The 210000-nt window shown below is 41.7% G+C and overlaps 7 protein-coding genes, 1 long non-coding RNA gene and 1 other non-coding gene across 10 annotated transcripts in view; 3 read left to right on the plus strand and 6 right to left on the minus strand.

The window, feature by feature from the left end:
* The window catches only part of PTAC3 (plastid transcriptionally active 3), an 11682-nt gene extending 1925 nt beyond the window's left edge, over window positions 1–9757 (plus strand). The window contains exons 4-13 of the mRNA XM_078586777.1: window positions 1331–1394; window positions 3336–3408; window positions 4771–4848; window positions 4987–5144; window positions 6157–6325; window positions 6427–6889; window positions 7457–7843; window positions 8167–8370; window positions 9122–9255; window positions 9497–9757. Coding sequence (XP_078442903.1) covers window positions 1331–1394; window positions 3336–3408; window positions 4771–4848; window positions 4987–5144; window positions 6157–6325; window positions 6427–6889; window positions 7457–7843; window positions 8167–8370; window positions 9122–9255; window positions 9497–9683 — 1917 coding nt within the window. The 3' untranslated portion in view covers window positions 9684–9757. The remainder of the gene's footprint in view (window positions 1–1330; window positions 1395–3335; window positions 3409–4770; window positions 4849–4986; window positions 5145–6156; window positions 6326–6426; window positions 6890–7456; window positions 7844–8166; window positions 8371–9121; window positions 9256–9496) is intronic.
* On the minus strand, window positions 9708–13382 carry LOC144712479 (chaperonin CPN60-2, mitochondrial). Of its 2 annotated transcripts, none has more exons than XM_078586778.1 (18): window positions 13216–13382; window positions 13038–13062; window positions 12773–12904; window positions 12457–12616; window positions 12193–12368; window positions 12020–12115; window positions 11819–11923; window positions 11654–11740; window positions 11486–11575; window positions 11331–11411; window positions 11186–11254; window positions 10982–11059; window positions 10779–10874; window positions 10532–10631; window positions 10359–10462; window positions 10175–10280; window positions 10011–10089; window positions 9708–9908 (listed from the first exon to the last, which is right to left on the minus strand). In XM_078586778.1, exons 1-18 carry the CDS (start codon window positions 13251–13253, stop codon window positions 9803–9805), a joined length of 1728 nt encoding a protein of 575 aa, XP_078442904.1. In that variant the 5' UTR covers window positions 13254–13382; the 3' UTR covers window positions 9708–9802. The 2 variants fall into 2 exon arrangements, with proteins under 2 accessions (XP_078442904.1, XP_078442905.1); XM_078586779.1 differs by having other exon boundaries at window positions 12773–12911; window positions 13216–13338.
* Window positions 13383–26164: 12782 nt separating this feature from the next.
* Window positions 26165–28506, minus strand: LOC144712164 (monothiol glutaredoxin-S10-like). The gene is made up of 5 exons (XM_078586360.1): window positions 28135–28506; window positions 27953–28026; window positions 27208–27282; window positions 26474–26500; window positions 26165–26386 (listed from the first exon to the last, which is right to left on the minus strand). Exons 1-5 carry the CDS (start codon window positions 28431–28433, stop codon window positions 26304–26306), a joined length of 558 nt encoding a protein of 185 aa, XP_078442486.1. The 5' UTR covers window positions 28434–28506; the 3' UTR covers window positions 26165–26303.
* Window positions 28507–33804: 5298 nt separating this feature from the next.
* Window positions 33805–142438, plus strand: PIR121 (transcription activator). Its single transcript, XM_078585773.1, has 30 exons — window positions 33805–33946; window positions 34883–34955; window positions 36505–36569; window positions 37292–37369; window positions 38310–38429; window positions 41240–41310; window positions 52482–52574; window positions 52854–52923; window positions 53065–53129; window positions 54384–54579; window positions 54710–54861; window positions 55435–55528; window positions 59035–59247; window positions 61445–61656; window positions 76846–76993; window positions 82035–82203; window positions 87402–87478; window positions 103594–103764; window positions 114625–114701; window positions 114906–115008; window positions 123439–123558; window positions 123619–123762; window positions 125496–125645; window positions 126627–126770; window positions 130705–130792; window positions 132808–132935; window positions 140882–141092; window positions 141247–141419; window positions 141704–141928; window positions 142132–142438. Exons 1-30 carry the CDS (start codon window positions 33893–33895, stop codon window positions 142324–142326), a joined length of 3879 nt encoding a protein of 1292 aa, XP_078441899.1. The 5' UTR covers window positions 33805–33892; the 3' UTR covers window positions 142327–142438.
* LOC144712559 (U6 spliceosomal RNA) lies at window positions 71449–71551 on the minus strand. Its single transcript, XR_013583826.1, has one exon. It is a non-coding gene; the product is annotated as a U6 spliceosomal RNA (small nuclear RNA).
* Window positions 142439–182728: 40290 nt separating the features above from the next.
* On the plus strand, window positions 182729–184396 carry LOC144712456 (uncharacterized). The gene is made up of 3 exons (XR_013583797.1): window positions 182729–182849; window positions 183836–183961; window positions 184048–184396. It is a non-coding gene; the product is annotated as an uncharacterized LOC144712456 (long non-coding RNA).
* Window positions 184397–184532: 136 nt separating this feature from the next.
* LOC144712455 (uncharacterized) lies at window positions 184533–186055 on the minus strand. Its single transcript, XM_078586744.1, has 2 exons — window positions 185409–186055; window positions 184533–185259 (listed from the first exon to the last, which is right to left on the minus strand). Exons 1-2 carry the CDS (start codon window positions 185742–185744, stop codon window positions 185080–185082), a joined length of 516 nt encoding a protein of 171 aa, XP_078442870.1. The 5' UTR covers window positions 185745–186055; the 3' UTR covers window positions 184533–185079.
* A 16668-nt stretch (window positions 186056–202723) lies between these two features.
* IIL1 (isopropyl malate isomerase large subunit 1) lies at window positions 202724–208759 on the minus strand. The gene is made up of 15 exons (XM_078586770.1): window positions 208602–208759; window positions 208374–208505; window positions 208110–208280; window positions 206616–206768; window positions 206479–206547; window positions 206282–206398; window positions 206094–206168; window positions 205865–205942; window positions 205688–205783; window positions 205511–205560; window positions 204688–204742; window positions 204456–204587; window positions 204021–204068; window positions 203757–203915; window positions 202724–202997 (listed from the first exon to the last, which is right to left on the minus strand). Exons 1-15 carry the CDS (start codon window positions 208650–208652, stop codon window positions 202857–202859), a joined length of 1527 nt encoding a protein of 508 aa, XP_078442896.1. The 5' UTR covers window positions 208653–208759; the 3' UTR covers window positions 202724–202856.
* Window positions 208760–209879: 1120 nt separating this feature from the next.
* Window positions 209880–210000, minus strand: part of SAD1 (Small nuclear ribonucleoprotein family protein) — a 1365-nt gene continuing 1244 nt past the window's right edge. Inside the window, exon 4 of the mRNA XM_078586772.1 lies at window positions 209880–210000. This exon is cut by the window's right edge and continues 108 nt beyond it. The gene's annotated coding sequence lies outside the window, so the exon portion shown is untranslated.

A 210000-nucleotide genomic window follows, 5' to 3' on the forward strand; every position in this document is an offset into this window, starting at 1 on the left:
TTGACCGAGTCAGATGAAATATATTTTTTTCAATTATTCGCTCTTGAGAAAGGACTTATTGAAGACCTTTAATGAAAAAGGGTTCGATTGATCTTTTCAATAAGTAATTGATCGTCCTTGTTTTTAATTGAAGACTATCAACCTGTATGCATCTGCAGATTCACGACCCGTATAGCAAAGTGAACGCCAAAAGTGAGAAAATAAAGAATCACCGTATAAAACATATAGATATCTATTTTGCAGATACACACAATGTGAAGAAATTCAGACTGTTAGTCAAAGGTCATTAGTTATTTACCAACTTGGGATATTTTTACTTTAAAATCTTCCCTTTTTCATGGAAAAAAATGAGGTACATGAAATAATGCTGCCAAAGACGGCAGTACTACTCATGAAACAGCGACACAGGGATGTGACGAATCATTCAGATGAGTGTGAATAATACTTTTCCCCTTGAATGGATGGCCAGGATAGAGTAAAATCTAAACTTGGGTTCTTAATATCTCTTTCTTTTATTCTTCATCGGCCAGTGACTTGCACAGATCTTCCCCCTTTTCGCTGCCAGGAGAGATAAACTGTGATGTAGCTCAGAGAGTATAGCAAAATGAAGGAGTTAAGAATAGAAGCCCATGTCCACTGCGGAGGGGGATTGTTTTTTTTTTTTAATGAAAGAGGGAAGATTACCCGAAATCAGTGGTTAACCCGATTGCAGGGGGGGATTGTTGATGATGAACCCCTAAGTTTTTCTTGCTTCGAGGAAAGAGAGAGTAGCGTTGCAAAATAAATTATATTCTTATTCCTTCATGACGTGTGGCGCAAATGCCACTTACATCAGAATGGGCTTTTTAGGCCAATTCCCTCTAAGGACAATTATGACTCAACGCTTAAGGACATATGTATAGTATTTACACGAATCATGTGTTTGATTACGAAATCAGTTTGAAGTCAGATCACTAGATAGAGTGAGAATTTATGGCTAGTAGGAGGTAGTAGTGAGGCAAGGCAGGAATACACAAAGTTGGAAAATGAGAAATGTGGTCCTCTTGATATGGGAAAGGTATCGGTGTTTGAGTATTTCTTCTGCCGAGAGATCATATTTTCAAATAGAGTTGCCAATTAGTTTTTCCAGGCACTACAGATCCCGAAACTTGTGAATTTAGCCTATTTCCATTGTTCGATTTCATATCCTTCTTAAAGTATACTGAAGCATGTGATATAAATTAGCTTAACCTCTAGTCTGTTTGATCCACTTCTGAATTCTATCACGCTATGTAGATTTTTACGTATCTTCCAATACACCAATCTGAGGTATTTTTCGCTTTTATTTCAGGCTACATGTGGTATACCAGAGATTGCTTTCACCACATTCGAAAATATGGAATATGGAGGAGAAGGTTCCTTTTTTTCAGTTTTACCTCTTTTCTCTACAATCAAGTGATGATTTTTTAATAATTCGTAATGATATAAAGCCAATGCGCCCTATTTCCGTCCTTCAGGTGAACTAAGCCTAAAGGATATTTGATTTGTGTCAGCAAGAGAACACTGTCATAATCGTCATTTGCTTTCATGTTTCTATTTCTTTAGTATTTCCTTCCTTTATTTTGTTTCTGTCTTTCTTGTTTTCCGTTTATGTAAACAGCTCATTTATCCTAGGCCCACTATGTAACCCCATAAAACTATGGGGCCAGTTAGCAATCGATTGAACCTCTTTCTACCAACCCTAATAATGGAGACTGGCCGCAAGACTTGATGAGGCGCTGGGAGAACTCGAAACAATTTGGTTGTAATATGACGCTCAAACTCCGTCTGGGATATTTTAATCATTTAGGCTTATTGTTGTACTCTTTAAATATCTATAGCTCTCCTCTAAGGAGGGCAGTCAAGGACTTTATGGGTTCTGGGCAGGGAGATCCTACCACAGGGGACACAGTCGGTGACTCAGGCCTGTTGTCATTTGCTTTCTGTCTCGCCCTCTTATTCCTTCTCTCTCATGCTCTCACTCTTCTCTAGGAAATGATACCTGGGTCCTTATCATTATATCTGGAGTCGTATGCTTTTTGATAGGTGCATACACCTTTTGACTATCAGAGGTTCCTATTCTTTGCCCACCCCCCTGGAGAATTTTCCTTAAATATCAAATTTATAGAGGATTGATGATTTTTTGTGTTTTAGAAGAAGTTTGTGTGTGATGGACAAGAATAAGGAATATATCAAATAAATAACATTACGATGATGAACACATTTGACATGATTTCCCGTAATCTACCTTTATTTTATTTTTTCCGCTTACTCAATACTTTGTTTTTCTTGCTTGATTGAAAAGGCTTTGTTGACCCGTGCGCATGAGTTTTCATGGTGGGTAATGAGGAAAAAATGAAGAAATGGTGTGATTCCTTTTATGCATAATTATAGGATCGCTGATTGAGGATCTATAAGAAACACATAATATAGGTGAATGAGGGAGAGATGAAGAGAAACTGGAGCTCGAATCGGCAACTCCAGAACGCGACTTGCAGCTGGAATAGGGCCCTGAGAGCCCTAGGGAGGACCTCCGGAAAACTCTCTTCCTGTTCCCGTGCATTCCCCCCTTGTCTCTGTATCAACTCCTGATGAGTAACATAGTCTTATCAGACCAGCCCATTGATAGGCCCACTAAGATTCCTATATCATAAATTCTTGAATTGCTTTCCCCTGTTTGTGGAAGGATATTTATTTAAGTAAATTAAAGAACGAGTAGGCTGAAGAATCCAGTGAATCATATGTTCATCCGGATTTGAGATAACTCCTGCAGAGGCTCCTGTGGTTCATGAGAAACTGATACGAACCAGCCGGTTCGTACAGGGGAGAAGACAGTGGAGGGAGAGTGAAGGCGCCGGGGTGGACGTCGGTGTGCCCGGATGGACTAGGGCAGGGCGGGATCGGCGGAGTGGACGTCGCCGAAGGAGAGGAGAGACTTCTTGAAGCCAATGAGTTAATAATTCATGTCCTGCCCTCCCACAAGGAGGGCTACATACTTAAAGGAAACGTAAGGTGAATGTCTAAAGACGAAAATGCCCCTAGTGGGCTTACTGGATCGTATCAGAAACTACTTTACAGAAATTATTCGTGGGGATTTCCCCCTTTTATCCCTAGATTTCCATGGGCTAGGTGGAGAATACACTTTTGAATTGGCTTCCTATTCTTTTCGGTTTGTTTTACCTCATGAAGCAGTAAAAATTGTTGCCTCTATTTTTTGATACTGAACGCTTCTTCAACGGTAGTTTCTTTTGAAGGAACGCTGTCCTTAGAACTAGTAAGTTAGCTCAATTGACATCTTCTGTTAATTTTTTTGGCAGATTTTATGAAACCTGATACAGAATCATACAATTGGGTCATCCAGGCATACACTAGGGCGGAATCTTATGACAGGTAAAATTATGGCTGAATGCTGGAACCAGAGATATCTAATTTGTTCCCTTTTCCTGATATTGATCTTTTTCCTGATATAAAGCTTTTATATATCTTAGAACAGTGTGTGCCCTACTCGGTGGGAATCTTAAGATTACCATAGTTCCTATGCTTTGAACGAAATTGTCCTTTCCTTGTAATCTAGTCATTTGGACTTGTTCATTTACCTAGAAGCGATTTATAAACATATAAGAATCATTTGAAGGAAATGAATGCAAACTGAATAACTTAGATCTAGGGTCCAAGTGTGTTGGGCTCAAATTTCTTTGGCTGATTTTTTAATTCAGCCGCTTGAGTTATAGCTAAACTGTCGACTCTTGTCGAACCTCTTGATGACTTCGAGCACTCTTGAAGTCTTAGCTGCAAAGGTTGGGAAGGTTTATCTGCTTCACATAATGTGGTGTAAGGAGTGCGATAGTATATCATCTTAGCCAGACCATGCTGATGTTTTTGAAAACAGAAAAATGGTAATTAGATTATTCAGGGATCTTGCGTCAGTGCCTATTAACTGGCCATGACAGGGATCTAGAGATAATGACGACAATCACAAGAATGATGTTCAGTGCATTCTTTATTGAAAATTACTGGAGAAACAATTTTTTGCAAAATTTTGGGCCAGTGTTCCTGCCTAATCAAGACAGCTCTAAAAGGAATCTGTCACTGTTACGTTTGCATCTCTATCGTCCAAGAAATCTGTCAGTGTCTGGTTCAGCCAGCTTGTGGAATGGTAGAACCCAAATGTATGTGGTATTCCACCCAAATGATTAGAGTAATTCCGGTTAGATTGACAAGCCCAAGTCATAGGAAGTGGTGAAGATGAGAGTGGGCTAGAAAGAGCGGAAGAGAAGGAAAGGGTGAGAGGTTGACTCGGCAGAGTAGACGACGCCGAGTGTTGTAGAGAGAGTCGCTCCTCATGTGGAGGAGTGAATGTCTGTGAGAGGAAATGATGAACTCAAGTGTGAGGGAAAGGGAGGTGTTCAAGCACTCACCAAGACCAAAAGCTGCCCTCCCTTCTGCATTGGAGGGCTTAAGATCTACAGAGTCTTGGCCAGTGTGGGCCGGGCTGACTGCTCCTTGTTTGGGCGGGGGACAACGTTCATATATGCGCCTCTGGATCGAATCAGAAAGATTAGAGTTCATGCTCCCAGTAAATAAGAATCAAATGTGGAAACATAAGAGTAGGATCTTTTTTTAAAAAAAATTATAGGAGTAGGATCTTAGAAGTGTCGCAAGTTTCCTTTCTGTATGCTCATTTACCAGGTTTTCGTGATCCCAAGTGTTAGTGGCTTTAATATTTTTCCCATGTTTGGGTGTGATTCCCAGAGTGCAGGATGTAGCTGAATTGCTTGGCATGATGGTTGAGGCTCATAAGCGGATACAGCCCAATGTGAAGACCTATGCGTAAGAAAATTCAATTGCATAAAAACTTTTTTCTTCCTTGATGTTCTTAGAAAGTTATTTGGTGGATGATGAAGAAGTTTTAGTTTGAATTTTGCTTGAAGTGGGGTCTCTTCTTTTTTTGACATCGTTTCCATTCAGGCTATTGGTTGAATGCTTTACAAAATACTGTGTTGTACGAGAAGCTATCAGACATTTCCGTGCTCTTAAAAACTTTGGAGGTTGGGCAAAGGTTTTGCATAATGAGGGGGAACATGGGGACCCGCTGTCGCTTTATCTTCGAGCTTTATGTCGCGAGGGTAATGCTAACACATTGCTTTCTTGTTCCCTTCGTGCGTTTATTTTTGTATTAACTAAGTACGGAGCACTCGGTTGAACTTTCACAGTATGAAAACCTTACATTACGTATACTCAACTTAGATTATAACTTATAGATATAAATAAAACAGTAGCAAAAGATGGTGGTTTATCAATGAAACCTCGTATTACAGTGTTCTGTTGGGAGTTTTCAACTTGTCGTCGCACCGTTTTTAAATCCATTTTTGCATGATGTCTATGATGGGATCCTTGATCTGCAATTCCTCCTGAAGTCTTTGGGCAGTTCTTTGAAGCCTAACCTTCTCCAGTGGGTCAGAACATCAGTGCATCCATTTTTCTGGGTCATGGCATTCATCTGCAATCAAGATAGTGGTATGTCAAATTCTTGAATGTTGATCCACCAAAATTGTAGTGCGCTAGGCATATGGTCGACCAAACCTGCACAGTCTTCTGATAATCATGTTCTCGTGCCGGCCCAAATATTTGTAGTCTCCATCTGCATCTTAGTCTCCACTGTGAGACTCCAGAGGAGAGAGAATAAGAGGAGATGCGGTTGAAAGAAGGAATGAAATTTACTTTGGTGGAAAATCCCTATCTTTATACAATTTAGAGGGCGGATCCTACTTAGAACTAGTATCCGACCCATTATGGCAAACCTATTATTGCACACTTCCAAAAAATAAATAGAAATACACTTCAATAAATGAAAGCAGGCCTCTAGAAAAACAATATGACGTCCTGACAGATCCTGAAAACGAAAATAGGTGGAGTATGATATTCTTCAAGATGGAATTATTCTGTACACCTGTGTAGTTTAGGTACTGGTATTTCGGATGCGTTGCTTTCCGCACTTGCTGTCTTTTTTGGTTCATCAGCCTTTTTGGCTTTATTTATAAACTCATGATATTTTGGTGGCTTTCCTATTATCGGTCATGCATGCTTTTTTCGTTTTGTGAGCATAGTTTGTTCATGATTTGGCTATGTTCTAATCAGGACGGCCTGTTGAGCTCCTTGAAGCATTGGAAGCAATGGAGAAGGAAAATCAACCGATTCCACCTCGTGCAATGATATTAAACAGGAAATACCGCTCATTGGTGAGCTCCTGGATTGAACCTTTACACGAGGAAGCAGATCTTGGTTTTGAAATTGATTATATTGCAAGGTTTGTATATTAAAATCCTGATTAGTTTCTTTCAAAAAAAAAATCCTGATTAGTTGCACAGCTTCGGATTTGCTTATATTTTCCTCTTGCTTCATCATCAGGTACGTTGCCGAAGGTGGGCTCACAGGTGAACGCATGAGATGGGTTCCTCGAAGGGGGAAAACTCCGTTGGACCCAGATGCACAGGGATACGCATATTCGAACCCCATAGAGACCTCGTTCAAACAACGTCGTCTCGAGGACTGGAAAAATCACCACAAGAAGCTTCTCAGAATACTAAAGAATGAAGGACCTTCAGTTTTGGGAGACGTGTCTCCAGCTGATATTATCAGGGTTGAAGAGAGATTGAAGAAGATAATCAAAGGGCCTGAGCAGAATACCCTGAAACCAAAAGCGGCGAGTAAGATGATCGTCTCTGAGTTGAAGGAAGAACTAGAAGCCCAGGGCCTCCCCATTGATGGCACAAGACAAGTTCTCTATCAGAGAGTGCAGAAGGCCCGCAGGATTAACAGGTCACGGGGTCGGCCTCTGTGGGTACCTCCAGTTGAAGAGGAAGAGGAAGATGTAAGCCTTCTGATGCCTTAACAAGCGCAGTTTGCTATCATCTCTGTCTTCTCTATTTCTTTTTCTAGTTCTAGGTTTGGAGGACTATGATAAATTCATCTTTGTCATCATCATCTGCCACCAACATAATTATCATCGATGGGGGATAGGATGTGGGTGACGATATCATCATTTCCATCATCATCCGAGCTCTGTATGAATGACAATGACGACGACAAAATCATTGTAGTCATCGTCATCTGAAAAAGACAAGATTGCGATGGACACATTGAGAGGGGAAAAACGTAGTATTAAAAATAAATGTTTTCTCATTGTTGTCGTCCTTGTCATTTGTCTCCGGGATGATATTGAGGATGTGAGTAGTCATCGTTATCCACGCCTACAGACAGATGACAGGGACGATGACTACTTAACCATCGTCCATTTGTCATCTTCTTCAGGATCTTTATTTATCCTTTTTAAAGATTAATGGAGTTTTATGTGCCATGAAGAGGAAGCTTAACTTGCACCCTTACGTTTAAATTCTCTTTGTCTCTTTTTAATTTTGTCTAGTAAAAAATTGTGTAGGTTGATGAAGAACTCGATGAGTTAATTTCACGAATTACGTGGGAGGATGGGAACACAGAATTCTGGAAACGCCGGTTTCTTGGGGAAGGGCTTGCTGAAGTGCAGAAAAAGCTTCCTGAGGCGGAAACCTCAGAGGTTATAGATATATTAGATGATGTTGATGTGGCGGAGGATGTTCCTAAAGAAGCAGAAGATGAGGAGGCTGAGGAGGAAGAGGAGGTTGAGCAGACTGAAAATCAGGCTGAGGTTGAGGTGGCAGTCAAGGACAAGGATGCTGAAAGATCCAAGCCTCTTCAGATGATTGGGGTCCAGTTGCTGAAAGATTCTGAGCAGGCATCTTCCACGGCAGGCAAATCGCAGGGAAAATTAGCCAGAGCTTCATTCGAGGTCCCAAAATATATTGGCTTTAATTTTTACGTTTTTTTCTTCTTTATTTTAAAAATCTGCTTGAAGTGCCAATGATAACTTTATCTTCCTTATTTTAAAAAATCTGTACTTCTGATCAAACTACTTGAATCTTGTTCCTGGGATTTCCATCACCACAAAATACCCATCGTGTGGCGTCGGATATGTACACCATATCCAAGTCTCATTTCAGATGTATTCTTCTTCGGGAAAATAAACTTGTCATGATTTCATTATGTTCCATAATTTTGCTTCATCCTCTGACACGTCTAAAGTAAAATTTCAATTCTATTTGCGATACCCAGGACGATGATGATGACGATTGGTTCCCGGAGGATGTTCACGAGGCCTTCAAGGAAATGAGGGAGAGGAGAGTATTTGACGTGTCGGATATGTACACCATAGCTGATGCATGGGGCTGGACGTGGGAAAATGACTTGAAAAAGCGGGCCCCTCAGAAATGGACGCAAGAATGGGAAGTGGAGTTGGCGGTGAAGATTCTGACCAAGGTATGTTACCGTGTTGTTTATTTTCATTCTTTCAGTAATTTTTTATTGCATGGATTTTTTTCAGCCTTTTTCATTTTTTTCTAGTTGAATAAACAGGCCCTAAACGCATGGTAGCCGTATGATATGGCGCCTAGGATATATCTTAATTTTTTTTCTAGAAATTTTATCAACTCCCTGTTTATTTAATGACGTAAAGCATCCATTTTAATGCATAATTTCCTGTCTTTGGACTCATTCAACCTTGTGTATTTCTTGTTTTAATAAACAGACGTGAAAACATATGGTAACCGTATGATATGAAGCCTAAGAAATTTCCTATATTGCATCTTTTTTTCTTTTTTCTTCAGGAATTGGTTACGTCCGCGTTTACGAGTGATGAAAACTTTTATGTCCGTGGGCTCTTATATTGCATCTAATTTTTGTTGTTTAGAAACTGATCCTTGAATAAACAGCAACCCTATGGTATTTAATCTGCCATCGGTTTTTGTTAATGAAAGGTCCAAACTCTGTATATCAATCATGTCAAAGCTGCGATTCTGAATGCTCGTATTGTGTTTATATCCTTAAAAAATCATAATCATGTTTTCTTTCATTTGGCCTAGTGTCGAGTTCGACAGAATTTTCTGAAAATATATGTTTTTGTTCATTTTCTTACTCTCCTCATGCTAGAGTTTATTTTAGTGATTAAACAAACGACAAAAAATGCTCGAAACAGGGGCATCGATCTTAAAGCTTCTTTTGTCGATCTCAGGTGGTGGATCTCGGAGGGAAACCGACGATGGGGGACTGTGCAATGATCCTGCGCGCCGCCATTAGAGCTCCTGCTCCCTCGACCTTCTTGGGCATCTTGCAGAAGTCCCACAGCCTTGGCTACGTCTTTGGAAGGTACGTACCCCATCTTGAATGACTAACTAACCCTTTAATCCTTTTTTATAAGTGTTTCGTCGTATAATGTCCATAAAGTTTCTGATCATACCCAATCATCACGTTGCTGAAGGGAAATCTTCACTAGGTCGTTGTGCATTACAATTTTTTCACGAGTGTCTCCTCAAACCCACCACTATAAATTGAAAAAAAACATTATTATTGTGTAGTTTACGTTTTGTGCAAACATTTTTCATTGCAGTCCTTTGTACGACGAGGTGATCAACTTGTGCCTGGAGCTGGGAGAGCAAGACGCCGCCATCGCCATTGTAGCAGACATGGAAACAGCAGGAATCAAGGTCCCAGACGAAACACTAGACCAGGTTCTGGCGGCCAGGCTAGCTTCTGATTCCCCCTCCATAGCCGGTGATCTTTCCTCCCTCCCGTGAAACCCTTTTTTTGTCTCAGTCAAATATCAAAAACTCAAGACCAACTTAAAAATCCACGCCAAAATTTTGACCCTTGTCAAAGAAAAGAAGAAAATCCAGGAAGACTTTGACGTAGTTCATCAGTAGTCCATTCCTCCCATGCCGGCGCCCATCCCTGGGCCGTCCTTCTCCTCCTTGGGCAGCTCCACTACCACAGCCTCCGTCGTCGTCATCAACGAAGAAACACTGCAAGCAAGGTGACAAAGAATAACTCACCTTAAAATTATACTAAATTTTACATAAATTGGAAGAAAAGGGTCAGTTTTTTTCTTAATCCCCCACACTCACCTTGCAGCATCCACTAGCGCAGTTCTAATGACCTTCAGCGGGTCAATGATCCCTGCCTTGACCATGTCCACGTATTCGCCTGAACGTGGACAGATAAATCATGGTTTAAGGGAAATCAAAATGTGGGTGGGGGTAGTTTGCCATGTAATTTCTAAGTTAATTACCCTTGGCGGCATCATATCCGAGTTCTGGATTGCTCTGCTCCAGTAGCTTGCCGACAACGACGGCGCCCTCGACTCCAGCGTTGGAGGCGATAGTGTAAACCGGCATCTACGTTGTGACCCAAATTAGAAACATTTTAATGGTTTTTTAATGAAGATTGATTAAGTTTCGGTTTGACAGACCAACCTTGAGGGCGTTTTGGATGATCTGGATTCCGATCTTTTGGTCAAAGTTGGCAGTTTTCAACTTGTCCAACTCTTGCGATGCGTACAGGAGAGCAACACCGCCACCTGAGAGAGGGTTTTGGGGTTTAAGGTTTTAGGGTTTAGAAGAAATGTTGGCTTAAGAGGTTTTTTTACCTGGCACAATTCCCTCTTCCACGGCTGCCTTTGTCGCATTCAACGCGTCCGTCACTCGGTCCTTCTTTTCACCCACCTCAGCTTCGCTGGCTCCTCCAATCTGATGCCATAAACATTGTCAATTTCGTCAATGGGTGCTATTAACTGAAGAAAAAAAGGCTTAATTTTCATATCATTACAAGGATTTCTAATATTGGAAGAAAAGCGGGAGTTTTCACTTTGAATAAACGGGGAACTTGATTCGCACCTTGAGAACTGCGACACCACCAGAAAGCTTCGCCAACCTTTCTTGAAGCTTCTCTTTGTCGTAGTCTGATGAGCTGAGCTCAATGGAAGTCCTCAACTGCCATCACATTGATTTTTTTGTAATCATTGATTGTACAAATTCGTCATTAGTTAAGAACTAACTAATTACGAAGTAAAAATGAGAAGGCACTCTGAAGCACAGACCAGCTCGCATCTCTCCTCGATGGCTTTCTTGTCACCCGCGCCGTCAAGAATAACAGTGTCATCCTTAGAGACTGTCACCTGCAAGAAGAAAAAAAACAACAATAAAGATATAGAGACTCGAATTATGGACATCACCAAGGTTCAAAACAAGGACGTAAGAAAAAAAAAATTGCAAGTAATAACTACGAAGAATAAAAATCTCGCCTTTCTGCAAGTCCCAAGCATTCCCATTTCGACCTTCTCAAGATTCATCCCGAGCTCTTCTGTAATGACCTGAAATAGAGGGGACCGAAGCTTAGCCAAACGAAAAGTCTAGAACTACACAAGCAAGAACAGATTAGAAACCCACTTCGCCACCGGTTAAGATTGCGAGGTCCTGAAGATTGGACTTCCTATTTTCTCCAAATCCTGGAGCTTTGATAGCGCAGACCTACGGCAACAAATATTTGTTAAACAAATTAACTAAAATAATAATCAACGGGTCCCAGAATTTTGTTTTTCAACCTTAATGCCCGCACGAAGCTTGTTAAGTATTAAAGTAGCCAGAGCCTCACTCTCGACATCCTCCGCCACAATCAACAATGGTCTTTGTTTCTGGAGAAAACGTATAATAAAAGAGTTAGGCAGGCAAACGGGAGCAGACTACAAGAAACTAGTATAAGGTTAATGTACCTTTAGGGATAACTCTAAGACCTTCACGACTGCATTAATGCTAGAAATCTTCTTTTCGTGAATCAAAATTAGTGGGTCCTCGAGTTCCTGCGGAAAAATAAGAAATTTTTTCTCTCAGAAATTTCAATTATGCTGCAAATACTACTCCGGAACATGAGCACTCACACATTTCTGGTTCTTTGGGTCCGTAATGAAGTATGGAGATATAAAACCTCTGTCTAACTTCATTCCCTCCACAACTTCCAATTCATTATCAAGGGTTTTTCCATCCTGCGTGAAAAACGATTTAAACATCATGACATTATCAGAAAAAAAAGAAATGTTGCGGACACGAAAATTCCACAGAGAAGGAAATTAAAAACATACCGCAACAGTAATAACTCCTTCCTTGCCGACTTTTTCCATGGCTTTCGCAATAAGCTCGCCAATTTCTCTCTCTCCATTAGCTGATATCGTGCCAACCTATAGAGCTCCGAGGGTTTAGGATAACAAATAGGATGAAACAATGGGGAGTGATGAATAAGACCAAGCGTAAAAACCTGCGCAATCTCCTCGGATGTACTAATCATTCGAGCTCTGCTCTTCAAGTTCGTGATAACAGAATCAACAGCCATTGAGATTCCGCGCCTCAAATCCATTGCATTCATTCCAGCAGCCACCGACTTGCATCCTTCGGCAAATATAGCTCGGGTGAGGACGGTGGCACAAGTAGTACCTACAACCCAAAGGAAAAAAAATGGTTATAGCCAGAATAAAACGATAATTCTGAAGATCAAACTATATTATTGTCGCGACAAACATACCATCGCCAGCAACATCATTTGTTGCATTGGCGACCTGCTTGACAAGGCTCGCACCCATGTTCTTCACCCGATCCTTAAACTCGATGCTCTTTGCAACAGTCACGCCATCCTTCGTCACCTTCGGTGATCCAAAACTCTGCTCTATCACGACGTTCCGCCCCTATAATCAGAGAAAGCAACGAATGAGCAAAAACGAAGGATAACTCTCGTTAATCACATAAATTGCGTATCGCAGGGGATGGGATTATGATTAATTACTAATAAGAATGCAAAATGATGAATGTGGTAGAACGATTAAAACGTTTTCGGATAGAACCTTTGGGCCCATTGTCACTTTCACTGCGTCCGCGAGCTCCTCCACTCCCTTTAACATCAAAGCACGAGCCTCCAATCCAAACTTGATGTCCTTCGCAGCATAGTTTCTGCTCCAAATCAACCTGCTCCCAGTCTACACGCTAAGAAACAAATTAAGGAGCGGAAAAAGTTAGAACCAAGACCAACGAAAATGATACGATCTGCCTATTTACAACTCAAAACCAAAACCCAAATGCTAAAAAATAGAGAAGCGCCGACAGGTTCACCTGCTGACCACGGCTTCCAGCGGCCCTACGAGAAAAAAAAAGGAGAAGATGAAATGTCAGTCAAGTACCGAAGAAAACATAAGACAATTGCCAAGAAAAACAGATTTTGAAACAAGCGTGCATAGCCTTGCGTCGAACATCCAACGATTTCGGCAAATGATCTACATTCACAGCTCACCTGGCGCTGGAAGCGAGGCTGCCAAATGCACGGTACATTGTCGATGAAGAAGATTGTTAGGGCAAGCCCACAGACCGGCGAGCGAGAGCCCTCCTTGCCCGAGAAGACGAAGCACGCAAGAATGAATCTAGAGTGAAAACGCTGAGAAGAACGAGGTTTGTAGTTCCTGTCAGAACTCTCTAGAAGCGTCTTCTCGGTTTAGGGTTTTGCCTGGACACTTAATCTGATCTAACCACGTGGCGTGCGCACAGCTTTCCGCTGATTTTGTAAAATTGTTTGTTATTATGGTTAATAGCACGGTACATCCCAAACCATGTCCAAAGTCTGCGAGTTAACCTTAGCTTTTTTTTTTGCACAATATATCCCAAACTCACTAAGTCGTCTGCAATATATCCCGGTAATGACGTGGAGTCCATTGTGGCTGCCAGGTGGATCTCCGGCCAGATTGTTACCTGGCGGAACCCACTTGGCCGTCACGCTGGATTCCACATCATCACCGTGATATGTCTACCTGCCAAGAGAGCGAGAGAGAGAGAGAGAGAGAGAGTTCTAGAGAGGAGAGAGAGAGGTTCTAGAGAGAGAGGCATTGTTCTCTAGAACACCTCTCTTTCTCTCTCTAGAACACCTCTCTAGAACCTCTCTCCCTCTCTCTAGAACACCTCTCTAGAACCTCTCTCCCTCTCTCTCTCTAGCACGCCTCTCTCTCTCTTTAAGTTAAACCCTTGGCAGGTAGACATATCACGGTGATGACATGGAATCCAGCGTGGCGGCAAGGTTGGTTCCGCCAGGTAAAAATCTGGCCGGAGATCCACCTGGCAGCCACAATGGACTCCACGTCATCACCAGGATATATCGCAGACGACTTAGTGAGTTTGGGATATATCGTGCCAAAAAAAAAGCTAAGGTTAACTCGCAGACTTTGGACATGGTTTGGTATGTACCGTGCTATTAACCCTTGTTATTATATGGCATTCACTCTAAAACCTTCATTCAATTCAACTCTGTGCTTCCTTTAAGATTCATGTGTAATCTGAAAAAGGAATGATTGAGAGGCTTGTATAGTCTAATCTTGAAAATACATGCATAAATAAGCATGAAAATCAAGTGAAAACACTGAGCGATATTATTTTTATTCTATCGAAGTAAAGCTGAAGAGAAGTGTATGTTATATACATGATAATATTAAGTTAGATGACATCGCGTTTAGTTTGAGCTAGGCTGCTCTTCTATATTACCATCTTGCATGATTTTAGTGAAAAAAATTAACTTTTTGAGTTTTTTTTTCCTTTTTGGCCTACATCTTGACTTTGAGGCTTTTGTGATCAACTCCATTAAAAAAATATATGCTAGAGAGTGGTTTTTATTCATGCACATAATAAGGATACTCAATGGAATGACCAAATATCGCACTCCAACAACCTAAATTCATTTTTCGTGGTTAACATGTAACATTCAAAACCTCAAGATGTAACCTCACAGCTATGATGTTTTCTTAAAAACCAAAACATAGTCCCAATATCGATTCTTAAAAAAATAAGACACTTCTTAGGTGAGTAAAATATAATGACATAACACATAGAAATGCTGTACCAACGTCGCAACTTTGGGGGTTCAAATCATCTTTTGTTAAAGTATTAGCCCCCCCCCCCCAAACTATGTAGAAGCATGCACTTACATCCCTTATTCACATTTATATTTAAATTATAAAGAAAATTTTAAATTATGTGTTATAGTTCATAACGCAGTGGTTTCTACATCATTTATATTTGAAGTAGCATGGAAGAAAACGAATGGAACGCTATGGCTCTTCATTTAGTTTTGAGATAGTCTCTAGTCCATGCATTTGAGAAGGTTTCTATCATCTCTAGGGTAATTTCATCTAAATACCTTTTCTATCACAAAAAATTCTTATCCATGTCATTGCGTGACTACTTGCTTCTTAATTCTTGAAGTCTCTCACTCTGTCTCATTAGTTTATTCTTAAATACCATTTTTCTTAGTTTCAATTTATAACCGACAAACCTCTCAAGCCTCTCAGTGATTTCTTGATTTTTTTTATTTCAATGAAATTGTATGTCTCACTGTTCATTGCAATTTAATTGTCTCGCATTTTCAGATTATTTATCAAAGCTCCCTAGTTTACTTTCCCTTGGGATGGCATGTTTCTATGAGGTTCATTAATAAATAAAAACTCTCAATTTAAATAAGTTTAACTGCATGGATTAAATTTAAAGATAAATTATTCAAATGCGATAATAACATGGATGCATGTTGCTTTATGTTTTACGCTGGACAACATTAAGAAACATGAATTAACATGAACCTGAAATGTTCAATAGAATATTTGTCATTTGAGTCATGGAAAATTAAGGATTCCGTCCTACTTGGGTATTTCCCACCAACTAAGTGTGGGGTTGTTTTATAAGAAAAATAGGCTGATTGTTGGAAGCTAAGAGGGGGGGGGGGTGAATTAGCTTATCTACTTATTGTTTGCCTAATTAGCTTTTAAGATTCCTTGATTTGACTCTCACCTTCTTTCTCTCAAACACTTAGATTTACTTGGTTCCTCGATCCGCTTAGTGATCGAGTCAATCCAAGGCCCCCCTTTGAGTCCAAATTAGGACTCAAGATAACCTTACTAAGGATCCTCCCTTGTAAGGTACCCGAACCCAACTTACAGAGTTGCTTCTGCAGAGGAGTCTTCCGATGGCACGTCACGTTCTTTGGTGCACGAGCTTCAACCCTAAACCGCCTTCGGATAGATCTTCACGAACTCTTCCTCGTACGTCCTCTTCCCTCGTCACCGTCGCGTCCTTGGTGCCACTAACGTCACCTCCCTGCCTTCTCGATCTTCGTCACCTGCTCAGATTAGTGAAACAGAAGCTATGCCACTCCCCGTGATTGATCAAAGGTCAATCACCGCTCTCAATGATGTATGACGGATAATCAACACTAAAATTCAAGATATGATATCAAGATCAATCTGTCAGCCTTTTGCTTTCCAAAATGTCTACTCAGATCACAAATTCAATCCCACTAAAAACTTCTTTCAAGGATTCAAGATCAATCCTTCACACTCTTTCAAGAAATCACACAAATTCACCAGTAATAACAAGAATGTGAAGGAAACTATCACTATATTCACTAAATGGATGAGTGATGAAAATGAAAAACTTCCCTTATCAATGGAGAAGCACAACCACACTGATTGCAGGGGAGAAACTTCACAAGAAGTAGCACTTTCTTCTTCAAGAGTAGCTCAAGAGAGATGGTTTTCAAAAAAGGGATACCTCAACCCTTGCTCTGAAGGGGTATTTATAGGGCCAGAGGGGTAGGTTGTAATTTTCTGAGAATTTAAAAAAAATTCGAGCTCAAACGGAGCTGTATTTAATTTTTTATGAATTTTTAAAGATTTTTGGAAGGTTTCATTAATGGCGTTAATTACCCATTAATGAAATTAATGAGGGAATGTCAAAAGTTGGAAAAATTCGAATTTTGGCATTTAATAAAAACCTTTTCGGAAGGTCAACCGTCGGACCCGCCCTTTGACCCTTTAAATTCCTTCTTTAATTAAGTTTAACTTAATTAATTATTTATATTAAAAAATTCTTTCTATAAATAAAACCCACGTGTAAAATAGATAAAATTAATTTTTTTATTTCGCCGACTTTGAGATCCCGGATTCGAATCTTTCGCGCGCTGGAATTTTTCATTTGAAAAATTGCAGCGCGCCACGTGTCAAATACAGTATTTTTTATATTGTATTCAAAGAGAAACGTGGCGCAGTAGTGAGATGCCACGTTGCATAAGGGGAGGTCGCAGGTTCGAAGTTAGAGAGTGCCAAAAAAATAATCTTTTTCTCTCTTTAGCGGACCCGACCCGATTTAACGGATCCGGTTTTGGGTCCGCCTTTAGGACTTAATGGGCTCCGCCCATTAAGACCTTATTGGGCCCCTTTAAAGGGACTAAAATACCAAAATTTAAAATTCAATTTTGCACCATTTAAAAGGCTTTTAATTTTTAAAAAATTCAGAAAATATTTTTAAAGTAGTTTTCAATATTTAAAAACATTTCTAAGGCTTCTGAAAATAATTTCAACATACCTTAAATATGAAATGACCTTCTAAAATATTTTAAAGTATTAAAATAATATTTTAATACTTTTAAAAGTATTTTCAGAAAGTTTAAAAAATATTTTTCATTCTCCCAAGTACTTTAAGATTATTTTAGTTTATTTTATAGTTTTAAACCAGTTTAAAAACATAATCTTAAAACATTTTTAAGCTCTAATTATAAATTAGTTTATTAATTATAAATTCATGATATTAATGTAATTTAGTGTACATTAAAACACAAAAACCTCAACAATCTCCCCTTTTTTTATGTAGTACAAAATTACTAATAACATGAATTTTAAAAAATAATCTTCTTAAATAAGAAAATCTCCCCTTAAATAAGAATACTTATGTCTCCCCCTATCATGATATTTTCTCCCCCTTTTTGTAATCATCAAACAAGGGTAATCATCAAACATCGTAAATGTGTGCTACCCATGCACTAATGAGCAAAGACATGTATGAATGAGACCTCACCGCGGTAGATGCATTTAGATTACAATCAAATGCATCACCTAAGCATCTAGGAAGTGCATATAAGGAGGATCTTACATGCCTTCATAAATCCTAAAATTAAAACCATACCTTTTAAGGGAACCACACCAAGCAACTTGCCTTTTCTCTTAAGATTGCAGACTTCCTGAAATCTTTCGGAATACAACAAGTTCTTGCAAATAATAGGTTAGTTTTTAAAATTAAGAATGTCTAAGTAGAAACAATTTTACTCCCCCTAACTCTATGAGCTGGTGACACCGTTTGTTGGAGACAACCACACGTGGAACCTGTACGGTGTGGGATAAAATAAACCGGCGGAAAAACATATCGGGACAGTTTTATGCGTCATGATAGTGTCATAAACACAGAAACCGAGAAGATGATTTTGAGAGACTGAATAAAAATTTTAAATTAAAACAGAGGAAGAAATGAAAACCAAGGGTGTTAACATAAGATTTTTCAAAGTGAAAGAAAGAACATGAGTAAATCGATCCGTCACACTAATCATGACCTGTCCCTTTTGAGTGCATATCTTAGCAATATAATGGACACCATCGGGTGCCAGATGATTGCTTAGATATTTTTGGACAAAACAAAACCGAAAGAAAGCCTGAAAAACAAAACAAAAGCGAACGATATCAACAAAAATCATATGGTCTTCATGATAATTGACTTCCTTTCATCATCCCTAGTTCTCTTACTAGTGTACTAAATCTTTCCCCTACTAAAGGTTTAGTAAAAATGTCTGCGATCTGATTTGAAATTTCTACGAACTTCAAGTCAACATCATTCTTACTAATATGATCTCTAATAAAATGATGCCGTACCTCTATGTGCTTCGTGCGTGAGTGCACGATAGGGTTTTTCGCCAAGTTTATGGCGCTAGTATTATCACATAATATCGGAATCCTTTCAAGAAAGATTCCATAGCCCTCAAGTTGGTGTTTCATCCACAAAACTTGATCCACACATGCACCCCCTGCAATGTATTCGGCCTCTGCCGTAGAGAGAGCGATCGAGTTTTGTTTCTTGGAATTCCAAGAAACCAAACATCCACCAAAGAACAAGCACCAAAGAACAATAAATATGATCATGTATTCATTGACTGAATTATAAGCATCACACGTGCACTGTTATGAATATATTTTATTAATGAATATGGAATTAGATATAGAATGTGCAGTTATCTTGACAACCACATATATTTTCATCCATTGTGATACTTATAATTGAAGTCCATATAAATACATGCAATGATTAAGTGAATTATAATGAGATCATAATATGGTTATCATTTTCTTTAAACACGGGAAAAAGAATTCTTATTTGGAGGATATTCGAGAAGAAAATCAAAATATTCAGATATCATAACACTTCTAGCCCCACTCGTATGATGAGTATGTGATGCAGGACCACGTCCGGGATGAGGTCCGGCCGTCACCGAGAGTCGTACTCGATGTCGGAGGTGAGGTGATACAGGACGGATGCCGGGATTTGTCGGGCACGGGGATCCTACGAAGTCGAGCTAGGATGAAGGCGGCCGGGTAGGGGTGTAGTACGTGCAGTTGCCGACGAACAACTGGAGGCTGATGACCGGGGTCGACGGGGTCGCCCGGAGGCGGGAGGGGACCTTCCGACCCTCGTCCGGATGGACGAGGTTGCTAGGTTGCCGAACGGGAATTCCCCGCCGGAGGTTGCCCGCACGTGACGGGCGAACCGACTCGTACAAGAACCGGGAAAGACTCTCAATAAGTCGTATGTTTTCACTCGTCCTGTCTCGCTCACCTACGTCTAACCCGAGCGCGGTGGAGGCAAAAGAAGGTGCACTGCAAGAAATAAGAGACGAATCAAGGGGCGACAGCGTACCTTGTGATCATCCGGCGGGACGGTCGATGCTGTGACGGGGCCGAGGGGGGCTGAAGGCGCCTTGGCGCGAGGACGGCTAGGGAATGGCGGGTCGACCGTGAGCACAGGGACAGGGGACGGCGACAGGAGCAGTTCGCGTGGGCAGGAATGGCGTCGGCGGGGACGCAAGCGTGGCCGTCGGAACCGGGGGTATCCTCACGGCCGAGGGGATCTGGACAGAAGGCAAAAGACACGGTCACCGTATCAAGCACCTGAGGTACCAATGGCTTGCAACCTAGCCAGCCCCGTTCACGCAATCAGGTTCCACGGGAGTGGACGTCGGTCAACGCGGGCGGCTCGAAAAGGAGGTGGCAGCCCAGCGCGTGGAACGGAGACTGCTGGGAGGTACGACCACGGCGGGAGCCACCGGCGGGTACCGCAAGTGGGGAAGACCGGCGGGTGCCGGGCATGCGACGCAGGGCGCGTGAGCGCGCGCGCGCAGACTGCCGGAGCTCCGGGCAACTGTCGCCTTAGGCTCCTCTCTTCTTCTGCTGCCTCTGGTTTTTCCTCTTCCTGAGCTTCCTTCTCTCCTTCACCGAACGTAACCCTAAATGCCTGCTGAGAACGAATGTGCAGAGTTTCCAACCCAACGAGGGGAATTCCTTTCTAAAAAAAAAACAACGTCTCAAACTTTAGGACAACCCTACTTCCCTTATATAGGGGGGGAGGTAGGTTGGCCCATTAAGCTCAAAACACAGGATAAAATAAGAGATTCTAAAGCAATTAAACCTAGGACTTCTAGGAGACGAAAAAGACTAGGTGAAAACCGAGGAGCAATAGCAGGGGGAGGGGAGATCCTTATAGGATGAACCTCCCTCCTTACACGCGACCTTACGGTTAAGCAAAACGATGAACGACGATGACTCAAAGAAAAACGGCGAATAAAGCAAATACGTAAAGATAATGATACGACGTCCCTTACCTGAAATACTTGAATCCGGGTGTGCATATCGACGGCTAGGCTTGCCGGGCGGGCTGAACGCAGATGGCCGGCGTTGTCGAGGGCGGCGATGACGTCTCCGAAGATGTATCCGGTGCTGGAGCAGGTGCTGTCGGGGATGACGGTGAGGACTCCGACAGCGTGTCCGGGGCTGCACCATCAGTGTGGCTGATCTCGTAGCCCTCAACGTGGATACATTAAGGATAGATAGAGTGTGCTCTTAGGGGAAAATAGTTATGTGAATGAATATATACAAAACGTTAAATGGTATCATACCTAATATCAATCTGGTTGATTCATGTCATAGTAGTGCATGATGTCCTTAGATATGAGGCACCTAAGATGCTTTGTAAATGGATAGATGTGTTATGTCAATGAACTACGAATCTCTAATCATAAAATTCCAAACCATTCTAGATCGAATGCAGTAATAAATCAGTGAAGGTAATTTTGTGGTAAACTCAAGGATCATTTGCTCTCGACATCAAAGGATGTTGACTCAGGGAAGATTATGCAATTTAATCCATGGCTGGGTTAGTGGAAAAATCAAAGAAGTTGTTTTCGGATGATTTCTTCATGCATCAGTACTAACTCGAATGAACGTTTAGGGTTTGGAGATTAACCATACCCTAAGTCAATTAGGAGCCTCATTTGGAGGGACTAAACATACACAGTAATTGATGACGACAAAGGTTCTGTGAGGGTTGTCATACTCCGTGTATCGTATAGGGCACGGGGCGTAGCTTGGCAACCCATTGGCGGTCAACTTAACCATATGGATTGAGTTAAATTGATCATTGAATCATGAAGTAGTATGCTATGTAGCTAATTAATGAGGTCAAACCAATAAAGTTTATTGGGTCATTGAGGTTATTAGCTAAACTAGTACATGGGCCTAGAGGGTCGCACACATGAAGTTTTTGGACATCGGAGAATATGCTCAAAATTTTGGGACTTTTATTACACAAAGGAAATTTAATTTTATGAGAATTCATTTGGTCTTTACGGACATGGGGGAATCTCATTTGATACCATGCGAGTTAGTTTGTACGGCCATGTCTTTGTTCTCTTCCTTGAGTAATACGTCTTTCTTATCTAAAAGACATGATATATAAAAAAGTAACTACATTATTCTCACACTCAGGACCAATCATAATCCATATATAAATGTTTTCAAATTATATCATGTCTTTTAGATAATGGATGAGGATAAATCATATTTCCCAAAACATGATTTGTGGAAAAGAGGGGATCTAGTACTCTAAAGATTGCATAGATAAGTTTATGCAAGGGTGATGTTTATGTTTTATTTTTCTATACTATCAGTTTTCTCATTTGTTTTGCTTCGGTATCCATCTCACAATCGAGTTCGGATTGTGTAAATCAAATTCCCAGAATGTATGACAATTAATGAGGATAAAATGATTCCAAAAAACATTTGACAAACTCCATTGTATCTACTTGAATACAACATATATATTGTCACATGATGTGTTGCCAACTCAACCTATCCGTTCAGTGAAATAATTCCAGTATTGACTAATATATTAGTTGTATATAGTTAATTATTTAGGTTAGCCAATAAAAAAGGACTGGGCTTTTTTGACCAATCAAACCTTATAACCCAATATTGTGAATCTCAAGACAACCCTGTCATAACTATGCATCTTGTTTTCTTGATTTTAGCGTGAAATTGCACCTCATTCAATGATTAAATTATCTATTATTTTAAATTTTCTAACGTGAGTTTAATATTTTATACATATTGAATATATGATAGACATATACCATTAAGTCATGTGTGAATCTACTTGGTCTAATAAATATTTGATTTAATTTTTCACTAATTTAATTGTAGTCTTCGGCCCTTATCATTAGACCACTATCTATACATGTGATTATCATAACGTAAAGTTGAACCTTTGTTTTTTTCGTTACCAAAGTCACCAAAGGGGTGAACGAGCGTTTTATCTAGTCCTTAAAAATCCTCATACATAACCTTCTAACGTCGACCTGACAGTGGTTATGGTGATAAGAATAAAGGGATTGATCTAATGATTGATCAAAAGAAGCTCGCATGATTGACGGTGTTAAAACCGCCTTTGTGTCATAAGGTCGAAGATAGTGTTTTGTTAGAAAATATATGCGGTCGGCAAGCCAATCACACATTCCATATCTCATTCCATGTTCAATAATAGACCATACTCATTATAATGCACACATGATGCTTATAACGAAGTCTAAGAATACATGATCAGACTTGGTGAATTATGATGAGATCGTAATACGGAGATCACTAAACTTTAAGCATGTGTTCTAAATATTCCTATTTGAAGGATACTTGAGAAGGACATGGAAGTGTCTTGATAGAATATCACTATCTAGCCTCACTCATGTGATGAGTATGGTCGTTCATGTAACCATTAGTGTGGAGACACTGAGCATAAATAGTGGGGGCCCTTTAGTTGAAAAAGTTCACTAAATTGATTTGTATGAATCCCTGAATGGTTGGTTATACCAAGCTGTCAATCAGGTGTATCAAGAAGTTCACGAAGATGATTGAGTGGTCAAGATGGGATCGTCCACTCTCGGTATGAGGCGAAAGCTAAAGGAAGACGACGTGATAAAGTCCTCGACCCATATAGTAAAATATTGGAGAAGAATTATATAATTATTTTCAAACACATGAGTACTAACTCAGATGACTGTTGACCATAACATAAGTCATTCAAGGAATTTCAAGTGCCTAATGGACTATACATATATGTTAACTGAGGACAGATAAGTTTCATGAGCAAATCTATACATACTTCCCTGTATCTTCTAGATCACGAAGTGTAGCTTATCATCGCACGAGTTTGAGACTATATGCATTGATTGGTTTAAATCAATCCGACATTAATTAATCTTTTATGATGATATAGTTAATTAATATCAAATGCCAATAAAGGTTATTGGATCATTGGAGTCGTTAATTTGATCAATATATGGGCTTGGAGGGTCACACGCAAATTGTCTTTTGGACGTCGAAAGATATACTTAAGCTTTGAAGGTTTTATGAAAAATATCCACTTAGTATAAATAGGGGAAGACCGTGAACAAAATTCACTCAGGCTAGAATTGTTCAAGGGCCTTCTCCTTCTTCTCTTTTCCCCCACATCGCCTCTCCACTCCTGATCTGATTGAGATGGTGTAACGACGACGATGGAGGATAAACGGAGTTTGCAAGAGTGGAGGAGGAGATTTGATGTGTCGGGGATGGTGTGGATAGATCTAGAGGCTGCACACTTGAGCAGCTCGACTCGTCTCGCTCCGGGATCCAAGAAATCACGTCTGTGCACAGGTTCTTCATTTAATGATTTTTATTGACGCAGTTACGATTTCTTTATGAGTCTTCCGCTGCATGGAATCCTCATCTTTGTCCATATCAAGGTCAGTAAAAACCCAATAGCTTTTGCCTTTTTTCCAACGTTTACTCAAACATCTTTATCCAATGTTTCCATGTTTTATCATCAAATAATGCAAAACGTGTGTTCATTCTATAAATATTGTAAAAATATTGATGATAAGCGCATTGCAACATGCATCAATATTTGATTTTTGCCTTAACGTTGGTAAATGCCCCTTTTCATCGTTATAGCCTTATAAACTGACCTGAACTGGAGATTTAAGTAAACTATGGAAAACAAGCCATACCTCTGATCCATGTAGATAATCCCCAAAGTTAGTTGTATGGAAGTTTGTCAAGATGAGCCAAAAGCTATTAGGTATATCAAAAATTAAATATTCTGGAGATTTCTTTTGGAGTTTTCTTCCATTACAGGGTTACTGAAGAATTTAACATATTTATTTTTAAAATACATGATAATTTTTAAATATTTATGTATTTATAATTTATCATAAATTAGTTATGCAGACCATCAGCTCCAAGTGACTGTAGAAGAAAGGCAATAGTTTCTAATAACTTCAGATCACCTTAATTTAGCCTTCTAGTAGGAAATAGCTATCGGAGATCGTCTATTGTGTTTTTCGTCAGGTTTTCTCTGATTTTTTACGCTGAACATAAAATTAAATGTTTCCCCCCTTGCCTTACACTATCTTTTATTGGTTAAGTGGAGATGTACACCAATAAACATCCTTCTTGAATTTTTTAAGAGTTTCTTTAATATTTTCTTTACTACGAAGCAACCACCCTTAACAAAGATGGAAACATTATATCTACTTCTAAGAATAAAAACTAGACTCATGAGGCAAGCGCTCCAAAAAATTAGATACTCTTATTGTTAGATTCAGATGTAACCATACTTGATGATTGTGGGTGAGAGAAGAATGTACAAGCAGATATCGTTGTCTATACCATATGTTCCAGAGTGGTAATTATTTAAGAGACTAATAAAGCAACATGTTTATACGTAATATGAAATATTTTCCATTTCTATTTACTAACTTTGGGGTAAAACTTAATATCATGTATATAATATGCAAACCTAATGAAAGAATTGTAAAATCATAATCCTCAGAGGTTGGAGATAAAATTAGAGAAATTATTAATATGACATTTTTACGGGTTCTCCATTTTTTTTTGAAATTTTTTTACGAGTTCAACATAGTCAAAGATGCTTTGAATTTTATATTTCAGGCAACTAGGGAATAAATGAAATAATGGACCTTTGACTCTTTCAATGAAGACAGCAATTGCACAGGAAGCAGGGCAAGGCAATTAGGATAGTGAGGTCAGCCAGGACCACAATGTCCCACCAGGCACGTTTTTGGGTTTGGCAAACTAGTCAAGGCCTACAGAAGCAGACCCAGGCAGTGTAAGTGTTGCCTTAGCGGTGTGCCAAATAGGGACCATGAGCCCATCCCAACCTTCCGGGTTGCCCAAGGGCAGTTTCTTACAATTGCTTACATGTTATAAGTTACTAAAAACAATAGCTATTTGTTTTTGAAGGCAACTTGTGTAAATTGGAGGACGTTGATCATTCATGATTATGAGATCATTCATAATTCAGTGGATCAATCAATAGAGTGCAACTGGACTGAAATTTATGAATCGATGAGATCGATCTGTTTATTAACGATCGATAAATAAATAAAAAATAACTACACTATTCTCACTCTCAGGACCAATCATAATCCATACATAAATGTTTTCGAATTATATATTATTTTGGCCCATTCTACTTCACAATGTAAAATTCTTTATTCTTTTTTGGCCAGAAATTTGGGTCAGACCCTTTTTCAGAAATCGTAGTAGGATTCATCGGGCTTGCCACATGGCAGCACTCGATTGGAATGAAACAGGCTTTCTGACTGACAGATTGCTCTGACTGATGGGATCAACAGTCAATAGTAGAACGACCCTCTTGATCTGATCGGGTCGATCAGATTGCGATCAGGCTGTCTAATTTATGAGAAATTTTATCAAAATCGACCTAATCCAGTAGTTTAAATTGGAAGTAAATCCAGGATACTTAGACTAGGCCGAGCAGACTTGAATGAACGCCCATAAAGACATGACTTAGGAATAAGAAGTGAGTGAACATCAAATAAGAATTATGTGGAAGTACCCCCTTTGTCTCCTTGGAAAGTTGGAAATACCTCTGTCTATGAGGGTCGGTGCGGCATTTTTCTCAAGGCTGCTGCAAGCTTTGTCCTCCGACCGCCTCAGATAGAAGAGTTGTGAGCTCTCCTTTATGGTAGAGCTTCACCGTGTCTGCAGAAATTAAAAAAGGAATACTTATACGCTTTTTCTTTACGATAGAGAAACAACATATCTCAAGATCAAGGGGCTAATGGGCACCTGTGCACCCCCCAATATGCTTGCCCCCTGCCCACAAATTACACACCCATTAAACAATCATCACAAAGTAAAAAAATGTCCAGAAACTAAATGAAAATGCAGCTCGCGTATCTGCTAGGGTATTGGGCTTACCAATACTTAGAATAATCCCCGTTTCTACGTAGGTCTTATAAACGATAAAAAAGTCATCAAAACTCCAAAAAAGTTTTTTTTACAATCATTTTATCAGCTGAAAATTTAATCACTTGTTTAAAATACCCATCAGACAAAGATGACATGAAATTCCCATCAGGTAGTATTAGTCATTGAAAACTTGGCTTCGCAGGGTGATCAGTTTTCATCAAAAACCTATCGCAGGACACACAAGAGAAGAGTCCATAAGTTAGAGGTACATGCGGATAATCACGCACTGTGGAGTCTTTCATATAAAGAAGTCAGCAAAGGATCAGTCAGGGAGCGCCTGAGAGGCCCGAGCAGTAGGATAACCCGAGAGTTCATTTTTGGTTCTTTCGATTCTATCCTCCTGTATGAAAAACTTTTTTGGAAATCTGTTGATTTGAAGTCTTTCTTTCTCATTTGGCATCATTTTCCAAGAAAAACATTCCGATATACCTTTTTTTTTTGGAACAATAAAAGGGATATTCCGAAGTACCTTGATACAATTCCGACGTATCACAGGAAAACAAGGGGAGAAGTAATTGTCAGAAGAGCGAGAGAATTAAGGCAATGCATACCAATGAAGACATTTGGCACGGTGAATTGCCCCGTTAGCCTTTCCAAAAGCTTCTGTAGCTGTGGCCCTTGAGGACCTGGAGATCAGAAAAGGATTTAAACTAAATCATGATCTCCATTCAAGCATTCATCAAGAAACATATCGCACTATCTCGTTTTATAATTTTGGAAAGGAAGCGCACAAAAAAATAATTTGTTTTTCTAACGAAGAAATTATTAGTTTTGATAAAAAAAACCACGATTCCTCTTCAAAAATAAAAGCACGAAGAAGTACGTCATGATCACAGCCCAAGAACTTCGCCACGTTCTTTCATACAATAGTCTCATGAACACAATAGCAAAAGACGTGGAAGCACACTCCAGATGAAAAATCGGCACGTATTTACTTTTCAAAAGGATAGGTTCATAATCTCATCAAGGAACTTTCCCAACATGCACTAACTCGATTTCGAATACCCAAACTTGGATCTCTCTAGAAGAAAAAATAATTTATGTTTACTGACACCATTCGTGATAAGAATAAAATTATTTTTTAATACAGTTTTTTTCTTTTCATTGGAGAATTTTAGAGATAAAGTTGAAAGATAATCAAGCAGTTGCATTCAAATGCACCAATTGTCCACAAGTTATCGAGAAAGCAAATAACATTCGGGAAGTTTGGAACCAAAACTTTAATTGCATATCGTTTGGACAGGAAAAGGCAAAAAAAAGCAGGAAAGAAAAAATAGAAACAAGGAAGACTTTTACCAAGTTCATCCAGCTCGATTACGAGGGGTTCTACGCCAAGTCTCTTGAACAAGGCCTTCACCTCCATCGAATATCTAAGCGAGAGAAGGAAAAGAAAAGTTCGAATCGTGTGACATAATGAAATTTTGAGCACGGATCACAATTTCCAAAACTGACAAAGTTTGACAAGACAGTAGACTCACGAGCACCATGTCTTCGAGTAAACAACGACGGGATTCTCCGAGATCGTCTTCTTGACATTCTCTTCCATCCGGGATCCAAACGAAGGCGACGGGGAGGAAGAAGATCTCACGAGAATCGATCTCTGCTCGCGATCTCCGAAAGTACTGAATCCTACGCCCGATTGGTACCCAGAAGAACGGAGAAGAACGGGATTTGAGAGATGGGGGAATCTGACAGCGCCATTACAGCATCTCGCGGTGCTCAAGATGGGGCGGAAGGCAGCGCTCGCCCCTGCCACGCCGCTGAGACCCTCCGCCATTGTCGCTCTGCTTCTCTTGCAGCAGCAGACTGAACTTTCTAGATTGAAGACGGACGAGGTTCACGACCACTTATCGTGTTCCGTTCCTACGCGGCCTTTCGGCCAGTCCGATACGACGATAAATATTAATAATTATTCCGCATCGTATTTTCTAGAAAAATGCTTTGAAATTATTACAAAATGGACAGAAAAGCCAGAACGCTACTTTGTGTCAACAAAACACACGATGTATGAATCTTCATGTTGTTTGTCCAGTACGAGTTCCATTTCTCGTGCCAGTAAGAGAATTTTCATGAGTGTTGAAAAATGAAACTTGTACTAAAAAAATAGTATAGAATGGTTTTGTAGGAAGTAAATTTGTGAATATATCAGCAAGCTAGTATCTTAAATCCACTGATATGGTTTTCACAAGACCTTCGAGAACCTTAGTCATATGATGTGGCAGTGGATTTCGATATGTTTGGTGCACTCAAGAATTGAAAGGTTGGAGGCAAAATATTATGAAAATCATATCAGTGGATTTAAGACACTAGTTTGCTGATATATTCACAAAGCCACTTCAAACAATGTTGCAGTCCATTTCAATATGTTTGGTGTGCTCAAGAAAGAACAGGATGGATGTAATTTGTCACTCAGATTGACAGTGACACAACATTACACCTTCCTATATTGTGAATGTTTGTCATATTCTATGGTCATCTAGCAATTAATGTATCTAAAATATCTCTGTGATGGAATCAGCTGGAGCTCTATGTTTTTCTGAAGCACAAGGTTGACAGCAATGATGTACTCAGCATTTACCATCAAGCTTTGGGTTAGTCTTCGTGGAACCCTTTCTGACAGATTTTTCCATTATTTAGGTAAATAGGAAGCCATGTATAGACTTTTTATAATTTGGTTATGATTGAAAGCTCAAATTAGTGTAACTTTTTTATTTTCAGTTCTTATTCTCCATAATGTAGAATATATATCCTTAGTTCTCATTAAGAACTTAAGAAGAACATCACACGTCCTTTTAGAGTTATTTTACTAAATCACTTTGGAGTTCACACATAAATTTTGGCGCGTAGGCCATATTTGGCATAGCACATATCATAACGCACATGAAAAACTTGATCATCAAATTACACGGGATTCTTTAAATCTTACAGATTTTTTCAATATCATAATGCACGTGAAAAACTTAATTACCAGATTACAAGGGACTCCTCTAATATTTTCAGGAGAATTCCATGAATGATCTAGCACCATTGGTGATTATAGCACCATAGGTGTGATAGAGATAGAAGCAGATATGCACTAATGATTGGTGAAATCGGATGTTCTATATTTGATGGTGAAAACCTTGGGTATAGGCAATGATCACCTAGGAAAAGGGACAGAGACATAAGTGAAAAAGAAACAAAGATCACACTAACCTCGTATTCACGTTCCCAAGGGATAAAAAAGTGGTTTTCTTCATGTGTCTTGATTTGAATGTCACTTCGCTCTTCGAGTGCAAGAACGAATCGAAACAAGATTTTTAAACAGCAAATCACTCTGCTAACCATAAATAGGAAAAAAATCAAGACTGCCCTTTTTAAAAGGATAAGGTATCTATTCATAAGTTCAAGATGGTGGATGGATAAATGAGGTAATTATGGAACTACCCTCAAATTTCAGACCAAAACACATTATGGATCATTAGATATCATTGCTTGAATATTGAGCCATCTGATTATCTCTCTCTTTATATTTTGTGTGGCAGACTGCTAGCATGGCACACAATTCTAGGAGTGGAAATGTCAAAAAAATATTTAAATAATTTTAAATTATAGTTTATAAAACTATTTTATTTTTAAAATTAACGTCAGAAAATTCCATAAATACCAAAAAATAAGTAAGTAATCAAAATACTGTTCAAGAAATAAAATAAATTATAAAAATATTTAAATAAAAATGAATAAATATAATTAAATATTTTGTGACCTGTAAGTTTATTTTATTAATGAAATTAATTACAAAAACGTATGTTATAATGAAATCGATAAAAACTAGGAGTTCATTCCAAGAGTGGAAGGTATCATTTCAAGTATTTATATCATGCATTTGTGATCATTTAAATGAAAATGAGCACATATGATGCATAAATTTAGTAATAAAAATAACATGATGTTTATGATTATTTGTGTCCTATCTATAAACAATTTCAAGACTATTTTACTCCAATCTTCTAACATAAGATATATGTCCCACGAACACAACCCTCGTGGAAAAAAAAACTTTTGTTCCTTGTGGTGGCAGAACTAAGACAAAAACTTCTGTTTGTGATATTCATAAAATATACACTTGAGAATAGCATCAAATGAGTCATACCTTTTATCAATTGTAGACTGTAGGGTTCTATCGGCTTTGATTGAATGCCTGAAGTAATTTTTCATGCAACAGAAGGTTGAAACCAATTTAGATTAGATATCAAATTATGAAAGACCAATGATCAAGGTATTACAATGTCATCATAATTCACTGAGTTATTACATTAATTAGTGGGCTTAATTATTAAAATCACACATAAACACGATATTGAAGTGTGATTAGATTGATAATCACATAACATCTATCAGGGACTCCACATAATTTTAATATATTTAATGTTTAGTTTCTTTTGGCTTCATAAATCCGACGGAGGGGAAGTCAAAGTTGCGATGTAATATGTTCATTATATATGCAACTGCAGTAGGAGTAACGTCGTCTCCACAGGGAATGGCCTTTACGGATGTATTCAATAATCGACTTGCTAGTTAATAAGTAATAGTAATAATACTAAAGATAATAAGTGTAAGAAGAGATAAATAATTAATAAGTAGAGGTAATATTAGTTTAATAACATAAGTATAGAAGGGAAATCATATATTATATGTATATATATCATAGATACTAAGAATAATAAAGAATTAAGATACTAGATATTATATTTAAGGATGATATGCATATAGTTAGTGGAAACATAAATAGTATTTACTAAGAGAGTAGTTTAATAAGAGGAAAGAAGAAGTAGAATATAGAGAATTACTAATATAAATATTAAGAAGATAGACAGGGAGAGAATTAACTAATTACCTAAATATAATATAACTAAGTAAATAAACAGGTTAGTACAGGGATGAAGATAATATATTTATATGAAATTTTATAAATGTTTACTTAGTTATTATATAGATGTTTAATTACCTAAATATGTGTATTTTATATTTTATTTATATTTTTTATAAAATTTTCATTTTAATGAAATTAATGGTGGTTTAGTCGAACACCCGAGAGTTGTTCGACAAAGGGGGTTGAAATATATTTGTATATAGTATTTAATCTTCATATGCCTTTTTATATATTTTATATAGATTTTTAATAGTAGAAAATTGAAGATAAGTGTAATGTTTGTCGAACAACCGTGAGGTGTTTGACAGAATGCCTGATAGAAGTCGGGTAAGATGGATGTATATATATTTTTATAAGGTTGAGAGGGGTAAAACTTATACAAATTGAGATATGTTCATCGAACACGTGAGGTGTTTCATGAGGTGTTTCACGTGAGGTATTTATCTCTCTCCCTCTTTATTCATCTCTATTTAGCTTCCACTTCTCTATTACATACGAGCCTTTGGCTCTCATCTCAGAAAACTGGGGCAACCTATTCATCCCATAGCCATTCCAGCTTTTACAATATATCGCTTTCTCAAGCTCTCTCATTCTATTTTTCCCCATCCCATATTTATTTCCTATTCTCTACTTCACATGCATTGTATCTCTCTCTAGCAGGAGCAACCCAAACTATCCCTTTCTCCATCTCCTTCCACTGTCCCTTTCACGAGTCGTGCTTTCCATCTCTCCAATTTGTTGAACTTAATGTATATTTGGAAATACTAATCATATATTTCAGTTGCATAGTTTCGTAAAATTACATATATTTATGATTGGAACGATTCTAAACTAATATATAGAGAATACCCAACAGATCAAAATTAAAGTAATAACCCGAAACACAAAAGAATTATCAGACGCCCGTAGGTTAGATGCTTTAATGGGGGTCCTCAAAAGAAAGTCAACGCAAGGAGAAAATATAAGGGCAAATATTCCCATATATCCCAGGTTTTTTAAATCGTCCGCGATCTATCCCATGTTTTTTTTTTCACGCGATCTATCCCTCGGTTTTAAAAGTTCTGCAATCTATCCCCCCTTTTTTAAAAGTTCCGCAATCTATCCCAGGGTTTTTCGACGCTGACGTGGCGTCCGACTCGGGCGGCGAAGTGGGCAGCTGGGCTGACCGTAATAGACGTGGCTTCCAGACGTGGCATCCAAATCGGACGCCACGTCCGCGTCGAAAAATCGTAATAAGTCATCATCTTCGCGGAGAGAGAGGGGGAGGGAGAGAGACCGCAGAGAGAGAGAGAGATCGATCACGGAAGAGAGAGAAAGAGGGGAAGAGAGGTCGCGAAAGAGAGAGAGAGAGTGATCGCGGAGAGAGAGAGACTGCAGAGAGAGAGAGAGAGAGAGAGAGAGAGAGAGAGAGAGAGAGAGAGCGAGAGCGAGAGCGAGCGGGAGAGAGAGAGAGAGAGAGAGAGAGAGAGAGAGAGAGAGAGAGAGAGAGAGAGAGAGAGAGAGAGAGAGAGAGAGAGAGAGAGGGAGAGAGGGAGAGAGAGAGAGAGAGAGAGAGAGAGAGAGAGAGAGAGAGAGAGAGAGAGAGAGAGAGAGAGAGAGAGAGAGAGAGAGAGAGAGAGCGAGAGAGAGAGGTTTTTTCCTGACGATGACGTGGCGTCCGACTTGGATGCCACGTCTATTACGGTCAGCCCACTTCAGCGTCCGCGTCGGACGCCACGTCATCGTCGGGAAAACGCGGGATAGCTCGCTGTTTTTTTAGAAAATCGGGGATAGATCGCGGACGATTTAAAAAACTCGGGATAGATGGCGGAATAAAATAATTTGGGGATAGATCGCGGAACTTTTAAAAAACCCGGGATAGATCCGGACGATTTAAAAAACCCGGGATATATGGGAATATGTGCCCAAAGTATAATGATCATTCAAAATAATTGCATTGGAAAAAGTAAGCTAAAGTTTTCGTCCGTTCTAAATCATCCGCCTGTGGACGGGGCCGAAACAACTTCCCGTCCTTCGCCGGACGATTTTTTCGTCCTAGAACGAAAAAACGTCCCCGCCGCGTCACTCTAATGTATTTGCGATAGTACCATATAAAGAAATGGCCAGGAAATCCAAAAAGCAATTTCATTCCACTGAGCTTCAACATGTCGAGAGTATGGACAGGGGTAGAATAAGAAACTTCTGGATCCCAAACGGCAAACGCTAAACGGCTTGACTTAATCTCGGAAACGTATACTAGGGTCAACCCCGTTTCTATATAAAGTCTTGGTTAGTAGACCTTGTTAGTTGCGAGCGAAGTTCTCCTGGGGTTGAAGTTGGTGGCCATGGCTGTCCCGATGGAGGAGGCGATCGCTGCACTGTCTACTTTCTCGCTAGAGGTACGTATGGTTGAGAAGATCCAATGTCGTAGTGGAAGGATTTGTTCGTCCCTAGCTTCTTTCCTGAGGAAGAGCTTGCCAGCTCCGTCGTTTTTATGATTTTGTCTCAGACGAACTTTTGTTGCATCGTTTCTTCGATTTATTAGAGTAGCGACATATCTTACAGGGATGCTGTGTCGTAATTTCTTCAACTATTCATAGAATTGGCGCTTATCTATTGGGAAACGATGAGATCAAAAATTGAGCGCCCTTCCTCGCTGCTACGACCTTGCCGATCACATTATTGTTCTCTCCGCCATTATTTTCATCAGAATCGCACCCTGCCTGAATTCGCTATGTGATATGCACGATAAAATAGATTCCAACCTTTTCTCGAGAAGTACTGGGTACTAATAACTGGGGTACCTGTTTCAAAAACAAATGGGGTACCATATTATTTTGTGGTGGATAGGCGCCATAAGATGAATTTTTTTTGTTGTGTTAAGCTGTTCCGCTAGCGCATTGCGGTGCAGAGTTTTGTTTGTCTGCGATAATTATACCTTCGGCGAGGGGTTCTACCTGAGACTTGTTCGCCTATGGAGTCCAATCTGATTCCCAGGCCAGGAAATATGGGCGGAACGGAGTGTTCTTTTGACTTTATGGCCTGTTCATTCGGAGGAAAAGTTGAAAGTAATTATATTGAAAGTATTGTGAAATGAGACTTTGAATTGGGAAAGAATTTTCCGGGTAAAATTTCGTTTTAAGGAGTATCTTTGAGAATCCATGATTACGTATTTTTGGATCGGGTGTATCTCGAACGACAGCATTTTTTGATGGTATTCATCGTCATTTAAAATTTAAATTAGTTTAGCTATTTTCTCTATGTTACATAGTTTTAGGATTTAATGTCTCTCACAAATAACATTGACAACATCTCTGTTGGCGTATACGTTTCAGGATGATCAGTCTGATCTCCAAGGTCTTACTGTTTTGCTGTCGGCGGAAAGATTTGCGACAAGTAGTCCCATTGGTGAGGTTTTTGCTTTTGAAGTCTTTGTTGCTTTATTACAGTCGTAGATTTCTCTTATCTCTTTTCACTTCGGCATTAGCATTTTATTTTTTCACTCTTAGTGCCCCCGCACCATTTCAAAGGTTTCTTCAAATAAACAAAATAATATTTCAAAGGTTAGTGAGCTTTCAAAGGTTAGTGGCTCGTATATACTTTGAGTAATCAATAGAGTTCCTAGAAGGGGAGGAAGGTCCCGTGAATGATGTTATGCCATTTTGATTTCCTATAAACGTCATAAGCATGATCCCGGATCAATTATGGTTCCATGCAGCATGCCATTATGCCTCCTCACATAATCATCTAAGCGTTAACCTGTCAATGACACAGATTGCCACATTTTAGACATCAATTGTGTTAACTTCTATCAACTAATTAAAGGAAGCTAGGTAATTCACATTTGGGCCATTAGGAGAGCCATTGATGCATTATTCTGATTCTTAAGGGCAGGTATTATTGTGCAAATCCTGAATTGGACGAAGTTGGCTCATTCAAATGCTCTGTTCTTTAGAAGTCGATATGAGTAGGTTTAGTTCCACATCTGTTGGAGCGCATACAAACTATGTATTTGGTTTTGAAGTCTTTCTCCTTTGTCGTTATCTGTTCCAAGATCATCTTTCAAGAAAATTGATTTACTATCTGATAAGAATCCGCCAATGTTGATGATATAAATCCAAGAATTCTCAAGAAAATGAACAACATTCTTGGAGAACACACGATCCCCGTGGATCAATTGTACGAGGGAAGCATAAGAACAGATGGGAGGGACAGATGAGAGGGAAAGGAAAAAGGAACTGGCAGCCCGGAACAAGGCCGGATCGGCTCTTGCTCCTCTAGTCAGGAGGATCTCCCGCCAGCCTTCTTGCCCGGGTGATATAAACTTCACACACACCTTTTCATCTCAGCAGGGCCTTTATTTATACTGTTCTTGATTCCCGCCATCTTATTATGACCTTCACACGTGTCTTTACTGGTCGGCACGTGAGATCTCTCTTCTCTTATGCCTTGTATGATATGTCTTTGTAAAGTCCTTATCACTATCCTTCTCTGTCTCTTGCCTCTTATAATGACTCGTTATCAACTTTTTAAATTACAAATCGTTTCACCTCGTGCCTGGAAAAATCTGTTGATACAGATTTTTGTGTCCAAACTTCAAATGAAATGTGCGGTGTGCTGCATTAGTGCAAAACATGATACACATTTTTATTTTTAACAGGTGAAAGTAGATTTGTTTGGAATGATTCTCTGGAAAGCTATGCCAATAATTCATCTCGTATATCTATTTTAATCACCGGTTTTGATCTTGAACAGTAAAGAACTCTTACGAGGGGGAACATGGGTTGATAACACACTTAATTTTCGTTCTCATAAAATTTGTCCCATATATTAAGGTCTATATAGTTAACTTTAAAAGAGGAGAATAAGGCATTCCCCTCCGAAGTGTAAACTTTCTCAAGGAAGTTATCATTGGTCCTTTAAGTTTCTTTTCTCATTCGGAGTTACTTTTTTGCAGAATATGGTGATGTATCTGCTTATCGTCTTTCGCTCAGTGAAGACACAAAGTCAATCAATCAATTGGTGTGGAGTTTTATTTTATTTACAGTTGATTCCACTTTATGTATAGATCTTTTTTTGTTATATTTTTAAAGGCCGATCTTGCTGGTGCGATTGCGTGCTCATGTGTGCTTATTACAGATTTCAAGGGCTGTACTGACATCCATATCCCTTTGACCGGAGTCCAACCTAAATATCTCCCACACCAATGACCTTTTTGTTTCTTAATAAAACAATGACCTTTTTGTACTTACATGAGGGTTCACAAAAGACGTAGGTTTGGCATGTTCTTACCTCTTCTTCATGGGTGCATGAGCATTTAACAGGATTATCTTGAGATCAAATTGACAAATGCCAATGACAGAGTGTAAAAGAATAAACAAGAGAGAGAATATGGTGGAAAAAATCATGGATAAAAATAGAACTTTCAAGGGAGATACGGTCTAAAACTTGTTTTTATCAACCAAGGACTACAATTACATTTTCTTTGCATTTGCTCACTTATTTTTCCAACGATTTTATGTCCAAATCACAAATTACCAGAACGATTTTAGAGCTAGACTATACATGCTATTGATGAATACCGTGTTTTATTGAGTGGCCTCCCTTGTTTTATTTAACATTTGCAGGGGATAATATATTTATTGATTTACCCTCATAACATTTCCTTGTGTTTATAACATGTAGTCTCTTGCTTTTTACTGGTGTAAAAAGGTTTAGTAAACTTTTTTCTTGAGGTCATGTAGAATACGCTAATTCAAGAAGGAAAAGAGATGGCATCTGCGCTGTACACATACCGCAGCTGTGTCAAGGCCCTACCTCAGGTTAGGTTTGCCTCCATCTTCTGTGCAGGCAGTCAATTGAAATAAATAATTCTACTTTTCTTCCTATTCAGAAGTTTTACTCGTCCTTATATCTATAGTTTTTAACCTGTTGAAGTATATGTGACATATGCAAACCTTCTCTTCTGCAAAGAGTTAGAATATGTGACACATGCTAGCGCATGTTTCCTGTTGTCTTCTGGGTTCCATTGTGATTTTCTATTGACCAATGGGCCTGAGCATCCAAAGTGTTGGGATCTATTTTAGGTGCTCAAAATATTATGTACATTAACCTGAGTTGACGTATTACTATTATATTTGTTAGATATAAGATGTATCTTTCTACGGGCTAATTAGTGTGGGGCCCACTACCCGATTTAAATCGGGCGTATAACGGCTAGTAAAACTAGCCGTTAGAGACGGTTAAACTAGCCGTTAGTTTGCTTGTATAAATACCTACTTTGTCTAATAAAAAATTACCTTCTCTCCTTTTCAATTCTGCTTCTTCCTCTGTCTACCTAACCATCTCTCTCTCTCTCTCTCGCCCTAGCCACAAGGTAGATAGGCCAAATCGACAATATTCATGCCATTTAACTTATTATAATTTTCTCCCTTGATATTTTGTTCATGGTGATTGGTCCCTTTATTTAATAGTTTGTGTACAAAGCCTTAAGTAGTATTTTTTGATCTTTGTGCCATGCGCTCACTATTTTCTCCTGCTGCCTGGATTGTGCAAACTGGGATTTAAGGCTTCACAAATTCAAACTTAGTCCACTTTTTCCTCGTACTCCATGTGAATATTGTTTTCTCGTTGAATGAACATGAACTATTTTATCATTGATTTAGCACCTGTCTTAAAGAGATTCGTGAAAAAATGTTCTTATGCCAAAAAAACCTGTTGAGAAAAGGATTTCCATTGTCATCATTTCTTGATCATTTTCAGCTCCCCGAATCTATGAAGCACAAGCAGACAGAGCTATATATGGAAACATATCAAGTCCTCGATCTGGAAATGGGTCGTTTACGTGAAATTCAACAGTGGCAAGCTTCTGCCGTTTCTAAGGTTTGAATAATTCTGTATTGCCATTTTGTTCATTGATTTGACTGATTATTTGTCTTCCTTTCATTGTACTCCAGTGTCAATGTTGTTTTATTAATTTGTAGAGGTATTCATGTAATTATTCAGTGAGAAATACCTCGTTATGATTGAGAATCAGTATGGTATTACAACCAAGAAACTTAGATCTGACAAAACAAAATATTTGTCATCAGAAGGCTAACTGCCTTATATTTTCCTGTCTTATTTACTGTTTTATTTATCTGTAAATGTGGGCCCCATATTTAAGGGGCCCTCTTACTTATTAATTCGCTAGTGCACTCTGATATGGGCTCGGCCCATTTATTTGTAAATCACTGGTTTTAAACTAGAGAAACCCTAAGAGTTAAAAAAGGAAGCTTTTTTTGTGTTTTCTTCCTGAGCTGACTGGCGGCTAGCTCAAAATGCCGACCAACCATGGAAACTACTAACTGTTGAGAATATGCTGAGAACCAGTCCAAGTCCAAGAAGAATCGGCCCAAGTCCAAGAAGAATCTTATCGAAGCCCATCAGAGGGAGAATCGTTACTTGTGGGGCCCACTGTCTAAAGCTAATGGCTAGTAAAAACTAGCCGTTAACTAGCCGTTACAGCAAGTAGCCGTTAGGTGACTACTATACAAACGGATTGTAATATGTATCTTTTATACTTTTCTTTTAAGTGAAAAATTATCTTCTACTCTTTTCTTCCTCTTCTACCTTCTGCACTACTTCAATCTTTATTTTTCTAGACACTAACAATATTATTTCAACAATATATTGGCAAATATTTTCTGTGATAAAGCTATTCTTCATGAATAATGTGTGAATATGATATGTTCTTCACAAGAATGTATCATCGGCTTTCAAATAGAAGAACCCAACAGAACGCACGTGCGGATGTTTGCACGTGCGAATCAGTTTAAAAAGAGGAGCAACACGAGCTGGGAGAGGATAAGCATTTTCTAGGAAGTCTTACCGGTGATCGGGAAGAAGCAGCGGAGCATTGGGGGCTGGAGCAGCAGAGGATCCATCCGCGGCTGGAGGGGAACTCGTCCATCTCTCTCTCTCTCTCCAGATTTGTCAGAACATTCTAGAGACAGATTTCTTGATTTGTTGGCAATTGAGCTCAATCGTGTATTCCTGGTTAATTCCTTTTGCAATACAAGCTGGATGTATCAGAATACTCCCAAAAAATGGGATTGCGGCGAAAGAGATTGGCATGTTGTTGCTACCACGACTATCATGGTCAAGTTCTCAGATAACTCTGGGTGATGCACTCTTGGCGGCTGTGTATTTAATCGATCGATTACCTTCCAATAAGTTATAATATAAGAGTTCTATGGAGCAGAAGTCGATACACTTTTCATTAGTGAATGTGAGTTTTCCTATTCTGTTGGGGGTCTTTGGATGTACAGCCTTCGTACACATTCACAATCTTCTGCGCAAGCTCACTCTAAGATCAATCAAGTGTATCTTTCACGGGTAAACTCTTACCCACAAGGGTTTCTTGGGAAATCTAAGCATGAAGAAGTTCTTTCTTCAGTTGATGTGACTTTTAATGAAGAACATATGTATTACGCTTCACTAAGTGAAGCTACTGAAGAGAAGTACCATGGACCAGTCAGACCGGACTGAACCGGGACATATGTATTCCCTTGAGGTTTCCTGTATCAAAGCCGACTCAACCAGAGAGAAGAAACAGAGTAGAAAGGAAAAACTCACACCCAAAATACTTCAACCCATGTTCAAAGTTTCCTCTACTTCCAACTCACCCTGTCCGAACAAGCAAGGAGCTGCCGGAATGGCAGACCTCCCCTACGAGGTGCAGGAATCCGAGGATGGTTCTGAAAGACAATGGGAGAGAGAGAGAGTGTGAGATTGCCTGAGAGAGAGAGCGAGTGTCCTCTTCTCCCACAGACCGCCTTCCTCTTTCCTCTTGATCCCCCTGTCCTAATCAAGGCTTCCGCGTCCCGTTTGGGCCTCGCCCTCCGGTGGGCTGGTAACCGACCCATCAGCAGCTCCCAGCGCGGGCTGGGGCTCCTCCCACCCGGCTCCTTTGGCCTGACGCCGATATGTTTGTATTGGGGCCGTATCAGTTTCCTGTATCAGAGGCAGAAGCACGGCCCCTAGTCATCGATGAAGAGAGACCAGCATAAGTGGATCTACAGGATGAAAGCCTAGAATGGCCGACTGCCCCAATGAAAGGAAAGAGGACATGTACCAAAGAGGGTAGGTGCCCTATAACATGTACCAATGAGGGTAGGTACCAAATAGGTACCAAACCAGCTGAATATCCAATGATACCGACAAATGGCCAACGAAATCGGTAGATTGTATCACGAACAATGTAGAAGAGGAATGAGAGAAAGATGGAATCGAAGATGAGAATGCGGAACACATAATGGAGATTTCGAGTAGAGCTCTCCCCTTCTGGAATCACAGGCCCGATTCTGCTTTCCCAGCCTCGGGTTGAGACTTGCAACCGAAACTTGAAAAAAGACCAAAAGTGCTCGTCCCTTTCAGTTCTGCTTATTTATATCCTTCTCACACGTGCTGTATTAGTCAGCAAGTGGTCTTCTTATTGATGACTTTTTCTTTTCTTTCTTTGGTACTTCTTGGGGAAGAAGCATTGTGTATCATATAAGTAGAGACAAAGTTCGCAGAAAAATGAAAGAACAACAAAAGATTCATTTCTTGTCAGAGAAATTGGACTGAGTTCGATGACAGGCTCTGGTTCACCATTATTATCTTTAAGTTGCTGTGAAGCTTCTGCTGAGACATTCTTCGATGTTATTCAGCTTGCGATGGACATGCAGAGATTTTCAAGGCCTGAACGCTTGATAAATGGACCAACAGTCACACATTTATGGTACATTTTCAGTCCTTTTTCATTGCATATATGTGGATATTATTGTGGTGTCTAAATGGTGGAAATTCCGATAAGAATCTCTCATTGAACATGTTGTTTGATAGTTTTTCCATTTCTCTTTGAACATGGTTTTTCGAAGTTGATTGCAATGTGCATTATGTTTAAACATAAGCCATTTGGACATCCTCCTTGTGTTCTTGTATGATTTTTTTCTGTCTTTTTTGAAAAAAATATTTTTCTACATTAATTATCCCAATGTGTCGAGATAAAAATGAAATTTGTTAACTATCCTACTAAAGAGTAGGGTTGGAGATTTAGGACCAAGGACCGGTCAGACCGGACTGAACCGGGACACGAACAATATAGGAACAAGACTTGAATCCACAAGCCTTGCTCTACTTGAAGCAGCTATATTGTGAATCTGCAGAACTAGCTGGAACTATCTTCGCCAACCCTTTAGTCCACAAGGGGTTGTGTTTGTCCACAAGCACTGAAGCACTCACTACCAAAGATATCCCTCAGAGAGGAGAAACATGAGTTCCAACAAAACAATACACTTCAATAATAATCCTTCAAGGTACATAGGGGCCTTAAACAGGCCACAACAAGTGGGGGTTCGTCCATAATGACAGTACCCATGAAAGGACAACTCAAAACATTGAGAAAAATAATTGTCTGACAAGCTAAAATAAAGAATAAGCAGCCTGACAGGCCTGAGCAGAGATATTCTGCAGATTCTGGGGCCTGTAAAAGCTGTCAAGAGATATCCTTTAGATCAAGAAGATACTGATTAGACAAAACAGAATATCTGCAGCTCTAACAAGCTAGAGCAGAGATATTCTATATATTATAGCAGAAGAAGAATCTGTCAGAGGATTTTGTCAGAGAAGAATCTGTGAGAGAAAAATATGTCAGATGATACTGTCACAGAAAAATCTGTCAGATGATCCTGTCAGAGGAAATCTGTCAGGGGATTTTGTGGGGCTCTAGGTACTTTTCTACAGCTCCGTTTAGCTTCTAATTTGTTAAGTTGATATTAAAGTTTCTAAGTTCTTTAATAGGGCTTGACAGTCCCGGTCCAGCCTGCTTTTTAGCAAAGACCAAAACCTTACCTAAATTTTGATTAGCTGAGCTTGTATAAACTACTCAGTCCCTTTGGCTCTTCATGGAAGCTCTCCAGGTCCTTGTATAAAAAATCCGTGCAAGGACCTTGAAAAAAGTTCATGAAGAGACCTGTTGCTGATCACGCAAGGGGTGTGACAAAAAGGTGTGATTAGCTGAGCTTGGATCTTCTCCTGAATAAGATGATAGCGAATTTCTCATGTGGAGTTCCATATATCCTCTAGATGGGTGAAGAATAGATGACTGTACCAGGCCGAATGTAAGGACTGAACATATCAACCATTAAGGCACCAAGAGTTGTGGGGGAAACCTGAATCAATTGGGGTTCTAACCCGTTCAAAATTTGGACATTTTCGACAAGATCTTCAGGAATCAGCTGAAGCATGGGGGATCCTATGGATTTTCTGGAGCTAGGCTGGTGGAGCTGATCTCTGCATCTCTTTTCCTGGTTCTCCCATTCATACTCTTATTCTTGATCTCGACTCAAGGAAAGCTATCATTACTAATTTTGGAAAGTTCTTCAATATTCTTGAAGTACTTTGATGGATTATATCAATATTAATGTGTTTGTTGAATTCATCGGTCAACAAAATTTAATAGATTGGAGGTCTGGTTGGTTATCTCAATTTAATAGATTCATTGGCAGAGAGTATGAGAGCTCTAGATCTGTGATGAGAACCTTAGATTTCTTATCCGGAGATAGGGATTGAGGAGAACTGGAGGTAAGATTGTGGCCAAGAACTCAGAGGGCGGAGGAGAGGGCAATAAAGATTATCGACCAAGGGAGATAGGCGGTGGGAATAACATTGCCGGAGAACGAGACGTAGAGCCAACAGCTTTCATATACTTTTTGGCTGCTCTCCTATTTCTAGAAAATACATGCAGAATAGAAATTAAGGAAAATTCACTAGCGGGTAAAATGGGGAGAATTCCCTAGATGCAATGGGGATCCTATCAATCTGTAAACGTGTCTTACCTAAAGGAGTTCTATAGAAGCATGTACGACTCCATGGAACTCTAATTTAGCTATAGGCACAGTCTATTTGTTTCTTCTTACTATTCATTAAAATTGTCTGTTTTACAAATCTGGGTAAGCCTGAGAGCCACCAGGTGTGTTAGAAGAGGATCCACTGAGCCGTTGATAATAAATTTCATAGAAACGTACAATAAAAAAGCTCATTGTGTTCAACACATGGATTTGTCTACCAAAGAAACTCTTAGAAAGAAAACTGATAAGAACCTCGAGCCAGGTTTTTATCGGAAGGAGGGTAGAGGGCGAGGCGAGGTAGACATCCCCGGGGTAGGAGAGTAGAAACAAGAATGATAGGAGGGGTCGAACAGTGGAGGCAGGGATCGACCAGGGAGGAGCGGTCTGATGACGCGGTGAAGGATTTACGATCGCGGGAAAGGGGATTGTCAGCCTCTAGAAGGGAACCGAACGGCAGAGGTAGGGTTCAGACTGAATGAGAGCTGGTTGAAGATCCAGTGAGATGATCACCTGGAAAGGGAATCGCTGGACGGTCTGGGGGACGTGACCATGACAGGGAGGATCGAGATAGTGATCCAAGGGGCCAATTTTACCTTAATTCTTGACTGCCCTCCTCAAGGGAGGGCTACACATATTTATAAGAAAAGGAAGCTATCTACCCTAAACATGAGATGAGTAAAGTGCCCCTAGCGGGATAAAAGGCCTAAGATACCCTTGGGGGTACAGGATCATATCAATAACCTAAACTAGGCCAGGGATGCGAAAGATGGAGTGACATGAGAATAATATCACATGGCAAATACTGCACCTTCTCTTGAGATCAAAGACTGTTGTTTGTAAGTCTTTATTAACATATAAACCCATTCTGTATAATACATGCATTTATCCACTGATATGATCCCTGCCGCTTAACGTATCGAGAAGGGAGATGTAGGGACTTTGGCGGGATTGACAATGCCGAGGTAGACGAGGGGGACGGGAAGCAGCAGGGTGGGCGTCACCAGAGGGACCCAACGTAGTCAATGTCATTTGGTTAGTTACCGAAAAGGAATACTGAATTGTAACTTCATATCCTGCCCTCCAACGAGTAGGCTACAGTTTAGATGGGAATGCAAATGAAAGGAAGCAAAGATGAGAATGCCCTTAGTGGGCTTACTAATGGGAATACATTGTGACATCTACCAAAGAAGCTCTTAGAAAGATTAGTGAATCTAGGCCAGGGATGCAAAAATAGAGCAACATGAGAAAAATAGCACATGGAAAAATATCACATAGAGTGACATGAGATGAATTTTTGCATCAAATATGTTATTGATGATGTTAATCTCCTTATAGGTAGGCCTAGGGTTTGCCATTTTGGACCGGGTACTGGTCAGACCAGAGAGGACCAGGACTGGTCTGGTCCGCCATTTCAAGATGGACTGTACGGTCAGTCTGGATCCGGTCAGAGGGTCAAACTGATTTGGGACCAAAATTTGGTCACTCCCCCCTCTTCCCTGTTCGTGCTTTCCAGTCTCTCTTCCCCTCCTTTTTCGTCTTATTTTCTTCTTCGTCTTCCATGCCAATTTTTTTTACTTTTCTTCTTTGACTTTGCCGGTCCAATCATGTTCCCCCCTTCTCTCTCTCTCTCAGTCCATTCATGGACAAGTCCGGACAGGAACCGGACCAAACTTTAGTTAAGGTTTTGGGTTCTAGCTGTAAACGGGGATCGGATAGGGATGGGAAAAAAACTTGTTTGTTTGTGAACGTATGAACGAACATGATCGAACACGAAAAAAAAAAGGGAAAAATGCCATCTGGATGGGTTTGCGAACCGTTCACAAACAGTCATCTGAAGGTGAGGATTTTTGGTTGGCTGTTGGCATGGAAAAGGTTAGTGACAAGAGTCTTCCACAAAAGGCAATACCCAGATACATCAGCACACTGCCTGCTATGCTCAAACGGGGAAGAAGACTGCAAACACCTATTCTTTGAGTGTTCTTTTGCTCAGGAGCTTTCAACAGTGAAGGTAACCTCTGAAGATGCGTTCTGGGAATCAGTCCAGAAATGCAGGGGCAGAGGAAATGAAGAAGACAACTGGGCACTGGCAGTGCTATGGGCAATTTGGGCACTACCGGTGTTGTTCCAGGGAAGAATGGTTTCCACGGACAGAGCTATACATGAAGTGAAGGAGCTCATGACCGCATGGTTTAAGCGGGTGGTGAGTGAAGTGGGAAGGGGCTGATTTTGGTTGGATTCTCTGAGAAAGGACTGTTAAGTCCTGGTGGAAAGGCCACCAGTTCATCGGGTGAGCGTCTCTTTTTTTGTTAAAAAAAAACCCTTCGTCCATAGCGCATCACAAGTTCCTTTGGCCACTGCTTTTAACTCTGCCACAGAACTAGATCTTGCAATGTCATCTTGTTCCGTCTACTTGTCAACATATTCCCCCCAACGTTGCCTCCATATTCTGCATCCTTAAATATTTCTACTGAACTCCCCCATCCATTCTCGAATAGAATTCCATGTCCCATAGTTCTTTTCTAATACACTAGTACTGTATACGCCAATGCAAGGAGATATGTCCCTGTACAGGCGCATCTATAGAGTTGTACCAAAATTCAAATTTCTCAATAGACATCCACTTGGCTCAAATCGTTCTTCTTCTGAGAGATTAGAGAGGTGAGCCATGAAAAGAGGTTCTCTGTGTAAATATGAGAATGGAAATTGAGAATCCTCACGACTACACCAGTAGATTGATCAAGAGAATGTAGGAAAGAAAGAACAATATATTCACATAAAACCCATTAAAACGTTACAACGAATGCAATCGATCCTTTATAGTCTTGTACACAAGAGGAGATGACCGTTGTAGTCCAACGGTCATCTCTTAATGGGCCCGTGCGAGATGGGCCGGACTAACACCCCCCCTCAAGTTGGGGATAGATGTTGAACATGCCCAACTTGGACACCAAAGCTTGAAATTGTGGGCCAGGTAGGCCCTTCGTGAAGACGTCGGCTACTTGCTCCAAAGTTGGGATGTAATGGGGAACAATAAACCCATCATCAATGCTTTGCTTAATGTAATGACGTGCCACTCGTGCATGCTTGGTCCGTTCATGCTGGACGGGGTTCTTGGCCATGGCAATAGCGGATTTACTGTCTGAATAAAGAGTGAGCCCCGTACCAGGAAAGAGATGTAAGTCTTGTAAAATATCTTTGAGCCACATGCCCTCACAAACACCCTTCTTTAAGGCACGAAGTTCAGCTTCAGCACTGGAGAGAGATACTTTTTTCTGCTTTTTACTTCGCCAGGTAACGAGGTTGCCTCCGATAAAACTGCAATAGCCCGTGGTGGACCGACTATCCTCAAACGACCCTGCATAATCAGAATCGGTGTAGAGAACCACAGTAGGTTCTCCGCCCGTCCGGAACAGGAGACCTTGGCCAATAGATCCTTTAAGATTGGCAAGAGTGTGATCGGCTGCTCGTTGATGTGACTCCCGAGGGTCACTCATAAACTGACTCAAGGAGTTAACGGCAAAGGCAATATCAGGGCGAGTATGGTTGAGATATAACAGTCGCCCAATAAGTCTCTGAAACGACGCCTTGTTCACTGGGGCATCTTGACCATGCTGCTCAGCCTTTAGCTTGACATTGATGTCGACCGGACGGCAGTCCAATTTACCGGTTTCCCGTAATGGATCAAGGATATACTTGTGCTGGGACAGGACGATTCCAGTCTTAGAGTATGCCACCTCAATGCCCAAGAAATAGGTAAGAAGACCAAGTGCTTTAATATCAAAGGAGCTAGTGAGGTGTGCTTCAAGGTTCCGAATTTCGTCCACATCATTCCCCGTGATTATAATATCATCAACATAAACAATAAGAATGGCGATTTTCCCGTGAGGACTATGCTTGATGAATAACGTGTGGTCTCCTTCACTCTGAAAAAACCCGGCAGCTAGCATGGTTTGGGAGAATTTTCCAAACCAGGCGCGAGGGGACTGCTTGAGGCCATATAAAGATTTCTTAAGGTGGCATACATCGCCTGAATTGCGACCCAGAGAATAGCCTGGGGGTGGTGACATGTACACTTCCTCTTCCAAGTCCCCATGTAAAAATGCATTTTTGACATCATATTGAAACAATTTCCAATCAAATAGTGCTGCCAAAGCGATTAACACACGAATTGTATTCAACTTTGCCACCGGAGCAAAAGTCTCAGTATAATCAATACCATATGGCTGAGTATATCCTCGTGCAACCAGGCGAGCCTTATATCGTGCAATGGAGCCATCGGAATGATATTTAATAGAGAAAACCCATCGACTGCCAACCACCTTTTTTCCAGCTGGTAGAGGACCCATTTCCCACGTATGATTTCTTTCGAGTGCTTCCATTTCCGCATCCATAGCTTGCTTCCATTCAGCCGACAGCATGGCTTCGTTGACTGTTTTTGGGACTGTCACGGTCAATAAGGCTTGAATTATTTTATTATACTCCGGAGAAATTTGATTATATGACACATAGTTTCCAACAGGATATCGTTTTGTTTGTGTGCATGCTCGGACACCCTTGCTGATGGCAGTAGACCAGCCATTGTTGCTAGGAGTGTCGGCACACACCGCTGCATCATTACTTGTATTGAGCTCTGAGATATCAGGCTGGTCTTCCTCCGAAAGTGAGCAGAGAAGCGGATCTGCAACGGCCGGTGGACCCATGTTGGGTGGTGCGGAGATTGCCAGATGCTCATTGTCACTCATCAGCACCTCCAAGTCGAGGTTCCCATCGGACCGGCTTTCTGCGTCATGAAACATCCTTCCCTCGTCAAAGGCGACGTCTGCTGTAGTGTAGATGCGTCTGGAGCTGGGATGATAACATCTGTAACCCTTTTGAGTCGATGAATACTCCAGGAATAGACACTTGAGAGCCCTGGGGTCTAACTTTCCTGCATGGTGAGCATGTACATATACAACACAACCAAATATCTTGGCTGGCAAGTTAGTCTTTAAACATAAATGTGGAAATTCCGAAGACATAAGATCAATAGGGGAAGAGAAATTTAAAGTTTTGGACGTGGTGCGATTTATGAAATGGGTGGCCGTGGCAACAGCTTCACTCCAGTACTGTTTGGGGCAGTTTCCTTGGAACAGAAGAGCTCTAGTTGTAGACATAATATGACCAAGTTTCCTCTCAGCAAGTCCATTCTGCTGAGGAGTGTTTACACAAGAGGACTGATGTACAATTCCCTGATCTCCAAGATATGTTGTGACCTCTCCAGAAAAATATTCTTTAGCATTATCAGTTCTGAGGACCTTGATCTTTCTATTGAACTGTGTATTAATCATTTCGCAAAAGAGTGTAATGACTGATGGAACTTCAGCTTTTGATTTCAGCAGATATACCCAGGTATATCTAGTGAAATCATCAACAAATAAGATGAACCATACATCACTATGGACACATTCAAATGCAGCGGAAGATCGATGGTTGGAAAGGGGAAAACTCGTTCTTTTGTGTTTGGCAAATTGACATGACTCACAAATCAGATTGTCCACAAAGATTCCGTTAAACAAGTTGGGGTATACATGTTTCAAAAGATAGAATGAGGGGTGCCCTAGTCTTCGATGAAGAAGGATGACCTGCTCTTCACTTTGGGTGTTGCATGCCATTTTTCGATGATTACCCTCCTCCAATCCGTCTTGTAGGAGAAGCCCTCCTTCCCGTCTAACAGATGAAATCTTCTTCCCGGTGTCCTTTATGCACAAAAAACAGCAATCGGCATCGAGAATGAATCTCAAATCAGTATCAACAACCAACTGCGTTAGAGAGAGTAAATTTGCTTTAATTGCTTTTAATTCGGGTATGTGTAAAACATCCTTTAATTGCATTCCCTTAACAAGAACAGTCCCTCTTCCTTCTACTTTTAAAACCCCACCATTAGCGGTAAAAACTTTATGACCACTAGAAACCAGTTCATATGATTTAAACAGGGATTTTTGGGGTGACATGTGGTTTGTCGCCCCTGAATCCAAAATCCAAGATGATGTTATGGAACTAGTATGATTGTGAGTAGTAAATGCAAGGTGTTTACCTGATCTGGCCAATGATGTGGAGCTAATCTTCTGCAAAATTTTATTCACTTCGGATTGAATGATTTTCTGAATCTCGCCCCCGTCATTACTCTTCTTGGTGGAGGGATTGCTCCCTTCACTCGCAACATACGCCTTCTTCTGATCTCTAGGTAGCCAAAGGCCTTTCCGGATCTGCTCCTCCTTCCAAGCCAATTTTCGGCAGTCCTTTTTTACGTGGCCCTCCTTCCTGCAATAGCTGCAAACTGGGGGGTCGGGGGGATTACCTTCTTTAGAATTTGCTTTAGGAGCCTGCATAGTAGGTGCTGTAGAAATTGGAGTACTCCGTGGTTCACCCCTTTTTGCTAGGTGAGCTACAGAGGGCTGAGGAGTAGACTCTTCTTCCTTGCATATCAATTTTCTTCGTCGCTCTGCCCCTTGTAGTTCGGAGATAGCTTCTGCCAGCGTTGGAAATCGTTCCCGATGTAGTAGTTGACTCCGTAAATTTTCATATTCTGGATTTAATCCCATCAGAAACGTAAGTGTTCTGAATTTGACTTCTCGCAGATAGGAGGGGGAATTTTTATCTCCCGTGGGCCATAAGAGATCCAGCTCCCTCCAAATAGCTTTGAGCTTTGCCGAATATGAAGATATAGACATGCTGCCTTGCTTCAGTGTCCTCTCTTGTTCCCGGAGATCAAAGACCCGAAAGTCACTATGAGTTTCTGCACAAGATTTATTAATCTCTTCCCACAAATCGCGAACACAGTCCATAAGTAGATAATCATCTCTTTGTTCTTCTTCCATATTTCGTATCATCCAGTTGACAATTAGCGCTTCTTCTGACTCCCAGATATATAATTTGGGATCATCCTCTGAAGGTGCATCTTCTGTCAGATGTTTACCCAAATATGCAGCTTTAAGACTTCGTTGAGCAAGAGTAACCCATTTTTGACCGTTAACTCCATTGTATTTCATATCCAGATCAGGTAAGATCACCCTGTTCTGGATTGTAATATCAGTCTCTTTGGGGGTCGAAATTTCAGACTCCTTTTCCAACATCATTGATCGGGATTTACCACCCATAAAGCTTACTTAACTGATAAAGAACACGAGTAGAGAATTACCGACCTGAGCTGTGCGCCGAGTCGATGCTTGCCGAATGAATACGGCACAATAATATAGTAGATTTTGTTGTCCTTTTGAAGTATCAACGTCCGTCGAATGAGTACGGCCACCTGTTGTTGATTCTCCTCTTGAAGGCAAGACTGTTGCCGAATGGATACGGCCCCAATGAATAATCCCGTTTTGGGATAGCACAAGAGTTTTTCCCAAGGAATGATTACGGAAGAAATGCTCAATAGAAGAAATGCCCAATAGGAAAAGAATCAGACTTCGCCAACCTTTTTTCCTGCCGAAAATAGCAGATCGGACTTCGCCGACTTTTTCCGCCAAGAAGATCTGGCTTCGCCGATCTTTTCCGCCGAGAGGAATAGAACGAGCTTTGCCGGCCTTCTCCGCCGAGAAGAGAAGAACTGACTTCGTTTTTCCTCTGAGAAGATCCGGCTTCGCCGATCTTTCCCGCCGAGAGAATCAGGCTTCGCCGATCTTTCCCGCCGAGCAGAACAAAATGAGCTTCGCCGGTCTTCTCCGCCGAGGAGAAGAGAACTGACTTCGCTGAGGATCAGCGACGCACTTCACCGAGTATTTTTCCTTTCCGCCGAATCCAAAAATAGCTCTGATACCATGAGAATCCTCACGACTACACCAGTAGATTGATCGAGAGAATGTAGGAAATAAAGAACAATATATTCACATAAAACCCATTAAAACGTTACAACGAATGCAATCGATCCTTTATAGTCTTGTACACAAGAGGAGATGACCGTTGTAGTCCAACGGTCATCTCTTAATGGGCCCGTGCGAGATGGGCCGGACTAACAGAAATGGAAGGGGAATGACAAAGGATTGTTGATGACTGGCTGCTGCTCTTCAGTGGGAACAATGTCAAGCCAGTAGAGCAAAAGGAGGAGAAAGTTATGGCCGAGCAAGGAAGAGAAAGGTGATGCTAGGGGAACTTACATCTTCAATCCTACTGAAGCCGGCTTGAGAAGGGGTTTAAATTGCTTTATTTGTGGGGGGGAGCATGTGGGTTGGACCCAATTGTACGCCGGATGCCGGATCATATCATGATGTGCTTCTCCCTTGGCTTGTGCATGAATTGGCTTTGATGACTATGAACACAGGTGTCTCCAGCAGACTTATGGAAACCCTAGACGAGAAGGGAGCTTCTGTTTGAACAAAAGAAAACCACACTTTTTCCGCTACTTGAGCCTGGTTTAAATACCAGGTTATAAGATACACATAGTGGGCTGATAGTAAGGCCATTAGTCTAAAAAATGGAAATGACTGACAAATATAGAAAAAATGAGTAAAAGAAAACGAGAAAAGAGAGTAATAGAAAACGGGAGTAGTCTGGCTGACAGGCTTAATACAAAAAATAGAAAAAAACATTATCTGTTAACTCATGTGAGTGGGCTGGGCCCGCTTAGTCTTTTGATCGAGGTGAATAGGATGTAGGTGACAATGTAGATTTATATGGACTGGAGAAGTCATGCAATCCAACATGGATCTGGATTCTCCACTACCATATCAACTTCTCCCTTCAAACTATAAGTCATCTGGGCCACCCCTCTGAGGACTCTGCCACTCTAAAGTAAGTCATGTTCAAAACTCCAATTGAACCCAGGATGCTGGATCAATGTGGGACAAGTAATCATCGTGAGTATATTTGATAAGTGTATATCATTAGGGAACTGGTATAACACTAACGAAAAGATTGCCATTAGAAGAATGTTAGAGAAAACAAGTTATGTATCATGAGAAATATGATTTCTAGACAGGAGATTTCTTTCTAATCGGATTGTCTTTTTTATTACTAGTTTTTTCTTCTCATTGAAAAGGCTAGATACTAAGAGATTTAATCAAATCTTATAATGGTTTCTTCTCAGGTCGATATTGAAATTTCTTGACGTCCTGTTCCAACTTGATCACCTCAAGAATGCAAAGGCGAGCATACCGAACGACTTTTCTTGGTACAAAAGGTGCTAACTTTCTGTCCTTTATACCAACTGGGTCTGCCGTATTTCAAAATGGTTGATGGGTTTCAAAAATATAAAATGCATTACTGAGATGTTTTAAAAAAATGCATTACTGAGATGATTATCAGCAGGATGCACCATTTACTTCAAATCATGTACATTCAAGGACACTCTGTGAAATATTTTTTCCCAAATTTTATAAATCCCTGCTAGTTACCTAAAAATCTCCCGTCTTCTTTGTATACACATGGACGGTGGTATGCTCATTACAGTTCTTTTCAGAACTTTTACCCAGGTTAGTGTCCAGTGGCAGGATTTAGATTCATTACGTGAAGAGTTGGATAATTTGCAGGTATGTGAACTTGATGCCTTTTGAGCTGCCCATGAACAATTTTAGTGCTACCTTTTCTCATTAAATTTCATTTTTTAACACAATCTTGTGATGTCTGCTCCGTTAGCTAATCTGTACTAATGTAAGATGTTATCTTTACAGATCTTTCTAAGTACCAGATGGGTCATCTTACTCAATCTACACGCAGAAATGTTCAGATCAAATGCGTATCCTGTAAATCATCATGTTTTTATTTTTTTTGAAGTAGATGGGTCATCTTATGCAATCTCCATGCAGAGATGTAATTATTAAATTAGATTTTTATTTGCGTTTCTGGAAGTAATCTTTTCAGATTCAGATCTTCAAGAGAATGTAGAAGTGAACTCCCGGTTGAGGAAAGGTAGAGGAGAGTGATATCGAAGATATGAAGGTCAATTCGGGGAGTTCCAGGACTAGGAGGTCTCGGAAGAGGAGGTCAAGGAGAGGGAAGTCCAGGATTGTTTGATTGATGAGAAGGGGGTCCATGCACTGTGCCCGTGGATGGCTGCACACTAACATGACCTGCAGGAGTTCTATTCTTTGTCATCATCACTGTCTTACTCATTATCCTCCTATTGCTACGCCTACCCTTTGTACTTTTCTTCATTTTTTGGTCCTGATTTTGTTCCTGATCTTGAGGATGCTGTCCACTTCTTTAAGCTTATCCTGCTCATCATCTCCACTTACTCAAGGACAGGGGGTTCCATGTGGTGACTGAGATTGGAATGTTGTCCACCTCCTTACTCTGGACCTCTGCATCCCTGACCTCCTTACCCTCATCCTCCTCCACGACATCCTTGTCCTAGACCTCCCCTCCTCAATCTTCTCTTACTTGATCTTGATCTCCTGGAACTCCATGTCCTTGAACTACTCCTCCCCAACTTCCATGTACTTGGATCTTTCCCTAAATGTTCAGTCCAGATTCATTTGTGGCAAGTCATCACATTGGGCGCACATAATCAACTGGTCGCCTCTTGACTTTTTTCCTCGGTGTAATCAGATGACCTACATTGGGTTGGTCTTTTCTTCCTCTCTTGATATTCAATTATATGGTCCGTACCAGAAAAGTTAGGAATGGGTGTGGTTCCAGAGAAGCTTTCACTGGAGGTCTTGAATGGGAATTCTGGACTTAATAAATAACCATCCATCTGTTTGGTTTAGATATTTATGGCGGATGGGGAATCGGATGTCATAAAAACTGTTAGTACCAAAGACAAAACTTTGTTCTTAATTTATTTTCATTTTTTCTTTGATGCTGCTTGCATATAGTCTTCTAACGAAAAATGAAGCACATGTTTGCTTGAGTTTCCTGTTTGCAGATGGATCAAGGATCTTTGATCTCCATTAGATATCATTTTTTCAACTCTGCAGAGTAATTTTCGAGAAAATAATATGTTTCTGTTCCCTTATTAGTCAAGACCTTATCCTTAACTTTCTATTAGCGTCGAAGATATTCTTCAACTTCTTGTGGGGTTTTGTGTTGACTCGTTGGAGATGGACTATGCACTACTATTTCCTGAAAGACATGTTCTACTTCGTGTGTTGCCTGTTCTTACTGTTTTGTCGACGTCATCGGAGAAAGATGGAGAATCTCTGTACAAGAGAGTCAAGGTCAATCGTCTTATAAACATCTTTAAGGTATTTAAGCTCCATAAATGAAGTTTGCAAATGGTTTATCCCCTCTTGAAAATTATCAAAATATTATCCTTCCCCTTAAGTCAGTTCTCAGAGATGAAATCTCATTTGTCTTATTTTGTTATTTCTGCAGAACAATCCTGTTATTCCGGCATTTGCAGACCTACACCTTTCTCCTGTGGCAATACTGAAGGAACTTTCCATGTACTTCCAGAATTTTTCTAGCCAAACACGCTTACTTGCACTTCCTGCCCCACATGAACTTTCCCTTCGGGATATACAAGAATATCCTTGTGGATAATGTTGTTTCTTTTTGATTCGATTTAGTTATATTTTGCTTATTCTGAGTTGAGAATGATCTTGCTTTTCTTGCTTAGACTTTTCTTTGTCAGTAATCAATGCAGGTATTGACTGGTGTTTCTTTTCATAAATGCCTTTTTAAATAGATACTTTTATAAGGGAAAGTGAGTAATGTTAGTCCGTGTTGACTACATTCCGTCTTGAAAATTTTCATATATTCATACATGTGATTTTGTTGTATTCTTGACAAAAGTTTACCTTCTTATGGAAACCACCAGAATCTGTCTGTTTTTTCTTGTTATGAAGTGTCTATTTTTCTTTGACTAGTTCAGTATAACTATGGTAAATGATATTGTTAAAAAACAAAATAACTATGGTAAATGGTAACATGAAGTAGGTTTTGGGTGATCAGCGTCAATGTTAATATAACCTCTCTGCAGCTATATTTTTCATGTTTTCTGCCTCATTCACAGCTCAATTCCATTGATGCAAAAATTAGGGATCTACCTTGTTTTCAACAGTTTTCGAAGTTTGTCAGGTTAGCCTTAACTTAATCACGTTTCAGAGGCATTATCTTATCGTGAACCATGTTGAGGCTATTCGTGCTGAACATGATGACTTTTCTTTTCGTTTTTCTGCTGCTCTAAATCAGGTATTTCTACCCTCTCCTTCTGCTGTGTAGATTTTAGGCTGAATAAAGCTCCTTCATACCTAAGTACTTAATCGTGACTGAAATATTTTTTTTGAAGAAAAAATAAGGAAGACCACCCGGAGCGGTGGTCAACCTGATGCTATTAAGAAATGAAGTTGTGTACAAACCATATACAAACTGACCAAAATGGTCTGCCATTTTCCTCTCTCCAAACCAAAAAAATATTAGTGCCTTAACGTCCTGAAGGACATTCTCCATGGAAGCCTTCTTTCCCTTGAATACCACTTCACTACGGTGCAGCCATATCGCCCATAGCACCGCGAGGAGTCTCCGCCAATCCAGCTTGCTCCTGTATCTTCCGTCACCAGTTGAGGCCCAAAATGCCTGATCGGAGGACACATCCGCGCCGCCAACTGTTGCAATGCCTATATTCCCTGGGCGAAGGGACATGTGAAGAATAAGTGGGAGCAGTCTTCATCGTCTCCGGCGCACAAAGGCCACTCTGTGGAAGCCGTCGGGACCCATCTCTTGCGTACGACTCTTGTAACTTATCGTTGCTGCGCCTCACCTTGAGAGGGATTTTTGTTTCATCAATAAGGAGCATGTGGTGCTGATTGCTGAATCCTCCAGCGCCTCCCCTCTGATCTTCATATTGTCCCTTGCCACATCCATCCATCCCCTGACTCCCTCGTCTGGCTAAGATGGAAAAAGACTAGTTGCATCATCATAAACTCTGAAAATCGTGGCTCCTATAATAACCCTGTCATGATTGGGTTCCAAGCTCTGTCCCAACACTCACCAGTGGTAGTGTGAGGGCTCCGCGCTAGCGCAAAAAGTCTTGGGAATTCTAGTTTCAAGATGCCTTTATTGGACATGTTATTCGGTCCAAAATCGAAAATCAGCACCATCTCCTAATTTGGCGTCAAAAAACCCATGGATACACGGTATGGCTTGATGTAGTCCCGGCCAAAATGGAAACTCCCCTCTAGTTTTTGCCCAACGCCGCTCCCAATCAATTTCTGAGCCATATCTGTCCCTCAGGACATTCAAGACCAGGTCCTCTTCTGCTGATGCAAGTCTTACCATCCATTTGGTCAATAATGCCAAATTCATAGATTCTAGTCGGAGGACCCCAAACCCCCCCTATTTCACGGGTCTCCATACTGTGTTCCACAAGACCGGAGGCACCCCCTTGCGCTCTTCATGTTCATTGTCTCCCCAAAAGAACCTTCTAAACAATTTATCCAAGTGTTTTTCCACACCTGTTGGCATCTTAAAGACAGAAAGATAGAAAACTGGGATTGCTGAGAGCACCGATCTCAGCAGCACCAGGCGACCCCCTTTTGATAGCACTCTGTTCTGCCAGACTTCCAATTTCCTCTCCACCTTCTCGATTACTGGTTGCCATTCTGCATTTAACATATGTCTCCGTGTCAACGGAAGACCCAAATAGCTCATCGGGATCAACCCTCTAGGTGTGCCAAGAACGCTAGCACAGTGGGCCACAAATGCCGCCTTGGCTTGATTCAATTGTAGGCCTGAGAAGTCTGACAATAGATCTAATAATGTAGATAAAGTACGTGCCTCCTCTGCTGATTCTTCTATGAAGAACGTTGTGTCGTCTGCATACGGAAGGGAATGCCCGTCGGATAACTCTCTGTCTGGAATCCTCTTAGGAGGCCGTGCTCGCAGGCTCTGAGGGTGCAAGTAGCCAAAGTATCCACTACTAGAACAAAAAGTAGAGGTGCTAACAGGCAACCCTGTCTGACTCCCCTTTGTGGACGGATCCAACTTCCTTCTGTATTTCCATTCACCAGGACTGAGAATGAGTAGGATGTAACACATTGTCGCACCCAGGCCACCCATTCATTGGGGAAACCTCGTTTTTGCATAACCGACCAAAGAAATCTCCAATCAAGAGAATCATAGGCTTGAGCAAAATCGACTTTCCATCAGAAGCCCTTTGTCCCATCTCTCTTCCATGTTGATACAATCTCTCCTGCTACCACTGCTCCGTCCACTAATTGCCTTCCTGGAATGAATGCAGATTGAAATGGTCCAACTAAGTCTCCAATTACCTTTCTTAATCGGTTGGCCAGCACTTTGGCGATGATGAGATAGATTGAGTTCGATAATGCAATGGTTGCTCCCAGTTGCTTGGGCAACAGAAACAAACCAAAATTTCCTCGTTGGAATTTGTCTAACGTGTCCATAACCTCGGACCTGACCAGCTCCCAAAACTCACCAAAGAAGAATACAGGAAATCCATCTGGGCCAAGTGCACCCTCGCCATTTAGCCCTTTGATCGCTTCCCGCACTTCTTCTTCAATGAATGGTTTCATAATCTCAATCTTTTGCTCCTGTGTCACCTGGGATGCATTTCTTCCGCTCCACCTCCACCGGTTTTCAGGCCCCCGTTTAGTTACCACTCAGAAGTGTTCTGCTAATGCTCCTCCCACGGCTCGTGTTCCAGCGTATTCATGGTCCCCCACCTGCACCCTCAGTATTTGGTTCGACCGACGTCTTCCATTTGCCATCAAATGAAAGAAGCGAGTGTTGGCGTTCCCCTCCTTCAGCCAAAGCTGCCATTAATGCTGCCTCCAATCAAGCTCTATCTTTTTGTCTTCCTCTTCCACCACCTCTCTACAGGCCTTTCTTTCATTGACTTCAGCTTCCACTAAGCACCGTGTGTCCTCTACGTCATCTAGCTGTCGGACTCTTAATAGTGCTTCATCCCTTCTGTGGTGTCTCCCTTCTTGAATTTTCTTCTTGAGCCCCATAATATATTGTCTTTGTCCTGTCAGTTTGGTTGCCCACCTCACCGTGGCCGCGCTGCGATCGGGTTGTGATATCCACCACAATACCACTTCTTCCTTGAAGCCCTTCTCTCTAAGCCACGATCTATCCAATCTGAAATATGTAGATCTATTTTGGCTGACATTATCTTGCCAAATACTTGGGACGTGATCTGACAGCGGTCTAGGAAGTGCTCGCACATCAGCCAATGGGTATTCATATAGCATTTCCACTGAGCACAAAAATCTGTCCTAGCGGGAGAGGGTGGAAGGTCCCCTCGTGCTTCACAATGTGTACGTACAATTTGTCTGCCCCATTTCTTGCAATCTAGCTCCCGAAATGAATGACCAGAAATTCGCCGATCCTGGGTCCTGGCCTCCAGAACCTTTTGGTCTATCCCCCACCGTCACGGGCGATCCGTCACCGTCACCGTTACCGTCACGGGCCCTCTGATTTGTCACCGTCACCGTCACGTCATTCGTCACGTGACCATCACGGTGACGCGTGACGTGACGGATGATGATTGCCAATCCCTACGGGTGACTGCCTTTTATTTGTTTCAATTTTTTTTTCTGTGGCACTATTTACAAGTAAAATGCTTTCTTTGATTAGAGCACGCTGCAAATTTGTCATTCTGTTTATTAAGAGTTAAAAATAACTGGAGTATATGATTTGCAAAGGCAAGCTGACATCTACTCGTGCTTCTTCAGATTTTATTAGTAAGATCAGTGAATAATCCTGATGCTGAATGGTCAAGAGAGGTCAGGGGGAATATGTATGACATCATTGTTGAAGGGTTTCAAACTCTCAGCAGATGGACAGGACGTGTCTGGGACCAATGCGCATGGAAGTTTTCAAGACCTTGTAAGGATGTTCCTTTAGAAACAGAAGAAAATGGGTCACCATTCTTAGACTATGAAAAGGTAATTTTAGTTTTTCATTTCCTCCAGCCGAAATTTTTAATGTTTCAATGTCTGTATAGAGTATTTTTTATTCCTAGTTCTAAATTTTAGGAGAAAGGGCTTTCAGGGTCACCCTCTTGCCGGGGGAAGAGGTTGAGCTTCTATTATGTTCTCTCTCCTCCTGTAAGCTCAGTAGGAGGCCTCACGGGGTCACCCAAGGCCCTCTAGTTTTAGTGTATTAAGAATTTTTGGAACATAAGGCAATGTTTCTACCTTTGAATAGCCCATATCTTAGCTATCAATTCTCTTTCATATGCAGATTTGAACCTAGATTGAGGTGATAGAATTTGCTAAAATATGCAATTGGATAAGCTTGCTGAAGGAAAACTGTGCCTACTGCATGCCTTGATGTGTAATACAAATAATTTTTCTTTGGAGACTGAGTTGTGCACACTGCAACTCAGTCTCCAATGAATATGGTAGTGAGAAAGCCGGAAGTTGAAGCACGGGTGCTGATGATGAGCTGGTTTCAACTTTTAAATGCTGTTTCTGCTTCTTCAGACCAACTTAAAGAATTTTTATTCAGGAGGCATTTAGTGGTTGAGCTATTGTGGCATACTTAGGTACAAATTGTCTGTTGCAACCTGTTTATCCCGAAAAACACCTCAGTTGTTTGATGTTGGTCGACGATTTCCACTGTGATATGGCTTCAGTTTTTGAAGGATCAGTGGATACTCCTGCTGCTAAAATTCGGTCCAAATGTTCTATAAATTGATGCCCAAATTCGAATTTTCAAGCTTGATCTGGAGACTCTTCTTGGCTAATATTTCAAACACGTGGAAGATATTTTTCATGTGGCTGTATATCTTTACTATATATCAAAATATTATGAAAGAACACAAGGACAAAGCATCATAGACAGTGTTTAAAAGGCATCAGGAATATTTTCAGGCTCGATCTGGAGACTTTTCTTGGCTAATATTTCAAACACGTGCGAGATATTTGTCATGCGGCTGTATATATTGACTATATATTCAAAATATTATGAAAGAACACAAGGACAAAGGATCATAGACAGTGCTTAAAACCTGAGTGACTTGAACGTAGCTGGGGCATTAGATAACGCACAGAGCATGACATATGGGTTACAACTGATGTAAATAATGCAACGAACACAGGAGCTAGACAGCTGTGTTCAAGTTTAAATAATACAAAAGGATTATTTTTTACTTTTCAAAAAAAAACAAAAGAATTATTTTTTTTATTTGAGTATCTTAGGAAGGTGGCCCAATAACAAAGAGCACATACTATTTTGTGTTTGTGAGTGGAGGTCAGATGTAGACCATGTATGTGGGACACTGATCCTACTAATGCGGAGTCTGCAATCATCATTGCTCTCAGCGATTTCCCTCTTCCCTAGGCAGATTTGCCAATGCATAAGTGTTTTAGGTTTCAGATTCTAGTTTTTCCTATTTTCTTATTTTCTGGCCATTATTCTACGATTTAACATACTCTTTGATAGGGTTGCGTAGACATTTTAAATAAATTAAGTCTAGTGCAGATAAAAATAGAATAAGACCATAATAAAACATGGGATGCATATCATTATCGGTAGGTTGGGCCTTGCATAGTTGATGTCCATTTAAAGCCTTATCTCATAATGGATGACAGTAAACTCGTTAGAATGACAAAGAAAAGATCAAGGAATAAATGGCTGTTGACTATAAATTAGCCAATCTTGAGACATTTTATAGTCTCTGTTAAATTACTGATAAAAAATCTGTAGCATTTAGTTTGAATAAACTTAAATTCGTTGAATGGAAAGTGAGACATTTACCAGAGACTATCTTTTCAAACCTATATTTTAATTCAAGATGAAGGAAACCTTCCTGCAGGAAATCAACAAAAGTGTCTCTGAAAGTAGCAGATTCTGCGGACATATCACCCTAAAAATACTGTTGTATTGCTCATTCTGAACCGAATTTGATGTCAGAACTATAACACACGAAATCTTTCTGTTTAGTTATGCCAATTTTTTGGTCACTTTAGAAGAAATGAATAATTATATGAACTTTGGAGTACTCGAATAGATGACACATTACAAGGCGTTCTTATTGAATAATTTCTATAAGTTGAATAATGCTTTGCCTCATATCAGATGAATGATTTCATGTTGCGATTTCTGAGCTTTAAGTAATGCCCATTAACTGGCATTCAGGTGGTCCGTCTTAATTATTCTGAGGATGAAAAGAAGGCTCTGCTGACTGTTATTGCCTGCATTAAAAATGTTGGATCATTGCTTCAACGAAGTGACACAATTGTTTCCGATGCGCTGTGGGAAACTATTCATGCAGAGGTCCAAGAATTTGTGCAAGATAAACTGGACACTATGCTTCGAACAACGTTTCGTAAAAAGAAAGATCTTTCAAGGTGACTGTAGAAACTCATAATCCTGATTGATTTATTTTCCGTCTTTTTTAATAATTGTCAATATCTTCTTTTTTAAGTAGGTTTGTTTATGCCTTTTAAGATTCCTTATTCCCCTACCAAAAAGGATAAGCCTCTCCACACCCGGCCATCCTCTGTCCTGTTCATCTGCTGTAAGTGTAATATCGACTATTGTATGCTCAGCAGTTCTTCCACTCAGTGGTCTAACAGAGCACACTCCAAATTAGATTCCATGATTTGTCCCAATATTCTCAAACCGATCCTTGTGGGTTCATATCAAATAGAAAGGCATGAAAATGCGGCGTACCTGGGGTCAACTAGTCATCCAGCCAATAACAGAATAAAAATCCATCCCCTAGTCTGGCTTCAAAGAACCTCTGAATGTGTTTAAATGTCTGTCTCATGTCCTTCCAGAAAGTGAATGCCCTTCTGATTGGGAACACTGTTCCCAATTCATCTTTGCACCATAGCCGTCGCTTGATACCTTTGTAATTATGTCATCCTCTGGCCCCATTATTCTGCGTGCCCACTTTGTCAAAAGCACTATATTCATGGCTTGTAGGTATAGGTTCCCCAACAATCTTTTCTCCACCAGTTGGCAAACCACTTCATATGAGACCAGAGCCAATCACCTACCATTCTCAGAATGGGATCTTTCTTAAATAATCACCACATTGAGGCTTCCAAATGCCTTGTGATCCTCTTGGGCAGCGAATAAACTATTATAATAACAGGTAGAACATAACTTGTGGATAATGTCCGAATGAGCATCTGTCATCAAAGCCCGAAGCATTGCACCTCTTCCCCCTATCATACTCCAAACCCATGAAAGCTGATTTTGGCTCTGTTGATCTAGACGCCTGAGAAATCTGCAAAGAGGTGTAATAATGTTGAAAAGTTTTGAGCTTCCTCCATTGAGCGGTTCCATGAAGAATGCGGTTTTGTCTGCATATTCCAGTAATGGAATGGTCATTGGATAGCTTGCTGTCTGATTACCCCTCAACAAGCCATGTGCACATACATTGATTGTACAGGTGGCCAGGGCATCCAATACTAGAACGAATACAAATAGTGCAAAGGGACACCTTGCCTGAACCCCGTTTGTGGATGATCCATTCTCCGGCTGGTCTTCCATGCACTAAAACTGAAAAAGAGTGGAAGATTACAAATCTCTTAATCCATTGCTCCTAGTTCTGCCTCTCGTTGGGAATCCTCACTTTCTTATTGTGGCATTCAAGAAGATTTTTTTTTTGAACAATAATAAGGGATGAACACCCGACGAATTGGTGAACCTCCCATCAGGACCTTACAGGCCCTTCACCCCCCTTTCAATCATCTTCAAAATCTCTCTTCATCTCTCATCGCTCACGAGGACCATGCTGCCTTAAGTCCTTCAGCTTCATGTATATCTCCATTTGTAGAAGTCCTTCGCTGAACAACACCTCATTTCTATGCAACCAGATGGCCCACAATACCGCTAGTTCTCAGCCACCTTCCTTGTTTCATCTTCCCTCACAATTTTGTGTAGAGTCCCAAAAAGTCAATTCAGATGTCATCTTCTTTCTTGATGGCCCAAACCGTGCGAGTAAAGGAGCATCCAAAGAAAGATTGTTGCAATCTTCTTCACCATTCAAGCATAGCACGCATTGCGACGATGTCTTTTGCGAAATACTCTTGTCCATGCAAGCAGCCACCCAAAAAACCTCACCTTTAATGGGACTTTTTGGCGCCGTATGAACCTGCATGCGCTGACTAATGCCATGTCTTCATCTTGCACCTCCCGGATCATCTCATAAGCATTCTAGACCGAGAAGGGGCCATCTGTCCACGCCCACCTGTCTCGTTCCATCTTCTGGTTGTAACTAGAGTAGGGATTACTACATATCTATGAACTCAGACACGTGCCGGTTTGATAAGGTCCCATGTATGATCGGGTTCCACGCACCCTCCAATAGTCACGCACGTGGGCATTTTGATCCTGGGCAAGTGTATATAGTGGGGGGAATATCTCACTAAAGTTGCCCCATGGTGACCATGCATCTTTCCAGTATTGGAATGTCGACCCGTCGCCTAACTTGGCCGAAAAAAACCTTACACCCTTGGAAAAACGTGTCTCAGCCCTTGCGAGAACGGCAATGCTCCATGATACAGATCTCTCTTTCTGTCCCAATTCAGTCCCCCTACCATAGATGTCACGCAATAAATTGATGATCAAATTCTCTCGTGGATTCATAATTCTCTCCTCCGAGTTGGTTAGTAGTGCCAAGTTCATACTCTGCATGTGTGTAGGATCCCCAGACCTCCCATCTTTATGAGACGACATACCTTATCCCATGTCGCCATCGCAAGGCCCCCTCTTTGTTCTGGTCTAGATCCTCTCCATAGAAAGTGCCTCATCATGCCTTCTATTCTCTTCACGACTCCAGTGGGCATCTTGAATACTGAGAGATAGAAAATCGTAATGGATGATAACACTGACCTCAACAGCACCAATCATCCCTCTCCCGATAACACTTTTGCTCGCCAATCCCTCTATTCTTTCCACCTTCTCAATGACCAGTTGCCAATCAGCTTTTGTCATCCTCCCTTCGTCAGTGGTAGGCCCAGATATCTCATTGGAAGTTGCCCAATTTGTGTTCTCAGAATCTCCGCACACTGTGCCTCCTCTTTTGGCAATAGCCTGTCGCACATAAACGCTGATTTGCTCCTGTTTATTTGAGGTCCCGAGAAATCTGCAAAAAGATCAATTATTATGGATAAATTTCTCGCTTCCCTCACTGAGCCTTCGATGAAGAAGGTGGTGTCATCAGCGTATTGCAGCAGGGGAATTCTATTTGATTGCTCGGAGAATTGATAGCCCCACAGTAGGCCCTTTGTGCATGTTTGCTCAGTACAAACTGTGAGCGCATCCACTGCCAAGACAAAAAATAGCGGTGCCAATGGACAGCCTTGTCTTATGCCTCGTTGGGGCTGTATTCGGCCGCCTTCTGGTCACCTGTTTACCAACACTGTGCAGGAGTGCGATGTGATGCATCTCTTCACCCATACTATCCATTCCTTGGGAAAGCCCCTTTCCATGAAGGCCCATTGGAAATTCCAGTCTAAAGAGTCGTACGCCTTGGCAAAATCGACCTTCTATATGCACCGTCATGTTCCCTCCCTCTTCCATGCGGCTAGTATTTCCCCGACTGTTACTGCACTATCCACTAGTAGCTTGCCAGGAATAAAGGCTGACTGAACGAGTTCAACCAGTTCACAAATCCTGGCTCTTAGCCTATACACACCTTGGCTATAATCAAATAGATTGAATTCAACAACGAGGTAGGTTTAAAAGCTAAAAATTTTTCCGCCCGTTGACCTTTTGACAGGAGGAATATTTGTGATTTATTGATCTTCTCCATGTTTCCTTGTCCTTCACTAAAGTCATCAAATGTGGCCATCACATCTGAACCGACCAGATTCCAGCCTTGGCTGTAAAAGAACACCGGGATGCCATCTGGACCTGGAGCTCCCTCCCCATTCAACCCCTTAATTGCTGGCTTGACCTCCTCTTCTGAAAGCGGTCAGATCAGTTCCACTTTATGTTCAAGGCTCACCCTCCTTGCCCCCTTGCCGCACCACTTCCATCTACTCTGTTTTCCCTTTCTGGAGAAGGATCTGAGATGGTCTGCAATGGTTTGTCCCACGGCTTGTGTGCAGTGTGTTCCCTCTCTCCCACCTTTATTTTCAATATTTGATTTGTAAGTCTCTTGCCGTTTGCCACCTGATGGAAGAATCTTGTGTTAGCATCCCCTGCTCGTAGCCATAATTTTCTTGATCGCTGTCTCCAGTCCATCTCCAATTTCTTGTCTTCCTTTCCAACCACACCTGCCATCTTCTACGTTCTTGAACCTTGACTCCCTCTAGAATTCTGATGTGTTCCAAATCATCCAGCTGCTTTATTTTGGCAAGGGCATCATTCCTCCTCCTTCCTAGTATCCCAAACTTATTTCTGATACCCCATAAAATGTTGCCGCAGCCCTTTCAATTTCTGTGCAATGGTATCTATGTCTGACCCTGCTCTTGGTCGTGTAGTCCATGCTTGTGCTCTCTTCTTTGAACTTTCATTCATTTTTTTTGAATGCTAAAAGGCGGTCACCCGAAAAGATCGGTAACCACCCAGCGAATACATGACTCAAGCCCTAAGGCTCATTTACATGGGTATTTATCCTCATCCCCCTCTGATCCCGGCTCTGGGGAACCATGCCGCCATAAGTCCTTCCAGCTCATGGATTAGCCCGTTCGCGGAGGCTGTTCCACCTCGAAATACCACTTCGTTCCTGTGGCGCCAAATTCCCCAAAGCACTGTCAACGCTCTGCCCCCCTCTTCATTTTGTCTATTTCCAAGTCCCGCATGGAGTCCCAGAAGGCCTCTTCTGATGTCGTGGTCACCACCGCCTGAGTTCGTGTGGCCCACAACGTTCGGGCAAAAGGACATCCTAAAAATAGATGGTTACAGTCTTCGTCTCCTCCTGTGCACAGTACACATTCCGTCGGTGCGTCAGGGTACATTTTCCTCCGGAAAACTCAGGTCGCCAGTCTATTATGGAGTAGGAGCCACCCGAAGATCTTCACTTTCAAAGGGATCTTTAAACGCCATATCTTCCGGCATGCCCGGACAGTCTCTAAATTTTTTGTGTTTCCCTGGCGAATCTTCTTGTAGGCTTTCCTCACTTTGAAAGGGGCATTGGTCCAGTCCCACCCATTTTTTTTGTCGTAACTAGGGCAAAGCTGGTTCAAAGCTTGTTGCATCCCCAAGAGGTCTGCCGCTCTTCTGTCTAATAGGGCGCCCAAGAACCTCGGGTTCCATGTGCCGTCCCAACACTCCCCCACTGTGATCTCGGGGTGTTGCGCAAGCGCAAATAGCCGCAGAAGCACTATTTGCAGGGGGCCACGTGACGACCAGTGGTCTGTCCAGAAGTGAGCCGTCGCCTAGTCAGGTTGAGTAGAAATCTCAAATTCTGCGGAATATTTGTCTGAGACCTTGCCAAAAAGGTGACGCCCCCTTAACCGGAGCCGTTTTCTCAGCCCAGTTTAAGCCCTCGTCGTAGTTATCTCTTAAGATTTGGATGACTTGGTCCTCGCTAGGTTGCGTGATCCTTGTTACCCATTTCGCTAATAGGGCCGTATTCATACTTTGGATGTACTGCACACCCAAGCCACCTAGCTTGAGCAGTTTGAAAATGGTATCCCATGCGACCAGTGCTAGTCCTCGGCTCTGGTCATTACCGGGTCCCTTCCAGAAAAAGCGTCTCATCAAGCCCTCCAGTCTCTGGCTGATCCCGGCTGGCAGCTTGTATACAGAAAGATGAAAGATAGGAATAGCTGACAGTGCTGATCTCAGGAGCACCAGCCGGCCGCCTTTGGATAGCACTTTAGCTTGCCATCCTTCCAGCCGCCGCTCAACTTTCTCTATCACCGGCTGCCAGTCCGCCTTAGTCATCTACCCTCGGGTCAGTGGCAGTCCCAAATTTCTCATAGGAAGACTGCCAATCGGTGTACCCAATGCGTCGGCACATTGTGTTACCTCCTCTTGGGGAAGATTCAAACTCACAGATGCTGATTTGGTTGGATTTATACGTATGCCTGAGAAGTCTGCAAACATGAGAAGCTTGGACAGATCTTTTGCCTCTTCCATCGAACCTTCGATAAAGAAGATGGTATCCTCCGCGTATTGCAGTGACGGAATTCCCTCGGGGTGGCTCTGCGTTTGGAAGCCCCTCAAGAGACTGTGTGAACGGGCGAGTTTAGTGCATGTGGCTAGTACGAACAGAAGGGGTGCCAGCAGGCATCCTTGCCTCACTCCCCTTTGCGGTTGTATATATCCATCTTCCGGCCTCCCATTCACTAACACTGAGAAGGAAGAACTTTCCTTCATGGAACCACGATTTATCCATCTTGAAATATGTGGAGCGCGTGAAAGCTTCATTGGTCGCCCACACGATGGGAGTATGATACGATATCGGCCTTGGCAGTGATCTCACATCTGCATTAGGAAACTTCTCCGCCATCTCGACTTAGCATAGAAACCTGTCTAGCCTAGGCTTCATCTCCTCCCCGTGTACATACAGTCCACTGGCCCCATTTCTTGCAGGTCTGTTTCGGCTATGAATGATTAAAAATCTGCTGTGTCTGGGTCTAGCCCTCCCCTGTCATTTGGCCTGTCCCCAGCCTCTAGAGTTGTATTGAAATCTCCCCCGAACAATGTTGGCGATCCTTGGAATTCGGAAACCACCTCAGCCAGCTCCCCCCATAAAGCATTCCTCCTAGCTGCATTTGTCAGGCTGTACACGGATATTATTACCATCTCAAAATCATCATGTCGACTTTTTAGTTTGGCTGCTGCCATTGCTTGGCCCTACCAGGTTTTGAATTTATCAAACACTGTATCGTTCCAAGCTATTACACACCACCAGAGCGTCCAATTGTGTTGAGTGCCAAGAGTCCCTCAAGAAAACCTCGGCCCACTGTGTTCCACACTCTACCTTCACATTTTCCAACATTGTTTCTTGTAGGCTCCCCATTCTTTCAGATGGTTTCTTATTACCCCTCGTCTCCTTTCATCCAGAAGCACTCGAACATTCCAAAAAGTACACTTCATAAAAAACCCTTGGGTCCCCCTAACCCTTCCTGGGTCCATTGCAATCCCTCCTTCACCGCAATCTCTTCTACTTGGTGGCTGAATAGGGGATTATCTTCTCCTTCGTTTCGCTCTTCCCTTCTATCTGCCATTTCCGTTGTGAGTATATCCACATCTGGTGCTCTCAAACTTGAACTCGACATTTGATCCTTGTTCTTTGTGTTCCTCTTCACCTTTCCCCCAGCTATTAGCTTCGATCTGTTGGACTTTGCGATCTTCATCAGCTTCGCCATTCCTCGATCATGCTTCATTATGGTCTTCTTCCTCCTGTAGACCATGCTGGTTCTGACACTTTCCCCTTTGTCTTCTTGTGACGAGTGCCTCTCTGCGGTTCTCTGGCTCGTCTCTACTTCTGGCAACCTTGCTTTCTCCTTCTCCTCCTTTCTCTATTTGTTGAGTTGCCTCCCCTTCTGTCGTCGCCTCCTCTTGATTGATACTCTCCACATTTAACATCTGGTGGGCTCCTTCATCTGTTTCCTGCCTGTCTTCTGCAGCCCTAGATTCCCTTCGTGTCTCACTCTCATCCTGGTGACCAGTCTCTTCCCCTTGTGCTCTCTGCCTGCTTTTCTGTTCTCATTTTTCTTGGATCACACCTCCCACTGGTGTTTTGGGTTCTCTCTCCCGTAGTGTATCCTTCTCATTTTGAGCTTCATCCTCTTCCCTTCTTGTATCTTCACTTGATAGTGGTGGCGGCATCGGTGTATACATCCTGATCTCAGACCCCTCTGGGCCCCACAAACTCACCTTGTGTGGAACCAATGCCCCCTTGAATCGCTCTACTTCTATTATCACACAGTCTGGGTCACCGGATACAAGTCCAGTTTAGAGGATACTCTGGAGCGTGCCAAAAGATTTGACCATGGCTTCTAGTGCCGGCTTGATTCTGTATCCCGTCGGGATGTCCCGGACCTCCAGTATGGTTATAGTACGTGCCTCTTTTGGGGCTCCATCCTTTGGAATAGCGCGTCGCCATTGTAATTCTGCCTGTTCTTCTACTTGTTGCTTCCAGCCATTGACCATTTCGTATGCCGCCAGTTGAGCCCACGGATAAAAAATTGTCCATCTTCCAGGGCCCATATCTCTGCCCTTTCCAAGCTCGGACACTTCTCCCAGAGGCCCTGTCTCACCTTCTCAATATTCAGGGCTCCTTGTAGAACATCCCCTATTAGACAGATTCTGAAGGCACTATCTTGATCCACTAGATCCCGCTTGTTAACCGAACCATCCTCTTGTGTGTTGCTTCCCTTGGTTTCCCCTGTCCACCATAGAAACTGTCAGGGCTGAGGTCTCTCCTTTTCTGGAATCACAATACGCTTGTCGATGCCCTGCCTTCTTGCATTTTCTGCATGTTACTGGGGCCTGGCATTCCCAAACATGGTGCCCTTGTTTTAAACATTTGTAACGAATATCTGACCTCCAGATTCCATTGGGCAGCTTTCCCCCGATCCTCCTTCGATGCGGTTCAACTTGCACCCAGCCCCCTTCCTCTTCTGATGGTCCAACATTTTGTCGAGTCTTGTTCACACGTTCTGGATCCTCCCTTCTTCTCTCTGTAAGCTGCCTGTAGATGGCTTCGTCCAGTCCCTTATGCTGCCCTTCACCGTTGTCTTCGCCCTGGTCCTTCATTCTCCCTTTATGCTCTAGGTGACCATCCCTGGCTCCCTGGGATCTGCTTCCCTCACCATAGTTATGTGCCAGTAATCTTCCACCGTTCAAGAAGTACCAGTACAGAGAGTTGTATGCATTTGAAAAATCTAATGTCTACCAGAAGACCTTCCTCTTTCTCTGCCAAGCCGCTAGGATTTCACCTACAAGTACTGTGTTTGTTGACCAGTTTCTGGCTTGAGATGAAAGCTGACTGAAAGGGTCTGACAAGATCTCTAATCACCATCTATAGTCTAATGGTCAGAACTTTTGCCACGATGAGATACATATAATTAGACAAAGAAATGAGCCAAAAATCTCCAGCTTTAAAGATTCCTTGGCATTTCAATTGAAGGATGGGATCTGTTTATGTACTCTAGTTTTGCTGCCAAAATTAATCCAACGCCCATAACATTGGCTTCAACCATCTCCCAAAACTCACGGAAGAAATACTTCTGGAATCTGTTGGGACCTGGAGCTCTTTCTCCATTCAGCCCCTTGATGGCCTTTTTCACTGCTTCCACTGTGAAAAGTCTCACCACCAACCTTCTGCTCCCGCTTCACCATAATGGCTCCTCCACCACTCCATTTCCATCGGCCTTAGGACTCTGATAGACATTATCATAAAAAGTATCAAAGGGACCCAGATCGGGTCAACGGCCTGTTGACCAGTCTAACTGAATACTGGAAGGGGTGGGCGTCCCCAGGCCTCCTATAAATAAGGGCTTTGCCATCCAGGTACTATCGATCTAGTATTTTCTTGGCAAAGAGGTCTCGGCAGTTAGGCCGCGGACTCAGGAGCTGCAGGAGGGGAGCTCGCCTGCTGCAGGAGGGAGGAGTCTTCCAGGAGAGGAGACTGCCCTATCGATCGAGGGGGAGCTGCTGCCGCAGGAGGGAGTAGCCGTCACGATCTGAGCCAGAGCTTGTTGAATTCTCATCTACATTGCTATTTCTGGAAACTCTTCAATTGCAATACTATCCTATTTTGCCATTGTTACAAGAGTGTGTAACAGACTCTCTGGGGGGAAAACTGTAATAGTGTTCCGCAACCATTCCACCTACTGCCCTCGGTCCCATAATGCTACATTCTTTCCAAGAATGTACTGTTGACGAGCCCAGAGAGACACTATTCAGGTAAGCCAAATTGCACATAGGGAACTGGCATGGTGTTAGGAAGATATAAATATAGGAATCATTGGACAAGGTGAGCATTCGATTCTTTTCAGGAAAAGGGGTTACCTGATCGGGCAGCTTTGGCTGAAAGCTGGCAGCAGGAGTAACCTGCGACCAGAGGGGAAGGGAGGAATGCAATGTCATCCTATCGTGGAAATTTCCAATCTCTGTCTATCGATCATCGTGTCTCCTTATCTGCTTCTCAAAATCCATTTCAATCTGAAGGAACCTATACGTCTGAATATTCAATTCTTTCTGATTTTCTTGAATTTCCAATTTGGAAACTGGGCCATTTATTGATTTGTGTGTGTCATCCTTGCTCAGGGGCCGTATTTATCTTCTCTGTATCATTCCAATTTTATCAGACGTCCCCAAAAGGATATCAATTCAGAAACTGCAGTTTAAGGAGGCATTACTTCGGAAACTTCAATCCAATCCCGGGAACATCAATTGGTATCAGAACACTGATGGTCCTCCATGGACGCTGCCGACAAGCAATCAAGGCAAGTATGAGTAAGACTTGTGACACTGCGACAGATTGAAATTTCTCGTGGCAATCCCGGCATTTTTGGCTGAGCAACAAATCTAAGCCTATGCAACTGTACAAGTCTGCATTGAATAATTTCATGACTCCAAAGTGAGAGGTCATGAATTTCATTGTGATTTCTCTGTACTTTTGAGTGTCTCAATCAACGAGTATTTTGGCAGGGAATGTGAAAGGCGATAAAATATGTGTGAATCATTGTCAAATCTGTCAGAAGCACAAGACGTCAACCCTATTCCTGGCAGGGTTGTTACAGCCCTTACCTGTACCCAGTCAAGTATGGGAAGATATCACTATGGATACTTATTGAAGATCTACTAATATCAGTCAGGTTTGACACTGTTGGGAAATAGGTGGTGTGGCCTATTAGGTCCACTAGACCTTAGCCCACTAAGGGTTCCCTCTCTTAATCCCACATTGATAAATCTCTAATACTCTCTCTCTCTCAGTCCTATATAAGGGCATGTATCCCTTCTTTTTCTTAGTAATAAAGTTCTATCCATTTTATCTTCTTCTTCAACAGATACCATTTTTGTAGAAATCGATCAGTTCTGATAGCCGATCCAAAATCATTAACATGGGACAAGAATGTTACCTGGGATATTTTACAACAGAGAACACAACTAGATTATATTGATGGCCACAAGGGGTAAGATATAATTATTATACTTCCTACCATTCAGGAATCAAAGTGTCTCCCTTCAAAGCTTTTTATGGGCACAGTATCTGAGACTACTTTGCTATGTGTCTCCTCCCTTGCCGTTTGATGCAATTGACAACCTTTTGACAGACCGTGATATCATCTGCAATCACTTGAGTTGCTCTTTGATAAAGCACAATCACGCATGAAAACACAGGCAGACAACACCGTCAAGATGAGCAATTCTCGGAAGACAACATGGTCTTTCTTAAAATTAGATCCAATCATATGAAGTCAGTATCAAGACCTCCCTTTGAGGAAGTTAGCCGAATGTATTTTAGGCCCCATAAAATGATTAAGAAAATCAGTCCAGTGGCATACAATGTAGACCTGCAAAATCATACCAATATTCGTCCCATTTCCATGCTTCATCGCTTATGAAGGCATGGAGAAACTTTTCTAATATTCAACCTCTCCCCCCAATTCATACTAGTGATTGGGAAAGGCAGGGCCATCCAGAAGCTGTCATCAATACATGCTCAACCTCAGAGGGATCGGAACTACTAAGCGATGGGAAAATTTTTCTGAAGCGGAAGATACTTGGGAACCAGTGGATCCTTCCCTGACTTCAAACTTGAGGGCCAGTTTGAGTCCAAGGGGGGAGTAATGATACATTCTTTTCAAGAACGTATCACTAATATGGCCTGAAGAGACATATGTAAGTCAAGTAAGCCGAGCCGCAAGTGGGGAACCCTCACAACAACGAGAAGAGGAAATTTGCAGAGTTGAAGATGGGTCTGAAAAAAGCTGCGCACTGTTCTACCACAGTTTTGGGTTTGTGGTGCCACCCTCCTTTGGTTCCGTGTCTGGCTGGTCTGGGTCAAGGGAATGGCAAGTCCCAGACAGGACAGATGGCGATTGGGGACAGACCAAACTGTGATGCAAAGTTTGTCACGTCGCCTGTCCTGTTACACGTCTCTTGGTTTTTAGGGAATCGATCACAGTTGTATCACACGTCACATGTCACGGGCCCTCATATCCAGTTTTCATTCTGTCTTCGGATGACTTCCCCTGACATGGGACGTAAGGTCATAAGAGCAAATTAATTTTTTACTCTTTCTTTTTCACTCTTCTCCTCTATCTCTTACTCTTTTATTATTTAAAATCCGTCATCATCGTCACCCATAATGGCCGTCCTGGTGTGTCACCTATCCTAGATCCTCTGTCACTGTCTTGTATTCTGTCACCAAATATTTTGTCGCATCATCTGTTACCATCACAACCTGCTAAAACATCATCCGTTCTGGGCTAACATGACGAAAATAACCAAATGCCCTTCTGGGCTAACCAAGTGACTGAAAAATGCCCTTCTGCGTTAACATGAAGAGACTACCCCGAGATAGATTGAAGATCCTATCACATCCCCTAAGAAGAGTGCCACCTGGCTTGGCCTCCCCTATTGCTGCTGGGTTCCCCTTTGATTGTTCGGGGGTCCTGATGTTGCCAGCTTCTGCTCCTGATCCCTGCTTTCCTTTACCAGTCTTTGTCGTTGTGCACTTGAATACTGGCAGTGCCCTGCACCTCTACATCTCTGAGAAATCGTTGGCTGTCTGCACTCCTAGACGTGATTCCCTCGAGATAAACATTTTGACGCATTGACTCTCACCTCATTAATTATCCATTCCTCTTCCCCATGTACATTCCATGCAGTTCTGGCTCGGTGAGATTCTGCCAATTTCAACACTATTAGCCTCATGCCAATGAGTTACTCCAGACCTTTGGCCCTGTCCGTCGTTCCCTTGGTGATGGTGACATAGAGGCACTCCATGCCCCTTTCCAATGCCGTCTGCAAAGTGTTAGTTTTCATTCTCATTGTGAATGGATGCACCTGGCTACCACTCATGTCTGTGTCTCTCTCGTTTGTGTAGATATCCATCTGATCTCCATTGAGGTGGAATTTGTTTCTGCCATACTGATATGCCTCATAGCTTTTGTGGTATCAAGTGGGCTAAGTTTCCCACCTCCTTGGCATCTCTCTGCTGTCGCCTCTTGATCTGCCTTCCCAACCCCAAGTGGAGCCTGGGGAGTGTTCTCAGCTGACCGCTAGAGTCAATAGACTGAGGCGACCACCCAAGCTCATCATATGAGGGGCTCGTCTCCCTCCAATTTCTCTTCTATTATATGTTTCTTTGATTAAATCTTCCCCACTGCCTCTGCAATAGAGGGCCTTTTTTGTGTTGCCATGACTGTAACCTCTGTCTTTTTGTACCTCGAAGTATAGTTGCCATTGCCCTGCCGACAACCTTCCAGGCCACCTTGACTTACTTCTTCCTTTGCATTGTTTTACTGTGTGTCAGTTCTTGTTCTCCATCACTTTCTTGTTAGGCCTGTGTCTGCCATCACCATCCCACCTCTGCCACCTTGTCTGACCTCCTCCATGACAATCCAGAGGAGTGCCCATCGTCAGCCTAACTCTTTGATTGCAGCATGTCGATTTGTTTGTGTCAATCTTCCTTAGTTTCTTTCGTTAGCCTGCTGCTGACTATCATCTGATTTCAGGCTGCTGTCTACCATCTCCTTCATTTACCATCCACCATCTCGCCTCTGCTGACATGCATCTCTTCTGGAGCTCTGGCCATTGCCGTCAATCGCTAGTGTATCCCATGCGTTGTCCCTATCTGGTGTCTACTTGCAGAATAGTCAACCTCCAGTTCTGACCTTCGTCATCAACTTCTGTCGTATCCGTTGTCGCATTAGATCACCATCATCGTCAACTTTCTCTGTCTTTTGCTGCTTTACGATTACCTCCTTCGTGTAACTCCTCTGTTGATTGTCACTGTGTTTTCTCTGCTCCTCTGTCAATCTAAGTCCTTGTGAACGTTTCTGACTTCCACTGCTGACCTCCACCATTGGCTGCCACTGTGGCACTACTACCGACTGCTCAGCTTGTCGAACTTGTCTTTCCCCATTGCTTCTTTCCTCCCCCCCCCTACAGTGTCAGTAAACCAACTCCATTATGGGGTACCTCGACTACACCTCAGTCATTGTAAACCCCCTTCCTTGGATCTCATTAGTTCTCATTGACTCTTCCCTTCTGACATTGCAACCTACTCTGTTGCTGTCGTCGTGACAACCACTGACCTCTTTCGCCGTTCGCTACCACCTCCGCTGTGGTGAGCGGCCGTTTATGCTCTCTGCCAACATCATAGCAGCTTCCACACTGTTAAGGTACTGAAATATCTGAAAAAGAATGTAGCTTGACTTGAGAGATTTCGACACTGAGATCTATCTCCAATATCGTATTCAACCACAATCCAATAAGAGAATAGTAATGACCAAAACCAGGTGTCGGAGTAGTTTTCTATCAACAAGGTCCTGACGGAATATAGAAAGATCTTCCATCTCCGTCCACGGGGGATGGAAGAGAAGTGCAAGGTTACTTCCCTGGTCAGCTCGCTGGACCTTTCAAGGAGAATTGGGGGGGGGGGGGAAGAATCTCCGTCCACTGTCCGGACGACTCCAACAACTTCTTGACGGCCCTGAGTCCTTGAAACCTTCTATTTATATCTTCCATCTCCTCACACCTTTCCTGCGCGTTTATTCAGATCTTGCACGTGTTGCATCAATTTGCACATGCGGAGAGAGTCTTGCGTCTCCTCTTGCTCTGGTAACTCTTCGATTGAGACTTATCACACACATCTTGGCTGTTTGCAATCTCCATCTGTGATGAGGAAAGGTCCATTCTCCTTCTGTTTGCAGCCTCCATTTAAGAGCTCCCTCCACTCATGACTACATGACTGCTGCGGCCACCACTGTAAGATCCAACTGTGGTCCCAGTCTGTCCTTTGTACCCTCCTGGGCTCTATCATTTCTACCCTCCACTGCCTCAACCTGTCGTTCCCAAAGTTACGATGGCTCTGTGATCTGAAGCGAATGCTTCCAAACCATTGGATTGTTTGGGATTCTCTATCTATGATAACCCGGAGCAATCCGTCACCTCTCAAGACTGCTGTAAGTAGCCGCTTCTGCCGTTCACTTCATTCATTCAGCCAGATCATACTGGCTGATTGGACTGTTAATAATGAATCCTAAGATGCTCTTATAACATCGAGCTGATAAGGGTACATCCACCATATGAAATATAATGGGAATATAAGATAACAGCAGGGAGCGCTTTGGGCTTACACTTCTGTTTATGTCGAATGACCTTTGTCGATTTGGCTGTAAGCATAAGGAATAATAATGGAGGAAGGGAGAGTTTTAAATCTCTCAAATTGCAGACAGCTTACAAATTTCTTGGGCACGTTCTCACTTAGAACAGCAGAGTAGTCTTTTGCAGTAAGCAAATATTGGCTCCTAAGAGACCAGTTTTCCCGATTCGCAAACTTTATTTCTTTTCCCACTTATCTACATCCATGATGATTTATTTGTTTTTGAGAAGCAGTTTCTTTATTTACCTTGCAACTCAAGGCGTATACTATCTTTAAATAGGATTCTGTCAGACATGCGGACATTGTCTGCGGATTGGATGACAAATACCATAAAGGCAGACCCAGAAACAATTTCACAACTCAATGAACCAGACGAAGGCAAGGGAGACGCCATTCATCCCAGATCTGTTGCACCATCTACTGCCCAGGTATAATTTCCTGCATATTTTTTGTTTAAGGTTTTGCTCTTTTACATAATTTTAAGATTCTGCTGATTTATGAACTCACCATCCATATATTGTGGGATAGTAATAGTAGGGGCCTGATTTGGGAAAGGACAATGGCGTTGTTCAGGGGGCCGTCACCATTTTGGTTGGGACTCGGACAAATCTTTCCGTGAATATGTGAGTTCTTCTCTGCCAAGTTAGGAGGTTGGATGCATGGTTGCTATGAGGCACTTTGAGAGAGGCATTTCCTCACTTATAGACGCTCGCACAGTGCCTTAGGGCCACGGTGGGTGATGTAGAACCCTATCATAAACGGAGCTCTATCGGATCAAGGGGGGCAGAATTCTAGGACATGCTGCAATCCTGATAACAGAATAGCCTCCGGCAGGGGGAACAAGACTGCTATTGACCAATCCTGAATCCATATGAGTGGGAATACACTCTTCAAATTTCTGATGGGGTTAAAAGCTGAATATTAGGCATTGAGGGGTCAAATCCTTAATTGGGAGAGAATACGTGATCTCGAACAGGCACATAATATCGTACTGAAGGAGGAGAGCCATTGTCTACAACTAGTCCCAGGAGCATCTGAGGAGGAGAATGGAGCTGGATTGATGGTAAAGTCAAAGGAAGAGAAGAATATGGCTGGGCAAGGTTCGCGTGGCACCGTCCGAACCAACATTCAAGGGAATTATGATTCGACTCACAAAGGATAGAGAGGAAAAGGCTATTGCAACAATATAATGTGCAATTATTGTAAGAGAAGAGGTCATACCAAGAATAACTGTTGGGACTTGCATGGATGGCCTCCGAGGACTCAGGCTCACTCTTTGTCAGCTCAGGAGGGCCATCAAGATGAAAGGAAGACCTATGAACCCAGTGGTGCCAGTGTTGAGTTCAAGCGGGACAAGGAGGAAGTAAATACTCTCAACGAAGAACTAGAGAAGTTAGAAACTTTAGTTAGTTGTACGTCCATGGCCAAATCCAGCTGCCGGCCTGGTAAGCAATTATATACTGATGACCACGTCTACTTGGTCTGGATTTTGCACTCTGGAGCTACTGACCATTTTTTTTTTTTTTGAACAATAAAGAAGATCACCCAGCTTGGCGAACCTCCGTACACGTGGACAGGAGGGATCTAGGCCCAAAAACAATGGGCCATCGTGCCCCCCATACCCTCCACCTCAGCCAGGACCAAACCATCAGAACACAAGTCTCTCCACATCATTTATAGCCCTGTCCACCGACATTGCCTTCCCCTTGAATAAGACCACGTTGCAGTGGGACCATATTGCCCAAAGCACCGGGAATCTCAGCCCTCGCTCCGTCTCAAACCCATGTTGACGCCGTGGCAGTGTGGCCCATAAGACTGAAGTCGACGTAATCTCTGCTAGGCCCTGGCTAGCCCATATCACACGGGCAAGCCAACATTGGATAAAAAGATGCTTGCACTCCTCTTCCTCCTTCATACACAGAAGGCACAATGATGATTCTGCCGGGAAAAACCTTCGACGTCTCACGCGGGTCATTGTCCGCTTTTTGGCGAGCATCCAGGCAAACACCATAACCTTGAGAGGTATCTGTTGCCTCCAAATTGAGCGACATGCCCCTAAGATGATCGGGTCCTCATTGTGGTGTGTTCTCAACCTCTGGTACACTCCTCAACTGGAGAATGGGCCCAATGCCCATATCCACCCATCTGTCATCCCCTCCATTGGCCGCCAGTTGCCTAGTGTTTGCTGAAGGCTTAAGAAATTCTCCACCCGCTGATTAGATAATAAGATGGCCGCAAAAGATGGACACCACACACCATCCCAACACTTCCACCAATGCTTGCCGATGACGGGCTAGGGCATACAGGCAAGGGAAAAGGTCTCGAAGGCGTCCATGCGATGTCCAATCATCCATCCAAAACCTAAAGCCGGCGCCATTCCCCAATTGGGCCCGGAAGAATTCCCTTACCAAGGGAAACAACTTCCTCAACCATCTCCAAAAGGCCGACTCCCCCCTCACCTTATCCATCGAATTCTCTCAGTCCAAATTGGAGCTGTATCTGTCCCTCAAGACATCCTTAATCAAGTCATCCTCTGGTCCCACGATCCGTCTAACCCATTTCGTCAGTAGAGCCACATTTAGTGTATCTAGGTGAGGTACTCCAAGTCCACCCTGTTTAGTTCGCGTGCAAATGTCTTCCCATGAAACCAACGCCATGCCACGCCCCTTCCCTGCATTGTACCCCTTCCAAAAGAATCTCCGCATGTGCCCGCTTAGGCATTTCTCAACACCCACCGGAAGTTTAAACATGGATAAATAAACGATTGGTATTGCAGATGATTTCTTATCGCATGGGCAATGATCCCACTGGCGTACCAAGCACACTAGAACACTGGGTCTCCTCCGGCAATAGACCAAAGCCCACAAATTCTGACTTTCCTCTATTCATGTGCAGTCCCGAGCAATCTGCGAACACCCGCAGGAGTGTCGCCAAAGTCTTGGCCTCCTCCACGGATCCCTCGACGAAGAACAGTGTATCATCGACAGATTTTAACAAAGGGATTCCCATGGGATAGCTCGGCGTCTGGAACCCTCTAATACATCCCCTCCCACATACTAAGGATGTACTGATGGCTAATACATCAGCTGCCAGAACAAAAAGCATCTGAAGGGGCTAGAAAGGTTTTCACTGCTGGGGATGAAGTCCTCCTGCCTGTGACTGGCATTAGTGATGTTAATATAGAAACCTTGGGAGTCCTTCAAAATGTTTTACATGTGCTTAATCTCAAGGCTCAGTTAGTGTCTCCTTAGCATCTAATGCAAGGCATCAAATGCTCACTAACTATTGATTGTGCTGGTTGTTTTGCATTTGACAAGGTAAGGAACTTGTAGATTTCACTCTTTAAGGCGAGGAATGGCCTGATTTGCGTGACGGATGAAGCAAAGGCGGGAATGATGGTGGATGCTCAAGAGTCAGTGGAAAGCCATGACAAACAAATTTAAGAATTTAAAAATTTACATTTTCGTTTGGGATACCCATCTTTTGGGTTGATGAAACAAATGTTTCTTTTCTTCGCCAGGAACCTTGATATTTCAGAGTTAACTTGTAAATCACGTCAATGTGCAAATCATAAGAGAGCTTCTTATAGTGGGAGCGGGGAGAAGAGAGAAGTAGAATTCCGTTTTCACTTGTACATGGAGATGTGTGGGGACCAGCACCTATGACTTTACTTTCTAGTGCAAGGTGGTTTCTTATTCTGGTAGATGATTGCACAGTTTGACAGGGTACATTTGCTTAAACACAAATCAGAAGTGACAAGGTGAAGAACCAATTCAATGTGTTTATGAAATGGTTCTGGTCTGACAATGCTAAGGAATTTTAATGAAAAGTTGACTTTGTATTTCTGGTGAATGGAATCGTGCAAGAGTCTTCGTGGGTCAATACTCCACAGCAGAATGGAGTTGCAGAAAGGAAGATAGGACATGTTGTTAATACAGCCAGGATTCTTCTACATCATCAAAATGTGCCCAAGAATTTATGGGGAGAAGCAGTGCTCACCAAAGTTCACTCAATCAATTGAATGCTGTCAAAGATATTAAATTATGAAAGCACTGTGGACATCATCTCAAATTTATCCGTTTGAACTTAATAGCTGGGGGAATGGTGAAGAGCAGCACAAAGAAGATGGTCCAAATGCCGACTCCTAGCTTGCGAGCACCCGACATGGAGATGCTTGAAACGTAGATGGCGACCAAGACAGTGGAGATAAATGAAGGTGGGGAAGATCCCCTACTTAGCCACCAAGTTGAGGAAGTTGTTATGAGGGTGAGATTGCAGTGGACCTAGGATGGGCCAGACAGAACAAATACTAAATCATGAAGTGTGTTTCATGGAATGTTCGCGGCCTTCAAGATGAGCAGAGAAAAGGGGTGATAAGAAATCATCTGAAAGAATGGGGAGCCACAATAGTATGCCTGTAAGAAACTACACTGGAATCTTGTGAAGCTAGAGTGTGGAACATAGTGGGCCAAGGATTTCTCGAGGGATTCTTGGCGGTCAATGCAGTTGGACAAACTGGTGGTGTGGTGGAAGCTTGGAACGACAGGGCAACGATGAAGACAAAAATATGATCCAGGCGTGTCGAGCCATCTGGCATCTTAAGGTTCGGCTTAAGGCCATGATTTTTGGGTGACTCTTGCTCCAAAAGAGAGTGATGACCCGTGTCTTTCTCAAGAGTATGTATCCAGATGCACCGATGTTATGTGTGTTGTGCACGAGGGATGACGAAGATTGTAATCATTTATTTTTTGGATGCCCTTTCGCACGCACAGTTTGGGCCACCCAAGCACAGTTGGCGGTGAGCACGTCATCAGAGGAGGCCTTTTGGGATTCTATGCAGAGGACCGGTACCAGATATAGAGAAGTGGGGGGCCGAGTGCTGACAGTGCTCTGGGGAATCTGGCTACACAGAAATGAGGTGATCTTCCGAGGGGGGAAGGCCTCTACAGACGAGCTTGCCCATGAGGGAGAAGGTCTCCTAGCATCATGGTTTTCCTCGACGGGGATGAAGAGGGAAGAGGAAAATGTATACATGTAATAGAGTCCTAGGCCTCGAACCATGTACTTGTCAGGTGGTTACCGATTTGTTCGGGTGATCGCCTCATATGTTTTCAAAAAAAAAAGAGGGGTTGCCAAATCTTCCAATAAGCTCTTTATCTTTAACACTAAGAGTTTCAAACACAAGACTACATGCGTTGTTTATGGTTTATAGCAATATATTTTACTAGGGTTTCTTGCATCAACTTTTGTCAGTTTCAGGTTTTCCTTATTTCTCCAGCTATGCTAGAAACAGTTATTTAAAAATTTTCTGTAAAAACTTGTCTGAGTCCTAAATGTCGAGGCTTCTATAGATGCCAAATAATGATCTCTATTTCAGTTGTTTCTTATCTTGGAATCAATGTTGAAGTTTTCTATATTTTTTTTATTTGTATGATACCATGCTATCTATTCACATCTTCTATTCTACAGGTTCACTGCCTACAGTTTCTAATATGTGAGCTGTTATCTGGTGTCAACTCTCGGAAACTGGGTTTACAACCTGGAAATAATGGTTCTGGAATTAATTCTGACGATCTTAAGGAATTAGAGACTTTCTTTCACAAGCTCAGTTTTTTCTTACATATTCTGGACTTCACAGGTTACTTTTGGAAAGCTTCCTGGATTTATCATTTTACTAAACATAGTTTATATTTAAGAAGTGTGTGCAATTAAATAAGTTTTTAAGTTATTATGGGGCTGCTGATCAGGATGGCTGAAGTTTACTAGTGTCAGAATGCATCATCTCCTTAGAATCCATTGAAGTAGATCAAAGATTCGTTTGTTGGGTAAGCACAAGCCATCTGAGGGTTTGCAGCAAGAAATAAACTCTTTTCTCCTGCAGAGAGATGTAAATGCCAGACCGGTATTCTGGGCTTCTTTTACGGTTCTATTGCAGGAACCGAGATCTGAGTTGCACCAAGAATATACCAAAATAGAAAAGTTCACCACAATTTGTCTCCCTTTATAAGATTCTTGTAAAAAAGAGAATACTGAAATCAGTAAGGAGAGAGTGAGCCAGAAAGGTCCTCTCCCAAAGTGTGCTGTGATTAAGCCGGATTAGCACTTGCCTGTTTCATGAGTTGGAGGATCTCATTCTGCTGCCACAGCAACTGCACGATCTTGAAGGAAATGCTGATGTGCTGATTATCCTTCCAATGCCCTTTATTTATAGAAGATGGCTCCTGCCAGTCTTTATTCTAAAGTCACACGTGTCATTCAGTTAACACATGTGCTGGCAATGCATATTATGATAAGTCCTTTATGGGGCCTTATCATTGCATTCCTGCCCATAGACCAATGGGTTTCCCAATTGGAAAACTGGGAAGTTGTCTTGAATAATATCAAGGTCTTTCCATGTCGGCTCACTACTTGGATGATTTTTTTCACTTGACGAAACCTGAAGTCTATTCTTGTTGAATCTGTAAAAGAATATAATTTGGAAACATCAGTCATTTGAAATCATCTGGAAGATTAGTAGGAATGTCTAAATCATTAGAAAGATTAGTAGCCCGTCTGAGGTTAAAAATTTAGAAAACTGTGTGGATTTAGGCATTAGCAGGTAAATAAAGTTTATAGGCCCCTGGACCTATTTTCTATAAAATTTGTACAAAATATTTTGGGGCAAGTTTCTCTGATGGTCTTTTGGCTAAGGACTTCATATGATATGGTTGAATCTTCAAATACACTTTATCCCCCTGTTAAAATGCTCATCACTCCTACGTTTAACAGCCAAAGTTTTCAGAGTATCCGTGATTTGGCCAGATGAAATTTCAGTGTTCATACTATATGATCGGTCTCGTGTAGAGGGTATCTAATGAGTCTAGAGATGTAGGTAGAGTTCCATAACGTAGAAGAGTGAGTGTATCCCAAAACAGTGTCATTTTTATTGCTGAATGAAAGGAACTATTATAACTGTATTCGGCTCAAGGTAACTGCTTAGTCCACAGCTTGGGGTATTTAGAAGAGAAACACCTTAAGTTATAATCCAGACTCTTGCATTTAATTTTGGTGGCCTGACAGTTTTGGGATGATATGAAGAACCAAGTCACAGTGAAGTCCCTTGTAATTTGTGAAATTCCTTCCCGAACGAACTGATGAATACGCTTCCTCTATATCATATAATTGATCTTGGAATACAATGTAAAAGTACGGTTTCTTTGATGAATTATCCTGTGCTTAAAAAAGGTGTTTTGAAGTAATGAAATGAATATACTTGGACATTTATCAATTACTACCAGAATTGAATTATAACCACTTGATGTTTGGTAGGCTTTCAATTAAATTCAACGCTTCATCATCTTTATTTTTGTGAACTGTTTGCTGTAAAAGGAGCCCTGCAGGATTTGGGCTAGAAGCCTTGTGTGTCTGACAAATGTGGCATGCTGCAACATGTGATTGGATTGTGTGTTTCATACCCTGCCAGGAAAAATGTTGCAATGTTTTTTTAAAGGTCTATAAAATCACCCGTGGACTCTGATCTTGGCATTATGCAATTCAGTCAGAGTGAGGTGCACTAGTGCAGAAGTGCTGGGGATAACTAACTTCTTCTTGTGATTAAAGATATTTTGATGGAAAGTAGAATGGGGTTTTTACCGACATTAGTGCTGATGTTGTGTTTTATTCCAGACAGAAGTAGATCTGCTGCAATCTCCCCTTCCAACTTTGGTTTGTCCAACCTATAAGATATGGACAAACCATTAAGTGAGATCACATTCATTAAGTGAGATCACATTCATTGCAAGAGAAAGGGCATAAGCTACAGTGTTGGTTTGTCTTATGCTTAATTTTGAAATCATAATCCGTTAGCTTGGACATCCACTTATGGTGTTTCTCTGGTATATCTGTACAAATAAAGAAATACATGAGGAGCAAATAGTGTTTCCACTTATGAGCTGCGCATACCACGGCCATTAGTTCTCTCTCATACCTTGGTTTGGATTGTGCTCTAGGGGTTAGTACCTTGCTAAAATTAGCAATGGGGTGAGAGTCTCGGATGAAAACAGCTCCGATCCCATAGCCCAATGGGTTGGGTTTCACAATGAATGCTTCTGAAAAATCTGGTAGGCCAAGTATGAATGTGGAGGCCGTTTCAGCCTTCATGGATTGTAAAATATTTCCTTAAAAAAAAGGAAATTGGTATGGGTTGCTCTGATTTTGAAGTGTAGTTTTTTTTTTTTTTTGAACTATAACAAGGGATGAACACCTGATGAATCGGTGAACTTCCCATTTGGACCATAGAGGCCCTATATCATCCTTTCAGTCATCTTGAAATATCTTCCTTCACCTCCCGTCGCTTGGGAGGACCATGCTGCCATAATTCCTTCTACTTCATGTATTACTCCATCTGTAGAAGCCCTTCTTCCTCGGAAGAACACCTCATTTCTATGTAACCAGATGGCCCACAACACAGCTAGAGCTCGGCCACTGTCCTTGTTTCCTCTTCCCGCGCAATTCTGTGCCGAGTCCCAAAAAGCCAATTCAGATGTCACCTTCATCCTTGAAAGTGGCTGGCTGGCCCAAACCGTGTGAGCAAAGGAGCATTCAAAGAAAAGATGGTTGCAATCTTCCTCCCCATTCATACATAGCACACATTGTGACAAAGTATCTGGATATAACCTTTTTCGAAAGACTCTTGTCATTAATCTTTTCCTTGCTAGCAGCCATCCAAAAAATCTCGCCTTCAATGAGACTCTTTGGCGCCATATGAACCTGCATGCGCTGACCAATGCCCTGTCTTCCTCTTGCCCCTGTCGGATAATCGTATAAGCCTTTCCGAACCGAGAAGGGGCCATTTGTCCACTCCCACGTGTCTTTTTTTCCATCCTCTGGTCGTAATTGTAGCAGGGATTGCTGCATATCTATGAGCTTGGACACACGCTGGTCAGATAAGGCCCCATATATGATCGGGTTCCATGCGCCCTACCAGAAATTACGCACGTGGGCATCTTGAAGTGTAGTATTGAACAAATCTTCTATGGTAGTGCGTTAGTCCTAAGACTCTTATGAGCAAGATACCCAATGCTTTAAAAATTTGATTGTCTTTGTAGAAACACCATTTCTAGGGATTAATCCAGAGTTGGTTATCCTTAAATTTGTCCAATACCAATCTCATTTGGGAGTCATTTTCAGCAGGATTTGTGTTATGTTCTAGCATATCATCAAAAAAGTCTAGCACAAAACACCTCAAATGAGGTTGATATTAATTTCATTGACCCTTGGAAGGTTGCTGGTGCAGTGGAAAGACCAAAAGAAATTACCAAAATCATAATGTCCTTGGTGAGTCTGGAACACAGTTTGAATGGCATCTTTATAGATCTTAATTTGATAATACCGCAATATTGGGGTATTATCATTTGATAATACCCCAATATCTTTATAGATCCATTTTGGTTAAGATAGTTACCCCATATAATTTCAGTAATTTGTCTACAATGGGTATGATCTGGTTTAATGACATATAATCCTCTACCCCCACCTTTCTTTTTGACCAATAGAGCCAGCCTGGAGAAAGGGTTTGAAGCTGGCCATTCTTGTGGAAATGTGAATAATGACAAGTTCTCAAGTGGTCTGGTTTTTTAGAACCTTGAGATAACTGTATGCGATGGTCCACATCTCTCTTAGGCAGTAAGGTCATGTGCTGTTGAAACATGCTTGTTGATGACAATGAAGGAATGATAGAGAGAATTCTATTATGTCAGGCTCTGGTACCATGTGATCAGAGTGGCGATCTTCCCATAATGAAATAGGAAAGAGTTTCATACACAAAAAACTTCAGAAGATAAAGATAAGGGAGAAGAATAAAAGTTGGATGAGGCCTGAATACACTAAAATATGCTAAGATAGCTCTACAGAACCCTTCTCTTTATCCATGTAAACCCTTAATATTTTTCCTATTAATGAATCCCCATTGTATCAATTTTTGGGAAATTTTGGAGTGAGAGTCTTTTACTAGCCTGTGACATTGAGAAAGTGGATTTGCTTATTGGTAACAAACTTTTGGCTGAGATCAAGTGATTAAGTACTAAAAAACAGTGAACTGGATAGGATCGATTGCTAATGGAAAGGTACGGCAAAAGAGCCATAAAACATTAAAAATCTCACCATGGGAAGAAAATGGGAACTGAAGTTACTCTCAAATTTTCATCAGTCTACATCTTGATTTGGAAAATCTAGTAGAGCTGTAGGGTGTCTAAGCCCCTAACTACATGGAACACAATTATCCAATATTAAAATGTATCAGTTGAAAAGTATTTTCTACTTCAGGGTAGATGATTAAAAAACAATCTTGAGATTTATCCATTTTATTGACTTCATAATAAATTGGCAAAGGTAGAGAGAAAGTGATTGATGCACTCACTTAAAAAAATAATCTTTGATGTTTGTACTTTTAGTCTTCTTGATTTTTTACGTCCAATTATGTTTAAGGACAAAGAAACATTTAACCAAAAATACAAGGTAAAATGATTATCATACTAATTATGGAAGCATTGAAGATGGGAAGGCAGAAAACTAAACACAGGATCAAGAACACTGAGAGAGAGGAGGGAGAAGGAAGAGATAAAAATAATAGAAGAATGCAGCCGCTGGCAGTGTGTGGAATTTATATCACCCTGTTACATTTGAAGGAAGTAATCAGTGAGGGGGAAAAGTGAAAGATAGTATTAGAATAGCAAAATATGTTTAAGAACAAGAAATATAAAGATGTAATGTTTTATCATTTTATGATTTTTTTTGTCTTATATATTAAATGTGTGAGAGTGCAGTATGAGTTTTATTTAGTTGATAATGTTTATGCAGAAACTATAGGGTCATTAACTGATCTCGGATTTCTTTGGTTTCGAGAATTCTACTTGGAAAACTCTCGTGTAATCCAGGTACTGTCTTTTTCCATGATTGTGGAATCTTGTCCATATTATATTTTCTTCTATAGGTGCATTTTGAACCTGACTTCTGTGCCATTTTTATATTAATTGGTAACTTAGGCTTGTACCTTGCTAATAGGAATGAGTCTCAAAAAAAAGTGGTTGTCAGAATCTAGGAGGATTTTGTCTTTTTTGATGGTTGGGACATGGGTTATTTCTTTAGCTATTTTTCTGTTTTTTTGAAAATGTTATCATGTACTTACTGTTAGAAATAATTGTGCTACTTATTTCCTTTATGTCCTTTTATTTTTTTTTGTTTCATGTGCCTGAGCTCATTTAAATGTAGGGGGCACACTCAGACTTATAGCCTCCCACTTGCTTACTTAAGGTATCTCATGTTCTCCCAATTATTTCATTGCGAAACCTCTTGGCCGTATCCTGCAACTGGTATTGAGACTGTTAAGATGCGGAATAAGATGTGGATTCTCCCTCTGGACCCTACAATGATTTGGTGGCTGCTGGAAGAATGTACTATCAAAAGTGTGTGACACATAAAACTACTGGGCCTTGTCTTTGGATATACCTATAGAGGACATAGTAGGTCTTGCCATATGTCATGATCTGCAGAAATCAAAGCTTGCCCAGCTACCAGACACCATGCCACAAGATTAGGAACGAAATCCTATAGCAACAGGACATTGGCTAGTACCGGCATACACTGGTTGTGCCACTAATGTATTAAAAATATGTGGCACCATATTTTAAGGAATGGAAAAATAAGGTTTACTAAAACTCCCTGATATGGGCCCATTTACTTATGGGCCAATATGTGTCACGTGATAAAGATAAAACTATGTATGACGGGGAGGGGAGACAAGTTTGTCACGCCACCCTTAAGCTGGGTGTTGATGTTGGACTTGTCCACACTAAGCTTGTCAGTCAACTAACAGAAAGTTGATGCAGGAGGCCCTATTGTGAACATATTTGTGGCTTGGTCGACTGTTAGAGTCTTGATGAGATAACCGATTCCTGAAATTGTAGGGTTATAAATACCCCCTTGTAAGGTCATTAGAGGGACTTTTGATGATCACCCTATGGTTTCTTGGCATGAGTAGCTGTATCCGGCTTTCGTGAGGGCAAGAACTCCCAATTCGGAGGTTTTTGAGAGTTTGTTCACCTATTGATCTCTCTTCTTCTCTCTTACCCCTTCTATCTCTCCTATTCTCCTCTCTATCCCTTACCCATTTCTTGATTTTGTTATATCTCCATGGGGATCATAACCCTGATTGTAAAGAATTGGTAGAATATAGATAATCTGAGAAAATGGATCCTTATGATGAAATCAAGAAATGTATTATCCCAAAATAGTTTGAGTAAAGACAAGAACGTAACAAGTCTCACGTATTCCCAGAACTAGGAGAGGAGATTGAGAGAAGAACCGAATAGAAATGGAGAGCGGCTGAATCGGTCGTCTTCTCCTCCGGAACAAGATCACAACCTCGAGTTCAGCCCCAAATTCGCGACTGACTTCTTGCCCCCCTTCTTTATTCAAAGTACCTTCTTTATATAATGCATTAGAAGTCGATTTGGTCAACTACGACCACTACGTGTCCACCTTTGATTGGTGCTGCTTGCCTTGAGCGTTTTCTCTGATACTTCTGTTGAGGCCCTATTGTGAACATATCTGTGGCTTGGTCGACATATCCAACAAATAGGAATATAATTACCCCAGTCTCCATGTTAGCCAGCCATATTATTTGTATCTTATTATCATCCGTTTTATTTTTCTATCTGTAAGTGGGCCCCACGTGTTATAAGTGGACCCACATGCACAAGTCACTTATGCTCTCACGTGAGAGTATAAGTGACCTAAGGACAATGGGCCCAGCCCATTTAAACTATACTAAGCTGGTATTTAAACCAGCCCTATGACAAAAATCGTAACTAGGGTTTTCTGTTCTTTCCTTGGAAACTGTAGCTGGAGGTGAAGGAGACAGGAGGAGATTCAGAGGGAGCTAAAGGATGATTTCTGACACTCCACTTTCTCATTGGTGGACGATGAGCCGCCACATGCTTGGTTTGATGATGTTGCATTGGGTTTTGGGCAAGGGCTACAGCAGTTTTATTATCATAAAATAATTGAACTCGTCTACTAAGAGGACTTGGAACTCTTGTTATATGTCTCCAATCCAAATATCTTTGGAGATGCTGTATGGTAGATTGTGAACTAAGCCTATGCATAAGATCTTGCGACAACTGGTTGTTTTCACTCTTTCCACATATCTGGCTGCCAATATCAAATGCAATAGTGAGAGAGAGGCCTTCTATTGAAGACTTAGCCTACATTATCCGCATCAGTATAAATCTTCACACTCTTGCCATCACCTTTCCCTGGCCTGGAGTTCACTTCATGTGTAACTTGGAGATGAATTTTCTGTGGCTCTTTTTTGAAATGACTCAGCAGCTGAGATTAAATATATGTGGCTTGGTATGATTCAAGAAGGTCATCTTTTGGATCAGTCTTTCATATAGATCATGATTCACCTGATTACTATCCTCCCCTCTATCGTATTTTTCATTTGGTCAATAAGAGTGTTCATAGGTTTGCAGTCAAACTCCGCACCTCCTGCAGTAAGTCCTCGCCTTACTTATGTTGAGACATCAAAATACCTTTTTGGAGTCAGCCATTTCCAAACAAGGGAAACATCTCAGTTTCACATTTCTTTGATATCAAATCTGGGACAAAGAATGCTTATAGGGTGTCCATCTGGGCTATTCGAGCATTATTTTTTCTAAATAATCCACACCATAGGACATTGAAAATCCCTTGGCCACTAATCAGGCCTTACATCTCCCAGAGTGCAGTCAGCCCTCTATTTGGTTGTATATACCATTTGCACACAGAACTTTCTTGGCATGTAATTGAGATTCAAAATGTCATTCTTCTCCAATGCGGAGTGTCATTCTTCTCAAATACAGTTATCTCTTCATCCATAGCTTGGGGCCCTTAATGAATAAATGATGCTTCCACTGATCTTGGAATTTTCGCTGACCCAATTCTGGAGAGAAATGTCTAATGAGGCTTGCTAAGCTACTCGGAGGAAATCAGGTTGGAGATGTTGGATTGTGGTTTCTTTGTACATCAGCTGGTTTATGTAGAGCAATAAGAGAATAAGTTATTTGACCAGTTTAGTTTCTTGCTAATCATCTCCAAGATCTGGTGCTTCTCTATCTTCACATTGTACTGTAACCTGCAATGAGTCCCATAGCATCACTTCTGGATGAGGTTTGCCTCGAGTAGCTAGTGGAGGTCTGTAAGTGGGAACCATGAGACCACCCCTCCTAACTTCCTGTTCTGACCGAGAGTAGGTTTATCAAGACAGAATACTCCTTATAAATGTCAGTTGAACTATCCCCTAAATACTTTGAAGGGCCACCATGCTAGAATGCCGTAGGTTCATCAAATGTCATGCTATCAGTTATAAAAAAACCACCTGGCTGTGGGGTGATAAGAACTGTATCCCTTCATAGTAGAGTAACCCAAAAAGATACATTTTTGAAACCTGGGGTCCATTTCGTTCACTGCTGAAAATTGATGGTGGATAAAGGAAATACATCAAAATTTCCTGCAGAGGAGATCTGTTATCAACTACACCTGGAGAAAGCTATGTGACAGCTTCTCTTGTCGACTCAAGCGATTTAATTTCCTTGATGGATAGAGATTAATGAGATGGGATTGCTTGTAGGATTCTCATTTGAAGTAGCACAGGTCAAGTAGTGGCCATTATATGGCCGATTCTACTTTCACCCATCCCATTCTATTCAATGTTACTGCAATATGAGTCTCCTGAAAGTAACAAACTATCCCGACGAATCCCTTTCTCCTGAAAGTAACCTAACTTCAGAGTTGAATTATTCACTGGCATTATTAGTCTTGTGCCTTTTTACACTGGCATCAAAGTATACCTGGATAATGTCACAGAGCACCTGAGCAGTAATTGTGATGTAGCCCTGAAGCCCATTTCTTGAGGCCATTAGCAACTGGTAGCTCAAGATGGAGACCCTTCTAGAAGCTAACAATATCTACAGAAAAGTACATGGAGACCCACAAAATCCTTTGACAGAATCTTCTTCTGCCAGAATATGCACAATATCTCTGCTACATCTTTCTAAGGTGCAGATCTGTTTTGTCTTATCAGAATTTCCTTGAGCCACACAATATATTTTTATAGATTCTACAGGCCTCAGAATCTACATTATATCTCTGCAGAATATAAGGGCCCTTGTATCCCCGAAGGAACATTAGTAAAGTACTTTTTTATTCAGCATTCTTTTTCGCCGCTCTGAGTGTTCTCTTTGTCACAGAGTGCTCAAAGCTTGTGGACTCAAGCACAAACCCCGCGTGGACTAAAGTGTTGGAGAAACTAGTTTTGTGGACTGAGGACTTGGTTGCTTCATGTAAAACAAGGCTTGTGGATTCAAGTAGTGTTCCTATGTTGTTCATGGGCTAAGGCTGTGTCGAATTCCCACCTTAGACTTAAATGTTTACCCACATAAGTCGAGTGTATTCATGCGTAACATGAAAAATCAAATTGCTTGATATCCAGTGTAAGCCCCTGATATTTAGTCCAGGGATGTTGATCACATATGATTAATACTCATTGTTATACTTAATGTGATCCTCTCTCTCATGCTCCAGAATCTATCGCTAGTGGAATCTTGTTGCGAAATTAATTCGATCTCCAATCCCCTAATGCCTTTGGGGTAGTCATGCCTTTTCCTTTACACATGTTTCCCTTGAAATAAGACGTCCTCCCTTTAAGAGAGTAGCCAGAGAACTATCTTGTTATTGTAAGCACTCGTTTCTCTATCTCTTGTCCTTCGGAACCTCGTCTCTTGCCCTGCGATACCTATCCCTCATGATCATTCTTCTCTTCACAGCAGGCTCCCCGCCGCGGACGAGAGAGAGCTCTCCTACCGGTGGACCTCCTAGATGCTCCCGCCATGATCCCCCATCTGTGACTCGTAAAAGACATCAACAATGAATAGGGCCTAACTAGTGATCATTGGAGGAGTCATCGAATGGGAGAAGCACTCTATCGCCCCGCCGTAAAATCCACCAAATTCAGGAGACTAAATTTTCAGCGACTGGCGGGAGACGAGGACCAACACAGACACATAAGGAATCTACTACAGAACCAAATTCCTTCCTTGCCCAATGGCCAAGCCAAGATCACGGAGTCCTCAGGGAACTCCCTCCCTGGCGCATCCCATCGCAGCAGGCAGACAGATGAGGGATCTCCCAAGTCAAAGCTGGTCGGAGTAGAGAAAGAGAAGTCACAGAATTGAATTACTATGCAAGACCAACTAACTGAGAGCTTGAGAGGCAGTATGTGCTTCTAGGCTATGTCGGAGGCAGGAACTCCAGTACTAGGCTATATGAGAAGTTTCCTTATGGTCCTTCCCAGGTCGACCCGAGGGGAATAGCACTAAGGACCGACCGAGCGACTCGTGAAGACAAAAACAGACAGAGTGAGAATTTGCTGCTTCATGAGTGCTCCATACATCCAAGATTGCAGAGATCCATTGACATGTAGTAACTGCAAGGGCCGTTCTTCGTCCCCGCGCAGCGCAGAAGATTCTTCTCGCCCCCTTCAAAAGGAAATCTCGCGTTCATCCTCACCGTGAAGATCCAATCTCGATCTCATCTCAAGCTTCCTCGAGAAATTTCTTGCCCGTACTCTGCCGGAGACGTTGATCTAGAGCTTGCGGAAGATGATGACATTCACGAGCCGAGCAAGAATAGTATCGTCGATAAACAAGGCAGGAAGGATCGTCGGCGCGCGGTGCAAATTGCTTGGGAGAAACTGGTCCGGTGGTCTGGCTCTTGGCGTTCTAGGGCTAAGTCGGACGTGCTGGAACGACCAAGAAGGTTGTAGTTCTTGGAGGAGGTTCTTTCGGAACAGCAATGGCAGCTCACGTCGCTAGAAACAAGGCTGAGATGGACGTAAGCATGCTTCTCCGGGATCCTGATGTCTGCAGATATATCAATGAAACACATTTCAACTGCAAGTATTTTCTTGAGTATAAGCTGCCCGAAAATGAGGTTGTGATGACTGACCCACAAATTGCGATGTCGGGTGCTGATTTTTGCTTACACGCGGTACCAGTGCAGTATAGCTCATTTTTCCTTGAAGGAATTTCTAAGCATGTGGACCCAAACCTACCGTTCATATCGATTAGTAAGGGCCTGGAACTCAATGCTTTGACGATGATGTCAAAAATTATTCCACAAGCGTTGGGAAACCCTCGTCAGCCATTTATTGTGTTATCTGGACCGTCATTTGCTCTGCAGATCAAGAAAAAGTTATTCACAGGTTTGAACATTGCCAATGTACAGATTCATCACCATTACCAGGATGAGGGTGTGCATATTGTGGTTGCTACTCCCGGAAGGCTCAAGGATCTGTTGTCCAAGAAGAAGATGACTCTCGATTGTTGCAGAAATATCTTTGCTATCAAATGGAGATGGCTTCTGCAGAACCCTCGACGCCACCTTCTCCTAGCTCTTCGAATGTCTTCAGCATGTGTATTGTGTCTCTGGAGTACTACATGGCTGCACCAATCCCCGGTTTGGACTTTGGCGAAAGTCCATGTTTCAAAGATATCAGGGTAATTATGGATCATAGAGACAACATGTGCGTGGATGCTGTGTTGTCAGAGCAAAAACGTTTTATGGATATCATTCTCACGAAGAATTATTTGTCAAGATATATATATATATATATATATACCACCCTACAGATGTTGGTAGAGCAGCTGCTCTTCTGCTGTCAGGGTCTATGCTGAACAAAAGTATCCAGCCTTACGAAACTCACATTCCATTTCTTCTCCAATTTATGGCTTCCATGATCATGAGAAATATTGGAATGCTGCCTTCCGCCAGCATCGGACATTCGATCCCAAACTTGGAGAACAGCTTGCTCGATTTTTCATCCATCAGGTAACAATCGCAGAACAAACTCTTGGGAATATTGAAGAATATATGTGGGCGGAAAAGCGTCGTGATTGATCCATAGCTTAGTGGGACACTTTCCCTCCTGATCCAAATGTCTATGCTCAAGGTGGTCAATGGAATTCGGAGAAACCATCAGTCGAGCATGAGGATGTCAATAAGTCTGCAGGAGATGGAGAACATTGCTTGATCTGCATCCGATCATCCAGAGACTCGTGGTCCAGGTGCGGTTGTTCCTTTCATTTGTATAATAGCTTGTTATATGTTGATCCTGCTAGATGATCGTCTGCTACTTGAAGATGGTTCAAAGATCGCTGTATCATGCACCTGTTCATGCTCGAAGAGTTTAGGGAACCAGATCAACTGAATGTGAACGTGATAATGACATTGTTGCAACACCCCTCCCACTTCCACATCTGGGCTCCCTCTGCTGGCGTTTCCTCCACTTCTTACGCTGTGTTGACTCCACATCAGTGGCTTCGGACGCTCTGATCGTTCTTCTCTTGCAAGAAGGTCCTGGCTGCTCGGCTACAAACAAGGAAAGACGTAATAATCTCTGCATATGGCAAACCCAGAGATCTCTGGGCGTACACAAATATACAGGACCAAGAGTTGCAACTCAGCTGATTTCCTTGAGAAGCGGAAGAAGTAGAAGGATGCAAAGATCAACACAGACAGATACAAATCCTGGGGCCCCAGCAATAACAGTGTCCATGTCGAAAGGGGAACAGCCTCAGGGAACAATCAAATGCTTATCAAGTTCCTGGATGGAAGGACACGATGCATCCAAATCCCCCCAGCCTCTATTTCTGGCGAGACCCTAAAGCAACATCTCTACAACATAACCCGAATTCCCCCACACCTTTTCCGACTGGTCTCTGAATCCAGAGAAATCTATGATGAGACCATCATCTGCTCGTCTAATTATGTTCTCTACCCGTCCTGCAGTCTTCTACTCCGCCTTCATGGTGGTTCTGGCAGCACGAGAATGCGACAACGCCAACAAGGTGAAGACGGCATGCACGCAAAGATCCCACAAGGAGGTTACTTCAAAGGATGCTTCATAGCAGGGTCCAGGACAAGGAGGGGGGAGCCGGGACGACACTCACTGGGTGAGAGCGATTGGCGACAACATTATTGGCCACATGATCAGGAAAGCTACACAAGGACAGAGGGGCTGCAGAGGTCAGGGTATCAGGTGGGAAGGCCCAGTGGCCTGGTGGGGTGCGAAGACCACCATGAGGCAAACTCCACAATGGTGGGTATAGCCACATGTAGAGAGAGGGGTCAGTGGTACGAGAGGACAGGGAGGATTCTCCCGATGGCATGGAGGGAGGATAGCGGAGCAACACGCTATGTAGGCTCTTTGCACCGCACCCTTGGCAACCTGCAGAACAAGTCGAGCAGACCTACAGGAGACAATCCACATGGGGGAATGGGAGAAACAACATGATGGGTCGCAGTTTCCCTCACCAAGCCAGGACGATGCTTAGATAACGCTCTGCATCACGGGGGGAAGAGAGTTGTAACAGAATGGGATGGTCAGAACCTCTCCTAGTTCTAGCAGAATACGCAATGTTGAGTAAGTGCAAGAGGTGCAAGAAGTGGATGGGTGGGTGAGAGTCGGTCCACGACTACAACGAGCTATTCGTCGGCCAGAGCTATATAAAGCTATATAGAGTGGGAGGGGCTGAAGAGCACTGTTATCGATGCTTGAAGAGCGGCCATCAGGCAAGGGAATGTCGGGGCAAGCTGGTCTGCCTTAGATGCCGTATGACAGGCCATCGTCAAATGGAATGCCCAAGAGACGGTAGAGATGTGGTCAGACAAACATACCTCAACTGGAAAACTCACGGCTCCAAGGGCCCTCAACCTCAACCAAAAGTTGACAACATTTGGCAAAATGGAGCACAGGCAGACCACCAGAGAACCCTGATGGGCTGCCTAGTCAGAGGGGTCCGAAGAGGCTCCCCTACAACAGACAAGGTTCAGACGGGTCTCCATAGCAAAGTTACAGCCATCGCCAAGGTAGAGGTATGGACCCTCGAAAGCGGTAATTTCTTTCTTCGGGGAGCATCAATGGCAGCTTACACATTGCTGATTGGCTGGGAGCAAGTAATCAGCGGGGGTGCACTAGTGAGATGGCGTCGGGGTCTCCCAAGAGATGGTTCAACAAGGGGATCTAGTGTCTCACACATTATAGAAGCTCAAGACGTCCCAATGGGATACCAGATCAGAACGGCGCTGGAGGCTTTGGTCAGACCTTTAGGCACTCTCAAACGTGTCCTCTCTTATGGCTTGGAGTCGGGGGGCCCAAACATAGTGGTGCTGGAGTGTCGAGCACATCCAAGCAACCACGCCTCCACCCATCCTGAACTTTGGGGCCCAGAAGGAATCTATGAGGTTCGTCTCACCACAATATTGCCACCGCCACTGCCACTGCAACCGGCAAATTGACAGTGGGCCACGAGAGACAAATGCAAAGAAGTAGCAACTCCCTCCGAGGGGATGTCAGTTTCCAGAATGAAGATGGTCGTCCTAGAGCCGAGGAGACAGCAACCAAAAGTCAATTCAGGGATAGAGGATGACCCCAAAGGGATCTCACACAATAAAGAGGACACAATGCAGGTACGACAGGAAAACCAGATGCCACAGACATCCGCCACAAATGAGACACACGTGGCAGACATTGGGAAGGGGGGAGAACCCAAGAGTCAAGAGATTGTGCAGGAGCTAGGAAGTACACCAGTTAGAAGGGCAATAGTTAGTGAAGGAAACAACAAAACTCTAAGTCGGCGGCTGTGGCTACGCAAATAGGGTCACCAAGGTAGTGAAAGGCTTGTATACAAACATAAGAAGTTGGGCATCCATCATGAGCGGAGAATAGTTGCATGGCGAAGGACGGAAAAAGTGGCCGCCTGCTGCTAGCAGTCAAATACAAGGCCCGAGGTAGCAATTGAGAGGATCAAGGGTTGAAAGGGGCAGCCTAACCCCAGGGTAAATGCAAAGAGATCCTCTGCCATCTCTGTAGTGCCGTAGCAGAGTCAGCTGACGAATCAATAAGCGCAGTGAACTCTCCCAACCACGCCGCAATAGAACCGGCAATGGAACAAAAGACCACAGAGGCCCCTCCCAACTGGGCTGCAAAAGAGTTGGTGGGCAATCAAACAATCACGGAAGATCCTCCCTATTGTGACTTCACAGAGCCTGTTGGAGAACAAACAGTGATGGAGGACCTTGTGAGAAACGACAGGGCTAAAGAGATCACACTGAAGGTTGGACTAAAGCTGGCATAGGGCAGTTAAGGGGGTGAAGATCGTTCTCCATGAAGTGTATCGCATGGAACGTTCGTGGACTCCATGATGAAAATAGGCGCGGAGTAGTGGGAAGGTATCTGAGAGAATGGGGGGCCACCATGGCATGCCTACAGGAAACCATGCTTGAAAAGTGTGAGTCAAGAGAGTGGAATACACTGGGGAGGGGCTTTTATGAAGGTTTTATGGTGGTCAATGCCATAGGGGGGCCAGGGGGTGTTGTGGTGGCATGGAACGAGCAAATATTTTCAGAAACAAACACGTGGACGGGTCAGTTTGCTGCGGCAGTCAAATTAAAATGCATGGATGACAATTTTGAAATGGTTGTAGCTTTGGTCTACAGTCCAACCTGTGCCTCTTGGAGAAACAACCTATGGAGAGAGTTGGCCGATCTAGTGGCACCTTCCACGGGTGCCCTTTACTGATAGGAGGTGACTTTAATGTGACATTGGAAGCGCAGGACCGACCGAATGGAGCAGGAGGGAGAGACGTCGATTCAGAGGCTTTTTGGGCTTTCATTTCGGAGTCATTTACTCCACGAAATGGGACCTACCGACTGCACATATACATGGAAAAGCACAATGGGCCATAACGGGATGTCGAGATTAGACCAATTTTTATGCTCAGTGGAGGTTGCAGAAAGTTTCCCACTAGCAGATGTAAGATCTCTCCCAAGGCCACTATCAGATCACACTCCCAATGTATAGCTGAAAACGAAGCAAACAGAAGGCCTACCTATTTCAAGCTTGACAAGTCGTGGCTACAAAATGCTGGCTTCAAAGATGAGATAGCGAGAAAGTGGTCAGCAAAGACCCAACTCAGATGTGAAATGGAAACACTATCAGCAAGTATTCATAGGCTGAGGCACCACCTTGTAGAGGTCCATAAGCGCATCCACGAGAACAGAAGGCAATCCAGAAAAGAAGCCTTGCATAAGATCAAAGTTTTGGATGACCTGGAGGATACTTGATTTCTGGAAGAAGATGAAGCCCATGAGCGAAGAAAATGGAGGGGCGTGGTCGCCGAAGAAGACAAGAAGTGAGAGATAGACCGGATACAACGGTCTAGACAACTGTGTCTAAAGGCAGGGGATGCGAACACAAGATTCTTCCATCTAGCTGCTAATGGGAGAAGAAGGATAAGCAACATTCAAAAGTTGAAGGTGGGAGGCCAAGAACATGTCGGACCAGAACTGGTGGGTTATGTCGTTGCCAAACACTTCCGCTCGTTCTACAAAAAAGGATGGCGTAACCTGTTGGTGTGGTGTGGTAAGGGTGCGTGAATCTTGAACCCGGCTCACAAGGTAGATTTGATTTGTCCTTTCTCAAAGGAGGAGGTCTAGAGGGCAATTAAAGGACTCAATGGCAAAGGGGTGCCAAGCCCAGATGGTTTGCCAGTATTCTTTTACAAAGATTTTTGGGATTTGGTAAGACTGAATGTGATGGCCACGCTTGAAAAATTTCGCCAAGGGACAGGCAGTATGGAGAGAAACAACTAGGCATACCTTTTTCTCCTTCCAAAGATACAAGGCGCAGATAAAATCGAGGATTTCAGACCAATCTCGCTATCCAACTCCATCTACCTAATTATTGCAAAGGTCTTGGCGAACAGGCTGAGAGTAGTGATCGGAGAGCTTATCGGGCCCTCCCAATCAGCATTCATACCGGGCCGCTTACTAGTGGATAGCGCAGTCACGGCAGGAGAGATAGTAGCTTCATGGAAAAGGCACGGGACCAAGAGGTTCATGTGGAAAGTTGACTTCGCCAAAGCATACGACACACTAGATTGGCGTTTACTTTGGGCATCAATGAAGAGAAGGGGCTTCCCGAAGGAATGGATCACATGGGTAAAGAGATGCATAACTTCACACTCATTCTCAATGTTGGTGAATGGGGGGCGAGAAGGAGGGCGTATACAACCGCAAAGGGGTGTAAGGCTAGGTTGCCTGCTTGCCCTCTTACTTTTCGTCCTAGCGGCATACGCACTTGCCACTAGTACCAACCTAGCAAGCTCCCACGGACTCTTAAAGGGATATCAGACAGCAAGCCACCCTGACGGTATTCAGCTATTGCAATACGCAGATGACACCATTTTTTTTATAGAAGGCTCAGTGGAGGAGGCAAGAAACTTGTCCACCTTACTAGATCTATTTGCAGACTTTTCTGGCCTACAGATCAATCGGGCTAAATCAGTTTTTGTGGGTAGCGGCTTCTCTCAGGAGGAGGCGTCACAATGCGCATTGGCACTTGGTATACCACTTGGAAGCCTACCTATGAGATACTTGGGCCTGCCACTGAGCACAGGAAGGATGACTAAGGTAGATTGGCAGCCAGTGGTGGAGAAGGTCGAGAGATGACATGAAGGCTGGCAAGCCAAGGTGCTGTCTAGAGAAGGTCGACTAGTGCTAGTGAGGTCGGTCCTGTCATCAATTCCTATCTTCCACCTCTCGGTGTTCAAGATGCCAGTAGGAACCGGTCAGAGGCTTGAAGGCTTGATGCGTCATTTTCTGTGGAAAGGCGCTGGGCTTCGAGGGTCGAGGGCTGCCGTTGGTGGCATGGGATAACGTCTGCAGACCTACCAAATAAGGAGGCCTGGGTGTTCTTCACCTAAAATGCATGAACACAGCACTACTAACAAAGTGGGTGACACGGCTTATGCACCCTCGGGAAGACCTAGCCATCCAAATTTTGGGCGATATCTATGGTCGAGGATTAAATTGGGATGAGAAAGCAAGCCTAGGCAGAGGAATGTCGCCTTTCTGGCAGGGCCTTAGACAGATTTTTCGCCAAATTAAAGACTTTTTCACTGCCTGACTTGGCGATGGCTCCCTATTTCGCTTCGAAGAGACCCATGGTCTTTGGACGTCCCGTTGAATGAGGCATTTCTTCGGCTCTATGCGCTGGCCAGATGCCCCGATGCCATAGTGGCAGAATGTTGGAACAACATATGGAATCCAATGGTAGAAGGTGCTCTCTCAGATCAAAGGGTGGCAGACTTCTTAGGCAGGCAACAAGCTTTGTCTCAGTGCTGGCTAAAACATGGTGAACAAGACAGATGGACTTGGACAGACTCCCTTTTCTGTTCGAAAGGCCTACATGAAACTATGCCAGGGAACGGCGGATCAATCATTGATGCAGGCATGTCGGGCCATGTGGTGCCTCAAGATTCCATTAAAGGTTAAGATCTTTGGTTGGCTCTTACTACGCAAGAGGCTGGTGACACACGTCTTCCGTTGCAGGATGTATCGTAGTACCTCTACGACGTACACTCGATGCACAAATGGTGACGAAGATTGCAACCATTTATTCTTAGAGTGCCCAGTCGCCCGTTCGATCTGGGCTACCCAAGTGCACTTGGCGCCAAATGTGTCTTCAGAGGAGGCTTTTTGGGAGTTCATAAGGCAAGGGGGCCCTAGGAGGAGGGAAGAGGAAGGTCGAGCGTAGACAGTGCTCTGGGCGATATGACTACACTGAAATGAGGCAGTATTTAGGGGGGGCAAGGTGTCCAAGGACGGGCTAGCCCACGAGGTTGAGGGCCCCATGGCATCCTGGTTCGCTATAGGGGTAATCAGTTAAGATTGTAACTCCAAGTGGTTACCACTTTGTCGGGTGACCACCTTAAATCACTTTTCAAAAAAAAAAAGACAAGGATGCCCTCTAGTCCCGCTACTCTCTGTCTTGGCCATGGATGCCCTTGCCATAAGCACAATGGAGGCTTGCTCGAACGGCATCTGAATGGTTTTTGGTCCCCTAGTTTCCTTGCAGCAATTCCTCTTCTGCAATATGCAGACGATACCAGTTTTTTAATAGAGGGTGCTGAGGAGGAGTCTAAAAACCTATCCATCTTACTTGAGCTTTTCGTGGACTGTTCGAGACTACACATTACCCGCGCCAAATCAGCCTTTGTCGGGATGGGATTATTGCTACAGAAGGAAGCTCTCTGTTCTAGAGCCTTGGGGACACCTAGTGGTACACTTCCCATGTAATAGTTGGGTCTCCCATTGACAGGGGGTCGTATCAAATCTATAGACTGGCATCCAATAGTGGAGAAGATAGAGCGGAAATTGGAGGGAGGGCAAAGTAGAGTGTAATCGAAGGGGGGACAGTTGGTGCTGCTACGCCACGTGCTGTCAGCAATACCTATTTTCTACCTCTCAATATTGAAACAACATGTGGGAACCAAGAATATTTTTATAGAAAAACTCAGGATTGAAGGAAGGGAGGGGGATATCCATCGTATCGTGGGATATATTGTGCAGACTAGTTTGCTTGGGGGGACTTGGGATACTGAAATTGCAAGATCTCAACCTAGCATTACTGGCCAACTCGGTGTACAGACCTATGGGACATGATACATCGATGGCTACTCTAGTTTTGAAAGACATGTTTGGCTTGAGCTTGAACTGGGAAGTTTGTGGACACCCAGTCGAAGCAGCCTCGACATTCTGGCAAGGGTTGAGGTATGTGTTTCCTCATGTCCTTGATTTCTTCAAAGCAAAGCTAGGAGATGGCACAACATTCTGGTTTTGGCTAGACACATGGTTCCCCAAAGGCACACTAAAGGCAGAATTCCCTCGCGTGTATGCCCTTGCAAGGACCCCCCATGCCACAGTGAGTGAGTGTTGGGATGGCACACGGACCCCATGCCTAGGCGACACTCTGACTAGAGAATGGAAGATCATACAAGGTTTCAGCAAACCCTAACCCACCTACACCAGCTAGGAGGGACACAGGATGGGTGGAAGTGGATAGACACATCTTTCTCTGTTCGAGATGCTTATGTGAAGCTCAGCCGCGGAAAAACAGGATCCCCAACGTGTGTCGCATCATATGCCGACAAAAGTTCCCCCTTGAGGTGGATATTTTTTGTTGGCTGCTCCTGTGACAAAGAATAGTGACGGAGCTTCGACATTGTGTGCTATGTGCATAAACAGTGATGAGGATTGCACTCACCTCTTTTTTGATTGTTCCTTTGCCCGAACGGTATGGACCTGTGAGCCACGCAAGGGGGTGTATATCTCATCAGAGGTGGCATTTTGGGATTCAATACAAAGTGGAGCACCTAGGGAGCGAGAGGGACAGGGTTGACTGTTCGCAGTACTATGGGCATTATGGCTGCACAGGAATGAAGTCATCTTCAAGGAACGGGAGCATCAACAGATGCGGCGATACAAACAGTTGCGGGTTTTACCGTTGCATGGTGTAAAAGCCCAGGGCCAAGGCCAAGGCCCAGGCCGGCCTTTTAGGCCCTATATGTACTTATCGATAATATAGTTTTATCTCACTGGGAGGGTCACCGACTTTCTGTGATCTCCCCTATCCTTTTTCAAAAAAAAATCTTTGGACGGCTCATCCCTGATGAACCCCTACGCCCTCCCTTCGACCTTTCCCTCAACCATTCCTGTTCTCCTCTATATTCTGGGAACACTCATTTATTGCTGAAATACATTGAAGAAGATACATCTCGAGTGGGATGAAAGCAGAAGTCTTCAACCAGAATTTACTCTGGACATTTTTTATGTATGTGGGACTTCAAATAAGAATTGTTATTTGTATGTGTCCTTTACAGTAATAAAATGATATTATATGTCGGAATGCGTCAAATATGATTTCCTTTTCCCATTAGATGAAAATATAGCCATCCTTGCTCTTTGAATTAATTTCATGCCATTGACATTTTCATTTATGCTATAAGAGACTAAAATAATTCTGCTTTGTCATACATCATTTAAGTTTTATTTATCTATCGATTTCAATATTAACCAGAAAACTATTTAATTCACATTTTACAATATCTAGTTTCCTGTGGAATGCTCGCTTCCCTGCATGCTCGTGGATCATGGTGTCACATCTCAAGACCCATCACTTCTTGAGAATATTTTATTGCCACTTGACATATATAATGATGCTGCTCAACAAGCATTGACAACTTTTAAGCAACGGTTTCTCTATGATGAGATTGAAGCAGAGGTATGCATTTTATTCCGTCTATACCTACGCCTTGGACATTTGCCCATAAATGTGTGTTATGTTAAATAGTGCATATCTATTCAATGTTTGATTTAAATTAAATTTTGAAATCAACTTTTATTTCTAGGGCACAGTTCATAAATTTGAATTGACATTTTTCACCTCAACCTGTTGAAGGGTCATCTTTTGAAATGATGTCATTGTTGAATATAGGCTAAATTCAAGTAATATATACAGATAATCTGTTACAAAAAGGAAATTAGATAAAGTTGAAGTGAAGTTCTTCACACATATCTCATTACTGCTAGTTTTTATTGGTGTTTCGAATAAACCCAAGGAACTGATGCAGAAATCAGTCCCATATGACTCCCATCGAGCTCCACACTCCTTGCCAGCTGGTAGATATTTCTTGGCATGAAGAGTCATCTTTAATGATAAGTTACTGGTTTAAATACCAGTTTACCAGGTATTGGGCTGGGCCTAAAGAAGTTGGTAGAACTTATGTACCACTTTGGGAATGAATTAAATGCAGAGAAAAGAAAAAGAACATGAGAGGCCACTTATAACATAGTGTCATTTACAGTTGAGAGGAAGGAGAAAGATAGCTGTATGTGATCAGCAGTGCAGCCTGACTTACAGTGTTTAATGAACCTTGATATACTTTAGTAAATATAGCAACATCTTTCTATCTGTATAATTTACAGTTCTCACCAGCACTAATGCTCAATTGTTGCAGATCCGAGTGGCTTCTTCTTGGGTGGCCTCCTGGTAGGAACCTAATTTTTATTGGGTAGAGAGAGGGAGAGAGGGGGAGAGAACGGTGGTCAGATTGTCACTGAGATGAGAGGAAAACAAAGGCAGCAGGAAGATCATTGCCTAGAGAGGAGAAATGACAGAGAGAAACCTCAGTTGGGATTCTTTACTTCACATCTACTGGTAGGGGTACATCTATTTAAGGGAAAATGTGCCAAGCAGGCGAAAAGATAGAAATGCCGATAGTGGGCCAAATGACTATTTGACCATGACAAGCAAATATTCAGAGGCAGAAATCCTTCCATCTACAAGTCGTAGCAAGGATCATCCTCAGTTTGACCATCTTCGATCAAGTGCTCCATCTACTTCTTTTTGAGTGTAATTTGGGCATATTTCTGCCAGTGGAGAAAGTTTTCTATGTTGAGCTAACGGTGCAGGGGAATGCAAGGCAGACTGTATTACCATTAGCTTTAGTGCTCGCTGGAGCCAGGGAGAGACAACTTAGAATTCTTGAGGAGACATGGAAGGTAGGACCAAGTCACTCACAAAATGTAGAGAAATTTGTCAAAGGCTGGTAAAGACTTTAAGTCGATAAAGCAGGCCACAGTGATTGGCTACCATCTGAAGGTCATCAGACATCCACACGAAGGTTTTGTAGCATAGTCTGCTGGAAAAGAGTCTCCAAGCAGTGGTGCATCTCCTTGTGGGAGGGGGGAGTGCAGATCCATATCTTGCTGACGGCAGTCGTGGCACAGATGGTGATCTCTTCCTGCTGGATAATGACAATGTGTTGTACACCATCCTGATATGTCCTACATATGGATTGGCAACAAAATACTGATAATGTATCAGGAATATCTCTGCCCTCTGCTCCTTTGCCGATCACCCTCAAAACTCCGTCCCTTCTTACTTCATCATTATGTTCTGCTAGCCCACGCTCTTCAGGAGGGATCAAGGTCAAATCCACCCACACCCTCCAAAAGACGCTGGCCTCGCTGCCCGCTCAGAAAATCAAAACAAAAAACTTGGCCCTCCAGCTGTTGGGCCCCTATCTTTTACATTGTCAGCCAGGGCTTCTATTTGAAACTTGGCACGGCCCAAGATTGCCCAGTTCGAAATTTTTTCACTATGCCTCCCTTAGGAGGCTATTTCCCCTAAGTTGTCATTATGCTCGTGACTGTGGTTGCGTGTCTTCATGTTTGTCTTCCTTCTCCAGTAATCAATGGAGTGTATGACTGCATCACCTCTGCTGGGAGATCGACCACCATATGCCATAGAACCCGAATTCTATGAATTGCGGGTGTTTTATGCAGATGCTCATCGTCAAATTCTTCATGGGCCTTAATCATGAGTATAAGAGTCTTGAGAAATCGCCTGTGTCGCTTCTTTTACTCTCTTAGGAAGCTGACACTACAGGGGTCTACCCACCCTACAAATGAGGGTGGAAACTGAAGCTCAGGCAGAAATATTTGGAGGAAGAAGACTCGTGGTGAGAGACACTCCCCTTGGTAGCACAATCGTTGACCAAACTAGGGTTGGCAGGCCATTTTGAGTGTTTTATGGGTACGTTATCTGCTTCCCCCTTCTCCTATCCTCAGCCTCCCTCTGTTTTTTTATTGGTATCTACAGTACCATTATGTAGCCAACTCTTACATTGGGGGAAAGACCTCACGTTCACTGAGGCATTTTCCCTTGTTCATTCTACGCAAAATGGTATTGATGAAGGATAGTGACAATGCCCTTGCTACAATGCATTAGGGGCCCATCCCCAACCTTCATCCACTTGTGCCATTCCTTCTACTCTGATAAGCGTCTACTAAGGACTTATCAATCGAAGAAGAGGAAAGCCCAAGTTCAAGATGCCACACGTGCAGATTAAACCACACGTGTGAGAGTTTGAAATAAGGCGGGAAAAAGCAACTCGGCAAAAGAAAGCATCGATGATACAAATAAGGAGGAAGGGGAAGAAGTTGGGCATCGAGATTAAAATACAAGAAGTTGCTGCCCTGGAGATTCTCCCGGAGTTTGGTCGTCATCCGATCCGGTCGGCGTCGCTACTTCTACTCGACGGATTGGTCTCCCCCTGATCCGGTCTTATCCTTCACACTTCTGCTGTTTCTTCACAAGTCCTTCAAGCCTTCTCCAAGTTCTTGTTTGTGTTCTTGTTCCCGTGGAACTCGAGTTAATTTCGGTATTCTTGTTGGTTATTGGAAACTCAACGTTCAATGTGCAACTATTATCGAGAAATAGCTGCGTTATATTGTTAGATCTACAGTATCCTAACAATTTTGGCATCTGAGCCTTTTGATTCTTGGAAATAATGGCAGATTTAGAAGAGAAGTTGGAGACGCTAGCCAGTAAGGTTGAAACTAACCAGACTCGAGTTACAAACGTACTTGATCATATTATGCAGGAAATGACTATTATGAATGCTCAGCTTATGAACAAGGCGCCAGTGATTGGGAATTCCAATACATATGCCGAAGCTTCCGCACCACCTCCGGGAAGGAGGATAGACTTCGATTGCAGATACAAGAGAGGAGATCTGCCAGTATTTGGAGGATATCAACCTGAGGCTTGGTTGAAATGTGTTGAAAGGTTTTTTCGTCTTCATCCTATGGCTGAACATCACAAGCTTCATCTTATAGCACTGCACTTAGATGATTCTGCCTTGACCTGGTTTATTCATACAGAAGATAATTTTGGCATGTTGACATGGTTAGATTTCAAAAATCATTTTGAAGGAAGATATGCTTTATCTGTGCATGTATTACATAAACAGCTCTTTGAGATTGGACAAACAAAGTCAGTGGGGGAATATCGGACTGAATTTGAAGTGATTATCATACAATTACCCATTGTGGCTCCCGAGATCAAGGAAAACGCGTATCTCAGGGGATTACGACCAGAAATCTGCACAGAAGTACTCCGATATAGACCTTACGGTCTGAAGGAAATCATGGACTTGTCTCTGAGAGCTGAGATGGATCTAGGAGTCCTATATAGAGCCCCGCAAACTACTCCTCTGTATGCGGAAATTCAGCAAGAATCCATAGCACTTACTAAATCAGTATCGGCAGCTCCGACAAGAATCAATATTGGGTCGGTGAACAAATTCAAGCAAGGAAACACTAATTCTTTTCAATCATCTGCTAATGCTCCAGTCAATCACAAAAATACCCAATACGATACGTTCAGTCGAAGAAGAAACTTGAGAATTACAGACTCTGAATATCAACTGAGGAAAGACAAGGGTCTCTGTTATTACTGCAATGACAATTTTAGTCCTGGTCATCGTTGCAGGAAAAATCTGAATTTAATTTTGGTCAGAGAAGGTGATGAATCGTCAGAGCTTTGTGATCCCATAGAAGAAGATGATTTGTTGCAAACTGATGACGAACCCATCACCCAAGGAGCCTTGTTTTTGGCAAGAGTTAACTTGAGACAGGCACAAACACACACTGCCACTGGAGCTTTGAAAATGTGGGGTTCAATCAAAGGAGCTAATGTAGTAGTGCTGATTGGTGGAGGGGCTACTCATAACTTCATCAACCCAGCTATTCTGAACACTATGGAGATTCCTATATTAGATGGACCCAATTTGATGTGTTGTTGGGGGATGGGTATTTGAGGTCTTCTAGAGAGATATGCCTCAATGTGCATCTCTATCTACAAGGAATGGGTATTATTCAAGATTTTTTTCCATTATCCCTGGGAAGATTTGATGTGGTGCTAGGTGTTAAATGGCTCCAAACTCTGGAATGGTTTTATTCAAACTACAATTTACTCACTCTTAAAGTGCTATGGAAGAATCGAACAATCGGATCCCGAATTCAGACCTTACGGTGACACAGCTAATCTGCCTCCGCAAGCCATACTCAAGAGCCATATTCCGAAGGCTTCATGATCTGTGCAACCTGGACAGGGCTCCGGTACCTACTTTTCAACTCTCCTCTATGAATTTGAATTACGATTCTTTATATCCTTCAGTTTTTGAATCAAATATGGCTCTACCTCCAAAACGAGAAATTGATCATCGGATACATTTGTTACCGGGATCCAGACCTGTTCACTTGTGACCATATCGATATTCCTTTTTGCATAAGAAAGAAATTGAGACCCTGATTCAGGAAATGCTGGAAGCCCAGATCATCAGACCATCTACCAGTCCATTTTCCAGCCCCGCATTATTGATTAAGAAAAAGGACGGGGGATGGCGGATCTGCATTGACTACAGAGCACTCAACAAAATTACGGTACCAAACAGGTTTCCGATTCCCATTGCTGAAGAATTATTAGAGGAATTCAATGGGACTACTATCTTCACAAAGTTAGACCTAAAGTCGGGGTATAATCAGATACGGATGTGTGAAGAAGATATTCATAAAACGGCTTTTAAAACTCACCAAGGTCATTACGAATTTTTAATCATGCCTTTTGGTCTATCAACTGATCCTGCCACATTTCAGAGGCTGATGAATTCTATATTCCGACCGTATCTGAGAAAATTTGTTCTTGTCTTTTTTGATGACATCCTGGTATACAGCAAATCCCTTGAGGAACATGACTCTCATCTCAAGCTAGTGCTGGAATTACTACAAGATCATCAGCTGTGTGTCAATATAAAAAAGTGTGAATTTCACAAGGACAAGATATAATTTTTGGGTCATTGGGTTTCTGCAGAAGGGGTATCTACCGATGCTGGGAAGGTGAAAGCTGTCAAGAGGTGGCCTATTCCTACAAATTTGAAGCAGTTAAGGGGTTTTCTTTGGCTGACAAATTATTCTAGAAGATTTGTACATCATTACTCTTGCATAGCTTTACCATTGACAACATAACTGAAGAAGAATGCTTTCCAGTGGACTCCGGATTCTGAAAAGGCATTTCCATCTTTAAAGGAAGCCCTGGCTACTACACCCATATTAAGCCTTCCACACTTTTCAAAGCCCTTTATAGTGGAAACGGATGCCTCAGGCTATGGAGTGGGACCAGTATTAATACAGGATGCACATCCAATAGTTTATTTCAGCAAGGCGTTATCCACCCGAGCTCGAGCAAAATCTACTTATGAGAGGGAATTAATGGCAGTGGTGTGGGCAGTAAACAAGTGGAAGCATTATCTCCTCTTCAACAAATTTTCTATTCTGACAGATCAAGCATCGCTCATGTTCTTAAATGACCAGCAAGGGATACCGCAGCCCTATCACAAGTGGGTCTCCAAACTTTTGGTCTCCAAACTCCTTGTGTTCATCGATGCTAATATAATTATGGGAAATGACTCTCATGTGGCGGCTCATTTCATTTCCTATATTACTGGTGAATTTGGTATCAATCTTCTGGCCCACAATGCTAATTCATTGGTATTGAGGTTGCATATTGTACTACTGAAACCTTTTATACCAGCGGAAGTATATTAATGACGTCTTCAAGAGCTCGGAAAGGATACACAGCCCCTTACCACTCCTATCAACGGCAATTACTGACTATATCTGGCAGAGTATGTGGACCCTGTTGATCAAAGACAAATGCAAAGCTTTGTTGGTAAGCTGATATATCTCACTTGCACTTGCGCAGATATCGCTTATGCAGTGGGTGTGTTGAGCCAATTTTTGCATTATTCAAAGATGTGTCAGATGCACACAGGCAACTGTGTACTCAATTATCTCAAGGGTATGGTTGGACTTGGTCTTCAGTTTAAGCAATAAGGGCTGCCAAACTTCTCAGAGTATCATTGAACTGTGTTCTATGTGATTCCAGTAGCTTTGTTGGAATCACATTTCCATGAGTGCAATAAAATAACTTTCCAATCCATGCTCTTAATGTTTGTTTTAGGCTTCATTATGCACTGTTCAATTGACGTATTGAAATGGCCCGTTAGCAAGAGAATATCTTGCATGAAGAACGTTGCTGGGATGAAGGAATGCCATCTTGTAAGACAACCTCTTTGCGAAGAGAAGGGTAGAGGGACCTCAGCAATAGACCACATCCTTTGAGTCTGCCCAGGCCACCTTTGTCACGGCTGCATTAGCTGTAGTCACCATGCCCACATCCGTCACTTCAACCTTGATACCAAGATCGATCTCCTTTGACACGGACCACATTCACTGTACCATATTCTCCAGCTATTGTATCTGCTGCAGCCTGTGTCTACACCCACTTCAACTACTGTGTCCTACGCCGCCGTTGCTATTGTGATCGTCACCACTATTGCAACTATATCAACTACTGCCGCAGCTGCCATTTTGCACTTAGGCACCTTTTCAAGACACTTCATCAACAGCGGCCATGTTATCATTATCTGTGGAGGTGGCATTGGCTGAATATTGTTGTGGCATCTCTCTTGTTATTCCAGCTCAAGGGGCCCGATCTTGATCAGAAGTGTCTTTAATGTGGCGCTTGAGGTAGATGCCGACTCAGAGGTTTTTTGGGCTTTCATTTCAGAGTCATCACTTCATGAAATGGGGCCAATTGACTGCACATATACATGGAAAATTATAACGGGCTCCAATGGGATGTCGAAATTCGACCAATTTTTGTGTTCAGAAGAGCCAGTAGAGTGGTTTCCATTAGCATACGCGAGACCACTCCCGCTTGCACTGTCAGCCTTACCCTAATTGTATGGACAGGAAACGAAGCGGTTAGAAGGCAAACCTATTTCAAGCAAGATAGATCGAGGCTACAAGAGGCTGGCTTCAAGGACGAGGTAGAGAGAAAGTTATCAGCACAAACCTGACTTGGATCTGAAACAGATATCCTAGCCACCAGAATTCATGGGCTGCGGCATCATCTCGTGGAGGTCCACAAGCGCATACTCGAGAACATATTGCAGGCCAGAAGAGAGGCCTTGGACAGGATCAAAGAACTAGATGACCCGGAGGATACTTGGTATTTGGAAGAAGATGAAGCAGAGGAGCAGTTTGGTCGCAGAAGGAGACAAGAAGCTTGAGATTAATTAGAAACAAAGGTCTAGACATGATGCCTACATCCAAGGGATGCGAACATGAGATTCTTCCATTTAGTAGCAAATGGGAGGCAGTGGGTCACCAACATTCAGAAACTGAAGGTGATAGGCCAAGAACATGTCAGATCACGATCAGTGGATCATGGTGCTGTAGAACACTTTGGCTCCCTTCATAAGAAAGGTTGAAGTTACCGGTAGATGTGGTGTGCTAGGTGTGCACAGACGTTGGATCTGGTTCACAAAGCATAGTTGATCTATCCTTTCTCAAAGGAAAAGGTGAAAGAGTCAATTCAAAGACTCATTGGCGAAAGGCACCAGGCCTGAATCGTCTGGCGGTGTTCTTCTGCCACGAGTTTTGGGATTTGGTTTGGCCAAATGTGATGGCCACGCTTGAAGAATTCTGCCAAAGGACTAGCAGCATGGACAGAATTAATCGGTCATACATGTTTATCCTAACAAAGCTACAAGGTGCTGAAAGAATCAAGGATTTCAGTCTGATTTTTCTATCCAACTCCATTGACCTAATTATTGCTAAGGTCTTGGCAAACAGGTTCAGGGAAGTGATTGGGGAGCTCGTTGGACCCTCCCAATCAGCATTTATATCAAGCCTCTTATAGGTGGATAGCGCAGTTGCATCAGGAGAGATCTTAGCTTAATGGAATTGGCACGAGACTAGGAGTTTCATGTGAAAGGTTAACTTTGCCGAGGCCTACAATGCACTAGACTGGGACTTCCTGTGGGCATCAATAAAGAGGAGTTTCTCCAAGGAATGGATTACATGGGTGAAGAGATGCATTACATCACACTTTCTCAATGTTGGTGAACAATAGGCCTCAAGGCGAGCTTATACAACTGCAAAGGGAGGTGTGGCCAGGATGCCCCGTTGTCCCTCTACTATTCATCCTCGCGGTAGATCCACTCGCCATTTGCACCAATTAGCATGTTCCCCACGATCTCTTGAAGGAATACCAGGCAACAAACTATCCCGAGGGTACTCCTCTATTGCAGTACGCAGACAAGCCCAACATTTTTATAGAAGGCTCTGTGGAGGAGGCAAAAAACTTATCAACCTTATTTGTCGTATTTGGAGACTTCTCTGGCCTAAGAATCAATTGGGATAATTCAGCATTTATGAGTAGTGGGCTTTCGCAAGAGAAGACACAATGTGCCGAGGGGTAAGGTACGTCGTACGGAAGCCTACCTATGAAATACTTGGACCTGTGATTGTCTAGAGGGAGGATGACTAGGTAGATTGGCAGCCGATGGTAGAGAAGGTTGAGAGATGGCTGGAATGACAACAAGCCAAGGTACTGTCCATAGGAGGTCGATTGGTGCTGGTGAGATAAGTATTGTTACCAATTACCGCCTTCCACCTCTCAGCATTCAAGATACCTGCAGGAATTGGTCAGAGACGTGAAGGCATGATGCATCATTTCTTCTGGAAAGGCGTTGGCCCGAATCAGAGTCTAGGTTCGGCGCTGGTGGTATGGGATATCGTCTGCAGACAGCTATGGTAGTGGTATGAGATACCTGTCAAACAATGAGGCTTGGGCATCCTCCATCTACAGATCATGAACACATTATTAATTAACAAGGCGGATGACAAGGCTCATGCACCCTTAGGAGGACATAGTTGTCCAAATTCAGCTAGACAGCTATGGTAGTGGGTTTAAACTGGGATGAGAAAGCAGCCTCGGTCTGCGGGACATCGCCATTCTGTCAGGGCCTTAGATTTTTTCCTAATTTAGAAACTTCTTCTCTTTCCGACTAGGAGACGACTCCCTGTTTTGATCTAGGTCAGATAAGTGGTCGTTGGGTGGCAATTTGAGGGAGGCATTCCCTCGGCTCTTTGTGTTTGCCTGATGCCACAGCAGGGAAGTGTTGGACAAAAAATGGAATCCGAGGGTAGAGGGAGCCCTCTCAGACCCGAGGGTGGCGGATTTCTTGATTATTCAACAAGTGCTGATTCAATGGGTTTGGACCAGCGCTTCCTTTCAGTTCAGAAGACCTATGGGAGGATCCGTTAGGGAAATGAGGATCAACCAACTAACGAGGCATGTTAGGCCATTTATCACCTAAAGGTTCCACTAAAGTTTAAAATCTTTGGGTGGCTCTTTTTGCACAATAGACTAGTAACCCACATCTTCCGCAAGTGGACTCAATGCATGTCAGCAACAGCATGCACTTTATGCACAAGAGGTGATGAAGACTGCAACCATTTATTCTTCGAGTGCCCCTTCGCCCGCTCGATTTGGGTCACCCAAGCGCAGCTGGCAGTGAACGTGACATCAGAGGTGGTCTTTTGGGAGTTCATATGGAGAGGTAGCCCTAGGATGAGGAAAGAGGGGGGCCGAGCGATGACAGTGCTCTGGCAATATGGCTACGCCGTAATGAGACAATTTAAGGGACCCTAGGTGTCTAAGGACGGGCTTGCCCACAAAGTCGAGGGCCTCATGGCGTCATGGTTACCTCGAGGTGTAAACAGATAGGGGAGGGGTTGACCATGTATGATTAGAGCTTGAGGGCTCTTCACATGCACCTTTGGGTGCTTACCACTTTGTTGGGTGACTGCCTTAAATCATCTTTTAAAAAAACAAATCTAGAAAACTTTACACCCGTAATAAGAACTTACTGTAGAAACATATCTGCATACAATTGAAAAAATGACCTCATGCACGTACATTTCCTGAACTCACCCTTTAATTGCCTTGTTTGTGGAATGACATGTATTTTTGTTGCAGCACGCTCAACTCAGATATTGTTTGTTTTGATCAGTTAAGTTTCATCATTAAAAAAATTGAAGTTGGCTCATTGTTTCACATGCTGGTCATTCTTTTGCTGGCTATATGGCATCTAGAAAGTCAATTGAAAGCAACATGGGATCTGGAGTTGCATTTCAAATAAAATTGGATTTTATCTAGAGGTGTAGCATATAAAGGAGAATCAACTTTGATATTTTGAAAAGGATAAATGATGTGTAAGGGTCACACTGACAACATGAATTATGAATTTTACATACAATCTTTTTTGGCTCATCTTTCTAATCTGTTTAGGATTGCATCTGTAAGTTGATTTATGAATTTAATTTGATTTAAATGAAGTATAATTTTACTGCCACACTTACAACATGCATTATGTTTTCCTAGGCGGACATAAGCTTCGATCAGCTGGTCTTTAAAGTTAGTGAAGCTATTTTTATGTACCACAAATGCTGGGCAACAAGGTAATCTTGTTCTCTTATTTTCGATGATAAACTCCTGATCTCTTGAAAGTATTTCATGAATTTAAGATGACGGGGAAAAATTTGGTTTCCTTTTTCAGGATTCTTAGAACATAACACTCCATCACTTAAATTGGCATTGAATTAAAATTTTAAAATCTTCTTGCTTCCTCTTGGTCCTTACTTTCATATATTTGAAACTTGCAGAAATCTTCTTGATGAATCTTTCATGGATACTTTCGACTATGGAGGGAATTTTTCTACTCAACCTTTGGACTTCTCAGAGATTTACAAATTAAGAAGAGTAAAGGTGACTTCATTGTAGTTTGCTTTCTCTTGACAGAATTATTTTATTTGTGGAAAGAATAAAAAATAATGAATGAAGAAGTTCCAATGACTAATTTATTCAATGGAAAAGAAAACAGTACATTACTTGTAAGAGAAGAGAGTATGATGAATCAATAATTCATAGTTAAAAAAAACAAAGGGAAGATCAGCCGTAACTGGTGATCAACCCAAAAATCATGATATAGATAAGCGTGATCGCTACATGGCGTTCACTCCCCTTTAATGAGGGAAACTAAGTTCTGACCTTCAACCCCAACCCCAGCCCCATCCCCATCCCCCGACCAATACAATACTTACTCTTGGTGTCGTGCAGAATATTATCTAATGAGACTTCCCTTCCCTTGAATACAACGTCCTAACGGTGCAGCCTTATGGCCCAAAGAACTGCAAGGATCCTTCTCCACCACGGCGGTCTCCTGTCAAAATCCTGTGGTCCGATTGTGCCCAAGGGCTTGTTTAGTGTCTCCAAAGAAGGGGGCGTCCGGCTCACACTGCTGGTTTCTATGTTATCTCCTTTGGATTGCCTTCATTCAGGGGTCTTCCGCTCTATCTCCTCTCGATTGGATAAGTATTCCTCCACCTCTCCATGTCGTAGTCCTAACCTACGGCTGGCTTCAAATGGTGGCGGTGGTGGAAACCGTGGTCTTGGCCTCGTTCTGAAGGCTCCATTACGACCTTGACAACAAATCATACTCGGTATTGGTGACCCTTCTGACATTTCCACCTCCAAAGTGACAAAGTTTGGGTCCCCAGAGTCCAGCCCTGTCGAGATGATACTCTTGAGTCTCCCGAAGGACTTCACCATTTCCTCTAATGTTGACCAACTTCTATAGCCTAATGGAACCCCACAGACCTCCACCACAACCACCGTCAAATTCCGCCCTTTGGTCCCATTGATAGGGAGGACCCTACGCCATCGTATCTCCGCTATCTCAGGAAACTTCTGGGTCCATCCACAGTCTGCAACATATGCTGCCATGGATACCCCTCTGATTAGTACGGTTCTGTTGTCTAGTCTCCCCAAATGAGCGTGGCCCAACAAAGGATACTCCTTCCATAATCCTCTTTTGTGTTTGGCGACGCCGTGCAGAGTTCGCAGTCATGGTAGCCCTGCATACATTTGACCATAGGTATCACCATATATGTAAAGAAAAACTCGTCTAAGAGAGAAAACAAGGCTTATAAAAAAACTCTACATCGTACTGCTGAGATTGTAATGTTCCTATCTGGGTAAGTGAGGCTTGGACCTTCCAATCATTATTCTTCCATGATTCATAATACATCAAAAGATCATCCAAAGAGAGAAATCACAATGACCATTGTGCTAAAGAGATGACGATCATTCACACCACAATTTAATGGCCGATTTACTATAATCTGCAGCTTCAAAAGGATGGGTTTTCAAAAGAAGGGAGGGTGACCAAGCTGAACTTCTCCCGCTTTTACTTAAATGATTAACCATGCAGAGTTGAGAGAGGACTTATTTTTGGAGATTTCAAATATTTTTATATAAAGTTTTGTAGATAGTGTTACATAATACCCAGGAATAAACTAGGGTACTTTTAGAATGGATCAAGTGGTTTCTTACCGTAATCCTTGATGATTAAAAGGAAAATTATTCATGATACTTTATGCCAATTATGTGGAAAAATAACTCTCCCTGGGTCCATGAGATGGGTATGGAACTGCATGCTGCCTGCTGGGCCTCCTGTCTTTGTCTGCTATTTTTCTGCAAGTAGATTGACGGTGACCTACTTCTCTACATCTCCGACAAGTTATTGGTTCTCTACATTCTCGTGCATGATGTCCTTGCTCTAAACATCTGAAATACATGTTTTTGGTGGTGAGATGCCGCCTGGGAGCCGTTTCCTGTTTGGGTCGTGACTTTATGGCTAGCTATGTCTTCACTTTTATCCATCCATCCTCATCATCATCTGCTCCCCGTCTTCCTCTTGCTGTGGTCATGTCTCTCCATTTAGCCCTGAAATCTTTCTCCCTCCTTGTGTTACGATTGATCTTTGCGGCCCCCAAACTCAGGCGGGGATGTGTACATCCTTCACGACCTTCTCTGAAGCGGCATGATCTGATGGGGATCCATCTCAGCAATTTGATGTTGCTCCGTCCGACTTCTCCTCTCCACATCGACGAACTATCGTGAGCGCCTGCCATCCCCTCATCATATCATGTCTTCCTGAGGCCGAAGACATCCTCTTCGGTATTTGTTTTCCATTAGCTGCTCTGTAGGTCCCAGCGAATGCTCCTCTATGCTCTCCACCCGTGCGCACAACCTGTCTTGGGTGTGCCAAGGGCCCGTCTTCTCTCCTGGTGGCCTTCCTTCTTGGGGTCTCTCATTCATTCATGGCTTCTTGCTCTGGGTCCACCCCACCTCTGCCCGAAAGGTGTCTTTGTATCAGCATAAACTCATGAATATCGCCATCACCTTGTGTATTCCAAGCTGGTCTCACATAGGATGCCTGTGGCCATACATCATGATGGTTCGACCCCCTCCTGTACACCCCGCATCTTCCTCCTGCCGCCGTGATCTCACGAGGGCTATTCAGTGTCTTCACACCATCCCACCTCACTGGCGTACTTGATGCAAATCACACGTTCCTTTCTTCGCGGGTTGCAGAGACTTCGAGCATTCCTTGGAAATGGTGATTGCAGCCTCCACAAAACACTTCCTGTTGAAGAAGAAGATAAAATGGATAGAACTTTGTTACTTAGAAAAAGAAGGGATATATGCCCTTATATAAGGCTGAGAGAGAGTGTTAGAGATTTATCAATGTGGGATTAAGAGAGGGAACCCTTAGTGGGCTAAGGTCTAGTGGACCTAATAGGCCACACCACCTATTTCCCAACACTCCCCCGCAAGCTGGATCGTGGATGCTCGTCATCCACGCCCAGATTGTGATGTAGTAGGAGGCGGTGTAGAGCGTGGAGCAGGATGGCCGGAAAGATGGCAGAGGATGGCTGGAGGCTGAAGACGGTTGAAAAAGAGAAGATGGCCGAGGCGTTGGGGTACCAGGAGGCAGCTGGAGGCATCCGAGGTTGCTGAGGCGACTGAGGCAGCTGTAGGCGTCGGAGGCGGCTGAAGGCAGCGGAGGGCAGAGGAGGGAGCCCGAGGGAAACCGAGGCAGCTGAGGCAACTGAGGCCTCCGGTGGAAACCGAGGCGACGAGGCCGCCGGAGGCTGCTGAGGCAGCCGAGGCAGCTGAGGCATCCGGTGGAAACCGAGCCGACGAGGCCGCCAGAGGCTGTCGAGGCAGCCGAGGCAGTCGGTGGTGGCCGAGGCAGCTGAGGCAAGGCAGCCGGTGGAAACCGAGGCGACGAGGCCGCCGGAGGCTGCGGGGGCAGCCGAGGCAGTCAGTTGTGGCCGGAGGTGACCGAGACCGCCTGAGGCTGCCGAGGTAGCCGGTGATGGCCGAAGACGTCCGGAGACGGCCGGTGATGGCCCGAGACGGAGGAGATGGTTGGAGAAGGCCGGAGACGGCCGGTGACGGCCGGAGAAGGCCGGAGACGGCCGATGACCGCCGGAGACGGCCGGTGATAGTCGGAGACGAGCAGTGATGGCCAGAGACGAGCCGGAGACGGCCGGTGACGGCCGGTGACGGCCGGAAATGTGCTAGGGTTGTGAGGATGCGAGGGCGGCCGGAGGCTGCGGAGGCGCCCGACAAGGGGGCTGAAGGCAGCCAAGGCGGTTGGAGACTGCCGGAGACCACCGGAGAGGATAGATGAGCTGAAAGAGAACATAGACGGCGACGGAGGCTGGCCAGAGGACGCCAAGAAGAAGGACAAGGACGGCGAGGAGAAGGAGGACACCGAGAACGAGTACAAAGAGAAGGTAGAAGGGACGGATGAGGACGCGAAGGCGAATCCCGATGAGGAAACCGGCATTGAGACTAGGGTGGAGAGGAGGTGAGGCGATGAGGGGGAGGAGTCCTAACCTGGAAGCACCGTGGGACAGAGATCACCCGAGGGATGCAGAGCACACGCAGGAGATCGACGGAGATGATTCGCGGACGGAAGATGCAGGGCGGCAGAGGGAAAAAACCTCCGCCGCCCTGGACGCCGATGCGGAAGATGCCCTAGGTCATCGACCTAGGCTCTGATACCATGTTGAAAAAGAAGATAAAATGGATAGAACTTTGTTACTTAGAAAAAGAAGGGATACATGCCCTTATATAGGGCTGAGAGAGAGAGTATTAGAGATTTATCAATGTGGGATTAAGAGAGGGAACCCTAAGTAGGCTAAGGTCTAGTGGACCTAATAGGCCACACCACCTATTTCCCAACACTTCCCCCTCCTGCTTCCCTCGTCGAGCCTGACCCCCATCTCAAACGAGCCTTCCGTAGTGTGTCGCGACATCCACAAGCCATTTCTCGTGACCATTGTGGGTTTCTTCACCACGACCTTCTCTCCCTCTTGCCATGAGAATCTCGTCCAACATCTTGCGGCAATTTGTGATTGAGTTGCGTCATCATGTCCGAGGTCACCCCTGAACAGCATCACGATCAAGCCTCACGTCACGCTTTGCGATTGCCTCATGCCATTTCGTGTGCCGATCGCGATGCTCTTTGCGCCATCCTTCCCTCCCTCGCGTTACGAGAGTTCCCTCATGTGTTATGATGCAATCTGGAGTCGCCTCACATCACCATGACCTAGGTTGTGAGAATATCTGGGGCCATTGGCCATAGCTTGGGCTTCTTTGGGGAGGGGCTAGGTCTCCCGCGTCTTCCCCTCCCCCTTTCCCCCTCCCCCCCCCCCCCCAAATAGGTCATGACTGGATTTTTCAGCAGAAAGTCTAGAAGAGGGTATAATAGCAAAGTGGCAAGGATAATAGTGAAGGGGGCATCAATGGACTTATTAGCGGCCACAACGAGCTTAACTTTGATCTGGTCCCGATTGTTGTGACAATCAACTTCAATATCCTTCATGGGTTGCTTAACATTGGACCAGAAGAAATGTACACAGTTCCTTAGCGGTCTTCATACTACTCGCAGGGCTGTGGGTATGCAACATGCAGTTCCTAAAGAAAGCATCAAATCTGAGTTTGTTAGCAGTTGACCAGGGCTATTACATTTTACTCATCCTCAAGATATGATTGAGCTTATATCTTGATATTCTAACAAATGAGGTTGCCACCAGTATATTCGTAGCCATAGACACTCAAGTGACTACAATTATGGTAGAACAGACCTCATTCATGGACTATAAACAGAGATGGATACGCTAAGTCTCTGGAGAAGCGAGTTGATGGAAGAAGATGAAATATGGTTGTCTAGACAAGAAGAGCCGTGGAGTCATCCACGGTGCTGATGCAGCAGCACTCGCTAGGGCATAGCAGCCCAGGGAGAAGATAATGGGAAAAACACAAAACGCCAGATGTTTGATCACTTAAGCAGACCTTCACTTATACAAGATGGTCTCAGATCGACTATCTTTTGGGTACTGGATCTGAGACTGATGAGTTCTGGTGATCAAATGCCGGAGGACATAAATGCAAATACAAAAAGTTGTGGGTACAATAGAAAACCTAAACAGTGTATTTCCGGAAAACACTTCCCCTCAAGCTGGAGTGTGTACATTCCTCATTCCTAGGTTTTAAATGAGTCTCTGAAGACTTGGGCTATGGAGACCGTTTGTTAGTATATCAACACTTCGTTCTTCTGACTTGATGCAGGGTGTGATGATCAGATTAATCTCTATGTTTTCCTTGATGTCAGGCTCCTCCACCTCCATGTTGTTTGGTTCTGTTATGTTATACTGGATTCCAAGCAATTTTTATAGCAGATTTACTGCCATCAAACAGCTAGATGGGAGTTTTAAATACAATATTTAAATCTTTCAAGGTAGACTTGAGCCATATTTCTTTACAAATTCTGTGGGCTATTTGTCTGAATTCTTCCATGATGAAGATAGAGTACTGATATAATGAAGTAGGAACAGATATTGACAATTGTGCATTGGAAGTGGCAATAACCTCTGTCATAATGAAGATAGAGTACTGATACGATCCCTCACCTTTCTTAAGGGCACTCAGGGTTTTTCCCTTCTTTATGTTCCCTTTAAATATGAGGGCCCTCCCTTATGGAGGGAAGCCAGGAAATATTAAGAAGTTCAAGCTCCTCGACTTGTCTCCCCTCAGTGTCTTACTCCTATCTTCCATCCTCACAATTGTCTTCTCTTCACCGCGTCTTCAGATGTCTGGTCCCAAGTTGATCCCCACCTCCTTCATTCTGCCTCTTCCCTGAACCATCCCTTCTCGTCTCTATCCTGGGATCTCTCTTGCTTGTCTCCATCTTGATTTCCCATCCATCTCAATGTGATTGAGGTTTTCACTATTGGAATTACATGGAAGATGATACGACCATCTAGTATGTACCAAGTACTGATATTGGTAGTGACAGACACACAGACAGTGTGCAAGATAAGAAGCTTCAAGACACATGGGTGCTGGAGGTACATTAAATGGTCTCACAATTATGGGATTAAAAGGATGTGTGGCCATGCAATGAACGGACAGCATATGACCCAGATGCAGCATTCAAGTGCAGCGCAGGTGTGCTGCATGGGATGCATATCAATGTGTCTCTGCAGATCATAACATCTTCGATGTAATTCTGATAATGAAATGCTTCAGTTCGATAGAGATAGGAGGTCTAGTGAGAGACATGCAAGCGAGTTCACAGGATGGAGAAGAAACGAGAATGATCAGAGAAGAGATCAAACCAAGAAGGTAGGGATCCACCAGGGACAACCGTCTGAAGACACGGTGAAGAGGAGACAGTCACGAGGACTGTACAGGGCGTGGATGGGACTTAGAATTGAGGGGAGAAGAGACAATGAACTCAAATTGCATAATACTTTCTGCCTGCCCTCCTAAAGGGAGGGACGTCCTATGTAAAGGGAAATGATAGGTGTGCCCTTCCGTAGGGTTAGGGATTGTATCAAAATCATGTATGGTCCTCCCTTTTGAGTGGTGTGGACAGGGGGACATGACATGATGTACAGGTCTGCATGAGGGGGAGAGAGGTTTGCTGGAGAGGTGATGCTTGATTGCATGCGCATACAGTTGCCTTGACTAGGGAACTTCTTATGGTCACATGAAGAAGTCACAAATGACTCAACCTGTGGAAAATAAGAGTATACATGAAGGGTAAGAGAAGAGGGGAGAGAGACATGTTTAGAAAACATAAGTAGATAAAAAGATCCGATGGACCCTACAAGGATAATATGGATAACAAAGGAATGAACCCATAAAGAAATTGAGTCATAAGGTCTGTCTCAAACAGAAACAACATTCGGATTCCATTGAGGCAAGTATTCAGACTACTATATTATTAATGTCCAGATTACATGGTACATCTCAGAATCAAGGACTGGATATCAGACATTGTTCATCAATCCTCATTTTTAACATGCATCACTTATGGTTTGCTTGAAATTGTGACTGACTTCCCCTTTTCAGGATTTTATCTTCAATTCATCCACAGATTGTTCGTGTTGTTGTTTATACTATATAATTAATCTTGTCTAGATCATCAATTATGCTGCCGATTTATAATTTTCCATTTTAATTTTGAATGCTTTGATCTGGTTTTAGTTACTAACTGGTATTTCTCATGCCACAACGTTAGATGTTTGATACTTTTTTTGGACTCTCCGTAATACTTACCAGAAGTTATGGAAAATATATAATTTATTACAGAAAGGGCTTTCCTATATTGTGCATACTATAAATGTGAAGTTTTTGTAATTTTTGGGGACGGGTACTTCATTCGGCAAATGATTGTTGCCAAAATCTTTTTCTCTCTCAAAAAAAAGTAAGAGTCATTTATAATATGATCCCTCTTTCGAAATTTCAAATAACATGAGATATACTTTTCTTTCAATCACCATATCCCTTGGCAGTTGCATGAACAAATTATCAACTTTTATAATCGAATCTGGTCTAGTCCAGAGATCTCTCACGGTCATTTTAAGATTCTCCCTGAATCTACCAGTTCTAGTTCAGAGTAGAGGGATAAACATTTTATGGGTTCTTGTTCCTAAGTCTTTCTCTCTTCCCAAACGAATTTCACTCTTCTGCTTTCTCATTTCCTTCCTCATTCATTTCAGACATAATCCTGGTTCTAATAATACTCATCTTCAATCATTCTGTATTTCTTGAAACTATGGCTCTTATCTGACGGAGGAAATGGAGTCTATTTCCTTGCCTTCGAACAATTAATTATTGCACATGGTGTTTCACGAATCCCAAACACCCTTTTTTATTTCTGCCCAGGGGAGAAAAAAGGCTCCCCTTGTTCACTGAACCTACAAATATTTACCTTATCTCGTTATTAGTTCTGTTACTTCTAATGATGTTGATAATCTCTGTTCTATTCAGCTTCTGGGGAGAACAATTGATCTAAGGAGATTAATCACACAACAACTGAACAAGTTCTTCCGGGAGAATCTTGATATTCTTTTTGAGCATTTTGAGGCACAAAACCTGTGTGGAGTTGTGGTATGTTGTGGTGAATCTCACCTCTATGTGATTACATGATCTAAAAAAAACATTTTACAGGAGCTTCAAAAACTTTTGAGCATCTTAGAACTCAGTCATCAGTTGCTCTCCCAAGACCTTCACCTTGATTCATTTGCCCTCATGTTTAACGAGATGCAAGAAAACCTTTCTCTGGTCTCATATTCAAGCCGTTTATCGTCGCAGGTTTGATTGTTGCTTGATTTTCATAATTTTGTTTAGTGTCATTGCAGGAAACTTTAATTTTATAATAATCCAAAATTATTTTCCTTTGCTTCACCATTTGTAAGAGAGTAAGGTTGGTGGCAGTACTAGTTATTAATTGGGAGGGAGAGGAATGTTTAGTTATTGTAGACTAAAATGATCTTACTGTTGGAGTCCCTCTGAAGATTTTGAAATTATCTTTTATAAGATGAAGTACCAATGTCACGGTGACTTGGATGAGGAATTCTAATTGTTCAAACACATATATCTAAGTTGTCACTGTTGACTGTAATTATCATATCCCACAAAATGCCTGCATGACACCATACATTCTGTTTGAATCAACTATTTGACTGTTAAGATTATTTAAAGTGTATGCATCAATCATCATCATTGAAACATAATCGCATCATTAATGACATTATTTGATTGTGGTAAGGTTCTGCTGTTTGGATCAACAAATTAAGTTGTCTCAATAAAATATTAGTGTTGTTTTATAGAACACTCTGTTGATATATTTTATTCATTGTTGTCCCAGAAAAATATCAGTGTTGTTTTATATAACATTCTGTTTATAAATTTTATTCATTGTTGTCTCAAAAAAATATAACTGTTGTTTTATAATTAGTGTTCGCCGAACCAATATCCGTCTGATATCCGGTATCGGACAACCGATATCCGATATCCGGGAAAAAATGGGACGGGGCTGGATATCGAATATCGGATATCGGTCGATATCTGTCTATAAGGGGTTAGACGGATATCGGTATCGGATATCGAAGGTGGAGGGACACGACGGATACCGGATGCCGGATATCGGTTTTTGATATCCGGATATCGGAACCGGTACCGACAGTAAAAATACGGTTTTAATATCAATCTATGACTTATGTGCATAAGAATTGATTGGTTTTATTCTATTTGAATCTCAGTTAATATACAGAGTTTAAATTTTTTATTTTCTTCCATATGGGATAACAGGATTCGAAGTTTAATATAAACGCAGAATCCCGTTATCCCACATGGAAGAAATTAGAAATCTTTCTTTGTATATATTAAATGAATCTGACAATACATTAAACGGTGAAATTATATTTTAATCCATATTTGCTATATTTAATGGCCCTTATATTGTGTCATTATTTAATATATTATCACAGCGTCCAATAAATAGAAGCGAAAATTTCTATTTTCTTCCATATGGGATAAAGGGATTCGGAGTTTAACACCAAACCCGAATCCGGTTATCCCATATGGAAAAAAATAAAAATGTTTGGCTGTATATATTAAACGTGATGTATTTACTCTTAAAAGTTCTCTCATAACTCTCTTGCCCACGGTAAATCGATCTAATCACTGAATAATTATCACTTAATAATATTTTTAAGTAAACTTTCGATGTGGATATCGAAAACCGATGTCCACACCCGATATCCGATGTCGTCATCCTTCCCCCTGAGACGGAGACGGATGCCGACATCGAGACAGATATCGGTAGCGGATATCGGCACTGTAGCAACCGATATCCGATACTGATATCTGATATCTGGATATCGAAAAGAACGGATACCGAAAATTGCCTTTCCGGTATCCTATACGGCTTCCGTCCCGATACCGGCATCCGGTAACGGTATCGGGACGGTGAACACTATTTTATATAACAATATTCATATATTTTATTTTTAACAATTTTTTTTGTATCCTTTGACACACAGATCTGGGCAGAAATGCAGAATGACTTTCTACCAAACTTCATTCTCTGCAATAGCACACGACGTTTTGTGAGATCTGGAAGAGGAGCCTCCAGCTTCAACCAGAAACATGATGCTCAGACTACGAAGGCATATTTTTTCTGTGGATCTGAGGTAAGAAATGCTTCTGAGAATAAGATATCCACATAGAATGGAGAAACAGTCCAGTCTGTTGGGAGTATCAAGATAAGATATTCAAAATATGCAACTTATACTGGGAGTATCTTCAAATTACTATTCGACAACACAAGATTCAGGCTTTAGAATGCAGTTATCAGTGTTGATGGAGATCTCATGGTTACCAATTATGACTATATGCATCTTGATTAAAGATGCATCAAAATCTTTGAAGTAGGAAAGAAGTCAAACTGTGATTCCCAGTTCTGGTAGTTATCTTTTGTAATATCCTGCCCAGTTCTCCTGAATCCTGATCTTGCCAGCCAGTTGTTGACACTTACATTTATTCTGTGAGAGAGATATCATGCAGAAACGGCCCAATTTTATTTCAAGGAGGTCCTGAACTCAAATTTTCCATTGCCTTTGTTAATTTTCTCTCGGAAGTGTTTCCAGGGCACCATTGTCTAGAATTTCATCATCTTATTCATATATGATGTGAATCACAGCTTCTGTTAGTTAGGAGGACTGTAGAAAAGAGAGTCCCGAAGACACAAGAAGGAAAGCACTGATGTGATGGGTGAAGGGGAGAGTCAAAGTTACCACTTTCTAACCAAAAGTCTTATAGGTACTACAGCCATTATGGTTAATACATTTATGGGTCAGGCCAGTTACATGGTCTGATGGGTTAGCCTAGAATATTTGATAATATCAGAGTCCAAGTAATCAGTATCATGTCTTTTAGCCAGTAATGGGCCATTGATTTTTTTTCAATAAAAATAAAACACGGCATTGTATTTTTCAATGAGTCGATCTGTTTTGTATTTGACCCAATAGGCTCTTGTACCCTCAATTTGCTCCTAGGGTTTTTGTAAGGTGACCTTCCCTATACTGATTTTTCTCCAAGGATGTCATTTCTTCATCCTTACGCTGCTACTTCATTTTTTGCTTGAATAATCTGATGTCAGCATTCACCTGTAGGAATTCAATAGGGCTCACAAAAGCTTCTCAGGACTTTATGGTGGATTCTTTGGAATAGAACACATGTCAGCAATTGTCCGACTTTTGGGTCCCAGGTCATTGCCGTGGCTTATTAGGGCAATGCTGGACCATACCTCAAATAAGGTAACTGCAGAATTCCCTATACCATGTTATTTGTTTTTTTAGTACACATTATATTTTTTAGAAATGCTGCGTTATTGTTTAAACATGTATGTTTCTTATTGACTATGGCTACTTCCATCTGAAATTTGATTCATTTTTGTCAATATTTGCACACCCCCAACTTTCCTCTAAACCTTTCAGCTAAATAAGAGAACGGCTGGAGGGCTTGAGACATTTGTCAGTAATTTCAGATAGAGACAAAAAATAACTTCCTTGATCTTGCATCAGGATTTTGTATAATTCTTATAAGAGGAAGAGAATAAAGAGAGAGCAAATGGGTATACCGTTGAAATAGATTCACTAATGGTTTAGGCTGTTCGGAGCCTGGGAGGCCCAATCATTGTCAACTCCTAAGATTTTTATCTTAAGAGACCTTTACTGAAATTGGCATGATGATATTGATGTCTGGTATGAAGAAAGGCCTAGCCTCAATTTTCTCCTTCATAAAATTACAATCCACTTCGATATGATTGGTCGATCATGTTTTCAAATAGCTCAGTAAAGTTAGGTAAAATAAATGCAGGGATGCTCAGTGTAGCACATTTACAGGGGCCAAATGCAGACTGGGGTCACAGCCACTGCCACAGCCTCCTGTCCCCCCTAAAAAGTACTACCGGCTTACTGTCCATTGACTTGAGTGGACAAAAGTTTTGATTTTAATTTGATTTTGTCCGACACTCATTGTAGAACTTCAGTTTCTACCAAATCAAAACCAGTCTTTGATCAGACTGACACCAAACCTAAGTTTTGGTACAGGTTTAGGTTTACACCAATTTACGGATGCCCGAAACTGACATCATCATTCCCTACAACCAATAAAAAACGTAGCCTGCTACAAAGCGCTTGTTGTAGACTATCATTGTGATAGGATCCTGGAGAGGATCCTAAACCTATCTAGGGGTAGTTTCGTCAGTTAGCCCACAGGGGCATTTCAGTCATTTGCAATTATGTATTTCCCTTTAAATAGGGATGCCCTCCCTTTAGGAGGGCAGCCAAGAAAGAAGAAGAAGAATGAAGTAGTGCCTTGTCCCCTCTCCAAGTCCAGGTCTGGTCTCTCTCTCCCCTTCTACAATCCCAGTCCTTGCGATCGTCTCCACTTCACCGCGTCTCCAGGCGGCTCGTCCTCGATCGATCCCTACCTCCTCAGCTCGGCCCGTCCTCTACCATTCCCGTTTCATCTCTCTAACCCCGGGAACTTCTACCCTATCCTCGTCCTCTACCCTCCCTCCGATACGACCCGAGATCAAGGACCGTATCACATTGCAAGAAATCCTGAAGATGGTGCATGGTGCTAAGAGTCATCCATGTCTGCACTACCTCTACCTTGCCCTTGTCAATGACCCTGCACAATGAGATCTTATGTTCTAAATATTCATGTAAAAGCTACTTTTGGGTAAATGATGTTCAGACGGAGCCTCATGGAATGTGGGGCAGACAGCGGTAGATCTCAGTGGGAGTGGAATCCCTTGTAAAATGGATGCTGAATCAAATCTTTTGTAATGGGACAGCGATGGACATCTTGAGTAGAACGATACTAAATCCCATGTAAAACCTTGAACTTTGATCATATAACACAAAATTTTGTTAAATTTTAAAAATGGGGAAGGAGAGAGAGGTTCCAAGGGAAGAAGGGACAAGGGGATGGCGAAGGATATGTTGCGAAGCGGTCATTGCGCAGCAGGGAGATGGTGTCAAACCTGTGAGCACAAGGTGAATAGATTACAACAAAGTGAGGGGAAGGGGAAGATAGATCAAGGGAAACACATGTTGCAATCCTTCCATAATTTTATATTTGATGACCCTGTATTGGGCTGAGCCGCCGAGTCTGGGGCCTGCTTCTGTCTGGTCTTCTTCTGCTTTTATATTTGATGGTGTGTGGTATCACATTTCCATTGAGGTCTGATGTTCTAAATATTCACGTTTAAAAATACCTTACTGATAAATGATGTTAGGAGGAAGCCTCATGGGAAGCCAGGTAGACATTGGTGGACGATAGGTATTCTTATGGCTGACAGCCCCTTAGACCATGTAGCGTTGAGCACCAGTTGTCCTAAATGACAGAGTCCCTTGGATGATGCAGCCCCCAGGTCATGGAGTTGCAACGTCGTTTGGGGCCATGTCATCACGCCATAAATGGCCGTGACGCTGCACCCTAGGCTGTGATGTTACGGGAATGTGACTCGGGTCACAGCCTCGTCTTTCCTTGCCTGGGGTGCTGGTCTACATGACTGGTTTCTGGATAACCTTCCAAAGTATGCTAGAAAGAGTCCACTTTGAAACAGAGATTGAGAAGGTCCCAATTTGCATGGGCTCAACCCAATGTGTATAGCAACTCTTGGTGCAAGATGACATGGATGATGTTTAGAAGTAAAATAAAGTAGACAATGACAATGTGAATTTGGATTACGATTGGTATGCTCCTGGAAGTGGTTTCTTTGAACTAAATGTTGTATACAAAGGTGGTCATAGAGGAGATGGTTGTTCCCCCTCTAACTCACACCTCATTCAGCAGTTGATAATTGGTGAAAATTCTGAATGCCCAGCATCAATGAAGATGGAAACATCTCACCTTTAAAGAAAGCCATTCGTGTAGAGGAATCGCCTTGAGGAAGCCCCATAGCTACCTTCAAAGCTACGTGTATTGGACAAAGATAGACCAAACTATCAGAGCTTGCGTGGCATTTATCAGGGCATCAAATCGATATGTGGTTTCCTCATATTCAAAGCTGGTAACAACATGGATATGCAGATCATTTTCCCAATGATGGGCTGGGATAAAGATTTGCTTTTTGGAAGCATAGAGCCTGATTTGACAGGATTGATATTCATCAAGGGCGAACCACACCCATTCTTACCAGAGCCTGATATCCTTTGATTTTGTATAGCAGTCGCTGGCCTTCTTCTGCCTGATCAAGAGCGATGTTAGGGAGGGACAAGAAAGTGTCTTCCTGATGTGATCTAAAATTGCTTGTTGTTGGAGGGTCTCCTTGATCTACTTTTATTCAGGCAGAGGGCCAATGATCCTAGGATTCTTACCTCAATCAGGGTTCGTAGTGCGCCACTTTATTTATTATCCACAAGGAAGTGTGGAGTGGAACTTCAGGATCAGAATCTCTTGTCTCACATTGTGGAACTAATTCACCACATCCTTGTTGTCATCTGCCAGATTTCACAAGACGAAATCCATCCACAAAAGCTGGTGTTCTGGGGTGTTCTCCCCAAAAAATATGAGAAATCACTTGTGTGGGGTTGATTATGATGTTCCTTATGCGTTGGAATACACTTAAAAGTATTTGGCTTAAAATTAGGAGAAAATGGAGGAACAACTGGATAAATCCTTCATGTAATACACCCAAGTGAGATCTGTAATTATCTGTGAATGTATCAAAATACTGAAATCTAATATTATATGGAAAATGTCTAGTTCACAAAATCTCTGAGTGAATGGGAACAGGATTATGAAACTGGTTCTCGTACTATGAAATCAACCAACTTGCTCACCAACGACAGAAATTTTTTAAAACATATATTTTTAGAGAGAGAGAGGGGCCAACGCCCAGGTACATATCATTTCTCTCTAGAAACTTGTTCTCTGTTCTCACTTAAACTTCAGTGGTTCATCATTTCTCTTAAACATGTTCTACTAGCAGGGTGATCATCAGATGGGGAAGATAGAGGGGCAAACACAACTTTGATTACCTTCTTGTCTGTTCTCCTAAAAGGAGGGCACCATACGTAAAGGAAAATATATGTTGCATTAGAAATGACGGAAATACGTTTAATGTGCTTAAACTGACGAAGCTAACCTAAATATGGCAGTTTTCATATGAATTTCATGTTGTATATTCATGCATGTACTCAACTTATTACTGACATGGTGAGATTGCAATGTCAGATAACAGAAATGGTACCAAAGGTTGCTTGCCTACAGGAGTCTTTTCCTAAATCAATTGGCCTACTTTCATTCGACAGTGGAATCTCAGGTATGTTTCTACAGAGATGCAGTCATTTTTTATGACTTTTTTTTGTTCCAATTTTCCGGCATTAATCCCTGTACTAACAACCCACTAACAATTATGAGGGTGTAGTGTTAAGGCGTTTCTTGATCCCTCTGGTGCAGATTAGTTGGCTGTTCTCACCGTCTCATGCCACCACCAAGGAGCTCTAGATGATGGGGGTTCTTGTAGAGATGGGCCCATGTGGCCCACAGAGTCAATATTCCTTATTTTAGGTCAAATCTCTTTTTCAAAGATGTTCTAGGGTAGCGCGATGATTAGGAGAGGCATTCAGTGAAAGTCTAATACTCAATAAAAATATTTTTCCATTTATAAACTTTCTCATTCTGTAAAACTTTATTCTCCATTTCGTTCATCAGTCAAAAAACCTTGTCAATTTAAGAATAAGGGCTTATCATCCAAGAGGAAATAACATTTATAAGTGAAGGTGTGGTCTTACTGATTAGGTTGAATATAAACATTAGGTTCCGATGTGATAGATTCTTTATAAGAATGTATCATCGTCTTTTCAAGAGAAGGAAAGCACATCAGGAAACATGAGTGAATGCTCACACATGTGAATCGTTTAAAAGGGCACCAACGAGCAATCCACAGCTAGTGTGGGCTCTGAAAGGGGGTGAGTTTAAAAGGGCCCAGGCATGCCCCCGCCGGCCACCTGGTGCATCCCAGGCACGATAGCCACACTGCTGTGTAGATGTTGGGCACACAGCAGCCGCTATGTCAACACAAACAGATTGGGGGCCTCACATTGCTCTGATCCCAGTGATGAGATCCTATGGACAGAGAAAGGAAGAGTTCAAATATGGAAGATAATAAAAGCAAACAACAGTGTATGGTTCACGACTTCAATCCCACAAGGGGAGTACCTCCCCACGAAAAGTTCACAGAAAGATGATGCTTTAATCCTCTTTCTCACTTCCTTCTATCTTTCCTTCCATTTGTTTAACCCCAGCAGTCTTGGTTTCCAGGGAAAATATGTTACCTTGGGTTTGTCAATTACAAACACAGTTATCAATGGTCTTCCTTCAGTGACCACCATAGCCTCTAAAATTTATATGTAAGTCTGAAAGGGGCCATCTCCCATTTTGTACTACTGGTGTGTTGTCACCTTTGGTAGGGGATGTAGCCAACTGTCTATATGGGTGGCTCTCGAGAAGAATGAGTTTCCTCTAAGAGAAAGTCACTTCACCTGCCAGAAATGTATCTGGGTGCTCTTCAATGCTTGTCATGCTCAGAGCAGATAAGTGAACCATTCTATGACTCAGAGAGGGCTACTCTCTCAGTGCAAAGTTAAGGCCAAATCTCAATTATGATTCAACATGTATTCCCAACACTTGAAGCAGTGAAACATGAGTCTCACAGCTGAAGGAAAAAACTTATATTCCTGCTGAAGAAGAAAACTAATATCTCCATCTAGTATCTGGCGTCTACTGTAAAGTTGTTGGGAAGAGATATCAAATTGGTAATAGCGTTCCATCAAAAATGGCTGTGGAAAAATCCAAATGATAGTACACGAATTCTCCCACAATATCGCTGAAGAACTGAAGCAATTTCTTGGTCAACAAATATCTGAAAGGAAAGTGTCATCAAAACTTGACCTCTCTCTTCTACCAGCAGGTTTATTTATATCTCTACTAGTTAGAAGGAATAGGAGAATGTGGTGCTTGAGAAGATGGTATATTTTGGGAACAAAATGGGGATGGATGAGATTCCCTTCTTTCATTGAGATTTTTATAAGAAAACAATCATATAGGTATTATTGTATCTGGGAGATCTCATACGACATATCTGTTTTCTCATTAAAATTTAGATGGTAAAAATCTCAAAATTAGAAATAAATGTCTTTCTAAAATATGATTGTTAAAATTTATATTCTACTGAAACTCAAATTATGTGATTTTACAAATTTGATTATATGTCAATTTGGAATTTATCTTTTCAATATTCAATTTGATTCAATTTCTGAAAATTTCTTCTTACAGGATGTCAAAAAATTATCCATGAACAATTGTCTCTGGATTCCACGGCTGAAATTAATCTCGAAGTTCTTCGTGGTCTGAAAGAAATAGGAAGCATGTTATATTTGATGAGTCTTCTCGACATTGTGCTGGTGAGAGAAGTCATAGAAAGTATTTTAGTGACCTGACACAGAATAAAATATTTCCCTCTCACTTCTAATGGGCTTTTCTCTCTAACTTTGACCTTGATTCGTAAACTAAAACTGTCTTCTTATTCAGTGGAATATTTTCTCTTAACTCTTCATGCTTCATTGGCCAAGAATAATGAGCATCACTATTTGATCCCTGAAGAAATGAGATCTCATTTCTTCAATATTTGTCGAATCTCCATGGAATCTCCATATTTAGCCAATGACTCTGCCATACATGCATAAACCATGATGGTGTTGAATAAAAAAATTACACATCATCATTCACTAAATTTCCGCCAAATATTTGTGGAGTTACAAATGGGCTGCCTGTTTAGGTTGTCTTACTGGGCTCAATATGAGACCGTAACATTTGGGTCTTTAAGTGCCACATTACAAGTAGAGAGACGTACAGGTAAATCATAATAAAGGTGAATTATAACGATTGTAAAAATTCTACAGGGACTGGCTTTCAACAGATTCAGTTTGAACAAACAGGATTGAGAAGATGTGTTTCGATTAAACCTTTAATTAAAATGATATGCTGGAGGGGAGAATCTGATAAGCGTCCATAATTCCTCAGTCGCCATGCTTGAGTGATGTACGTGCTTGGGCCCCATGCAGGTGCTCTTATCAGGAACCGATCATGAAAATTATTAAGACCCCAATCTGGTCTTACCGGAAGCAAAAGGTACCCAATAGATGCCTTTATATTAGACCCATCCCAAAATGTGACTCACGGATATGCAAGGGCAAAGTTCCAGTGTTTTCAGGAAAGAACCCAGGAAGGTAGCTGTGGCATGTCGACCAATATTTCCGCTCGTACACTCTAGCAGCGCACGAGCGGCTTCAATTAGTGGCTATGCATCTTGAAGGGAATGAGATGACTTTGTTCTGCTACCGAGATGATCACTTTGGGTTTCCAGATTGGGCCAATATTCGTAGACAAACCTCCAAGTGTTTCAGCTACTCAATGAAGGAAGCTTGCGATATGAATCTTCCTAAAGTATACAAAAGAAGAAATAAATCAATATTGAAAAATGACAGTTATGACAGTTATGATGGCCATCCATCGTTAGAATCTTTTGGGGCATCAATTCAGCATAACAACCCAACTGAAGCATCTGAAGAAGCACAACCAACAGAGGCATCCCTTCATGAAGAATCCAGAGGTGGCACCCAACAGACACCACCTTTGGATATGTTCCGAGAAGACAACTGAAGAAATAACTGTTTAAAGTAGGATAGTATAAATGTGTACATATGTATGTATGATTAGGAAAAATCTCTCAAGAAGACGTTGGGAAACTTTCCGAAGGCTCTTAAGTCAATCTTAAGAGATTGGGAGGCGAGGGTCGTCTTGTAAGATAGCCTTGTAACCAGGGTTTGTGTACTTGTACTCTGAATTGTGTTCGATATATCGAAGTGTGTACATTTACTTAATTCAAATTATATCATTCTGAGGAGACTGTATCAGCTTGCCATCACTTTATCAAACTACAGTAGAGGGGGACATGGAGGAGCATCGCCATACCTCCCCACATTATCACATAGGCTTTTCTTTCCTCCCTGCAATATGATATCTGAGCCAGTCTTGCTCCTTAGGTGAGCTTCAGGAGTAAGCATGGCAGTTGCAACAGGTTTTACAGAATGTCTGAACCAAGATCACCGTAGCCCAGCCCCTATGGGGTTGAAGAACAAGACCACAACAAATCACATACTCCTTGGCTACCCCTGCTGCAGGGTAGCTCACCCGGGGCCCAGTTTTGAAGGGGGAAGCAACTACATTGACATAACAGAAAAAGAGTAACGGTTGCAAAAGACAAAGGGCCTATGTTGTCACTGTTGTCCAGCCCATCACTGTAAGCTTGAGCTACACCTTTAGTTGGTCCAGGGCAACGCTTAATGCAGGTCCTCATCTGAGGAGGATTTATCTCCAACAACAGACGATGAGCCTTTGTTGTCAGCCCAGGTCACTCTGAATGTGATGTTGGACCTCACATCCCAAGGCACATTGAAGATGATGGGCCAACTCCAAGGGCGACAAATTTCATCTGCATTGATTGGGTTGCGACGGACAACTTCATCTGCAGACGACAACACTGTGACTTTGGCATTCAGCTGGTTGGCATCACTCCACATGACATGACCCTGGGAGACTGCTACCTCCAAGGACATAAACTGTGTCAAAACTGGAGATTAGAGTGCAAGACCTATTTATCATTCAGCACTTTCTTCCATTGGGTCCACTGGCTGTAGATCCTCGGGTGGGAGAACACAAACTATGACCTATTGATGCTCTGTTTAGGTATGCATGGAGTTCCCATACTCTCGGGGTGAACCAACCTCGTATTACTCACCCCTGTCAGAACATTGTCAGTAGGGAATCCGGTGTCCTTTATCAGTGTTGATTAAAGGTGTTTTTATTTTAATCTGTTTTTCTGTAAATGGGCCACGTATTATTAGTGGCCCATATTCATTTTATTTTATTAGATTTGAACTGATGTATGTGGGCCACACTTTATGAGGCCCACACTTAAGTGTATCACATGACCTAGTCTCAGAATTAGTCACGTAAATGGGTGGGCCCACTCACTGGTTTATTCACTGGTATTTAACAGGTCCAGTGAATGAAAAATATGTGCAGAGGTTTGGATCAGATTATTCCTTGTATTCTCTTCCATGGATAATGTAGGTTTCTTAATTTGTATATAATTAAGTGTTAGAGATGGTGTAGTAGAACGAATCGTTGCAATCCATCTAGAGATCTCAAGTTTTCATTTCTTTTGTCTCTTGATCATAAACTTTTCAATTCACGTAAATGAGTGGGCCCCACTCACTGTTTTATTGGCTGGTATTTAACAGGTCCAATGAATGGAAAATATAAGTTTTTGTTCTGTTAAACCCTAGCCACAAGCTCTTCCAACAGAGGACCAGAGAGGGCCATGCTATTGAGATCAAAGGGAGATTCAAAGTATATTCAACAATCAGAATTCCACTTATGCTGTCCACTTATGGAGACAGTTGCAAGCAAATTTTCCCCGGGCCTTTGACCCCCACCAGGGCCTTCCTCTGACACTTAGTGCCAACCATCGCATCCTGTAACGACAGGGCCCCCTCAACATAAGTGTGCATCCTTATTGCTACTCCCACGCACAGAAGGATGAACTCAAGCAGGTGGTGCAGGAGCAAAAGTCACAGTGGATCATTTGCCATTGGACCAGTCAATACTCGAGTCCAGCCTTGCTCGTGTTTAAGAAGACAACACCTGGCTCTGTTGTGTCTACCGTCAGCGCTCAACCAATTTACCGCTCAAGACAAGTTTCTGATTCAAGTGTAAGACAAGTTGATTGAAGAACTCAATGTCATGACGGTCTTCTCCAAATTGGAGATCAAGTCAGCTTATCACCAGATTTGGAGGCATGCAGATGATACTCCCGAAACACCTTTCCGGACTGGTACGATCCCTTTTCAAGACTGGATCAATCGACTCCGTAGTAACAGGAATCTCAATTGACCAAATTGATGTCCACAACCACAGATTGGAAGAGAGTGTCTGAAGAAAGCAGGAGGGACAGAAGTAGAGAGATTCCTGGGAAGAAAGGGAAGAAGGGGAATGATGAGGAATAGCGAAGGATCGCAGATGAAGGGGGTTAGTCACTCTGCAGGGGGCGGTGACTCCAACCTGCAAACAAGGAGAGGAAAAGTCACGATCTGGGGATGAAGAGGAGAGGTAGAGATGGGAAACTCACAATGATACTTCCATCCTTCTTCTCCCTAGAGAGAGGCTTAAATGGAACCCATAAACGGGCTGGCATGGGCTTCTGAACCGGGCTGCTGCCGTGGCTTCTTCCGAACATAGATGCGTTGACGGATCATATCACGAACTCACCTAGACCACTATGAGTTCTTAGTAATGCTGTTTGCATTTATTAGTGCACCTGCCATGTTTCAGGCATGATAAATCAGATATTTTAACCCTTACTGCAGAATTTTTTACAGGTATTCTTTGATGATATTCCAGTATACAGTCGCCTGAATGTATTTTCCATGAGCAACATCTTCACAAATGTAGCCAATCCTTGGAGGACCACCAGTTCTGTGTAAATGCCAAGAAGTGTATGCTCTTGTGGGATCAGCTGGAATATTTGAGTGAGGTGATCTTCAGCAGAGAACTGGTGACCGATAAAAGAAAGATAGCCGAAATCATGGGTTGGCCCAGACCCTGCAATATGTGACAACTGTGAGAATTCCTCGGCTTGACAGGGTATTATGGCAGATCTTTGGCTAATTCCCAAGAAATTGCATGGCCTCTCACCCAGGTTTTAGAGGAAGATGGCTTTATGTGGACAACAACGGCACAGCAGGCATTTGAGAGACTAAAGGTTGCGATGTCAAACACCACAGTGCTGATTCTTCTAGATTTTTCCTGGGATTTCTGTGTGGAAGCAGATGCTTTGGGGGGTGGGGGTTGCCACTGTCCTGATGCAGCAAGGGAGGCCAGTAGCTTACTTCAGCAAGGATTTTCTTCGCACAGAATGTGTGAGCTCCACCTATAAACAGGAACTCAATCGCAATTATGTGGCTATTACTATCTTATGTTCAGATGCTTCACCATCTGGATGGACTAACACAGCCTGAAATATCTATTCGACCAATAAGAGGTGCAAGGCCCTTATCGTGAGTAGGTTTCCAAACTAACGGTTTTTTGCTTTTGAGATTCATTATAAAGAAGGTTGCCTGAACATGGTCAAGGATGCACTATCGCGCTCACCCTAATTGGATGAGGCAGTCTTGTGCTCGATACTGATACTGGTTTGGTAGGATGTCGAGACATTGTAGCCCGAGCTCACGATGGACCCCAAGTGGCATCCAACAGCAGTTCTGCTGGCCCATGAAGAGTGGTATCAAGAAACGTGTCAACCAATGCAAGATTTGTCTAGACCTCAAGTCTTCCCATTTGGAACCTGCAGGTCTTCTGGAGCCTCTCCCTATGCCCACTCGGATTTAGGAGGAAATTTCCTTGGATTTTGTGGAGGGTTGGCGCGTTTAGTTGAGATCACCACCATCCTTGTTGTGGTGAATCATCTGAGGTAATACAGCCATTACGTGGCCACCAAAGACCCTTTCTCAGCCAAGATATCGATATTATTTTCATCTGAGAGACAGTTCGTCTACCTGGGAACCCCAAGGGCATGTTGTCAAATAAGGGTAGGGTCTCCACATGAGCTTGGCGTATAACCCGGAATCATACAGCCAAACAGAAGTCATAAATCTGGGATTGGAGGCATATTCACATTGCTTAAGTGGGGATTAACTGAATTCATGGCACCAATGGTTACCATGGGCCAAATTCTGCTACAACATGACTTATCATGCTGGCCACAAGGACATTGCCCTTCCGGGTCGTCTATGATCAGGACCTTCCATCTCTGGAGTTTTTTCAGATCATCCCCTTCTACCATGTCTTTTGTCTGCTCTTGATCAGATGTTGGATGTGTTGAAGTACAACCTCCACAAGTCCCAAGGTCAGAGAAAAAGATCAGCAGACAAGCATTGTTGTAGTGTGACTTTTGCCATTAGGGATATGGTATACGTAAAAGTATGCCCATACTGCATGAAATTACTAGCTCGTCGCCCCTTTGAGAAGGTGGGTCCACTGTTCTTCAGACCTAACCACATCAGCCAATGTGTGGGTCTGTTGACATAGAGGATGGAATTTCCTGCCCACTACTCTCTGCATCCAGTCTCCTGCATCTCTCAGCTTCATCAGGCGGTGGGGCTTAATGTGGCCTCTCAGGACATCCCCCAAATCCGTCACAGGAACTTGTCTGGCAGGTGTCCCCTGAGACTACAGGACTTCAAATACATGAGCAACGTCGTTCAAGTCTTGATTAAATGAAAAATCTTACCAGATTTTGAGGCAACCAGGGAAGATGTTGCCTAGATTGCGGATCAGTTTTCGAAACTCCAACTTGAGGACAAGTTGCATCATCAACAGGGGATCCAGACTTACTAGAAGCAAAAAGAGCCCAAACAACCCCTCCTTTATTTTTGTCTCATAAAGGGGACAGCACAGGCCCACTCCCATCAGGAAATATGACTCAATGGCATACTGCGGGTCATAAAAGGGGAAGAACCTGTGCAGAAGAACACTGACAAAAACCTCATAAGACTCTCTCTCCCGCTCACCACCTTGCCCTTCCTCTCACCTCAACTCTACTCTTCCCTAGCCCTTCTCCCATTCATGATCTTCTGATACAAGCCAAATTAGGAAATATAAACGTAAAAGGCAGGTGGAAGGGATTGTTTAGATCCTTTTCAAAAATAGAGATGCTTAATATGTTAAATAACAGGGTGCACCCTCATGAAAGCTACGTTTTTGGTTTATGGAGAGTTGGAATTTTCAGTAGCCAGTCAAGGAGATCCTCCTAGACTGAGGTTAGTAACTGATTCGATGATCCTCTACCCGGCAGCCAGCTGATCCAGCCACGCCGAGGCCATTTGCTTGTTCTTTGTTTTCCTTTCCCTTCTTCTGTTCCTGTCGTTCTCTTTCAAGGTTAACAAACTTGTTATTTGTTGGGGAAGGAGTCTTATCATTTTGGTGGTGTTATTCTTACAAAATCTTCCAAGTCTATTTGTTGCAATTCAGTGTGAGAGGAGGGTATTGCAACATCTTCCTGCGACAAACTCATCAGAGAAGAGTTGGTAGATTGCTTCGGCACAGCCGCTGGGCTATCGGCAGGCTTCCTCTTATTCCACTCCCCTTTTATTCCCTGTGGTCTTTCTTTGCTACTGCCTGGAACACTAGAATAATCATGCAATCGAATTCTGATTGTTTGAGAAAGAGAAGGGTCTTGCCAGAATTCTATGAGCGAGATGGCCTTAGCTGCCGGAGAGCCTAGGATCAGGTTCACCCAACCAAGAAGATCAGAGACATGGATTACTGACTAGACCCTCTCAGTGAATCATGGAAGTACAGTTTGTGGATGGATGACAGACTCATACGATCCCACTGTGGACGTATCGTTTTCAATGTATTTTAACAACAAACAAGAGTTCCCGGGGTGTAGAGGAGAACAGGAATGGTCGCGGGCGAGGCCAAAAGGAGGGGGTAGGGATTGACCAGGAACGCGGTGATGAGGAGAACAATCATGAGGAAGGGGGATCACAGGGGGAGAGATGAGGTTCAGATATAAAAGAAAGAGAGAGACGAGTGATTCCAATAACAAGATAGTTCTCTTGTTTCTCTCCTAAAGGAAGAGCATCCTATTTAACAGGAAACATGTGTAAGGGAATTGTCATGACTACCCCTGAGCGGGGATTAGGGATCATATCACAGACAATGGAATGGGCAGAAGGGGGTTGACCTGAATGAGACTCAGTCATCCATTACAGAGACCACAGTTTAGCTTTGTTTCACATCGGTGGGGGTAGAGAGAACAGAAGATGATTGTAAAATTAGGGTAGGTGATGGGCGATCGAAGATGGAATGTAATGTAAATTGATGGGACGGGTGGTAGGAAATCGTTTGTTCCATTTTCACTTCCGAGATCAGGACTAATGACTGCTGACGGGGTACGTCTCATTCTATTCTGTTTTTCACCTTTCCTCAAACCTTAGATGGGATGGAGGAACAGGAAGAAGTGGGCTATTGAAGTTCTGAGAGGAGAATTTCTCGTGCGGACGTGGCCAAATAATTAAACTTCAAGCCTGATAAGAAACATTTTTGACTTACTAAGTTTACTAGGCTGGACTTGAAAACTAACAAAATGAATTGATAAACTCAATGAACTGGGATCTTGGATCATAACGGCTATGATTAATAATTAGTTGGATTAATATTTATTTTTAATATTATTTTCTTAGTTTTTTGTCTGGCTCACTTATATCTCAACTCGACCTTGCAGAAGGAATCTGACACAGTACAATTCATGCAAACAGCCCCATGGCTAGGTCTGGTTCCTGGACAGGAGGGTCAAATAGAACAGATTCAAGATACTAAAGATAGCCCTCTTATTGACTTGGTGAAAACGGCAACTTCAGCAATCATATCCAGCAAAAAGGAGAGTCCAGATGCATCGTACTTCAATTCTATGTCAAGACACGCAGAAGCTGCTGGTAAGATAAGAGCAGTGGATGGTGAATAATTAAGTTTTCCATGCCATAAGGATCTTTATAATTTGAAGGAAAATATGGAAATTTTTTGCATATTACACATTGCTTTTCTGTTTCAATCTGTACAGATAACATCAGGTTATATTTGTGGATGCAGATCTTCTGTACAGGAGTAGTATAAACTCTGGAAACGTTCTTGAATATGCACTTGCTTTCACCAGTGCTGTCTTGGATAAGCACTATAATAGATTGAGTGCAACCCCAAAGACAGGTTTTATGGATGTTACAACCTCCAAAGACTTTTATCGTATATATAGTGGGCTTCTCTTTGTAAGTTCTATAGAATTTATCTTTTACCATTCCCTGGCAATCTGATTGTTGTTTTTTTTCTAAAAACAGAAATTTATCTTTGCTTCGTGAAAAACTATTTCTTAGGGCAAGATGAAATAGCCTGATGGTATAGAGATTTGATTCTTTTGAACCTGGTGGCTTAGAATCCTTTGGTCCTCAGGAGACTGAGATGGTCAACTCAACCTCAAAAAGTTGGACTGAAAAATTCACTGCCTCTCCCTAGATAATTTATTATTTTGTAACCTTTGTGACAATTATTACAGGATTACTTTGAGAGGACTGTCCAGGAATCCACAAGACGCCAGGAGTTCCTGGGAGATTCAGTTGCGTGGGGTGGCTGTTGTATCATATACTTACTCGGCCAGCAACAACAGTTCGAGTTGTTTGATTTTTCCTATCAATTTCTAAATGTGGCTGAAGTAGAAGGGACCTTCATCACGCAACCACCAATGCATTCTGATAGGGGGAAGGCTCCAAGTGCCATCCAGGTACAGCACCGGTCCAATTCTCATTCTTCATCATGTCATCATGAACCAGACACTATATTTTCCCTTCACTTTATTTAATACGCTAGGGCTAATTTTGGCAATAGAAAGAGATGAAGAATTCCCTGCCATGCATACAACTTTGCATGTCCAGGGGCCTGGTTTTAATGAGTTGTATTTTCCTTTTGCTCTTTCATTGGGAAAAGGTAAAGGAGGAGCTACTCGAGGCAATGAGGAAAGCGCGGAGGCTGAACAATCATGTATTCTCCACGCTTAGAGCTCGTTGTCCACTCGAAGACAAGATCGCATGCGCTATCAAACAGAGTGGTGCCCCTCTTCAGCGTGTCAAGTTTGCCAATGCTGTTTCCTCATTTGAAACCCTCCCCCTTAAGCAATTCTAGGAGAGTAGTTATTATTGAGATAATTATCATCAGATTTCACAAGTATTTGACTAGAGAGCTTTTCAGATTCAGCTAAAAAGCACTCCAGATTAAGCTACAATTTTTTCTTTTCTTTGTGTTATAGTTCAAAACCTCCTAATCAGATTATTTCTTCTAGAAATGTTGGTCTTCCAACAGGTTAAGAGCCATTTCCAAAGATTTTGTGTTTCTCTTTCTGCTCCCTTTTTTTTCCTCATTCGATATGATCCAGGAACGATCTATTTTTAGAGGTTTCTCTTGTATGGTATCTCCATCCACACTGACCATGAGCAGAACAGAGAAGGGGGCTTTTCACAGCAGCTCTGCAAAGATCTTGCCTTCACGATTATCCAGCCTTGAGGCTTCCAACTTCTGGAAAATCTCCCCAACCATTAGCATAGTGGTTGATTAAAACATCAAATAATGGCTCTTCAGACCTCGTGAAAATATTGAAAAAGCTAAAAGAGAATATTTACACTTTCAGAAAAAAGTTTTCATTGAATTCATCTTCACTGACATTTTTGTTCACCTTCAGACAGAAGACGATTTTTTTTTTGGAACAATAAAGAAGATCACCTAGTTTGGTGACCCTCCGTACATGTGGACAGGAGGGATCTAGGCCAAAAAACAAATGGCCCCTCGTGCCCCCCATACCGTCCACCTCTGCCTGGACCAAACCAACAGAACATAAGTCTCTCCACTTCATTTATAGCCCTGTCCACCGACATTGCTGTCCCCTTGAATAAGACCTCATTGCGGTGGGACCATATCACCCAAAGCACTGCAAATCTCAGCCCCTGCTCCTTCTCAGTCCCACGTTGACGCCGCAGCAGTGTGGCCCATAATACCGAGCTCGACGTAATCTCTGCTAGCCCTTGGCTAGCCCATATCGCTCGGGCGAGCCGACATTGGAAGAAAAGATGCTCGCACTCCTCTTCCTCCTCCAAACACATAAGGCATAGTGATGATTCTGCCTGGAAAAACCTTCGACGTCTCACGCGGGTCATTGTCCGCTTCCTGGCAAGCATCCAGGCAAACACCCTAACCTTGGGAGGTATCTTTTGCCTCCAAATTGAGCAACATGCCCCTAGGATGATCTGGTCCTCGTTGCGGTGTGTTCTCAACCTCTGGTAAAGTCCTCGACTAGAGAACGGGCCCAATGCCCATATCCACCCATCTATCATCCTCTCCATTGGCCTCCAGTTGCCCAGTGTTTGCTGAAGGCTTAAGAACTCCTCCACCCGCTGATTTGATAAGATGGTCGCAAGCGTTGGACACCACACCCCATCCCAACACTCTTCCACCAAGGCTTGCCAATGACAGGCTAGGGCATGCAGGTGAGGGAAAAGGTCTCGTAAGTGTCCAAGCGACGTCCAATCATCCATCCAAAACCTAAAGCCGGCGCCATTCCCCAATTGAGCCTGGAAGAATTCCCTAACCAATGGAAGCACCTTCCTCAACCCTCTCCAAAAGGCCGACTATCCCCACACCTTGTCCATCAAATTTTCCCAGTCCAAATTGGAGCTGTTTCTGTCCCTCAAAACATCCTTAATCAAGTCATCCTCCGGTCCCACGATCCTCTAACCCATTTCGTCAGTAGAGCCACATTCAATGTATCTAGGTGAGGTACTCCAAGTCCACCCTGTTTAGTTGGCGTGCAAATGTCATTCCATGAGATCAACGCCATGCCACGCCCCTCCCCTGCATTAGATGCCTTCCAAAAGAATCTCCGCATGAGCCCGCTTATGCATTTCTCAACACCCACCGGAAGTTTAAACACGGATAGATAAAAGGTTGGTATTGCTGAAAGTACTGACCCCAATAGCACTAGTCTCCCTCCTCGTGATAAAACTCTTTGTTTCCTTCCCTCCAAACGTCTCTCCACCTTCTCCATCACTGGTTGCCAATCTGCTTTCTGTAAATTACCGGCAGATAGGGGCAGCCCCAGGTATCTCATAGGTAGTGATCCCACTGGCATTCCAAGCGCACTAGCACACTGGGTCTCCTCCTCCGGCGATAGACCAAACCCACAAATTCTGATTTTCCTCTATTGATGCACAGTCCCGAGCAATCTGCGAACACCCGCAGAAGTGCCGCCAAATTTTTGGCCTCCTCCACCGATCCCTCGATGAAGAAAAGTGTATCATCGGCATATTGTAACAGAGGAATGCCCAAAGGATGGCTCAGCATCTGGAACCCTCTAATACATCCCCTCCCACATACCAAGGATGTACTGATGGCTAATACATCAGCTGCCAGAACAAACCGCATCGGTGCTAAAGGACACCCTTGTCTGGTCCCTCTCTGTGGTGTAATCCACCCCCCTTCGGGGCGTCCATTTACCAGCACCGCAAAGGACTGAGAAGTCACTCATCGCTTCACCCATTTGATCCATTCCTCCGGGAAACCCCTCCTTCTTAAGGATGCCCATAGGAATCGCGAATCCAGAGAGTCATATGTCTTCGCAAAATCTACCTTTCACATGAAACCCTTGGTCCCATTCTCCTTCAACGAAGCAATAATCTCCCCCGCCAAGACTGCATTATCAACTAGCTGTCTTCTCAGAACAAAGGCAGATTGAAACGGACCAACCAAGTCCCAAGCACCCCTTGTAGCCGATTGGCCAGTACCTTTGCAACTATAAGATATATGGAGTTGGATAGCGATATGGGTCAGTAGTCGCCTACATTTTCTGCCTCTTGCCGCTCCGGTAATAAAAATAGGAACGATTTACTAATCTTTTCCATATTTTCTTGAGGATATCGTCTTCAGACAGAAGACGATATGTTCTTACTATGTCAGTTCGTGAAGGTAAAGTTATCTCAGTTCTTCCCTGGGTTCTAGACGCTTCCTTTGAAAATATCGTCCAGCTCATGTTGAGTTAAATCCAATTTCAGTTTGATAAAACTAGCACGGATATGAGATCAAGAATTGAATAATGGTTATTGGGATATTTTCTAAAGTTAAATTTGTTTTTTCATGATTTCTCACTGTTATATTGAATCTTCAAAAACCTTTGCAGAATCACTGGATCTCCAGTAGCTTTTTAATATCGTGTACTTTTAAGGGCCATTTATCAAGTCTTTGAAAGGTAACAAATTATGGGAGATATTTTCTAGTGAAGCTTACCCACACAAATACAAAGGATTCTAAATTTTAATGTAATGCCACCAAACATTTTGGAAGGTGTGAAATAATATCTATCTTGTTCTGTTAAGCCTAATAGAACAAACATCTGAAAAAAACCAAATGCACTTCAATGACTTTCTGAGAACTTTGTGGCATAACAGGTCGTTCACCTTGAGTCCAAGAGCAGTGTTGGATCAGTATATTCTCATTCAGATAGTCCAAATTTCCCTTTTCTATTTCCCACATGATGTTTAGAAATTTATCCACAAAGAGATGAAATTGTTATCTCATAAATAGCCACAAATTATAATGTGATACAAGCTATGTGAGCCGTCAAGGATTCCATTAAAAACTTAACCTGGGGAGCAGAGGTACATCAGTCCCATAAGCTTAAAACAACTTGAGCAGCTTCAAAAAGATTTGAGATACATCCATAGAAATGACTCATCCCAAAGTACAATGAATCATAGACAACAAATAAAAAAATTGAGCGGTGGGCATATTTCCTACACATCATTTTGAAATAAATAAAGGGCTTGAGTAACTCTATACTCATATAGGCAAAATAATGGTATTTTTAACTTGTCAAATCATGATCTTTTCGCAAATAATTTCTTTGCATTCAGAGAATGGGAAAGAGATGGAAACCAGCTTTTCATCAGATCACATCTCAGATATGCAACATAATGGTACTCTTATTAGACTAGAAATTGAGCAACTAATGAGTTACATTTAGGGTAATTGGTGTTAAGCAAGGGTCCCCTCCCTAGGGAATACAATATAGGGGATGAGAGGAGATATGGATCTGTAGATGAACATGGATGGATGTGGGTTAATGAATATTTATAGATTGATGGATGGATGTTGATAAGATGATAATGACTAAAGTGCAAGGAGAATCACAGTAGACCACTATATTCCGCAAAGGTCAAGTCGATTTGCCACAGCTTCAACTTCTCTTTTTTTTTTCTAACTTTCATCACATCACATCTTTCAACCGGTCTACTAAAGTAGGAGAAGTCACAATATTGTATTTACACAAATGATGGGTTATACTTATGGATCCCACCAAATGGTTAGGTGGATGAGAGAGAAAGAGAGGGACAAATATATGCTCAAAATTTCAGCCTTAAACTTCCGGATCATTAGATATTTTGATTCGAAGCTGAATCATTCTCAGCCATCTTTTTTTTTCTCCTCCATTCGTTTGGGGATTGAAAGCATGGAATAACTTTTTTGAAAACGTAGAAAATGCCATAAAACTTATTAAATAATTCCAAATATATATTTTTTAAATGTTAAAAATATTTAAATTATATTTTTCACTTTAAAAATATTCTCTTAAAATATAATGCCATAAAATTATAAAAAAATATATTTCTACTAAGAAATTCATTCTCTTTATGAATTTAGTGACATAAATTTCTGAAAAATATCATGAATTCTAAAGCTATTTTCTGTGTGAATATAGTGTCTGAAAATTTCATTAAAAATACCTAAAATAAAAATTCTAAATGTCATTTTTAAAATTTTAAATTAAACCATTTTAGACTTTAGAACGAGCATGTACAATTATTTTAGTACGACTAATTATAGAAAATCCATGGTATTAGTCTAATAATTAGTATCTTATCAACAAGGACTCATAGGGACAGAGAAAAAAAGGGCTTGATCTTTGATGTAGAGAAAGTCATTTCTCAAACAGCCATCTCAACGAGCATGGCAATTAACTTCAAGATTGATCTTTCAATAATAGGTATTTTATTTATATGTGAGAAATTTTTTTGTTCTTATATCTTTAGTTTTGAAATATCTAATGTGATATATGTATGGTATTTGTCTGCATTTTATGATAACTTCATTTGGAACATTGTGCAAACCTGAATATACTTTATGTTTGATTTGCCTAGGTCATTAATTAGACAAACTTAAATTAAAATTTATGAGAAATTCAAACATATGTTTTAAATTTGTTAATACTTCTCAAGTTGTTAACTAAAACAAACCCTTACAAATAGAATATTGTTTTTAACAAAGAAATATTTTTCCATCTTTACAGAAGCAAGGAGAATTTTTTTCTTCAGCCCCAACGCCGACGAACTCTGTAGAAACAAATTCTCTATATTTTTAGGGCATGAAGGACGATTCTGCAGAAGCAAAATTGCCTTACAAGTCACAGTTCAAAGATTCAGATAATATACAAACATCAAGTATGTGTTGCTCTATAGAAGCCAATTTGCCTTTGAAGTCACAATTCAAAGATTCAGATAATACACAAACCTCAAGTATGTCTCGCTCTATAGAAAAAATGTTTTGGACCTTTTCTTGTGGAGGTACTTTATCTTCAGAATCTCCACTCAAACAGAAGAAGTATGTTGGTTTTTAGGGGTTCAAAAATGAAAGGAAAGTAGCAGACATGGTTTTGTCATGTGTTCGTGTTTGAGAAACAGAGATGAAACGAAGAGAAAAGACACATGAAGAAGAGAATAAGTATCAACCAAGAAGTTTTTCCGTGTCTTGAACATAAGAAGACATTAAATATTTATAGGGACGGGCGTTCTTTAGTTTATGAGATAGGAATAATAGATTCAAATGAAGTTTGTTGATATGATGCCATGGCCATCATCACGGTGCTTGATAGATTGGTAAGGTTCATGACACTTGGTGTCAGGCGCCGATAGCATTGGCGGCGGTTGAGTCAAGGTTGGTAGTGTCGGCGATTGATGAACATCCTTGATTCTTATGTTGAGGCACATGCCTTTAACAGTTTGAATGTAGTGTGTTGTGTGATTTGGTTCAAAATCTCCCTCTCAGGCTCTCGGTCTCTCTTGTTTGCTCTTTCATCTCTATCTTGCTTACTTTCTCTACACTCTGCTCTATCTCGCTCGTTATTCCGTCTCTATCTTGCTCACTCACTCTGCTCTCTGCTCTCTCTGGCTCGCTCTTCTGTGTCTATCTTGCTCACCCACTCTACTCTCTACTCTCTCTAGCTCGCTCTGCCATCTCTATCTTGCTCGCTCTTCTGTGTTTATCTTGATCACCCACTCTACTCTCTACTCTCTCTAGCTCGCTCTGCCATCTCTATCTTGCTCGCTCAATGTGCTCTCTCTCGCTCGCTCTTCCATGTCTATCTTGCTCACTCACTCTGCTCTCTACTGTCTCTCTGCTCTCTCTCTCTGTGTTATCTATCTGCTCTATCTCTCTCCCTTCTCTCTCTGATCTCTCTCCCTCTCTCTCTCTCTCCCTCCCTCCCTCTCTCTCTCTATCTATCTATCTCTCCCTCTCCCTCTCTCTATCTACATATATATCTATCTTTATCTATCTATCTATCTATAAATCTAGCTATATATATCTCTCTCTTGCTCTCTTTCTCTAGTGAATGACAAGTATCATCCACTGCGTCATTCGTCAAGGTGATGGATGCCTGATGGATGATGTGACTGTAATGGATGAACTTTTTGGGCATTGGAATGGTGACAGAAGATGTGATGAAATATTGGTGATAGAGAGTGAGAGAGTGATAAGCCGAAAATAGGGGTAAAAACTATGCAATTTTTAGCCCTTGTCGTTGTGGATTTTGGCTTATGCAATAAAATTTATAAGAACTCCACTTAAGACGTATAGTGATAAGTACGAGTGTCGTCCAAGGGAAGCTAGTAAGGAATTTGATTTGGTGATTGTATTGGTCGTTTCACTCTGATTAAACTGAATTTGATCTTCAATGAGGATCAAGTCACCCTAATTAGATGAGAATTTAGAAAGGGGGGTAGAAGAGTTGAGATGAATAGAAGAAATATGGAGCTCTAAATTGGCTTCTTTGATCCTAATAAAAGGATCCAAGAGGTCAATTAGAGAGGTTAAAAGGGAATTTTTAATTTGAGTTTCGTTTGTTTTTGCAACTTTGATAATTCAGAACTGAAATGGGGGTAATTTAATCTCCTAAGAATTAAAACTAATTTTTTTAGAGTTTTTCTTTGGAATGCAGTTGAATGCTTAGTTGAATCCCTCAAATTCGCCTCTCAATCCTAATCAGGGCTCGTACATGCCGCTCAAGCCAAGCGATTTAGAATTTCAGATCAAAACCAAGAAGAAGAAACAAGAAATTGAACTAATCTCATTCAAAATGCACAAATCCAAATACAATCAAGGAAAAAGTACCAGATAACTTGATCCAGGGTGGGACTCCTCTCTGTCTTGGAGCTGTGATAGAGAACCATCAAGAATAAGCTCCCCCTCTCGAAATTTAGCTTTTATACTTAAGTTATATGGTAAAAATCACCATTTTACCCCCGTTTTGTACTTAATATTTATCTATCAATATAGGCTGGATCTGAGTGATCCAACCGTACACATAGAAAGAGGGGATCAAGACAAACAAATCCATAAAAAATCATCTCAATCGAACTTCAGGATCAAAAGTTATTAATAAATGAATTTTAAACCAATTTAATCCATTGGATTTAGAATTGATTTATTCATTAATTTCGTTTTTAAACACGCAATGACGTGTCGCTCTCTCATTGGCTGGCGCATTTTGAATCCTCCTTTTTGCAGAAAAGTCCTTAAAAAGCCTGGAATTGCTTTTGGACGCCGCCCAAAAGTAATTGCGTATATGCCTCTGGCGCACTCTCTCTCCTCCAATTTCTCCTAAAAACATTAAAAATATATATTAAAAATTGCAATAAAACCCTGTAATATTTTAAATTGGATCTTTACGCCTGTAGTGGCGACCGAGAGCTATTTTCAGGGTCTTTTTGCAACGAAAGTTCGCAAAAAGGCCCTTGAAAGTTCAAAAATAATAAAATACTTTTTTTTCTAGTATAAATATACTTTTTTCCTTGAAATAAATACATTTCCTCTTCAAATAAATCTCAGAAAAATCCTAAAAATTCGTAAAAAATTCTAAAAAATTCTAGAAAATTCATTGATTCATTCCCATGCTGATAAATGTCGAAATAAAATATTAAATATGCCATTCTCATTCAAAAATAATTATTTCGAGCTTCAATAAATCCTTTAAAATTCATAGAATTAACAGAAAATTAGGGAAAAATCAGAAATCACTTGAAAACACTATTTTCATGTAAATATATGATAACAACCGCATTTTAAGCTCTTTAAATGCATAAAATTGTGCTAATAACATGAAATAAAGACAGAAATTAGGGTGTTATCAAAGAGGGAGAAGAGGGAGAGAGAAAAGAGGGAGAGAGACCAAGAGAGATACGAGAGAGAGTGAGATCGAGAGACCAAGAAAGTGAAGAGGGAGAGAAAGAGACTGAGGAAGAGGAGACAAAGAGAGACTGATAGAGAAGAGAATGAGAGACCAAGAGAGATAAGAGGGAGAGAGAGAGAGCAGAGAGGGAGGATAGAAAGGAAAACTGAGAGAGAGGTATGGAAAGAGAGAGAGAAGAGAGGGATGAGAGAAAGATAGACTGGGAGAGAAAGAGAGACGTAGAGAGAGGAGAGAGACTGAAAGAGATAGAAGGGAAAGAGAGACTGAGAAAAAGGAGAAAAAAGAGACCGTGAGAGAGTGAAAGCCAGATAGATCAAGAGAAAGAGAGAGGCATATAGAGAGAGACGAAGAGAGAGGAGAGAGGGAGCAAAGAAAGAAAAATGGAGAGAGAGAGACTATGCAAAAGAGGAGAGAGGCTGGAAAGAAAGAGAGACAGATCAAGTGTAGTGAGAGGAAGAAGAGAAAGAGAGACGGAAAGAGAGGCCAGGATAGAGATACTGATGGAGAGGAGAGAGAAAGAGAGACAGAAAGAGAGGCCAGGATAGAGATACTGATGGAGAGGAGAGAGAAAGAGAGACCAAGAGAGAGGAGAAAAAAGAAACTAGAAGTCTAGAAGAGAATGAGAGACACAGAGAGAGAGAGTCTGAGAGAGAGTGAGTGCTGTTTGAGAGTCAGGAAGAGGCGATGAGGTATGAAGGCAAAGGGAGAAGAGGAAGACTGCAGCTCAAGAACTTGGAGAGGAGGACGGGAGAAGGGAGAGGAGAAAGAAGGAGAAGGGAGAGGAGAGAAGGTGGCAGCAGAGAAAAGTATTAGTTTTCCATAACGTTCCAAAAGCATTCTCACAAACAATCAGTAGGATTTTTTCGCTTAGTGGGACCGACATTTGACTGTGAGTTCACAACACTCCCCCTCCAGGATGTGAATGTTAAGAAACATCCAACATGATTAAAAATATAAGCAACAAGTTAACTGTAAAAAACAAAATAATGACATCGTGGATCATCAAGAAACCATAGAGCTCTATGGTTGATGAAGATACCATGCAACTTCATATTGGTTCACATGGAAGTGAATACTGGTGAGTTCACCCCCTTTGTCAAGATATCGGCAACTTAGTTGAGCTAACATATGTTAAGTATATGATGCCAGAGACAAACTTTTTATTTATGAAATGACAATCAATCTATATATTTTTGGTGCGATCGTGTTGCACATGATTGTTGGCCATATTGATAGCAGCTATATTGTCACAATATAAGATAAGTGTATGTAGCCATAATATTTCACAAACACCGAGGGCCATTGATATATATACCGCTTCATCCATAGATCTACCCACAACTCTTTGTTTCTTACTTCACCATGCAAATGGATTCCCTCCTACAAATACATGATATTTTGAAGTTGAGTGTAGGTCATCCTTGTTTCCGGTCCAATCAGCATCTATGTAACATTCCACTATCAAATTCTTTTCATTTGAGTATAGCAATCCATGGCCTGGATTACCTTTAAGATATATTAGTCTCCGCATGACAGTATCCAAGTGACATGATCTCGGATCATGCATAAACTGACTAACTGCATTCATAGTATAAGTAATATCAGGGGATGTATGTGACAAATAGATTAGTCATCCCATGAACTGTTGGAATTTTACTATATCAACTTTATCCCCCCCATTAAATATCAGCTGATGATTACGTCAGACTTTGTAGTATCTTTACACCCTAGCATCTCAGACTCTATAAGTTGACATTATGTGTATTTGCATTGAGTGACAAAGATACCTTCTTGTGACTGTGAGACTTTCAATCCCAAGAAAGTACTTCAGTTGGCCAAGGTCTTTAACTTTGAAGATTTGTGCAAGATTACTTTTAAACTTGTTGATTGATTTTCTATCATCACCGGTGATAATAATATTGTCAACATATACAATGAGGATAGTAATCCTACCCATGTGACTTTGAAAAAATAGAGTGTGATCAGCATTGCTTTGTCAATATCCCATTCCAACAATAACCTTGTGGAAGCAATCAAACCACAACCTTAGGGATTATTTCAAGCCATGCAACGATCTCTTTAGACGACATACCTTGCCTCTTGGTTGTGATGTATCAAATGCTGGAGGAATTTCCAGATACACTTCATCATGGAGATCACCATGTAAGAATGCATTCTTAATATCAAGCTAATATACATCCCATCCTTTATTTGTTGCACATGAAATGAGAGTCTGTGTATTACTCATCTTTTTGCAACTGGTGCAAAAGTTTCCTCATAATCTATGCTATAAGTTTGAGGATATCCTTTTGCCACTCTCGCTTTGTATGGATCTGCAGTTCCTTTGGGAGTTTTCTTTATAGTGACTACCAACTTACATTCCACTGACTTCTTCCCTTTTTGTTAGTGTAATAACTTCCCACTTTTTATTTTTTTCAAGAGCATCCATATCCTCAAGCATTGTTTGTTTCGGCTTCAGCTATTCTCACGTTGTTTTCCAGTTACTAGGAACACTGATGGAAGATAGAGATGTTATAAAGCTTCTATGGGATGGTTCAAGGGCTTCATAAGACACAAAGGTTGCAATATCATGTTTGCACCCAACTCCATGAAATTTTGATGGGAGCACCTTGGGGCGCGCACCTTTGAGAGAGAGAGAGAGAGAGGGAGAGGCTGAGAGACTGAGTGAGAGGAGAGAAAAAGAGGTCGAGAGGTATGAGAGGCTGAGCGAGAGAGAGAGAGAGAGAGAGAGAGAGAGAGAGAGAGAGAGAGAGGAGAAAGAGGGTGATGTGGAGTGAGAGAGACTAAAGGCGAGACAGAGAGAGGGAGGGAGGAGAGAAAGAGAGACCGAGAGAGAGAAAGAGAGAGAGAGAGAGAGAGAGAGAGAGAGAGAGAGAGACAGAGGGTGATGGAGAGAGAGATCAAAGGCGAGACAGAGAGAGAGAGAGAGGGAGGAGAGAAAGAGAGACCGAGCCAGAGAAAGAGAGAGACAAACACACACAGAGGAGATAAAGAGGGACCAAGAGAGAGGAAATAAAATGAGATCGAGAGAGAGTGAGAGATCAATAGACAAAGATAGAGAGAGAGAGAGAGAGAGAAAGAAAGAGAGATGGAGAGGGTGAGATAGACAGGAGATAAAATGAGATCGAGAGAGAGAGTGAAAGACCAATAGACAAAGATAGAGAGAGAGAGAGAAAGAAAGAAAGAAAGAAAGAGAGATGGAGAGAGGGAGAGAGAGAGACCAACATAGAGAGGATGGAAAGACTGGAGAGAGGATAGACTGATTGACAGAGAGAGAGAGATATAGAGAAAGGGAGACCGAGAGAGAATGAGGCCGAGAGAGAGAGAGAGAGAGAGAGAGAGAGAGAGAGAGAGAGAGAGAGAGACTAAACGAGAGATTAGAGAGGGAGGAGAGGAAGAGACTGTGAGAGAAAGAGAGATGGGGAGAGAGCGAGACCGACAGAGAGAGGAGAGAAAAAGAAACTGAGAGAGAGTGAGAAACCAAGAGATCGAGAGAGAGAGAGAGGCCGAGAGAGAGTGAGAGATGGAGAGAGAGAGAGGCTGAGAGAGAGAAACTGTCCGATAGGAGAGAAAGAGATACCAAGAGAGAGGAGAGAAAAAGACACCAAGAGAGATGAGAGACTGAGAGGCCGAGAGAGAGCGAGAGGAGAGAAAAAGAGAGACGAGTAAGAGACAAAGGAAAGAGCAATAATTAAATACCCCTAATCAGAAATACAAATACTCTTTAAAGAATTAGGTGCTCTGGGAGTATGATGGCTATTTTATTTAATCTCTTGCTTCCGTGATAAGTTATATTATAGAATCCATTATTTTAAAATCATTTTCTCTCATAGAGATCTCTTTCTGGTTATAATGTTACTAAAAATCTAAAGTCATTTTGGTTTATTTAAGAGTCATTGAAAATGCAAAAAAATGTAGGTTAAATAATAACGTGAATCAATTAGGGGAATTCTAAGATGTGTGTGTTCGATGTTATCCGCAAGATCATGATTTCACATACAAAAAGTAAATTAATATAATTTATGGAAAGAAATTAAATTTTCAATATCTTTGATCCCCAAGATATTAAAGTGAGTATTAAATTCATAATGCTCACTTTCATCCCCAGTGTATTCTCTTGAATTTCTTCCATCAAATAAAATAATAAAAATGGGGGACGGAAATAATTAAAGATAGCTAAGAATAAGTAGGATGCTCTTTTTCAGAAATTTTCCCCTCCAAATCTTAATTGTATAAAAAATAAAGAAACACAAACATAAAAAAACCAAAATAACAACAAAATAAGAACAATCATAAACCATAATTAGATTCCTCCCATTACTTCTTGATATTTTATCTTCTGCCAGGCTTTCAGACTTTATTCAATTTTTTCATATGATTAATATTCATTTGAAAATATTTTTTTTATATTAGTCTTCATATTACTTGAACAATCAGTTGCAAAATATATACCATATTGGATCTAAAAATATTTGATAGAAAATTAGTTCTAATATTGGACATAAAAAATATAATTTAAAATGATTTAGACTTTTGATTAGAGATTTAGCTTTACTTCTATGCACTATTAAGTACATCATAGTCTTATTTTATGGATTTTATGTAATAATTTTTTGGTTTATAATATGATTTTTTACCTTGGAAAATATGTGTACAACACAACAAATAGAAGTTGAATGAGACTTGAAAAGTGAAACTAAAACACATTGACTATCAAATAACCTTTCACAGAGTTGACTCCCTATTTTTTTTTAAGACTTCTGGTTCATACACCAATATTTATTATATTCCTTGTCCGCATAGGACGAGTGGATTAAATCCAGATGGAGAAAGTATTGAACAAGTTAATTTTATCTGTAACTTATACTTTTCTGGATTTTCATGTTTATTTAAGGGATTAATTTTATTATTTAGAAAAGTAATTCAAAATAACATAGGAAGGTCAGAAAATATTAAAATGATTTAATTTAATTTATTTAAATTTATGGAATAATTTTGAGAATTTAATATAATTTCATAGGAGAAATACCAATTAAATATGATTTAAAATACCGTAGCCAGTACTTCGAGAGTCTCAGAGATGGTAAACAGAGATGGATATGAGTGGAGTGGAGCAGATGGAAGAGACACTATGCTGATTGCAAGAAAGATGACGGCGGACATATGCTGATGAGTGGCAAAGAGGGGGCAAATGATGATGATTTTACCATCACTGGTGCGAGGGAGATGGAGGCAGATACACACCGACAAGTAGCATAATTAGAGGTGGTGTGACTGATAGGTACAAACCTAGTCTATCGGCGAGGCTAACCTAGGCATGGGTTGGAAAAATATGAAGATCGCACTAATCTCATTCTCAAGTGTCGAATGGGACAAGTGGAATATTTATGATAATCATCCTCTCAAGGAGCATGTGTCTGGTCTCTAGTCTTATCCAAGCAGTCCCCAGCACATTTGATTTCCTCATCTTATTTTAATTAATATTTCCAAGGATCCAGAAGGATATATAATCAGCAAACCCATCACAAGAGGAAGATAGGGAACTTCAAGAGCTAGAGAGAAGAAGGGGGACCTAATTGGAGATTTGCATTAGTGTTTATTACTAATGACCTTTTTTACTTAACATTTTTGTTAGGATTTAAATCTGGGGACCCCAACATGGCATTACCGGAAGTTGAAATGGTAGAGGGAGATATGATACCCAGGTCAGTCTAGTTCCATGGCTATGGTGGAACTGTCACGGTGTGTTTCCAATGTAGGACACTTGTGCTGTCACCTTGTGAAACTGGGGGCCTTGGGGCGACAGGGTGAGATGGTGGGAGCTCCCCCAAACAAGGGCAAACGACATTGTGGACCAAGGAAGACATGTCAACATCAGATGGAGATAGAGGGGGCCAGGCCCAAGGGGAGTCTGAGACGCTGATTCTTCTAGCATTTTGGACCGTAGAGGTGCAAGAAACAAAGTTATGGGATCACGTTCCAATTCTTTGGCAAGATAATGTTGGCCAGAATAGATCCACATATTTCAAGACGGACAGGTTGCCATTGCGTGAGAAAGGGTTCAGCAAAGAAGTAATGTCATGCTGGTCATCCCAGCATAACCAGGACACCGCCACGATCCAACCGACCACCAAATTGGAAGGTTTACATCTTCATTTAATAAAATTTAAGAAAAAGATCCGCGAAGAAAGACACCATTCTAGAGATGCGGCCATGACACGAGTCTAGCAGCTGGATGCCATAGAAGATATATGGGGCTTAATCGATATTGAAAGCACTGAAAGAAAAGGCAATAGAGGGATAGTGGAAGAGGAAGACAAGAAGCGAGGGCTTGATTGGAGACAACGCTCTTGCCAACTATGGCTAACTAAAGAGGACGCCAATACTCTATGTTTTCATTTTGCAGCAAATGGAAGACATCGCATGAACCAAATACTCTGGTTGAAAGGGGGGAATCAGAAATTTATCGAGGCACAAGTGGTTGGAGGAGCGTTGGCAAATGATTTCGGCTAACCGAGGGACTTGAAACTAGTGGAGATGGAGTGGTAGAAGTGCATCAAAGTGACACAAATCCAACAAGCTAAGTTGGTGAAGCGTTTCCTTGCGGAAGAAGTATGGGAAGCAATCAAAGGTCTAAATGAAGAGGATGCACTAGGTCCTGATGGCTTTTGAGTCTTCTTCTTAAGTGAATTCGGGGAGGTTTTTGATCCAAGGTGATGAGTACATTAGGTGAGTTCCAGCATGGTAACTATGGCCTAGAGAGACTCAACTAGTCACACCTATTTCTGCTGCCCAAGCGCCCTGGGGCCATCAACATGGAGGATTGTAGGCCTATTGAACTTTCAAATTTTATATACCTTATCATAGCCCAAGTGTTGGCCGACCGGCTAATGGTGGTAAGTCTAGACCTAATCGGACCATTTCAATCGGCTTTCTTTCGTGGCAGGCAAAAGATGGACAGTGCACTGGTTGCAGGGGAGATCATATCAGCATGGAGGATGAACAAGACTAAGGGTTTCAGGTGGAAGGTCGACTTCGCTAAAGGATATGACTCACTGTATTTGAGATTCCTATGATTTGTTATGCGTAAACATAGGTTCCCCAAAGAATGGGTGATCTGGGAGAGATGGTGTGTCATGTCCCACTCATTCTCAATCTTGCTCGATGGTCTAGTGGAGGGATGATGGATCCGCCCACAAAGGGGAGTCCAGCAGGGCTGCCCCTTAGAACTACTACTTTTTGTACTTGCAGTGGACACCTTGGCCAGCTAAAGACTTAAAGCCTTTAAGACGGCGAGCTACCCTAAGGATATAACGATTCTATAATATGCGGATGACACCAAGTTCATCATTAAAGGCTCGATGACAAAAGCGTGTATTCTCCATGCATTGCTTGATCTATTTGCTGACTTCTCGGGGCTGCAACTTAATTGGACCAAATCGGCTTTTTTTGTTTGAGACTTACTTCGAAGGAAGAGACACAATGTGTTAGAGCTTTAGGCACACCTCCAGGCTCGATTCCAATGTAATACCTAGGTCTTCTGCTGACAAGGAGATGTATTCCAGTTGCAATATGGCAAACGGTGGTAGAAAACGTGGAAAGGAGAATGGAGGTTTGGCATAACAAGGTACTTTCAAAAGGGGTTCGGCTAGTACTCTTATGGTTGGTGCTTTCAGCAATACCCATATTCTACCTTTCAGTATTTCAAATACCAGCATGAGTGGTAAACCAAATGGAGGGGACGATAAGAAGATTCTTTTGGGAAGGCAATGGAGAGGGCTATGGATCTATCATCAAGAATCTATGAATCTGGCATTGTTCACCAAACAGGTGGAAAGGATTGCAACATCAGTGGAGGGTCTGGTTTTCAATGTCCTTAGAGACAGCGGCTCCATGATAAATTGAGAGAGACGTTGGGCTAGAGTCATGGGAGAGTCCCCCTACTAGGTGGTCTGCATCAAGCCATACGTCGCATTCATGAGTTCTTTAAGCCCAGATGGGATGGGCCAAAGTTTCTTTTTTCGCCCCAAAACCGGTCCAACCAAGGCTCCATGAAGTTGAAGTTCTCAAGACTATTTGCTCTAGCGAGGAACCCAGAGTCCACAGTCAGTGAGTGTTCGGACGAGGCATGGGTCCCTATCTTGACAAAGGCTTTATCAAAGCCACGATTCGAGGAGTTATTGGGGATGCATGAGACACTTCTACCACTCAACCCGTCAGCTGAATCTTGTGATGGTTAGATGTGGCAGGGGTCGTCTTTCTCACTAAAAGATGCATATTTGAAGATCTGAGGGAAAATTTGGGATGATGTATCAATCATTAAGGCAGGCCCCATGTTGATGAAACACAAAGTTCCCCTTAAAGTGAGGCTCTTCAGCTGGTTACAGATGCAGTGGAGGCTGGTCACACGAGTCTATCAGCACAGATGGGCCCCATATTTTCCATTGATTGCCCTATGCACGCCAATGGGGGAGGAAGACTGCTCCCATCTATTCTTCAATTGTCAGTTTGCCCGGGGAGTCAGGGCACCACCTTAGGTACTAGGGGTGAATATCTCCTCGGACGAGGACTTTTGGGCTTCAATCATAGACAGGAGATACAAAATAGACTAGAATGGGGCGATTACTCATTGTGCTCTAGGCGTTATGGTTGCATCAAAATGAGGTGGTCTTTAAAGGGAGGACGACTTTAGTGGAGAACGTCACTCATGACATGGAGGCGCTCATGTATTTTTGGGTGGAGGGGGAGGATAACCCATTTTGGTCCAATCTACATAATGTTCATACATAATCTTTGCCGTTAATCATACCAGGTAGGCCGCCTGTTTTGGGTGGTCTCCCTTATTTTCTTAAAAAAATATATTATATTTAAATTAATTAAACTAATATAATTATTTTAATTAAATAAATTATAATATTTCAATTTGATCAAATAACTGATAATTGCACAATATTTTTAAAAACTAAGTTTCTTATTTTCACACCTTCTTTTAGAAATAATTAATTCTTAAATATATTACCTGATAACTACATATTTTAAAATATTTCTTACATCATTCTTAATGACAATATTATCTGAAAAATTCCACGTTAACTTTTCAGCTAGTTTGTTCTATGTATATCACTTTAAATGATTATGTACATTATTTTAATTCAAATTGGTTTTCACAGTTCATGTAACTATAGAATAATCATTTTAATAGTTTCATGCATCTGGCACCCGGTAAATATCGCCCTTGTCTCATTTTGATAGTCTCATTGTGGCCTACCTACAGATGATTAGATGACCCGTCTTGGTCATTCTATCATCTCTCAACGCCATTGTTGCCATGTCTCTCCCCAATTTAAGATTATGGACACCTCTTTCTCCACAATGTGATCGCTATGAAATGTTGGTGCCAATTTACTCACTATTAGAGTCCAATTTTCTACACCCATACTACACTGACACCACTAGAGTATTTTGGCAAGATCCTTACCTCATCAACATGCGCTAAACTTAGACCTTATCTACACATCGCCAGAGTATACTTACTATCAGAGATAGGGAAAGGGCAAAACTCCTCTCATTATGCAATGTCCATCATGAATGCATAGGAGGTCATGCTCTGTGTCAAGCTATGTTTACGGCATCTGTGTCAACCAATGCCTCATATTGTCTATTGTTAGACACTCACTACTAACGTGTGATGCCGGATGTCATCGGTGAAACTATGTGATGTAGTGAACCTAGTTGGAAGCACGTGTAGGCTCCAACTCATGGGGTTTCACCGAGCTCCAAGCTCTAGGTGGGACAACCGATGATAGTGACGGTGACCTTTTGACCCTAGTCCAAGCGACGATTGCAACTATGATGCCAAGCGGATTAGATCCATTGGTGTTCACACATAATAGAGGGGTTCGGCCCGTACCTAATAAATCACTCAAGACGTATCTATCAGTATATAATCTCCTCCCACCTAATATAGCTCGACCGTGGTTGAGTGCAGCTGAGAAGTATATTAAAGTCGATAAATTAACTAGCGAGCAAGGGGAATAGAGTACATCTTCGGTGTTGTCGTCTATTGTAGATATACTTGGGGTGCAATAGTCGAGGCGGGCTAGTTAGGTGGAGTTGTTCAGAGACGAGCACGGTGTCTCTCGATAAGCGGCGAAGATGCGGTGCAGGAGCATGATGTTGAAAGGCGAGGGCAAGAGAACAAGAGGGGTGCGGTGGCTAGGCAGCTCGGCAAGCGGCAGCAACTAGGCGGGCGCACGCCCAATGATGTCGACGCGGCCGCTTGTGCTGCCCGCACTTTGCCTGCACCGACCTATCGCTCTGGCACGATTGGCTCAGCAGGCAGCAGCGCAGGCTGGAGACACGCGCGTGCAACGCAAAAGGCATGAGTGAAGTGGCAATGGAGCACGCAAAGCGAGCAATGCGAGATGCGGTGGCACGGGCGTGCATGGTGGCAGCAACGATGGGCAGGACGCGGCAGTAATGGTTGGCTTGGGCAAGGCAAGAGTAGTGCGGGTGCGACAACAGCGTCACGTAGGGTTCAGCAAGCATCATCCATCACATCACACATCACAGTGACGGAAATGTGACGGATGACGTGACTGTGATGATAATGGTTTTGGGGTACGTGACAGTGACGACGATGAATGATGAGGAAGGCGTGACGGGGACCTGATGGTGACGGGATGCCCTATACGCATGACGTGACGAAACGGCCGTCACGGATGATGGCTGTGACATTATTTTTAATACATTAAAAATATTAATTTTAGACTTTTCAATTTTCTGTCTTTTCGCACAGAAGTCCTTGTGTTTTTTTTGTGCATGCAAATCGACGTCGTCTATAAATATTTGGCAAAATCACTTAAATTGTTCAGTCCTATAAGTTTTCCATACTAAAGACCATATGGAACTTTAAAAATTATTCCAATACCTGTATATATTACTGTAATATCCTTTTTTATCAATAAGTTGATCTATTTTCAACATAGTAATTAATTTCTTCAACTGAAATTTTCCAAAAAAATTATTCCAATGATTTTCTCTTCCGTGCTTTTTTGTAGAGAAAAGAAAGAGAAAAATACAATTTTGTGACTGTTATTAATGGTTGCCTCCCACACATTACTCAAGAGAAAGAAAAGAGAATTTTTAATAACTGTACCCAACTTTACAAATGATATATGTTGTTAGTACTTTCTATGTGTTCATAGTCAGGGGGGAAATTCTGGGATTATGTTTGAAGAGTTAAGCATAATTGTCCATTATAGATTTTTGTTAATGTCTGCATCCTTGGTAAGATAAGGAAGATATATATGTTATTATTTAGTTTAACCTTGTGATGACATATCAAGAAGATAAAAACAGAATTACTCCACATTATAAGGTAAACATTGGAGGAATCTAAGTCCACAAAGTCAATATCTGCTGTATTTTCTCTTCTGATCCCTGTAGTCCCCTTCCTTCTCTTTGTCCTGTAATAAGCCAAGAAAGGCAAGAAATCCAAATAAGAAGAAGCCACCAAACCAGCCACCACCACCTCCTCTTCTGCCACCGTCCCCGTCATTGTTGTCTCTCAGGGGGAACCCAATTCCACCATCATCAAGATTTAGAGATTTCTCCTTACCTTCTAGCATAAACAAATAAGGGACACAGGTTCAGATTGCGCAATTGGATCATACATCAAGCGAGTCACATGAACCTTGTAACATGAAAATGCATCTGAATTGTTTTATCACATGAATTTAAAGATTAGGTAACATGAAGATGCATCTGAACTCAATTTGTAACATGAATCTTCAGATTTAATGTCTAGATAGCATGAAGATGCTTCTGAACTCAATTTCTAACATGAATTTTTTATATAATAATGATAATCCATAGAAAATGCTCAACATTTCAGAAAAAAACTCACTGAAACATTACCATTTCTGTGAGTATGCTAACTTCGATCAAATATGCAAGGGCACGCTAAGCGACATAAGCATTAACCAGGTTTGCATCAATGTCCCTCAGAGTGCTCACAAGAGCAAGAGCAAGATAAGAATTTAGAAGAGCAAGGTAAGCATTTACTAGACAGCAGATAATATCATTATTTTCATAGTGCTCACAAATCCTTAGACATACAGAAGAAGGAACCAAACTAGTACGATTTTGTAGCATGTTACTCCTACAAACGTAAAATATATAGTTATGTAATACATTCACAAAGAAATAATAATAAGAAGAAAATAAAACAATAGTTCAAAGTGATTACGGAGGAACACTTGCATACCTGCAATAAAATTGTGATTCCGGAGGAACACTGCCATAGCTGCAATAAAATTGTGATTGCTGAGGAACACTAGCATATCTGCAAAAAATTGTCCAATACAGTTGCAATTGAGAGACCAACCTTAGAAGGTTGGAACGGTAGAAATCAATAAAGATGCAAACACAGAAGAGTAATACCTTACACTAGTTGTTGTCATCAAAAGAGTCATTCGCACTATCACCATCATATAGCTGAGCATTCTCAACACGTAACCAACACTTCACTGTAACTAGGAGCTCAATGCTTTCAGCAGTAAGACGAGCCCTCTTGAAAGTGACGATTGCACATCATACAGAGAATAAACACTCTATTGGGGCGCTAGTCGCACATACTGAAAGAAACTCTTGCGCAAGGGTAGATAGTCGAGGGTAAGTTTGTGCGCCTATGCGTGCCCACCATCCTAGTGTTGTCTCCTTGTCCTTCCTCTTTGACTATTGGAGATATGTTTCAAGTTCCTTCGTTGGAGCACGTACCCATCGTTCCTTCCCCCTATCTTGTGCTACGCCATCAATGAGTTCTGTGAGCTAGTCATCGTCCTCAGGGTCGTTACCAATTATAACTTTATCACCCTATAGGGGCATAAGTCGGCGGACAAATACCAATGCATGATTCTTCGCTTGTTGAAAGGGTCAAGAATGGCTGATGTTTCCATCACACGATTCTTCAAAATAATTGACTCGTACTTCTACATCTTACACTTCATGCCCTCATAAGCTTTTTGGATACACGCAATTTGACCAGTGTTCATCTTTCTTCCCGACATGAAGATTTTAGAAATATCAAACTTATGCAAGATTATATCGATATGTCACATCAGCGTCTTCAAGATGCGAAGGACTTCCACAACTCTCATTGTCTTTGAGCCATTAACATAGTTTGTCTTCTCGTAAAAGGGCCCTAGTATGTCGTGGAAGTCGGCCAACATTTTCCACTCGTCACGTGAGAGTCTCATGTCCTTATCTGTTACGGACAAGATTTGTAAGGCCATAAACTCGATGAATTCTCGCTTCTCCAACGTGGCATTTAACATGTCATGTGTACTGTTCCACCGCGTTGGGCAGTTTAATGGGATTTGGTTGTGATTCTTCTGCACGTCTTCACGTATTGTTGCCGTCGTTGAGTCGATGCTCGGATGCTTGTCACTAAGTACCTAAGAGGGGCAAATGCATCCCCCAAGACAAGGCCACTATCATGAATCACCGTTTTTGCATGACTTACCGTGGCCTTGCTCATGGCATCCAAATCATCTATATCAGCTTCGTATGTAGTATCATGTACTTTGTCAGCTACGCAGCTATCCACAATCCTATGAGGAGGTGTATTCACTGATATACGTAACAATATTAATGCAGCCTGGACAATGATATTCAGCACGTGGGCAGCACATTGAAAATGTCAATCCACCGTGAAATGCTCATTCACCAACTTGAGCTCCTTCACGAGCAATGATATCATGCCCGTTACTTGATGCATTGTCTGTAGTGATAGATCCAACCTACATGTACAAAAGGTTAGTTTTGTAATAAGGTAATATGACGTAAAATGAAGCGTGAAGGGTTGTCGCCGATTTTCATCTTCGACCCGAAGTCTTCCAACGCTTCATATTCTCACCATCGTGTTTCCCAACTAGCAAGCACACGTTCACATCCACTGTCAATGAGACCTTGGGGGCATTTGCTAATAACTCTACGAGCACCCCCATATGCCTGACCCAACCTCCCTGAAATATCTCAATATTTCTGCCTTCCCTTTGTGTTTGGGATGTGACGACCAAACCAACGATAGAGGTATTTCCCGAACATCCTTTTGTCGATGACTCTACTACAAAGTCAACGCACATGTCGCCAACTTGAAGTTTCCATCGGCGACTGAATTGTAGAGAAGAGGTAAACTATGCTATGCTCATCACAAAATCCAGAACAGTGCATTGAGCATCATTCTAAAAATGTTCATTTACTTAAATTCAAAGATTCAATCATTCAAACGTTTCTATGACATATAACGTAAAGTAAACATGGATCAAGTCTCCATGAAATTAACAATAAGATACAATGAACATTCCAAACAGGAAGTCTAAAAATTAAAGTTAGATCATCATCACCATCTCCATGATCAACATCATCATCATGACCACCACAATTGACTGATCAACATCCATTTACGGAGACCCTCACATTATTTGAGATTTAGCAGAAAAGTTTTTTAAAAGTTCTAAGTCTTCTATTTGTTTTTTGAGAAATAGGGAAGTGAAGAAAATTACCCCATGTTTTCCACCAATGTCAAAGACTTATACTATAAATTTAATTTTCTTATTTGGTCAAACAGATATAATGGATTCAAACAACAGAAAATATATAATGGAGCGTACACATTCCCACATCTGATGTTTAGTTGTGATCCTCTCAAGTGAGTGGCAACCTTTACAAGCTACGTCAAAATGGCCTAATCGTGGGATTAGTCCAAGCTAAAACTAGGTTTATATGAGAATTAGTTTGACTAAAACTATAAATAAATGAAGAGAAAATCTATCATTTTAAACATAAAAGGAATCACATAAATGCAAATGTTTAAAATGTTTCCTGTTAATTGTAGATAATGATTTCTTTCAAATCACAAAAGAGATATCAGAATTATAGAACAATATGTGAATTGTTTCCTTTTAAATTAACATGGATCAATCTGATTCTCCTAACTGGGAGGTTTGTCAAGCGTACCTGGTTTCCGGAGCACCCAAAGTTTGACGTTGGAACTTTTGGTGTAGGATTTTCTGCTCGACCAGAAATTCCAAAATTTTGCAATTCGAGCAGAAATTTAGAATTTTCAGTCTTGGAATGTCCTATCCTTCTTTGATTATCACCTTTCAAGTGAGATCATGAAATTCCTAGTGGTAGAGACTAATAAATAACAAAAAGGTGCAAATTGGGGAATCAGATAATTAGAAAATGTGCAAATTCAAGTGTTCACATACTACTCAGCTTGAGTACACTTAACCCAAATCTATCCAGTGTTTTTTTGTGGGATTTTCTATTACCCATATGGGATTTTTTGTGGGGTATTCTATTAACCAAAATATTCCCTCTGGAAGGTCTATATTTCTGTACATGTTACACTTAAGGGGGCCTTAATATCTAAGGATTTCGGATAGGATTAGTCTCAATATGAGACATAGTATTATAGAAGCGATATCCTTGCATTCAAAGGCTAGTGGAGAAGCCAAATGAAACCTTTCTCATGTCGTTAGAAGATATTACTTCTCAAAGAATTCAAAACTATCTTAGAAGATATAACATTTTTTGGCAAAAAAGTTTCTGTGGGATATTTCCAAGTTTGAAAACTGTGATATTTCTGCAAATTTAGTACTGATAGATTGCAAGTTCAACTCATCTTGTGCAACGGACAGTTTCACAGGATGCAATGATAACTGTCACAAGAGAGACGAGAGAAGAGAGAAGAAAATGGAAGCAGGAGGCGGTTAGGGCTATCACCCAGTCTTAATGTGACACCCCCATGCAATGGGGGCTTAAATAGGGGAAAACACATAGAGGTGAGAAGTAGAGATAGGGGAGAGAAGATAAGGCCCAATATGGTCTAACACTCCCCCTCAAGCTGGAGCGTGGAGGTCAAACATGCCCAGCTTGGATCCCATGGTCTCATATGCCGGGCCTGGTAGTGTCTTAGTGAAGATGTCTGCCAACTGATGCGCGGAAGCGACGTGCGGGGTGCAGATGGTACCATTCACAACGTACTGTCTGATGAAGTGGCAGTCGATCTCAATATGCTTCGTTCTCATATGGAACGTCGCATTACTGGCAATGAAGGTGGCCGCCATGTTATCGCAGTACATCTGCATGGGCTCTCCAGGCGGGAAGCCAAGCTCGGTGAGAAGAGAGCGCAGCCACAACATCTCTGCCGTGGTATCAGCCATGGCGCAATACTCGGCCTCGGCACTGGAGCGGGACACTATAGATTGCTTCTGAGAGCGCCATGTGACCAGGTTGCCTCCAACATAGGTGGCATATCCACCATGTGACTTCCGGTCTTCCTTGTCACCAGCGAATCCAGAATCAGAGTAGGCCTCCACACGTAGATGGCCCTGCCGTCGATACAGGAGACCTTTCCCGGGAGCTCTCTTAATGTAGGCCAGCACCCGATAGACACCCTCCAAATGGATAGTGCGAGGAGCCTGCATAAACTGACTCAAAACACTAACCGCATGGGAGATGTCCGGACGAGTCACGGTGAGGAAGATCAATTTCCCCACAAGTCGACGGTAGAGGCCTGCGTCCTCGAGTAGTGCCGTAGCATTGTCCCACCAGTCAACATTCTGCTCCATGGGTGAGGAAGCCGGCTTGCACCCCAGCATCCCCGTCTCCTCCAGTAGATCCAGCGCATACTTCCTCTGACAGATGGACATCTGTCCACTACAATAGGCGATCTCAAGTCCAAGGAAGTACCTGGGTGGAGACAGATCCCGCGTCACGAAGTGCTGAGCCAGATAGGCTTTGGTCGCGGTGACCTCCGCCTCGTCACTACCAGTGATGATGATGTCGTCAACGTACACGGCCAGAATGACGCACCCATGCGGCGTGGATTTCCGCATGACAGTAGGATCGGAGACGGTGGAGACAAAGCCATACTCGAAGAGCAGCTGGGAGAACCGGTGGAACCAAGCGCGCGGACTCTGCTTCAGCCCATAGATGGCCTTCTTGAGGAGACACACCTCAGAGGACTCCCCCTGAGCAACATACCCAGGAGGTTGCTCCATGTACACATGCTCATCAAGGTCTCCGTAGAGGAAGGCGTTGGACACGTCCAACTGATGGAGCGGCCAGGACTGATCCAGAGCAATGGAGAAGATGACGCGAATGGAGCTGAGACGCGCCACAGGGGAATATGTCTCAGTGTAGTCTCGACCATATGCCTGCGAGAAGCCACGGGCAACGAGGCGCGCCTTGTAGCGAGCAATGGAGCCATCAGGATTGTACTTCAGGGAGTACACCCACTTGCAGGAGACCACGTTAGCATTAGCCGGCCGAGGAACCAACGTCCAGGTCTCCCGCTGGATGAAGGCCGCATACTCCATGTCCATCGCCGCTTTCCACGCCGGAACCTGCAACGCCTCAACATACGACTTGGGAATTGACTCGGTTAGAACGGCAAGGGCAAAGGACTGATAGGAGGGAGAAAGGCGGGCAGGGGAGACATGATGGGCTATAGGATGCTGCGTACACTGCCGAGTGCCCTTGCGAAGGGCAATGGGAAGATCAAGGTCTGAGGGGAATGGAACTGGAGATGGCGATGGAGGTGGTGGGGAGGCCACAGGTGAGGGCAGTCGTGGGGAGGGCAGTCGTGGCGCCGGAGTAGAGGACACATCGAGAGACTCATCAGTGGACAGCACTGGGGATACCCCGGACGGTACATCAGACGAGAGAGCCGGATACTGAGGAAGATCAGTCACAATAGGGGTCGATGAGGAGGCAGGTACCGAAATAGTGGAGCATGGTAAGGAGGTATCACAGGCAGGCTGGGTAGAGGCGAAGTAGGGCACATCCTCATGAAAGGTCACATCTGCTGAAGTGATGTACTGGTGGCGATCAGGGAAGTACACGCGATAGCCCTTCTGAGTCCGGGAATAACCCACAAACACACCCTTCAGAGCACGAGGAGCCAACTTGGACAGGCCGGGTGTATGGTCCTGGACAAAAGCAGTGCAACCGAATACACGTGGAGGCAGGGAGAAAATATCAGCCTCAGGAGTCAAGAGCTGGAGTGGAACGGCACCTCCAAGAGCGGCAGAGGGAAGACGGTTCACCAGATACGTGGCAGTAAGTACAGCTTCACACCAGAGATACCTCGGGACCTTCATGGCCAGGAGCAGGGTATGTACCATGTCCAAGATGTGCCTGTGCTTCCGTTCCGCAATGCCATTCTGCTGCGAAGTGTAGGGGCAGGATGTCTGATGAAGGATGCCGTGGGCAAGACAGAGTTCCTCAATCGCCTTTTGAGTAAACTCGAGAGCATTGTCCGTGCGAAGAACCTTCACCACTGTCTCATACTGGGTAATAATCTCAATGAGAAAGTGCTGGACACGAGACAGGACCTCCTTTCGGCTCTTCAAGATGTAAGTCCAGCTAGCACGAGTGTAGTCGTCAACAAACACCATGTAATACCTCCCTCCTGTCAGGGATGACTCAGGTGCCGGTCCCCAAACATCACAATGGACCAGGTCAAACGGGCGATGAGTAGGCGGACCTGTACGTGATGGGTACGACGATCTATGGTGTTTCCCTAGTTCACACGACTCACAATGAAACTCAGATAGATTTAACCAAGGCAGAGTTTCCTTAAGTTTTCCAAAACTAGGATGTCCCAACCGGCAGTGCCACAAAAGAGAGTCATGAAGAGAACTAGAAGAAGCAGAAAGTGCAAAGAAGGCTTGAAGCCCAGACGACGGAGAGTCAGCCACCAGCTCATAGATGCCACGCCCGTTCTCACGGCCCAGTCCAATCCTCCGTCCCGTGGAGAGATCCTGGAAGACGCAGTGATGAGGAAAAAAGAACACACCGCAATGAAGAGCTTTTGTGATCGCACTAATGGACAGTAGGTTGGCTGGGAATCCAGGGATGTATAGGACCTGCTGCAAGGGAAGGGAGGAAGTGGCATGGGACTGGCCAAGACCAAGGACAGGGCAGGAACGACCATCAGCGATACGGACGTCGGGAATGGAGAGGTCAGTGCGATAGGATGTGAGGATAGAGGGGAAGCCGGTCATGTGGGAGGATGCCCCCGAGTCAATTATCCAAGAAGTAGTATAAGGAGTTGAGGTAGATGGCGTACCTGAAGAGAGGTCTCGTCCTCTCGCAGATGACGCCAGACTGCTCGTCAGTGCCGCAAGACTAGCAGATGGTGCAGCGGCGGAGCCCAGTGAGGATGCCCGAGATGCCTGAATGTAGGCCAGCTCCGCGGGGGATAGGGCGAGACTGACCGTACCAGCAGAGGTGGAAGATCCCGCAGGAGCCGATGAGGTGGAGGTCACCTTTCCTCCAGAGGCAGCCATGGCCCAGGCAGGCTTCCCGAACTCCTTCCAACACTTCTCCGACGGATGGGATGTCTTCCCGCAGTACTTGCAGGGTGGATAGGAGGTTCGGGTCTTCCCAGAAGCGCCCTTCCCGGATGCCCTCGAAGCCCCACCTGATGCAACAAGAGCTGCTATCTCCATGGGCTGCGTGGGCTGGGAAGAAGGCAGGCTGTCCTGCACTCGAAGGGCGGCCGCAAAAATCTCCTCAGTCGGTAGCACACGGGATCCCCCAAGCACCTGTCCTCGGATCATGTCCGCCAGCTCTGGACGCAACCCGCTAAGGAAGGCCCCTGCCCGGAGCTCATCACGGTATCGTCTAAGTGTATCGATATCCAGAACCAGCGGCTGATAGACCTCGAGGTTGGTGAAGATGGCGTCGACAGATCCATAGTAGCTCTGGAGAGTCTGTGACCCCTGGCGACATGCAAAGAGCTCCTCATATAGGCGAACTGTCCGGCTGACGTTGCTCTTGTTGGCGTACATCGTCTCCAACTTGAGCCACAGGGCACGGGCAGGACGGGTCATGCTGAGCGGCTCCATGATCGGAGCTGCTACACTCGAAATCAACCAGGAGCAGACTGCGGACTCCAGCCGACTCCACTCCAAGTAGTTAGGGTCTGATTCCTCCGGCGAAGGATCAGTCAGATGATGGCGAAGTCCATGAGCATTGAGGAACTCCAAGAAAGCCCCACTCCAGGGCCAGTAATTGGACCCGTCAAATGTGTACGCCGGTTTCGCGAGGGCACTCACAATGGAGTGCTTCCCGGGCTGCGAAGATGACCCGGGCTGCGAAGACGACCCCATCAGGCCGGAAGACGGAGCAGTGGCATATGATGAGGGTATGGCTTTTGATTCCGCCATGTGACCGATAGAGTGCGGCAGCAGGAGCAGTCAGGGCGACGAGGAACAGCGGCCGGTGCAGGATCAGATCAGATCTTCGTCGGCGACGGAGGAGCGATTGGCGCGACGGTTGCGAGGTGGCGTCACAGACCGACGGCAGGGCGATCGGCGACAAGGACAGGAAGTCGTAACTGCGGCCGGGGCGGACCGAAACGGCGGCAGGGGCAGGGCGATCGGCGGCAGGGGCAGGCCAAAACGGCGGCAGCGCGATCAGCAGTAGGGGCGTCGCAGGGCAGGACGATCGCGGCGGGAGGGCGATCAATGGCGACGATGGTGCAGGTGCAATCCTTCTCTAGACTAGCTCTGATACCATGTCACAAGAGAGACGAGAGAAGAGAGAAGAAAATGGAAGCAGGAGGCGGTTAGGGCTATCACCCAGTCTTAATGTGACACCCCCATGCAATGGGGGCTTAAATAGGGGAAAACACATAGAGGTGAGAAGTAGAGATAGGGGAGAGAAGATAAGGCCCAATATGGTCTAACAATAACATTTTAAAAAAGAAATCTACTGTCTCTGCCATAAGCAAAGCAGATTGTAAGCTGGGCTACCCATGTTTAAGTCGTGTTTTATGGTAAATTCCTTCAGAATATCTGTCTCCAGAAGAGGATTGTCTCCAAATAATGATGGGAAAAGAGTCATTCGACCAGTAGAGGAACCAGCAGACATTCCCAACTGTTATGTCCTAGCACCTAGCACTGTGTGAAAAGTTGTAGCTGATACCAACGGTCCTACTTCATGTCTTCACTTCGTCAAGATGTTGACTTCTAACATCAACCAATAGAGATTGGGCAGATCTTGCCATCGGAATAAGTAGAAATCTTTCCAGTTTTTTCCATCCTTAGGAGGAATGAGAACATTTGTGTAGATGCCAATGTAAAAAACAACATTCTCAGTGCTCTGGTAGGATGAAAACAAATAGAAGTGGATAGTGACCAGAGCTTTTCTGCCATCGAGAATAGGTAAGTGAACACGGAGAATGTTGCAGACATTTAGGAGAAGAAGATGCGTCAATGCTCTGAAAGTAGAGAAGGGATAAGAGGTGTGACTAGTAATTCAAAAAGAAAAAAAGGTGTGACTAGACCAGGTTGAAAGCTATGATACGACTTGAAAGATAATCATCCTCGGTGAAGGTGTATGAGAAAAGTAGATTGAAAGGAAGTGGAATGAGAAGGGGAAGTGAAATGAGAAAAGGAGTAGTTTCTATTTTCAAAATCTGAGAAATTCAATATCAGATAAATTATTGAGAAATGATTATAGACTCAATCATGATGAAGTACGACTATTTGAGAGTGAGCAAAAGCTCACAAGACTTGAGTTGTTCATAAGACAGAGGCAATCGCGAGAACAGAGAAGATCATGATATCATGATTCTGGAGAACCAAGATTGTGGGAGAAGAAAAAAGGCATTGAAAGTCATTGAAGAAGGGTTAGGGACTCATGGGTCATGACTTGCAAGAGCAGCTTAACAAAAGAGTCGATGATTTATGAAACTGGGCTTATTGACCAACAAGAACAGGACAAAAAGGAAGTAATTCAGAGAACCAAAATTAGCATTGATTCCACGGATTGAGTCAACCTGAATTTTAGTAACTTGGTGAGGATGGAGAGCTACAAGAGGGCCACATTGAAGCTGCAAGATCGAAATGCAAGCACGGCAACAAACTAAAATGCATGTAGATTGGGGATCGACAAATTACCAACCACTCTAAAAATCGGAGCATTATCTCACCTCAAAATCCAAAGAAAACCAAGATCTCAGAACCGCAGTAGCCCGATCCTCAAACGCACGAGAAAAACCACTGCGACATATTACCAATGCGAGAAGGTAATGCAGCAACCGCCAGAGCAAACAACGAACAGGGTTTTTTTACATTACCAGTGATGATGATGATGGGGACGTGAAGGGATGCCCACTGTAGGGACGCGTGATGGCAACGTAATAGTTTTTTTTTAAATGCAGGAACACGTGACGTGACAGTGAAGTGACAAAAAAATTTGATCACCTCACCGACTGTCATGTGATGTCATCTGTTCCGTCACGTCCCAGATGTGTCGTTCCCTAGCAGCACATGAGGCGCAGTGCACAAGCACACACAACAGTGGCAGCAGCACGAAGGGGTGCGTCGTGGTGCAATGCGGGCGACGTGTGCAGGCAACTTGAAATGACACCGGAGGCAGCGTCAAGCGGGCATAGGGGCAGTAGGTAGCGCAGGGGCGCAGCAGCAGTGGCGCGCACAGCGGCGGTTGCGGGGCGCTAGGCGTGGCAAGGGCCAACGCGAGCAGCGTGCGCGAACAAATTGCAATGGTGTCGGTGGCACTGGCGAGCGGGCACAGTGGCCGCAGGCGATGGGCGCGACAACTACAGCGATGCGCAGGGCGTGGCACATTGCAATGTGGGTAGCATGCGCAAACGGCTTGTAACGGCAACAGTGGCGCTGTGCAAGCAGCAGGACGCAGGTGGTTCTTCTTCCCCTTCTTCGTCCTTCTCCCTGCCTTCTTCCTCTTCTTCTTTCTCAAGAGACCTAAAGCTTGCACGATAATTCAACAACGACAACAAAAAGGTCTACCCTAATTTGGCGCCCATCATGCCCTTATATAGGGGTCATGATGGGCCGTTACAAAGGGTCTAGAATGTTTTTTTTTTTTTTTTGGGGGGGGGGGGGGCTTATAACATGGGACCCCTTCTTTAACACAGAAAAAAAACAAACATACGTAAAAAAAAGTATGAAAAGGCAAATCGCGATATCACAAAACACGGCAACACAAAAACACGACACATGACGAGCACACGAACATGACAAACACAGTAAACACGACGAACATAACAAGACATGTCGAGGAAAATCAAAGCATGTGCCCTTACCCGGGATATTTGAACCCGGGTGTCTTCACCCTCACCTTGCCGCACCAGTCAGGTTGGACGCGAATTGACGGGATCATCGATGATGAGGATGATGGCTCTAAAGACGTCTCTGATGGAGTGGGACTGCTCTCTCCATCAACGTGTGAGGCACTTTACACCTAAGGCATTTCAATCCCATTGACATTCATCACCACTTGGCTATAGATTGTCCTTTAATACCCACCGCCAATGGGCTCTTTCAAGCTCAACATGGATGGTGCAGCCAAAGGAAACCTGGTCCTATAGGGAAGGTGTTATCCTTTGCAATCACAAAGGGAATATCATTTTTTCTTTTCAACATTACCATGGAGTTCAAACTAATACGCCAACTAAGGCTATGGCGATACAAGATGGATTGTGAGGAGTGCAATCTTCACAGTAGCATCCTAGAGTCAAACTCACAGTTGTTAGTTGATATGCTCTGTGTAGGCTCGTGGTCCCAATAGCATCTCCATAGTGTATGGTAGGATATGATGTGATGTTGTGCATGCCTCATTAGTGTTCGCCACCAAATATGAGAGGGGAACCACTTGGCGAATGCACTAGCCAATTGTGTGGTACGCTCTTGCAACCCTTCCCCCTAGACTACTAGGCATGATCTTCCCTAGGAGGTTTGAGGCAGCCATCTCATTGAGAGCCTTGGCCTACCAGCCCTCTGCACCCCGATGGTCCTTGTAAGTGGCATATTGTGTGGAGTGTTTGAGGTGGGAATGCACATATTCTCGCTTATGCATTGTATCATTTGCAAATCTCTAAGATGATACTTGCTGAGCACGAAGACAGTGCCTACTTGACATGACACCAACTTTGAGGGAGAGGAATGCATGCCATCCCACCAAGGCTGATGCAGGACAACATCGGGGTCGAGATCCTACTGTCACTGAGATGTGATGGCTCGGTGTCGAGAGTGACAAGGTCGGAGGTCATCCCGAGGGAAGTCGTCCAACAGAGGGCCCTACGAGGGGGAACCTATGATGCAATGTATGGGCGTGGGGTTAAGTACAGGCGACTGCCGACAAGCAACGGGGTGCCAACTTCCGAGACGTTGAAGGAGTCACCCGGAGACGGTAGGTAGACCTCCTGACCCTTGTCCGGGCAGGACTAGGATGCTACAGCGCCGAACAGGAAAGCTCCCGCCGGGTAGTGCTCGCACGGATGGGCGGACCCGACTCGTACCAAACAGGCAAGACACTCGTCTTGCAATAAGTTCTCGCTCAACCTTTCACGCTCACCTACGTCTAACCCAAGCGCGGTGGAAGCAATCAAAAGCGCACTGCAAAAGATAAGAGACGGGACGGAACGTCGTACCTCGTCGTCGTCCAATGATTGACTGTCCTAGCCTCGTGCGTCGGTCGCCTGTGGCGTCGTTGGTGACGAGGGGCAAAGTGCTGGGCAATGGTTCTGGTGCGCAACGGGCGCTGGAGCGTCGTCGGGGAAACAACGGGCAGGACGGATACCATAGCGGCGGGGGGCGCACAGCAATGTACACGACGCAGCTGGCGCAGTGCGGCACAGTGGACGCGGCGCGGTGGCGCGACGTGGTGGGCGCAGCGTGATGCAGCAGCATGAGCGCAACAGACTGTGCTCGTGTTCAGCAACGGCTGGCACACGGCTGTGGTGCTGTGTCCTCGGCTTGAGGAGGGGAAGAGGGATGCCAAAGCGTCGAAGGAACCGGAATCAGGGGGAAATGGTGAGAGCACCGTGCGGCAGGCGAACGACCGTCGACAACGGCGGGGCACGCGCACGACCAGCGTGGGCGTGCGGAGGCGGACACGGCGCGGTGCAAGCGGCGTGGCTTGGTGCCGTAATGCGGCACGGCGAGAAGGCGCCGCACGGCAAGGATACACCAGCGCGCGTAGGCGACGCGGGTGCGGCGAGGACTAGCTTTCAACGGCGGCAGCCTGAGGGCGGCGGCGGCTGGTGAGCGCACGCGAACAGCTTGGGCGCACGGCAACGTGCACGACGCAGCGGGGCGCAGCGGGAGGGCGCGGCTCGGCGGGGTTGCACCGGCGCACGGAGGCAGCGCTGGCGCGGTGGGAAAATATCGCTGCGCCGGCGTCTGGGTGGTGGCTGGTCTTCCCGTTCTCCTTCCCCTTCCTCTGCTTCTTCTTCCTTCTCCCTTCTTCTCCTTCTTCTTCTCCTCTCCTTTGTCTAAGTTCGGCGACCCTTCTCTTCTTCAAAGTAACTTCTTCAAACAAAACAAGGGACCCACATTTGGTCATGCACGATCCCTTCTTATAGGAGAATGTGGATGACCCCCCATACACTTAAGTCTTTAAACATAAAAAAAAGAAATAAGAGGGGAAACAGAAAAGACATAGAGGGGAGATCCTTATAGAGTGGATCTTCCCTTGTTACACATGAACGCGACTGAATTCAAAGCAACAAATGATGAACTACGAACCAAAACACGAACGAAAAAGACGAACAGAATAACGAAGATAATGTGCCATCACCCAGAGTACTTGAACCTGGGCATTCATACCGTCGCCTTGGCTTGCCGGGTGGGCTGAATGCGTGGTGGTGACGGTGTCGATGGCGACGGTGACGTCTCTGAAGACGTCTTTGGGGCCTCGAGCGGTGCTGCGTCATCAAAGGCATTCTATCTTCATGACGTAGTACGATGAAGCTTGATGAGCGTGAAGATGGCACCTACTCCACGTGTCGCCAAATTTGAGGGACTGGAATGAGCTGCTCACACCTAAGTACTCCTCTGCAACCAGTCACAATATTATTATAATATATTTTTTCTTTGTAACATGGGCTTGGGCAAGCAGGGTCCGTGTGTTATTTGGGTTTTTATTCCTGCCCCATGATTATAAACTCATACAAACTCGAGAACCTTAAAAACACTAAACATCCCCGGGTGGCGTCCAGGGCAGGGCTAGATCTGTCCACAAGCACAACCCTAGGGTTGGTTTACCGACACCATGTTTTTGCCAATAAATAATAATAATAATTTTAAAATAATAAAAAATAATATATTATTAATTAAATGAATAACCAACTAGATATTTTCAAATACAGAGGATTATATATTTTTATTTTATTAATAATATATACCAATATCATTTTACATCATTCGTTAATATTTAAACTTAAAGTTACATAAGTTCAATCCACTTTTTTAAGAATAATCACCTCGTTGGTTCATTTCTTAACTTATTGTAATTATTGTTAAACTTAATTATGTCATAAGAAGCATGTTATAAATTGTCATTTGAATTGAATTCCAATTATTGTACCTCTTTCAGAAACACCATATACGCTTGCCATAAATTATTAGGAATAAATTTACATCAGTTTGAATCATTTAATTACAAGACACATTATCCGAATCATTTGTACATTTCTGTGTCTAAAACATCTAAATAATAATATGGTTAGCACCTCAATTTATAATGATTTCCTAAAGTAACAAAACTCATAAAATTATTATATATTTTAACTTGAATTATTTTAGTAAAATATTTGAAACATAAAAATTTATTTTTTTTCTTTCACATTACCTAAGGTGCCTATTTATATATTTTGGATAAAAATTTTCATTCTGTTTTACCATTCATATATGTTAATTACAAAAATCACATACTTATTTTTTATAATTTAGTAATTAATTCTTATTTCAGTGAAGGGTAAATTAGTAGATGGTAACCCCAAAAACCCCCATTGCTCTGCATTTCCAATGTGGCATATTTTAAATAGGAAAGGGTAACAGACATTGTAGAAAATAATTAGTTTTAAATTTCTTACAGCCGTCAGATTATAAATTTATAATTTTAAATAAGTTGTACGCAAGTAACAAAGTATTTTTAGCTATGACATTACTTTTCTACCTGTCTCATAATATAACAAAGTATTCAAATATTTTAAATAAATGATATTTAATTGATATAAATATTGGTTATTTACTATATTTGAATATTTAATTGCATTCCGAGTAGATTTTTTAAATTAATGCCATATCTTAAAAAATTACGTCCTTATTTTCATACTTTATTCATTTTTAATTATTTCTGCAGTTTAGTTAACTCTTAATGAAACATCATATAAACTATTCACTAGATATAATTTAATTACAATTTTTTACTATAATATAGTATCACTATCAAAATTTTAATGACTAATATTCAAATCACACCCTTCAAATCTGAAGTATAGATTAGATAAGTCAAGTAATTTTTAAAAAATCATAAATGTATAATAAATACTTTTATTACATGCCCCTATTTAGTATTAATTATTTCCAAGATTTTAAGTAACCAATAATCAAAATTCATATACATTTTAATAGCATGAATTTATAAATAATAACAATGTTATCTACATGCCCTGATTTATTATAAAGTATTTCCCAACAATATTATCCATGATTAAACACATTTTAATCTCTTCAATTCATAAATATATTTCTAAATGCACCATTTATGCATTTTATTCTTAAAAAATATTAGAACTCAACAATATTATCCATGATTATGTTTCAAAGTTACACTACTTGAATAAAATTTTGAAAAATTCATGTCAATATAATACCTTAAGAACAATCACTTTGTTTTTGTTCTCCTAAACTTATTTTACGTTATTTCATAAACATTTGTTCAGTATAACTCCGAAGAGTCAATATTTAAAACATTATTTTATGTATAAAGTTATAACTACATTTTTGGTTTATTATTTTAAAATTTTTTAAGTTTAATTTTAAATTGGTTGAACCAATGATTTTGAGTATGTCTATAATATCAATATAATAATCATGTGCTGATTGTGCATGCCTCAATTGAGTTAACCCCTCAAAAACATATTGTACATTTTAATTACATCACTTTAAACTTAAAAAAATTAGTGAAAAATTAATAAGGTTCCACTTACCTCAATGATATTTCAAATGGTTAGGATAGTAAATATTTAAGGTGTCACTATAAAAAATGAATTTCTTATTAATTCAAAGCGTAAATCCTTTGTGGGAACCCCTAACTCGACTATGCAACAAAAAGGAAACATGTGAAAAAGGTGAGGTTCACAAGCACGATTAATGATCATTACACCAATATTATGCAGCCCTAATGGAAAATTAATAAATTTACATTGAATCATTTGACTGCATATTTGAATATCTTAATAAAAATTAAATAGTTCAATCATTTTTTTAATATCCCTATATTTATTATTATCTTTATGTATAATATATGTATATATAGTTTTTTAAATATTGATGAAATCCTTCTTTCAATACTTAACTATTTGAAATTAAATCCAAAATCATTAACATGAAGATATTAATAGTAATAATTTCAGGCATTTTATATGCTTATTTTCATTGAATGATCATTCATATTATTAATGGTTAAAATGGTTTATGGCTCTTTTAGAATAAATTTCCATTTTTCTTGATTTCATGGTATTTTAAAATAATTTCCTAGCATTAAGTTATTTAATCTAATAACTGTAACATCCACAAAAAATTTATTTATTGCTTATTCAAATTCGTGTTTGGGTCTATTTTTGTATGGCAAGAGAAAAGAATTGGAGTAATGGTCAGATCAAGAAATGTGAACAAAAAGCAATGTTAGTCCCATTAGATATATGACAACAAGCTTAGTGTGATCTTCATCCTTTTTTCTGAATCACATAGTCCTCCTTTTCCTAGTTTTCCACAATCACGCACACCACCTCCAACTCTGCCATTCCTTGGTGCATGTCTTCCATCATCTTCTACGCAATCTGTGCTGGTATCTCTTTCATCTGCTCCACTCAACTCACATACACCGCCATCTAGGGATCAGTGATTCAAACTGGTCATTCGAACATTTGAATGGATTGAGCATTAGAATGATCAAATCCAAACCTCGATCAGACCTGTCATAGGTTTGATTTATCCTCAATCTTCACGTCAGGTTCGGATTGTTTTTTTTATTCGACCCTATGTTCCGATCAAGTAATACAATCCGATTCAATTTGAACTAGCCAGTTTGGACCAAATTGACTGAATTTTTTGAATAAATAATCAATCAATATTTTAAATATGTATATGTAACAAATGAAATGAGATAGAGAGAGAGAGAGAGAGAGAGATAGCACAAACTGGAGATAGAATGAGCTAGAGATAGAGAGAACAAGAGATAGAGAGAAAGGGAGAGAGAGAACAAGAGCAAGAAACAGAGAGAGCTAGAGGAGGGAGAGAACAAGAGCAAGATCTAGAGGGAGAGAGAACGAGAGAGAGAAAGAGAGTCAGAGGGGAAGAGAAAGAGGGAGAGAGACATAGGGAGAGAAAGAACAAGAGATAATGTATGTGTGTGTGTTTGAGAGAGAGAGCCAGAGGGAGAGAGAATGACAGAGAGAGGGAGATTAAGACAAGAGACAGACCACGAGAGAGAGAACAATCAAAAGAGAGAGAAAGCTGGAGAGCAAGAGAGAGGGAGAGATCATGATAGAGAAAATCAAGGGGAGAAGGAGAGGATGAGAAAGTCAAAGAGAGAGAGAGAAATAGAGGAAGAGAGAGAGCAAATGGCAGAGACAAAGAACTCGAGAGAGGAGAGAGAGAGAGAGAGAGAGAGAGAGAGCAAGAAAGAGAGACAGATAATCATTAATAGAGACAAAGAGAGGAAGTTCTCACTTTTTTGTTGAACAGTTTGATTTTTCTCCAACAGTTTGATTTTTGTTGAACAGTTAAAATAAGGTTTGATCAATTTCAGATGATCCTAGATCTGGATTGAACTTGATTCAAATATTTGATCTTTTCCAGTTGAATATCATTCTGATCCATCAAAACCATCGATTAAAATTCGATAAATTTGATTCGATCCAAACCAAGCTCCCTGCTGCCATCAATCTTCACTCGGCACTGTCGAAGCGCCAGTGACTGTATTCATTTAGAATTAATTAGTATTTTCTTCTATTAACTTCTATTAAAAATCCTAAATTATTTTAGAAATTATGAATAAATTAGGTCAATTAGGTGTATTATTTTCTAATCATTTCAGAATTATTTTTAATTAATTTTCAATAGTTTTATTTTATTTATTTAGGCTAAATTAATAAAATAAATATTACAAAATGAAAATAAAAACTAAAGCTAAAATTCATTGTTCAACATTTGCTCCATGTGGATTCAACCCTCTTTCTCCCTGTGCTTTTGAGAATAAATATGAATATTGTTGTGTAAACCAGACGCTCTAAATGTCATTTTTAACTCTAATTTATGATTCATCAATATCTTGTATTGATAACTATGTCAATTTTAATTACGAATTTAATTTTAAAGTTATTATAGGTATACAAATTCCAAATTGACGAGGTTGAGTTTACATTCATTGAAATGAATTTACATTATTAAAAAATAAGATATCAAAAACTAAATTTTCTTGTTTATTTTGTAACTTTTTTGAGTTCTTATGATTTCTAAAATTCAGATAATTCTTAAAGAAGCACAATATGCATCATTAAGTACAACAATTATAATACTCAATTTATATCCAACAAATTTTGCCTTTCAAATTTTGAAATCAGCAAGATCTAAAATCAGGAATTTTATATAAAATTGTTCATTCTTTGTGGTAGTTTTTAAATTTTAGTCTATATAATATGCAAGTAGTATTCACTTCCTCATTTTCAAACCATATTTTAGCTTTAACTGTTTTAAAACTTAGTTAACTTACAATAGAAAAAATCAAATGAATTCATTTTATTTATTTGTTATTTCTGTCAAACAAATCTATTCAAATTTCAAAATGACTAAGATTTAAGTTCAAGAATTTCATTTAAAGTTTTGCTTTCTTTGAGTTTTTTTGTAAATATTAGTCTATATAGTATGAAAGCATTATTCACTTCCTCATTTCATACCTTGATTTAGTACGAATTGTTTAATGTTTAGTTAACTTACAATAAAATAAATCAAAGTAATCCATTTTTATTGAAATGCAATTTAATTAAAAATTGATCATAGTTAACAAATAACAATCAAATGAATGTTTATATGAATTGAATTATCCTAAAAAATAATTTGAACCCAGCCAGTATAATTCGTGTCTGTATAATATCTTTTGAATTCTTAGTCTTCAATAAAACTATGAAACAATCTCTGAGGGGAATTATAAACAACTCAAATGAATGATCAGTCCCAATGATCAGTCAAAATATTTTGAGAATAATCAGTCATAATATCTCGAGTATAATTAAAACTCACAACAACAACATATCATACATTATTGATCGTCTCTATTTTAATAATATGTTTTTACTTTTGAATAAATAATATATAAATGAGGTCCTTGAAAGAAAATTTATACTATTGGAATTAAATTCAAGAATACTTGAATTTGCTTGTATCAATCATGCCCATGAAACATTTAGAGGCTAATGGTTGTGTTCGTCCTTCGTGATTTTTAGTGATATTTTAAAATAATTTAGCACAAAATAAATATAATCTACATTATTAATTACAAATTTTCTAGGGAATATATTATACCTTTTGAATTATAAATTGATTAAATTTATTTTGAAATATGTCATCATTATTTGTACTATACTACGTTACTTAAATCAATTTCTATAAATCATGAGTGTTTAATATAAAAAGAAAAGTTGTAGCGTATTATTTTTAGATCTGAAATAAGTTTAATTATTTCCTATTGCATTATTATAGGATTAGTTAGCTATTGATAAGTATTTGAAATTTGAATAATACATTTTGAGATAGAATAAATAAAATTACACTCACACCACTTTGTAAAATTACAACGTATTATGCAATTCGTGCCATGCCACCGTAATGATTAACATTTGAATATGTCGACTTCGGTAAAACAACGGTAAATGGGCTGGATAAACTTTAAAATTTTCCTAGCGGTGATCCGAGTATTCATACATCGAAGGAAAATTGGAATCGAACGTCACATCTCTCTCGTCTTCGGCCAGATTTCGTCAGAATCGGTCAATTCTCTCTCTAATTCGCCCAAATTTGCATTCGCTGTCCCCCATTCCACTCCTCGAGACGTTTTTGTACCTTATATCTTTGTTTTTTTTCTTCTTGATCTGGATCTGAGCGGACTCAGCTCCAACGCAATTGGCGACCTCGATCCTCTTAGGCTCTTAGCTAAGAAATAGCGAGGATTGGGAATTTCAGCGTTGGAGAAGACTGTTCGGATTTAAACTTTGCGCGGGGAGAATGCCATTCATTTTTTATGACTTTTGTTCTTAATTCTCCTCAGAGATTTGACACTTTTAGGACTGTATTATCTTTTAGGTGGCTGCTTATGATGATCTGGAACTCTTGTGTCGGTTTTTATTTATTTAATGTTTGAAAATCTGACATGAGGAAGAAAGGGAAAGATCAGAGAGTATTTACAGGTTAATAGCACGAAACATTTGAAAATGCGACGGTTAAACCAGCAAAGAACGATTGTTTAACCGAGTTGTTTCCTGCATTTACACCATTATACCCAAATTAGTCGCCGAAATAGAATTCCGTCGGTATACTCTTCAGTATGCCTGAGATATTTGCCTAAGAAATGAGCTTATCTACTTTCTGTAAAATCGCGTGAGTTATGTCCACTTATAAGTTTATGTTTCAGCATTAACGTCATTTACTTGCGGCATCTGCACATTCCTTTTTTCTAAAAGTGTGATTTCTTCTGAATTCTATCAAACCGTCGCCAAATGAGTTGCCCCTCAATTCGAAGGGGGGAGCGGCTATTCATGAGGTTGAAATTCGAAATTACAGTAGAAATGAACTGGAGTTAAATATTGCAATCAACGAGGAGAAAATGAACGCAAAGTGCAACAAGTGTCGTGTATTTTTTGAAAAATGTCCCAGAAAATACTCACAGGAAGAAACGGAATGAACAACCAGAGTGCTTTTTTTCTGGACAGGTGGATAAAGAATAAAACCCTGATTTTTCTTATGCCGCTATATGCAGGGAAGAATACAGGAAAGTTTCCTCTTCTAGAAGGCGGCTTGATCTTCAATTATTTAAAATTTCAATTACAGTAAGAAGCTAGACTGGGTGATGCATGCTGGAACCGAATGATCACCAAATAGGCTGGTACTAAACTTCTCTGTAATTTAAAATTCTTGTGAAACATATTGTGTTTTGGGATAGATTAAGCAGCACGAAATTATATCTTGTAGATTCTTCATCGCCATGACTCAATGCTTTACAATTGTCAACATTTGTTCTATCCCGGGTCAAAGTTTTGATTGTCTGCGTGTGGAGTTGGAAATTCTTTGGAGATTGCAGAAACATTGAGCTTGACTACAATAATCATCATGTCCCAACACCTCACAAGTGTAAGCTTTAGTTTCATTCGGATTAACGCTACTCATTGTTTAAGACGATTTATCATGTCGGATCATCCCACTTGAACAAACCTTTGATCTTTGATTCTTTGATGGATCAAGTTCCTCCGTTGTCTTAAAAACTTGAGTTTCTAAAATTCATCATCTTTTATGTCTCCAATTCCTGTTGGAAGACCTGGAGTCTTCGATTTCTCCGGAAATGGCACAAGTTCAGTTTTATAAAAATGTATCATGTAGATTCTACATCATAATGACCCAATGAACAAAAGGGGAGACTTCTTGATGATGATGATGATGGCAGTTCTGGTGGTGGTGTTGGTGGTGATGGTGATGTGATCTCCAGATTTAAGGTTTAGATTTGCAGGATGGATGTGAGGAGATAGACATGATTATCCGGAAATGGCACAAGTTTCAGGTTTATAAAAGTGTATCATGTGGATTCTACATCATCAGTGAACACTTTGCTGAGACTTGATGATGATGGTGATGATGGCGGTGGTGGTCGTGCTGTGGTCGCCAGTTTTAAAGGTTAGATTTGCAGGAGGGATGTGAGGAGATAGACATGATTATCCGGAAATGGCACAAGTTTCAGGTTTATAAAAGTGGATAATGTAGATTTTCATCATCAGTGAACACTTTGGTGAGATTGATGATGGTGGCGACGGTGATGTGATCTCCACATTTAGGGCAGAGAGTCGAGGGAGGGATGTGAGGAGATAGACATGATTATCCGGAAATGGCACATGTTACAGGTTTATAAAAGTGGATAATGTAGATTCTACATCATCAGTGAACACTTTGGTGAGATTGATGATGATGATGATGGTGGTGGTGATGGAGGCTACGGTGATGTCATCTCCAGATTTAGGGAAGAGAGTCGAGGGAGGGATGAGAGGAGATAGACATGAGGATCGCGGCCGCCTCCGCCACCTCCTCTCCGTAGCGGGCCGTGGAATTCTCCCCCGTGGTACACGATAACTCTTCCATTGGCGTTTCCTTCCTCTTGGCCTTCCTGTAGCGGATGCCACAAGCGTTGCACAAAGTCTGAAGAGTAACGATGGTCATGATCACATGATAAGCTGATTCTAATGAACGATGATAATGATGATGATGATGATGATGATGATGATGATGACTAAGACGATAATGATGGGTGATGATGATAATGAAGGATGATGAATAGATGAGAGTACCCGGGGGCCGGCAGGACCAGATCGCCACATGGGCGAGTGGCGCGCGCCGCAGCGGGCGCAGCGATCGGGGGGGGACGGCGCCGCCAGTCCCTCCCAACCACCCGAGGCGGCGCCGCCGCCGCCGCCGTCAGGCGCTTCTGCCACGTGGCGGCGCGTCCGCCGCCGGTAGACGACGAGGGTGCCGGCGACGGCGGCGGGCGGCGACGTGGCGGCGGCCGTTTGGCGGCGGGGGTCTTCCTCGTCGACGACGAAGGAGAGAGAGTTGACTTCATGTTGGGTCAAAGTGACGTGGTCTCGGCGGCGGTCGCCGTCGTAAAAGCGGCGGAGCGCCGTCATGGCGCCGCCGAATCTGTCTTTCGCTGCTCTGTTTCCGTTCTTGCTGCGTTTGCGGAGCTACGGGAGAGATATGAAGGCGCGCTCAGGTGTCCTCTGTTTAACTCGTTGCTCGATTTTTTTCTTACGCTGGTACCCTATTTTAATCTCTTGTTTGCGAATTTGGCCCGGGAATGGCGGCGGGCCCGTGACCAGAGAATTTTAGCCGTGGTGTATGATGTCATCCTAGAATGTATGACGTCAAAGGAAAGTTCATACCTCAGGTGCTGATGTTGGCCCATTACTGAGATATCTATCACTTGGTGTTTGTCTTACTTGACGCCTCTCTTGGTTAGTGTTCTCCTGCATAACATAGGTCCACCCGAAGTTGATGGAAAAAAACAGATGTATTTGTCTGAATGAAGATAAAACTAAATGAAAAACCTATCACTAATGTTGTAATCATGTAAATGAAATATGTGTGTTTTGCTGATGTGATACCTAGTGGAGGAGCTAAACATCTTCATACTATAGATCTGACGTCAGTCTCAGCATTGTTTTTTATAATTTCTCTTAGAACGGAATGATTCTGCAAACATAGCCTCTCCTCATAAATTTACTTCTTGCTAGAATCTTATAAATGAAAATAATTAACATAGTATTTCATGGTAAAGTCAGTATATTTCATGGTAAAGTCAATATAATCGTAAAAGTATTAATTTACTGAATCTGGATTTAGTTATTTTATCTAATGGGCTTTACAAAAGCTATACACTATAAACATTAGATAAATTCTTAGTACCCCACTTTTTTAGAGGTAAAGAATTATCATTCCATATTTTGCTTTATGTGAGTCCTTGCAGTAGAAGAAGACAGAAGAGAAGAGTGTTGGGTTATGCTACGATCGTAAGTATGACACAAGGATTGTGTAGAGGAAGATATGGATCAAATCGTAGTTTTGAATTAAAACCAAAACAACTTCCTGTTTTCACTGGTAATACAAACTAAGAAACCTAGGGTTTTCCTTATAAAGGTTCCCTAAAACAATTTTGAGCACGTTAAGTGATTGATAGATATTATTGTTAAACCAGAAATTAGGCTTAATTATGTTATTTAAGGTTCTCATTTTTACAAAAGTATTTATGATTTTCTTTCAAAGCTTAGAGGGAATAAAGGTCAAATTCACATGGACAAATTATTGAATTAGTGAATTTTATGTTTAATTTCTACTTTTTTGGTTTTGCATATATTCCTTAAGAATTAGATCTAATTTTAAAAGGTGAAAATTAATTTAAAATAATTCTAGGAACATGAGAAAATAGTACTCCTATTTAACCTAATTTATCCAATTTTATTGAACAATTTTACACGATGTCATGATTTTTCTATTGAGAAATAATAATTATTTTTAAATAATTTTTATTAAAAATACATTAAATTTATTTTAAAAATACATTAAACGTACATCAACTTCACATGCCCAACAGGGTGAGTGTTGCTCTCTCTTAAAAATGAGCAAATCACTTTACTAATCATAATTGGGATAGAAATCCAAAGGGTGAATTTTTTACAAGGATGAATATCTATTTATATATCAAAGATTGTAGATGAATAAAATAGTAAAAGATAGAATCATACTGAATTTTCCGCCTGAAACACCCTATGGGTCATTAGATATTGTGATTCGAAGTTGAATCATTCCCAATTGTATGATTTTCTCTCTCCTCAATCTGTGTGGCAGACTACGAGCATGGTACAAATATTTAGAAAGAGCAGAAAAACTAAAAATATCCTTCAAATATTTAAATAAAATCAAAATTATATTTCTCACTTCTAAAACAAAGTAACTATAAAGTTAATTTCAAAATTTCTATAAAAATACCACAAAATCAAAAAGATTAAAAATATAATTCTATAGATATAAAGGCTTAAATATTTAAATAAATCAAATTAGTATATTTTAAATTATAATTTTTATTTATGACTTTATTATCATCAAAATCCATAAAATACCCAAAAATCGATTAAAATATAACAAACCACTAAACATAGTTAAATAAATATATAATTATATATTTTATGACTCATAAACATATCATATTTATGAAGATACTGTTAAATAATTGGGGTAAAATAACATAAATAATAGAAAAATAAAATTTTCATTCTTAAAATGTCATAATTAATTTTATGCCTTAGTAACTTTGATTTATGATCATCGAAAGGAATATAAACACATAAACTATATGAAATTACTATTAATATTAGCATGGTATTTGTGTTTTGCACCGAGGTGTGCCAAACTTGGTCACCTTCCCTGGTCTTCTATTGCTTTCTCAAAAGGCTACCTTCTGATGAGACTGGATGGTGAGGAGTTCCAATATTTTGAATATTCTGTGTATACATCTAGAGGCCTGTCACGGTAATTTGATTAGAGTTAGTTAGTGCTTACTAGAAAAATCATTTAAATCCTAAAGTTATCCTCTAGAATTTGGGTAAATTATACTAAATAGGTACATTTCTATAATTCTTTTGCCTTAATTTTCAGTAGTCTTATTTTATGAATTTTCATTCAATTCCTACATATATAACTCTAAAATAGAAATTAAGCTAAATTTTCCTTATTCAATACTTTCTCCCCGTTGATTTGATATAAATTATTTTGGTATAAATCATATGCCTTCAATGACATATTTATCAGCTGTCATGGTATACAGGGACGAGGATTCATTTAATTAGTGTATTTTATTTTTTATTATTCAGTCATATATTTAACCTCAATTTCTAGTTTATCAACTCGGCTGATGGTCTGGGCCTGCCATGGATTGGGCAAGCTAACCATTTGGCTCAACTGTTCAGATAAGCCAGCAGCCCATGGTAAATCAGGTTTTACACAGTCCACGATGCACCATTTTTCTTTTTTCACCATCCATAATCATGCAAACACCTCTGTCGACACATGATTTTGATGTAATACTCTCAAAATCAAGTCATTGTTTAAGTTAATCTCACAATTTGATTGATTAGTTGATAAATGTCATACATTTATTTTTGTCTATGTATGAGTTGAGATTTACAGTATGTTCCTGATCCTATGAGTGAAGGAATAGAAAAAAATCATTGCTTTTTTCATTTTCCAATTTGTTGTTTGTGTTTAAATGGTTAGAAACCAATCGTTGTTTTCTCATTTAGTTTTAAACGTAGCCTTCTTGTTTGACCTATAAAAGCATCCTCATTGGTTATCTGGTTTTTCATCTTATTCATTTCTTTATCACCAGTGATTGATCTGATTATAAAATAGTTTTTTTCTATTTCCATCATACGGGTATAAAGATTTATTTTTCAATATTTTCTGTTCTCCCCATTCAATTTTTAATCTGTTCAATTTGTATTCCCATTCAATCTTGTATTTCTATTCAGTTTTTCTTACCTCCTTTTTTTTCTTTTCCTGATCATTATTTTTCATCCAAGCCAATCTATGCCTCCCCCCTCATTCTTTTCCCGATTAATATTTTTCTTCTAATTAAATTTACATTTTCGTTCAAATTTTAATTGATATCCATTAACTGCACTGAGTACTGAAAGAGGTGGATACATCTTATTAGTTAAATTATACTCCAATATTTTAATTCATATCACCCCTTTAATCACTATCAATGTCTTATTAATACTCAATCCCTGACATCTCTAGATACTTTCTGATGGAGCACGCCCAAACGACATCGACAGAACATCATCGCAGCCATCCTTGCCATCAACAACATCACCGCTGGTCCGTGTCCAGCCCGACCGGCATGCCAAAGCATCCGTGAAGACGCTCGTGTTTAAATACCCCGTGCACGTCCGTGTACGTGCTCCGTTCTCGTGTTTTAATTCTCCTCTTTTTGTTTGTTCAATTTCATGCCCTTGTTCGTCACGGCGAGTACTTTGTACTTGTCGTGACGTGTCCGTATCATAATGTTTTTCCATATCCGTATCCGTCTGTATCATTTATTTTTGCATCATTTTAATTTCTCTAGTTTATCTATGTTGTAAAAGAGGGGGGGGTCATCTAATGGGCCTCCCTAATGGACTCCTTGTAAGGGGCCCATCATGGCCCTATATAAGGCCATGATGGACACCACATTCTTTTTAGATCTGGTTTAGTTTTTTTGGCATTTACAGTTTTTGAAAACTCAGATCTCACGAGAAGAGAAGAGGAGGAGAAGGAGAAGACGAAGAAGGAGAGGAAGAAGGAGAAGAGATAAGGGATAAAGAAGAAAGGGCAGAGTGCGCGAACGACACCACTGAGCGATGCTTCTCGCCCGGTTGATTGCAAATCTCTGGTCGTGGTAGAGGCATTGGCCCCGATTTAGGTCAACATCCACTAAACTCTTGATCCCTCGTTTGCGTGCAGATCCCTCCACCAAGCGACACCTCTCGCACGGCCGGACGCCAACCTATTGGTTGTGACTAGATATCGGCCCCGAAGCAGTCAGTGCCGACCTCGCTCACAATAGGTCATTTTGCGCTCAGATTCTTCACCAAATGATATCCTCACACGGCCGGGTGTACATCCTCGGCTGACCCCTAGCGTCAGCTCCGTATCATTCAACACTAAATGCTATCGCAACTGACTCTACGCGTGCAGATTTCTTCACGGTCGGCTATTCGGTTCTCTCTACCACTAGACACTCCGCCCACACTCACTTGGAGTCGCCCGGGATTGCCTGACCCTCTCAATAGTACTTCCATCTTTCCACTATGTTTGGTCGCTCATCTGGCAGCATCGTGCGCCAGTCTGCCCGCTGCCCGCTAAAGACATTGTTGAGACGGTGACGGCACGCATCAGCTCTTCCCGTGGTTTATTCCGGTGCACCGACGTCGTTTGGTTACCATTCAAGCAACACCCAACGTTGTCACCATCTGCTGCATCACTGCGCCCGAGATTGCCTTGTTGCTGCACTCAATGCCACGCAGTTATGACACCGAGGAATCAGGTTGCCGCCTGGAGCCGCCGCTTCTCATTCATTGCCTCGACTATTACTCTGGCCCCCAGCTACCACTCATGCTCCACAATACCGATGCTAGTCAAGCCTCGCCGTGCTCTTCTCCAATGTCACGCCTCCACCTACCTGTCCGCACTGGCTCGTGCACCGTCAAAGACACTGATGACGAACAAAACCACCCACGAGGTACGTCATTCTCCTTGCTCGTTCGTTATGTTACTTTCTACAGTATATTTTCCACAATGCTCCACCGCGCTCGAGTGCGAGAAATTATCTAGAAAATTACAAATTGAGTGTTTCCCTAGGCACGAGTTGAGCCCGTCTATTACATGCGAGCCCCTACAGAGGTATTCTGTTCGGCGCCATAGTTACATTCACCGTCATCGTCATCAGTTGCCCTCCCTAGAGCTCAGACTTGACAAAATTTCCACAAGTCGGACCTGCATGTACACTCCACCTAAGTCACTTGCACTCACGTAGTTACATTCACCTTAGGGAATTTATTCGTCGGACGATGTCGTTGATGACGTTCGACATCACTTTCAGAATATTTCATAACTCTATTTTCTAGTATTCAATCAATCAATTATCTCCTTGATTATTGATTAAATATCATCTCATTTTTTTAATACATGATAATTGTTTGTGAAAATTGAGCAAATACTATGGTTAACAGTCAAGGTCAACCTGAAGTATTGTCAACTGAATGAAGGCCAATTCAGTCAAAGGTCCACTATGGGTCAAATTTGAGTTTAATCAAAGGTCATCCATACTTCAAAAGTCAACTATATATCAAAGTTCAAAAATAGGTTAAAGACAACCCAAAGTCAAAGTCAACCTAAGGCAAAGGTCAAAACTAAGTCAAAGTCATAGTCAAACCTAAGCCAAATCCATGTAGGTAGTAACATCTATTGTTCACATACTCATTCTATTTAGGTCATCGACTCTTTGTAAGTTGAAGGGCTAGTAGACCAAAAGTTTAGGGAGTACAAGAAACACTACCTGAGTTGAGACGCACACCACTTGGATACACAACACGTATGCACCTATGTGGGATCTCAACAAGGAGGTCAGCCCGAGGAAGTCGGAGCGTTCAATATCGAAGGAGGTTGTGACTGGAGTGGACAGTGATATATGGCAATGGTGAGCAGAAGGGACCACCATGGGGGGCATACTCTACGTCTTGTATTTAGGTAGTCTTACAACCCTAGTGAGGTTGTGCAGATCAGGATTCCTTGGTGAGGATTTTAGGAGCTAAGCTAGATATACCTGGGACTGGATATACAAGACATTTAGGTCCCAGAACCAGAATAAAAATATCTATGTACCACGAGATTGTGCGGTGAGTGATAAATCCATAAAACAAATTCAGAAAACATAGAGAGAAATACTGAAACAAATCTCCCCCACCTCTTAGTTAAATCACCACTCACTTGGGACTTACAACCTCCACTCGGGTTGATCATGGCCTAAAACCAGATGCCCGTACCATTGTTGCATTCTGCCACAATTTATGGCACACTACAAGATTTTTCTTGTGGGAAATATGAATAAAAGTAGATTTCTAATCCCCTCGAGCAGAATCAAATTTGTTTCTCTTTGATTCCTCTAACAAGTTAATCCAGGTTGCATGTGTTTGGCCGATATGCATATCCATATAGTCCTCGATTGGCCAAATGTCCTCACCTTATTCTCAATCAGTATTGTTAGTATGAGAGGATCTTATTAATATTATGGCCACATTAGGAGTGTAATGTGCTCAAGCAGCAAGGGAGAAGAAAGAGGGCATCCAAGTAGAGACTTGCATGGGTTTTTCTCCCCTTACACATTTGGTTCCTTTAAATTTAATAGATTTTTTGTAAAAACCTGTATTGTTCATCAACTCGAGACCCCTGTGTTTCTATAGTTTATGAGTCCAAAATCCCAATAAACCTTTTTTATGTAATCCAATTAATTTACTATTTATAATATATATTTCATAAACTTTCATAGAGCCTTGGTTCCATCAGCTAATATGTATGTATAATTTATTATCTACGCGACACTCCCAGAATTGTCAATTATCAAAACCTATTAAGTCATCTAGTCAAACAAAATCATTGGGAAATAATTGGAAAATTATTATTGTGGTATATTCCATTTTTTCAAAGAATTAGTTGTATCATATTACTTACTCCTTTTTGTCTTATAATAATGGCATATGATCCTATCTTCACCCATTTTATAGACTTATTGAGAAAAAACTGTTTGGAATATTATGATTAATGACTCATAAGTCATAGTCAAAATACTAAGGTGTATCCATAATATATAACTGGTGTTTCATATCTAATCAATTCTTACAAAATCATCAATCTAGTTGACAGTTAGGAATAAGACCATACATATATTCATAACGATCAATTCACTGAACTAATTTCCCCAAAGATCATTCATGAAAACTTTAGGGGTTTAATTTATCATTGGTATTTGAGTTAATCAATTAAATTTATATATGACCTTGAATCTTAAAAATATGATTAGATATTGATAGGAACGGATTTTTTCACTCAGAATGAAATTTATATGATTAAAAAAGATATCTTATAGGGTGATAAATAGAGAGATTTGATGGTGAGATAAGGTGGTAAATAATAATAGACATTATTATAACGCTAATGCTAAGCTAATTCCAAAATAATTCTAAAAAAACTTTGATTCAAACTAAATGATTCAAATTTGTGTCTATTTATGTAATATGATACCATTATGGTAAACCTGTGTGAAACTAATTAGAAATAAATTTATCCTAATTTGTATTTTGGTACCATTAGTGTGAAAACAGTGAGAATCAGTGATTCAAATATCTATAAGATAGTAGGTATAAGTAATAGCATATCATAAATATAGTTATGTCATCTTATTTTCAAAAAATTTAGCATCTATTCATGAACACCATCCTGGTTGATTAATATTGGTAAAATTACCAAACGGATTAGATGACAGATATTTTACTATATATTTTTAATTTAAAAATCACTGTAAATGGTTTAAATAGCATGTATATTAGTAAAATGGTGGAATTTGAGTTACAAATGAGAAGATTGCTGTCTTTTTTTGAGTAATTTGGTATAATCTTTAATCCACTGTATTTCAATATCCATACTATCCTTTGTATTCCATTACCAAATCCCTGGTCTAGACATAACTGTATTTTTTGGTCCATCAACTTAAATTTTATTGAGATAATTTGGGTATATCATTGAACTCATGCTACAAGAATGCTACACAAATGTATAGAAAGTGATCCGATTTCTCATGATGTAGCATCTAAAATAGTATGGCTTGTGACTCATAACTACAAATTAACTATTTCTCATTTATTTCCTTGGTAGAACATAAATATAACTGATATTCCACCAGAATGATAATATTAATTCCCCATTGGGTTCACGAGTTCAGGTCTCAAAAAGCGACGGAGTGATAACATGCATTTTTAGTAGCTCCATATGACCATATTTACATGTTTATTTGCATTGAAATAATCATATATGCATGTTATCAAGCTTAAGATGATTAAATTCATTTTTATAATAATATTCTTAATTTTATGTATTTTTAGAGATTTTTATGACAACATATTCTGAAAGAAAACACTTTTTGAGTCGGAATATGATTTTTTTGGAATTTTTTGACACTAAATTTGGGAAGATATGAATTTTCAAGTCAAAATATAAATTTATTTCTATTTTGTGGACTTTTATTTTATTTTATATGAATTTTAGAATATATTTTGGGCTTTTCTGTATTTTCCTGACGAAGGTGATGTTGACCAATCAGAAAAAGGAGGTATTTTTAGCAATAAATGTGTCTCATGGCCAGAGAAAGAGATGATTAAAATATTAATATTTCTCTCTCCTTTCTCTCTCCTTGGCATAGTCAACAATGACGACCGATAATGTGACAACACAACAGAGTGCCACATGTACACGTGGCGCATGCATGTCACATTTCTATTTGTTTAGAAGGGAAAATCACTGGCGTGGCACGTGCTGAAGTGGCGCCACATCAGCTGCGAAAAAATCTATTAAATAATATATTCAAATATTAAACTATCATTATTCTTTTTTGTCTTTTTCCCAAGGTGACACATGACGCGACGAGAGCTGTGATAACAGATGACGAGGAGGAATATCAGCGAATCATCACATTTAATGCCCAAAAGAGACAAAACCCAAACCGAATGATGTGACGGCATTGATGAGGATGATGAGAGAGAAATATTTAAATTAAATCAATGACTAGAAATCATCCAACTTCCAAGCTTGATATCTGACAATCCATAACTCGTATTGAGCTCAAATTTTAAGGGCAGCTTCATATTTTTGTCCTCAATCCATTCATATGGTTGTATCTATAAATTGATCCCCCCAAACTTTTTAAAAAACATATTTAAGCTCACTTCCTCCTAGTGAGGCTGATTAAAAGAAAGTGAAGTTTTGAAAGGTCCATCAAGTGTTCATTTGTGTCTCTAGTGCTTGGGGAGGTTCAAAAGAGAAGTGGGGAGGTTGATCTGCAACAGGAAGTGCTGTGATCTTGGCAGAATATAGGGACCTAAGGTTAGCCTTTCGCCTTACATTGAATCATTTCTAACACACTTAGTTATTTTATCGCCCTCCCATTACCATCCTCAATCTATTCCATCATCATCCCCTACCCAGTCTCACCTTAACCTTCATTTCACATGCTCTCTACACCGTGACGATCTCGTCACACATCTCTCTCCTTCCTATTTCAACAAACATACATTACCATGTGTCTCATTTTTATCGTCGGCTACCCCATTCTCGTGATCTTTATCCCCGTATCCACTCGCCTTTATGCCACTTACCACGTCGTTGTTACGATCCCATCTCACTCTCCTTCCTGGTCCATCCTAATTCCAAATTAATCAAACCCTAATAAGCCATGTATCATCTTATTATCTACTCTCATCACACATTCACTACTGTATACATAATTCCTCTCATCTTCGCTTCACCTAGTTAAGATTATATTTTCCCTAATATCTGTCGCCTGTGGAGACGACCCGTACTCATCACTAACTAATTAAATTATTTACGAGTATCGGTTATAAATTTTATTGGTAAAACTCAAATTCTCAACGACGTAATTTTTACCCAAATTTTGAGTTTATCATGGAGCTTGAGAGATTGGGGGTAGTAGAAGATAGGGAAGGGAAGAGGGTTACTCAATAGAGTGGATGGTATCAAGTGTTGTAGAGGTCATCACTCCTTGTGTGTAGGAGTGATCATATGCCAGAGGAAGCAATGACCTCAAGCGTGAGGTATAGAGAGGTACAAGAACAATCACCAAGATCAAAATCTACCCTCCCTTCTGCATTGGAGGGCTTATGAGCTTCGGAATTTTGGCGTCGTGGGCTGGGGCCGACAACTCCTTCTGCTTATGAGCTTCAAAGTTTCTCTCCACATTCTTGATATGGGATTGGGAACTCACGAGGTGTTTATAGTAATATTGTATGAGCTTGACGCCAAGCCATCCGGACTGAAGCAAGCCGAGGACACTGCCATTGTGTATGCATCAAGTTGAAAGAAATCTGGAGGGAGATTGATCATTTTTTAAAGTTCAAAATTCTCAGCCATCTCAACAGAGGTACACTCCAAAATAATGAATGTCCACATTTTTATGGATCTTAATCCAGAATCTGAGTTAGTGAGGAGCCATATCCATCATGAGAGAAGGTGCTCGGCCTAGACCAAGCTCTAAGATTGTGTATTAGCATCTTAGGCAGCCTTTATTTATAGGAGGTAAGAGCCCCATACAGCCCCCATGGAGTTCCCTAGAAATGCCTCTACTTCACAGAAGCATTCGAGTATTCTCTTAAAAGCTATCACTAGACAATCACAACAAGAAACTCACAAAGATGAGCTATTTTTTAGTTATTTCAGGCACATGATACACACAAAAGACATGCTAGAAAGTTTCTTTCAAGAACCAAAAGTCAAAGGAGTACGTGGCTGAATTCCCTATTAGTGGAGAACATGATCCACCTAAAGGCCAAGAGAAGAAACAAGATTATTTCAATTTGAAGGAGGAGAATGGTCGAGTGAAGGAACAGTTGGGTTTTACCTCATTTTCACACTCAGGTGATTCTTGTGCTCTATTCTAGAAATTTGAGCTACAAACCATAGGACAACAGATGGAGACAACTTTATTACTGACGACCAATAGAGAGTGTCTACTAGTTGTTGGCTTGGTAAGGTCCAATTCAGTTAACTTTTTTTTTTTGGCAAAAAAACACGGTGCATGGTACGGCCAACCTTACGGTTGTGCCCGTAGTCCGATCCAGCCGTGCCCTGGAAGCTACCTAGGGGGATTTTATAGATAAGTGGAGTGTTTATAAGTGTTTATAGGCGTGAAACGAGTATAAATATCGCAATTACACTCGGACTCGTCCACGCCCATGTTCAAAAAAGGGAAAGATACATAAATGATACCTGGCAGGTGCTCAGAGAAGTGCTCGCGTCGACGCCCCACCGAAGCCTCCCGCGATGTTGATGATGGAGCGGTATTGGAGCTGTCCTCGCCTCCGTCAAGTGGCTTCGGTGAAGTGCATGGCGAGGACCTCATTCGAGGTGGCCATAGTCCACCCCTCTGACTTGAGATGATGCGTCGTCGGATTACACAAGAGGGTGAGTGCTTCCACCTCGAGTGCTCTGCGTGATCCGCCATTCTCGTAGGCCCACCGTCAAGAGTGTATGACGCATGTGGAGGGTTGACATGCCGAGACGATCGACACGGTAGCATCCCCTAGCTGGTGGAGGAAGCGCCTGCCAAGAAAGAAAAAGAGAAGAAGGGAGTCGTGTGTGTACTGCATGGTTGGCGAGAGCATCTGCTGTCTGGTTGCCTTCTCGCATTTGGTGCGAGGGCGGCACCGCATGATGTCCTACCATACCCGGTGTAGTCGCCACTGGGAGCATGTACCTGCACGAAGCATGTCGACTAACACTTGTGAGTCCGATTCTACGACGATATTGTGAAGGTTTTGTTCCTCGCAGAGGAGCAAACCATCACGTATCGCCATAGCTTCGGCTACTGTATTAGTTTGTATGCCATATGGTCTCGAAGGATTCCACCTCCTCCTGCTGGGCCCAAGTTCCCTTTAGCCGCACCATCTACATTCAATTTGAGGATGCCGATTGGGGGTGGGTACCAATGGACAACCTATAGCTGAATGCGGATAGGGGCAGGGGTCACCGGAATGCCCCAAAAGCGAAGGAAGTCGCACATGCGTGCTGAGCTGCAGGCTCAAGAGGGATGAGATGGCGGATATGCCGTATCTATAACTTGACGCGCCGCATGATATCCACGGTGCGCATGGACGAACCTGCAAAACGTGAAGAATTTTGCCCTTTCCATATCTCCCATAGTAAATAAGCTATGGTGATGTGTAGGATGGGGCTCCGTTTAGAGCACGTTGGCGAGAGAAACACCTTGCCAAAACACTCAAACGGGGTCAGTGGAGTACAAAGGAGTGGACGCCAATGGTGTGTGATTTGGCGCCAACAATCAAGGGCTGTCTCACTATGGAAGAAAAGATGGTCCATGGTCTCAGTATGTGGGATGTGGGACAACAATGGCAACGGGAACTGAGAGAGTGACCAATACGGATCACTCGATTATCGGTCGGAAGGCCACGATGTAAGAGTCTCCAGAGGAAAAAGGAGACTCGAGTAAGGATCGTCGGATGCCAGATGCGGCAACCCCAGTGCTGGATGTGGGATTTCTCATGGAAATACTCCCAAGAAGATCTGCACGAGTAGGCTCCATCGAGTGTGAGCGTCCAAATGGCACAGTTGGGACTAGGCCCGATTGGGATACTTTGGACCTCGGATAACGTGTCTGAAGGGAGGCCATGCTGCTCCCATAGGTGTTGCATGTTGCCCGTAAGCAGCTGGGCTACTGTGAGTTACACTCGATGTGGTATAAATTGTGGATGGCGAGCGAACGATTCGTCAGCATGCCAGGTATCAAACCAGGTGCTAATCTCTCCTCAGCCAATAAGCCAACGTGTGACCTGGGCGATCTCAAGCCAGTGGCGCTGCCACGTCCGCCATCTCTGATGACCCCGGATATCTATCTCTCGATGGGCCCACTCGCCATACTTGGCAGGAATAAAATTTCCCAATGGGGAGTGTGTGGTGCTCATACGCCATACGAGCTTCTTTTGAAGCATGTCCTGGATGTCCGTGAGGCACACCTTGTTTTATTACAATTCAGTAAACTTGGTATGTGCCAAATTAAAGGCACACCTTGTTTTACTACAAGACCTTTCTCATGATTTCCTTGGAGCTTCATTTAAAATAGGACTCAGCTAATTGGAATATTAATGGTGGAGAAGAGAGAGATCTAAAGGAAAATGAAGCCCACTATGGAGTAGCCTCAATCAAGATCCCAAAAGGAGCTTAAGCCCAGTCAAAGGAGAGGCCTATTTTTAAGGAGAAATTCAAGTGGTTGCTGACTGTTTCTTTCTTATAAATGGGGGGCACAAAATCGATTGGCCAAATTGAAAAATCTTGTCCACACATTCTCAGTTTTCACATTGAGAATCTAGGATCTTTATTTATACCCTTTTTCTCCCAGATTGTAACTATCCATGAGTTTATGTACCGAATAATATTTTGGCAGCCTTGAGTGCAGTAGTGTTTCTTGGATCCACTCTTTTTTAGTGTCAGGTTGAGTGAAGAAGGGAATCAGATCATCATGTTTGGAGGAAACTGAAGAAGAATGCATCCTTGGCTGGAAAGGGAGTGACACCTGATTTCATGCATTCTCGGATGTTCTTGCCTTCCACACTATTTTTTCTGACGTTTTTATTAAGGTCATGATATCCAAGACCGAGGGCTTTCCACCACCACAAACTGTGATAAACAATGCATCCTACGACTCAAGTTATTGCATTTTTACAGAACCAAAAAACCAGAGATCCGCCACTGGTTTTTTGGCGCCGACACGTCAAGTCTGGGGTGCTCCTGTGGGAAATCCTAGCACTCTCTAACAAAAAATACTGTAAGATATTTTTGGTGGTTATTATTTGATTTCTTAATATTACATGATTGAAATAAGGTTAATCATTCAAGTTATTCTCAACATTATTTAGGTTTTCCTTCATTGCACATGCTTAAAAAATAAGAAAGCTATCGCCTCTATTAGAGTTAATTTTTATTTTTAAATAAAACACTAAAAAATATAATCATTTGGAAAAATATTCTAATTGATTTCTGGCTCTCTGTGGTTTGACACATACTCAAATCTATATTTAGTAAGGAAACATTATAAATTTTTTGTTTAGTCCAAGAATTAACAATGCCTTATAGTCTTTTTTCTGGGTTATCAATCAATTGGAAGGGAAAGAGGCCTTCTCCAGTTTAAGGATTGTGCTCAATTTTTTTTAGTGCTAAAGATTCAGCTGCTCAATAATTGGATTTAATATCCATCATGTTTATTAATGATTGATTATTTCTCTTTAAATTTTCATGAATTTCAATTTGGATCATTATCATGTGAACCCTATCACTTGGTTAAACACATATATTATTCCTTTTAGTTGATGAATGAACGAGCATCAGATCCTTTTGAATGTATTTGCACGGATGTGTGGGACCATGCCCTTTTACTGGTTTGTCTAGATTCTGGTGGTTGGTTTTATTTGTGTATGAATTCTTTGAAGTGACTTGATTGTTTCTTCTAAAATCCAAATCTGAAGTCCCCTAGATTATTAACAAGTCTTCGGTATTCATTTATACCAAGTTTTAATTTAAGTTCTATTTTTTTGGAACAGATAATGAAAGGGAGTTTTCAACTCAACCGATAGTCCTTATTTTTTAGTTGAGGATATTGTACGTGAATCATCCTATGTTAATATACCTCAGAAAAAATGGGCAAAATAAAAGGGAAATCCGAAACATCTAAACTACCACCATATATCTACACTTCCAAGCTAGTATATCCAGATGTTATTGGGAGAAGCAATGTTGAAAACAGCTTATCTTACTATTGTATTATCTGTCAGAAAAACTGGAGTGAAAAGTCCAAACAATCTATTAATGAAGTCATTTCCAAGTGCTCATCTAGTTTTTCATCTTCCTCCCAACTTTTTTGGATGTAAAACATTAGTATAGAATGCATCAGAAGTTAAATAAACTTCATTCAAGATAAAAAAATATATCTTTCTTAGTTATAGAAATACCAAAAAAGGCAACCGTCATCCTTTGTATCTGATGATATCATTTTAAATGAACATCAAGTTTTCTATCATAAAAAGGAAGATGGGACCTGAACCCAACTTAAATCTTAACATCAATTATAGAATGATAAATTTGATGCCTAAGTAACAGTGGTATTTCACCATATAGAATAAAATATTGTGGTGTTATAAAGTTGAATATTTTTAAGACGAGGTATAATATGGTTTCGCAATTATAATTTTTTTCTACCCGAATTTTTTTATTTCCATGCAAATAAAATTACATAAAGATATGCTAATGTGTTTTATGAACTAAACATCATATATTTCTCATATAAATTGCTGGAGTATAGTAAGAAATCATATGTTAGCTTCAAAAAATCAGAAAATAGGTAAAATCATGTCTATGCATGAAAATTATTATAAAAAATTCATTTTAAGACATGGAAATTAATTGTATTGAGTAATAAGGAATACTTCTTTTCCAACTTAAATGTTTAATTTTATTATCCAACTTTTATCATTTTCATTGTTTTGGAAATGTTGGATTTTTTTGCCTTATCAAGGTTGTGTTTATTTTCATAGGGTTCTAAGAAAATGAAATAAAAACTGGGAACTTTTACCATCCCACGCCTTTCCATGGTCTTCCAGTCAATGGTGTAGGAAAAGGAGGGTTGATTTATCAATAGGGACATGCGTCAAAACCAGAAAGGTCAACAATCCAGGAGAGTCACCCAAGATCCATGGAAGAAAAACCTAGAAGTTCTAATTTGGTGGCTTGGATCTGTCCCAAGTGGGGAAACCCTACCCCTATCCTTCTACATGTCTGCCGAGTGGAAGGAACATTGGTAATGAGGACTGAGAATCTGGTTTCTTTTTTTTGAAGTGTAATGGGTTGCCAAACCTTTCACCTTATCAAAATATAATTTCTAACTTATAGTATCCCGTCAAATGAAGCCTAATGAGTAAAGTCCTAAAAATGCCCTCAAGTGGTTTACAGATAATGACAGAGGAACAACTTGTCCCATTTGTGAACTAGGTGGCAAAAGGAATGCCAAAGAGGGGTGATTTAATTATTTTAACAATTTATGTAAATTTTCTTTGAGGATACGTGTCTAAACGGGCCTAAATATAATCCTAACTAGTAATGGCGATAAAATAAAATTTCCTATCTTGGAAACACATCTTGATACAGGTTAAGTAAACCCACTAGTTCCTATCTTGGGAAATCATTTTCCCCAGAGCCAAAATCATAATCTGCCCAGTTGAGCAGTTTAGGCCATCAGGGTCTCATACATAAAAATTAGGGCATACACATACTCTCTTTATTCTTCGGATGTTGAGCCAAGGTCAATATATTCAATCTCACAGTTCCCCGGCTTCTAAGAGTTACACTGGTGTGAGACCTGATAAAGTCTTCACACTGATAGAACCTGCTTAGCTCCCTTAGAACTTCACAGCCAACATTATCTACTCCACCATGTAGGCCTCTTGGGCTTTCTAATGTGAAGGAAATTCTAGTTCTCCTGATTTCTTATATAGATTGTCAGTATGCATCCCCTTTTGTAAACTATTATGTTTGCTTTTTTACTTCATATAGTATATATAGGACTCACACTTTAAACTAAAATATAATATTAAATGACACAATTAATATCCAAATTTTCAGTAATCATATCTCATAAATAAACTCCTGATATACCTTCAATAAAATTTATTTGTGAATATTATAAGAAAAATAATTAAAACAAGAAGATAACACATCAGAGTGGAAGGAACAAAACACAGCATAATATCTGATGTGATCTTGTTCAAAACCAGTTTGATCCAACTTTCATTTCCCTCGCACGATTTCAAAAACAAACCATCTCCAACCATGAAAAAAGCAGTCCCGGAAAACAATCACCTCAAGAATTCCCTGGGATCTGTAACGAAGCCCGTCAAGGCGGAGGCTGCAGCAGTGAATGGGGACGCCAAATAGATTTGGCCCTCTTTGTGGCCCATCCTCCCAGGGAAATTACGGTTGGTCGTCGAGACACACACCTGCAAAACGGACAGAAACCACTCTCTACTATTTATGACACTCAAAGCAAGAATATGCATATCTAAATGCCCTAAGCTTATTAATCTACATTTAATACATAAACATACGTACGACTAGACATGTATGTAACGGAGGATTGAAGATGTCCTAAGAAAATTCAAAAATACAAGCGTAAATGTAGAAGATGAATACATAATGGTATATAGATACGTACACATTTAATAGATGTACAATCACAGACAAGTATGAGAACGGTATTAATATACAGCGAACGATCCTAGAAGTCTGCAATAACTTATATAAACTTATGTAAGACATATTTTGACACCCAAAGCATTTATGTCAATAAATACATGAAATAAATACATACATAAGCGTAGACATATGTATATAAAATGCCAATATGCTTAACGTACAGATGTCTTTAGAGAAAAATGTACACATTTAAATCAAGGATATAAATAAATGGATGTACATAGATACATAACTGCAAGACATTTAATAAATATATAGACAAGTGCACATTATGTAAATGAAATACAAACAGAACGATCGTCGATGTCCTTAGAGGAAACGTACATACTTTATTATACAGAATGTACATGTATAAATGTATATTGATACATCTGCCTACAAGAGTAACATTTAATACATGTGCGTGCATTGACGCACACATAACATACAAACGAAAATGATACAAATATAAATACCATTGAATCGTAAAACAGTAGGGGGAACGGAAGTTGAGAATCATGTACCCTAGCTTCGTTCATTCGACCATAGGTGTCCTGAGGGCCGCCCAAACAAGCTCCACAGCTGGGGCTAGCCGGTGTATCACATCCAGCTTCCTCAAATATCTGAGAGCAAGTCTTGCCACCCGATCCAGGAACAGGAAGGGTATACAGATCCATCCAAACCTGACAGCACAGATCAAATGTGACCATGTTGAACACCCAAAAACTTTCAGCCATAATAAAAGAAATATATCGAAGATATGTAGAATAAAGTAGAAGATCGCAGACCTTTTGGGTGGCAGGAACAAGAAACGTAGGAACTTTTACCTTGGCACCCTGGGATCCAAATATCCAAGATTCTAGTGTTAAAAACGTATGGTTTATATAATAAAAAGCAAAAGAAAAATAAAATTCCCGATTGATATTTTTTTGCACAACCACCAATTTACATGCTTTATGAATCACAGAAGTGGTGAAGAACGAGGCATTACGATCATGAAAATCTATCTTCCACAAAATAGGTGAGATAAAACCTCTGGCAAGATTAAGAAGATAAAGATAATAAAATACGGTAACTAAGTTCTCTCTAGGGCAAACTCCAGGTTCTTAATCAACTAACATAGCGAAATTATTTCCCTTCAACCAGGCGATTCAAAATAATTGCAAATTGAAATATCTGAGGAGAAAATTTCTTCAAAAGAAAGCAGAGAAAAGGTGACATACGGATGCCACGAAAACTTTTGCAGCAGCCAAAAAGTCCTCCGTCTTTCCCCCAGTGCAGGAACCAATATATACTCTATCGATCTTAACGTCTTTGCACTCTCTTGCAGTAGCACGGTTATCTGGCGAATGAGGCTGTCATAACTTAAAGTTAGGCGTGGGTAACCAACAATAAGTTTGGGGGTCAACAGTGAACGTCCTCATTTCAATCACAACAATATTCAGCATCACGCACCTTTGCGACCAACGGTTCCAGCTTAGAGACGTCAATTCTATATTCCTTAAGAAACCTGCACATGAAAAACATTGAACGTAGCAGAGAATGTTATCAGACAATGTACAAAATCAAACATAACTTCATTCTAAGACTTGGACCCCATGGAATCAAGAGAATATTGATCACATGCAGGCATACAGAAGTACGATTAAATCTTGATGAGCTAGTAAAGGCGTAACAGTAACCAAAAAATATAAATCATCTTGAGATTCATCCCTAAAAATGCATTCCGCGACATATGTAAGCTTAAGATTTGAATTGTTCAAACATTTCAGTCCAGAGATTCTTTAGGTTGTAGCTACAACACGAATTGAAGGTAGTAAGGGTGACATTTAACTACTAGTCCACCGTCGCAAGTTGGATGAATCAGTCTGACTACCTCAAGTAGACTGTCCTTTCTTGCTTTGTAACATCGTTGCTCAGAATGAAATCTACTCGAGCACTGCTTTGGTCGACTATAACAGGAGGAAAATCACTTCATGGAATCAAGAGAATTTTTTCCTTGCTAAGGAAAAAATTGTGTAAACTCCGAAAGAAAGATGAAAAGATTAATAGAGAACAAGAAGAAATCCAAAGAAAATGCAACTGAAAAAGAAACAAAAGTATTTGTAAGATAAAAGGGAAACTTTGAGAAATTGTACGTTACTACTAACATAAAACATCCGCACTGCTACAATGTCATACAGAAATAACCAATAATTCAATTTTCATAAAAAAGAACAATCTTCAGAAGAAGTAATTGCCTAACATTGATACAGACATGAGGACAAAGAAACCTTACCGAGCATGTCCATCGCTATGCACTGGTTCATAGGTTAACGATGTCTTACCCTGAGAAAAAAAAAGAGTAATGACAGTACGCATGAATGACTTTTATGATCAAGAAGTAGATTGTCACGAATAAAAACAAAATGATCGCCTGTACGCAAAAAACACATAATTTGAAAGGATTCCTCACCTCAAGGTATTTGAAGGTCGTTTGATCAGCAGGCACCATGCCATTCTTGCCTCCAGCTTCAACAACCATATTGCATAACGTCATTCTTTCCTCCATCTGACAATAAGCAACAGGGTTAGCTCGAGAGTACATCACCATGACATATTTGAAAACAATTGGATCGACGCACAAACTCACACTTAAGCTTTCCACAGTAGAGCCAACAAATTCCATGGAACGATAAGTTGCACCTGATACAGTTATTTCACCGATGATCTGGATCGAACAATCACAGTTATGTTAAAGGTACTTTATTCGTGACTTGAATTTTTTTCTTCGAAAAAAAAATTCAAGACTTGGATTTTGACCTCGTCATTGACTCAATAAAAAAGCAGAAACCATGTCAACAAACAGTTCTGATACTTACTTGCAAAATCAAATCCTTAGCTAGAAGAAAATCGGGCATCTCCCCATCTAAGACGAACCTCAGAGTTGAAGGCACCTACAACTTGACAGGCTTGGCAACTTTAGAGAGCATATCAATAACCACAATCTGAAGGATTCATAAACCCTTCATCATGGAGAATATTTTTAAGTTAAGATGTTCATCCGAACCTTAAGAAGAACCTTTCCGGTTCCCATTACAAATCCAGCATCAGTATTGCCGATTCCAGTAGCAAATTGTCCAAAGGCACCAGCATTACAAGTGTGGGAATCTGTACCGAGCAAAACCTGCTCAAAAAATGCACGTTGTTTTACATCAGAGCTGAAGAGGCAATGAAAAAGTTGACAGAGAACTGCTCTAAGTGCACCTCTCCCGGTCTGCAGTGGCCTTCTTGAGCAAGAGCAACGTGACAAACACCTTTATAATCAGGGTTCACCTGGAAAGAAAAAGAATCCTCAGAAAAAATGAATCAAAATTAGTTTAAAAGTAGAAGCTGATGTATACTCTGAAGTCGCCCCGATCTTTGATATCGTAGAAATATTTGATGTTCTGTTCGTTACAAAAATCTCTCAAAATATCCACATTCCGATTGGCCCTTTCATCGGTCGTAAAAATGTAGTGATCAGGTATTATCACAATTTTTTCACGATCCCAGACCTGAAATCAAAATATTCATTTAATAAAGTAATAAGAGATTTCATTTGTTTAAGAATAATCACTCGACAGTCTGTTTTCAGAAAAAAAATTGATCCGTAGTACAAGAATAGATAGATGTTCTAAAGAGAAAATCGACTGTGCATGAATCTAAAAGATAATTTCTAGCTTAGAAGGACGTTTCCTATTCAAAGTTGATTTCGTGGACTAATGGCACAAGTAAGCAGATGCTCTTCTCTCTCGGAAACAGATGGCATAAGTAAACATCACAACCTATCGTAACCAAGATAGGGTAATGATGACCATGACCACGCAAGTTTAACCAGTCGCTAACGCTAAATCTTACAAGAGAGTCATCTCTCTATCAAGAACAGAACCATACATGGGTTTTTTGTTCTCGTAACAAGACAGAAAATACAACACAACTCACAATTCCATCCTCAAAGAATCCAACAAAATGAAAGTTGATGTGAGGCTTAATAAATTGTCCATACGAGTCTTCGCAGGTTTTTTTATTTGATGGATGAGTCTTCGGGAATTCAGGACAAGAAATCCGAGTGCTAATTGGAACCAAGTTTCCAGATAGCATTATTGATGTCCACACATGAGACAGATCTCTGATAGTTCACACAAATAACTCGACACATGAGTCCCTCTCGCGCTACGTCATTAGGCTGCTTGGCAGTGAGGAATAATGAATGCGTGTTAACCTCACAATGAGAAAATATCGAGCACCAAAAGCTGAAACTATTTCAGCAACTGGTATCAATTGAAGTGAGGAGGAGGAAAAAGCGTTTAACGCAGAGAAGCCCAATACCCTTATCTTCTCTGGACGAGGTCTACGGAACGTAAGTCACCCATATGAGCCGGACTATGGCAATTGGTCAAAACTATAAATGACGACAGTAAAAGAGAATTATTTGGTTTTCAATAAAAGGATACGTATACCATAGAGTTTATGATGAACATTTGACGCTTAAAGAAGCCGAAAAAATGCTTCGTGTAACATTAAATAGAGAAGAACCTTAGTTTTACAAGAAACAGGCATAACTAAGCCAGACTCTGGTAGTGGAAACTGATCTCTGCCAGAATATTTAACAAAAATGCAAGAATATCCAGGGAAAACACCCGGCTTTCTATGCAATCCATACAACCACACCGAAGGAATATATCCGACAACGATCAATTTCGTCTCAAATGTACACAAGGATATAGAGAACCCTTCGCTGTGGCCATCGGCAAATGATCTACAAACTCTTACACCAAAAGAATAAGGTTTTCGAACCGAAAACTCCAAATTTTTTTTCGAGGAAACGGAGCGTCGAATTTGTGCCAAGATCGTACCTTCGCATTTTCTCCAAACTCTTTTTTGAATATCCCGATCGTTCCAGGTCCACATATGTCGTGAGTCATCAATACATCTACATTCACCCAAACATTCTCACCGGGGCTCAGCTGCTGTCGTTCAGACGCACGAGCCAGAATTTTCTCCGTCATGGTCAACGCATGCTTAACCTGCGCGATCAACAGAGACAAGGAAGGCGTCAATTTCGATCAAAACCCAAGGCGCACAAAAAAAAAACATACTAGGGGAATCAAAACGCTAACCGTGCCAGTAGCAGAGGGAGAACGCGCCGTTGTGGGCGCCACGACGGCCATAATTCTCTTCGAGACATCCCTCCGACATCGGGCGGCCGGTACAATTAGCGGAGAGCCGATCGAATGTCTGACGATCTCCCCCTAAGTGAAGTCAAGGTTTAGGCTCAGAATTCTCTAGTTGGAACGGAAAAAAACTCAAATTTTCGAAGATTGCCGCGATGAAGCCAAGGAGACTACCTTCCCAGAGAAGGACGATACCGGGCCCGAAGCTACCGAGGAGGAAGCCATTGCTCTCCAGAAGCGGACCTGAGCGAGAGGACGGAGCAGGAGGCCCTTCTGCTGACCCTCTTCCCTTCAAATTGCGGTCGAAAAGAGACACAGCGAAAACGGGGCAAAGATATAAATTAGGGCAAAATCGATGATCGGTCACTGCAAGCGAAGATCCGCGAAGCCGGTACGGGTTTTCTCGGATCCCATACCTTTAGATCCGATAAGAATTAGAGCGGGTCCCCCAGTCGTCATCCGTTGACGTTGTGGGTCGGTGACGATGACGAAGATGACGGTCAATTAGGAGTGCTCCTTTCTTGCGATCGATTTCGAATTGATCGATTCTGCGGTAACCTCACTGCACATTGCACAGACCTTCGTGCGGTGCAAAGGTGCGAAAATGTGCGATTTTTAAGTGACTTGTCTCTTGACAAGTCAGCAAAGCATTCAGCATTCTGCATTCCGAACTGCGATTTCGACATTCGGAACCAAACTTTCGGGTTCGGCATTCGGCGACCAAAGTTTGGGGTTGGACATTTGGCAAGCAAAGTTTTGGGTTCGGCAGTCGACATTTATGGGGTAAGATAGGTGGGAATTTGTGCCGTGCGGCACAGGGATTTTGTGCGAGCGAAAATTCGCATGAAATGTGCAAAAAATCGCCCATCACCACACAACCATCTCTACGGTCAATGCATGTTCGATGGAGGACGAGTTTATAATGTGCATTTTCCTAGTCATTTTTTTTATAATGACATGTTTTTATTCACAATGGAAATTGGGAGTAAAAATCATTTTATTCGTTGGTCATGGAAAAGATAGGTACTGGCAAGTGATAGAGGGAAACTTTGGGGAAGACTCCGAGTTGGAGATTCACTGACAATATCGTCGGACGACATATACGTCAGTGCCTGTTGATGACAGCACCGTCATCGTGATTCCACTGTCCGTCATCCAGACAGGCCAGTCCAACTCCATGCCCATCTTATCTATTGTCATCTTACTTTAGCCCACCTTATTGGAGAGTAACCTGTCTTCTATACCCCCCTTCTCCTTATCTAAAGAGTTATGCATTCATGTTTACTGAAGTACATGGGAGTTCATTGATACAACCATGAGGTTAAATCAGATAAATTACTGACGCATGACACATACAATTACATTAATGTTCGAAATTTTCATGACTTGAGCTGCTTTGCATAAATAACCAGACTAATGGAAAAGGAAAAAAAGTTCCTGAATGCAGAAATGTAGGAAACGAGAGAAATATTGAGACAAAAAACCAAGATACTTGGGAATAATTTCACAGAAAATGATGAGAGAGAGAGGGACAGGAAGGATCGATAAATAAAATGACCAAGCCTTCTTCCAT

The sequence above is a fragment of the Wolffia australiana genome, chromosome 14 (genome assembly GCF_029677425.1).
Source record: "Wolffia australiana isolate 7733 chromosome 14, ASM2967742v1".
Classification (NCBI taxonomy): Eukaryota; Viridiplantae; Streptophyta; class Magnoliopsida; order Alismatales; family Araceae; genus Wolffia; species Wolffia australiana.

What these genes read in the sequence shown, in the direction of transcription:
- LOC144712164 (XM_078586360.1), bottom strand. Translation starts at nt 28,433, where the DNA reads ATGGCGGAGGGTCTCAGCGGCGTGGCAGGGGCGAGCGCTGCCTTCCGC. An exon ending in CGTGCCAAATGTCTTCATTG is followed by an intron (nt 26,501 to 27,207) that starts GTATGCATTGCC and finishes ATTTGTGGGCAG; the next exon opens with GGGGCAAGCATATTGGGGGG. An exon ending in GCATATTGGGGGGTGCACAG is followed by an intron (nt 26,387 to 26,473) that starts GTGCCCATTAGC and finishes TAATTTCTGCAG; the next exon opens with ACACGGTGAAGCTCTACCAT.
- PIR121 (XM_078585773.1), top strand. Translation starts at nt 33,893, where the DNA reads ATGGCTGTCCCGATGGAGGAGGCGATCGCTGCACTGTCTACTTTCTCG. An exon ending in AAGCTTCTGCCGTTTCTAAG is followed by an intron (nt 38,430 to 41,239) that starts GTTTGAATAATT and finishes GATGTTATTCAG; the next exon opens with CTTGCGATGGACATGCAGAG. An exon ending in CACAAATGCTGGGCAACAAG is followed by an intron (nt 114,702 to 114,905) that starts GTAATCTTGTTC and finishes TGAAACTTGCAG; the next exon opens with AAATCTTCTTGATGAATCTT.
- LOC144712455 (XM_078586744.1), bottom strand. Translation starts at nt 185,744, where the DNA reads ATGACGGCGCTCCGCCGCTTTTACGACGGCGACCGCCGCCGAGACCAC. An exon ending in CTGGTCCTGCCGGCCCCCGG is followed by an intron (nt 185,260 to 185,408) that starts GTACTCTCATCT and finishes GTTACTCTTCAG; the next exon opens with ACTTTGTGCAACGCTTGTGG.
- LOC144712479 (XM_078586778.1), bottom strand. Translation starts at nt 13,253, where the DNA reads ATGTACCGTGCATTTGGCAGCCTCGCTTCCAGCGCCAG. An exon ending in CTGGAAGCCGTGGTCAGCAG is followed by an intron (nt 12,905 to 13,037) that starts GTGAACCTGTCG and finishes CTTAGCGTGTAG; the next exon opens with ACTGGGAGCAGGTTGATTTG. An exon ending in AAATGATGTTGCTGGCGATG is followed by an intron (nt 12,369 to 12,456) that starts GTATGTTTGTCG and finishes TTTGGGTTGTAG; the next exon opens with GTACTACTTGTGCCACCGTC.
- IIL1 (XM_078586770.1), bottom strand. Translation starts at nt 208,652, where the DNA reads ATGGCTTCCTCCTCGGTAGCTTCGGGCCCGGTATCGTCCTTCTCTGGG. An exon ending in CTAAGGATTTGATTTTGCAA is followed by an intron (nt 205,943 to 206,093) that starts GTAAGTATCAGA and finishes TGTTCGATCCAG; the next exon opens with ATCATCGGTGAAATAACTGT. An exon ending in TTGTTCCTGCCACCCAAAAG is followed by an intron (nt 203,916 to 204,020) that starts GTCTGCGATCTT and finishes CTGTGCTGTCAG; the next exon opens with GTTTGGATGGATCTGTATAC.